The sequence below is a fragment of the Sorex fumeus genome, unplaced genomic scaffold, assembly GCF_029834395.1.
Source record: "Sorex fumeus unplaced genomic scaffold, SorFum_2.1 ptg000077l, whole genome shotgun sequence".
Lineage (NCBI taxonomy): Eukaryota > Metazoa > Chordata > Mammalia > Eulipotyphla > Soricidae > Sorex > Sorex fumeus.
The window spans coordinates 1,601,645-1,846,153 of NW_026606134.1; the positions used below are offsets into that span (position 1 = coordinate 1,601,645).

Sequence of the window (244,509 nt, forward strand, 5' to 3'; positions counted from 1 at the left end):
GAAGTGGGTCAGCCCTTTAACTGCCTGTTGTTCAAGGGTCAATCATATAATTACACCTGCATTGGCATGTTACACCCACATTGGCATAATGTTAGACTGGACTGGTGTCCTACCAAGATCCTAGTGCTCATGAAAGGAATGTATGTTGCTTTCACAAGAGGAGTATCTGGGTAAGGAGCCACGCATAAACATGGCACTAGTCATATAAACTCTGGCCACCCCACCTCACCCTGCAGGCATATTTGACAGGAAACGCTTGATCAAATATGTGGAAGGGAATTCAGGAATCATTCTGCCAGTCACATTAAATCCAGTTCAGGTTTAACATGCCTTGTTTATAGAAACTCAACACTGAGTTCACTTAACCTTGAATAAATACTTTCAACATTTTCTATGGTGCCTCAGAAGATTTCTTTTAAGTGGTATCCGAGGAATAACTTTCAATTAATACTGAACAAGTAGAATGGAACAGCTTAAGATCAATACCCATTTCTCCCTTACCTTATAATTAATGGAGTGACTGCTTTGCTTTGGCAAACTACAGCTTACTGTGAGGTTAAGCGGGAGGAGGGGGTAGAACCCCCACAGAGTGGAAGAGGGAGAAGCTAAGGAAATATGCTTCTCATGTATTAAGTATTTTAGTATCTCTTCTCCTTTTTCTTGAGGCTTTATCTCAAAGACTCTGGTATATTTGTCTCACATTGCTGAGAACAATGATTTCCATATTATGACTTTGTTGTGCAGTGAATGGAGACCTGTGAAATGTTTAAGAAGCATTATCTTTAGAAATTAAGCTCTCACTATTCACAGATGACATGATACTATACTTAGAGAATCCTAAAACCTCTACCAAGAAACTTCTGAAGCAATAGGCTTGTATAGTAAAGTGGCAGCTATAAAATCAATACCCAAAAATCCATGGCATTCCTATACGCAAATAGTGAAAGAGAAGAAAGTGACATCAAGAAAAAATTCCCATTCACAATTGTGCCCCAGAAAATTAAGTATCTAGGAATCAGCTTAACTAAGGAAGTAAAGGACCTGTACAAAGAAAACTACAAAATGCTACTTCAGGAAATAAAAGAGGACACGAGAAAATGGACAAATATCCCCTGTTCGAGATAGATAAATGGGACTATCTTAAACTAAGAAGCTTCTGCACCTCCAAAGAAACAGTGACCAAAATACAAAGACAGTCTACAGAATGGGAAAGGATATTCACCGAATACACATCTGACAAGGGGTTGATATCCAGGATATACAAAATACTGGTTAAACTCCACAAGAAGAAAACATCCAACCCCATCCACAAATGGGGCAATGAAATGAACAGAAACTTTCTCAAAGAAGAAATCCGAATGGCAAAAAAGCACATGAGAAAATGCTCTACATCATTAATCATCAGGGAGATGCAGATCAAAACCACAATGAGATACCATCTCACACCTCAGAGACTGGCCCACATTCAAAAGAACAAAAGCAACCGATGCTGGCGTGGATGTGGCGAGAAAGGGACACTCCTTCACTGTTGGTGGGAATGTCCACTGGTTCAGCCCTTCTGGAAAACAGTATGGACGATTCTCAAAAAATTAGAAATTGAGCTCCCATTTGACCCAGCAATACCACTCCTGGGAATATATCCCAGAGAGGCAAAAATGTATAGTCGAAGTGACATCTGCACTTGTTTGTTCATTGCAGCACTCTTTACAATAGCCAGAAACTGGAAGAAACCTGAATGCCCAAGAACAGATGACTGGTTAAAGAAACTTTGGTACATCTACACAATGGAGTACTATGTAGCTGTTAGAAAAGATGAAGTCATGAAATTTACATACAAGTGGTACAATATGGAAAGTATCATGCTAAGTGAAATGAGTCAGAAAGAGAGGGATAGACATAGAAAGATTGCATTCATCTGGGGGATATAAAGTAACAAAGTATGAGATTAATACCCAAGAATAGCTGAGATCAGCACCAGGAGGATTACTCCATAACTTAGAGGCCAGCCAGGTATCCTAGAGGAAAGGGCAGTTCAGATAGAGAAGGGAGCACCAAATAAAGGATGTTTGAAGGATCCTCCCAGGAGGGGAGATGCATGTCGAAAGTAGACTATGGACTGAACATGTTTGCCACTCAATGCCTCTTTTGCAGACCACAAAACCCAAAAGGAGAGAGAGAACACAGGGGATTGCCCTGCCACAGAGACAGGGGGGATGGGGGGATGGGGGTGGGAGGGATATTATCCATGGTGGTGGAAAATGGGCACTGGTGGAGGGATGGGTATCTGATCATTGTATAATTGAAACCAAAGCACAAAAAATTGTAAATCTACAACTTTAAAAAAAAAAATAAAGGGAAAAAAATCAGAAAAAAAAATCCCCTGTTCATGGATGGGGAGAATCAACATCATCAAAATGGCAATACTTTCCAAAGCACTGTATAAATTCAGCGCAATCCCTATTAGGATACCCATGACATTCTTCAAAGAAATGGAGCAAACACTCCTGAAATTTATATGGAACAATAAGCCCCCACAAATAGCTAAAGCAATTCCTGGGAAAAAGAAAATGGGAGGAATCAACCTCCCTAACTTCAAACTCTACTACAAGGCAGTAATAATTAAAACAGCATGGTACTGGAACAAAGGCAGAGCTGCAGACCAATGGAACAGAGTTGAATATACTGACATTTCCTCCCAAACATATAATCATCTAGTCTTTGATAAGGGGGCAAGAAAAGTGAAATGGAGCAGGGAAAGCCTCTTCAATAAACTGTGCTGGCAAAATTGGACGGCTACATGCAAAAAAAGTGGGCTCAGATCTCTGCCTAACACCATGCACAAAAGTAAGATCAAAATGGATTTATGACCTCAACATCAGACCAGAATCTATAATGTTTATTGAAGACAAAGTCGGCAAAACTCTCCATGATATTGAAGCTAATGGTATCTTCAAAGATGTCACGCCACTGGCCGAGCAAGTGAAAACAGAGATAGACAAATGGGACTATCTTAAACTAAGAAGCTTCTGCACCTCAAAAGAAACAGTGACCAAAATACAAAGACAGACTACAGAATGGGAAAGGATATTCACCAAGTACACATCCGACAAGGGGTTGATATCAAGGATATACAAGGTACTGGTTAAACTCCACAAGAAGAAATCACCCAACCCCATCAAAAAATGGGGTGAGGAAATGAACAGAAACTTTCGCAAAGAAGAAATTCGAATGGCAAAAAGGCACATGAGAAAATGCTCTACATCACTAATCATCAGAGAGATGCAGATCAAAACCACAATGAGATATCATTTCACACCACAGAGACTGGCCCACATCCACGAGAACAAAAGCAACCAATGCTGGTGCGGATGTGGCGAGAAAGGGACCCTCCTTCACTGCTGGTGGGAATGCCGGCTGGTCCAACCCTTTTGGAAAACAGTATGGACGACTCTCAAAAAATTAGAATTTGGTCTGCCATTTGACCCAGCTATAGCACTCCTGGGAATATATCCCAGAGAGGCAAAAAGGTATAGTCGAAGTGACATCTGCAATTGTTTGTTCATTGCAGCACTCTTTACAATAGCCAGAATCTGGAAAAAACCTGAGTGCCCGAGAACAGATGACTGGTTAAAGAAACTTTGGTATATTTACACAATGGAGTACTATGTAGCTGTTAGAAAAGATGAAGTTATGAAATTTACATACAAGTGGTACTACATGGAAAGTATCATGTTAAGTGAAATGAGTCAGAAAGAGCGGGATAGACACAGAAAGATTGCATTCATCTGGGGAACATAAAGCAACAAAAAGGGAGACTAACACCCAGGAATGGCTGAGATTAGTACCAGGAATTTTGCTCCATGAATGGAAGGCCAGCCACACGTTCTAGGTGAAAAGGAAGCTCAGATAGAGAAGAGAGCACCAAATGAAGGGTGTTGTGAGGACCCTCCCAGGGTGGGAGAAGCATGCTAAAAGTAGTCTATAGACCAAACATGATTGCCACTCAATGCCTCTCTTGCAAAACACAGTACCCAAAAGAAGAGAGAGAGAACAAGGGGGAATACCCTGCCACAGAGGCAGGATGGGACGGGGGGGGGGGATGAAGGTGGGTGGGGATGCTGGGACCCATGGGGATGGATGACGGGCACTGGTGGAGGGATGGGCACTTGATCACTGTATAACTGAAACCCAAGCACAAAATTTGTAAGCCTATAACTGTACCTCATGGTGTTTCACCAATAAAAAAAAAAAAAGAAGCATTATCTTGACCCTTGTCAAGGCTTCCAATGAAGCAGTGTCTCCTAAGAGTTGCCCCAAGCACCTGGCAAACTGAGGGCAAACTGAGGAAGGAAAGCCAAAACCTAGAAGAGAAGAGAAGTCTTGGAAGTGAAATTTGGTATGGAGCATTAGGAGACTGAGTTTTATTGTTATTTGAGGACCCACATTAGATTTACCTACTGAGTCTCCATTTCGTCTTTATTTCCTTAGAGCAGAATCTCATCTTTTGCCATCAGCTTGTGCATTTCCAATATGATGATCACACCTATCCCTGGAATATCCATATAATTTATCCTTCAAAATACACTTTTTGGGGGGTTAAAACTCTTTTTGTTTTATTTGGAGTGAAGTGCCAGAAACCAAACCCAGGGTCTCACACTGGTAAGGGACATACTTTACCACTTCACCGCATCCCTAGCCCCAAAGGCTTGGGCCTTTGTAGTCATGATTATATAATTTTGAAGTACATGTTTGCTAACAAACTGATCTTATTAAACTGGTGCTCCTATAAGATAGTTATATTTCAAAACACTGCTTCCAGAAGTAAATTTTTTCTAAAAGAAAACATATCTGTGATTATTAGGGAAAAATTGGGAGAAATTTTTTCTGTATTGATTTTATGAGCATTAAAAATAACAAATAGAATAATCATTCTTCATATGTCAAGTACTTAAATCAATTTCTTAACCACATCTGTTTTCAGTAAAATGCAAATCCACTCTAAAGAATTAAAGAGTTTTACCATTTTTACATTTATATAAAATTGCCTGTATTATTTTTCCAAACTAAATTTGTATTTAATGAACTTAAGACTGTTGAAAATTTCTATTGACTCTTGTCTGTAGGTTCTAATATCTAGTTATTAATAAGTGGCTAAGAAATAAGGCATGCTCTTCCATCTAAAGATTTTTTTAATCCAACACTAGCTTAAGCACAAAACATTTTGTAGCTCTGTTATTCAAACTATGCATTAAAAAGTGAATAAAATTTGACAGAAAAATCTCTATTTCAATTATTAAAGTACCAGAAAACTACAATCTTATTTGAGTGCAAGTATGTGTGCTGTACAACAATTCCAATGCAATTTTGCTCCAATATTATTTTCCCCTGGCATTGTGTTGAAGCAAACATTTTTATTCGTATTATTATATTGGCAACCAATTTTATCTTCAGTGTTAACCTTTTTAATCTAATGTAAGCATTTACATAATGCTATAAGTTTCATCTTCAACAGAATGAGTTTATAACTTTGTTTGGTTTCCAATAATTGGGTAAAAAAGTAAACCATTGTAGAAATTAGTTAATCTTCTATTTGCAGCATTTGGATATTATGGCTAGCACATTTAACTATGTGTAAAGTTCTGAATGAAGTCAACATGTTAATAGCTACCATATGATTTTTTCTATTGCACAAGAAAACTTGATATAGAAAATGAGCAAAGTTAATTTAGAAGAACAGTCCTTGATCTAAATGAAGAAGATATTTCTATATAAATATCTTTGCACTTTGCAGAAGATATGCAAAAAATCCCATTCCTGAAGCACTCGTTAATCCACCACTGTTAGTTGCCATCTTCTAAACAACCACTAGCATTTGATACAAAGTCTGACATTCCAGTGGACCCTGCCCTCTGGTTTTCCTGAAGTCAGTGATACTACTATGGCACTCACAGTGGATGATAAGTGCGAACAATTATCTTGTGCAACAATCAATCTATATACCTGAAACTCACCAGAAATGCAGGTAATGTTATAATGCAATAGTACTTCAATGAATACAGGTATTAAGCTTAATAAATTCATTCAGTGATGACAGCTCTTTTGTCTAACTCTTTCCAGAGAGAGCTAGGAAAACAACTAACACAAAACACTTACCATCAAGAAAGCAAACAAGACGCTTGCAGGGAGTAGAAATCTCTTTAGAAATGAAAACTCACTCTCCAACTTTTCATTAAGTATTCTCTTTTTAGCTCATCCCAGTTAAAATTATGTAAATATCACTAAGAAATGCAAAACTGTTGCCTAATAATGAAATAAATCATTGCTGATTTCACCCCATAAAACCACTGTAGCAAGAAAATCTGAATTAGTCTCACTGATATGTGTGCATTTCTTCCAAAATAATTTTGTCCTAGCTTTCATGAAGCCTGTCAAATGAAGAAGCTATTCAAAAATTGAGTAAGTTGATCATTTCGTGCTGAAAGTTATTAGTTAGTTTTTTCAAAAAAAAAATAGTTCATGCAGGGTGTTTAGCAGCGTGAGAGATCACTGTGGACCAGCCAGATTGGGAAAAAGCTGCATGAAGTGAGCAAAACCTGATCCAGACTTTGAAGAATGAGAAACAAGAGGAGGAACAAAAACCTGAGCAAAGTTCAAGACAACAATGAAAATGGAACTTATTACACCATCCCACTGCTCTCCCGCTGCCTTTAATGGTGCAACTATAATGACCCTTTAAAAATAATAATAACAACTCACTGAGATTCTGTGGCTACAGTGCTATTAATGATGGTTTCTGATGCACATCAATCGAACACCATCTTTAACATGTACCCCCTCTCTCTTCCAAGGACCCCAACACCCTTCCCTCCCAATCATCCCCCAGTTCCTACTCCATTGTGTCGATCAGTTTTCTCATTATGTCGCCTTTGGATCTTCATTGCTGTCTCTCTGTGTTTAAGTTCCACAAATGAGAGATCGCATTCCTCCTGAATGACTTCCCTCAGCATGATGTCCTCTAGTTCTATCCATGTTGCCGCATTGCATGTTTTTGTTCTTTCTTAGAGCTGCATAGTATTCCATTGTGTATGTATACCATGACTTTGTGATCCATTCATCCGTAGTTGGGCATTTGGGTTGTTTCCATTTCCATTGGCTATTGTAGCAATGCAGCAATGAACATAGATGTGCATTAATTCTTTTGAATTAATGTTCTTGTGCTTGGAAAAAAGATGCCATGAAGTGGTATCACTGGGTCCTCTGATTAAAAAATCCTAATTTTTTGAGAGATCTCCATGTGTTTTTCTCCACAGAGGTTTAAGTAGATGGCATTCCCGCCAACAGTGGATGAGGGTTCCTTTCTCACCACAACCCTGCAACACTGGCTGTTTCCAGACTTGGATATGTGCCTTTCTTTCTCACAGGAATGAGCTGGTATCTCATGGTTTTGATCTGCATGTCCCTACACATAAGTGATAATGAGCACTTTAGAGAAGTGTCTGTTCATCTTGTTGTCCCATTTTGGATGGGTCATTGAATTTTGCTGTTCTTGACTTTTGTCAGTGCTTCGAAAATCTTGGCTAACAACCCTTTATTTGATGTATTATGTGAAAACATTTTCTTCCATTTAGTAGGGTGTATAAAGACCCATTATAAAACCATTCAAGTTGAAAGGGTCAGAGATGATCAGATGATCAATAAATATTAAACACCTATCCAGCATCTATTGAACCCAAGTCACTCTTTGGAGTGCTGCACCCCAAAAAGCAGTGTAATTAAAATAGCACTCTCCCATTTCTCAAAGAACTCTTCTTGGTTTTTCGCTTTTGGTGGGAATTTCTGCAACAGTCAAAAAAAAAAAGTTACTCGTCCTTATCATAAACAAAACAGTAACACCAAACTCAATTATAGTCACTAAAATCTTCACTCCCTCCTCCACTAAAAGTATTTTTAAATGCAATTTTCACTTAATGGAAGAAAGAGTTATTGTTGTTATTAACAAATGTTAATAACTAATGTTATTGAATCTCACCATTGAATATACATCTTCTTAATATTCTTTTCAATGAAATGGAAGGTATGCAGGAAGCTCTTTTGCTGCATACCAAAATACTTCAGTATGCTGTGAGGAAAAGCACCTGGAATTGTTTGTGTTGCAAGCTAAATCAGCCACTTTTTCACTTTGAAAAAACAACTTTATTTGAAAGGATGACTGACAAACTCTGATTATCCAGACTTTGCTACTTGGCAAACATCTTCTTGCCAATGATAGACTTCAAGCTTTCAAATTAATGTTAGAATTTCATTAAGTTACTCTATGCCACTGTGATTCTGACAGCTCCTAATCCTTAAAGATTTTCCTTGGATGAGATCAGCGGTGATACTAATGAATGTGGCTTTTTTGAAATTATATAATGAAATATGTCAAAATTTGGAAGATATGTATAACTCAATGAGCCAGTGTTTTTCAAATGACCCACGATGGCATTACAAAGTCATGCATGAGTAAAAGACACTCAGAGCACAAGAAAGATCAATGGATTTTAATTTCAGATTTTGCATTGCAACACACTTCTAGAAAACTACCACTGAAACCACGCCACTGCTTTGTACATCGGCGACGCAAAGCCTAATGATGTCAAAGGGAAGGAAAAGTCAAACACCCTTGGATCACCGTTTGTGGAAAAGGCCTCCTAGAGTCCAGCTAAGATCTGTTCCAAACAGACTGACAGCTCCGAAGTGGTGCACTGGAATCCTTAAATTATCAAGTCACTTAATCGCATAGCCCAGGGCATCATTTTTAACATAGCACATATGAAGAAGCATGATCTCCTGCTGTGTCTGCACACTGACACTAAGCATCCAACACCCCCTCCAGAATTTCCCGCTTTCCTGTTTCATACCTTCAAAATCGAGTCGATGCAGCAAGCTCCTTGCTCTACTCCCTTGCAATGAAGCTTTTCTCCCTCACACCCGCATCTCAGAATACTGACTTCAAGGTGTTTGGGCAGACAGATTCTTCCCAGGTGCCAGGAGTCCCTCCTGCACTGAGTTTGGATGTAATTTGGTTTGCATACAGGACTAGGCTCATAATTACCTGGAATTGCATCTTAAGCCCACCTCCCACTTCCTTTCCTATATCTGTGAGTAGTTAGATTTTCTTCATAAATTGAAACTAAACAACATATCACAACAGACTATGAAAGCAGAAGGAAGTCAGCTGTTGTCATTAAGTCAGACACGAAAAATACTCAATCCCCCAAAATGCAAACCAATGCTATTCTTATGATGGCTACCTTTTGTTTTTTAAAAAATCACTGTATCACTGTGTCACTGTCATCCTGTTGTTCATCGATTTGCTTGAGTGGGCACCAGTAACATCTCCATTTGTCCCAGCCCTGAGATTTTATCAGCCTCTCCTTACTCATCCTTCCCAATGCTGCCGTATTGGAGGCTTTTTCAGGGCCAGGGGAATGAGACCCGTTATTGTTACTGTTTTTGCCATATCGAATATGCCATGGGTAGCTTGCCAGGCTCTGCTGTGCAGGCAGGATACTCTCAGTAGCTCTCTGGGCTCTCCGAGAGGGACGGAGGTTAAGCCCATATATGAGAGAATACAAGCAAGTATGTTAAAACTAAACACATGTGTGCTGATTTTGGTACATCAGTGGGATAGACTATAAGAGGTCACCTGCCCACATTCTTTTCCAGAAGTTTTGTTTTATAGTCTCTGGATCTTAGCCGTTAGTGAGATTACATGACGCCAGTGGCAGTTTGTGGATGTGACTGCCAAGCTACTGGAAGATGGGGGGTCTGGGTGGAGGAGGCCCAGTCTCGATCTGAGCAGGCTTGGAGATCTCAGCCACGGGTCCCGCATACCTGGCTTCCTCTGTCAGTTCCTTCATGCGTGAGGCTCCTCTGAGCATGTGGCCTTGAGCATGGTGGCAGTTGGTTTCTGGAGGTTTTCCATCGCTGGGGTTTTGTTTGAGGTGAGGAGGGAAACTCAACCCACCCCCCTCTGAGGGGCCCCATGAAGACAGCCTGGTGCGGGGACAGGAGATTCTGCCTTTTAAAACACATGGGTATTTTTTAATATTACTTAACATATAATCCATTTTTAATGAATCAATATATGTATATGTTTTTAAATTCTCAGTTCAAGGCAAAGAGGACAGCTCATAGGTCTTGGGTGCATGTTTGCATGTCAAAGGCCTGGATTTGGGGCCTAGCACCACACACCACTCACATCACACACACCACACACATCACACAGCCTCCACACAACCTCCCAGCACTGCCAGGATGACCCCCAAGCAGCACACTGAACAGGGTGTTGTCCCCAAGCACGCCCACATGTGGTCCCAAATGAGACCACTAAATAGGTGGAAGGACATCAACAGATGAGACCAATACGAGCTGCTGCTGACAGGCCCAGCCAGGGAGAGCGGCCACATGGAAACTTCAGCAGAGACATCTGAACGTTAACAAGCTCCAACTCTAAAGCATGTCAACACAACAGTGGAGTGACTACTATAAATCCTCATTAATGTCGTAGACAAGTTCTTGGAAGCTGCGGCTTTAAGTAAAATGGTGTTTAACAAAAGCATTTACCCTAGGCTAAAAGGCAAAGAGTTAAGTTCTTAAACGCAGTTCTGATTACTAAAACATTACCAAGCTTCTAAACAGCCAAGGCACTTTTGTTTTAGTTTAGGAGTGTGGTGGGTGTTCTCTCCTCTCTCTCTCTCTCTCTCTCTCTCTCTCGTTTTTTAGTTTGGGCACCACATCTGGTGGTGCTCAGGGCTTTCTCCTGGTGGGCTCAGGGAGTCATATGGGGAGCTGAGCTCAGGCAGGCTGCCTGCAGGGCGAGTGCCCTTCCCCCTGTATTATAGCTCCCACCCCGCCAAGACACCTATTAAACAGTCTCTGTTGTTCATTCCATCACTCTACTTTCCAACCCGAATATGGCATGTACAGCCCCCACAGCCCCTGCTCCTAGATCTAACAGCCCCGCTCCTCGCGGTGCCTCTTAGCGCCCTCTCCCAACAATGCTTAACATGACGCTTTGCTACTCGTAGGGCCTTGAGGAGATGCAACTGCCGGGTGAATTTGGAACCGAGAAGTCATCAATTGAGAGCTGGCAGGCTGACTAAAAACACATCGCAAAGACTTCTTCAATTACAGTTTTATGTTCCCAAAAACAACATCTCGAGGACCACAGTTGAAGAAACACTGATCTTTGTATACCATGGAACATTTGTTCTCAGACCTTTTGTCTCTTTCTTATATGGACCCATTGTCTCTGATTTCCAGACTTCTCACACCAACAACCACATCTGGAAAACACACTCTGCTCAGGAAAGCTGCCAAAGGCCAAGAGCTGGGGCTGTGGGGGTGCGGGTTAGAGTTGGCAGCCAGAGTATTTTTTAGCGCAGGAAGCAAAAAAAAAAAAACGGGAAAAAATTAATGAATCATTAATAAGGGCAATTTAGCAAATATATCAACAAGTTCTTGCTTTCAGTGACAATGTTATGACTATTTTCCCATTAGCCCATGGTTACACGGTTTTGAAAATATCCAAATTATACATCTCTGAACTCGTGTTTCTGCAGCATGGAAATTATCGTCTGCAAGGCAGGAGCAACCACACGGGTATTCACCACTTCTCCCAGGATCTGTGAAGGTCGTTCTCATCCTTTAAGGACCAGCACTACCTTCCGCAAACTGAATGAACACCTTCCTCCCCGGGGCCGGTTCTGGTTGTCTGCCTCTGTTGAACCCTTTCCCCAGCCAGTTATTCCTTGGAACTGGTTACACCTGCCTCTCTGCATCCCACAGGACTGTGAACACCTCAAGGAGGATTTCAATTCTCTGCATCTTTACATCCTGCAGCCAAACACATGACCCGCTGGGGTGTGTTCCCTCCCCTCCCTTCCCCCGCTCAGTTTCTGCCCACACGGACCCAAATCTGCTCTCTTTGAGTGAAGAATGTTGGCTTGAGTCAAGTTATTCCTGGTTTGTGGAGGGAGTTGGTCACAGGGCAGACACTTAGCTGCCTCCTGAGTCAAAGAGCAGAGAATCTTTTTGAGAATTCTGAGATACAGCGAGTATACAGGTTAATTCAAAACTCAGGACAAATAATCACACATTTTTTCCATCACAGTTGTTTTTGTGAAGGTAACATGGCATCTCAACAAATAAATTTCATGTTGCATCTAGTGAAGTTTGGTAACTTCAATATGATATGCTATAATTCTCACTGCTTATCTACATTGCCATTTCTTCTCTTCTCATCACTTCCTACATCCAGCACTGATCCACCGTAATACAAGACAAGTGTGTGTGTGTGTGTGTGTGTGTGTGTGTGTGTGTGTGTGTGTGTGTTGGACCATACCCAGCCATGCTCAGCGATTACTCCTGACTGTTCAGAGATTACTCCTGGCAACTCTCAGGGTACCATATGCAGTATACAGAATCAAGCCAAGGCCCAAGTCCCTCCCCCGTACTATCTCTCTGGCCCCCAGCCAGGACTATTTAGCAGGATATTAATATGTTGTACTGGTAATCCATAATATTCCTTACCTACTTTAAACCTTACCTAAATCTACCTAAAGAACCAGGACTGGGGCTGGAGCTATAACACAGCGAGTAGGGCGTTTGCCTTGCATGCAGCCAGCCTCGGTTTGATTCACAGCATCCAGTATGGTCCCCTGTGCACCACCAGGAGTAATTCCTGAGTGCATGAGCCAGGAGTACCGCTGAGTGTGAACCAAAAAGAAAAAAAAAAAAGAATCAAGACTGACTACACAATGGGGCACTAACAAAAAGCTCCTAATTCTGTACTTCACTGCCAGAATGTTTACTCATCAATTTACAACGTCCACTGTGAAGACTGGACTCTTCTCAGGGCAGCTGCAGCCAACACTATAATTCAGGAATGTAGTTGCCTCTCCCCTGGCCTCTGACATCTCAAGGCAACGTGGAAAAGAACAAACCTGGAGACATCGCCTTTGCATGCCTGGTGCTGAAGTGACAACCTGGGTCTGCCCAAAAGCCAAAACCAAACCCTGGCCCCAGGAGAGGCCACAGTCTGCCACTGACCCAGGAAGGACCCAGAACCGGGTTCTGCCCACAGGCACTGCCAAAGTTTTCTATTCAAAAGTGAAAATTGCTTGGGTGGAGAGAGAGTACAAGAGATAAGGTGCTTATCTGGCAAGTGGCCATCCCAAGTTCAATTCCCAGCATCCCATACAGTCCTCCCAAGCACCACCAGTAGTGATTCCTGAGTGCAGAACCAGGAGTAACCCCTGAGTATCGCTGGGTGAGCCCCAAAACACCCCCCCAAAAGTGAGAATTCCTGAGGTACCTTTCCCATCCCACCTCTGGTTCCCCTAGTAAAACACACCACAAGGCGAACCTCTCATTTGACAAAGATTCATGTCTAAAGTGATGAATTTTAAGCTTCAAATGGCTAAGCCTGGGCCTGCACTAAATTAAAGGTGTGTTCATTCATGGAAGCACAGAAACAAAAACATAGGAACAGCTGCCTGCTGGTCGTGGACTGGCAAAATTCACACTAACAGGCAAGATGAAAATCAAAGCCTAAATATACTTTATAGCTGTTTGAGACACCACCCTCCTTTGTTAGGCAAACTGGTGTCTATACCTTCTTACGTTTGATTTTGTACGCATTTCAGATGCTATTGTACACAAAATTAGGATAATGCCAGTGTATGCTTTTTTCACCTTCAGTCTATCTCCAGCATCCTAAATAATGCCCGGTACAGTTAGGTCCTTAGAAGATAGTTGCTGAAGAAATGAATGACCAAATCTATATATGCCAGCAAATAGGGCAAAGAGGACAAAATATTTCAAAATCTGCAGCTGAACTCTTCTTAAGAAGAGAACTGCCCATTTAGGGCAGATAATATATTGATGCTACTTTTGTTTCCAGCACAATGTCCAGGTACTTTGAACTATTTTTTTTTCCGGTGCTGGAGACCAAACTCATGACTTCACAAAAAGCAAGGCAAATGCTAACCTCTGAGCCATATCCCCGGCCCCCTGCCCAGGTCCTCAGAACTACCTGTCCAGTGAAGATTCACCAACAGCATTTTTTTTTCCACCTATCACAGAGTCAGCTGGTCTACATCAACGGAATGTGCAGGGGCAAGAACAAGACAAAGCAGAAGGTGAACAAGCTCTAAAATTTATCTTCTGGAGCCTGGGGAGATGGCTCGAAGGGCTGGAGCACATTCCTTGCATACACATTCCTAGCACCTCGTGCCCCCGCCCCCAAACACTACTGGGTGGGGTTCCCGTGACCCCCAGGACTGACAGGTCAAGCTTCCCTGAATCGCTGGCCTGAGCTCTGTTAGGCCCACAGAGCCGGACCAAGTATGGCCCGGGGTGGACCCCAGAATCAATAACTTAGAATCAGAGTGACTTCCACTCTGGAGTTTGCTGCTGCACCCAACCCAGCTCGAGACTCGCTGGGGGAGGGGTGGGGGAGGGGAGGGGGTGCAAACAGGACAAAGAGAGGGAGGCAGGGGAACCCTCCCAGAGAAGAAGCCCAAAGTGCACTCAGGAAGGCCAGGAGATATTTGCCCCCCTTGGTAAGTTGACTTCAAGCTTTCATAAAGTTGGGACTTCAAAAGGATAAACTGCACTGGGCGGGAAGAGCTCAAAATGAGTGAATTTGTGCAGAAAGATGGTGTACCTTCTTCCCCTGGCACCACTAATCTACTCGCTGGACTTGAGTCGGTGTTTGTTTTGTTCTTTCACTTGCTTTGTTTCTACACACACACAATACCACCCCCTCACTTTTTGCTTCCCACTCCCCGCCCCTGCTTTTTTAAAACTGAGTCACTGTCACAAAGTTGTTTGTGATTTGATTTCAGTCATACAATGTTCCAGTACCCGTCCCTTCACCAGTGTACATTCCCACCACCAATGCGCCAGTTCCCCTCCCACCAACAACCACTCCTAGCCTGTCTCTATGGCAGACATTTTTTATCTGTTTCTCTCTCTCTCTTTCTCTCTCTCTGTCTTCTCTCTGTCTCTCTCTTTCTCTCTCTCTGTCTCTCTCTGTCTCTCTCTCTCTCTCTCTCTCTCTCTCTCTCTCTCTCTCTCTCTCTCTCTCTCTCTCTCTCTCTCCCTACTCCCCCTTTTAGGCACTGTGGTTTGCAATACGGTTTCTGACGGGTTATCATGCAAATCTCTCTACTCCTTTCAGCACTCAGTTCTTGTCCAGAGTGATCATTTCCAACTATCATTGTCATAGTGGTTCCTTCTCTGTCCTGACTGCACCCCCCAAACACACACATTCTCGTAGCCAGCTACCAACCACAGACCAATCCTTCTGGCCCTCATTTCTACTGTCCTCGATTCCTTATTCTCCCACATCTGGGTGGAATCATAGTGTCCTCCTCAGCCTTCCTAAGTCTGATGTATTACACTTAGTATCATTCCGCCACAGCACTGTGAGCTGGAGCGAAAGCATAGCAGTAGGGCGTTTGCCTTGCAAGCCACCGGCCAACCGAGCCGGGTTCAATTCCTCCACCCCTCTCGGAGAGCCTGGCAAGCTACTGAGAGTATCTCGCCCACATGGCAAAGCCTGGCAAGCTACCCGTGACGTATTCCATATGCCAAACACAGCAACAACAAGTCTCACAATGGAGACGTTACTGGGCCCGCTCAAGCAAATCAATGAACAACGAGAGGACAGTGCTACAGTGCTATCATTCCGCCAGATTAAGCCCCTGGATCACTAACAGTAATGCTGGTCCCATCGCAGTCCTTCCTGAGGATGGGCCATCTGAATGAAGGGTCCACCTGGACCCTTTCATATCCTCACATGGAGCCTGTAAGTTAGCTATTAGCACCCTCAACTGACAGATAAAGAACTTCACAAGGGTGAAGGACATGACCAAGGTCATGGAGAAGCTTTGGAGTTCGAACCCCACCTAACACTTTACACCACGGTCAGTCGGTCGCCGATGGTCCCTCCCTCCTCCTGTGGAATCTGAAAGCCTTGAAGCAGAGGCAGGGGAGGAGCAGGCCTGGATCTGAGGATGAACAAAAACACCTGAAGTCCTAATGCGAGGTCAATTCTGCCTCCCCAACAGCAACAGAGATGCAAGACTGCCATGGGTTGACAACCCTTGATTGTCTTGTCCCCTTGATGCGTCTATGCCCTGTATCTTACCCACCTGCCCCTTGGGAAGAGCCCCTCATTTAACTGCTCAGACCCCCATTTCGGGAGGTCATGTCCATGAACAGAGCGTTTACTGTTAAACTGTCAACCAGAAACACAAGCACATCTGGAATTCAGTGCACAGGCAAAGGGCCAGCTGCTTACAAACCACGGATAGAGGCTCAAAGAAAACCAGGTACAACATAATCCTTCCCTTGTGTTGAAATAACACTCTCATGAACATCCTCATCATACTAATTCTCTTTGTTTCATCCTTAACTAAAGTCAAGGCAGGCTTCTCTGTGTTATTCACATATATTAAACTGCCCCAAATGACAAAATGCTCTAATAAATGTCAATTTGACACCAATACTAAGCTGTTAGTTTTCAAGTAACAATAGTAACAGTTAATTATAATTTAACCTGGCCACTTGCTTTCACAAAACAATGTACCATACATGGGTCTGCTTTGATATGGGCAGACTGACACCCAGGGAAAATGCAATACTTAAAAAAAGAGCGGCACGCTGGTGGTATTTAATTATGCACAACACTTTGCCATTAATTGTGAGCATTTCAAGTGGTTTGAAGGGTCATCTGGTCTGAAGTCCTCCGATTATGATAGAAAGTCAGGTTAAGCCTTTCTCAGACTCTCACAATCGCTTTGTAAAGATTATCTCTACAAAGGGAGCCTGAACAACCCTCCATAAGACTGACTTTATCGTGCATTCCCATTGTAGCTAAAAATATGATAAATAAGACATCTGGTACCATGCCTGATATATAGCAGTACTTAGTAAATGGTAGAGTCATTATCACAGTAAATGTTGCATAAACACTTCTCCATTCGATATTTATCCTAGGGCCAGAGACAGCACAGGTATTGAGGCTCTTTCCTTGCATGTAACCAGCCCAGTTTGATCCCTGGCACTGCATATGGTCCCCTGAACACCACCAGGAGAGATCCCTGAGCACAGAGCTAGGAGTAAGCCCTGAGCACTTCCTGGTGTGACCCCCCCCCAACCCAGAAAAAGATTTTTAATTCTATCACTGTCCTGTACTGCCTATTGATCAGAGTTCTCTTTCCCTTCTGGAACTCCTGGTGTATTTAGCTACAATACTCACATACTCATTCATTCATTCATTCATCTCACACATATTTACAGAGTATGTGCTGGGTGCCAGGAATGCACAAAACTTTCTCTCTAGGTAGGAATCACCAAGGAAATGCTCCATTCAAATTCCTCTCTTGGAGAGCGCCCATGTACTTGTTGGAGACGCTGAGAAGTTCTGTAGGCAATATATAGACAATGAAATGTAGCAATATACAGACAGTGAAATGACAGATGGTAGATACAAGGATGCCTGCATAGGTGGGTGCATAGATGGATAAGAGATTGGAGGGAAATGGACAGATGAATAAGGTCTTTTCAATGTTTTCCTCACTTGCTCTATCCCTATTTTGGAAACCAGCTGGAGACCATGGCAGTCTCAGGGATTCACTTTGGAAGCTAAGTGCATTTCTGGCACATTTTGGCACAGCCAGGCAACAAGAAAGCTCTCCACTCATTTTATGTTTTCAGAGCATGAATGAATATTCCTAAAAGTTGATCCCCGAGGGATGGCTGATGCGACAGTGAGATCTTGGTGGAGTCTGAACTCTGGCATCAAGTACACCCTGTTTCCAAAATAGCGGTAACCAGTACCTGTTTTTAAAAAATCACTTTTTTGAAAAAAAAATTTATTATCATTTATTTACAATTTTGTGGAATTCCAAGGGATTATTTGCTCCAGTCATATATATTCATGTAGATATCACCACCTCCTCAATTAATAAAGACTGAGGGAGAGAGAGAGAGATCGCCCATGTGTGAGATAGAACACAAATATAATAAGGGAGTAACAAATGGGCAAAGCTATTAATTTGTCTACTGAACTGAGCTCCCAGGGCAGTGGGCGGGAGGTGAGAGGGGTCCTTGGGACACTGGTGGATGAAAGTAGTGGGCTCTCTGGTGGTGGTGGCACTAGAATGATGCATGCATGAAAAGTATGATGGTTTTTTAAAAACAGCAGTGACCAGGCCCATTGTCTTACCACAGATGCCAGAAACTCGAATAGAGCATTTCCTTGGAAATGCCTACCTAGAGAGAAAGTTCTGTGCCTGCCTGGCACCTGGCACCTTTAGAGTGCTCACTTAAGGATGCCACTGAAGGATGCCACACTCCCACTTAAGGATGCCGCACAGCCTCCCAGAGCCTCAGAGCTTCTAGTGGGACAGCCAAGTTTCCCCTAAGTGCTTTGTCTCAGTCACCTCTCCAGCACCAACCATCTCTCTATCTTGCTGTGTGTGCCCTGTATGTCCTCCTCAAAACCCAGATGTGGGGGGGCTGGAGCAATAGCACAGAGGGTAGGGAGTTTGCCTTGCACCCGACTGACCCAGGTTCGATTCCCAGCATCCCATATGGTCCCCTGAGCACTGGCAGGGGTAATTCCTGAGTGCAGAATCAGGAGTAACCCCTGTGCATCACCGGGTGTGACCCAAAAGGCAAAAAAAAAAAAAAAACAGATGTGGGAATCAGTCTTTCTATTAATTAAGGAGGGAAGAGACCAAAGGGTACCGAAATAAAAGTCTAATGAGAACCTATACTTTTGTTCAAGAGCACGTGCCCACATGCAGGCAAGGAAATCTCTATTCTCCCAAGCCTAAGACAAGAAGATAAAGTGACATGGAGACAAAATCAAGTGACAGGGAAGCCCTCCAGATCAAATAGCACAGGGTCTGCTCACTCTGTGGCCACCCCTCCCTTTAGTTCTCCTCCTTCTATTTTTGCGGAGGGCTCAAACCCAAGATCTCACACGTGCAAGGCAAGCGCTCTGCCACAAAGCCATACATATCTCAGCCCTCACCTCTGTGTGTGGAATGACTCAGCTCTTCGCGACCAATTTCCAAATCTGGCTCCAGGTCGCCCAGCTCTGCAGAGCTTCCCTTAAGTCAACAGGCCCTCATTGCCCAGCCTGACGCTCTCCAGTAGGGATGACTCTCTATCCTTAACCCTTCGGTTACATAAATCCCTAAAGAAGCCGCTGTTGAACTGATAAATGTATTTTAAAAAGGCAGCTAACGCAGAAATCTTCTTAGCACAGATCCAGTTTTCCTAGATGCGTTGCTGGAATAATCACTGCTTTCAAGAAAGAATCTAAGGGAAGAATGACTGGGTGGAAAAGAGAATTTTTAGGACAATAAAAGTACTCTGATCCTATAGTGATGGCCACATATCATTATACATGTCCAAATCCGTTGGATGTACAAAGCCAAGAGTGACTGCTAACAAATTATTTAGGAGATACTCATATGTCAATGCAGGTCTATTGGCGGTAACAGATATACTACTCTGGTGAGTATTGTCGCTTGAAGGTGGGGGCATAAATGCATAAGAGGAACAGAATCCTTGGGAAAGTTTTGCCCTCTCAATTTTGTGATGAAACCAACTACTCCCAAAACTGCAATTCTTTCACGTTCTTGGCCTTGGGTTACAAACCTGAGATCACCAAGGAAGGGATGGGGAATCAGGCATGAAGAGGTGGACTAGGACGTTAGAACATGGGTGGAGGGCCTGGAGCACTATGGGCAGTGAAGGGCAGTGACTGTGTGTATCAAAACCCTAAGTATTAACCATATTGTAATATATTACCTAAACTACAACAATGAATTCCAAAGAACCACACTTAAAAACTGAAGTCATGGGGTTGGAGTGATAGTACAGCAGGTAAGGCGTTTGCCTTGCATGCGGCTGACCCAGGTTCGATTCCCAGCATCCCATATAGTCCCCTGAGCACCACCAGGAGTAAATCCTGAGTGCAAAGCCAGGAGTAACCCCTGGGCATCACTGGGTGTGACCCAAATAGCCAAAAATTAAAAAATTTTAAAAAACCCTGAAGTCATTAAAACAAGTAAACAGAAAACTGGTCTATGAGCATGTTCCCACTCTTCAATCATGATTTCTACCCTATACTAAACTATCTCCACTCAGCGACTCGCACCCCACACAGATGTTTATGTCTGAGCCACCAGCTCCATTGTGAATTAACCTACAATTATTGTCCTTTTGGTGGGGAGGTGGGGGTGGCAAATCCAGTTCTGAGCTCAGGGTCACTCCCAGCAGGCCTAGTGCAGGGCCATAATGTGGTACCGGGGATCAAACCAGCACTCACCACAGGCAAGGCAAGCACCTTACCCACAATGCCATTTCTCTAGCTTACGCTTATTATCTGGTATGGGAAAAGAGATTCAGCAAATCTGCTTAAATGGAGGCTCTTGCTGCGGGAAAATTAGCCTAGATAATCCAGGGGGTCTGAGGTCATTACCAGCCTCTTTCGGAGTTGGACCCATGAAGGTCAAAGATAGAAGACAGGGGCTGGAGCGATAGCACAGGGGGTAGGGCATTTGCTTTGCACATGGCTGACCCAGGTTCAATTCCCAGGATCTCATGTGGTCCCCCGAGCACTGCCAGAAGTAATTCCTGAATGCATGAGCCACGAGTAACCCCTGTGCATCGCCAGGTGTGACCCAAAAAGCAAAAAAAAAAAAAAATAGAAGACAAAGCTGTGAACATGTGAACAGGACCTGAGGTGGGCCTGCAGCTGGCACCACACCCTCCACAAAGGTCAGCGCAGAGTGGATGGGGGGATCTCAATACAAGCAGCCAAACCGGAAAGTACCTGCAGAATAACCGGGAGAAATGGAAAATGATCTTGGGCTTGGTGATGCTTCTTCAAAATACAAAGGCGAAGATCCCGTCTGCCGTACAGTGGATGAGCTGTCGAAGAGAGAAGACTCTCCGGGAGCCCCCAGAAGGCACACAGCCCTTCCTTCCAACGCCCTGACCTGTGTCTCGATTTTCAACCTCCACCACTGTGAGATTTTTCATTTGTGCTGTTTTAAGACAAGACGATTGTGGCCATTTGTTAGGAAAGGAATTCTAAGAAGATTTGCGATGATGCTTTGTTTTCCAGTGGCTGGAGTATTCTAATAATCTAAACTATTGCTTCTGTTGGTGATGATGGTGGTGGTGGTGATGGTTGTGTGTGTGTGTGGGTGTGTGTGATCCTCTGTGAACTGGGCTTCTGAGTTGCTGCTAGGTTTAGAAAGCTTCTCCTTTTTTTTTTTTTTTTTGAACCTGACTTTCCACTTCAGTGCATAAAGTAAACAAGAGTCATACAGGGAAGGCAAGGCAGAAGGAAAGCGAGAAGGGAGAGAAAGGCGAGGGGAGCAGCAGCCAGTCTCCAATGCTGGAGGTTACTTATCGATCTTAGTTTGAGTCAGCGAGCTGAGCAGAGGCCCCAGGAGGGGAAGAAAAACGAGCCAGAGTCCACAAACTGGCTTCCCAGCACTGGCATCCCATCTACTGCCAACGCCTGCCCCCTGGTGGATGTTCGTCAAGCTGTTTGTATTTTCAAAATTGCAAGGGAACTTGGAAAGCTCCCCTTGAGAAAGTAGATTAAGCTCTCAGAGGTTTCCCGTTGACTGCAAGATAATGAATTCCTAGACAAAGACCCTTCATGACCCAGCCTCCTGAGAGCCAAGGGAGCTCTGCATTCCCCACCGACACCCTGTGGTCTTCCATAGTACCCTCGTAATGGCGTTGATAAGAATCAATTTGAGGGGGTCAGAGAACAGTGAAGCAGGGGGGAATTTGCCTTGTGCACAACCGACCGGGGTTTGACCCCCAGCATTCCATACGGTCCCCCAAACACCGCCAGGAATAATTCCTGAGTGCAGGGCTAGGAGTAACCGCTTAGTACCTCTGGGTGTGACCAAAAAGACAAAAAAAAAAAAAAAAGAAGAATCAATGTGAGGGCTGGAACAATAGCACAGCGGGTAGGGCGTTTGCCTTGCATGCAGCTGACCCGGGTTCGATTCCCAGCATCCCACATGGTCCCCTGAGCACTGCCAGGGGTAACTCCTGAGTGCAGAGCCAGGAATAACCCCTGTGCATCACCAAGTGTGACCCAAAAAGCCAGGAAAAAAAAAGAATCAATGTGAGGGTTAGAGAGATAGACATGGACCCCCTGGGCTTCATCCCCAGGACCCCCCCACCTGCCAGGAGTAACCCCTGAGCTCAGAGCCAGGAGGAAGCCCTGAGTGCTACCAGGGTGGCTCCAAAAGGAGAAATAGAGAAACCAATTCTGAGAATCCAGCAGAAGTTTAAAACCCCGATTCCCCTGTTCCCGAGTTATGTGACTCTAAGTTTCCTGACATCTCTAAGCTTGTTCTTCATCGCCAAGATAAGCACGATTAGACCCACATCCTCTGGCGTCACGAAGTCAGAGGAAGTAAGCCCCGAAAAGAGTCTCCCGTGGAATTCACCCCCAGTTTTATTTGTGAACACTTCCAAGTGTTCTTCAGAGCTCTTCCATTCGCCCGCACCTGACTAGAACCCTTAATTAGAACCTGGTGTTTCGTGGGGTTCTAAACATCAGAATCTGGGAAGGACAAAGCAGATGTGAAAGGGGCTTAGGACACAGCAGCCCAGCTTCACAGCTTGCTGATCCTTCCCAGAAGAGAGGCAAAGCAACTCGCTGAAACTCAGGGGAACATGGGTCCACGGCCGACTTCACTGCTTCACGACTAATGTCTGCAGAGACGCCAAACCCATGAAACTCCCAGTTACATTTGTGTCCAAGCTGAAAACTCTGGGATCTTCTAGGGATGAGGATGGGCATCCCTCCCCCAACAACCCCCCACCCCAGAAGCGCCAGCAGCCACGCTCAGATCCTACAGAAGCCACAATGGGAACAACTAATCTTGGGAGAGACGCCAAGCTGGTACACGACGAGTGTACGCCCAGTTGATGCAACTCAACAAGTACGCCAGTCCTGGGGAGGTGCATGACAGGCTGATAATTGCTCCAGATCCTGGAGCTGCTGGGGAATGCGGCTCCTCCAAATTAGGCACTACTGACAACCCCGGAGGGTGGTCACAGCAAATTAGATGGGAAACTAGCATAGAAGCCCACAAAGCCCAATAAACAAAAAACAACGACAAAATCCACAGAAGGCTCAACTAGCAACAAACAGCTCAGCAACCCTCAATGACCTTAATAACCCCTTGGTGAGATAGACCAATCTTCACGAATTTTCTTTAACTGAAGTATTTTTCAATAATTAACTCCGTTGGCCATTTAGTTGTAATGAGCAATATAAAATAAATTATTTTATCATTGTATTATTTTATAATTTTATATTATAAAATATGTATATACAGTAGCACATTTTATATAATTTTCTATTTTATAATGTTACAATAATTTACTGCTACAGGGGCAGGGTTGGGAGGCGGGAAACTGGGGATAATGGTGGAGGGGAGGCCCCGCTGGTGGTGGGATGGAACATCGGATGCTGAAATAGCTGTATTATGAACAACTTTGTAAACAATGGTATTAAAATAGGGTTTTTTCAGTATAGTCGAAGTGACATCTGCACTTGTTTGTCCATTGCAGCACTCTTTACAATAGCTAGAATCTGGAAAAAACCTGAATGCCCAAGAACAGATGACTGGTTAAAGAAACTTTGGTACATCTACACAATGGAGTACTATGTAGCTGTTAAAAAAAGATGAAGTCATGAAATTCATATACAAGTGGTACTACATGGAAAGTATCATGCTAAGCGAAATGAGTCAGAAAGAAAGGGACAGACATAGAAAGATTGCATTCATCTGGGGAACATAGAGTAACAAAATAGGAGACTAACACGCTAGAATAGCTGAGATAAGTGCCAGGAGGATTACTCTATTGCTTTGAGGACAGCCGCACACGCCAGGGGAAAAGACAGCTCAGATAGAGAAGGGAGCACCAAATAAAGGGTGATGGGAGGTTCCTCTCAGGATGGAAAATGCGTGATGAGAGTAGACTATAGACAGAACAAGACTGCCACTAAATGTCTCTTTTGCAAACCACAGCACTCAAAACGAGAAAGATAACAAAAGGGAATGCCCTGCCACAGAGGTAGGGTGGGATGGGGGGATGGGGGGAGGGAGGGATACTGGGACTGGTGGTAGTGGAGAATGGGCACTGTGGAGGGATGGGTATTCAATCATTGTATAACTGAAACCCAAGCACAAAAATTTGTAAGTCTACAACTGTACCTCATGTTGTTTCACTAATAAAAATTTAACAAAAAAAATAAATAAAATAAAATAGGGTGTTTTTTTTATTTAAATTTTTTATTTTTATTTTTTTTACTACTGTGCTATTGGAAGAGGCAGATTAAGGCATTTTGCCTTGCACCCGGCCGGCCCTGCCAACCCGGGTCCAATTCCTCTCTCCCCCTCGGAGAGCCCGCCCGCACAGCAGAGCCTGGCAAGCTCCCCGTAACGTATTGGATATGTCAAACACAGTAAAACAAGTCTCAAAATGGAGACATTACTGGGCCCGCTTGAGCAAATAGATGGACCATGGGAGGACAGTGACAGTGACAATAATTAAATAGGGTTTATATTTTTTTTAAAGGAAAGGGGACTGTGTGTCCACTCTCTGTCAATGCCCACAAAGGGAAGCTTGCTGGCTACCAGGCCCCATGTTCCCACGTAGAGAATTGCCCAGGGCCCATCCAGAGCCCGGCCAGTCATGGGCAGGGCTCTCACACCCCTACCCCCAGTCCACACCTGTGCAGGGATTGAAGAGGAGCCACAGCGGCCTGGGAAGGGGCCTGAGCAACCAGCTTCCCTCTGGCCCTTCAAGCACAGACACAGGAAAGGAGGCAAGAGCCCGTGTTTTCCCTCAGGCAAGACGGGACCAAGCTGGAGGGAAGTGGCTGCCGAAGGAGAAACCATGTGTGTGGTTGCTGGTCTGGGACTATGTTCAGAAGGTGCCAGCGGGGCCCAGAGAGAGGACATGGCAGGACGCTTGGCTTGCACATTCGGCTGACCAGGGTTTAACCCCAGCATCCCATGGTTCCCTGAGTTATTTCTGAGGTCCCTGAAATGATTCCTGATTGTAGAGCATAGACAGGTATGGCAAAAAAAAAAGGGAGGGAGGGAGGAAAGGAAGGAGGAAGGAAGGAAGGAAGGAAGGAAGGAAGGAAGGAAGGAAGGAAGGAAGGAAGGAATTTTTTTGAAAAAAAAGAAGACCCCATCAAGATAGCCCCAAAGAACCAGCACTGGAAACTGTCTTTCTCTTATTCTTTCTTATTCTTATTCTCTTATTCACAATCACTTGTAGCTGGGCACCTCGGAGCCAGACCAAAGCCTGCCTGGTGGAAACTTTTCCGTCTCCTGTGCGATGGCTTCTGCGACCCCCAGGCAACCCCTCAGGGTGACCCTTCTGAGTAATGCAGCCCCTTGACCTCTGCCAGCTCCCTCACGGGAGACCCTGAGCCTGAACTCCCACTCAGACTCTCCCAATTCCTGAGCTACAGAAAGCATGAGAGCCTGTAAGCTGTTGGTTGTCTCAACCATGCAGCTGGGGGGAGGGGGGGGGCGGAGGGGTAGTGACTTTATACACCACAAGTGACAATTAATAATGGCTCAACCCTACCACCTGAGTCAGAAATGGTTCTACCCCACCTATAACACGCTCCCTAGGTGATGCTTCTGATGAATAATAGAGATAGAGGAGTAAGAGTTCTGCAGAGTTTGGTGCTCTCCTGAGTTGTCTCCATTTTGTGGGGTTTGTTTTTGTTCTAATAGAGTTGGCATATAAGGCTGTGAAAAATGCAGAGCTTTGACGCCTATATATATATATATATATATATATATATATATATATATACATATATATGGTAATGTGACTCCACCTACCAGACCACGTATTGTCCATTTGCTTTCTGTGCTAAGAACGTTTAACGTTTAAGATCTGTTCTCTTGGGGACATTAAAATGCATGAAACGGCATAGTTGACCATAATCATTATGCTGTGTATTACATCTCCAGAACTCACTCCAGTTCCAAGTTGTTTCATTCTGACCCGCGGGTCTGTGTTTTGAAGGAGCCGGGAAGTGGCTTCCACTTACAACAGTCCCTGGAAACTGCCCTGCTAACTGCTTGCTGCCAGTCAACGGCGATTGCGCTTCCATGCAGGCCGACATCGCCACCACGTGGACATCTTTTAAACATCTGCATTTTCTCCCTTTCCACAACTATTGACACACCTAAACTGCAAATCCTCCCAAATGTCAATGAGAGTCTGACTGGAATAATCAGCAAAATCGTGAGGACAGAAAAATGAATTCTGGGCAATGCAGTTTACACACTATTTGGGAAAAAAAAAGCTATGTTGGGTGGAATGAGGAGTAGCGAGCGTTCCTTGCTCATGGCCAGTCCAGATTGAATCCCTGGCCCAGCATATGATCCCCTGAGCACTGAGCCAGGAGTAAGCCCTGAGCACTGGTACTGCTGAGTGTGGCCCAGAAACAAAAGAGCAATATTGCAAAAGCACTTTGACAATATTGGCTTCTTCTTAGAAAGTCAGATCAGTTCATAGGAAGAAAGAAAGAAAGAAAGAAAGAAAGAAAGAAAGAAAGAAAGAAAGAGAGAAAGGAAGGAAGGAAGGAAGGAAGGAAGGAAGGAAGGAAGGAAGGAAGGGAAAGGAGGAAGGGAGGAAGGGAGGAAGAAAGAAAAAAGAGGAAGTGAGAAAGGAAGAAAGAAAGAAGAGAAAGAGCAAAGAGAGGAAGAGAAAGAAAGAAAGAAAGAAAGAAAGAAAGAAAGAAAGAAAGAAAGAAAGGAAGGAAGGAAGGAAGAAGAAGAGGAAGGAAGGAAGAAAGGGAGGGAGGGAGGGAGGGAGGGAGGGAAGGAGGAAGGGAGGGAGGGAGGAAGAAAGAAAAAAGAGAGAAAGAAAGAAAGAAAGAAGAGAGAAAGCAGAAAGAAAGAGGAAAAGAACGAAAGAAAGAAAGAAAGAAAGAAAGAAAGAAAGAAAGAAAGAAAGAAAGAAAGAAAGAAAGGCATGCTGGGGCCAGAGCAATAGTACAGTGGTTGGGCTGGGACATTTGTTTTTTTTTTCTTTTCTTTTATTTATTTATTTATTTATTTATTGAATCACCGTGGGAAAGGTTACAAAGCTTTCAGGTTTAGGTCTCAGTCATGCAAATATCAAACACATTTCCCTTTACCAATACTTATTTTTTACCATGAAGAACCCCAATAAAACCCCACCCCCCACCCCTCCCAGTTCCTGTGGGGCAGATGAATTCTAGTTAACACTCTATCTGCTTTGATTAGATTCATTGTTTCAATAAAAGATTCACCACTATTATTTAGAGTTTACCCCCCCCCCAAATCAGACATGCTGAAAAAGCATTGTGAAGTGATTTGCTTTCTACAGCTGGGTTCAAGAATTAAATGTTGGTTTTGGATTTCTGCTATTTTACTTATTGACCCTGGAAGTATTTCTACTGAAAGTCAGATAGTTAAGAAATTGGTTTCTGTGCTCTGGAGTCGTGGCCGTGCTGGAGAGCCGCTAGTGGGGGGCAACTGGTGGCCTCGGTAGGGCGTGAAGGGCGGACCGAAACGCCCCCCTTCCCATGAGGTTTTAGTCGCCCCCACTCCCCCGGCTCATACCTGCTGTCCACAAGGCTCCCATGCGGCCACCATCTTTCTTTCCAGAGAGGAGAAGGCGACTGGGGCAACACCCTTTCCCCTCCGGACAGACCTGACGGCCTGGATTAACGCATAGTCCGTTCACTTTTCTGCTCCAAGCTGCTGGGTTCTGCATTAAGTCCTTGTGCTTCTGGGGCCGTGGCCGTGCTGGAGAGCCGCTCGCGGGGGGCAACAGGTGACCTCGGTAGGGCGTGAAGGATGGACCGGAACGCCCCCCTTCCCATGAGGTTTTAGTCGCCCCCACACCCCCGGCTCCTACCTGCTGTCCACAAGGCTCCCATGTGGCCGCCATCTTTCTTTCCAGAGGGAGGAGGGCAGAAGGGACCAACACCCTTTCCCCTCCGGGCAGACATGATGGCCTGGATTAACGCATAGTCCTTTCACTTTTCTGCTCCAAGCTGCTGGGTTCTGCATTAAGTCCTTGTGGAGGGGGGGTCGTTCATGGGCAGCATCTCAGGGTCCCGTCTGGGCAGGGGAGGAAAAGAATCAGCTCCTCCCCTATCCTGTGAGGCCCGGTGTGTGTCGTCACTGCTGACCTGTACCTGGTTTTTCCAATGAATTCTGGAAGACGGCGCCAGCCAGGATCCCCAGAGAACAGGCGGAGGGACAGCATCCGCCCCCATCTGGGGTGGCCTGCTAAGCATTTTAAAACAAAAACCAATAATCTACCTTCGCAACAGTTATATTTTACAGCTGTATAAATAAACAAATAACACAATACAAAAATGGACCAAAGATCCAGCTGACGTCTCACCCAAGAATCCCGCTGATGGAGCAGATCCAACCTCCATCTCGGGCTGACGGGAATCATAAGCCAGGGGGTGCTGCTCTGGGCAGAAAACCACAAGTGACTCGGGTGATACGTTAACTCCAGCACCAAACCAAGAGTTATTGCCAAGAACGGACAAAAAAATCATACTCAAAGTTCCTGGCACCCAGCGATCTATAAACCATAGTCGGATTTGGGGGGTGGGTTTCCTGTTGATTTGGGTTTTGTTTTGTTCCCGTTCCTCTCCCAACCGACATGGCTGTCTATATAAAGCTCTCTTACTCACCGTGTTGTGCTATCGATAGCACAGGGCTGGAGCGATAGCACAGCGGGCTGGAGCAATAGCACAGCAGTAGGGCGTTCGCCTTACAAGCGGCCAACATGGCCGACCCGAGTTCGATTCCTCCGCCCCTCTCAGAGAGCCCGGCAAGCTACCGAGAGTATTCGATATGCCAGACACAGTAACAACAAAGTCTCCAATGGAGACGTTACTGGGCCCGCTCGAGCAAATCGACGATCAACGGGAGGGCCTTTACTTTACTTTACTTACTTTACTCACCGTGTTTCGCCCAGAGCACATCACAAACGAGTTTGGTTGGTTACGTGTGTCAGTTTGGTGTATGTTTTTAACCTAGCCTGTGCCCCGATATATTTGACGGGGTGATCTCTCAGTCCCTGACTTGACTACTGATGTCAGCTGGTCTTGCAAAGCACCTCGTTGGCCTGAACGACATAAGGAGGTCAAGGTCGTGCCTACCTAGTGGCAGACTCTGTTCAAATCCCCAGCAGCACGTCGGATCCATCAAGAAACGCCAGGGGGCGCGCCTGAGCACAGAGCCAGGACCAGCCTCCTGAATCCCAGTGTATTGTGCAAAAAAAATCAAACAACAAAGCAAGCACAGAGTGGATGAGAAGATAGCTAAAGGGCCCTTGAGACCCGGGGTCTCGTGACATCGCACACTCCCTACACCTCTGATGTACCAGGAATAGCATACCTCATCGGATGGGGTGTGAAGTAGAAGGCCAGCAATCTCACTTAAAAAAATATTACCATGGCCAGAGAGATAGGGTAGCGTGGAGGCGTTTGCCTTGCATGCGGCCGACCCAGGTTCGATCCCCAGCATCCTATTGGTCCCCCAAACACTGCCGGGAGTGGTTCCTGAGTGCAGAGCCAGGAGAAACCCCTTGAGTATCGCCGGGTGTGACCCACAAAACTAAAATAAAACAAATGAAAATATATTAGCACACAAGGCTCAACCTGTAACAGCACGTTAGTAATCTCTTATACAAGGACTTAATGGCTCCAGGGTGAGATACAACAATATTCACACACTTTCTTCTAAGGAGACTTTTTTTTGATAATTTTTAGCGAATTATTCATAACAAGCAATACTAAATAAATTACTTAGGGCCTGCTATTGGTGAAGGCTTGAGTGGTGGTTGGGAAAATTCAAAATAATGATGGTGGGAAGGTGGATTGGTGGTGGGATTGGTGTTATAATACTGAATGTAATAAATTACTGTGAACAACTTTGTACAAATAATTTTTAGAAAGAAAGGGCCGCTGGAACCCCAGGTTCAGTCCTGGCGCCACACGGTCCCCTGCACAGCACCAGGCATGGCCGACCCCAAATCACTTCATTCTCTTCCCGTTAGGTTTTCATATAAACTCGAAACGAAGGCTGATGGCCACAGAGCCCCTTTCTGAGTGTGTGCATGTGTGTGTGTGCGTGCACGCTGGTGCGTGTGCCTGGGAGGGTTAGCCTGCTATGGGCAACGACCGTCTCATAATCCTAGGGCACCAAACAATCACTGGCCCCTTTTTCCCTACAACTGAGAGGTGACCATTTGCCCAAGCTGACAGCACGCAAGCGGGGAGCCGTGCTCCGAGGCAGAAACCTTTGATTCAAAGAAACCTTTGATTCTGCTGCTGGCATCGCCCCGCCCCTGCCCCTGCAGAGGGAAATCCAAAGTAGAGCCACCGTTGAATGAGAGATGACCCGGGCGCCTTCCCGGCCCCTGCAGGCAGACGCTGTGTCCGGGAGGATGTGGGCAACTGCCAGGCTGGGCAGTCCTCGTGGGAGGAGCAGCGATCGCTCAAGAGGCCGAGTCCCTGCCCTTCCCCACCCTGTCTGGGACGAGCTCTGAGCCCACTCTGAGCCCGATCACCGCCCATCCTCACCGGCTCGCTAGTGCGCATCCGCTGGGCTGCCCCAATACACAGATGGACCGGGCAGTGGATGAGCTAACCAGATTCTCAGATTGCGGTGCTGAGATGGGGGCCACCATCTGGGCACGGAGGAGGACCCCCCTCTGTGTCAGGGCGTGACTTCACCATGCAGAGAGGCAGCTCTGGCCTCTAGTTGCCGGTCTCCCAGGGGCCTTCCCTCCTCATGGACACCTGGAGGGCTGGGGGGAGTTCAACCTCTTTGGGTTGTTTTTTTTTCCTTTTGGGGTCACACCTGGCGATGCTCAGGGGTTCCTCCTGGCTCTGCACTCGGGAATTACTCCTGGTGGTGCTCAGGGGACCATATGGGATGCTGGGAATTGAATCTGGGTGGGCCGCATGCAAGGAAAACGCCCTACCTGCTGTGCTATCACTCCAGCCACGTCTTTGGATTTTTGGGGGTTTTCCTCCCATTTTGAACCACCCCCAGAGATGCTTGGGAGCGACATCCAGCCCTGTATTCAGAATTCGCTCCTGGAGTGCTCGGGGGGCCCAGGCCCTTTATGCCAATACCATGCAGTTTTCCCAGCACCACTTGTTAAAGAGGCTTTCCTTGCTCCACTACTATTTCTTACTCCCTTGAAAAAGATTATATATTACATAAATGATGTATTATATAAATGATTATATATTTGAGGGCGAGTGCTCTACTGCTGAGGGGCAGGGGGTGAGGGGGGCTGGAGCAATAGCACAGCAGGTAGGGCGTTTGCCTTGCACGTGGCCAACCAGGCCAACCTGTGTTCTATTCCTCCGCCCCTCTTGGAGTGCCCGGCAAGCTACTGAGAGTATCTTGCCCGCACGGCAAAGCCTGGCAGGCATGTCGTATTTGATATGCCAAACACAGAAACAAGTCTCACAATGTTACTGGGCCTGCTCAAGTGAATCGATGAACAACGGGAGGACAGTGACATATTTGAGGGCATGTTAGGATATTCAACTCTACTCCATTGGTCTGGGTGTCTGCCTTCATGCCAATGCCATGCTGTTTTAATTCCTACTGCTCGGTAGTACAGTTTGAAGTTGAGGAAGGTGATGCCTCCCATCTTCTTTTTCCCAAGGATTGCTTTAGCTATCCAGTAAGGTTTATTGCTCTTTATGAATTTCAGGAGTGTTTGGTCAATTTCTTTGAAAAATGTCCTGAGTATCCTTATAGGGACTGTACTGAATCTGTACAATGCTCTGGGGAGCACTGCCATTTTGACATGACTTCTCCCGATCCGTGAGCAGGGGATGTGTCTCCATTTCCCTGCGTCCTCTTATTTTTTGAAGTAGCCTCTCGTGGCTTTCTTCGTATGGGCCCTTCACCTCCCTAGTTAAACCGCTTGAATACTGATCTCAAGGGTCTTTTGTGAAATGAGACTTAGCTGGTGACCTCTCCTCCCCCTAGAGTCAATCTCCAGTCTCAGGTCTTTGTCTCCAGCCACTTCCTGTCCCAGACACCTAGAAGTGGCTGTTGATTGCACACTTGGCACCAACAATGACTTCTTCTAGGAGTGGCTGGAGAGAAGTTCCCCACCCTTCCTGGGCTGCCTCTGATATTCTCGACCCTCCCTGGCTGGGCAGGGAAGGAGACACTAGATGATCAATTCTAAGGTCTGGCTTCCAAGTGGAAGGACAGCGGCCAGCTCTCCTGGAATTAGTGGCATTCTCAGCAAGTCTCCAGACTTCAGAGATTGAGGATTAGTACCACCCGCCTTAGGTATGAACTGAAAGGTGCATGTGCTGCAGCTCTGACTGCTAACGGCCGGGCTGCCTTAGTCCGCCTGTTCCTGCAGCTGTAACACAACAGCCCAGAGGCTGGAGCGAGTCCAGTGGGTAGGACACTTACTCGCCTTGCACAAGCTGACCTGGGTTGATCCCTGGCATAGCCCACCAGCAGTCATCCCTGAGCACAGAGCCAGGAGTAAGCCCTGAGCACCGCTGGGTGTAGCCCCCAAAACAAATTTCTTTTTAAAAACCTGCTTTCTCACAGTTCCGGAGGCTGGGGCATGCAAGACCACGGTGTCAGCACAGGCATCTCTTCTAAACGTCACTGGATTTTTCACTTTGAAAGAGCTCTTCTAGGGGCCACAGCAATAGTACAGTGGGTAGGGGGGTTGCCTTGCACGTGAATGGCCCGAGTTCATTCTTGGGTTGGGGGTGTGGGTAAGCAGAATCTGGGACTCAGAAGGGGGGGGGGGGGCTGATGTAAGGAGACACCGCCATGAGTGAAGTACATTTATTGGATGAAAAAGACTTGGCAATGACACAGTGACAGACATGCCACAGAGCCCAGGGCACAAGCTCACACACCAAGGGGGACTTAAGGCAGTTCAACCAAGGAAACTAGTCTAAGACAGAAACATTCCAAATCACGGTCCCAGCACGGGCACATGGGGCATTATTCCACACGGACACAGGAGACACAGAATGAGCAGAGAGATCTGGCACCACGGACAGAACAAACAATGGGAGGCCCAGATGCGGCCACATGAGCCACCGACAACTCCTCCCGCCGGGCCCTCGCACAACATGGGGCTCAGAAATACGCAGGGGTCAGCTCTGTCTTTCCCTCCGTGGTGACCACCTGGATTAGGCTTCCCGAGCTGGGTCGGTTTTTCTCTGTGATCCAGTCATGGAAGGTTCTAGAATGAAAAGACACTTATCATTTTAAAGCAAACCGTGGGACGTGTGTTTACTGACAAGCCCCACACCTATGGTTCGGGGACGGAGGGGTTGTGGAGCAGGGGGGGAGCAGCAGCTGTGAGGTGGGCTCACGGACACAGGTGCCAGACTTGGGTTCCCTCTCGTCTCTGTGCCACCAGATTTGCAAAAAGTCATTTCATTCCCATATTTTCTGCATTGCTGGCATCCTTTATAACAGTGGTATGACTTCAAGTGCTCACAAAAGGTTTTGATTTGTTTAGTCAATGAGTGAGAGCCTTACACATCACACTTTATACTTTGCTCTGTTACTGCCCCAGAAATTAAAGAGAAGGGAAGAAATTTTCCCCCCAGGAATACACTTACAAAGCACCAGGGCCTGCCAAGCAAAGGAAAAAGGATACCAAGAAACAGAATTACAACAAACTATGTAAAGTGCAGAAACAGGGGTCCCTGCTTGAAGGTGTAGAGACCCCCTAAGAACATCCCAGTGAAATGGGTGAATTCACCAGATGTCTCAGGTCGCTCTAACCCTAAAAACACAACACCTGTGTTTGCGGGTACCAGATGCTTTCCCCTGGGATTCTGGACCTGCAGCTGGAAAGCGCTCAGGGTTTCCAATTGGTCCCTAAGTGCCCCTGAACCTTCCAGACCAGGGCTGAGTGTCAAACAAGCCAAGAAAAGTTGGCTTTTCAAACACGCCCAAAAGCACTCAGACAATTCCCTACATACATCTGCAATATAGAAACATGTGAGATGTAACGTGCCACATGAAATAGGTGAGCGCCATTCACAACAGCCAGAATCTGGGAACAAGCCATGTGCCCACCAAGAGCAGATGACTGGTTAAAGAAACTGTGGCACAGCTACACAGTGGAATACTATACAGCTGTTAGGGAAAATGAAGTTATGGAATTCACTTATAAATGGATGGACATGGAGAGTGTCATGGTGAATGAAATGAGTCAGAAGGAGAGGGACAGACATAGAATGACAGCTCTCATTTGTGGGACATAAAAAAATAATAATAAGATGAGACTAACACTAAAAGACATTAGAAACAAGGGTCAGAGGGACTGGTCCATGGTTGGGAGGCTGCCTCAGGTGCTGGGGGAGAAGCAGTTGGGAAAGAGAAGGGACCTCTATAACAAAGACAGTTGGGAATGATCACTCTGGATAGGAACTGTGTGCTGAAAGGAGGTAAAGGAACATGATGACCTCTCGGAACACAGTGCCCAGAGAGAAAAGGCAGGGGAGGGTGGGGAGAGTGAGATGTTTGGGTGGGCTCAAGCCACACATTTGCAGATGAGTCTGATCACACTTGGTTTAAAAGATCAGTGAGGCAGATGAGGAGAGGGGCTGGATACATGGCTCACTGGGGTCTTTTCACCTGGAAAGCCCCCTTGGGAGGGTCCTGCCAATGCTGCTATCTCCGCTACCTCTCCCAGTGAAGATGGCTTTGGAGACTTCTACGCCTGCCCCCACTCATCCTCTCTGACCCAGGTCTGTTCCTCCCGGAGAGAGCAGCGTGAACAGGAAATGCCTGTGACTGCCCGAGTTCTGCTGATGGGAGATGTGGACGGTCAACAGGGCAGGAGATGGACAGCAGGGTCAATCATGCTCTTCTTTCTGGTCCTCTTAATCCTTGAGGCACCCCTACTTCAGACGCGTGCTCCTGGGACTGGTCCCCCACATCTCTCCACGGGGCTGTAGCTGGCCCCCGTACAGACCTGCCAGCCCCCGTGAGCCACCCGAATGCAGGTCCTGCGGCCAAAGTCTCCCTTACCACGCAGACGCCAGCAGGGTTCAAAAGGGCCGACTTCTTACACAACTTCAGCGCTTTCTCTTTTGCAGAGCCAGCGTGACGTCCAGCACTTGGCACGGGCAGAAGTGGTGCCCACTTAGAACACGGGTGACTGCCCGCTTCTAGGTCAGGTCCCAGCTCTGCCGGGCGACCCTGAACAAGTCACCCAGATCCGCCCCTCCCTCTCCTGTCCTCAGGCCTTCGATTATGTGACAACCGCACTTTTCTCACAGACTTTCCATAAGGGAAAAAATACAGATTCATTCTGCAGTGAAGCACTGGGTTAAATGCTTGTTCCACACATAAGCTAACAGTCTCAGACGTTGCCACTGGACACGAGCTACGACCTCATGTAAGAAGCACAGCCCAGGGGCCGGAGAGACAGCACAGCATTTGCCCCGCATATGGCCAACCCGGGTTCGATCCCTGGCACCCCGATGGTCTGTGAGCTTACCCAGGAATGACCTCTGAGCACATAGCCGGGAGGAGCCCTAAACAACGTAAGTATGGCCTCAAAACAAAAACCTAAACTCATGGGGGCTGGAGCAATAGCACAGCGGGTAGGGCATTTGCCTGGCATGCGGCTGACCCGGGTTCAATTCCCAGCATCCCATCTGGTCCCCTGAGCACCGCCAGGGGTAATTCCTGAGTGCAGAGCCAGGAGTAACCCCTGTGCATTGCCAGATGTGACTCAAAAAGCAAAATTAAAAAAAAAACTAAATTCGTGTGCAGAGGCCAGCACTGAGGGTCAATGTCACCATCTGCTGGGGTGGGTGGGGACTGCATCTTATTCATCGTACCCCACACTGGGGGCTGCGTACGTGCTTCCCTCACAGATCTGGGGGTCTGGGGTCTGCACAAATTCAAACCAGCGGATATCTGAGGTTCTCCTTGATCGGGCCCCTATACCGCCCAGCCCCGCCCTTTCATGTGGCTGATAAAGACATTAGCAGGAGCTGAGATTGATTCAGAGCTGCAGACCTGGGGCACTGACCAGCTGCCCGGCACAATGGACTGTATTATTCCGAACAGTGACATGCAACGCTGAGGCTGAGGGCAGAGAAATATGCTCGGGGAAGGGCTGGTGGGAAGGGGCTGATCCCCGACACTCAATGCCCAGCAGGGAGCTTATGTTTATAAGGTTACAGCCATCACAGTGCTCCAAAGGCACTTCTGTTCCTGTGTTTACCTTTAACTTCTCTGTGCTCTGCTTCCCCTACTAATCACTTATATCCCCAAATCAGACCCCGTGACCTGTAAGGTCAGATCCTTCTAAGGACTCTGGATTTCCTATTTGTAAGTAAAATTGTACTTGTATTTGTAAGTAAAATACTGCTTTTCTCTTTCCTATATGTCCTTTGCATAGTTTCCTTTTTGTACAGGCACAGGAAGACAGCCAATGCTATGCTTTTGTAACTTGGGAGTTAACTGACTCCACACAATATTTACTCCTAGGCATCTGTCATATTTAATCAACTGAAGCCTCAGTTACTCTTAGTTCCTAACACCCCAAATGGAGGGTCCTAGTGAGGGGCTGGATGGACCCAGAGCAAGCCGTAAGCTACCCAGGCATCGAAAAGGGACAAGCTATAAGTTACCCTGGCATTGAAAAAAGGACAGGCCAAGCACTATACAACTTGTAAGAGCACGGTTATGGGCAAACTCTGTCATGACCAAAAAATAAGTAGCTGAGTAAGGACTCTGCTTGGGTTAGGAAAGACTAACCTGGCCTGAGGACTGTAGTCTGGAACATATAGCGAGATGTCCTCAGGAAGAGCCACCCTTTAAGTTTAATATATTTCTTACTGCGTCCACACAAAATGACTAGAAATACAGCAACAAGTAAATTTAAGATGACTGTTTAAATGGCTAATGGCTAAGGAAAGGGGAAAGTAATACACCTTTGATGGAATTCCGCCCCTGGGCGGACCTTCTAACAGGATAAGATTTTGTCCTAGAAGTCTCCCCTGAAGGAAGGGCTTGACATCTGTTGATTGTGCAACCACACCTCCTTGTAATTGCTACCTGCAACCCTTCAGGAGTCATACTCTGAGCATCTCTATAACTAATGCTGTGAGACTGGAGTAGGGGATGAAGACGGGAATAAAGGGTGACCGATTACCAACCAGCCTCGCAGCCCTGGTCCCTGTCGCTGTGGGTGGGAGATGCCCTTGGCCACCGAACGCATGAGTTGCACACCCACACTCTGAGCTCACACATGCCCACCTCACACCTCCTGTGACATTCACTCAGCCCAGAGATCAAGGCTGGTCCTTAAGTGGGGGTGTGTGATGGGGGGAGGGGGGAGGGTGCGATGGAGGTCAAGGGGAAGTCGGGGCAGGAGGCAGCTCAGGCCGCCCCCGATACTCACTCCACTAGAAACTCCAAGGGGGTCCAGGAGCTGAAGTCGGCCTCAGGCATGGACTTCCGGTTCATCGGGGTGTCCAGGGTAACCCTGCGGGGTGCAGACAGCAGCCGGTCAAGGGGGCACCCCATGCGGGGACACTTGCGCAAACAAGGGTGACCACATCTCCACGGGTTCTGGAGGTAGAGACTTCAGAAATCCCCCCTGCCTCTAACTCAGCAAAGGAAGAATCATCTTTGTCTTCTCAAATGGTGCTGGGGGTGGGGGCGGGCCTGGGCCTGTGCCACTGCTAAAGACCCCCCAACATGAGCTGGGAGAAGCCCCAGAAAACCAGCGGGTGTGGCCAAAAGAAACAAAAACAATAAGCCTCAGGCTGGAGCGAGCTCAGTAGGTGGGGCGTGAGCCTTACATGCAGCTGACCCCCATCTGGCCCTCAGCATCACACAGGGTCCCCCATCACCCCCAGGGGTATATCCCGGAGTCACAACCTGAGCGTGGTCCCCAAAACAGAGAAAAAAAGAGAAATTTGTTCCCACCCCTCAAAAGTAATTAAAATGACCACCCAGGCCCCCAAGCACCTCCCCCCACCGCCACCCTCAAGGACAACAGTGATGGGAGTGAGTAGTGCTCGCTGCATTTCAGTCCCTTAGGACGGAGGAGCGGATGGTGCCTCCGAGTTTTCAAGGGGGATAATAACATTCCTTGAGACGTGCGAGGAAGCCGCCCGGCCTCTCTTCCGAGGCTGTTTCCCAGAATTCTGGAATATCCAGGACACGATTCTAGATGGCTGTGAAACCAGGACGGCCCAGGACAAGGATTCTGCCCCAAGGAGCTGCTCCTGAGGCTGCCCCTCCTCCCTGCAGACCCACGTACCCCGCCCATGGCTAAGACCCATCACCTACTTCCAGGAGGCGACACAGGGCGGGGCTGGGGTAGGTACCCACCACCGTGCACTCTGCTGGGTGGGCTCCATCCCCGAAACCCTATATGGTGCCCCGCCACGTGTGCCCCCGCCCCCCGACTAAAATCTAAGGGAACAGTAAAGGGGGGGTGGAGGGAGGGAAAGAAAATGATGAAGGGGAGGTGGAAGCTGGCACGGGTCTGGGTCCTGGGGGGCAAAGGGCAGTCGGCACGGGGCACGGGTCTGGTCCCGAGACTCGCACTCACGGAAGCAGGGCGATGGCGGCCGAGCCCGCGGGCATGCCGCTGTTCTTCCCCGCCAGGCTTTGGCAGAGCTGGTGCACTGCGCCCTTGGCCATGCCGTAGCCGATCATCCCTGGCAGAAGGCAAAGAAAACCGGTGAGCACGCGCACCCCCGCAGGGCACTCCCGGGAGGGGAGGGGCGGGAGCTGAGGCTGGGGGCCCTCGCCGAGCCAGGCTGGAGGGCCAGGCAGAGCTGACACATGTCCTGAGCCCAAGCAGGCCTGAGAGAGGCAGGGACAGTGGGTGCGAGCTCGTCCCATACACAGTCCCCGGCCCTCCAGGAGGGACCCCTGAGCACAGACACAAAAGGAAGCCCTGATGTGACCCCTGAGCATCACTGGGACAAAACTAAAAAATACACACACACACACACACACACACACACACACACACACTCAATTTTGCTTCAAAAAAACAAATCCCACAACCAGTCTATTCTGGGGATGAAGGAGAGCCACCCCCGCCCACCCCCCACCACTGGGGCTGAGCCAGGCTTGCAGGAAAGAGGGGCCCTGTCCCCAGCCCCACGCAGCACCCACGGACCCTGGAGGGGATCCCCCCAAATGCCTGGCCTGCAGCCACAAAAATAAAGAGCCTGCTCACTGTCAGCACCTGCACACATCCCCACCCCCACCCCAGTTACACTTTAAAAGGCTCCCTGAGGCCTTGGAAGGGCAGGGTAGGGCCAGGCCGGGTGGGCGGGGCAGGTCCAGCCGGGCCCCCTCCCAGCCCCAGGTGCTGAGCTCCTCCAGCTGCAAAGGTTGCAAAGGGGATCAAGGTCCCCAGGGCACTGAGAAAAGGATGTCTTCATCCCAGGGGGCGCAGGCCAGAGCCATCAAACAAACTGGGGACTCCCACAGGATTGAATTTCACTCCATCCAAACAGAACAGGAATCGAGGAAGCAGAAAGGGACTGTCCCCAGCCTACTATCTTAGCTCTAGAACTCTCCATTACAGACAGATAGGAGAAGAAAAACAATTCCTGGAAGGCCCAGGGGGGAGAGCACTGACAAAGACCACCCTGGGAATGAAAGAGGGGCGGGAAGCAGGGGTCCCTGGCAGTGGAGGGAAAAATGTTCATTTTGAACGAACTTTCTCAGTTGTGAGGCGTAAATCAGCCTGTCAGTGACACACTTTCATATCACACGTGCTAGATTTTTCTGGGATCTAAACCCAAAGTTAAAAGATCACAGCCAGAGGGCATTTGCTTTGCAAGAGCCAACCGGGTTCCATCCCCAGTATCCCCTACATTCCCCGCTGGGCACCAGCGCAGAGCCACGAGTGACCTTTGCGCATCGCCAGGTGTGGCCCCCAAAATCAAAATAAATAAAAGAAACACCACATGCCTTGGGTTTAGGAACCTCAAACTAAAGGTTTCAGGCTGAAAGGAAGAGCAGAAGCAGGACGAGTCGGACACATGGCCTGGAGCAGTTCACTCACTGGGACCCGGGTCACTCTGAGCTGCAGCGCCTCCATGTGAAAGGAAGCATCGCCCCCATCTCAGAGATGGCAACGCTGAGACTCAGAGGTTGGGTAACTTGCCAAGCATCACAACAGCAGGAACGGGGCAGTCACAGCTGAAAAGCATCAGTGGACTGGAGAGCCTGCTGTGTTACTGGCGACATCCCCAGAGCTGTCTGGGAAAGCCTTCTGACAGTTGCACAGCCTGAGGGACCTCAGCGATGACACTCACACACACGCAAAAACACAGGAGGGAAAATGGGTGGAAGAGATGGCCCCAGGTCTCCTCCCTTAACTGGACCGGGTCCCCCTCCCACCCCACACACACGCTCCCACTGTGCTTCTAGAAGAGTCTCAGTGCAGGGAGGCAGACCCCTCTGCCCTCGCCCCGTCACCCACTCCCGGCCCCTGACTCTCAGGCCAGTGGGAGCTGTGGGCCGGGTTTCTGGGTGGAAGCCGCATCCTGGTCACTCCTGCCCCGGATGTAAAGGAAACAGAAGACAGAACAGAAGAAGGTTCAGGGGCAAGCGCCGTGCTTGAGTCAAAGTGAGACCCCCGGAGCTTGGCGCCGCCTCTCCCTGGGACAGTCCCTGTCACCATGGACAGGGTGTTCTCTTTTGGGTCACACCCAGCGGGGCTCCGGGAAGCAAACTCAGGTCAGCCGCGTGCAGGGCGAGTGCCCTCCCCCACGGGCCTATCTCTGGGGCCCAATCACTGAGTTATGGTGAAGGGCGCAGAGAGCAAGTGATTTGGTTCAAACATGGTGACTCAGGTGAGGAATCTGCTTCGGTCATGGCAGGGCCACCGGGTCTGCGACCCGGCTCCCTCCCTCCCTGAGCGGCACCAGGAAGGGGGGCCAACCTCCCGCCCGCCCCAGAGTCTCAGCGAACCCTCCCACGGGGAAAGGCCCTTCCCAACTGACCAGGAGTCCCATCCAGGGCCGCCTTGGCCCCTGCCAAGGTGAGGAGGCCTCCGTCCTTGAGGTGCTTGGTGGCCAGGTGGCTGGAGATGGTGGACGTCCAGATGCTCTGCTTCCACATCATGTCGCAGTTCTTAAAGAGAGCTGGCGGGGTGGGCAGGGAGGGAACATAAGGCAAGGTCCAGTCCCCCAAGCACCAATGGGTGTGGCTCAGAAGAAAAAGACAGAATGAAAGAAAAAGGAGAAAAGAATTCCCCTGGGGCCTCACATGCAGAGCCCAGAGTTCCCAGAGTTCCGAAGGGCCCATTTCAGCCGGGCCTATCAGTTCAGTGGTAGGCCTGGTGAGGTCAGCGGCCAGCCAGGTCAGGGACTGGGTGTGACCGGGTTCTCTCACAGGCAGGGTGTGCAGGCCTGACCGGACTCTCCCCAGGTAACACAGTGTCCTGAGCACCCCCCCACCCCCAAAGCTCCCGGGAGATACGCCCCCTCACCTCTCCCCCCACCCCCCATCCGCATGGAGCCCAGGGCAGATGCAGGAGCTCAGGAAAGGACTCACATTTGGACTTGGCATTGCCACCGGCCCACCCTCCGGCCACGCACAGGATGGCGTCCACCTTCTCCTCCCCCAAGAGCTTGCCCACTTCTGCGGTCACCTGGAACAGGAGGGACAGAGATGCAAGTGAGCAGCGCAGGCTGACACCTTGGCAGGCCCCCTCCGCCCGGCGCCATCTCCCTGGTTTGGAAAGTGGCTCTGCAGGGCCTGGAGCCTCGGCCTGGGGAATGAGAGGTGGGTGAGGAGCGCTATGGGCAGGGCAGCCCGGGACACGTCACTGGGCTTAGGGCAAAGATGTCTCCAGTCGCTCGGGACCATGAGCATCCTTAGAACAGCCACGTAGGAAAACACAAACTCCAGCGGTTGACCACAGGTTCTTGCTGTGCTCTTGTTTTGTGTGGCGGCCACACCCGGTGGTGCTCAGGGATCGCTCCTGGAGGGGCTCAGGGACCAGTGGAGGTCTTGATGATCGAATCCAGACCGGCCACAGGTAAGACAAGCGGGCTCAGCCAGGGTAGATTCTGGCATTTGCAGTGCCCAGGCTCAGCCTTCAGAGCCCCGGGGCATGACTCCTTTGCACTTCAAGTCCCCTCCAAAAAACTTTTTTAATTTTTAAAGGCAATGAAGAGGGGGTGGAGCAATAGCACAGCGGGTAGGGCGTTTGCCTTGCATGCAGCCGACCCGGGTTCGATTCCCAGCATCTCATATGGTCCTCTGAGCACCGCCAGGAGTAATTCCTGAGGGCATGAACCAGGAGTAACTCCTGTGCATCACTGGGTGTGACCCAAAAAGCAAAAAAAAAAAAAAAAAAGGGACCCCATCTGGTCCCCCAAGCCCCTTCAGGACAAACCACTGTGCCCAGAGCCAGGAGGAAGCCCCGAGCACAGCCGGATTTGGCTCCAAAACAAGCAGGGCAGGTGGTTCTCTGACCCCCGGGTGGCAGTCCCCATGACAGAAAGCCCCTGGGAAGGACGGACGCTGGAAACTCTGCTTCCCTGCGGCCAGCTCTCCTCCCAGCCCTGAGCGACACGCCTGGTCAGCAGGGGGAAGAGAACAGAACTCAGTCAGCCGGCCAGCTGAAGGCGCAAATCCTGTTTGACCTTGAGCAGAGGGTCAAGGTCAGGCGCTCTCTCCCTACATGTCCCACTCGCCCCTTGTACAGAGAAGGCGATTTCACTCAGAGGGTGTTTCAGAGAGGAACCAGCAGAAGGGCGTTTGTACTTAGACGGCTCCTCAAGCTCGACGCCTGGTCAGGTGTGACCGACCTACGAGACTGTATACTGGGCCCCGTAGCCATGAAGCTGGCCGGCCGGGTCTGTTCCCCAGGGAATCTGTCTGCCCATCCCTCCCTTCCCCCCCCCCCCCCCCCCCCCCCCCCGACCAGACAAAATTCAATTGGGTTTTTGCTCCTGCTCATCTGACTGCTGTTAATTAGATCATTCAAACAGCCAGAGAAGAACCCTGAGGAACAGGAGAAATTTTCCTTCCTCCCCCAGAAGGCAAAAGAGAAAACTGCTCGGCTGGAGCGAGGACAGCGGGGAAGGCACAGGCCTTGCACACAGCTGACCTGGGCTCGATCCCGGCACCACATATGGTCCCCCAGCACCAGAAGCAATGATCCCTGAGCACCCAGGAATAGGCCCTCAGCACTAGCGGGTTAGGCCCAAACACCAAAAGTGTCATTTTTCAAAAAAGAGAAAATTGCTGGGCTGGAGAAAAGGGTGTTTGCCTTGTACGGGGCTGACATGGGTTCGATCCCCAGCACTTTATCTGGTCCCCTGAGCACCACCAGGTGTGAACCCCGAGTTCAGAGCCAGGCGTAAGCTGAGTACTATTGGGCCAGGGAGCAACTTCTGAGTACTGCTGGGCATGGCCCAAAAACAACAAGAAAAAATCTTGAAGCAGAAAATAAGAAGCATCCGGAGGGTCTGGGCACTCCGTGGAGGGGAGGGGACGTGGCTGCATGTGGACCAAGAGCATAACTGTCACCGCCATGGACCCACTTTATCCTCACTATGGCAAACCTTCGTTTTAATGAAATTCTGGTCAATCCATAAAACGAAAAATTACGTGTCGACACAGGCTCGGTTGTTTGTTTACACCCAGTGGTGCTGGGGAGAGGACACAGAGACCCCCACCTGAGCCCGGCCCCGGCCCCCACCAGTGACCCGGAGAACTTATTTAAGTTATGTGTTCAATTCCTAGAGGTGGGGCGAGGGGCTGGCCAGCAAAACACGCAATCATCTCAACCTGTGAAGTCATGAGCACTGTTTGCAGAGCAAAGTCAAGAAAGAACATGAGCCCAGGACAGACAGCAGCAAACCGAAAATGGGCTACGGGCCATTATCATGTTCCCTTTGGTTTTCCAGGCTTTGGGGTTTTTTTTTTTTGTTTCATTTTTTCCCCAAACTTCCCTCGGTGGGCACAGATGGCTCTGTGGGCACCTACTAAGAGATTCCTAAAGATAAGGTAGGGCACGAGAGAGGGGAGGCTTCCCCAGGTCCCCAGCCCCCTGAGACCAAGGGGTGGGTGTGAGTCACCTGCTCGGCCTGCTCCGTGAAGGAGTCTGTCATCTTCACCACCACGCTGGCACTGGCCTCTTCATTCTCCACCACATCGATGCTGGCCACCCACTGAAGAGAAGGGAAAGCACATTTCAGGTCCAGAGACAGGACGCTGTGATGTCATTCAAGGCCCATGTCCCAGGAGAGAATATGGTGGGCAGCTGCCCTGCACCCGGCTGATCCAGGTTTAATCCCCGGCATCCCACGTAGTCCACAAGCACCACCAGGAGTGACCCCTGAGCTCAGAGTCAGGAGAGTGCCTGGAATATCGCCGCACGTGGCCGCAAAACCAAATAAAAAAAGAAAAAGAAAAAAAAAGCATAAAGATCTACACCCAGAAACGAGACAGAGAAGGAAACTCTAAGAACATGGCGGGGCCCAGTGAGTATCTTGGCCTCCGCTGGCCTGGACCACTGGGCCCTGCACTCCATCAAGCAGAAGTAAGGAGCTGGGCGGGTCCCACTCACACTGCACTGAGGTAGGAACCAAATAGAGGTTGAGTCTCTCCACATCACAGCACATTCTTCTCTTTGGGGGGGGGGGGGGGGGGAGAAGGGGGGGGCACCTGTGGTGCTCAGGGCTTGCTCCTGGCTGTGAGCTCAGGAGTACACCCCTGGTGGGAGTCAGGAGACCCTACGGGGTGCCAGGGATCATACCTGGGTCACCCGCATAAAAGGCAAATGCCCTCCCACAATGCTACGGCTCCAGCCCCATAAACAACAGCCCCTTCCTTAGGCTGCTGTTCGACCACTTAAAAATGGAAAAACCATCTCTGAGTCCAAGGTGGCAGCTCCTGAAGGGCGGGCCCTTCAGGACCCCAGCCCTGGAGCGCAGAGGGACGGCTTTGGTTCAAGGTTCGGACGTTGGCAGCTGGAGAGAGTGCAGCGGGGAGGGCGCTAACCTTGCACACAACCCGCCCGTGTGCAATCCCTGGCACCCATTTGGTCCCCCAAGCCCCATCAGGAGTGATCCCTGAGCACAGAGCACTTCCGCCCAAAAACCAAAAGGGGGAGAAAAAAAAATACCTGACACTGGGGTTCGAATCTTGGCTCTGCCACAAAGCAGATGCTTGGCAGATGTATCCTGGGCTGTCAACTGGGGATGTGGCAATGAACAGGGCTTGTGGGAGAATTAAGAGATGGCAGACAGGTCAGGTCCTGGCCTAGGGGACAACCCACATTTCTCAGGAAGTCCCAGAGAGAAGCATCTCTACTTGGACCTTTGGAGAACTCCGCACCTCTCCCTGGGCCATGCAGGGGCTGGGGTTCAATCCCTGGCACAGCTGGGTGTGACCCAAAGCAATAAGTGAAAACACAAGACAATAAACAGTGCTGTTTATCTGCCCAGTCCTGGGGGACACAAGACAAAGAGCAGGCAGCTCCCAGCATTCCCCGGGGAGGGAGCCCAAAAGACAGCCAAAGGTCAATCCGCTGGCCAGATCCTGCCATGTCAGACCTGACCCCAAGTGGCCTGGGGGGTGGCCTCCCATCACGGTGGGTAGCCACAGGCCCACTGGAGTCAAGTTGAGGGGCAGAGCTCCAGGTTCACATAGTTAATAAATGGCCCCAGAAGAGGCCCTGGCAACCAGTCAAGTCAGCTGGCCACAAATAAAACATTTTATAGGACCCATAACTGGGTGCTAGAGGTAAGGAGGAATGGAGGTGAGGGGTGCAGGGTGCAAATAAGGAAAAAGGGATCAGGGATCTCGGATGGGGGTGTGGGGGGTGGGAGGGATACTGGGATCCGTGGTGGTGGGAAATGGGCACTGGTAGAAGGATGGGTACTCAATCATTGTATAACTGAAACCCAAGCACAAAAATTCGTAAGTCTACAACTGTACCTCATGGTGTTTCACTAATAAAAATTAAAAAAAAAAAAGAATCAGTCCATTGTCTGGTGAGATTAATTAAACTTGGGGGCCAGAGAAATGGCACAGCGGGTAGGGCGCTTGTGTTGCCCAGAGTGACCTGGGTTCTATCCCCAGCACCCCAGAGGGTCCCCTGAGCCCACCAGGAGTGATCCCTGAGTGCAGAGCCAGGAGTGAGCCCTGAGCACTGCTGAGTGTGGCCCAAAAAACAGTAACAACGATAAATAGGACTTTCACTGGTGAACTTACAATGAAGTTCCTCAGGCATTGACTAATAATGAAGCCCTGAAAAGTAGATAACTGTTACAAAGCAAGTTCTCCACTTTAGAAACAAAAAAGCAAAACTCACTTACAACAAAATCCCTCGGGCGTAGGTAGGGCCTTTCTGTGCAGGCAAGCGCCCCCAGGCCGCAGCGTGCCCAGGGTGAAGGCAGGAAGAAAGGGGGTCCGGGATCCTGACCCCGAGTTAAACCCTGTCCCTTCACCCCCTCGCACTAATGCCAAGGCCTCGCCGCTGCCCAGGGAGGGGCCTTGGAGACAGCTGCAGGCAGAAGGCACGGGGCGGGCGTGTCTCCCGGGTCAGGGTCCCTGGCCTGCTCTGGCTGGCCTCCAGCTCCGGTGCAGAGGCCGGCCGCGTCTCTGCAAAACAAGGCCGGCCGCCCCGCGCTCCTTCAAAGTCCCGGTGCACCCCGCCGGCCGGCCCATGCCAGGCCTTGCAAAATCCGCCGGTTCGATCCCCGCGGCCCCAGGAGCGATCCCTGCGCGCTGCGCGGAGGTCACCCCAAAACCAAAGCGAAAGAAATCCTCAGGTCCCTCCCAAGACGGCCGATGGAAAGGAAAGGGACTCTAGAGCACAAGACCCCGCGACCCCCGGACGCGAGCCCGAGCGCCCAGCTCGTCTCCCCAAGGCCCCCCGCGCGACCCCGTCGGGGGGGGGGGGCGTCTGTCCCGGAGGCTCCTTCCCCGGGCCCGCGCCCCCGCTCCGCCCCGTCCCGTCCCGGAGAACTCCGCGAGGACCCCCGTGCCGGCGGAGGACGCGGGAGACACAGCCCCGACCCCTGCACCCTGCAGGCCCCGGCCCGCGGGGGTCTGGGGCGATGCTGGTCTGCGGGGGCCCGACCCCGACGCCGACCCCGGCCCCGGCCCGGACCCCGGCCCCGGCCCCGGCCCGCGACGCGCGCTCACCCAGCTGCGCGCCCGGAACGCCTGCACGCAGCGCGAGCCCAGCGCGCCCCGGCCGCCGTACACCAGCACCCGGCGCGCCTCGCCCGCGCCCGCCGCCGCCATCCTGCCGCTGCCGCCGCCGAGCCCGACTGCCCGGCCCCGCGCCCCGCCCGGCCCGCGCCCGCTCGCGCCGCCCCGCCCAGGCCCCGCCCAGGCCCCGCCCAGGCCCCGCCCAGGCCCCGCCCAGGCCCCGCCCAGGCCCCGCCCAATCCCCGCCCTGGCCCCGCGCCTCCGGGCCCCGCCCAGACCCCGCCCCGCCCCGCCAAGGCCCCACCCCTAGCCTCCCCGCCCGGGCCCCGCCCCGCCGAGCCGCCCGAGAGGTGCCCGCGCGGCGCCCGCTGCTGCCCCCTAGCGGCGGCTGGGCCCAGCGCGCCACGCTCCCGGGCCCCCTGCGCCGCGGGCCACCCCGCTAAGGCGGGTCTCTGGTGGTGGGACGCCAGGCTCAGCGCGAGAAAGGACGGAGGTACCCCGAGACGTAGGACGCAGGGTGCAGGCCCGGCACGCAGCCCGCTTGGGTTTGGTCCCCGGCACCCTACATGGTTCCCAGAACATCACCGGAGTGACCCCTGGGCAACACTCCCCACACACACCCTGTGGCTCTAATAAGGGAAGGAAGGGAAGGGAAGGGGGAAGGGGGAAGGGGGACGGGAAGGAGGGAAGGGGAGCAGCCAGCATCCCCTAAGCCCCAAGTCAGGAGGAGCCCACCAGGTGTGACGCAAAACAAACCAAAAAAGTGAATCAAAATTTTTAAAAAGTGCAAGTACTTAGATTAGTTCCTGAAGTTGGCGCGATTAATACCATCATTTTTGCTGGCACTTCTGTTACAATTCCGAGGACATTGGTGAGCCTAGGAGTTCCAGGCCTCTTCCATTTGAGGGGTTGGGGAATATTTAAAGTTCTATTGGGGAGCGTATTTAAATAGTTTTAAGTGCCTGAACACTGAAATATTATAGTCTATTCTATTTTAAATATTTACATCACAAATTAAAACTTTAAAAAATAAAAATTAGGAGGCAGAAAGATAATACAGTAAGTAAGGCCTTGCATTTGTATATGGCAGTCCTGGGCTCCATCCCTGAAGCCCTCTATGGGCCCCTGAACCTGCCAGGAGCGGTCACTGATCTCAGAGCTAGGAGTAAGCCCTGAGCACCAGTGGGTGTGGCCCTCCAACCAAAATAACTGTAGCACTGTAGCACTGTCCTCCCATTGTTCATCGATTTGCTCGAGCGGGCCCAATAACATCTCCATTGTGAGACTTGTTACTGTGTTTGGCATATCCAATATGTCACGGGTAGCTTGCCAGGCTTTGCCGTGCGGGCGAGATACTCTCAGTAGCTTGCCGGGCTCTCTGAGAGGAACTGAGGAATCGAACCCACGTTGGCCGTATGCAAGCAAATGCCCTACCCAAAATAACAGTAATAATAATAATAGGGCTGAAGAGATAGTATAGAGGGTAGAGCGCTCACCCACAGTGGCCCAGATTCAATCCTGGGCACCATATGTAGTGTTCAGGGATCACTCAAGCACTCCTGAGCACTACTGGCTGTGGCCCCAAACCAAAAATAAACAAATTTGGAGCAACACACAACATCCCGACCCCGCACCAGGCTGTGTTCACTGGGGCACATCCGAGGGGATGAGGGTTGAGTTTCCCTCCCCACCCCAAGCAGAATCCCAGCAGCTGAAAACCTCCAGAACTTCGAGTGCTCAAGGCCATTCTCCACAAGCTCAGATGACCCTCACCTATGAGGTAACCTACAGAAAATCCAGGTATGTGGAACCTGTGACTGAGATCTCCGAGCTTGCTCAGAACGGGGCTGGGTCTCCTCTCCCAGCTCCACAGTTTTCCAGTATCTTGGCGGTCACACCCACAAACTACCCCCAGCGCCATGTAATCTCATCTAGATCTAGGCCAAGATCTAGAGACTATGAAATAAAGTTCCTGGAAGAGAGCAACACAGAATGTCTTGGAGTGAATGCAGCCAGGCAACCTCTTATATTCTAGCCCACTGATATAACAAAAGTAGCACACATTTGTTTGGGTTTAACATACATGTTTGTAATCTCTTATCACGATCACGATCACGATCATCCTGTTGTTAGTCGATTGCCTCGAGCAGGCACCAGTAACCTCTCCTTCTTCTCAGCCCTGAGATTTTAAAAGAGCCATATTCAATGCTCTTTCAGGGTTAGGAGAATGAGACCCGTCATTGTTACTGGTATTTGGCATATTGAGTACGACATGGGAAGTTTGCCAGACTCTGCCGTGCGGGCAGGATACTTTCTGTAGCCTGCCAGGTTCTCCAAAGGAAAAATAAGATAATAAGATAATAAGCTTCTGGGAGCTGGGTTTTATAGTCTCTGCGTCTTGGCCGTTGATGGGACCAACCTGGCACTGGTGGCAGCTGGTGGGTCTGACACCTACCTACTGGAAGATGAGGGATCTGGGTGGAGAAGGTCCAGTCCCAATCCGAGCAGGCTTGGAGATGTCAGCCCCAGGACCTGCATGCCTGGGTTCCTCTGCCGGTTCCTTCATGCATGAGGCTTGTCCGGACATGTGGAGAGTGTTCTTAGCATGGCTGTGGCTGGTTCTGAAGGTCTTCGGCTGCTGGGGCTCTGCTCAGGTGGGGGGGAGGGAAACTCAACCCGCCACCCTCCAAGGGGCCCCGGTGAGGACAGCCAGGCATGGGGGCAGGAGACTCTTCACTTTCAGTAATCTCTTATCCAAGGACATAAATGGTTCCAGAATGAAATACAACAATCTTCACACACTTTCCTCTTATGGTGGAGGGAAGGTGCATGTTGGTGGGATTGGTGTTTGAATATTATATGAACAATGGTCATTATAATGAACTATTGTCAACAACTTTATACAAATAAAATACAGTTAAATAAATAAATTTAAATTAAATTAAACAAAATATCATGCATTTGTGTGTACCAGGAGCACTAGAGGCAAGTGGCCTGCTAGGGAAGGGACAGAAGTTTACCGTTGTACCGAAGTCTTGTCCTCATGGCTGTCGTGGTCCCTCTGACCCAGCTTATGAGAGCCTCAGAGGTCCACAAGGCCACACTGAAACTCAGCAAAGAGCACAGCATCCCACGGAGCCTGGCCTGTGTCGCGTCCGAGGACCCCAGCGCAGAAGTGTGCGGGGGGAGGGGGCAGGAGGTAGGGCTCAGCCTGCTGGGGGTGTTGACTGCTCTCTGACCTGAAGTAGCATCCCCATCCCACCCCGCTCCAGGGGTCCCTGGCCAAAATGTGTCCAGATATCCCCGAATCTAGCCCACCCTTCCGCCCAGATGCTGCTGTCACTTCCACATAGCTTACGGTGCAGAAAAATCCTCCTGAACTTAGCCAGGTCTCTGCTCTGGGCAACTGCTGCAGATGCCTGGGGAAGGCAACAAGGAGAGGAGAGGAGAAAGCAACAACCCAGCGCTGCCACAGTGCACAAAGTATCTAAGAGTCAGACCCAAACTTTGGTGGCCAGCTTCCGCAGAGCCACCTCCCTGAGGTCAGAGCCCCCAGCATGCTCTGGGTGATCTCATTTAAGCTTCGTCAGTAGCAGCTCCCCATCTTGTGCCTCAGGACACAGCAAATAGCAGGCGTGTGCTTACTAAACGTGGGCACACAGATGTCCCTCACTCCGGAATGCTTGCAGGGCTTGTGGCCATCGGGGGTGACGTTGTTAGAAGGACGGAGAAGAGAACAGCGCTGACTCAGTGCCCTGCATGCAACACTGCTGTTTGCCCTGCTGCAGTTTCCTTTGAACCACATCGTAGGACAGATGCTGAACTGTGGTATGTGGGGCTCCGTCTCTTACCCAGAAGCTTCAGAATATGGAGGCGGGGGTCTTTGGGGGTTTTTGAGGGGAGGGTGGGAGTCTTACAATGGTGTTCAGTGCTCATGATCTGGGGTGACTCCAAGCCAATGGTTCAGTGAAGCTGTGCTGCTCGTGCCCTGCAGTGCTCAGGGGCCTCCAAGCCCCCACACAGTGAGGCTCAGGGACCCCCAGAGCCAAGCCCAGAAAAAGTTTGTAGGCTATGTGGTGCCAGGCATTGAACCCAGTTAGTTCATGCACCTTAACCACTGTGTTCTCTCCAGTCCAATGGTTGAAATTTGAATCCAGATCCTCAAAAGAGTTCTGACTGAGTAAGGGCTCTCTTTGGAAATCAGTTTTGTGTTTTTTTTCTCATCCAAGTATTATAAAATTAACTGCTTAGTTCCCCAACACCAAAACTTAACATAGTCTTATCATTTGGGACAGAAATATGCTTCCAGGGGCAAGAATGGTAGCATCCCGGGGAAGGCTTTTGTTTTGCATGCGGCAGAGTTTGCTATGGAAAAAGGCTCATCTTCACTATTAGAACAGGTTGAATACCCCAACCAGGCAATTATTTGCAAACCTGTTGGAAAAAAAAAAGGCAGGGCAGGAAATCTAGGCTGTGTGGTCTAGGCTGCCCCATGAGCCATGGAGCCCATGGAACACTCCAGTTGCCACTGACCCACCGCAGACCAATCCGGCAGCAAATCCGGGCCAAACCATAACGTTATTTCCACATTTCGGTGAAAAACAAACCAACAGAGATCACTCGTTGGCATGAATGACCACCCTGATGATTCTGACGGTGCTGACAGTTCAGAGACATCCAATACCCTGCACTGCCAGGTGGTCAAGGGTCCAACAGCCCATTTTTGTTCTCACCCCATCAGGGGCGTTTTGGGAGCAGGGCTGGCATTAGGTCTACCTGTTTTTGCCTGTTCCCAGCCAGGGCCATTAAAACGCTTGAACAGAGGAACAATTAAGCGCCCCGTTGAAACCCTAGTGCAGGGGAGAGCTAGGGTTACTTCCTCCAGTGACACCCTCCCAGGCGGCCTCGGTGCAGACTTCCGGGCGTGGCTGTAGTAGTAAACACGGACAGCAGAGGACCTGGCCGAGTGCGCTGGCCACCGGGAGCAGAGGAGCTGTGAATCGCAGCGTGTCTGGAAGATGACCAGGACGCCCGCTGCCGCCTGGGCCCCCGGGGGGTGACCTGCACCCACTAGGATGCCGGGATGGTTCAAGAAGACGTGGTACGGGCTGGCGTCCCTCCTCAGCTTCTCCTCCTTCGTCCTGATCGTCGTGGCCTTGGTCGTGCCCCACTGGCTGCGCGGGAAGATCCTCTGTCAGACGGGCGTGGACCTGGTCAATGCCACCGACCCCGAGCTGGTGAAGTTCATCGGGGACATTTACTACGGGCTCTTCCGAGGGTGCAAGGTGCGACAGTGCGGCCTGGGGGGCCGCGAGTCCCAGTTCACAAGTGAGTATATTGGGGGGCAGACTTGGAAGCGCTCAGGTTATGCACGTGTCTGCGAGGCTTGCACCCCAGTGGGGCCTCTGCCCATGCGGTCCAACACGCAGAGCAATGTCTGCAGCAACCGGGGGACTTCCCGTGCCGCACCCCGAGAGCCTTTCTGACCCTGGCAAGGTCTGAGGGAAGTGTCTGAGACAGGGATTCCTTCAGCTTCGCTGTTCACCTCCACCCAGCATGATTGTGAAAATAGTGACCACCACGTGTGTCAGACATGCCAGATGCTTTATAGCTTGTCAGCTTTCTGGACCGTTACAAGAGAAGGAATGACTCACAGGCCCATTGTGCGGAGGACTCCACTGAGGCTTGAAGTCCAAGGTCCCCCAGCCAGGAAACCACGGAGTCTTGGCCCTACTATGGGGTGTCCTGGGTCAGACTAGCAGGCTTCCTTCCCCATCTCTGCACTTCCAAGTTTTAGAGTCTAAGAAAAAAGCCTCTTGAGCTGAGCTCCAGGCTTGAGACCAAATTTGGATTTTGGTGCTTTATTGGTTTATTTATTTTTGGTTGTTGTTTTCTGGTGGATTGAGGGGCACAGCTGGCCATGCTCAGGGCTTACTCCCAGTTCTGTGCTCAGAGATCACTCCTGGCAGGGCTCAGAGAACCAGACAGGGTGCCAGGGATTGAACCCAGGTCAACAGTGTGTAAGACAGGTAGACAACAGCCTCCCCCGCTGTACTGTCTCTCTGACCCCACGAAGCCCAGTTTGGACGTTGGCTGGCAGGGAGAGCTGGGCCAGGGCCCTGGCCTGACCTCCGGAACGTGAGCTGCTGGCTCTGGGCACGGCCCGGAGCAGCCGAGGCTGGGAAACGAGCCGAGCCCGGCCGTTGCTCCCTGAGAACCCCAGGGAGAAAGTGTCTGGGAGATCATCCCCCACAGCATGAAGGCAGGGGAGCAGGAATTCTATCCATTCTTTTATTTCCATCCTTGAGAACTGGGGTTTCAGAAACCTGGCCCTCAGAAGCATTTTATTAAATACACGGAGACAGAAAGCTGCAAGGTCGACAGATGTAACCACACCAATTGGCATCATGGGTCTAGGTGAAGAAGGGACGTACTTGTGTATGTTCAAGCAAAGGAGCTTCCTTATACTATGTACATTTACGTTATTTACATGACATACCAGCAACTGAATTGAACCTGGGGATATTGGCAAAAAGTAGCTCTATGGAAAACAAAAACACACACATCAATCTACTGTTGATTCATAGTTGATTTTATTCTGTGAATTTCTGTGGCTATATGAGGATCCAGTAGAGAATAGTTTTTGTGAATGCCTTTCCTACAAATGGCTTTGAAGCATGCTGTCAAATTGCTTGATAAGGAGGTTGTATGAGTTAATTTCCCAACTAGAATAAGCAAGGGGGGATAGTAAAATCATTGGTAATAGGTTATTGATTTGCTTCTTGTTTGCTTTGGGGCCATACCTATTCTTAGGGCTTACTCCTGGCTCTCTGCTCAGGGGTCACTCCTGATTGTACTCAAGTGGGAGAGCATAAAGGATACTGGGGATTGTAGCCCAGTTGGCTGCCTGCACAGCAAGCATCTATGCACTGCGCTATCTCTCTGTTCAAAACAGGCAAATGAGAGAGAAAAATCAAAGTTTGAAAAGCAAAGTCTGGGGGACCCTGGGATGGAAGGGAAGCAGAGGGAAGAGAGATCAAGAGAGAAAACGCTTTGGAGAGGATCCCTTTCCAGGGTAAAGTTTCTGATGCTGATGAGATAACTAGGCGGAGGTAAATATAATTGGAAAGTACAGAACTGGCAGGAAGATCAGAACGAAGGAGGTAAGCAAAGATGGTGAGCGTGGAAACTTCTCAGTGGAAAGGACATCTTAGAGCGAGGTGGCCAGAAACTCTGGTTAGCAGGTTCAGGAGACATTAACCTTCTCTGAATGCAGGGAGGAGCCAGCTGGAAGAGGGGTCAGGAGTGTGTGGGGCGGGAAAGCGCTGGGTCCTGGCTCCCAGGAAGGGAACAATGAGGGTGTCACTGACCATCAAGTGGCCAAGCAGAGGGTTTGGACCCAGAACTCAGCAGCTCAGAAGATGGACCCAGGCGTGGCCCAAACACCAAAAATAAATAAAAAATAAATAAAACAAAACTCTTCACTTAGGGCCAGAAAAGACATAACAAACATAACAAGGTGCTTGCCTGGCTTCCTGCCAAACATGACATGAATCCCCAGCACTATCTGTGATCCCCTACAAGCACCATCAGGTGTCAGGGGTCACTCCTAAGCACAGAGCCAGGACTACATCCTTGGGGCCACACCCTAAGCACCACAGAATGTAGCCCTAAAGCCCCCAAAATTTATGAGTGGTGGAACTTAGTTTGACTACCAAAAGCAGTGCTCTAAACTCCGTATGCAGATGACTTATCGGACGATGCTTGATAGAATTCAACAATGCCTGATAGAGTCACCCTGCCCAGAGACACGGCCCTGAGTCTCTGTGCCCATAATTAATACCCATGTCACATCTTTGTCACAGGAATTAAATAAAATGATGATGTGACCAAGCTGGCCCGTGACTGTGCTCAGTGAGGGTTGATTGCCCTGAATTCATGCGCTGCTCATTCATATCCCCACTTCACTGATGAGGAAACAGAGATTTTTGAGAAGTCACGTGACTTTTCTCAATGAGAATTGAAGTCCTACCAGCAATAATTACATCAGTTACTTTGGAGAACTGACCCTTTCCCAGGCAATATCAACAGTATTCCACTGACTTAGACCATTTCACCTTCAGAACTAGTAGCTGGTGACAAATACAGATAAAACAAATACCGACATTTCAAAAACTCGGCAGCCATGTGAATACAGCAAATGAAAAGTTCAGAAAAGTGTATGCCACATATAAGGGTGCCTCATGCCTAAGGAAAAGTATTTCTACCTTGCTGAATTGTTCTAAGGGACTCGAGATGATGCTTCCCCTTTGGCATTACTTCTGCTAAGTGGTTTCACTTATAAACCCTACATGCTTAATTTGATTCACTCAACAACCTTGAGTGAATTGAGGCCAGATTGAGAAGGTCCTATTTTAGAGTTGTGGCGGATGAGTAAAGCTAGGATGTGAATCCGGACCTTTGGGTAGCAGAGCCAGGCTTTGCTCTGCTTCACCTTCCTATACAATGCAGAGTTAAGCCCCAGATCTAACCTCTGCTTTAGTGAAAACAGTGCTCTCACCCAAATTAAAGCTTGGCAATCAGTTGTCTTGGCCTGCTCTTTCCTGTCACCTTTTACACACCTTCTGTGGCCATCAAGTCAGCCTAGATTTAGAGCTATGAGAAAATGTAGCTTTGTTTTTTTCTGTGTTCTGGGCCCCACCCAGTTGTCCTCAAGTCTTATTCCTAGCTTTGTGCTCAGGGATCACTGCTCACCTCCTGAAGGGACCATGTGTTTCCCTTCGGAGTTTCCAACCAGGTTGGTCACCTGCAAAGCAGCACCTAACCCCTGTACCATCCCTCTGGGCCCAAGATCATGTGACTTAAATTGCCAGCTTGGATATATTTCAATTTGCAATCATCCCTAAGGAGGAGAATTTATTGGTCAGAGAAGGATGTCTGGGGGGTCTGAATTCATCTTGGAGAGTCTCCTGCTTGTTGAAAACCCAGCACTGTTGCTTGGTCTTTGTATAAAAGCCTTCACGGGGAGCCAAGTCGCTGGTCTTCATGAGTCTGAGCCGAGCACTGGTGCTAAAACGTTGCCGTGTCTTCTCTCCCCAGTCTTCCCACACCTGGTGAAGGAGCTGAACGCAAGCCTTCATGTGACCATCCTGCTGCTCCTCTTCTTGGCCTTGGCCTTGGCTCTGGTCAGCACGGGCTTCGCCATACTCAATATGATCCAGGTTCCCTATAGCGCGGTCAATGGCCCTGGGGGCATCTGCCTCTGGAACGTTCTTGCAGGTAAGAGTAGCTCCCGGGGTGGGAAATCCGTGCTCGGTCATCACCAAGGAAGTCCCAAGGATTGGGATGGAAGCGAAGAGGGAACGAACACCGCAGCCTTCAAGTCCCTGATCTATGATGTGTATTGATGGGCATAAGTGCCCTCTACTAAAATGTTGCAGAATATCTGTCAAAATAAAGAAGCAAGGGCACTTGCTCCATCCTGCATGCGGTTAACCCAGGTTCAATCCCCAGCACCACACATGGTCCCCTGAGCCCTGCCAGGAATGACCCCTGAGCACAAAGCCAGGAGTAAGTCCCTGAGCACAAGTGGGTGTGGGCTAAAAACTAGATAGATAATAGATTTATAGATATTATAACGTGTATGGATGTGTTGGTTTGATTGTATTCATACTCAGAAATTAATTCCCAACAATGTTTCAAAAGTCTAAAAAATCAGTTCAAAAATTGGTACTAAAAAGCATTATCTGTCGTGAAAATAGCAAACTCCTAAGACGCGAGGGCCGCTTCAGCAGACACAGGTCCACTGGTTGAGGTGTCGTCATGGCAAGGACTCCTTACTTTCCCTAGCCTGCACAGGTAGCCACAAAGTTTAAGACCAGGCAAGGCTGTTCTAAAATGTGTTCTAATGAATAATAAGTTCCCGTGGATAGTGTGGATAAGCTATTTTAGGCAGGTCATAGTTGCAGTCTGCAGCCCTCCTGGAGAACCACTTACATCTGTGATCTTGTTGCAGGAGTCTTGCTTATGTCCCATAACTCCCCAGAGTGTCAGCATATAAAAAGTGCTCAGGGTCCAGAGAGATCGCACATGATTGAGGCATTTGCCTCAAATGCAGACAACCCAACACAAGTCCTGGTACTGTGCTAAGTGCAGAGCCTGGGGTAATCCCAGAGCACCACTGTGTGTGCCTGGTGACCTTCTCTACTAAAGGAAAAAAAAACAGAACACTCAACTGAGATTTTTAAATGAATACCACTACTGTCGACTTCCTTCCTTACAGAGGTAGTACTTTCTAGTATTACTGATGAAATGATATTTTTAGAAATGCCATTAGGGTCTGGAGATACAGTACAGGGTTAAGGCACTTTCCTTGCATGTGGTCTACCCAGGTTTGATCTTCTGAGCAGCCCTGGGAAAAATCCTGCACACAGCCCCTCCCCCCAAAAAATAGAATGAAAGATAGAAAAGAAAGAAGGAAAAAGGAAGGAAGGAAGGAAGGAAGGAAGGAAAGAAGGAAGGGAGGGAGGGAGGGAGGGAGGGAGGGAGGGAGGGAGGGAAAAAAGAGGCAATTTGACAAAACCTTAGTGTAAAAGTCATCAAAATATTATTTTTATCTAATTATAGAATCCCAAATAGGGGTTTATGATAAAGAAATAACTGGAAAAGACCTAATTTTTAAGTGCATAAAAAGTGCTTAATAGCAGCACGTTATAGCATAAAAAGATTAGAAGCACTCCAAGTATCTAGAAACAAGGTCACAGTTAAACTTCATTAAATTGCTCCTCTAGGATCCGTCTGCTACACCGATTCAAAGCTACGCAGGAACACCATATCCAGCAAAGTTCAAATAAGTGGGGGACAGGGAAATCAAGCCTAAAATAGGAAGAACACCCTAATACTTATTTTGTTCAAAAGAATAAACAGTAAAGAAATATAGTAAACTATTAAAAGTTCTCAAACACCCCTGGGGTCACTCCTGAGCACCACCAGGCGTGGCACCCAAAAATTCATAAAATTTTAATTTTCACCTTTATTATATGTTTCTGTTGTCCAAATATTGCCGAATAGACATTTTTAAAGCACAAAATGGTTTGTTTTTGTTTGTGGGGGTTGACAAAAATCAGTTTGGTTTTCTTTTGTGGGGTCCTCTCCCCACTGTGCTGGGGACAATTAAGATCCTTGAGGCAGGGGCGTTCTGAAGACTTGGTGCTGGGTATTCACCCTGGGCCTGGTGGACACCTGACATGGGCTCCAGCCCCGGGAGCTGTCCCCACGGCCCCAAGAGCAGGAACGGTTTTCAAATATTAATTAAAATCAAATTAGAGGGGCTGGAGCTATAGTACAGCAGATAGGGCGTTTGCCTTGCACATGGCCTACCTGGGTTCGATTCCCAGCATCCCATATGGTCCCCTGAGCACTGCCAGGAGTAATTCCTGATTGCAAAGCCAGGAGTAACCCTGATTGCTGGGTGTGACCCAAAAAGAAAAAAAATCAAATTAGAAAAGGAGAGAAGTCAAGGAAGTCAGGGTCTGAAGCGATAGGTCAGGAAGCGCATCTGCTCTGGAGTCCTTCCCCAGCTCCTTGACATGTCCCTTTTCTGGCCTTCCAAGGGCAGGAGGATCAGCACTGTAAGGGCCCCGTGACAGTGTCACATACCGTTGAAATATTGATCTGTATAGAGACTCTGCCGCCTCCCCTTAGGGTTTACATGGACCCTAAAACATTAGAGGCTGGGCTTACGGAAATGTGGACCTCTGTGAAAATGTGGCACTGCAGAAGGAAAGGATGTTGAGACCTTGAGCTTCCCAGAGCAGAAAGTCGGAAGCAACCGCTTCTTCTTTTTGAAGTATTTATTTATTATTGCTTTTTGGGCCACACCCGAGGATGCACAGGGGTTCCTCTTGTCTGTGCAGGAGTTACTCCTGGCGGTGCCCTAGGGGACCATATGGGATGCTGGGAATCGAACTGAGGTCCGCGGCATGCAAGGCAATCACCCTGCTCGCTGTGCAATCGCTCCAGACCCAGAAGCAAACGCTTCTGCCACACCTCCGACCCCTCACTGCCCCTTACTTGCTGCTTTGCAACCCACGGGGAAATCCTGTCTCCAGAAGGAGAGCTGCCCCCCACCCTGGGTTCCTGTAGCCCACCCCCCAAACCCCCTCACGTACAGTCCCCCAGCGCGCAGACACGAGCTGAGAGCCGGCGCGTCTGACCTTCTGGGCTTGCAGGTGGCACCGTGGCCCTGGCCGTGGGCAGCTTCACGGCCGCGGTGAAGTTCCACGAGCTGACCGCGCGCATCGCCAACTTCCAGGAGACGCTCTTCCGCCTGGTGGTGGTGGAGGAGGAGTACCAGGAGTCCTTCTGGATCTGCGTAGCCAGCGCCTCTGCCCACGCCGTCACCTTGGTGGTGGTGGCCATCAGCCAGATCCCCCTCCCTGAGATCCAGACCAAAGTGGAGGAGGCCACGGTCACGGCCGAGGACATCTTGTACTGACCGCTCCTGCCCGGCGAGCCCCGGGTAGCACACCGCACTCCGGGCGCCGGCTTCACTTTCCAGAACATCTGGGGGGCTGGAACGATGGCACAATGGGGAGGGCATTTGCCTTGCATGCAGCTGACCCAGGTTCGATTCCCAGCATCCCATGTGGACCTTCCGAGCACCGCCAGGAGTAATTCCTGAGTGCAGAGCCAGGAGTAACCCCTGAGCATTGCCGGGTGTGACCCCAAAAGAGCCCCCTACCAAAAAAACAAAGCCCAGAACATCTGGGCTTCTCGGTAGGATGGAGGGAGTAAGAGGGAGGAGACGGGTGGTGAACTGGCTGGGGAAGGAAGCTCTCAGGGCTCCCCCCCCCACCCTGCACCTCTCTCCTGCCCACCCCGAGTGCTCAGCTGGAGGTGGGGGCGCCGACCCTGGCTAGCTCTGTGTAACAGTGGGTGGCGCGCTTCGTGTCTGCGCCTCAGCCCTTCCTCTGCAGAGAGCAGGGGCTGGAGGGACCCTCAGCATCGTGATGGGGCTAGCAGGTCAGCAGAGTCACGCCCTCTGTGTACGGGCTACCCTCCACGCATCAGGCGTGTGCACCTCAATAAACGTCTCTACGAGTATTGGGAAAATTGCCTGCCATGGAGGCAGGGTGAGGATTGGGATGGGGGTGGGGTATATACAGGGCACACTGGCAGTGGAACATGTGCACTGGTGGAGGGATGGGTGTTTGATCATTGTACCGCTGAATCTTAAACATGAAAGCTTTGTAACTGTATCTCACAATGATTCAATTTAAAAAAAAAAGTAATATGGAGTTCACGCCCAATTTAATCAGCTTAATGGCTGAATAAAAAGCAGTACTCCTACATTGAAAACTAATAATAATAATAATAAATATACATCTCTATATCCTGAGTCCCGTCCTCAGCTTTGTAATTTGTGGTTTGTGACCCCACATGGGGTGATGTGACTGAACGTGGGGCGGAGGGATCACAAAGGATTTGGCAACAGGGAAACATTTCTGAACATACAACAACCAAAAATGAGTTCAAAATCCACATCATAGTGAATCCGAGGTTTGCCTGGTGGCGCCCGCCCATGTTGCGTTTCTCAGGTGAGAAGTGAGAGGGGAAAAATGTTAACACGTCCTGGAACTTTTGGGGGGTGACGGAAGCAGGGAGCTGAAGATGTCCATCATTCCAGAAGCACTTCATCTTCCCACTGGGCACAGGAACTGGGGAGCAGCAGTGAGACTAAGAGAGGAAAGAACTGCTTTTCTCTGAGTGGTCACTGCATGCAATTCTTTGTTCCACGTTTTAATTCACCTGGTTCTCGAATAATCCATACTCCTTTGTCTTCATTTTATAGATGAAGAAACTGAAGCATCGAGGGGTTGGGTATTAGTTGTTTACATCACGGAAACCTGGTGTTTATCTTTTCATCACTGACTTGTCCTTCCGTGACGTACAAGCAACTGCAACAAATGTGTCCGGTGCTGTAATGATCCGTGGGTGAAGGACTGAGGAGGGAATCCACTCTCGGGAGGCAGCATGGAATGAAAGGAGGTGACATCCTATCTGAGCTTGGAAAGGGGAGCACACTTTTTCCAGCTGCCACTGGAGAAGTGCATTCAGATGAACTGAGCTCTGAGCCTGAGGTGGGGCAGCCCGGGGAGTGCGGGCATTGCTCTGAAGCCGCCTGTTCTGTGTCGCACTTTCCTAGGAGGTCTGGGCTGGTGGATCTGTGTGTCAGCTTGGCTGGGGGAGGCCCCAGATAACCAGGAAACACTTCCTCTCATTGTAACAACATTGTGAAGGTTGTTTAGGTTGGAACTGAGGTTTGGCTTGGTTGTGTAGGGTGCTCCCAAGCAGTGCTCATAGGACCAGAGTACCACTGCTGGCGACATCGGACCCAGCAATGAGGCCTGGGCAGCTCACTGCACTGCCCAGGGACGTAGAACTGCACTTGGTGGTATCTGCCTCGTACACGGTCGACCAGGTTCAGTCCCCTCCAGCAAGCTCCTGGGGGCCAGCCGTGCTCCAACCCTCTGAGTCACTCCCTGGCCCCTAGAATTGACACTGAAATTTATGAACTCGGAAGGAAGCTGAGTGTCCTCCATACTGTGGGTGGGCCTCACCTAGTCAGGCCCTACCCGAGAGGGATGAAATTGTGTACCCCACAGGCACCCCAGGACTCACACTGCAGCTCTGCCCTGTCAGGCCACCCTGCACGCTTGGGGTTTCAGTGATCCCAGTTGCACGACCCGCTTCATTCATCTGTTTATGTTTGGGGGCACATCCTGCAGGGCTCAGGGGCTGCTCCTGGCTCTGCCATCAGGAGTGACCCTTGGTGGAGCTCAGGGGACCATATTTCATGATGGAGCTTCAAACCAGCATCAGCCACATACAGGCAAGCTTCTGGTCTCCTGTACTCCGTCTCTGGCCCTTCAATTCTAGTTATGTATTGTTGGGCTGGAGCGATAGCACAGGGACTGGAGCGATAGCACAGCGGGTAGGGCGTTCGCCTTACAAGCGGCCAACATGGCCGACCCGAGTTCGATTCCTCCGCCCCTCTCGGAGAGCCCGGCAAGCTACCAAGAGTATTCGATATGCCAGACACAGTAACAACAAAGTCTCCAATGGAGACGTTACTGGGCCCGCTCGAGCAAATCGACGATCAACGGGAGGGCCTTTACCTTTTTACCTTATTGTTGGTTCTGAGGCCACACCTGGCAGTGCTCAGGACTTACTCCAGGCTCTGTGCTCAGGGATCATTCCTGGCAGGGTTCAGGGAACCACATGGAGTTCTGGGAATCAACCCAGATCAGTTGCGTGCAAGGCAAGCACCCTACCCACTATACTCCAGCCCCTAAATTTGAAAAAAAAAAATTTTAAGAAAGACAAGAAAATGTTTTATAAATTTAGACATTGTGATTTACATGGTTATTTACAATAGGTTTTCAGGCTTGCAATGTTCCCACCTCCAAGCCCATTCCCCTCCCACCCACACCCCCCAGCTGACCCTGGATCCCCTCCCAGTTCCTCTCCTGACTTCTTGACACACACAGGTTCAAATTAATTATTGTAGCTTGGGTCCCATGCTTCTAGAGGAGATGGGCATAGTGGGTTAGATATATGCAGGTCCTGTCACTTTGTAGCATTGGACTTACTCTACATTCAGTCATGCTCAGCCTCTGGAAGTTTCTAAGACATCTCTGGGTCCTAATTGTGTTTCACTGCCCTTCAAGTCCCTCATTTTAAAGAAAAAAATGTATATACATATATATCGTATACAAATACCACACACAACTCAACCATACACCATGCGCACGTATACACTGCAATACATCACACACACACACACACACACACACACACACACACACACACACACTGGTTCTGTTTCTTTGGAGAACCCTCACATTTACAGGTCACAGCTCTGTTCTTTCCCAGCGATGCCCCAGGCCTCCAAGGAAGTTTCCTGGTCCCCCGAGGTTATACCATCTGCACTGACCCCAGCGTTGTACTCACCCTACCTTCAGCATGCCCAGACTCTGGAAGCTTCTGTGATGTCTCTTTGTCCTAACTGTGTCCGGTTCCCTGCCAGGCTCACGTGCTCCTTTCCGCCCTGCCTCTGCAGCCTGGACATCATGAAGGACACTTCCAAGGATGGACGTTCCTCATCAATGGGCAACTGACTGGGGCGGGAATTAACTTGGCAGAGGTGAATCCAGGGGCCCAGGTGATAGCACAGTGGGTAGGGCATTTACCTTGTACATGGTTAACCTGGGTTTAATCCCCAGCATCCCATATGGTTCCCTGAGCACCACCAGGAGTAATTCCTGTGTGCAGAGCCAGGAGGAACCCCTGAGCATCACCAGTTGTGACTCAAAAAATGAGAGAGAAAGAGAGGCGGGGGGATCGGAAGGTGGTAGCTAACTTTAGTGCTGTCTTGGAAACAAGTGGGAATGCCAGTGTTTGATCAAGTTTCATGAAATCTTGCTGATGGTTGGGTCAATCAGTCAACCAATAACATATGTACAGAACGGTCTGCATTCTGTGACCGGACAGCTTAGTCACCTTGTTCATTCAACAAGAATGGAAGCTGATTTGGGACCAAGCACCGAGTAATCCCGTGGATCTCTGGAGAGTCCTTCCTCCCCTGCAGGTGGACAGAGGACCCCGCGGGGGCTGTGTCAGCCTGCTCGCCTGCCCTTCACGTGTGCATCGGGCAGAGAGGTTCATGCAGCCTTGGCTGGGGAAGACCTTATCAAGAAGGCAACCCTGGTGGGGAGGGCAAGGTACAGGCGTTTACCTGGGTGTGTGTCTGCTCCTGGGAGGGGAGTCCAAAGAGTTCAAGGGCTCCAGAGGTTTCTATGACACCTTGAGAGGTTGCAACCTGGACCCCGAGGGAGCAACTGTCATGTCACTGGGTGCAATCACGTTCAGACTGAGAGACATCTGTTTCCCGGGACACTGGGAGACACTCCTGCTTGGAACTGAGCAGGGGGGGAGGGGAGGAGAGAGAGTAATAAAAGGGGGGATAAATAAAAGGGTGGTAGATCTCCAAGCCTGCTCGGATTGGGACTGGGCCTCCTCCACCCAGATCCCCCACCTTCCAGTATGTAGGCGTTACACCCACCAACTGCCCCCGGTGCTATGTAATCCCATCAACGGCCAAGACCCAGAGACTACAAAACCCTGCTCCCGGAAGCATGCGCATTTGCGGCCGTGCGACATCTCATTATCTAGTTTTTACTCTGGAGAACCTGGCAGGCTACCAAATGTAAGCTGCCCACATGGCAGAGTCTGGCAAACTCCCCGTGGCATACCGAATATGCAAAAAACCAGTAACAATGATGGGTCTCATTCTCCTCACCCTGAAAGAGCCTCGAATAGGGCACTTTTTAAAATCTCAGGGCTAGGACGAAGGAGACGTTACTGGGGCCTGCTCGAGGCAATCGATGACCAACAGGATGACAGTGATACAGTGAAATAAAAGGGCATAAAAGGGAAAATAACTGAAGGGAGAAAAATAAAGGGAGAATAAATCCCCCAATTTTCTCACACCATCCCCCCAGCATCGAGAGGAAATGTAGATTTTTTTTTCATGGCAGAGGCATCCCCCAGCAGGACTCGGGGGCTGCTTGCATCTCTGTGCTCAGGCGGCCATGCCCATCCTGTAGTGCTCAGGCAACTGTGCCCCATCCTGCAGTGCTCAGGGGCCCATCTTGCAGTGCTCAGGTGGCCATGCCCCATCCTGCAGTGCTCAGGCAACTGTGCCCCATCCTGCAGTGCTCAGGGGCCCATCCTGCAGTGCTCAGGCGGCCATGCCCCATCCTGCAGTGCTCAGGCAACTGTGCCCCATCCTGCAGTGCTCAGGGGCCCATCCTGCAGTGCTCAGGCGACCATGCCCCCTCCTGCAGTGCTCAGGTGACCGTGCCCCATTCTGCAGTGTTCATGGGCCCATCCTGCAGTGCTCAGGTGACCGTGACCCAGGGAACTGAACCCTGGCCTCCTGCTGCCTGAAATGAGCTCCGTACACTGAGAGATCCCAGTCCCTCTGCTTTGCTCACACTGGAATTCTATCAGGAAGAGGTCATCATTGTTTTTTAAACAAATAACAAATACAGAAATTTTGTTTCTTTAATTGAATCACAGTGAGATACACAGTCACAAAGTTGTGGATGATCATTCAATGCTCCAACACCCATCCCTTCACCTGTACATCATTTCCCAGCACCAGTGTCCCCAATTTCCCTCCCACCATGCCCCCCAACCAGCCTGCCTTTATGGAAGGCACTTTTATCTTCTCTCTGTCTCTCTCTGTCTCTCTGTCTCTCTGTCTCTCTCTCTCTCTCTGTCTCTATCTCCCTCTGTCTCTCTCTCTCTCTCTCTTCTCTGTCTCTTTCTCCCCCGCCCCCACTCTTGGGCATTATGGTTCTCCATACAGATACTGAAAGGTTGTCATGTATATCCTTTATCTGCTTTCAACACTCCCTTCTTATCCAGAGTGATCACTGCCAGCTCTTCCTGTCACACTGGCTCTTCCCTCTCCCTGCTGCCCTTCGCCCCACACACGCTCGTGGCCAGCTTCCAGCACTCATCGTTTTAAAGTGCCCACACCCTAGTGCTGCTTACACTGCTGGCTCTATTGGTCAAGAGTTCCTGGGACTGTTCCCCAGGATCCCTGATCACTGCTTGGGAACACCCCACCTATAATATAATAAAATAGTTGATGACACTTCTCTGGGTAGCGAAAGTTGTTCCTGTCAAATGATTACTGAACCTCTGCTTGGAGCCAAAAGGGAACCCTCTGCTGTAGCTTGTGATTCACACTCGAAAACCAGGTTCCTCTCGCAGCCGTGTCACCTCCCCCCCCGGTTATATATATATATATATATATATATATATATATATATATATATATGTATCACTTAATCACTTAACTTCCCGTTAGTTGTCGATTTGCTCGAGGGGGCGCCAGTAACGTCTCCATTTGTCCCTGTCGCGTGCTAGTGTAGCCCAGTGGCATCTGTTTGCTCCAGGAACATGAAGGGCCTCAAACTGATCGTTCATGATCTTGACGAAGAAGTCTGACCATCTGGTAGGTGGGCGGCCACGCGGTCTTTTGACATCCCGTGGAATCCAGTCAGTAACAGCTCTAGTCCAACGGTCGTCTTTAAATCTCATTACGTGACCAGCCCATCTGATTTTCGACACCTTGGCACATGAGACAGCGTCCCTGATCCTTGATCGTCGACGGATGTCAGAACTCCGGATGCTTTCTCTCATTTGAGTGAAACGTGATATTCCAAGCATAGCTCTTTCTATTCTTCTTTGGGAGACCTGAATAGCGTTCTCATCTTGTTTGCGTAGGGCCCAGGTCTCTGAGGCATATGTTAATGCAGGAAGAACAGTGGAATCAAAGAGATGTGCCTGGAGCCGGAGGTTCTTCATCCTCTTAGCTATTTCTTCGACGTTCTTGAAGGCGTTCCAAGCCGCTCTCTTCCTCCTGCGCAGCTCAGGTGCCAGGTCATTTGTCATGTTGACCTCTCAACCTAGGTACACATAGCTGTTGCATTCGGAGATGGTCGTTCCATTGAGAGCGAATGGGGCATCAGGAACAAGGCTGTTTCTCATAAACATTGTCTTCGTAAGATTCAGCTGTAGTCCTACCTTTCCACACTCACGGTCAAAGTCAGCCAGCATTTGTGCCGCTTGACTGATGTTTGGTGTTATTAAAACAATGTCATCAGCAAAGCAGAGGTGGTGTAGTTGCCGACCATCTATCTTCACTCCCATTCCTTCCCATTCCAGTCGTCGCATGATGTTCTCAAGGGTGGCACTGAAGAGTTTCGGTGAAACGGTATCACCCTGCCGCAGCCCTCTCCTGACATCAATGATCACTTCTTTGTAGAATGGTGAGATCCTGGTAGTGAATCTGCAATACAGCTCATGGAGGATCCTGATGTATTGGGCTTGAATGCCCTGATTGGCTAGGGCTTCAATGACCGCTTCCGTCTCAACAGAATCAAAGGCCTTCTTTAAATCAATGAACGTTAAACAGAGCGGCATCTTGAACTCCCGAGAAACCTCAATGAGCTTGGTTATTGTGTGGATATGGTCGATGGTGCTGAATCCTTTGCGGAACCCGGCTTGCTCGCATGGTTGTCCTTCATCTAGTGTTCTGCCAATCCTATTTAGGATGACTCGAGTGAACAACTTGTAGATGACAGACAATAGGCAGATCGGGCGATAGTTGCCAATGTCATGGATGTCTCCCTTCTTGAACAGTAGGACGGTCCTGCTGGTTTTCCATTGGGACGGAACCTTGCATTCAGACAGGTAGCGAGTGAAGAGCCGAGCCAGTGTATTGATGAGTACTGACGGCAGGTTCTTCAGGTGTTCAGGTCTGACCCTGTCTGGGCCGGGTGCTGTTTGTTTCTTTACCGACGAAATGGCGTGTCGGATTTCGGAAGGGAGAACGTTGGGAACGACATATCCATCCTGTGGAATTTGGTATGTCGGCAATTGGACATGGCTATCGAAGAGATTTGAGTAGAAGTCATAGATAATCTTCTCCATTGCCGTTCTGGAGGATGTGATGGATCCATCAGGACGTCGGCGGGCTGTCATCTTGGTCTTATAGTTGGCGAAGGACAGGCGGGCATTACGAATACTTTTCCCGGCTTCTGCCGCATCTACCAGTACTTCTGCTCTTCTCTCTTTGAGGTCTTCCTTGATCGCATCTCTGCACTGCTTTGCGAGCTCGGACGTTAGCTTGCGGTTGCCTGAGGCATGCGCCAAACCACGCTGGCGAATTAGCTCAAGAGTTTTCGAAGACAGGCGTTTTTTTGTGGCTATCTCTCTCTTGGCGTTCCTCGCACATTCATGGAGGTGCTGAACCAGTCGATCGTATTCCTCGTCAATGTTGTCAACAATGGCATCTTCCCATGTTGCCGCAATAGTACCAAAGAGTTCCCAGTTGGTGGTCATTCTGGGAGTTCTCTTTTTGAACTTTGCAGCCCTTTCTCCCCGCTCTGTGAAGTAGAATTTTGCACGAAGGAGACGGTGGTCCGATCCCGTTCGAAATTTTGGGACAACAGCGACATCAGTCAGGCAAAACCGTCGATTGAATATGATGTGGTCTATTTTGTTGTGGAATCGTCCACCGGGAGACTCCCATGTCCATCGTTTAGATTCTGCCTTCTGGAACTGTGAGTTACCATGAATGGTCTTGGTCGACATGATGAACTCAGACAGTCTCTCACCCTGTTCGTTCCATTCTAGGCCATGGGTCCCCATGTGAAGTTCTTCAGCTGATCTTCTCGGTCCTATCTTGGCATTAAATTCACCCACAATGATCTTGTAGAAGGTGTGGTCTTCTTTATAGAACTTCTCTAGCTCCATGTAGAACTTCTCGATTTCTCTTTCATCATAATGAGATGTTGGTGCGTAGATGACGAAGATAGAAACTGCAGGCAGTGAGCCACATCTATTCAAATGTAAACGTCCGATTCGGGTTGTTAGGCATTCGAATGAATCAATGCTCTTGGCCAAGTTTGTGTTGACAAGGACACCGACGCCTCCAACACCTCTTTTATCGCATGTTCCAAGGAACAATTCTTCTCCAGTGTCGAAAACGGCATGGTGAGATTTGTGCCTTCTTGTTTCGGTCAGACCAATGATGTCGTACTTGATCATTCGCGCTTGTACCATCAGATCCTCGATGGATGCATCTGATGCTAGCGTACGTGCATTGAAAGTACAGACGATCATTTTTGTCTTCCTTCGTTGTGGCAGCCTAGGTCGACCTTGAGATTTTGAGATTTTGTCGGCCTCTCCTATATATATGTATATATATATATATATAAAATCTTCCAGTAAGTGGGTGTCACACCCACAAACTACCCCCCCAACCCCCGTTGCCGTGTAATCCCATCAATGGCCAAGACCCAGAGACTATAAAACGCAGCTCCCAGAAGCACATGGCTGCAAATTCATCTTATTATCTCATTCTTGCTTGGGACAACCTGGCAGGCTACCGAATATAACCTGCCCACACGGCAGAGTCTGGAAAACTCCCCATGGCGTACCCAATATGCCAAATACCAGTGATGGGTATTTGTTCAGGTCTGACCCTGTCTGGGCCGGGTGCTGTTTGTTTCTTTACCGACGAAATGGCGTGTAACAATGATGGGTCTCATTCTCCTAACCCTGAAAGAGCCTTGAATGTGGCACTTTTTAGAATTTCAGGGCTAGGGTGATGGAGATGTTACTGGTGCCTGCTTGAGGCAATCAACGAACAACAGGATGATCGTGATAGTGATCGTGATTCTGGTAGGGGAAGTCTCAGGAGCAGTGCTCAGGGCCTGTTCATAGTCATGGAAGCCCAACCAGGCCAGAAAGTTCAATATAGACCCAATGGTAGGCACTCCTCAGGCCCTGCCATGCTGAGGGCCACCAAAACAGCCATGCATGTGCTCAGGACTCTCCTGGGTGATCTTCTAGGAGGGCCATGCAGTGCTGGTGCTCAAAGTCGGGTCCTCACAGTGCAAGGCATGCCCCCGACACTTCGCCACCTCCCTGGATCCTCCAACCAATTATTTTTGTTTTGCTTCTTTTGAATTCTTTTCATTTTGTTTTGTTTTTTTTGGGGGGGCACACCTGGTGGTGCTCGGGGTTTCCCCCTCTTATCCCTAACCCTAATATCTGTATAGCCTTATTGTGGTACGCCATACATCTTAGACATCAGTCATGCAAAGTGGGTGACTCAAAGTCAGGGAGATGGTACAGCAGGGATGGTACCATGCGTGCAGTTGACCGGGACTCATCCCCCATCAGGTCCCCCTAGCCCGATCCCCTACCAGGAGCCCTGAGTACCACCAGGTGTGGCCCCAATTTAAAAAATTAAATAAAAAATAAAATGATGGGGCTGGAGTGATAGCACAGCGGGTGGGGTGTTTGCCTTATATGCAGCTGACCCAGGTTCAATTCCCAGCAACCCTTATGGTCCCCTGAGCACCGCCAGGAGTAATTCCTGAGTTCAGAGCCAGGAGTAATCCCTGTGCATTGCCGGGTGTGACCCAAAACACGGTCACAGTCACAATCATGGTCCTCCCGTTGTTCATCGATTTGCTCGAGCGGGCCCAGTAACATTCCCATCATGAGACTTGTTGTTACTGTGTTTGGCATATCGAATACATCGTGGGTAGCTTGCCAGGCTTTGCCATGTGGGTGAGGTAGCTTGCCGGGCTCTCCAAGAGAGGCGGAGGAATCGAACTCAGGTCGGCCATGTTGGTCGCTTGCAAGGCAAATGCCCTACCCGCTGTGTTATTGCTCCAGCCCAATAATTAGTAAATAAATGAATAAAAACTAAATCCTGAGTGCAGAGCCAGGAGTAACTCCTGAACGTCTCTGGGTATGAACCAAAAAAGCAAAGAAAAAAAGATAATAAAGTGCATGACATGATGATTTGAGCGGACAGTGTGTGTCAGGGCGGGCAGGAGTTCATGTTTTAGTGTCCCTGAAAGGAAGTGCCTTAGCTGTCCCTCTCTGCTCCTCTAGGCCCAGCCCTAGACAACCCCAGGCCCCTCTGTCCCATGGAGTAGCCTGATCTGAACCTCCCGCATCTGGGGACCCAAACCTCACATGGCCCCTGGGGCCTGGTGTCACAGCACGCTCAGGGATGCACAAGGTGTCAGGGATGGAACTGGGGTCAGCCCCACACTGGGCAGGGACCGTCACTGGTCCTGTCTCTCCACCCCAGAACGGTTCATCCGCGGGACCTAATGTTGTCCCAGTCCAGCAAGGGAGAGTTGCGTGTCACCTTGAAGCCCGTCTATCTTCATTCTGCTTTCTCCACACAAAATCCTGGGGCTGATTTTCTTTTCAGCTTATGAAAGAGCCATGTTCCAGCACAATCCCACCAGCTGTGTTCCCAAGTTCCCTCCTTCACAGACACTATTATTATTATTATTATTATTATTATTTATTGTTACTGTGTCTGGCATATCGAATACTCTCGGTAGCTTGCCGGGCTCTCCGAGAGGGGCGGAGGAATCGAACTCGGGTCGGCCATGTTGGCTGCTTGTAAGGCGAATGCCCTACCGCTGTGCTATCGCTCCAGCCCCCATTACTTTTACTTTACTTATTATTTATTGAATCACTGTGCAATACATTTACAAGCTTTTATGTCTGAGTTTCAGTCATGCACTGAGCAAACACTCATCCCTCCACCAGTGCACATTCCCCACCACCAATGTCCCCAGTATAACCCCCCTTTCCAACCCTCCCCCTGCCTCCATCACAGACAATTTCCCCCATACTATCTCTCTCTACTTTTGGGCATTATGGTTTGCAATACAGATACTGAGAGGATCACATTTGGTCCTTTATCTCTCAGCACACAGCTCCCATCCCGACCGATTCCTCCAACCATCATTGTCTGAGTGGTCCCTTTTCTATCCCACCTTCCTACGCCCCCAGTTCATGAGACAGGCTTCCAACTCTGGGGCAATATTCCACAGGTAAGCTACCGAGAGTATCCCGTCCACACGGGAAAGGCTGGCAAGCTACCCGTGACTATTCGAAATGCCAAACACAGTAACAACAAGTCTCACAATGGAGACGTTACTGGGCCTGCTCGAGCAAATGATGAACAACCAGAGCTACATTTTAAAGTTTCCTTGTTGCCGTCTGCCTCTCCTGGTTCAGCGGTGCTGACGGGTTGGATGTGCAGCTCTCCCGCTCCCCCACACTCTGATGGACCTGAGACCCCTTACTCCTCCCCCCTTACCTCCCTGTCACGTCTTCTTCCTTTCTCACTCCACTTCCCTCCGTCTCTGCCCTCCCTATACTCTGGGGTCAAGGGTGATCTAGGCACGCCCCCTTTAGGGCATTGCATCCCTTAGTCGAGCCCTTCTTTTCTGTTTTTATTTCCAGGGGCCACACGCGGGAGGCTCAGGACTTACTTTCGACTCTGCACTCAGGAGTGACTCTCGGCTGGGCTCAAAGGAATCTATGAGGTTCCAGGGATCAAACTCAGGGTGGCTGCAAGCAAGGCAGGAGCCCTAGCCACTGTGATTGATCTCCCCAGATCCTCGTCTAGTTATTCTGCATGCGCAGATATTGAGACTATACTAAATGCCCTGGTGGTTGCTCCCCTCCTCAGTCTGCATGGTGGTACCAGCGTAGCATCTCAGGAAACCCCCCTCCCCTGAACTCAGCCTGACACTACGACCTCACACATAGGAGCCCCTGTGAACAGTCGCACCAGTAACCAACCACAGTGTCGGGCCGTGGTCATCCCCACTCCCTCCTCATGCTCTTCCTAAGCAAAGGGGGGTCTTTATTGTCTGCTTCTTCTTGTTGAAGAAACATCTCGGGTCTCTCTACAGGCCCACACTCCTGTCGCCCGAGGAGAACCAACTTTGGGCTAGCGGTTCCTCATGGAGACCTGCCCTTCGGTGCACAGCAGCTTTTCTTCTCTCTGCAAATATTTCCAGGCAGTCCCAGGATATTTCCCAGTTGGTGGTTCCTTCACGGTGCCCCTGTCGGTCTGCTTCCTTTATCAGCAGAGAATTCTCCCTAGATGTTTGGGGCGCACTGAGCCCTGAGAGCCCCCGCGTGAATAGGACATTGTTTGGGACGTTGGCAGACCAGGAAGGAGAAGCACAAATGTTCTGTTGGGCTGTCACATGCAGTGGGGTGACAGACACAGCCTCCCGCGGAGAGCGGCAGGCTCTGTCAATAACACCATTGATCGTTATCCAGGTGGAGGGAGAGGACGGTCCCCAAGACTGCCACAACAAGGGTGCCAGCCCAATTTCTCTTCATTTTTTTAAAAAGACTGTATTTGAGGCACCCTGGTTTCCAAGACTGTTCCTGGTAGGGCTTCATACATTATGTACCCCAGCACCGAGGCCATACCAGGCACTTGCCTTGTACACAGCAGCAGACCCGGGTTCTATCCCTAGCATCCCATGTGGGTCTCTGAGTCCCACCAGGAGTGATCCTGGAGCACAGAGCCGGGAGTAAGCCCTGAGCACACAGGGCAGCCCTCAAGACATAATCTAATAGGTATTATGTTATATATTATATACCCACCAGGGATGAACTGGGCTCTCAGTCGGAAGAGGCTTCTCAGCACTCCTCAGGTGGCATTCAGCCCACAGGACCGGGTGGCCCAATGCCAAGGTCCCAGGGTGTGGCACTGCTCAGGCCTGCTGGAGCCGGAGGCATCAGGGTTACACCCGGCAGGCTGAGGGCGCCCGTGCAGGTCAAGGATTGAATGTGGGGCCTGGCATGTGCCCCTAAGCCCTGAGTCACCACCCTGTCCCCTCGCTCAGTGTCTGATAGTCACGAAGAACTCCCGCACAAGGTTCGGAGGTGGTGCTCCAGAGGAAATGAAGCTACAAAGGGTCGCTGGGCCGGGCTCTGGTCCAACCTCCCTTATCCTCTCCCTGTCAGAGATGAGCTCGGGAGACGTGGTTCCGGGGGCTGAGCACGTACTTTGCACGAGGGAAATTCCCAGGTCCAGTCCCCAGAAGTGCGTGGTCCTCTGAGCACCACTGGGAGGAACCCCCACCCCAGCACTCATGCAAGCACTGAGTCAAGGCACTGAAAGCCAGCACCCAAGAGCAAGAGGAAGTGGGAGAAGAGGAGATACGTGCAGTGAGGGAAGAGCAGACAGGATGGCAAAGCTGGGCAGTGACACAGAGCCAGGCTCCCTCCCTGGGCTGCACTCCAGCCTCCAGAACTCAGAGACACGCAGTTCTGGGTTTCACACGCAGCCCCCAGGCCAGCCCACCTTCGGGAGCTCTGGGAGCACAGTACAAAGGTGTGGCAGGTGAGGGCCTGGGAAGCAGCAAGGCCGCTGATTGGAGGACCTCAGGGAGACAGAGCGTTGATGAGCCCCCAGAGCTGTGCTGGGATGAGCTGAGTGAGGGCGGAGGGCGCGAATCACCAAACCTGCAGGAGAAGGAGCCGGGCATGGGAGCCCGTCGCCGCCCCCCGCCCTTGGCCAGTCGTCCGCGTGTCCGTGCCCGTGTCCGTGCAGGGGCCAGAAGCAGCTCTCAGAGAATGGGCGGACCACGTTCGTGTCACGTCTGAGTCTCAGCCGCCTCCACCAGAAAAGAGGGGGGCGGTGATATTGCCGACCCTGGGGTATCACCGTCCCCGGGGTGCTCAGCTCCACTCACCCCTGGAAGTGAGAAGCCAACGAAAGTCCTGTGGGACCCACACGTGTTGCAAACGGCGCAGATGAAGAGCCAGACATTTGATCGCTACTTTCCAAAACCATTGATTTGACAGGGGTTTGCAATATACCACGGCAGGCAGTGTCAGGAGCGTTTTCTCACACCTCCTGGTGTGCTAAGCCGCACCACACCCACCACCAAATTTCTAATGTTCCCGTTTCTTTCCCATTCTGGTACTCATCATTTTTGCAGAGTTTAAGATTTTTGCTATTGTTGGAAAGAAGATTTTTATTTTATGTTTTTGACTTTTGGGGTCACAGCCGGTGATGCTCAGGGGTACTCCTGGCTCTGCACTCAGGAATTACTCCTGGAAATGCTTGGGGGACCATCTGGGATGTCAGGAATCGAACCCAGGACAGCCAGAGAACCTGCCAGGAGTATCATCAGGTACACAAAAAGCAAAAAAAAAAGAAAGAAAAGAAAAGAAAAGCATATTTTTAAAAGAAAAGTTTTAATTTTATACTTTTAATATATGTACATATTTATTTATATTTTTATTATTTATTATATTTATTTATATTATGGGCTGGAGTGATAGCACAGCGGGTAGGGCGTTCGCCTTACACGCGGCCAACATGGCCGACCCAAGTTCGATTCCTCCACCCCTCTCGGAGAGCCCGGCAAGCTACCGAGAGTAATCGATATGCCAGACACAGTAACAACAAAGTCTCCAATGGAGACGTTACTGGGCCCGCTCGAGCAAATCGACGATCAACGGGAGGGCCTTTACCTTTACCTTTACCTATACATTTTATATAGTTATAAAATATTTCTGAACACAAAAGAGTAACTCAGAAGCTTTGCTGAGATCATTGAAATTCTTAGAGCAATTTCCCTCAAAATGACAAACTTCTTTTTGGGCAAAAAAAATATATTTACTAAATGCTGAATCTGGTGCTAAACTGCGCCCAGCCCTTTTCTTTTATCTCCCTCTGGTTGTCACCCAAATTATGGCCATTTGCCCTTTCTAGAAACTTGAATACTCCGGTTTATGTCTTTGTATAGTATGATAAGGGCTAATGATAACTGAGCACTGCTTGGTGTAGCCCTCAAAATTTAAGAACATGTATAATTTTGTATATCACAAAATTTTTGTATATTATATTATACAAATATATTACAAAAATATATTTTGTATATTTTTTGTATATTATTTTGTAATAATCTTAATCAAAGCAATGTGTGTTACAAAATGCTTCCTACCGTTGGAGTGTCCCTTAAAAAAATCAAGTGCTGTGTCCACATTTCACCAACAGGGGGAGCAGCTCCACTATCAATGAACCCTTTTTTGGGTGTGGGCCAGATGGTCGCTGGGACTTTGGCTCTCGCTGCAAACTTCATCTCTGACCCTAAAACGCCAAATTCTGACTTAAACTCCAACCAAGAAGGAAAACTATCTTGTCTCTTCTATCTTTGCTGGCTAAGTATAATAAGCACCATTCCTCAGGGAGCGCGGCATCATGCTGGAGGAAATAAGTCACTAGAACTTGGGAGTCACATCTTGCATCCCACCAAGAAGCTGCAAATGTTTTTTCTACTGGCCTTTGAGGGCGTGTGGGGGCAGAGCAGAGAGTGCTCAAATAATAGTTAACTCTTAAGTCATCAAACATGAAACAGAACATAGGCGGGGCTTCCAAGACTGGATGAGTGCTTTTATCCAACAAAGCTCATTTTTTACTTTAAAAAAAAAAAACTTTTTGATTGAATCACTGTGAGACAGACCCTTACAAAGCTGTTCATGATTAGATTTCAGTCATACAGTCATACAGTGTTCCAACACGCATCCCTCCACCAGTGTACGTTTCCCAACACCAGTGGTCCCAAGCCTCGTTCTTTTTTAAAATAATTTTTTTATTGAATCACTGTGAGATACAGAGTTTCAAAACTGTTCATGGTCCAGTTTTGGTAACACAATGTTCCAACACCTGTCCCTCCACCAGTGTCCATTTCCCACCACCAATGTCCCCAGTTTCCCTCCCATCACCCCCAACCTCCCAGCCTGTCTCTCTCTCTCTCTCTCTCTCTCTCTCTCTCTCTCTCTTTATCTCTCTCTCACTCCCCTCTATCTCTGTCTCTCTGTCTCTGTCTCTGTCTTTCTGTCTGTCTGTCTCTCTCCCCCTCTCTCTGCTTTTGGGCATTATAATTGTCAATGCAGATTCTGAGACGTTATCATGTTTGTTCTTTTACCCATTTTCAGCACGTTAGTTCTTATCCAGAATGATCATTCCCAATTATCATTATCAAAGTTTATTCTTTAGAAGTTATCAATGGCAGGGCCTGGAGAGTTAGGACAGGGTGTCAGGCCACACTCCAGTTCCATCCTAGTGCCCTAGAGGGTCCCCCAAACTCCACAGAACTGACCCCCAAGTGCAGAGACAGGACTAAGCCTGACCCACTGCTGTGTCCCCCAAACCATAAATAAAGAAATGTTTTGCTAGCGGAACTGTGGAAGCATACATGGAGGCCTTACCCACTCCAATAAGCCTTTTGTTAAAGTCGCTGAGATTTCACTGAGAAAGGCGCCAGCCCTGCCCAGAGATCAGCTCATCCCTGGCGTGATGTCGGGATGAACACAGTGCTGGGCGAGGATCTGGGAGTCCAGACCAATCCAAATAGAAGCGACCCTTCCTATTTCCCAGGCCGTTCCCTCGCTTGAGAGGGGAGATTGTTCTCCACAAAGATGAGATCGAGAGCAGAACTTTCCAGCTTTACTCTTAATTCCTGGAGGCAGAAGAACGCAAAGATACTCTCAGAGAGATAAGTGGGTGCACGCAACGGTGGGCAGGCTAGGGGAGGGGGGTCTTAGCAGCAAGCACAAATGGATTTCTTGCAGAGAGGGGCAGGGCTGAGGCTCCGTAGGATGGAAGTGGCAGTACAGTGGGCAGGGCACTTGCCTGGCATGAAGCAGACCCCGGTGGAATTCCTGGCGCCACAGAGGATCCCTGGAGTTCTGCCAGGAGTGGTCTCTGAGTGCAAAGCTAGGAATAACCCGACAAAACAAAACAAAACAAAACAGACAGGAGGCATCTGGCAACATTTTGGTGGCCTGAGAGCTGAGACAGAAACCGGAAATGAGCAGCAACAAGGCCACTGGGACACCAGGAGGCCCCAGGGATGTTTCGAGCCCTCGGTGATGGTCTGCAGTGGACAAACCAGAATTTCAGCTCTCCGGGAGAGAGCCAGGTCTAGCAGGGTTGAAGAGTCACAGCAGAGAGATCCAGAAGGGAGAGATCTGAGTGACTGTCCTGCAGCCAGCCAGGCGCCTAGGTCAGGAGCTGGGCTGAGAGTCCCTTCAAGGCTGCGCTCCCATGTGCCCGCCCCGCCCCCATTGCCTCTGCCAACGTCCAGCCCAGAGGTACCCAGAGACCCAGATGCATGGGAAGGTCCCTCTGGGGGTAAGAAATGCGGCGGAGTGTGGGGTGCTATGGGGTGCTGTGGGGTGCTGTGGCGTCCCGACCTGCAGGACTCCACCTATGAGGGGTATCCTGGGCGAGGGGGCTCCTGAATGAGAAGGAATGGACGCACATCTTGGAAGCAAAGTTTTATTGTCTGCAAGGCACTTATATACCTTAAGGTGGCGCTCGCGAAACAGAATGGGCTGACCTCTGTTGTAGCTAATGCTCAGTGGACAGTGGACGGACACTCAGGATGGACAGTCAAGATAGCCGTATAAGGAGTGGAGAGTTACAGAGGGGCTAGCCAGAGAGCATCATCCAAGGGCCGCATGGTGGGATGCCATGTGTTTGTGAGGAATGGACAGGCCCGCAAAGCCAAGATGGAGACCTCTAGCTCCCCACAATGGAGCATGAGTGAACATTTCCTGGACCGCGTGGCCACATTTGCAGCCATGCGACATAAGACAGCAAGTAGGGCATTTTCCTTGCACACAGCCGACCTGGGTTTGATTCCTCCATCCCTCTCTGAGAGCCCGGCAAGCTACCGAGAGTATCCCGCCCTCATGGCAGAGTCTGGCAAGCTCCCCGTGGCATATTCGATGTGCCAAAAACAGTAACAAGTCTCACAATGGAGACATTACTGGTGCCCACTCGAGCAAATCTATGAACAATGGGAGGACAGTGCTACAGTGCTACTCCCTACCCATTCTTCAAGAGTACCACACCACATCTGATGGGGTTCAAATAGTAGGCAACCAATCATAGAGGGAAATATATATATGCATATATACATATTTTCATATATATATACGAAAGCTCATGTCACTCAACCTTTGACATGTTAGTGATATCCTAAAGAATGTCTTAACGGCCCCTGACAAAATAGAACAATCTTCACACTGTTTCCTCTATGTATACTTTTTTTGGTAGCATTTTCAGTGGTTTCTCATAACAGACATTACAAAATATATTGTTTCAGTTGTGCTTTGGGACAGGGATTGGGGCTTAGGATGGAAACATCCCAAATTTGGTGGTGGGAAGGTGTAATGGTGGTGGGATTGATGTTTGAATATTAAATGTAATCAAATATCGTGAACTACCTTATAAAAATTTTAAAAAATTTTTTAAAGAAAGAAATGAATGGAACTTCCTGAACAAGCCAGCCAGGCTTCCACACCATGTAGGACCAGCAAGTACTGTCACCAAGGTCGCCAAGATGTGGGAATCCCAGGTCCCTCCCAAGACCCACTGGACAGGAAGCTGTGCTCCCAGGCCAGACTCCCAACCCGATGTGGGTGCTCCAGAAACCAGCCCTCCGCAGGGAGGGAGGGAACCAGGAACCAGCAAGGCAGGCTTGAGAAGCCAGTCCGAGGGTTCGGATTTAGGCGAATCTAGCTGAGAACCAGAAAGGTAAAGTTCATTCTTTAGAAGTTGTCGAATGACAGGGCTGGGGAGATAGGACAGGGTGTCAGCCTCACACGAGATTGACCCCAGTCCCATCCCAGCGCCCTAGAGAGTCCCCGAGCCCTGCCAGGACGAGAACCTATTTCTGAAGAAAGAGAGGGGGCAAGGGAAGAGACACCCCACGTTCTCCCTTCCTGCAGTCCCCTAATCTCCTGCCAAGATCTCATTGACCCGCTGACCTCCCTGCCCCATGGGTCACCCAGGCAGGAGCTAAAGAGTCTTGGAAAATCAGCCCAAAGGCTGAGCAGACTCAGAGCCACGTCTGTGCTCACTGGGAAGATGGGATAAGCCAACAGTGTCAGTAACTTCCTTCCCCGGGCAAAGCCAAAGTTTCCCTCGCGCAGGAGGAATTGTGGCTCCAGCCTGCTCAGCCTCTCCTCCATCCCGGTACACTTACGTCTTCACAAGCTGTACTCTCTGCCAGTTGCCGGACATGATATTTCTGACCCTGGACTCAGATTCTGTGGGACTCAGAAACATCCGTCTCAAACTTATCCTCACCCATTTGAAAAACTCCATTCTAAAAACTTCAACTTGAGCCAAGGAGCTACTGCAAGAGTTAGACCACTGGCTTTGCATAGCAGAGGCCTGGGTTTAAGCCCGGTGCCCTTAGCACCGAGCAGGAAGTAGTTCTGGACACTGTATGTGGTCCAGAACCATCAACATCAACAACAAAATGTCCACACTCCCAGTTGCGACTCCCAGGGGTGCTGATTCAGAGAGGGTGGGGGAGACCAGAAGTCCACACTGGGTGTGCGTACCCCAGGAAATCGCTCACTGTGATCCCTCTTTGAGAAACCCAGGCGCCAGCTGGCTAATGAACTTTTTTGTTCGTGAATGCAGACCTCATCCCATGGAATGACGTTCATTAGAATAGTCAGGTCTGTGCTGGGTTTACAAGCGCTTCTGTCGCACCAGTGATGCCAATGAAATCCAGCTGAGCTTGCAGAACTTGGAGGAAATTGCCTGGTGAACCACTGCCAAGGAAGACGCATCTCTGGCGTGGGTGTATGAGTGGGTGAGGCTGAGACTTGAACTTGAGCTTCTCTCAGGACCACCCACCTGCAAATGATGACGTTGAGAAGTGCATTTTAAGTGTGAAAGAAACACAAGCCCCTAAGGTTAAGGCAAAAAGATGGGGCAGGGAAGGGTAGAGAGATAGTACAGGGGGCAGGGAGTTTGCCTTGCACATGGCTGACCCGGGTTCGATCCCCTGCATCCCATATAGTCCCCCAAGCACCGCCAGGAGTAATTCCTGCGTACAAAGCCAGGACTAACCTCTGAGCATCATCGGTGTTACCCAAAAAGCCAAATATGTGTGTGTGTATGTGTGTGTGTGTGTGTGTGTGTGTGTGTGTGTGTGTGTGTGTAGATAGGAGTTAGTCTTCTCCAGGGATTGCATAAAGCTGTAAGAAAATTTTCATCATCGATCCCATGAATACAAAATCATTTGTCTCATAGAGACGTGCAGGAAATACTTCCTTGAGCACCACTAGGTGTGCTCCCGAACCAACAACGTCAATAACAAAATATACACACTTTCAGTTGAGACTCGCAGGGGTGCTGATTCAGAGAGGGTAGGGGGAGACCAGAAGTCCGCACTGTGTATGAGTTCCCCATGAATCTCACCGTGACCCCTCGTGAGAGACCGAGGCCAGCTGGTTAATGAACAGCTATGTTCAGTGCAGCGCTGTGCACAATAGTTAAGCGCTGAGCAACACAAAGAACAATGGCAGGGGGGTGGATGAACAAATTGTGTATGTACACAATGGTATGCACAATGTCATCCATACGGTATGCTACTCAGCTGAAAGAAAAGATGAAATCTTGCCTTGTACTATGACATGAATGGAGCTAGACAATGTTGTGTTGAGTGAAGTAATTACGCTAGAGGGAGAAGGAAAGTTCTGGATGGTCTCCCTCACCTGTGGTCTGGAAAGAAGCAATGCAAGGGAATCCAGAGCATTGAATGACGGCAAACCTTTGGACTTGGTTTGTAAAACTGAGGTTGCCAAGCGAAATGAAAAGGGACTTGCAGCTTGAAGAAAGAGGTGGAACAGAGGTACCACACGGTAGTGGGGAGGGTCGTGGGCACTGCGGTAATGAGGTGCAGTGACTCAGCACTTCGAAATCATGAAAGATGCCACTACCTCAGTCATGCTGCTGTAACTATATTACAGAAGTAAAAGAGAGGAAAGGGAAAGGGGCCCAAAGTAGTGCTGGTCACAGAAGTGAGTCATACAGCCACAGGCACTGATTTTATTGAATAAAATAAAGGAATTTATTCTAAAGGGGGATTTAAAGTGTCAAAGCTAGTGGGGGAAGGAGACTTCAACCAGGACACTGCAGGATTGGTGGCTGAGCAGAACTTCTCTCCAGGACAAAGGAAGAAGTGTCCTGTCTAGCTGCCTTGCGCAAGCACACATGTATACACGTAGATACACACACATGTCCACGGCTGTTGGGCACCAGAAAATGTGCTGGTCCCGCATGTCAGGGACATTAAAGATCCACTCTGAGCACTAGCACACAGGTACCCACCTCTTGACAGTGAGCTTTCACCTTTGTTTGGAATGCAAAGGACACAGAGTAACTACTCCCTTTCTACCCAAGGCAGTTGGTTCATCTGCTTTGACTGACTTAATCCTCTCCCTCTGAGAGAGATGACCATTGTTGCCATTTTACAAGAAAGACAGAAACAGAGAAGCGACTGGGAGCCCAGAGAGACCTGCTAGGGGGCTGCAGGAAGTCGGCTCTCTGTCTAGGTAACTGATTTACAGTGTATCCTCTCTGGATGGCAGGGATCTTTGCTCCCCTCTGTCTCTCTTGGCTTTCCTGATGTGTTTTTAGTGAAAGGGAGTCCTTCAACCCAGATCTCTTCATTTCAATGTAATTGAGTCTATTAATCTTTCTGGTTTTAGCTATTTTTTTTTCCTTTTAACCAACCATTGACTCCTCTCTCTCTCTCTCTCTCTCTTTCTCTCCTCTCTCTCTCCTCTCTCTCTCCTCTCTCTCCTCTCTCTCTCCTCTCTCTCTCCTCTCTCTCTCTCCTCTCTCTCTCCTCTCTCTCCTCTCTCTCTCCTCTCTCTCTCTCCTCTCTCTCTCCTCTCTCTCTTTCTCTCTCTCTCTTTCTCTCTCTCTCTCTCTCTCTCTCTCTCTCTCTCTCTCTCTCTTCAGTTTCTCCTAACCATCCATTGGAAGAAATTTTTTGTTTGCTTTTGATCACACCCAGATTTGCACAAGGCTGACTCCTGGCTCTGTGCTCAAGGATCACTCCTGGTGGACTCCAAGGACCATGTGGGGTACCAGGAAGCTGACTTGAGTCAGGTGCAGCCACCTACCCGCTGTACTATCACCTCAACCCTTGAGTTAGCGGTTTTATCTGAACAGTTAATTTATTATAAAAGTGATGCTGCAGAGCCCTGGACATAGGACAGTCTTAATCAATTTAAGTCCCTTGATCTCAACAAACGAAGCAGGTGAGCTGATTTTTTTACAGGAAAAATTGAATTTTTTTTTGACTTTTTTTTTTCCCTTTATTGTATTTTATTTTTTTTTAAAGTTGTAGCTTTACAATTTTTTGTGCTTTGGTTTCAATTATACAATGATCAGATACCCATCCCTCCACCAGTGCCCATTTTCCACCACCATGGATAATATCCCTCCCACCCCCATCCCCCCATCCCCCCTGTCTCTGTGGCAGGGCAATCCCCTGTGTTCTCTCTCTCCTTTTGGGTGTTGTGGTCTGCAAAAGAGGCATTGAGTGGCAAACATGTTCAGTCCATAGTCTACTTTCGACATGCATCTCCCCTCCTGGGAGGATCCTCCAAACATCCTTTATTTGGTGCTCCCTTCTCTATCTGAACTGCCCTTTCCTCTAGGATACCCGGCTGGCCTCTAAGTTATGGAGTAATCCTCCTGGTGCTGATCTCAGCTATTCTTGGGTATTAACCTCTTACTTTGTTACTTTATATCCCCCAGATGAATGCAATCTTTCTATGTCTATCCCTCTCTTTCTGACTCATTTCGCTTAGCATGATACTTTCCATATTGTACCACTTGTATGTAAATTTCATGACTTCATCTTTTCTAAGAGCTACATAGTACTCCATTGTGTAGATGTACCAAAGTTTCTTTAACCAGTCATCTGTTCTTGGGCACTCAGGTTTCTTCCAGTTTCTGGCTATTGTAAAGAGTGCTGCAATGAACAAACAAGTGCAGATGTCACTTCGACTATACATTTTTGCCTCTCTGGGATATATTCAGGAAAAATTGAATTTTGGGGTCAAAGAGATAGTATAACTGGTGATGCATACGCCTTTCATGCGGCCGACCCAGGTTTGGTCCCTGGCATCCCATATGGTCCCCGAGCACTGCCAGGTGTGTGTCCTTAGTGAAGAGCCTGGAGGAACCCCTATGCATTTCCGGGTGTGACCCAAAAAGCTAAAAAAAAAAGAATTTTGTGTGGGGCTGGAGCAATAGTACAGAGGGTAGAGCACCTGCTTAGCATTCAAGTGATCTGGGTATAGCGCAGGTCAACACCCCATAGGGTCCCCCAAGCCTGCCAGGAATAACCCCGGGGCAGAAACCAGAAGCAATCTCTGAACACTGCTGGGTGTGGCCCTCAAACAAAACAAAACAAAATAAATTCTGACTCCAACCTCACATCAAATATAAAAAGTCTTTTAAGTAAACGGAATAAAATAAAACTTATAGGAAATAACATGGTGACTATTCCAATGTGCTTGGGGTAGGCAAAGGATTCAGAATTAAGATTCTAAAAAATGCTATCAAATCACTACAGAGAATAGGAAAGTTTCATCCTTACAGTGGCTATATTGACAGGCAATGGTAGAATAAATAAGTAAAATCAGTCTATGTTCAACGATCCTAAGTGCTATGAAGAAATATAAAGTAGAAATGAGAGATGGTGCTTGAATGCAAGCAAATGTGACTTAAATAACATGTAAGCTAGGACCTTACTGAGAGGTAATGTTTAAGTAGGAGGAAGCCCAGGAGTGCACTTGTGAGAAATTATGGCGCCTGATCTGGGAGGACCATAGAGAAAATGCAAAGGCCCGGGGGCAGGATTCTCCAAGATTTCTCAAGTAAACAGCCAGAGGTAAGTCAGGATCCCAGAGAAAGTGGTTGGAGGTAACTGGCCCCTTCCCATCACCAAGTCAGGGCTAACCTCCACTTTGCATCACCCACTGGACTCTTGTCAGCCTGACTTTTGCTGACTGACCTTTCAGTAGCACTTGAATCTGCTGACCACTCTGCTCTCTATGAGTCTTTATTATCTAAATCTTGGGCAGCTCCTCAGTTTCTCCTCCTCTACCTGCTGCATAAGCGCTGGACGTCCTCAGGATTATACACATGACCCGCGTATCAATCAGCACAAGCGTGCTTAGAAAACCTTACCCTCGGCCCAGCCTTCACCCTGGCTATGTGCTGGTGCTGGCAACATCAGTATCACTCGGCAGGGTGACTCACCCGTCCCGCTGTCTGTGCAGATTTCTTCCCCTTGGACTTCTCAAAGCCCTTGAACTCAGCACGCATAGCATGGATCTGTCGTCTTCCCTGCCAACTCTTCCCTTAACCCTCTCCAGGCCTGTCTCTCCTCCTGTGCTCTCCATCTCAGTTAAAATCAGGACATCTATCCAGTTGCGTAGGACTAAGATCTAGAGCAGCGTTCCTCAACTATGACCCAGCCATGGATTCCCAGCCATGACCCGCTTCCAACCTTCCAACCTTGTATCTTTCCTGTGCCCCCACCCTACCTCGGCCCCCTAGTCTCATGCCAAGGACCCTTAATTTACATTATCTATTGTGCCTCCCCCATCTATCTTCCTGTAACAATTTCACTCAGTGAAAGGACAAGTCCTTTGGGCTGGAGCAATGGCACAGCGGGTAGGGCATTTGCCTTGCATGCGGCCAACCGGGGTTCAATTCCCAGACTCCCGTATGGTCCCCTGAGCACCGCCAGGGGTAATTTCTGAGCGCAGAGCCAGGAGTAACCCCCGTGCATCGCCGGGTGTGACCCCAAAAGAAAAAAAAAAAGAAAGGATAAGTCCTTATAGTGGCATCTCAGCCTCTGCTTACTGGGATTTGGTGTCAATTATAGCAAATGAGTAAAGTTCAGAGATGTAACGTAGCTGCCCATGTTCTCAGAGCCAGGAACCTGCCGTACTTGCAACTCTTGTGTCATATCTTGCAGAAGGTTTCAGGAGGGAAAACTCAAGGCAAAAAAGTGCATCATAAACTGTGGTGACATTAACACCGCACATAGAACTTTGCACTTGGTATGAGTAACATGCAAATATCTATTGAGATACCATGATCCACTCTTTTTTTTTTTTCCTCACTGAGTAATTTGATCTCAGGATTGCTCTGTCAGGAGTAAAGAGGGCGATTCTCAAAAATACCCTATCACAAGCTGATTGTTTTATGACTCCTTAGAATCTAGAATGGGATTTCGCTGTGTTGATTCATTTAGTCAGCACCTATTTATTGAACGCCCACTTGGTGTTGGGAGAATTCTAGCTGTTAGAGGATAGACAGGTAAGAGTGTCTTGAGTTACATGAGCTCCCAGAAACTTCCAGTTTCTTCATCCAAGCATTCAATAAATCTTTTTGAGGCTTTGTAATGTGGCTGGTAATGAGGTCGGCTCTGAGAGACAGGATAATCAAGGGACACAATCTGCCTTCACCCCCACCTCATGCAATGAGGGAGAAAGACTCTTCTCAGCATGATTTTGCCAATGATGTGTGATGAGGGAGTGAGGCTTGTGCTAGGGGAAGAACACGATGCTTCCGGGGCATGGAGAAGGCTGTGTTGCCTGATTCACACATCAGGAAAGTTCTCTCCCCTCACTTTGGGACCCATCCTCTTTCCTCCTGACACACACGTGGATGCTGAAGAAGTAGCCAGTGAGCAGGACTGAGGGGGTGATGAGAGAGGAGGTGGCGAAGGGCAGGAGTGTGTGGCTGATCAGTCCAGGGATGGAAGGAAAGTTGAGTGGCTGCATTGCAGGTAGATGGAGCTGGACAGGTAAGCAGGGGCCAGTGGTTGGAGACCTCAGTGGTACATTGGGAAGAGCTGGTGGGGGTCTGTCCTATGAGGCAGTTGAAACAAAGCCAAGAAGGGGACACTAACTTTTCTCTTCAAGAGAGAATCAAGAAGGCGCAGTGATGGATGAAATGGGAAATTAGAGAAAGTGAAGGTTGAAAAATGACTCTCTAGGGCCGGAACGATAGGACAGTGGATAGGGTAATTGCCTTGCATGTGGCCAACCTATGTTTGATTCCCGGCATCCCATATGGTCCCTGGAGCACCACTAGGAGTAATTTCTGAGTGCAGAGTCAGGAGTAACCCCTGAGCATTGCCAGGTGTGACTCAAAAAAAAAAAAGAAAGAAAGAAAAGGAAAGAAAAATGGCTCTCTAGATCAGTGTTTCTCAACTGAGGAGGTACATTGATTGCCCTCTGGGGTCTCCCAGCATATGCAAAGGGGACACATGAGTAAAAATAGCATAAATAAGGGGCCACTGTACCAACATTCCAGTTCACAGGATGATGCAAGGACCTGAATTGTTGGGGTCTGAGTCCTTCCCTGGGGTAACACGCTAAGTAATAGAGGTCTTTCCTCCATTAACTCATTTATTCACTCAACAAGTACTTACTGTGTGCCAACATCCAGGTCGGGCTTGGGAGGGGAAGGGGTCCCTGTCTGTGGGGCCACAGGGCACTGGAAAGCCCTCAGGCCTCAGCGGGTGAACAGGAACACACCCCTGTGACCGCAGAGCACAAGAGGTTCTTGTGGTTCAGGGAACGCCACCCCAAAGAGTGCTCCTTTGAAGTAAAGGTGCTTAAAAAGCAGCACGCACCAGGAAAGCCACTTTGGGCTCCCCTGAAAGCAGGCAATAAATGTCATATGAAAGGAGAGATTCTTTCCACCAGAGGCCAAGGAAGAGCTGTAAAAAAAAAAAATCTCATGAAAGGAGAATGTGAGGTGGGGCGGGCTGAGGAGTAGACTGAGGCCTGCAGGGAATGACTGGGGAACGGTAGGGGATGGGTCAGGAATCTAGGACACTTGGAGGCTCAGGGGCGAAGTAACTACGGACATAAAACCCCTGAGAGCTGAGACTGCTGTGAACAGATGACTCAGACTGTAATAAGTTAACTTTTAAAAACTGAGTTTGCTACGGGGGAGGGATGGGGAGAAGGAGGGAACCTTGGGTCACTGGGGGAGGGACGCTAACTCCGGCGGTGGCTTTGGAGTTGAAACCTTGAATGCCCAAAACTCTGTCAGCAGCAGCTTTGTAAAGCATCATGCCTCAGTAAGAAAAAACGCACAAACACAAAACCTCGAGTACTCCCTTCCTCCTCATTCTTCCACAATGAACCTCCCTAAGCAGAAGCCCCTTTGTCTCATCCCATTTTCCTAGTTCACCCCTCTTTGTCGGGCCTTGCAAACATAAGCGCTCAATCCCAATGCTTCTCTGTGTCTTCCTTTTCCTGCAAAGGCTTCATTGTATGTGTAAAAGTTACTTTAAAATGAGGCCAAAGAGACACGACATTAAGACACTTGCCCTGCGTGTGACTGGTTCCAATCCTGAAACTGCATATGGTCCCCTGAGCACCACCAGAAGTGATCCCTGAGCACAGAGTCAGGGATATGCCCTGAGTACCAACAGGTGTGGTCCCTTATCACGGTCCCACCTTTAACCCCCGGCAGCACCAAATTACTAAAAACACATACACCTTCTGCCTGTTCTTCTGTCTTACATCCATCTAACTGTAAGGCCTAGTAGCTAGAGACTGTAAAGGACAGAAGAGAAATGCTATGCACGGGACAATGATAAGGAGCATAGACAAGGAACATCTGATCTGGACACTGAATATTTCTTTGGAGGCGGGAGAGATCTTACAGGAGGCAAGACATTTGCCTCGCATGTAGCTGATCCTGGTTAAATCCCAACACCGAGTATTGTCCCCCAAACACTCCCTGGGGTCACTCCTGAGCAAAGAACCAGCAATAGCCCCTGAGCACTGCCAGGTGTAGCCCCCCAAATAAACAAGCCAACAAAAGGAGTTGCTTTGGCAAATAAAATTTAAGCCACCACCTGAGAGATGGGTAGCGATTACTGTGTGGTTGGAGACAGCTCATTGCTTAAGTGATACTCAGTCTCTCTGTGACAGTTTTGGGAGTCAGGTTTGGTTCAGGTATCAGCCCTGTTGACAGCTGGAACAGAAGCCGCCATTGCTGAATGGAGTGTCCAGAGCATACTGTAGAAGCAGCGACTTCACGGCAAGGAAGGAGCTGTGACTTCTGTCTTTACACTTTTGAAAGAGGATTTTCCCATGACAGTTTTCAAGAGACACTCCATCAGGAGCCACACTAGCTTCCCAACCAATAAAATCCTTCTTTTCTCTTCAGTCTTTCCTGGGATTTGGGGCCAACAATGAGTTGATTATTAGCATGAGATGAACAAGTGAGTGGACGGATGGATGGTAGGATGGATGGATAGATGGATGGGTAGATAGACCGATAGAAAAAAAAGCTCACATCCTCCAGGGTAGCAGATTTCTGTTGGGAATATTGATGAATACCACATCCATTTCTCTGCCCCGTCCCTCCTGCCTGCTTCTCTCATCAAAACTAGGTAAGATAGCAACTGTCACATTCTTTGCTGCTAGTGAGTAGTGAGTAGGCGTGTGACACAGTCTGGCCATTGAGAAATCAGTGAGAGTCCACCAGGGATCAAGTGTTTGCTCATCAGACAGAGGGAGACACACCTGAGGGGAGCTCTTCCCCTTCCTACTGCGTGTGTGGGGGTCTGAGGCCTGGACCTACACACACACATCAAAGAAGGAGAACCACAGAGGCATGCCTGAGCAGCTGAAGGAACACCTGGGAAACCCTATTTCTGGAGTGGCTGCGGTACACGAAAAACAAATCACGTATTGATGGTGTTGTTTGTCACTGTTTGCAATTGAGTGCGTTCCTAATTTAAACAGCAAAATTACAAACCGAGGTTAGGCACCATCAGGAAGAGGTGGGTGAAGAGCCCCCTTCTTGACAAATAAAATGAAAAATTCTCTGTGGCTGTACTCCTTCATCTCGAGGGCAGTGAAATGCTTGAGCACTCGGTCTGTCATCATACTCCTTCTTCCTGTGACTTTTGTCATATGTTGTTATGAAGCTGAGCACAGTGACCAGTCCCAAAGCTACCTAAGGGGGCTGTGCAGGCAGAAAGCTCTTACCACGTCATTCTTTTTTTCTTTTTTTTTGCTCTTTGGGTCACACCCGGAAATTCACAGGGTTTACTCCTGGCTCTTCACTCAGGAATTACTCCTGGCCGTGCTCAGGGGACCATATGGGATGCTGGGAGTTGAACCCTGGTCAGCTGCGTGCAAGGCAAATGCCCTATCCACTGTGCTATCACTCCAGTCCCATGTCACTCTTTAATATAGGCACAGGCCAGCGTTGTCTTCTGCCTGACCACACACATCACCGTACCTTAAAAAAAACCTTGCATAATTTAAAACTGTGGAAATCATTTTGCAATTCTGAATTATTGGGGGGGGGCTTTGGAGGGCTTTTTATTTTATTTTGGGGGCCACCTCCAGCAGTATTCAGAGCTTCCTCCTGGCTCTGTGTTCATGGATCACTCCTAGACCCTTATGTGATCCCAGGAATCAGATCTGAGTTGGCCATTTACAAAGCAAGCACGTTACCTGCTCTATTATCTCTCCAGCTCAATTCTAAATAATTTTGAACAAGTCTCATGTTTTCATCCTGAACTGTCCCTGAAATCATTACGTAGCCAGACCTAGTAGGAGACTCTAACACTTTAGCATAAATATGATGAGATATAATATTGTGGGTCAGTCTCTGGCCTTGCATGTGTGCAACCTGGATTCCATCTCAACACGTGTTTGGTCCCGTTAGCCCCACTAGGAGTGATCCCTTAGGAGGGAGCCAGGAGGAAACCCTGTGCACTGCCAGTCTGAGTCCAAGTACTGAAAGGAAAAAATAGAAATAGAATGAACTCATTCCCTTCATCTCAATTCTTACACTGAGAAATCTAAGTTGACTGCCTCTACTGAAGTGCATAATACTCTCAAATAAAAAAGCAAATCCTCCTCATAAGCTGCCCTTTGTTGTTGAGTCCTCTTTGTTTAATAAAATGTGTGCAAGTTTGTGTGAGGAACAGGGACAAATCATGCCCCGCCTGGACCTCAGCCCTTGTGCACTTTCTACGATAGAGACCATCAGAGGAAATGTAATGAGGCCATGTCCTAGGATTTGTATTTTATCTCAAAGTTAGAACTTGCAGTAGTTGCCACAAAATATTTTTCTCTAGTTTGCAAGAGGAAAAAGTAAAACCCGAGGGAGATGAGGAGCCAATAAGAAGTTTGGAAGACTTCCTCAGTCTCAAACCAAGATTGAGGCGTGGGAGAGGTTAAAAAAAATATTTTGAGCAAAGTTTTGTCTGGATATCTATGCGTATTAGCCAGAATTCTAGTCAGCTGCTACTGCAAAGGTCAAAATAACAGTGGCTAAAACAACGTAGCTGCTGATTGCTTTCTCAGTAACAGGATATCAGCCTTCTAGAACATTCCCTGCCTTCCTGTGTTGGTGGACCCTGCCTCCGTATGGTTTATGGTTCTCAATGTTGCTGCATCTGATTCTGCCATTAAGGCCCCATTGCAGAGAGAGAAATGGGGAGAAGAAAGAATCACCCTTGCGTTTCATAGAAATCTCAGGAATCTTTTCTTTTTCAATGAATTACTTCGTTTTCCTCCTGTCCCTTAACCCACTTGAATGTTTAATTTTTGAGTTGCATCTTCTCTGGGGGAGTGGGCAGTTTGGGTCACGCTCTGCAGTGTCCTGGGCTCACACCTGGCTCAGGGGCCCTGTGCAGTTCCAGGGATTCCATGGATGGGTTGTTCCAGGCCGGTGCCTTGACCGTGTTCTCTCTCTCTGGGCCCCTGGTGTTGTCTTCTTATTTCCACAGCTTGAAGTTGGAAGAATCCCAGAGTTCAATGCTTGGCCTTTCCTTTCCCGTTCTTCCCCCGGTGAGCCTACACGGTTTGCTTCTGGAGACTCCCCACAGCATTGCATGCTACCTTCATACCTCTGGAGCTCAGACCATCTCCAGACCAGAACTTTCCTCTGAACTCCAGGCTCCTAATGCAAACCGCTACCTCCAGGTGTCCAGGTGGAGGTCTCTGGGAGTCTCATGCTCAGGCTCTCCTGGAAACCTGCTCCACCCGCACCTCCCTATGGATGGCACCCTCCTATCTACCCGCATGGATGACCCTTTCCTTAGAGATGCTCCATCCAAAAACTGGAGTCAGCACTGGCTCTGCCTCCAAGTTTCCAAGTCCATGAAGAGCCTCTGACGGCCCTACATTCAAAGTAAAACCTGGATCTGGAAATTTCTAACACCTCTGTCCATGCTACAGTAAATTCTTAGCTCCACCATTGCAATAGCCTACCTGGTCTCTCTGCTGCCACTCTTGCTCCCTGTAGACTGTTCTCAAGCCAGAGGCTAAAGTGACACCTTTCAGGTTCAAATGAGGGTTCCATCGTGCTAAACTTTCCAGGGGTTCCCACCGCACACTGGAAGCCAGAGCCCTTAATGTGGCCCCTAGGTCTCTGTCCCCATCCTCTATGCTCTCTGCCATCATTCCAGTCACACTGGCTTCCCGGCCACTGTTTACATAAGCCACAGAGACTTTGTCCTAGGTATTTTCCAGAGGGACCTGGACATTTCTTTCCGCTATTATTAATCCAGCTCATTCTCCCAGCAGTTCTCTGATGCCGCTTTATTAGTGGAATCACCTTGGACCCCGGATTTCTACCATCCCTTTCCCCTGCTCTCCTTTTACCCCACCAGATAGTATCTAATCCACGATATAACTTTGTCGTGCATCATATTGTTTGACACCTGCCCCCTCTCCCCCCTGAGCTAATGGTTCTCAGGACTGAGAGCCTGCTTCCATGAGAAGAACCCACCTGGAAAGTCAAACTTCTTAGGAAGTTTCAAAAGCAGGACAGAAGGGGTTCAGAACAGGCCTCCCGAAGCCATTCCACTTTGGCATGCGAATATTTTTTATTTGTTTGCTTAAGGACCATACCCAAAAGTGCTTTCTTCTGACTCTGTGCTCAGGGATCACTCCAGTCGGGCTCAAGGGACCATCTAGGATTTCAGGGACCAAGCTAAGGTTGACCACACACAAGGCAAGCACACTACTGGTATACTATTGCTCTGGCCGTAACATGTGAATTATTTTGAACTATCTATAATCAAAGACTCACTCACAGGCTCAAGAGAGAGTAGGTGCTGGCATGGGGCCACAGCTGGCAGTGTTCAGGATTTACTCCAGGCTCTGTGCTCAGGGATCCCTCCTGGCAGGGCTCAGGGACCATCTGGGGTGCTGGGGAAATGAACCTAGGTGGGCATGCGCAGATATGCACTAACCCATTCTACTATTTCTCTCGCCCTCAAGAAAAAACTTTTATCTCTCCCTTCCTTACCTAACATACTTAAGATTTGGGCCTTTCCCATAATGGGAGCTCTTACCAGAAATGAACTTTTATGATCCAAGTCCTGTAGAGCCGGACACACAGCTGTGCCTCCTATCATTTTCAAAATTGCCTTTCAGCCCTTTTTAAACCTTTGGCCCCTGTCTTTACCTGTCAAGATTAAAATGACATGTAATCTTGCTTTTCGTACATACTATAAAGATAAGTATGTATATTGTAAGCCTATGGAATTTTATTCCTCATAGAATCTGAATTTCATATCTCTCAAGTCTTCACTCAAGTGCCAATCCATATACCCCAGGCTGATTTATGTGCTCATAATATAGTTTACTCGTGATGCTTATTATTTGCAGACTAATTTTCAATATCTGTAAATGCAAAAAATATTTGCTTTTACACAAATGACTCATGTTTAAGTCATAAAATCCTGCACATACCAAATGTAAATAGGGTTTTTTATCTTTTAATCTTTCTTATGTCAATTTGATTATTAAACTAGTGAAAAGAATCTAGAAGGCTGGAGGAGGTATTTTCCTTCCCTTAATAATGTAGATAGGGGACCTTCCCATGATAAAAGTTATCAAAATTAATTTTATAACCTATCCGTATAGAAAAGCAAACATTAAATTATGAACATGTTTTATTATGCTACGAAAGCTACTCCTTGAATTTGAATGTAATAGGAGTATACTTATTTATATTACTAAAAAAAAGTTCTATCCTAACTCTTAGATGTTGTTTTCGGGATTGGGAGGTGGGGGTGGGAGAAAGGGCCATCTTCAGCAGTGCTCAGAGCTTACTCCTGGTTCTGCACTCTGAGATCACACTCTTGACAGTGCTTGGGGAACCATCAGGGATACCAAGGATCAAACCAGTGTTGGCTGCATGCAAGACAAGCTTCTTAAGCCCTGAACTGTATCTCCAGCCCAATATCGACGTTTTGAACTTCTCAGCTAAAAAGCAGTGCGACCCTCTGGGTGCTCAGGGCTTACTCCTGGCTTACTCAGGGATCACTGCCGGTGGAGCTCAGGAAACCAGGAATTAGCCATGTCTCTGAGCTCAGGAGACCACAAGCAAAGCCAGGGATGGCACCTGGGGTTATGGGGTACAAGGCAAGGCCTGTCCTATCTCTACAACCACTCTTGATGTAGCTTTCCAAGGTTGCACTACAAAGAACTGATTGTTACTCCACACAGTTTACTGGTTAGGTCTCTTCTTCTCTGGCCCCTCTCCCCTCGGCATCGCTGGTTCTCCCACCTGCCCATTCTCTCTGCTCCTCATGCCCTGTAATGTCTCTTTGAGAGTAACCACCAAACTCCTGACTGTCAAATCATCCTGGGAAATTCTTCATCAACTGCTCAAGCTCCCCCTGGATGGTTTTCTATCAGCCTTCTTCAACATCCCAGAGTTATGTCAGAGTCAGCATCTATTCCCCAACTGCCCATCACCTTCCCAACTTCTCCTTTCATATGCAAGAAGGGAGGGTCAGGCCCCTGAACAGGGCAGTGGATCATTTCTGACACTAAGAAGCTGAAGCTGGCAGTCTCCTTTTGCTTCCCAAATGGAGTGAATCCACAAGTTTTATCCACTTGCCCTTTATTAAAAGATACTTTCCCAGAAGCTTAAAAGCATGAGTCTCATGAAGATGTAAAAAGTGAACAGATGATGAAGCTTGAACCTAACTCACAAAGAAAACAGTGTTTGTATTAAGTTTGGCAGAGAATTTTGAGAACCCATACCCACAGAGATTAAGGATACTAGAATAAATGTACAAATGGAGATTTTTAAAAAAGGAAGGGGGTAACTATGCAGTGAGCTTCTCAAGACATAATTGCGTATCTATAAGCAAGTCATGGGTTGCACTGAACATTAGTCTACAGAGCGGTGAAGGGATCCCGTAGACTGGTTCACAACTCGGTGGAGTTGCCTCATTGGTGAGGGAGTTCAGAACAAGCTCCCAGGATGTGACCATTTGGGCATGTGAATTATCTTGAGCTAAAGTCAACTGAGATCCAACAGGCTCAAGAACAAATTTTGCTCTCCCTTAACTCCCAGAAAGAATTTAGCTTTGCAGAGGGCTGGAGAAATAGTACAATGATTAAGGCATTTACCTTGCACAGGACTGACCTAGGTTCAATCCCCAAGGCCCCTTCTGTCCCCAGTCATGCCAGGAACGATCCCTGAGTGTAGTCAGGAGCAAGCCCTGAGCACAACTGGGTGTGCGCCCAAAAACCACGAGGGGAAAGAGAAGAATTGAGCCTTGCCTGGAATCAGAATCAATTTGTATGAACTTTCTGTAGAGCAGAGCAAACATTCGCTTTTCTTACTGCCCTGTGGCATATACTCCTCCCGTTGAAAGGCCCAGCTCACAATGACACATTATGAACTTGTTTCGGTCTGACTGCTTTGGCACCTCTCGTGCCTGCGTGGGAGTTCCCATATGTTTGAACTGAAATTGTTCTGTTAATCTCCTGTAAATACTGTCTTATGTCATTTTAATGATCAGATCAGCTGAAGTACAAGAAAGGTAGAAAGAAACCACCCCACCCGCCCTGCAGGCAAGTGGGGCAGTTTCACTTTTCTCCTAGTCTTTCTTCGCCCTTGACTCCACGCTCTATCCGGCAGACTTCCGACTTTTACTTCCCCCAACTTCTATAGAGAATATCACTGAGTCCATGATGAACTCCCACAGGAATTATAAGCTCTTCTGGCCTTTCAAGTTCCTCTTTAAACTGGCGTCACTCCTGTGGCCACCTTTGATTTCAGGCAGGACTGATGCCTACACCCCAAGCCAACCCAGCATCCTCCCACACATTCCTCCTTCACCTACTGTTCTTCTCAGTCCATGTCTTGCCTCATTCTACTGGCTAATTTCACTCATTTTGGTTTTCCTTTATTACCTGAAGGCCAGAAGTAGGCCTGGTGGCCTTCAGGGAATGGTGTGCTCTGTAATTATCAATGCTTCGTGCATTAAAACTCAATCATGGATTCATTGCAGCATTTTATGACCACCGTGTGTCTGTGTCAGCTAGCCTAGATTCCTTCTAGGTCCTGGGGATGCAGAGGTGGAAGCTGTAGTTTCCAAGGTGCCCGGGGGGAAGGCAACAAGAAGAATTACAGGTGCTTAGCACTTTGACCCAGGCTGCTTTGGGAGGAAAACACATAATCTAGATGTGGAATGTCGGCAGAGGCTATCGGGCGGTCATGGCATAAAATTAAAGTTTTGGTCTAACTAAGAAGAGGATTGGAGGAACTGGAAAATGTGTGCATATAACTGTATGAAACACCATTTATCATAGAGTCATGATATATCTCGTGCTAGATATAGCTACTGTAAGGGCGAAACTGACACCATTGACAGGCGGCAGAAATGAGAAAAATCAGGTAGGCCTCAGGTTCAGTTTCTGGAAATGAAACAGATTCAGTTCCCCAGCAATAAAACAATGCATAACTAGCCAACCTGAACCCACCTGGGAAAGTTCCTGTGCTCAGCAAGTGGCCTCGATTAATCAATTCTCACAATGCCCCAGAAGTTGCTTTTTGTTAACCCTAAAAGAACAGCACTGTAGCACTGTCCTCCCGTTGTTCATCGGTTTGCTTGAACGGGCACCAGTAACATCTCACAACAAATTGTGAGACTTGTTACTGTTTTTGGCATATTGAATACAACACGGTAGCTTGCCAGGCTTCGCCTTGCAGGTGAGATACTTTCGGAAACTTGCCGGACTCTCCAAGAGGGGCGGAAGAATTGAACCCGGGTCGGCCATGTCGGCCGCGTGCAAGGCAAATGCCTTACCCACTGTGCTATCGCTCAGCCCAACAAATCTATATAATCATGAAATTGGTACTGGTACTGGAAATTATTGTTTAATTGCTGTCTAACCACTGCTACCCTAGACACTTGCCAAAACACCTTTGTTTGGTAACTAAGTAAGATTCTTTTCTGAAACAATAAGGCATGCACTGCTTAAGTAATCGAACTGCTTGCTGTCTGAAGTCGGGGTCGCTATCAAGAGACCACTCTTTGGGTAAGATAATTGACCCCAGTATACTGGAATAAAACTACATTATCATGTTCTTGTCGCTGTCCATCTTGTAGCTTGGGATCCCAGAATCCCGGGCTTATCTAGTAAGATGATAAAGTCCTTGAGGCCAATATGTTCTATTGTATCACAAGATTTGGAACAGTAAAACTTAGTAAACACTTAGTAAACGTAGGGCGTGGTGGATGACCATATCTTACATTTCAAATTGTTTAGTAAGCACAAAAGTAATGTGGGAGATGTGAAATTTATTTCTCCCTTCTTCCGTTAGGCAAATGAAAATGAAAATGGTGAGGTCCTTAAACTGAAAATCAAAGTAAACAAGAAATACCAGGAGTCAAGTTATCCCTGACTACAGTAGTAAATAAAAGGAAAGTGACAGTCTTTCCTAGAAGAGGAAAGTGACACACAGGACAGTTAAGGGGTCACCTCTCAAGTTCACAGAACCTCCTCCTATCCCCTCTCCCACACACACACACTCACAAGGTGGGGAGAACAGGGTTCACATTCCTTTCTCAAAAAAAATGATTTTCATTAAAAATACTGTGATTTACAAAGCTGTTCATTACACACTTGTTTCAAGCATTTCGTGTTCCAACACCACCACTGTGACCTTCCCTCCACCAATATCCGGAGTTTCCCTCCCAATCCCAACCTGCCCCCACTCTTTTAAATTGAATCACCAAGAATTACAAAGTTACAGTTACTCATGATTGAGTTTCAAGTATACTCTGTTTCAACACCAATCCCTTCACCAGTGTCCACTTCTCTCCACCAGTGTCTACAATTTCCCTCCCGTTTCCCAGCCTGCCCATATTGCAGGCACTTTTATCCCCCCACCCTCCAGCCCACCTTTCTTTTCTCTCCCCGCCCCCCCCCCTTTTAGGCACTGTGACTCACAGTACTGTTACTAATAGGCCATCATGCAAATCACTTTCCCTCCGTTCAGCACCCAGTACTCACTGAGAGATCACTTCTATCAGTGTCCCAGTGGTCCCTTCCTGACACTTCCTACCCTCCCCCCCCCACCAGTGGCAACCTTCCCAGTAAGGACCAGCTCTCTTGTTCTTTCTTTCTATTGCCTTTGGGCTTTGGTTATTCCCCTGCTGTGTTTCTTTACATCCCACATATGAGTGAGGTCATCCTGTGTCTGTCCCCCTGTCTGACTCACTTCCCATTCCATTTCTTGGTGGTAACTGCAGCCTCAGCTCACTGGAAGGAGGAGGAGCACTTTATAAGTGCTAAGAAAGATTTTCGAAGTTTTGTGAGTTTGCGATGCAACTTTGCCCTCTCCGATGCTGAACGAGAGGATCTACCATACGCCTCGTCGCCCAGCCTTCAAGGAAGGGTGGCCAAATCCTCGCTCCACCTAGAAGTAGCAGACATTCTTTCCTTCCAACCAGTCAGCGGCCCTGCCAACCTCTACTCCTCAGATACCAGGGTTAGCATTAGAAATGGTTTTCCTCTCCAAGGTGCTTTCAACTATGTAAATTTTTATAGCGGGATAAAAAAAAGAATACCCTTCCTTTTTAAAAAAATTAAGTGTCTTGGAGCTGGAGCAATAGCACAGCGGGTAGGGCCTTTGCCTTGCACGCGGCCGACCCGAGTTCGATACCCAGCATCCCATATGGTCCCCTGAGCACCGCCAGGGGTGACTCCTGAGTGTATGAGCCAGGAATAACCCCTGAGCACTGCCGGGTGTGACTCAAAAAGCAAAAAAAAAAAATTAAAATTAAAAAATTAAGTGTCTTTCCCCAAACCAATATTTGAGCTAACTGCCGTACTGGGTTTTACCTTAAGACAAGTTTGCCAAAAAGTTCAAAAATAAGGACAATTAAAAAGAACTCGGCGGCGCGGCTTTACCGCCCACTTTGACCTTCTAGCTCAAGGCTAGGAAGCCGGTTCAGCCACCTTGACCCCTCCCCGCCAGCCCCCCAAACTCAGTGCTACGTTCCTATTGGCCAGAGCGCCGGGAGCCCCGCCTATACCCCGCCCCTCTAACCTCGACTCCTCCCACTTTCGCCTCAGACAGCCCTGCGCGCGCACGCGCACGCGTGCGAGCTCGCGGCCGGGACCGTTCACCCGGTCGCTCCCACCCGCCGGGCGCAGGCTCCGCCCCCGGGACCCACGCACGCTCGTCCCGTGCCCGAGCACGTACGCGCGCGCCTCACCCCGCCCCGCGCCCCGCCTCCAGGGGCGGGCGGGGCCGCTCTTGGCCACGCCCCTGGCCTCGGGCGCTCGCTCCCGGAGGCCCCGCCCCCCGGCGCCACGTGCTCGCCGGAGGGCGGTGCTGGGGGCCGCGCTGGAAAGATGTTCTTGCTGCCTCTTCCGGCTGCGGGGCGAGTTGCGGTCCAGCGTCTGGGCGTGCAGCGTCTCTGGGCTCGGGGTTTCGCCGCTGCAGACATGACCAAGGTGAGGGAGCGCCGGGTGCCGCGGGTCGGAGGGTGGCCACGGCCGCGAGGTGGGTCCCGCGCTTCTGCGCCAAGTTGCAAAGGATCGGCGGCAAAGTTCTCCCTTTGCCCCCGGTTCCGCTTGGCACAGGGATTTCTCCGCGGGTCCGTGCCGAGGGTGTGCGCTCGTCGTCCTTTTGCATCGAAGAGGGTGCCAGGGTCAGGGCCATCAGGGCCGGAGAGGAGAGAAAGGGCGCCCTGGAGTGACCGTTTCCTGCACCCCCCGCCCCCACCCCGGGCTGTGCCTTATTTCATCATGCTGTGTCGTGCTCGAGAGCCAGCGGAGCGCGGTACCCAAGGTGGTGCAGACACCTTAGCCAGGGGGAATCTCGAGCTGGGGGGAGAATGCGCCCCCGGGGGAGCACTCCCGCACGAGCCCCGCGCCGGGACCTCCTCCTCCTCCGGCCGCGTGCAAGGGCGGGTCCCCGCTTCGGGGCCAGGACGGACCCAGGTCCTCCGGGAGCGAAGTGCCTGGAAGGGTTTCTGGAGGAAAATCTCTTTTCTCTCTCTCTGGGGAAACGGGCTCTGCCGAGCGACTCCCCGCCTCGCCCGAGGGAGAGTGGCTTGCAGAAGAGAGTGGCTTACTTAGTCCAGGCCAACTTGGACGCTCCCCCCAGCCCCCCTAAAAGCGGGGCAGGGCACGTTGGGAATGCGAAGGATCCGGAGAGGGGAAAGAAAGGCCACTAGCTTGGGACTCACAGCGTGGGGGACCCGAAAGGAACGACTGACCCTAGCGAGGAATGTTCTCAGTGAAGATTGGCCGCAGGCCTCCAGGTCCTGCTCCAGCAGGAGAGGGGACCAGATTGTCACCTGATTCTGGCGGTCCCAGGTGACCGGCCACTCGGGACGACCCCGCCCTGTTCCCTCGCTCGCCCCCCGCCTCCCACCCCGCGTGATTCTGTGGAATCCCGGGCAATGGGGCGGTCAGTGGAATGTTGGAACTTGGAAGTGACTGTCGCCAAGGAAATTGCCTCGATGGGGGAGACAGTGAAGACACAGAGGGGAGTAAGTCCCCCCCACCAGTGTGGCTGTGCTGCTTTCTTTTCCCCCTTTTGGTTTTGGGGACCACACTCTGGAGTGCTCAGGGCTGACTCCCGGCTCTATGCTCAGGAATCACTCCTGGCTGGGCTCAGGAGACCGTCCATGGTGCCGGGCACGGAGCCCAGGACAGCCGCAGGTGCCCTACCCTGCCCCCTGTCTGATACTTCCGGCCGGCCTGTGGGATGGCTTTCCAGTAAGGCGGAGGGTGCTGAAGGCAGGCATCTTTTCTGGCTGTGTGCGTTTCCGTTTCGGTTGCCCTGGGAGGGGGAGGAAGCGGCCTTTGAATGATTCCCTTAGTTTATTTCCTTAGATAGGTGTTTGGGGCTGCAGAGCCCAGGCTTACGTCTCACGCTCTGCTGATCGCTCTGAGCTGCTGTCTCTTTTTTCTCTTATTTTATTTTATTTTGGGGGGCCACACCCAGCGATGTTCAGGGTTACTCTTGGCCCTGCACTCAGGAATCACTCCTGGTGGTGCTGGGCGGGGGGGGGGGGGGGGGGGGGGGGGGGGGGGGGGGGGGGGGGGGGGGGGTGGTGAGTGGGGGTTGAATACAGGTCACCTGTGTCCAGGGCAAATACCCCCCCCGTTATACTGTGGCGCCAGACCCTGTGTCCTAGTCCTGCCTGGGAAGGCGTCTGCGGGGATGGGAGCCGGGAAGGGAAACTGTCCTTGGAGTCTCTGTGGCTGAGAGTCTGGGCAGGTTGTCGGGACGAGACCAGTATTTGATATTTATCCATGCACGTGGGAACCTTCAGAGGGTGTGAACTGAAGGTGCAGAGAGGCCTTCAAGACCCCTGAAGTGATGCAGCCTGGGAAGATGGAGGGATGGGACAAGAACAGGTCTCTGGGTTAGTGACTGGGGTTGGGTGCTTCTGCACCCAGCAGGGAAGTAACAGGAGACTGGAGGAAGTTAGAAGTGCTCCTCCAGCTCCCCGACAAGCCCCCCCCCCCCCCGTCCAGACACATACACACACACACACACACACACACACACACTCACTCTTCCCATTTCTGGTGACAAGGCCCTTCTCCAGGACTGAGGGTGCACCTTTCTCTCCTGTTTCATACCTGGCCTTTGAGGGGAAGGAGAACCCCACCTGTATCTGTTTCTCAGTCACGGGGGCAACCTAGAGCCAATATGCTCCGGGACTCCATTTGAGGTATTTGACCGGGTGGCCTCACTCTGTGCCTGTGACTGACCCAGCTTGGATGCCCTATGGCTGCCTGAGCCCCGCCAGGAGTGATCCCTGAGTGCAGAGCTGGGAGTCAGCCCTGAGCACTGACTGGTGTGTCCCCAGCCCCCCCCCCCCAAAGAAAACAAACAAAACAACCAACCAAACAATGAAGACCCAGGACAAACTCACAATTAATGTTGCCATGGCAGGAATTTGGAGGAATTTTCAGGGTCCGAGGGCAGCTGCCTGTCCAGACTGGCTGCTGTCCTCGCTTCATTCTGTTTGACCCTTGGGTGGGCATGTTTGGAGTGGAGTGATTTGATTGTTCTGGAATTTGGGGCCCCGAGGGGTAGTAGATGTATGTGACCCCCTCTACTTATATTCCTCTTTTCCCACTTCTAGGGCCTGGTTCTAGGAATCTACAGTAAGGAGAAGGACGATGACGTGCCACAGTTTACAAGTGCAGGAGAGAATTTTGATAAATTGGTGTCTGGAAAGCTGAGGCAAACTCTGAGCGTGTAAGTACATCCCCGTTGGACAGAATGCCCCCGTGGCGGAGTATTTTGGCCCCGCTTTCTTGGTGGGTAGATAAACAGGCACGAAGTCCAGGAAGTTGTCAGTGGAAGTGAAAGTATGTCTCTGGAATGCGCTTTGGGTCCTTTGTGTTTTGGCTCGGGTGGGTCTGTGATTTCGGGAAGTCTGGCCACTTCAGCTCCATCACCCTAGGATCGGGAAAGTACCAGTTTCCTCAGCCACACTCCTGCCTTCCCGCCGGCCTCTCCTTTAATTCCCGCTTGTCCCTGACTGTGTTCACAACCTTCCGAGGATGCGGTCCTGGCCTTCCCAGTCACCAACTGGCCAGTCTTCTTGGTCTTAATGTTTACGTGTACCCCACCTGGGGAGGGGGTCAGAGAGACTTTATAGTCTTTCCGAGCGGGTGGACCCTGAGAGTCTCCCCTTCATGCATCATCTACGTCACCCAGGGTCTAGATCATTCCCAGGTCCGGAGCCGCAGGACACAGTGGCCGAAACTGACGTGGCACCATCAGCCCCAGCAGCTCCTGGCTTTCTGGGTTGTGGATATAAACTACTAGCATCCGATAGGTTGGAAAATGATGCCTGGTCTTTGGGGAGCAGACGTTGCACCCCCTTCTCAGTGACCCATCCTTCCCCGGGAGATGGGTGTCTTGGCTCCTTGATTGATCCACTCCGCCGGGTGCCACCCGGTTTTGCTAACTGATAACTGGCAGCTGCCCGCCGGAGTGCCTGCCGCCATCTGTCTCACTTGGAAGTTGCCCCCAGCATCCCATCTGCTCTTCTCAGCGTGTTGCCGTCAGTGTGGCCCCTCCTGGTGTCTTGGTGTCTTGTGTCACTCATTGGGAAGACGGCAGGACCACATCCATTCTCTTCTGCCACCCCTGGTGTCACCTTTCCGTCGGCCTTCAGAGAAGTGTGTGGTCCAACTTCTCAGAAAGTGTGTTAGGTTCTTCTATTGCCTTGGGTTTGGGGGTCACACCCGGCTCTACTCAGGGATGGCTCCTGGCTCTGAGCTCAGGAATCGAACCTGGGTGGACCACACGCAAGGCCAGTGCCCTGCCTGCTGTGCCCTCTCTCTCCAGCCCCTGCTTGATTGTAAGCTTGAATTAGAGGGGCTGTGTCTGAGAAATCAGGCCAGGGAGAATTCATACTTTTTTGGGGGGAAACAAGTGCAGCAGATTCACAGAATGGCGAGAGTATTGTTGTGATGCTCAGGATGGCTGAGTGTTGTTTTCTAAGTGAGCGGCGCAAACTGTGATGTTTGAAACAACCCGTGTTCTTCTTATTTCAGGTCTGGACCGCCACTAAAGACAGGCAAGACCCGGACCTTCTATGGACTGCATGAGGTAAGAGATGAAGATGAGGTTGTTGGGTAATGCTTCCAGGAACACCTGCCTGCCGTCTCCCAACTGTGGTGGCTGTTGCATCTGTTTTAGTTGCATGTAAAGAGGCAAATTTCTATCCAAAAGGACTGTGCCCCGCGTACCACTCCCCTAGATTCCTCAGCTTGCAGGCTGGCTCTGTGGCGTTGCCCTGAAAGGGGTGCCCTTTCTTACCTGGGAGAATGAATTGCAGGATTGTTCCTGTTGTACCTTCCATGATATCAAGTTAAAACACTTAACCGAGAACAGGGCTTCCTAACACATTTCACAGTAAGTTTTTCCCAGTACTGAGGTGATGCCAGGTGTTTTGGGGGGGGGGGGGGGGGTTGTTAGAGTACCAGAGGGGAAGAGCAAGGTGTGTGTGTTGTGTGTGTGTGTGCGCGCAGGGTGTGCGCACACGCTAGGGAAGGGGTGGGGTGGTGACACTATTCTTGTTTGTTTGTGAACAGGACTTTCCTAGTGTGGTGGTGGTCGGCCTTGGCAAAAGGACAGCAGGAGTTGATGACCTGGAAAACTGGAATGAAGGCAAAGAGAACATCAGAGTTGCTGTTGCAGGTAATCGTTTGATTTGGACCTTAATACTGAAGAAAGTTTGGGCTGGAACGATAGCACAGTGGGTAGGGCATTTGCCTTGCATGCGGCTGACCCAGGTTCGATTCCTCTGCTCCTCTCGGAGAGCCTGGCAAGCTACCAAGAGTATCCCGCCCACATGGCAAAGCCTGGCAAGCTCCCCGTGAAGTATTCGATATGCCACGAACAGTAACAAGAAGTCTCACTATTTGTTGTGAGACGTTACTGGTGCCCACTTGAGCAAATCGATGGACAATGGGAGGACAGTGCTATAGTGCTACTGAACAAAGTTTAAAGTTGGCCAGGCCCAGCTTGGAGGCCTAGATCTGTCTCTGTGTGCTGGTGGTCAGTTTCCATTTCTGGCACTGCATGGGACCCCTTGTGTGCCCCCCCCCCCCCAGAACACTTCTAAGCACACAGCCAGGAATAGCCCCAGAGCACTCCCACGTGTGGCCCAAAACTGAAATAAAGCTAGTGAGGATTCTTTGGGATCTGCTCTCAATTTTTTTTTTTTATTTTGGTCCCCTGCCTGGTAGTTCTCAGGGCTTCCTCCTTGCTCTGTGCTCAGGGATCACTCCTGCCGCGGCTCAGGGCCCTACAGGGGTGCAGGGATTGAATGTGACCCATCCACTCACTGTACTATCTTCTCGGTCCTGGGATCTGCTCTTAAATTGAGCTTTTCCCCCATGGTGCCATGGTGTGTGTGTGTGTGTGTGTGTGTGTGTGTGTGTGTGTGTGTGTGCTGGTGATCATTCAGTCTCAGGGATTGCTCCTGGTAGGGCTGGGGGACAATATGGGGTGCCAGGGATGGAACCGGGTCGGCCTGCTTACAGTTCTTTCTCTCTGAACTTTTTTTTTTTTTTTTTAAATATCTCTGTCCCCATCTCTTCCACAGCCACTGAGAAACTGCTCACCTAAACCAGACTGGGTTCACTCCCCCCGCAGGCCTGGCCGGGTGCTAGAGAAGGAAGCGCCTGGTGGTTTTATTTCCCCAACCCGTGCTGGGTAGTTTCACTATTGCTCATTTGTTGATGGTCGCCATAAGAGTGTCAGGGGTCTCGCTTACAGGAAGTCACTCTGCTGGGTGGATCGTCCTTTCCGCTCAGCATTGCCAACTTTTCCACGGCTGGGAGTCCTCCTGTTGACAAAGGGAAGAAAGTGAACACATAGTGTGTTCATCGCCCATGAGCTCCCTCATGAATCCATTTGTCTGGTAGATTTGTGAGGCATCAGTTGGCCGATAGGCATTGAGGTGGGTGCCGCTGGCTACGGAGCCTGGGCCGATGGAGGCGTTGGACAGCCTGCCGTGGGCGGAGGCTAGGAGCCCCGTTGATCTTTGACCCGTCAGCTCACTTGATTGACTTTCCCGGTTGGCGTGGCGCTGCATCTGGGCGTGTTTGCTGGCCTGCCTGAGTACAGGAGAACCTCAATGATGGACTTTGGCCGGTTCTCTGGCTCCAACATCAGAGTTGCCATTTCTCTTGTCGTTGCTTTAGTGGGGGGAGCTGAAGTCTGTGTCTCAGATGTGTGAGGCAGCGAGGGCCGAGCTCCCCTTAGATGTGGGAGAGCTGGGGGGTGGCGGCTGGAAGTAAGTGGTGACTGTCAGACAGGGCGGGGGGGGGGGGGGCCGGAGGGGGTCCAGCTTTGAGGAGGAGGTGGCAGTGTCCTGGCTGCGCTGTATGTCTGTCTGACGGTTTCCGGTGGCCTCTCCTCGGCAGCGGGCTGCAGGCAGGTCCAGGACCTGGAGCTGACCTCCGTGGAGGTGGACCCGTGTGGGGACGCACAGGCAGCCGCTGAGGGAGCCCTGCTCGGCCTCTATGAGTACGACGAGCTGAAGCAGAAGAAGAAGACGGTGGTGACGGCGAAGCTGTATGGGAGGTGAGGGAGTGACAGGCGGGCGCGGGGACCTTTGGGCAGGGACCTGCATCAGTGTCTGGGCCGGATGCCGTCTCCACGATTGACCCCTGGCCTGTGCCACGGAAGGCGTTGGCTCACGTCCCCAACTCCTGCCCCGTCTGTCCTCCGGTGCCCCTCCATTCCACTGCTCAGCAAGGGAGGCGGTGCCGACCAACTCTCTGACCTGCATCTAGGGCACTGGCCTTGCATGCCGGAAGTCCTGGGTTTGTTCCCCGGCCCTGCAACCATTTTTATTTATTTCTTTTTTAAAATCTTATTTATTTCTTGCTTTTTGGGTCACACCTGGCGGTGCACAAGGTTCCTCCTGGCTCTTGCACTCAGGAATTATTCCTGGCGGTGCTCGGGGAGATCATATGGGATGCTGGGAATCGAACCCAGGTTGGCCGCGTTCAAGGCAAATGCCCTACCCGCTGTGCTATTGCTCCAGCCCCACCTGCGAGCATTTTCAAAGGAAAAGATAAAAGAGGGACTGAAGAGAGTTCTGGGTGTGTGGCACTGGCCTTGCGTGTAGCCAAGCCTGAGATCAAGTCCCCTTAGCCCCTCCAAGTGTGAGCTCAGAGCACGGAGCTCGGAGTAACCTCTGAGCGCAGCCAACAGTGACCTCAGTCCCCATCTCCCTGCATCACTCCACGCCCTGCCCCCATAAGCACCTGTGGGCCAGAGACACAGGGGTCCCATCCTCGCCCTCCCATCCAGCAGGGGGGCTCCTCAGACGATGTCCAAGCTTCCCGCTGAGGGTGCAGAGGGGTCCTGCCCGGGGCCTGAGCATCTGTGGTGTGGGTTAGGGCTGGGGCTGGGCCTGGAGCACAGCGGGGTCCTGTCTGAGAGTATCAGGGGTCAGGGCACAAGGACCGGACCCATGGCCTCTGTGGGCATTGTCCCCTCCCCCCGTAGGCTTCCCCCTTGGCTTCTCATGGCAGCTTCTGCCGTGCCGGGGCAGGGTCAGCGTTCTGGGGAGCGAGCCCCACGCTCACTCTCTCTCTCTCCTGCCAGTGGGGACCAGGAAGCCTGGCAGAAAGGAGTCCTCTTTGCCAACGGGCAGAATTTGGCACGTCGGCTGATGGAGACACCGGCCAATGAGATGACGCCCACCAAGTTTGCCCAGATCATTGAGAAGAACCTCAAGAGCGCGAGCACGAAAACCGAGGTCCACATCAGGTGATTTTGGGACGGTGGTCTGGATGGCCCAGCCCTGAGGGTCTCCAGCCCCCACGTCTCCCCTTCCTGTGCAGGGGGAATGGGAAGGTAAGGGCAGCCCCCGTTTCTGCCCTTGCTATGCCCCCCACCACACTTTCCTCCTCACTTCTGCCCAGACCAGACCCAGCACAGGGAACACCACCCTGGGCTTCTCCCTGGCCCCCAGTGCTCCTAGGCACCCACCGCCTGCTCCCACCTACAGGTGCGGAAACCGCATGGCTGAGGCTGGAGGGAAATAGTGCAGGGGTGCTGCATCTGCCTTGCATGGTTCAGTTCCATGTAAAACATGGTTTAACATGAAATCACTTTTCACTGTTTTTATGTATCCTCACATACTGCAGTAGAACCGTAGAAGTGGGTTTCACTGCATGTAATTGTATTTGTTGCAATGTTTTTTTGGTTTGGTTTTTAGGGGGGAGGGTTTTTTTTTTCTTGTTGGAATATAATTTGTTTTTGTGGGTTGAAGCAAGGACTCATGCATGCAAGGCATGTGCTTTGTCACTGAGCCTGTCTCCAGCCCCTTGGAAGTTAGTTTGTATGAAACAGGTTACACAGAACTTTGGATGGGGTCATAGTGACTTTGTTAGGTGAATGAGGAATCAGACTCAGAATCTAGTGATTTCTGGCCCCGGAATCATGGATGGTAACTAAGACGTGATCATTGATTCCTTACTAACAGGTCCATATTTTAAGAGTTTTGTATGCTAACTTTTTAATCTTTTTACGCACAGCATTTGTAAAGTCTGTTTTGTAAGTCAGTGATTAAATGTCAAACTTCACAGACCCAAAGCCCTGTCTTTAAGCCCAAACGCCACGGAAAGACATTCACAAAGAGGGCATACTGAAACAGAGAACAACATCTGACTACACCTTTTCTGCATTACAGACCCAAGTCCTGGATTGAAGAGCAGGAAATGGGATCGTTCCTGAGTGTGGCCAAGGGGTCCGACGAGCCTCCGGTCTTCTTGGAAATCCATTACAAAGGCAGCGCCAACGCAAGCGAGCAGCCCTTGGTGTTTGTGGGGAAAGGAATCACCTTTGACAGGTACTTCTTGCGACTCTCTGCGTTGGGCTTCAGTGGGTGCTCTCCTGTGTAGCTGGCCTCAGAGCTCGGGGCTAGGCTCGCTCTTGTTGGTCACTCTCAGTGTATCCCACTGGCACTTACAGAATGCCTCCCGCTTGGCAGACTCGGGGCACTTGGCACAGTCATGCTGACATTACCCTGGGTCAGGCATCAGAGACCTAGGTGAGGATGCAGCCGGGTGGTAAATGATGTGTTCCCGGGAAACTTGGGTCCCATTCAGAGGTCTCACTATACATTCGATGCTTCCTTCTGGGTACTCAAGATTCCCGACAGGGTGATGGTGAGGCAGCTGGAGTTTGCGTTCTAACCTTTGCTTGTTTCAAATCACGTGAGCTGACCCCTCTAAGGCCCCCTTAGGTATTTGTAAGTATTCCTTAGATTTGGAAGCTATTTCTGGATGATTTCAACCAAGGCGAAGCTGAGTTGGAAAAGATAGATCCTAGTGGATCTTTGTTTCGGGGTGCTCATGGAGTGTGAGACTTGAAAAAGAAAACTGGGTTAGGTAATGATTTTTTGTTGTTTTTTCTTAAACCCGGGACAGAACAGACATTTGTTAAACTTGCTTTTTCCCCCTCTTACACTAGAACTCTTAATTTCCTACTTCATTTCAATAGACATAAATGTTCTTGAATGCCAGAATATAGTTCACAGGCAGAAAATTGGAAAAATATAAATATTTTGCTTTCTGATTTATCATTTGGTCAGATAACATACGTAATGAAACTTTCTATCTAAATTTTAATGGGCCAAGGTGTTTTCCCCGAAGCTAAATTTGTTTTTGAAAGGAAATTGTGTGTCACAGGGATCCTGGTCCATCTGGAACTTGATACTTGAGCTCAAGAGCCATACAGTCTTTTTTTTTTTTTTTTACTTTATTAAACATTGTGATCTACAAAGTTGTTCACAGTACAGTTGTTTCAGGCATTCGGTATTCCAGCATCAATCCCACCACCAGCGTGCCCTTCCTTCCCTCCACCCTGTCTCTAGTTCCCCACTAACCCCTAAGTCTGCTCCTGTAGCAGGTGCTAATTGACTTTCTGTTGCATGTCATGGCAACTCTCTGGTAATGGTTGCTAACGTCCTGGCCTGAGCATTCACTGAGCTGACTGGGCTGCTCCTCTGTTTCCCCACCTAATTTTCTTGCTTCTCCTGGGCTATCAGTTCTGCGAAGTTTGGAGGTGTTGTGTGGCTGCACATGTGGCTGTGTACACTTCAGGGGCTTCGGAGCTGGTCTGTTCGGCTGCCGGCATCTCTCTGGCCTCTTTGAGGCCTGTCCCGAAGCTGGGATGTTTCTCTGGCCGAAGTAGGAGCCGGATGTGGGTGGGTGGAGTGCTGGACCTTGGACGAGCCATAAACTCTTGGGGCGGTGTGGTTCCCTCCTGAAAGGTGGCTTCCTGCCCCTCTGCAGTACTGCTCAGCGTTGAGACGGCCCAGGGTCACCCAGTGTCTCACTTCCGGAAGGCTCTGCTTCTGAACTGCTTTCCTGGGCACCCAGTTGTTAAACCGAAGTTTTGAGCTTCAGCCATACAAACTCTGAGTGTCCACTTTTAAGTGCCATGCATGGCTGTCCTACTCATGTGGTGTAGAAGGAAACTCCAAGCTTGAGCTGTTGGCAGAAGTCTTGGAATTGCTTTGATTTTTCTGCCCCAGGCCAGTCTCAGTGCAAACATTGCACACTCAGCTTGTGAACCAAGCTTGTTGTTGATGTCAATCAATCTGGGATTTTGTGTGTGCATGTGTGCATGTGTGCTGGGATTCTTTAGCACAGAGGTGTGACTGAGTGGGCGAGGCCAGTTTTTGCTGCCGATGTGGAAGAGAAGGCGGGATGAGACAGTGGGGAGCAGAGAGCTGCAAGCAGTAAGGAGTAGGCGGGGGTTGGGTATTGGAAAACCACCAGGGTGGCTGGAACCCTGTGTGGGACCTGGTGGAGGCCAGCAGGGCGGACAAAGGGCTGGCAGGACTGGGTTATTCTGGGCTCACAGGATTGCGGACTTTGCCCTAAGCCCAGTTGGTAGTTATTAAGTGTTTTTTTAAAGGGGGAAGGGTGACCTGGGATTTGCTCACACAGGAAACTCTTCCTCTAAGTGTTTCTTTAGTTCAGTGAATTTTCACAGGTATATGCATCCTCACATCATCTGTCATAGAATTAGGACTTTTCCCGTCACACTCAAAGCTCAGTGGGGACATTTTGCTGTCATCCTCTCCCACACACCACCCCAGACCACTAGTTTAATTTCACCTCTTCATGTCCTTGGAGTCTTTCCTGATGGGCCTCTTCTTTCTTTCCTCTTAACACAGAGATTGAGTCAGGTTGCAGGTCATGCCAGCCGTGTGGTCGTCTTTGTTGCTGCATAGTATTCCATTGTATGGAAAGAACTGACATTTATCCATTCATCTGTTCAGAAAAATCAGATGGTTTCCAGTTTGGGCCAGTTAGTAATTAAGCCAGGATTCTCTACAAGCCTTTGTGTAGATAATAGTTTATCTTTCTCTTGGGTAGATGCCTGGAAATGAAGAGTCATGTGCAATTTGTGCGAAGAAACTATCAAATTGCCAAGCAGAACAATTTTTGAAAATAATTCTTTTTATTGAGACTCTGCTTTCCATTATCATTAATGGTTTCTCCTTAATGAGAAGTATGTAGTCCCAAAACCACAGCCATCACCAGAGTTACCCACCTTCCTCTCCCAAAGACCCCCGCCCCCTGCCCCCAACTCAATTGTGGGGATCAGGTTTCCCGTTCTGCTGCCTCTGGCCCTTTATTGCTGCTATCCTGCTGTGTATCTTTAAGTCCCACACGTGAGAGATCATTCTGTGTCTGTTCCTTCCCTTCTGACTACTCAGCATGACATCTTGCTCCATCCATGTTGCTGCAAATTGCATAATCTTGTTCTTTCTTAGGGCTGTATAGTAGTCCTTGTATACCACCATTTCTTGATCCATTCATCCATAGTTGGGCTGTTTTCATATCTTGGTTACTGTACTAAGTGCAGCAGTGAGTGAGAGTTCTAGCTGTGGGCCAGAGCAATAGCACTGCAGGTAAGGCGTTTGCCTTGCTTGTGGCCGGCCTAGGTTTGATTCCCGACATCCCGTATTGTTCCCTGAGCTCCCCAGGAGTGATCCCCGAGTACAGTGCCAGAGTAAGCCCTGAGCATGGCTGGATGTGGTTCAGGAAGAAAAAATAGTTCTCTTGGCATGCATGCCCCAACATTTCCAATCATCAGTCCTTCCAATCACAGCCGTTCCTGTGGGCCGGGTTGTGTTCTGGAATGACCTGGGCTGGGGGAGGTGGGACTCTGTGGCCAACTTGTAACAGACAAGAAACTTTGTGACAGAATCGAAACAAGGGCAGAAACAAGGCACCAAGATCTCCCCTGAGCCTCTGAACTGGTCGCCTCTCAGCATCCTGACCATCGGGGCTGCAGGGGGCATGCACCCGGGCGGGTGCTCGGGGAAGGGATTTGAGCCGTGCCCGTGGCATGCTGCCAAGGCCACGGCTTACGTCGCACTCAAGTAGGAGAAAAGTGGGCGTTATTGATAAGTCTTTGAAATGTTGCTGCCGTGGGGAGTCTGGAATTCCAGTCTTCAGGCTTAGAAACCCAGCTCGCCAGCGGGTGATGGTCCTGGGCCCACTCCGCTGCTAACTGCACATGTGTCCATCTCCCTTCCCTGCAGCGGCGGCATCTCCATCAAACCTGCTGCGAACATGGACCTCATGCGGGCCGACATGGGCGGGGCTGCCACTATCTGCTCGGCCATCGTGTCCGCCGCCAAGCTCAACCTGCCCATCAACATCGTGGGTGAGTGGGGCGGGCCGGCCCGCCCGGGGAGCCGATAGCACAGACAGGGTTTCCGCTAATCGCGAGGAAGGAGGAAAACAAGGCCCAGAAACAGCTCTCAGTGGCTTTTCATCCACAGCAGCTGGCGAGCCCAGATAAGTCTTTCCTTGTCTGGGATGACTGAGTGGGTTTTGCAATCCGGGGCTGTGACTGGGATTGATTTGTTTCACTTCCGCAAAAAACGTGGTGGACAGCTGGGGCCACGTGCTGGGCTTGGGGTTTGCCCCTGGGGGAGCTGCTTAGTGGTCTGGGTTACAGGGTGGGACCGATTAAACACTGGGTGCAGACGGATACTGGATGCAATGCTCTGTGTGTGTGTGTGTGTGTGTGTGTGTGTGTTTGCTCTGTGTCTGTACACGTGACTTGGGCTAAGTGTGTGTGTTACTTAGGTTACGTGACCGCCTGGAGTCTGGGTGGCTCTCACAGTCTCTCCCCACTTCAGCATCCTCATCATTTTTGCTGACTTCGCTGTTTTTATTTTTGTGTTTTTTGGTGTTGGGTGGAGCAGTGGGGAGGATGTAAGGCCACACCCGGCAGTGCTCAGGGGACCATATGTGGGACCAGGGTCATAGCCAACATGACCGTGTGCCGAGTACTTCCCTTACTCCCCATACTGTCTCTTCCTTGCTGAACTATTGGAAAGGAAGTTTCCCGGCTCCTGACAGGTGTCCCTAAGCTTGATGTCCAGAGACGGGACACTGGGGCAAGACAGCAGCACCCCCCTGGCCACACCCCTGATGCTGAGTTCACACGAGGCAGCATCTGAAAATAATGTCCTGCGTGTGGGTGGATGTGGTCACACACGTCTTCAGTCTAGTTCCAGAGCCCACTGGGGACCACACATTGCTTGTCCTTGCCGTGTGTGTCTTTCGTTTTCTTGACTCAAGAATTCTCCTGCTGAGGGGAGCACTAGTACATTGCACACGGCCACCCCATGGTCCCCTGAGCCTGCCCGGACAGACCCCCAAGTGCAGAGCCAGGAGTAAGCCTGGAGCATCACTGGGTGTGGCCCAAAGCAAACATAACTCCTCCTGGCATCAGCCTTTGCCAAGGGCACCAGGCTCGTCTCGGCCACCGTTGGCATCTGTTGGATGGTGCCATCCCGGGGAATCAGTTAGGCTTCTTTCCAAGAGCTGCGACTGTGGCTTGTGGCCGTGGTCTCTTGGGTCCTGCGCTTTCCACACGCCCGTCTTGCCCCCTCCCGCAGGTCTGGCCCCTCTCTGTGAAAATATGCCCAGCGGCAAGGCCAACAAGCCTGGGGATGTCGTCAGAGCCAAGAACGGGAAGACCATCCAGGTGTGTGCACGGAGACACAGCCCTGCCCCAGGGGGCCCCCAAGTAACATACCAGGCAGACCATGAGTGGGCATGGGTGCGGCCACAGGCCAAGGGGAGCCACGCCGCAAATTGTGTCCATGAATGTGTGGCACCTCGAGGCATCTGGAAGATACTTTTCCTGCCATCCTCTTCCTCTTTCCCACCTGCCTCACACATGACACACACCCTGCTGAGGGCAGACAGTGGTGCCTGGGCTCCCCGGAGGTGCTTCGGTGGGAAACACTGTCCTGCATGACACTCGGGGGTGGGGGGTCCTCCCCTGGCCGTGTGCGCACACACACACATACGCCAACCACACACACACACACACACACACACACACACAAACACATACATACACCCCAACTGCACACATACACACACACATGCATACACCCCAACCACACACATACAAACACATATACTCCAACCACATGTACACCCCGACCACACCCCCCAACCACACACACCCCAGCCACACACACCCCCCCACACACCCCAACCATACACATAGACCCCAGCCACACACACATACCCCAACCACACACACACACACACCAGCCACACAAACACACCCCAACCCCACACACCACCACAACCACACACACACACACACACACACACACACACATCCCAACCATACACACACTCAACCCCAGCCTCCCCACACACATTCACACACCCCACACCCCACCCCCACTCCAGCCACCAGGCCTCTGTTCATGGGACAGAATGGACTTCTTGGCAGACTTGTTGAAGTTCCCCGCGTTTTTGTCCAGAGAGATAGTACAGGGGAAAGGACACTTGGCTTTGCACATGCGAGTCCTCGGCACCTCAAGTGGCCCCCTGAGCTCTGCCAGGAGTGATGCCCCAGCCCAGACCCAGGAGGACCCCTCCGCAGCCCACCGCAGGACCCCAAATGAAGTCCCGGGCTGAAACTTTGACTGTAACTTAGCTGTCGACTCTCTGGAGCCTGGTTGCCTGTAGAGAAATCCTGAATTGTTTCCCCTCCTTGGTAGAGCGGCTCAGACATGGTCTATCGGTCGCAGTTCTGGTGTCATCTGTCTTGGGGATTATTAATTGGCCTCTTGCTTTTGGGGCTGGAGCAATAGCGCAGCGGGTAGGGCATTTGCCTTGCTTGCGGCCGACCCGGGTTAGATTCCCAGCATCCCATATGGTCCCCTGAGCACTGCCAGGGGTAATTCCTAAGCACAGAGCCAGGAGTAAGCCCTGTGCATCTCCAGGTGTGACCCAAAAAGAAAAAAAAAATTGACCCTTGCTTTTTCGGTTGACCAAATTCCCATTCTCACTGAGGCACAATCAGGACCCACAGGAAGTTTCTGGAAGCGACAGCTCACGGGTGACGGTGCTGCCTCTGCTGGGGGGTGTGGTGGGCACGCAACAGGACTTGGCATCCTGCGGGGTGACCAAACCACCACACCACACATTTTTCCTTTGCGTGGATGCTTTTTTCTTTCTTTCTTTTGGCTTTTTGGATCACATCCGGCAGTGCTCGGGGGTTTACTCCTGGCATTGCTCAGGGACCTTATGGGGTGCCCAGGATCGAACCCGGGTCAGCCGCTTGTGAGGCAAATGCCTTCCCCGCTGTTCTGTCACTCCAGGCCTGTGTTGAGGTTCTTTTTTTTTTTCCCCCCAGGTTTTTTTTTTTTCCTTCTTTTTTTATTAGTGAAACACCATGAGGTACAGTTATAGGCTTACAAATTTTGTGCTTGGGTTTCAGTTATACAATGATCAAGTGCCCATCCCTCCACCAGTGCCCGTCATCTATCACCACGGGTCCCAGCATCCCCCCCACCCCCCATCCCTGTGTTGAGGTTCTTGATCACAGACATTGCACTAGTTTATTTTTATGTTCATTCTTCATTAAAAACATACACATTCACATATGCAATATATAAAATATATAAATATACATATATAATATATAAAACGTGTATTTTTTTTTACTGAAGTTAATGGATATGAGGGTTCCAGGTGTTTCTCACTGTCATTGAACAGTGGTGCCCAGTACAGTATGATCCCAGCCAAAGTTGAGTTTCTGTCCCCTGGGCCCCTGGGAGTCAGGTCATGCCAGCCTTCCATGACACTTTGCTTTTGGGTTGACCCTGCAGGTCGACAACACTGACGCTGAGGGGAGGCTCATCCTGGCTGATGCTCTGTGTTACGCGCACACCTTCAACCCCAAGGTCATCCTCAACGCGGCCACACTCACAGGTGACCCAGCCCCGCTCCCTTTCCCAGCCTCACCGGAGGTAACCCATCCGGACATGCAGGCAGCCCGTTTCGAGAATGTTCTGGGTAGTCCAGTCTGTAACTCTGAGACAGGGACTCGCAAGTGGCTCAGGTGTGGCGACCCTGAGGCGTCGCAGAAGCCGGAGGTGGGGCCCGAAAGTGCCGGCAGTCAGGCACTTGTCTGGCATGTGACGGACCCCCAGTTCATTCCCCGGCCCCCCGTGTCCCTGAGCACTGTCAGGAGTCGTCCCAGAGCACAGAGCCATGAGTAAGCCGTGCATGGCCAAAGAAACAGACCAGGGGCGGGAGCCATAGGGAAGCACTTGCCTTGCACACAGCCAGCCCGGATTCACTCTCTAGCACCCCTGCAGACCACCCCCCTCCCCGAGTCTCACCAGGAATAAGCCCTGAGCACAGACCCTGGGGTAAGTCCTGAACACCTCACAACACAAACAAACAAACAAAAAAAAGAAACACCAAGAAAGGGAAAATAAGGAACTGGACCTGAGAGCTAGCACGGAGGGGTCAGGCATGGACCCCAGTTCAATTCCTGGGAGTACACAGGATTCCCTGGGAACTACCAGAAGACATTTCCGAGCACAGAGCCAGGAGTAAAGCCAAGCACCACTGGGTCTGGCCCATCCTCCTCCTCTCCCCCACTCCCTCTACTCCCACCAAAAAAATAATTAAAAATTCAGGGTTTGGGGTTAGAGCGATAGCACAGCGGGTAAGGCATTTGCCTTGCACGCAGCCAACCCGGGTTCGATTCTCAGCATCCCATATGGCCCCCCGAGCACTGCCAGGAGTAATTCCTGAGTGCAGAGCCAGGAGTAACCCCTGTGCATCGCCGGGTGTGGCCCAAAAAGCCAAAAAAGAAAAATCAAGGTTTGGGAGCCAGAGAGTGCTCAGAACAGATGTTTGGAATGCAGGCCGGGCAGGGTTTGAGCCCTGGCACTGGAAGGTCTCCTGAGCACTGGGCTGGGAGTAGCACCTGAACACGACCGGCCGAGTGCACCTCCCCCACCCCAAGCTAAGAAGATTAATGTTGAGATCCATTTTGTATCCTTGAGCTTTAATTCTTCCCCTGGCCTCAGGAGCCTCCCCTGGGGCCAAAATGGGATCCTGTTTCCTTTCAGACCTGTGGTTGAACAATTGTTCAGGGCTCCCTTTAGCTGGCACCTCAACCCTTCGTCTCCCTGCTCTGCCCTGCGCAGGCCAGTAAGGGGGATGGTGAGGAATCCTGGTCCTCACCGCCTGCCTGCATCTGGGCTCATGCGCGGAACATTGATGTTGAACCTTCTCCTTCCCGGAGCTGGGCCCCAAGGGGATGCAAGAATCCACTTGCAGCCCCGCATTTATGGCAGGAGGGGGTCCCCCATCCTCAGGGACCCCTGCTGTCAAAGGTCATTCTGTTTCTGAGAGCATGGGACTTTATTTTTAACTAAGGAGTGGGGGGAGGCAGGGATTGTGCCACACCCAGCAGTGCTCAGGACTTACTCCCGGCTCTGTGCTCGGGAATCACCTGGCAGGGATGAGGGTACCGTATGGGGTGCCAGGGATCAAGCCCAAATTCTGGGTTTAAGGCAAGCGCCCTGCCCGCTCTATTTTATCTCTTGGGCCTTGAGAGCATGTGACTTTAGCAGAGGCCTCCGTTGTCTTGTCCACAAAGGGACTGCCCCGGCAGCTCCTGGAGAGGAAGGCGCTGAGGGTACTCCATCTCGTGGGCCGGACGGACTCTGAAGCAGGTTACTGTGTGCAAGGGTGCGGCTGCACAGAGAAGCAGCTTTGTAAAGTGTCTGAAGAGCTGTGGGTCCGGGTGAGGCCTCCTGAAATCTTGCCTTCCCGATTCCTTTAAGAGGAAAAGGCACACTTGTTTAGTTTTGTGTTTTGGCTTCTTGGGTCACACCTGCAATACTGAGGGGTTCCTCCTGGCTTTGCACTCAGGAATGACTCCTTGGGACCATGTGGGATGCCAGGAATCGAACCCAGGTCGACCACGTGTAAGGCAAATGCCCAACCCACTGCACCATCTCTCCGGCCCCTGCTTTGGGGGCCTCACATGGCTGTGCTCTGCACTCAGGGATCACTCCGTGTGGGGCTCAGGGGACTCCTAGGAGGTGCTGGGGATCAAACCCCGGTCAGCTGTGGGCAAGGCAAGCACCTTCCTCACCGTCCGCTCACTCTGGCCTCCGGCCCCTCAGCCTGTTCAAAGGTGGATTCTAGCGTGAGAACGAGGAAAGTTCTGGCCATGGGGTCCTCTCTGCTCCACTCCTGCCATTTGGAAATGGGGAGCCATGGTGATTGGGTCCGGCGGGCCGCAGAGAACCGTCCTGGCCAGGACCTAGAGCGCTAATGTCAGGGACGTGTGTCTCGCAGGTGCCATGGACATAGCACTGGGCTCGGGCGCCACCGGGGTCTTTACCAACTCCTCTTGGCTGTGGAACAAACTGTTTGAGGTAAGACTTGGAGAAACGGGAATTCCAGATAGTCACATAGTGATTCAGTTATTCCACCCAGGAGCCGGCTAAGGCCCTGCCTCACTGCTTCTGAAGGGGTCTGCATGCTCTAGACCCCCTCTAGACACACACACACACACACACACACACACGGCTGGTGAATGTGACACACTCTGGAGTCCTGGGAAACATTCCCTCACTCTGGGACACGATGTCCCCCTCTGCCTCCCGACTCATGGCTTCGGAATGAGACAGACAGGGATGGGTGGGGGCGAGGCCACGATGTGGAACCCCTGAGCCAGGAAAGGAGGGGTATCTTTGCATGAGCGTCAGGAGGAGGGCTTGAGCGCCGCCCATGGACAGTCCGTCTGTGGGCAAGATCAGGGTGGTCCTTTGCAGCCAGTCTTCCCAGCAGGCCTCTGCTGGCAGCTCTTCTGGCTTCTCCCCGCCTCAGGGGCCAGCTTTCTCCTTTGCCAGTGTCCAGTCCAGGCCTCGTGTGCTCCTCGTCCGTCTGCACCCTCCAGCAGGAAGCGCCCCCAGCCCTGTCCCACCCGTGTCTCTTCTGAGCCCCAGGAACCCTGATATGCCCATAGGCCAACCCCTGCAAGTGACCGGAGTGGACTGTGCACCAGTGTGGAGGCACACAGGGTCCCCGACACCCTCTTGATAGCTGTCAAAGGGCCACCCCAGCCTCTTTGCCACATCACATGGCGGCTTTGTCTCTCTGTCCCCACCCTTGAGACCCTGTGCTCCCAGGCCACAGTGCTCCACAGAGTTCTCTTAGCAGGCTACCCACATCGTAGTTCTGATACTTAGACTTTTCTTTTTAAAGGATGGTGGTGGGGGGTGGGGGGGGAGCCAAGTTTGGGGGCTGAAAAGGCAGTAGGCACTTGCCTTGCGCACAGCCAACCCGGGTTCGATCCCCCAGCACCCCACGTGGTCCCCAGTCCCTGAGCATGTCCTGGAGTGACCTGGAAACGAAAAGGAAAAGAAAAGAGGAAATCCACACTGTTGTGCCTGCAGCAGCATCCCCGGGGCCGCCACAGTGCTGGCCTGGGCTGCTTCCTGGTTACCTGTATCCTAGAGGTTCCTCTGGCCTGTGGCAACTTGGATGCTGCAGCCATTGGGTTTTCTTTCCCCCAGCACTGGGTGGTACTCACAGTAAATACAGCAGATGAGGGTGGGGAGGAAGGAGTGGGAGGAAATGACTCCGCGGGTCCCAAGGGTCACCGAGCCAAACCTATACGCCCTACAGCAGAGGGTCCCAAACTTCTCTGACCCACCCTGTGCATTGGATATCGCTGTTCGATCAAACAGAAAGTGATGCCCCCACTTCCCCGTCATCTTGCGGTGTTCCCCAGGGGCCAGTGTCGCCCGCTTCCAGGAACGCTGCTCGGCCAGTCTCAGCCTGTGGGTTTCAGTCCGGGGCCCTCACTTAAGCAGTTCCCGCGAACCTTGGGGACTGTCCCAGCACCTGGTTCCGTCCATCACTCATGGCTGCCGTCTCACAACTGAAACGGCCTCTGTTGTGGGGCCGCCTGACCCGGAGGCACAGGCCAGAGCAGCTCTTGTCAAGTTGGGGACCGTCCCAGGACCCGTGTCAGTGTGACAGTTCTTCGTTCCTGTACCTCCTGCAGGCCAGCGTGGAGACCGGGGACCGTGTGTGGAGGATGCCTCTTTTTGAACATTATACCAGACAGGTTGTGGATTGCCAGCTGGCTGATCTTAACAACATTGGGAAGTACAGGTATGTCAAATGAGCGCATTTCCCCCCACCCCCCCATCGTATTTCGTTGCCAGAGCGACCACTTGCAGGTTTCTCTCTTAGCAGAGGTTCGGCTCTCCAGTTTCCTGGTAACGTGATGCTTGAAAGTAGTGATTTGCACTGCCTTTTTGTGTTCGAAGGCTAGTTCCCCGCTGCTGGTCAGAATTTTGCATGTTTTCCTATCAAAAGACACTTTTAAGCACTGGTAAGGGAAAGAGCAGGGAATGTATTATCCTATGTCAAATACTGAGATTTTGTGGAAGGCTGTTAACGATTTTGAAAGTGATTTCTGGGTTAACTTCTTAAGAGATTCCTTGGGCCCAGAGAGTGGCCCATGTGTGTGATTGCTTGACTCTTGGGCTGGAGTGATAGTCCAGCAGGGAGGGCGTTTGCCTGGCACATGGCTGACCCAGGTTCAATCTCCAGCATCCCACATGGTACCCCAAGCACCACTAGGAGTAATTCCTGAGTGCAGAGCCAGGAGGAACCCCTAAGCATCACCGGGTGTGACCCAAAGAGAGAAAATAAGATAACAGCTTAACTCTTGGAGCTAGAGAGATAGCACAGCGGGGATGGTGCTTGCCTTGCCCACAACCGACCTCGTCTAATCATTGGCACCACATAAGGTCCCTGGAGCACTACCAGAAGTGGTCCCTGAGCACAGAGCCAGGAGTAAACGCAGAACGCAGCTGGGTTTTCTGCCCCTCTGTTTGATTAAGACAAAGGGAGGCTGAAAGGATAGTAGAGTGGGGAGGGCACTTGCCTTGCAGAGAGCCAACCTGGGTCCAGTCCCTGGCATCTCATGCTGCCGGACCACCTCTGGGAGTGATCCCTGAGAACAGAACCAGGTGTAAGCCCTGAGCACGGAGACCAGAGTAAGCCTGGTCCACCACCAGATTGGATCCCCAAACAAAGGGAAGTTAGACTCCTGCTTTCTGGTCAGAGGGCCTATTCAGCAGGAACAGAGCCCCCAGGAAGGCTCCGGGCTGCGGCAGCGGGAGATGACGGTGCTTTCCTCCTCAGGTCCGCAGGGGCGTGCACGGCCGCCGCTTTCCTGAAGGAATTTGTGACTCACCCGAAGTGGGCGCATTTAGACATCGCAGGAGTGATGACCAACAAAGATGAGGTCCCCTACCTGCGCAAAGGCATGAGCGGGAGGCCCACCAGGACCCTCATCGAGTTCCTGCTTCGGTTCAGTCAGAACAGCGCCTAGGCCCCGCCTCCGACTCTGCGCGGCTCCGTCCCGGACACCTGGACATCAGCGCGTTTGAGTGAACTGCTAGAAGGGGGCGAGGAAGGGGGATATTTAACACGGTAGAATTCAGCGACACTTCAGTGCTCAATGTGCTTTTTCTTCTTTTTTAATATTGTACGCAGAGATTTGTAAAGGTAGAAGCCAGTGCCTTGCGCGGCCAGGAGTTCCCCGGTGTCTGTAAGGAGACGCTTTGTAAAGAGCCTCGCGATCAGAGTCTATGATAGGGACGGAGGAGCAGACTTGAATTTTTGGATATCATGAACATGAAAAACTACCTAAAGTTATGATGTGATTCAAGAAACAATAAATACAACTTTTTGTGCTGCGTGGTGTGGCTCGGGTGTTCCTTTATGCCATCACTCGTATGACACATCTGTCCCTTGGACTCTGTCACAGTAGCTCGGTGAATTGGGTGGGGCAGTCTTGGTATTTTCTGTCAGTCACTTTGGGACACTCGTCGATGAGCATAATAATTAGCAGGCATATCATCTCCAAAACTAATCAGTCCCCCAGGGGCAGGCTTCACTGACTGCTGGAAACTCAGTGACCTTCTGTCAGACTCTAAAGAGTGTTTTCTTAATAAGCTGGAATTCTCACTGTAACCCAGCATAGTCAGTACAAACATCATTTTCGGGCCAGGGATGTTGGACAGCAGTTAGGGCAGGCGCTTGCGTTGCATGCGGCCGACCAAGGCTTGATCCCCAGCATCCCATATGGTCCCCCGTGCACCGCCAGGAGTGTAGAACCAGGAATAAGCCCTGAGCACCATTGGAAGTGGCCTCCCCCCCACCCAAAAAAAAAGGAAAAAAAAAAAAACAAGTCCTCATTCCATAGACAAGGAGAATGAGCCACCAGAGTGGGTGAGGGACATGCGATCAGTATGGCCCAGCCAGAGAGAACAGAGCAGAGATTTCAACCCAGAGCCTGGCTCTCGGCTCTACCCTCAGTTAAACCGTAATGCGGACTTTCAGGTCGGACGGGGAAGGAATTTATCCAAAATACTAAAGTAAGAAAACAAGACTGTAAAAGGAGGCAAACTATTTGCTTACCTCCTGGGCCTGCAGCCAGTCAGCCCAGTTTGATTTGATCAGGCTTAGAATAAAGCTTTCCTCACTGTATTGGGTGAATCAGATTACCCAGGAATAGGATCTCTGCCCTGCCCCATGTGCGGAAACTTATGGCAGGGAAAGTGTTGGGAGTTATTTTAATACTGAAAGTTTTTGACATGGGGGAGGATATTGCTGGATCTGTACTTGTCTTTGGAGAGGTGATGGTAACAGCGTGCAAGCGTATCTTATTTGAATCAAGAAATTCCGAAAGGGGGCGTATGGGTTTTCCTGGTTATTCAAGTTCAGAATTTGCTACTTTGATTTGGGGGGGGGGGGGGGGGGAAGGGCCACACCTGGCAGTGCTCAGGGCTTACTCCTATTTCGGTGGTGGGGCTCACTCCTGGTGAGGCTCAGGGGACCATATGCGGAGTTGGGGATTGGAGCTGCAAACAAGCTCCCCACCTGCTGTGCTCGTTGCAGCCCCAGAAGCTGCTGCTACTATGGAGGAAAGATGGAAACAGGAGCTAGAACTGGCAGCTCGTAGAGGGAAATTAAACATTTGGGATTTTTTTAAATTTGTGCTAAGACACCATGGCTTATAGGGCTGCAGAGATAGTACAGTGGGTAGAGCGCTTCCTGCTACATGGCTGACCTGGATTCAATCCCCAGCATCCCATATGGTTTCCCCGAGCACTGCGGAGAGAAATTCTTGAGGGCAGAGCCAGGAGTAACCCCTGAGCATTGCCGGGAGTGGCACCAAAACCAACAAAAAGACACTGGTTTACAAAGTTGATTATGATAGAGTTGTTTCAGGCGCACAATGTCCCGTTTCTTTCTAGGAGATTCACAAGACTAAGGAAGGATTTGACAGCAGCTTACTGTCAGAGGGTTTTTTTTTTTCTTTTATGGACAAAAGGACAATAGTACTCTGTTTACTGAGTGTGGGAGTCAAAGAGCCTGGTAGGGCCCTGGATGCTCTGGTTTATCTACTTGGGCTGAAACTTGATAGAGGTCACTGCACTTGCAATGGCCTGCTAGCTCCTTGGCAGCCCCGACACTGGTCCTCAGAACCCTTCTCTACAGCTAGTGACCGTACCTACATCTGCATCATAGATGCGGATACTGTAGAACTGGAGAGAAGCAAATCCAGAACTGCAGATGTAGGACGCCCCCTCCCCCATCACAGTGTTCAAAATGACTGAAGCAGGAACTGCAGAGCCCAGTGCAGCCCCAGAACTGTCAGAAGCCAGAGACTTTGGGACAGGTATCACCTGCACTCTCAGTCCCAGGGGCCAGTTGGGGTTAAAGGTCACGTGAAGATGAGTAACAGGTGCCAGGCCAAAGAAGTAGTTACAGTTCATGAATGAGTAGCTTTCACTGAAGCCCCACACAACCCTTGGGCTTCCATCATCAACCAGGTATGCCATGAAGGCTGCAAGGGATTTGGGAAACGTGTATTAAAATGAGCAAGAGGGGCACTGGATAGTACAATGGGTAGGGAATTTGCCTTGGACACGGTTGACCTAGGTTGCTCTCTGGCACTGCATACGTCTCCCAAAACCTTGCCAGGAGTGTGATCCCTGAGCACAGAGCCAGAAGTAAGCCCTGAGCAGTATACTGGGTGTAGTCCTAGAAAAACAAAATTAAATAAAGTAGCAAGAAATATGAAGTGGAGCAAGGAAAGCCTCTTCAACAAATGTTTTGGGAAAATGGGTCAGTCACATGCGAAAAAGTAAACTCTAACACCGTGCACATAAGTCAAATTGAAATAGAATAAAGGCCTCAATATTAGATCTGAATCCATAAGTTGTATTGCTGAAAACAAGGGAGAACACTTCAAGACTTCGTATCTAGAGGCATCATCAATGATTCCATGCCAGTGGCCATAATCAAACCAAGAAACTTCACACCACAAAGAAATAATGACCAGAATAAAAAGACACCCCACTAACTGGAAGAAAATATTTTTTCACCAACTCATTTGGCAGAGGGTTAACATCCAAGATATGTAATGTACTGGTAGAATGTTGAAAATAAAAAATTCTTGGGCTGGAGTGGGTGCTTGCCTCGCACATGGCTGACCCAGGTTGGATCCCCAGTACCACATATGGTGCTCAGTGGAGCACCACTAGGGGTAAGCCCTGAGCACTGCCGGATGTGACCCCAAAACAAGACAAAACAAGGACACACAGATGGCTAAAAGGTATATGGGGAAAACATGCTTTTCATCACATTGTCAGGAAAACGCAATTCAAAACAATGAGGTATCATTTCACACCAGTGAAAGTGGCAGACGTCACAAAAACTGACAACCTATGTTGGTGTGAGGTGGAGGGAGGTGAGCGAGGGGGAATACACCCTCGATTCAGTGCTGATGGGAATGTTGACAGGTTCAGATTTGGGGGAACACAGTATGGCTGCATCTCTAAAAGCTAGGAAGTGACCTTCCACATGATCCAACAATTTTACGTCTTGGTGTCAATCCCAAAGAGCCCTATTCAGAAAATACTTTTGCACTCTGATATTCATTGCAGCACTATTCACAATAGCCAAAATTCGCAAACTCCCTTCCAAAAATAGGTAATGATAAAGATACTATGGTACATATACACAATGGAATAGTACTCAGCTAGCTGTAAGAAAAGGCAGAGGGGCTGGAGCGATAGCACAGCGGGTAGGGCGTTTGCCTTGCACCTGGCTGACCCAGGTTCAATTCCCAGCATCCCATATGGTCTTCTGAGCACCGCCAGGAGTAATTCCTGAGTGCAGAGCCAGGAGTAACCCCTGAGTATCACCGGGTGTGACCCCCCAAAAAAGCAATCATGCAGTTGGTTATGTGGATGGCTCTGGAAAGTGTCATGCTAAGTGAAAGTGGTCAGGAAAGGGGCAGATATAGAACGATCACCCTCCTAGAAGATATAAAGAAATATGTTGGGGAGGGGCTGGAGAGAGAGAACAGGGGTAGGGTGCGTGCCTTGCACACCTAGGGCTGCGTTCAATCCTCAGCATTCCCACATGGTACCCAGAGCACCACCAGAAGTAACTGCTGAGCGCAGAGCGAGGAGTAGCCCCCAAACATCAATGCTTGACTCCCCTCTCCCCTCCCCCCGCCCCCCAAAAAAGTATGATAAAGAAATAACAAAAGGCAACAGAAACCGAGACCTGGTCTTCAGTAGGGAGCTTATCAGCAGGGGCGCTGGAGGGAGAATGGGACAAGGGCAGAGAAAAGCAGACCTCTTGTGGAGGGTGTGGTCCTGGAATAATTTATTCATAAACCCCCATCCATATCAGTACTGTAATACAAGGTGCCCAAAATAATAAATTTTTTTAAATGCTTGTAGAATGGGCGGGTACCTACCTCCCTTCTACTAACGGGTAAACAACCGAGACCGAGAGCCTTGGCCAGTTTCCTTAACCATGAAGGGGAAAACAGGCAGCAGCCGTGGGAAGGCGCGCGCCGCACATCTTTAGCGAAATTCGATCAAAACCCTAATCCCCGTCTCAAACAAAGGAAAAAAGCCCGGAGCTGTATGCTGCGGGATGGAGGAGCGGACGACAGCGACACCCGTGCTCGGCCGGTCCCATCAGGGCTCCCGGCTCCGCCTCCGCGCGCCCCGCCCCGTCACGTGCATGCTCTGATCACGTGACCCGGCCCCGGATCCCGCGCAGGCGCGGTCCGCCCCTTCTGCCGCCTTTTCAAACATGGCGACTCCGCTGGGAGGCATGTTCTCCGGCCAGCCGCCGGGCGCCCCGCAGCCCCCGCCGGGGCTCCCTGGCCAGGCTTCCCTTCTCCACGCCGCCACAGGCGCCCCTCGCACTTCCAACAGTACGCTGGTGGACGAGCTGGAGTCTTCTTTCGAGGTAGGGCGGGCCGGGGGTCCGCGGCCTGGGATGCCCCGGCCGCCCTGCAGCGGAACTGCGCACGCGCAGTCGAGTGCCTCGGCGCGTCCGGGCCTCCGCCCCCCCTTTGATGCGGGTCTGCACGCTCGGAGCAGAGGGCGTGAGAGTCGTCCGAGGCTGGTGTCTTCCGCCAGGGTCTCTGGCGGAGATGAGGAGACGATGCCCAAGTTTTCACCCGCCTGCCCGGTCCGGCCCCGCCCTGCGCGGCTTCCCCGCATCCCTGATTGTCGTCGGGGCTCCCGAGCCACTTTGCACGGGCCCAAGTCGCAGGGGCTTGTGGAGCTCGAGGGCACGTTGCAAGATTGTCGGGCTTGGGGCTGGAGATAAAATACAGCGGGCAGGGAGGTTGTCTTGCATGCAGCCCACCTGGTTCGTTCCCCGGACCCTCATACCACCCGTGAGCACCCTCAGTAGTGACCCCTGAGCGCAGAGCCACGAGTAAGCCCTGCGCACCGCCAGGGGTGGTCCCAAAACAAACAGTCTTGCCGGGCAGAGCCTGGTATTGGGCACACTGAGGACGGAGGAAAGGTGCACATTCCGTTCTTTGCAGGAGGGAAAGGCGGGGCGTGGTAGGTAAAAGTTAAGTGCTCGGGTAGCTTCCGTGGGGGTCCACCCTGGTGAAGGACCATCAGTTCTTATTGGAGCTGTGAGGTCCAGTTCATCAGGAGTTTTCGAATACTGTAGTGGGGCGCAAATAAAGGAATATTGGGGGAATGGGGGAGCTGTGTAAGCAAAACGCGTTCCCTGGTGAGTACATTCAGACCTTTGGGAGTGACTGACTTGAAAGAGCAGGCGGGAGAGATGGGACAGACCTCAGGCACTTGCCTTGCGGGCAGCGACTCCTTCTGGTCTTGGGCAGAGCGCCCTGCTGAGCTTAGCGGTCTTCGTCTGACTCTGAGGCAGGGTCTTTGACACGGTCTTCCCTGGATGTTTTGATCACATCCCACAGGCTTGCTTTGCTTCCCTTGTGAGCCAGGACTACGTGAATGGCACCGATCAGGAAGAAATCCGAACAGGTAAGAATCCTTACCCTGTGGCTTGTGGTTTGCCTGCAAGGTTTCTAATGGTTGAGGTCACGCTTGGGGCGGGCTTTGGATTTTGGTGTTTGGGGGCCACACCCAGCAGTGCTCAGGGGTGCAGATGGGATGGCAGGGATCGAACCCAGGTCACCTCGTGCAAGGCGAGTGCCCTGGTCCACCATACTGTGGTTCCAGCCCAACTCAGAGCACTTTGATGCCACGGTCTGTCTGATTTTGATGACTGCTCTAAGAGAACTTCTGGGGCAGCTAAGATGCACAGTCTCAGCTTCCTGCTCTGTTTATTGACCTGCCGTGCAGGTGAACTGTAGCTTGATGAGCTTTATTGACTGATCCTGCAGATGGACTGTGTGGATGGGCTTTTCGAAGTCTCTTGTGATTCCCCCACAAAAGTTCTGTTTGCAGAGGTGACCAGAGCAGCTGGGTTTTGTTTTTTGGGGGGTGTCATATTTTAGGTGTTCAATTTTAAGCAGAAATGACGGTACTGATTGCTGGGTCTCTGGACTATGTTCCTGCAGAACTCATGGCTTTTGTGTTCTTTTAAGATCTCTTATTTATGGTTGCGGAGTCGGGGCAGGGGTAATAATATTGCTGTGGCCAGGATAAAGTCCCACCTTGCATCTCTGAGGTGCTGTTGTGATACTCTTGACTGTTCACTTCTGACTGTAAATGTGTGTTACTTTATTTTTTATTTTATTTATTTTATTTTATTTTTATTTATTTTTATTATTTCCTTACTTTATTATTTTTCAAGGTGTGGATCAGTGTATCCAGAAGTTCTTGGATATTGCCAGGCAGACAGAGTGTTTCTTCCTACAGAAAAGATTGCAGCTGTCTGTGCAGAAACCGGAGCAGGTCATCAAAGAGGCAAGTGCCCCGTCATTTTCTCACAGGGACTTGGAGCCATGTGTCCCTCATACCTTACATGCAGTAAGGCCTCTCAGTGTTCACTGAAGCAGAAAGTAAATGTTCTGCCCCAGGTGTCTTGAAACTCAGGGTCTCCCTGAACTCGGTGGGGTGAGATCAGGGCTTTTGCAGGTGTGACGGGGGTGCCTGGGACCCTTGCCCTGAGGAGGAAGGAACTGCCCTGCCCCGTGGGCCAGCAGTAGCACCAGTGGGAAGCACTCCCTGGAGACGATTGTTTCGGAAGCGAGTGCTCCCCTAAACTGACCTTGCATCAGAAGCATTGTTTTGATGGAGACGGTTAGCAAGTTTGAGAAGGTGAATGGCCTGATTCCTTGTGTCGGCTGGAGAGCTGCTGCAGAGGATAGAGCTCAGGCTCTGTCCTGCCAGCTTCCACCCCTGGCCCAGCAAATGGCCCTCTGAGCACAGAGCCAGGAGCAGCCCCCGAGCATTGCAGGGGTGGCACCAAAACCGTCATGTCAGATTGTTTCCTGAATTTGAATCCTTATTCAAATTAGACAGGTGTATAATCAAGACCAGGTTTTCAATTCAGGTGTATAATCAAGACCAGGTTTTTAATAAAGAGGTTTTTTTTTTTAATCTGTGAGATAGACCCTCACAGTGCCGTTCGTGATTAGGTTTCAGTCCTACAGTGCTCCAACACCCATCCCTCCACCAGGGCACATTTCCCAGCACCAGTGTCCCCAGGTTCCCTCCCATCACCCCCCACCCTGCCTCTGTGGCAGGGACTTTTCTTCTCTCTCTCTGTCTCTATCTAATAAAGAGTTTCAGTTAAACATTTTAGGATTGTGGAGATAACTTAAGTGGTAGAGAAGTGGGCAGGGCTCTGGGTTCGACCCTTGAGACCGACTTCCCAAACAGCACCAAGAGTGGCTCCTATTTTATTTTTTTTATTTTAATTCTTGACGCCTGAGAGAGAGTGCAGTGGCTAAGGCGCTTGCCTTGCACACAGCCAGCTCTGGTTCAGTCCCTGGCACTGCGTGTGTTCCCCTGAGCACGGAGCCACGCGTGAGCCGCAGTCAGCATTGCTGGTGGAATCTTAAGCAGTGGGCGTTCTGTGGGGAAAGTCGCTTTAGCTGCTCCTGTTCTGGAGCCAAGCAGCGCTGTCGCGTTAGTCTTCGCAGCCCAGTTTGTCTTTTTGGGGGGTGATTGGGGCTTGGGGGCGCTAGCACTGTGCGCGGCTTACTCTGGGCTCTGCTCTGGGACCCCTGCGGGCAGTGGGAGTGGTTTCCTCCGCCTGCCTTCCTACCAGGGAGCCCCGAGGGTGTCCCCGCACCCCTGACTCTCTGCCGTTCGCTCCCTCTGCAGGACGTGTCGGAGCTGAGGAACGAGCTGCAGCGGAAGGACGCTCTGGTGCAGAAGCACCTCGCCAAGCTGCGGCACTGGCAGCAGGTGCTGGAGGAGGTGGGCGTGCAGCAGCGGCAGCCCCCCGACGCCCCGCAGGGCTCCCTGGCCTACCTGGAGCAGGCGTCGGCCAACATCCCCGCACCCATGAAGCCGAGCTGACCCCCCTCCCCGTTCCCACACGCTCTTCTCCTGGGGTTTTGTGAATACTGTAGAAAACGGCTTTAGCGTTGGCAAACCCAGCGCGCGCATCACCCCGTATTCGTTTGTCCTATAGCCAAGTGTCGCGTTAGTTTGGGCGGGGGGTTGGGTGGGGGGGTCGTTTTTGTACGCCCTGTCACATTTCCCTGTTGCTAGTCCGTGTGTCGGCCGGTCTGAGCTGCCCTGTGAATCGGGCTGAGGAGCTGCTTGCCCGGCCCCTCTCTCAGCCCCTTTCGCGGCCCTTCTGGGCCTTTCTCGGCCGCCTGCGCGTCGGGGCGGGAACGGGTGCGTTGTCTGCCGCCCGCCCTGGAACTTCTACCTCAAGAAAGAGGAATCTAATGGTGCACGCGTCTGCGGCTCTCGGAGCCCAGGCTGAGCATCCGTTCTCCCAGCTTAGTGTAGCAGTGTCGCAGCGGGTCCTTCGCGGATGCTCCCCTCCCCGGGGGACTTCACGCTGCTGTCGTGTTCCTCTCCTTCGTCTGTCTGGCTGTGTCTAGCTCAGAAGCCGCCTTCTGCCCGGCAGCGCTGGCTCTGGGCCCGTGCATTGTGCTGGCTTGTTTGGTGTGTTGAGATTCTTGGTAACGGGGTGGGGTCCCCTCACGACAGACCTCCACAGAGCACGCGGGGGCCCAGCGCAGGGCGGGTCACCTGTCCGGCTCTCCTTGGATGAGGTCTTCCTCACTCACCATCTCGTCTCTTGGGTTTCAGCCTTATGCCCACGTGTGAGCCCCAGTGTGTTTTTGGGGGGTGCTTGCTTTGTTTGCCCCCACGGCTGACTGCCCCTCCCTGCACTCATCCACCCCTCACGTGGAGGCCACGCAACATGCAAGCCCTCTGAGCCGCCCGCCAGGACACTGGCGTCCTGTCTCTCCCGCCAGCCTTGCTTGGTTCTCCCCTGGGGTCGTGAGCTGCCTCTGCGTGGCTCACAGGCATGACTCTGGGTAGGGGGGGAGGGGCTCAGCCCTGCCCTCTCGGTAGGGTCCTAGATAGACGTCCAGGGCTGCCACGATTCCCCCTCCGCCTGGAGGGTCTGCATGTTTGTCTCTTGTCGGTAGGCATTGTTTTTGTTCGTATGCATGTGTGTATGGTATATTGTTTGTGGACAACAAATGCCATCAGATTGTGTGTTTCAAGCATTTAAAACTTTTTAGTCACACACTCTCAAGGTCCAGCCGCTTTAGATTTCTGCACTAAACTCTACATCAACTGATTTGAGATGATCTTTCAATAATCAAGGATGTCTCAACAGAAGGAACTGTGTGTGCTTTAGTGATTGTATTTTGTATGTATCATTTGTTGGCTGTTTATTAAATTCACTAATCTGTCAAATAAATAATGAATTTTTCATCTTTTTTGTAAAGTTTCCCTTTAATGACTTCGTTGCCTCATGAACTCCCCAGTAGGCCGATGTCACCAGCCCCGCTTGCTGCAAGCCTGCCTCTGCGCAGGTCTGAGGGTGGTTTTGCGGTGAGCCCTTGGTTGAGGATGCTGGGAGGGGCCGGGTGAGTGGCGCAGTCAGCCATGTTCCTGCCTTTGGGACTCTCCCCACCGTCCCGGGAGGCAGATGCTCCCGAGTCGACGGAGCACAGTGATGGAGCCAGGGCGTTTCTTGCCCCAGTGCTGGCTCGGTTTGGTTCCCGATGTTGGCCTGGTGGAGTCTTGGCACCTGCCGGCTGGGCCTCCGCAGCACTGTGGTCTGAGGCTCTGCCTCACCCCTGCATCTCACTCCTGTGCTGACGGGCACTGACTTAGCACTGCCCGTCGCTCCTGCTGCGTGCACAGTCTCAGTACCGGCCTGCACAGAGTTCTCTGAGCCCACGATAAAGGAAAGCAAACCCATTGGTGAGTATTTTCCGGGGGCAGGAGCAAAAGGTGAGTGACTACCTACAAAATGCCGACATCCGAGCTGGAGAAGGTACAGCGGGGGCGGGCACTTGCCTTGCACCCGCTGGCCCGACTTCAGTTCCCTGAGCACAGAGCCAGAAGTAAGCCCTAAGCACAGCTGGTGTGCGCCCCCCTTGAGCCCCCCCAAACCCACCAAACATCCCTGGCTTCCCTCCCCACCCCCTGCATCCTCATTGCCCTCCCTGCTGTGAATAAGATTTGTTGCGGTTCCCAGGCACAGAAGTGACTCTCAGAGCATCTGTCACCCAGGCCATGTGCCTTGCTGAGAGGCCTCCCCATTCATGATGAGTGCTCCCTGCATGCACAGTCCAACTTGCTCCACCGGAGGAACGTTTCTTTGGCTAGAGAGCATTGGCATCCCTCACCCCTTCCTTGCACTTCACATTGCGTCCTGGGGTCTGCCTCCAGGGATACTGTCCAACTGTCCACTGTTAGGGTGGCTGAGGGACTGGCCGCCCGATGGGCAGTAATCTGAGTGGTATTGGAGGCAGTCTGACAGAAGCAGATGGCCCCGGGGGGGGGGGGGGGGGGCGTCTACTGCTACCATCTGGTGCCAAGAAGTCCCTGCTGCGGCCTGGACTCCAGAACACAGAAACCAATTTCTTAACTATCTGACTTTCAGTAGAAATACTTCCAGGGTCAATAGGTAAAAGCAGAAATCCAAAACCAACATTTAATTCTTGAACCCAGCCGTAGAAAGCAAATCACTTCACAATGCTTTTTCAGCATGTCTGATTTGGGGGGGGGGGGGGTAAACTCTAAATAATAGTGGTGAATCTTTTATTGAAACAATGAATCTAATCAAAGCAGATAGAGTGTTAACTAGAATTCATCTGCCTCACAGGGACGGGGAGGGGTGGGGGGTGGGGTTTTATTGGGGTTCTTCATGGTAAAAAATAAGTATTGGTAAAGGGAAATGTGTTTGATATTTGCGTGACTGAGACATAAACCTGAAAGCTTTGTAACCTTTCCCACAGTGATTCAATAAATAAATAAATAAATAAATAAATTTAAAAAAAAAAAAAGAAGTCCCTGCTGGAGGGAAAGTTAGTGTGAAGACTGAAGCATGGGAGGTTGGGGGAATTCTGCCTCTGAACGGTCCAGTGGGCCAATGGAGGGACGGTGACACACTGCTTATCTAGCTGCCTTGCCACTGAGGGCACCTGGGGAGTCCGCACTTAGCTCCTGCAGGGAGGAAATGGGCCATTGGAGGCAGTAGATCAGAAGTGCAGGAAATGCACGCGGAAGTCTAGGGAGAAGAGCATTGCGCTTAGCAGTGGAATAAATGAGGCAGCATGGGCGGGCCCTGTCGTAGCCACTTTGGTTGCCTTGCAGACCCAGGTGACCCTGCAGGATGGCTAAGGATAAAGGCCCACCAGCTTCCGCTGTCAGTTCTGTGGTGATGTGCCCCGTCAGCTCGAGCTGTTACAGGTGCAAGTGCACCACACGCAGCCATAGATCAGGCCAGTTTGTTCTTTCCTACCCTAATTAAAACCACTTTGCAGCAAGATTCTTTCCCACTTCTGCTCCAGGAAGATCAAGCCCTTCTTTCATGGTCCAGCCAGAAGAGCTGACCGCCATCAGACTCCGTTTCTCCTTTCATTATCTTCTGTGTCCTCCAAGCCATCGCCATCATTATCTCGAGACCACTCTGCTCTCGGGGGACCGACATCATGCAGACAGAACCAAGGGGGGGGGGGGGGGACTGACTGGATCCAGTTGTATTTGTCAGTATTCTGTCTGGGGCAGGGCAACCTGCGCTGTTGGTGAAGGCACAGAAACTTCTGGATGGTAACAGGAACTTCTGGCAGTAAGCTAACAGGCGTGTTTTCCTGAGGTTTGATGTTGACGCTGTGGAGCTGTGGGTAGCAGTGACCTCGGCTGAGCTCACCCGAGCAAGAGGGAGGGTGGGAAAGGGGAAAGGGTGTTGATGGGCTCCCTGAAGCCAGGATCCAGGCAGGTCCTCATGGATGGTGGTAAATGGAACTGGATTTTTATGGCCCTGCAAAGGTCTCTCCCTAATTTACTTCAGCCAGGGGGCGGGGGTAAAGGAAGGTCAGTCTTAAGTAACCTCTGAACAAACACCAGCTTATAATGTCCAGGTCATACCCACCAGTGCCTATAGTTTCGTGATGCATGTGGTAACCCGTGGAAATGAAGGTCTCTGCACCCATTCGGGAAGGTGACCTCTAGGGTGTTGGGGAGGTAGGGAGCCTAGAGCATTTAAAAAGACAGGATTCTACCCCCACTCCCACCCCACCACTCAGGGGGAAGGAGGTCTGTTCTTCCATCTCTTCAATAAATGGCTCACTTTAAGCCCTGCTAGATGTCGGCATTTTTTTCTTGCTAATATACTCCTTTGTGCTCCTGACAAAAAAGTCTAAGGGAAGCACAAGCATCCAAGACCTGTGCGTCCCTACCCTCGCCGCCTCACGCCTTCATCCCCAAGAAGTGTGTCTGGTAGGAAAAATGGCAAGCGTGCACAGTTCCAGTAGAGTGTAGTTTTTTTTGAGGGGCGGGGAGCGGGGTTGGGGGGTGGACGCCATACCAGTGGTAGTCAGTCCCCACTCCTGCAGTGCTTGGGAGACCATATGTGGTGCTCGGAATCAAACCAGGGTCAGACGCATGCCAGTTAAGCGCCTTTGCTCCTGTACTGTCTTCCCAGCTCCAAAGTTCTAATAGAATGTAAGAATTTAATGAACTTTTTGACCCACCTACTATGAGATTTAAAACATGAAGGGGAGCTGGAGAGAGAAAGTACAGTGGATAAGGCACTTGCCTTGCACACGTCTGACCAAGGTTTGATCCCTAGCACCCCATAGAGTCCCATGGGCCTCACCAGGAGTGATCCCTGAGCACAGCTCTGAGCACAGCTAGATGTGACCCTCAAATCAAAATAAAACAGATCAAGGGTCCCAGGAAAATTGATCCCTGTGGCCAATATCCTTCTTAAAGGACAGTGGTATAAGGCTTTCTTTCCTGCAGCCTTTCTACAAACCTTGTGAGCTGGTTCCCATCTGCATACTGCTCTGTGGACCAACACTTAGAACCACTGTACTAGACAGACCAGCTTCAGGCTTGCACACCTGTGGCCTGGTAGACCAGTTGTTTCAATCTTCTACACCACTGGCCCACCACTAGCCCATGGGCCAGCATGAAGACCCCTGATATAGAGCGCAACTTGAGTTTGCTTGTCATCTGGACTTGCAGAGTGTTGGAAAAAATGTTTGAACAAAGGTAAAACCACCAATATGTAGTGGCTTTTTTTAAAAAAAAAAAACACAGGATTAAAAACAACCCTACAATTCTTAACCTTAAGAAGAAACACAAGAATGTACAAAAATGACACTGAAAAGTAATATGGTGTTACTATTTAGTAGCAAGTAATTTAGTAATGTGATTTTTTAAAAAAAATGCTCTTAGAATGACACAGAACATCTTGACCCCGCACCAGACTGTCTTCACCAGGGCAGCTTGGAGGTGGGGGCGGGTTGAGTTTCCCTCCTCACCTGGACAGAACCCTGGCAGCCAGAAACTCCAGAACCCAACAACCGCACAGCCATGCTCAAGGCCACTCTCCACAGGCTCAAATGAGCCTCACCTTTGAGGGACCTGCAGAAAAACCCAGTATGCAGAACCTGTGACTGAGATCTCCAAGCTCTCTCAGAGCTGTACTGGGCCTCCTCCCCCCAGATCCCCAGTTTTTCAGTAGCTTGGCAGTCACACCCACAAACTGCCCCTGGTGCCATATAATCTCATCAATGGCCAGGATCTAGAGACTCCAAAATAGAGCTCCTGGAGGACAGCAACATGGAACACCCTGGACCTCTCATACTCTAGCCGACTGATGTACCAAAAGTAGCACACGTTTGTTTGGGTTCAACATGCATGCTTGTAATCCCTTCTGCAAGGACTTAAATGGCTCCAGGGTGTAATACAACAATCTTCACACACTTTCCTCTTATGGTGGTAGGAAAATGCACAGTGGTGGGATTGGTGTTTGAACATTAACTGTAATGAACCATTGTGAACAACTTTATAAAAATAAAATTTAGGTTTTAAAAAAATGTTCTTCCTGGAACAGTGGTTTTTTTTTTCTTTCTTTGGGGGGAGGGGTCACACCCAGCTATGCTCAGGGGTTACTCCTGGCTCTGCACTCAGAAATTACTCCTGGCAGTGCTTGGGAGACCGTATAGGATGCTGGGATTGAACTCAGGTGGGCCACTTACAAGGCCAACGCCCCATCTGATGTACTATCGCTCTGGACCTGGGTCAGTGTGTTTTGACTAGGTAGTAAGCTTAGCTCTCCACTGTGCAAAGCAGACATGATAACTATTGCACTTTGGAATCCTTTTAGCTTTCACTTATGAATTTGTGTTATAATTGCATTCCTCTTACACTCATATTAGCAACTACTTTTGGTCTGAGGGTGATCTGACTGAATTTGATGAGGCTTCTAAACTTCATCTTCCTCTGCTGAGCAAAAGCACATCAAGACCACTTGGATTGCCCAGATTCAAGTTTTATTCAGAGAGCAAGGATTTAGATAGTGCACAGACTAGGCTGGGGGCCACTGCTGTGCCAGCACCAGAGGACAGAAGACAGATTCCGCTGGGAAAGCTGTGCTGAGATCTGTCAGATCACACAGCGGCACCAGGACCCCCGCCGGTGGGTCCGTATTGACCGAAGGCCAGCCCCAGGGGAAAACATTCCTGGCTGCAGTTTACCGAGCATCTCTACACCATGAGGCCGAAGTCCTAACCCGAGACTGGAGGGTCCCGGAGATCTTTGATGTCAAAGAACGGATCATGTCGGAGGTTTCATGAACAACCATGGAGACCTGCAGCCATTGAAAGCAAGAAGGGGTGAGGCGGGACTGATTCTCCCCAGAAAAATCCGGCAGTGTTTTCATTCTGGTTCATGCGCGATGCCCGTTTCTGTCACCTCTCCCCAGAGCCCCTTAGGAGGTAGGTGTTATTCCCTTTCAGATGGACTTCAGTCCCTTGTCCCAGGAAGTCGAATGATCCCATCCAAGTGTGCCAAGGCCTGTTACGGTCCATTGGTCGGAGTTTTGGTTTGGTTTCTTAATTGGCTTTCACAGTTCTCTCTTTTTTTCCTTCCTATTGAGGTTAGAGGTATGTATTGGAACTGTGAGCATTTACACAGAAATGACTTTTCACGTGGAGATGGCTGAGATCCTAACATCAGATGACGCACCTTTAAGGTAGGTGATGGAAGTCACAAAGTTTGATATTCCACAAAGCAGAAGGCAATCTTACACTAGACATGACATGTGGCTCCTGGGCCACGCTATGACCTTGTTCTACGGGGACTTTCTGACGCCACTGTTGGGTTTCTCTTCATGTCAAAGACTCATTCTCTTTAATGAGGTGGTGCCACAAAGAAAGGAAAGGGTTGGGCATATAAATACCGACTTTTTTTGGATGCCACATATCAACAAGCAAGTTATTTGGCATTTCAGTCCATTCAGCTTCAGATCATTGGATGTTTTAAAGGAAATGTTCTTCAGTGTCTTCTTTATGCCATATCCCAAGGGTGTATTTAGAAAGAAAAATATTTGGTGAACCATTCCTGGTGGGCTGAGCCCTGCTTCTGCTGTGCTTCTTTGGACTGGCCTGCTTCACCTTCTTGTGCCCTTAAAAAAATTAAAAAGTGTTTTTTGTTTATTTGTTTATTTTAAAGCTGATTGTGAAAATATCCAATAACCAGTGTGACCCCCACCATCCTTTCAGGGAAAACTAACTGCTTCTTTTCTCCTTGCTGGGGGCTGGAGCGATAGCAGAGCAGGTAGGGTGTTTGCCTTGCATGTGCTGATGCGGGTTCGATCCCCAGAACCCTCTGTGGTTCCCCAAGCCCTGTGAGTAATGACCCCAGAGCAGAGAGCCAGAAGGAAACTCTGAGCACCGCTGCGTGTGGCCTGAGCAGTGCCAGGTGTGGCCCTAAAATAATCAAAGTTAAAACAATTGCAAGCTGACACAGTGAACTAACCTTCCTACTAAGCCTGGAAGCAAACGGACTGCCAGCCACTACGGCAAGTGCATCTCTGGACTGGCTCCTGTAGGCTCATATCAGTCTGATGGGACCGACGATCATCTTCGTCTTATTTTTATTGGGGGGCATTGGGCCACACCTGCCCGTGCTCAGGGCGTCCCTCTGGCTCTGCGCTTAGGATCACCCCCGGTGGGGCTCAGGGGACCATCTGGAGTGCTGGGGATGGAGCCTGGTGGACCACTTGTGAGGACATCCCTCCCCGTGCCCACACAGGGCTTGTTTGGCTGCACATACTCTGCTCACAGGCTAGGAAGGGACTGGACTTCCCCCCATCTGGGGTGGCAGGGGGCAGGGGTTGGGGCCCTGCAGCTTGTAGCCCTACCTGGTGGCAGCTTTCACGTCCGGAGACTGGGTGGCTTTGTAGGGGCGGCCACCGCTGGGGCTCGGGTCCAGGCTGGGGGACTTGGTCAGGGGAGGAGCACTGATCCTGGAGCTCAGGTCGCCGCTCAGAAAGTTCTTGGCGTAGGAGGCCAGGTTTGGCACGCTCACCACTCGGCTGGGCACCTCCTCCAGCTTCTTTTTCTGCTTGCCGGAAGAGAAATGTCTGTCAGGTCACTGCTGAAAACACAGCAGGCAAGCCCTGCCCAGCAGAGCCCGGAGAGCATGGCAGTGACTCCTTTAGAAGTGCTCACGTTCACTTCTGTTTTGTTTAGGTTTGGGGGTCACATCACACCTGGTGGTGCTCAAGGCTTCCTCCTGGCTCTGCTCTCAGGGATCACACCCGGCGGGGCTCGGGGGAAAGAAGGGGGTGCCAGGGATGGGGCCTGGCTTGGTTGTGAGCCGCACTCTCACTCTGGCAGAAGGACGTTCATTTGTAAAGCTCGCTTCCCTCTAACCCCTGTGCATTTTGGAAGACACGTAAGTGTAGCAGAACTGATCCACACAATTGATTGGGGAAGGGGGCAGGTAGGAGGAAGGGTCTTGGGTTTTCGGGAGAGGAGAGGTACACTCGTGGTGGGTGTGGCCTGGAATTATGTGCACAGGAAACCATTATTAATAGCGTTGTAAACCACAGAATCTCCATTTTTTAAGTTTTCCCCAAAAATAATAATAAAGGGAGCCGGAACAATAGTCCAGTGGGTAGAGCTCTTGCCTTGCATGCGGCCAACCCAGGTTTAATCCCTGGCACCCCATCTGGTCCCCTCCAAGCACCACCAGAAGTGGTTCTTGAGTGCAGAGCCAGGAGTAAGCCCTGAACATCACTGGGTGTGGCTCAAAGTCTGAAAGTAATTATAATCATCATAATAAATAATAATAATAAAGAAATCTTCTAAAGAGCCAACCCCCAAAACAAAATTCACATCAGTGCACAATCTCATTCAGAGATTTTTTTGGACCAATGTGTTTTATCAATTCAGATATTATAATTTGGGCATTCCATAAATATTTAAAACCAGATACTATGTTTGAAATCTTCAGATTTTTGTTAGTTGGTTTTGGGGCCACATCAGTCGGTGCTCGGGGCTTACTCCTGACTCCACCCCAAGGGATCAACCCTGTGGGGCTCAGACACTGTATAATGCTGGGGATCGAACCTGATTCAGCTGCATACAGATGAGCGCCCCACTTTCTTCATACTTTATTTATTTATTTGCTTTTGGGCTGGAGCGATAGCACAGAGGCAGGGCGTTTGCCTTGCACGCAGCCAACATGGCCGACCCGAGTTTGATTCCTCCGCCCTCTCGGAGAGCCCGGCAAGCTACCGAGAGTATCTCTCCCGCACGGCAGAGCCTGGCAAGCTCCCCGTGACATATTCGATATGCCAAACACAGTCACAACAAAGTCTCCAATGGAGACGTTACTGAGCCCGCTCGAGCAAATCGATGAACAATGGGAGGACAGTGACAGTGACAGTGATTTATTAGCTTTTATGTGCATCACCCAGTGATGCACAGGGGTTACTGGGTTCCTCCTGGTTTTGCACTCAGGAATTACTCCTGGTGGTGCTCGAGGGACCATATGGGATGCTGGGAATGGAACCCAGGTTGGCTGCGTGCAAGGCAAATGCCCTACCTGCTGTGCTATCGCTCCAGCCCCCACTTTCTTCATATTTTATTTTATTATTATTTTTTTTATTAGTGAAACACCTTGAGGTACAGTTGTAGATTTACACATTTTTGTTCCTGGGTTTCAATTATACAATGATCAAATGCCCATCCCTCCACCAGTGCCCATTCTCCACCACCACTGATCCCAATATCCCTCCCAGCCCCCATCCCCCCCATCCACCCCCCCTCTGTGGCAAGGCATTCCCTTTTGTTCTCACTCTCCTTTTGGGTGTTGTGGTTTGCAAAAGAGGCATTGAGTGGCAATCACGTTTGGTCTATAACCTACTTTCAGCATGCTTCTCCCATCCTGGGAGGATCCTCCCAACACCCTTTATTTGGTGCTCCCTTCTCTATCTGAGCTCCCTTTTCCCCTAGCATGTGTGGTTGGCCTCCAAGCCATGGAGCAAAATTCCTGGTACTAATCTCGGCCACTCTTGGGTATTAGTCTTCTATTTTGTTACTTTATGTTCCCCAGATGAATGCAATCTTTCTATGTCTGTCCCTCTTTCTGACTCATTTCGCTTAGCATGATACTTTCCATGTAGTATCACTTTATGTAAATTTCATGACTTCACTTTTCTAACAGCTACATAGTACTCCATTAGATGTACCAAAGTTTCTTTAGCCATCTCTTCATATTTTAGAGAACCATACACCACCCCAGCAGGGTCTGGAGACCCCTTTTCCTAAAATGTGTTAATATTACAAGAAATCAATCTTGTCACACTAAGAGGGAGACGTAAAAACTATAAATGAGCTCACATCCATTGCGGATGGGCTTATTGTTCTATGAACCGTAAGGCTTCGGCTTGTGGCAGAGCTTTCAGGATGCTGGTTTGGTTTGGGACCACATCCAGCAGTGCTCAGAGGCTCCTCCCTGCAGTGCTCCAGGGGCCACGTGCTGCCGAGGACGGACCCCGGCCTCCTCCCTCCGTGCAATGCCTTCGCACTCTCCAGCCCTGCGCAGACTGGACGTGCTGGAGAGAGATGTGAGCATGAATCTTCTCACTGGTGGCGATGTGGGCGTGTAACGCTGGCTCGCAAACGGCGAACCCAGGTGAGGAAAATCAGTGGAGGTAAGCCGGTTTCTGCCGTTACGGTTTGCAGAAAGTCCTCCATCCCGAAACGGTGCACACAACCCACCTAATCAGAATCCAAGACTCCTCCGTCTCCCGCGGGGAGGAGGGTGGCGGGAAGCAGGAGCAGAGCCTTACCTTCATGGAAGGAGTGAGGTAGCCCGGGTGAGGGTTGAAGGAGAAGGAGCGGTTGCGGTGGGCCATGGCACTGGGGAAGGCGGCGTAGTGGAACCTCCGCTCCTCCTGGGAAAGCAGGAGAGTCTGTGTGACCAGGGGGGCGTCTGAGGGAGGGGGTCTCAGGAAGCAAGGTGCAGGGGTTGAGGTGGTGGGCGCCCTGCATTCACTTGTAAGGGAAGCAGGTGCAGAGAGCTCGGCCACCGCCAAGAGGCTCCTGCAAAAAGTTACTCGTGGCCAAGGAACCCAAAGCCAGGTGCATAGCTGCCTGCCCCCTCCCCTGCCCTCTCCTTTCGTTTTGTGTGACTTCTTTGCTGCTGCTGGTGGGTCACAGCCGGCAGTGCTCAGGGCTTACTCCTGGCTATGCTCAGGGCACCACCATACGTGGTGCCAGGGATAGAACCAGGGTGGGCTACGCACAAGGCACGTGCCTCCAACCCTGGACTGTCTCCACAGTGTTGCTTTGCTAGGGATTTCCTATTTGGCCCACTCCCAGCACTGCTCAGGGATGACTCCTGCCCTGTGCTCCGGAGTGAGCCTGGCAGTGCGTGGTGCTGGGGATTTGAACCAGGGTCCAGTCCAGCCGCATGCAGGGCAAATGCCTTAACACCTGTACTATCTCTCCAGTCCTGCTGTGCTTGTTTGTTTGTTTGTTTGTTGATGATTGGAGCTTCTTCCTGGCTCTGGACTCAGGGACCACTCCTGGACTCAGGGGACCAGATGTGACACCAGCCATAGAACCAGAATCCGTCAAGGCAAATCGGACCCCTGGACTATCTCCCCAGCCCCAATGTGTCTGTCTAAGAGATAATTACCTATTTACAAACATTTATGGGCAGCACCGTCAGACCCTTGCCACACTTGGCAAAGAAGAAGTTCCTTACGAATGCCATGTGGGGTTCAGTCGATGATCAATGTCCTGATTGTCTTGTTGATAAAACTAACATAAAACTGGTTGGAGAGTTGGGGTGGGACCTAGAGTGTGTGTGTGTGTGTGTGTGTGTGTGTGTGTGTGTGTAGTTTATATATGTATGTGCATATCTACCTCCACTACCCAGCCGTTGCCACACTTCAGGACGCTTTACGGACCCGCGCGGCTGCAAAGCGGCCGCGCGACACATCATAAGACACTAAATACCCATCTTCAGGAATTGTTGTACCATATTTGATAGGGTTGAAATATGGTAACACCTACAAGGGTGATTAGAGGTCACCCCAAAAGCCTCTGTCCCTCTTGGAAAGACTGGCAAGCTACTGAGAGTATTCCGCCCGCACGAAAGAGCCTGGCAAGCTATCCGTTGTGTATTTGATATGCCAAAACCAGTAACTACAACTGGTCTCATTCACCTGACCCTGAAGGCTTCACCGACATGGCAGCACTGAGAAGGATGAGAAAGGAGAGGCCGACAAAATCTCAAGGCCGACCTAGGCTGCCACAACGAAGGAAGACAAAAATGATCGTCTGTACTTTCAATGCATGTATGCTAGCATCAGATGCATCCATGGAGGACCTGATGGTACAAGCGCGAATGATCAAGTACGACATCATTGGTCTGACCGAAACAAGAAGGCACAAATCTCACCATGCCGTTTTCGACACTGGAGAAGAATTGTTCCTCAGAACATGCGATAAAAGAGGTGTCGGAGGTGTCGGTGTCCTTGTCAACACAAACTTGGCCAAGAGCATTGATTCATTCGAATGCCTAACAACCCGAATCGGACGTTTACATTTGAATAGATGTGGCTCACTGCCTGCAGTTTCTATCTTCGTTGTCTACGCACCAACATCTCATTATGATGAAAGAGAAATCGAGAAGTTCTACATGGAGCTGGAGAAGTTCTATAAAGAAGACCACACCTTCTACAAGATCATTGTGGGTGATTTTAATGCCAAGATAGGACCGAGAAGATCAGCTGAAGAACTTCACATCGGGACCCATGGCCTAGAATGGAACGAACAGGGTGAGAGACTGTCTGAGTTCATCATGTCGACCAAGACCATCCATGGTAACTCACAGTTCCAGAAGGCAGAATCTAAACGTTGGACATGGGAGTCTCCCGGTGGACAATTCCACAACGAAATAGACCACATCATATTCAATCGACGGTTTTGCCTAACCGATGTCGCTGTTGCCCCAAAATTTCGAACGGGATCAGACCACCGTCTCCTTCATGCAAAATTCTACTTCACAGAGCGGGGAGAAAGGGCTGCAAAGTTCAAAAAGAGAACTCCCAGAATGACCACCAACTGGGAACTCTTTGGCACTATTGCGGCAACATGGGAAGATACCATTGTTGACAACATTGACGAGGAATACGATCGACTGGTTCAGCACCTCCATGAATGTGCGAGGAACGCCAAGAGAGAGATAGCCACAAAAAAAACGCCTGTCTTCGAAAACTCTTGAGCTAATTCGCCAGCGTGGTTTGGCGCATGCCTTAGGCCACCGCAAGCTAATGTCCGAGCTCGCAAAGCAGTGCAGAGATGCGATCAAGGAAGACCTCAAAGAGAGAAGAGCAGAAGTACTGGTAGATGCGGCAGAAGTTGGGAAAAGTATTCGTTACGCCCGCCTGTCCTTCGCCAACTACAAGACCAAGATGACTGCCCTCCGACGTCCTGATGGATCCATCACATCCTCCAGAACGGCAATGGAGAAGATTATCCATGACTTCTACTCAAATCTCTTCGATAGCCATGTCCACTTGCCGACATACCAAATTCCACAGGATGGATATGTCGTTCCCAACATTCTCCCTTCCGAAATCCGACACGCCATTTCGTCGGTAAAGAAACAAACAGCACCCGGCCCAGACAAGGTCAGACCTGAACACCTGAAGAACCTGCCGTCAGTACTCATCAATACACTGGCTCGGCTCTTCACTCGCTACCTGTCTGAATGCAAGGTTCCGTCCCAATGGAAAACCAGCAGGACCGTACTACTGTTCAAGAAGGAAGACATCCATGACATTGGCAACTATCGTCCGATCTGCCTATTGTCTGTCATCTACAAGTTGTTCACTCGAGTCATCCTAAATAGGAGTGGCAGAACACTAGATGAAGGACAACCATGCGAGCAAGCCGGGTTCCGCAAAGGATTCAGCACCATCGACCATATCCACACAATAACCAAGCTCATTGAGGTTTCTCGGGAGTTCAAGATGCCGCTCTGTTTAACGTTCATTGATTTAAAGAAGGCCTTAGATTCTGTTGAGACGGAAGCGGTCATTGAAGCCCTAGCCAATCAGGGCATTCAAGCCCAATACATCAGGATCCTCCGTGAGCTGTATTGCGGATTCACTACCAGGATCTCACCATTCTACAAAGAAGTGATCGTTGATGTCAGGAGAGGGGTGCGGCAGGGTGATACCATTTCACCGAAACTCTTCAGTGCCACCCTTGAGAACATCATGCGACGACTGGAATGGGAAGGAATGGGAGTGAAGATAGATGGTCGGCAATTACACCACCTCCGCTTTGCTGATGACATTGTTTTAATAACACCAAACATCAGCCAAGTGGCACAAATGCTGGCCGACTTTGACCGTGAGTGTGGAAAGGTCGGACTACAGCTGAATCTTACGAAGACAATGTTTATGAGAAACAGTCTCGTTCCTGATGCCCCATTCGCTCTCAACGGAATGACCGTCTCCGAATGCAACAGCTGTGTGTACCTAGGTCGAGAAGTCAACATGACAAACGACCTGGCACCCGAGCTGCGCAGGAGGAAGAGAGCGGCTTGGAACGCCTTCAAGAACGTCGAAGAAATAGCTAAGAGGACGAAGAACCTCCGGCTCCGGGCACATCTCTTTGATTCCACTGTTCTTCCTGCATTAACATATGCCTCAGAGACCTGGGCCCTACGCAAACAAGATGAGAACACTATTCAGGTCTCCCAAAGAAGAATAGAAAGAGCTATGCTTGGAATATCACGTTTCACTCAAATGAGAGAAAGAATCCGGAGTTCTGACATCCGTCGACGATCAAGAATCAGGGACGCTGTCTCATGTGCCAAGGTGTCGAAAATCAGATGGGCTGGTCACGTAATGAGATTTAAAGACGACCACTGGACTAGAGCTGTTACTGACTGGATTCCACGGGATGTCAAAAGACCGTGTGGCCGCCCACCTACCAGATGGTCAGACTTCTTCGTCAAGACCATGAACGATCGGTTTGAGGCTCTTCATGTTCCCAGAGCGAACAGATGCCATTGGGCTACACTAGCATGCGACAGGGATAAATGGAGACGTTACTGGCGCCCGCTCGAGCAAATCGACGACTAATGGGAAGTTAAGTGATTAAGTGATATGTGTGTGTGTTTATGTATACGTGCGTATGGTTTGTATGTGTGTATACATGTGTATATGTGTTTATGTATGTGTGTATGGTTCATATGTATGTATACATGTGTGCATATGTGTGTATGTGTTTATATACTTGTGTACATGTATGAGTCTGTGTGTGGGGGTGGAAGGAGGTGAGGACGTTTTTGCTTCCATTTTCCTGTGAGAACCATTTCCTATTGAGAATAGATTGTTTTATACAATAGACAAAAATAACCAGAGTGGGGGTTGAGGAGAGAGTATAGAGGTCCAAGGTGCCCGTTCACCTTGCATGTGGCTGCCCGGAATTTGATCCCTGACGCCACATATGGTTCCCTGAGCCCCCTGAGGAGTGACCCCTGAGCACAGAGCCAGGAATAAGCCCTGAGCATCACGGAGTGTGACTTCATTTCATTTCATTTCATCATCCTGTTATTCGTCGATTGCCTTGAGCAGGCCCCAGTAACGTCTCCTTCATCCTAGCCCTGAGATTATATTCAAGGCTCTTTAGGAGAATGAGACCCATCGTTGTTACTGGTATTTGGCATATTGGGTATGCCAAGGGGAGTTTGCCAGACTCTGCCGTGTGGGCAGGCTATATTCGGTAGCCTGCCAGTTTGTCCAAAGTAGGAGTGAGATAATAAGATGTCATGCAGATGGTGAACTATGCCTGGGCATGGCGAAGCCAGAGGAAACTCTGGTGGAGGTCCGTAGCGGTCCTGACGTGCAAATCGGTCGTCCGACCTGGGTATAGGGGCGAGTGTGACTTAAAAACCAAAAAACCCAAAAGCAAAGCCAACCGACTGCCGAATTTTTAAGGGTGACCTTGTGGATGGGGATTAACGTGAGTGGCTTTACTTTTATTTAGTTTTATTTTATTTTACTTATCGCACCCGGGTCAGCCTCGCCCGCTGGACTCTCTCTCCGGCCCCCGGTTATGATCTGGGGACTCTGGGAAAGCGAAGGTAAAGCCACGCGGAAAACCACAGCATCGCGTTTTCGAATCCCGGGCGGTGCGGAGCGGGGGTGCGGGGCGCGGGGCGGCCGGCCGGGGCGCGAGCGGGGGGCGGGGCCTCACCGTGAGCTGCCGGATGAAGTCCTCCCTCTCCTTCAGGCGGGTCTGCAGGCGGCCGATGAGCTGCAGGTCCTCGGGCCTCGACGCCCCCTTGGCGGGCTTCTCCGCGGCGTCTTTCCGCCTGTCCGAGGAGGCTCGCGTGAGCGCCCCCTGCAGTCACTCCGCCGTCAGCGCAGGGCGCCCCGGGCCCACTAAGGCCCGCGTGCCTCTGGCGCCCTCTGCTGCTCACCGCGGGGCGCGGCGGGCGTGTGCGTCGCGGCCCTACAGCGCTGGGGGCGGGGAAGGGGGTCCGGTGCGGGGGCGGGATCTGCCTCCTGGTGGGTGGTGGAGCCAGGGGAGGGTTCGAGTTCCTGCCGTGGTTGGTGAGAGGCCAGGGCTTTGGAGTGAGGTGGCTTGGGACTTAGTAAAAGCGCTTCCTTTTTCCTAGCTATGTCACCGTGGGCCTGGACTGTCCCCTAGGATGTTGAGGGGTGGACAGCAGGGAGGGCATTTACCTTGCACGCGGCCCACCCAGGTTCAGTCCTTGGCCTCCCCAGCGCCGCCAGGAGGAATTCCTCAGTGCAGAGCTAGGAGGAACCCCTGAGCTTTGCCAGGTGTGACCCCCCCCCCCAAACAAATAATAATAGTACTAAATAAAATAGAATACAACAAGGTGGGCATGCAAATGGGCACCCAGGGGCCAGCACACAGGAAGCCGGTAGGGCGCTTGCGTTGCACCCCACGAGCGATTCCCAGCATCTCCTCTGGTCCCCCCAGCACCGCCAGGACTGAGCACTGAGCACAGCCCCAGGAGTAAGCCCTGAGAATCCCTGAGTGTGGCCCTCCCGAAATCCAAAGTGAATCAGCGAAACGGCCCCACTGCACCCAGGCGGGGAAGGAGTCGCTGTAACAGTCAGCACTCAGTGTGTGGCAAGCGTCCCTGACATGGGTGCATTGGGCTCATTTCCTTTGCGCACAGGGCAGGAACCGCTGCTCAAGCCAAGGCCAGACTCAGAGGTGCATTTCTTGATGCTGCACCTAGTGGCAGAAGAACCATCAGAACCTGCACAGAGGCAATCCCTTCCCCGTCCCCTGGATCTAGGCAAGCCTTTTCCCTCCCCCTTGCAGCGACCCTGAGCCCCCAATCTCCTCTCTGAGCAGCCTGAAGTGAGTCCACTAAAAGGGATTCCAGACCCCATGGGACACAGACAGGTGATGCCCATTGCAGAGGCTTCCCAGGGCACCCCGAACACAGCTCATCCCTTCCCGTTCATCCAGGGCAGGGCCCCTCCTTTCTTTCCCACTCACCCACCCCGCTCACCTCTTCCCACACATTCTCTCATTCACTCAGGCCTCTGGAGCCCTCCTGCCACGGACCCCAGGTCCTTTGCACTTGCTCTTCCTCCACAGGCCCTCTCAGCCTTCCCTCCCTGTGCTCAAACCTTGTGTCCTTGGAGCAGCTGTCCTTGCCCACCCTGGCCATCCCCTAGACATCGATCCCCTTTCCTCCCCATGTGCTTACTACCAGCTATCAAGTGAAGTGGTAATTGGGTTGTTCTGTCCTCTGCCTCCAGGAGTCCCCAGCTAGAACATGTGGGCTGCCTGGGAACAGTCTGGTTTGTTCCTGTCCTAACACTGAAGCCTGAAACCCTGGCGGAGGGGGGGACACGGTAGGCCCTTAGGGGATTTTTGGTGAATGAATAAAGCAACTACTGTGTGCCTGGCAGACTCTCTTTCTTCATTTACCAGTGGAGACAGCAGTCTTCACCTTGCAGGACTATTGCGCAGACATGACTGGTATTCACAGAAGGCAGATGCTCATTGAAAAAGCTGCTCCAAGGGGCTGGAGCCATATTACAGCAGGTAAGGCGTTTGCCTTGCATGTGGCCGACCCGGGTTCAGTCTCTGGCATCCCATATGGTCCCCAAGCACTAACAGGAGTAATTCCTGAGTGCAGAGGCAGGAGGAACCACTGAGCACTCCAGGTGTGACCCCTCAAAAATTTCAGCCCTGTAAGAGTGAACCACTCCAGGTGTGACCCCTCAAAAATTTCAGCCCTGTAAGAGTGAACCACCAGCGCAAGGCGGAGCTCCCTTCCTCCACGCTGCCAGTGGCCGGCACAAAACAGAACCCACAGTCCCCCACTGACGGCTGGCCCACCAGTCGCTTGCCTCCTGGGACGCGGGACGTCTAACCCAGGAAGTCTCAGAGTCTCGGAGAGGAGCGGGTCACCCTAGCCAAGCGGCGCGCGGACAAGCCCGTCCACCCAGGAGCTCCCCCCACACTTACTCAGTCTCCAGGGCGGCCAGCCGGGCCTGGAGCCGGGCCTGAGCACTGCTGAAGTCTGCCGCCAGGGCCTGCAGCTCCTTCCGGTGCTCCTGGCGCAGCACGTCCACCTCCCGGGCCCGCTGGGCCTGCTGCTCCTCCTCCAGCAGCCTGTGGAGGATGGGGGCCCATGGACTCCCCAGGCTCCAGAGGTTCAAGCTCCTGGACCCTCGGCTGCCCCTACCTTCTTGAACTCCAGAGACAGTGAGGACGGGGGGTGGGGGGACGACGAGGGGCACGTCTGTGGTTCCATGTCATGGGAAGAGGAGCCGCAGGTGGGGGTCTCTGAGTTGTGGGGTCCAGGAGAAATCAGACCTATGGGACTTTCTGCTCAGCGCTTTCGCCTGCTCTCACCCCCCCTCCCCCCGCACCCTTTTCCACAGAAGGGAAAGGGGAGTGTGAAGGGGCGATGTCTGGGGGGCAGGCACCCTGCACTGAGTCAAACAGCAGCAAACAGCAGCAGGGGAGGCTCCACCGGGGGGCTGTCACGGCGGCGGCTCTGAGGAGCCAGGCAGGGTGACTTCCACTTGGACAGTGATGTTGGGAGGTGGGGAGCTAACAAAGCTCCCTCGACAGGAAACAGCCCGCAAAGTCCTGGAGCAACTAAGGAGATCAAATGCTCAGGGCTCAGCTTTCTGCGGGGAGGGGGCTGGATTTCAGGACCAGGAAGAGTATTCCAGCGGGGTCAGGGCCCAACGGTAACCACCAGGGACCCGCCACCCGTCACTGCTCTCTGGAAGGGCCCTGAGAAGTGGTGACCAGGTCTTGGAGAGGTCAGCGGCTGGCTCACACCTAGTTCAAAGCACACAGTGACATCTCCAGTGATTTCCCCACGGTCCCCCTAAGACACTTGTAGGTGATGCCACTTCTTGGCATCTATCCCCCGAGCACAAACATGTGGATTGGAAAAGGTCTAAGCACACCTGGGATCACTGCTCTCTTAGTACAAGAGCCAAAAAGTGGGAAATCCAAACGCCCAACTACTGAGGAGTGGCTCCAGATGGTGCAGTCTATATAGACACAGTGGAATACTACACAGCTCTGAGAAAGAACAAAACCATGTAACTTGCAGCAACGTGGATGGTATTAGAGGATATCATGGAAGGAAAGGGACAGACACAGAATGATCTCTTGGATATGGATGACTTAAAGATATGCAACAAAGTAGCAACAAAGGGCTAAAGGTATCACAATGGAAAAACTAATCCACACAACTGAGGGGGGAGGTCTGGTGGAGGGAGGGGTGTTGGGGTTCTTGGGAGAGGGAGGAGGTACACACGTGATATGTGCGTGAGAAAACATTCCTAATAGCACGGTGAACCACACACTCTCAAGTTTTAAAGATAAGATACACATCCTCTGGAAGTTCTAGAACCTTGGATGAAAGAGTTAATAATGTCCATGGAACATTGTGCTGATAGGGGGACTGTCTTTCCTAGGGAAAGAAGGCCAGCGGGTACCCAGTGGCCAGAGTGCCCATCTGTAGAGCTCGGGGCTCACCTCCCCAGCCCAGGGGGTGGGGGGCGCCAACGGACTCACCTGCGTTGCTCGCGGAGCTGCAGCGCCTCCTGCTGGTGCTGCTCTACCTCTGCACGCAGCCGCCGCACCGCATCCTTGAGTTGTGCGTTCTCCTCCCATGGACCGCTCAGCAGCTCAGCAGCGCCCATCCCTTCCTGGGGAGAAAGTGTCCAGGGAAGAAGCTGCCAGGGGGCGCAAAACCGCAGACAACAGGGCCAAACAGCCACAGATGTGCCGTGACAGGTCGGGCCCTGTGCTGCGTGCTGAACTCACGGCCAACCCACTCCTGGCAGGACTCAGGGATCGAACCCGGGGTTGCTGCATGCAAAGCAAGCGCCTTACCAAACACTGCCGGCTCTGGGAAGCCCTTCCCGGCACAAGGACACCAGCGTGTCAAGTCCACCCACGCTGCCCAGTGCGGGAGCTCAGCGAGGGCTGGTGAGGAGATGAGGCAAGGCAAGGGGTGTGCCAGGAGCCTCCCAGTTGAGATGGAGATCCAGGAATGCGCAGGACACTGGGGTGGCCAGACAGCGAGAGTGTCTGTGTAGCTCAGATGCCAGCGGCCACCCTGCTTGGCTGTCTCAAAGGTCTGTCTGGCACCCCACTGTATCTGAATTTAAAACGGCACGCAGGCACTGTCCACAATAGCCACAATCTGGAAACAACCCAAGTGTCCAAGGAGAGATGATGGGTAAAAGAAACTATGATACGTGTACACAGTGGAATATTACTCGGCCATGGAAAAGATAAACTCATGCAATTCGCTGCAACATGGAGGGACCTGGACAGTACCAAGCTGAGTGAAGTTAGAGGAAGAGAGACAGACACCGAAATGTAGGATAATAATTGATTTGTCCTTTTCTCCCTTGCCACAAGGAACTTAGGTTTATCAGGTTATACCCATCACAGTACTCCCGAGTGACTCCCATTACTTTATTTGTCTGTAACCACTTCTTTGTGCTCTCTTCCCCAACCAGTTAATCAGCTTTTCCCCTAGTCAGAATCTGTTAATTTGTAAGGTCAGATCCTTCAAGGACACGGCACTTGTAAGTTAATATTGCCTTTCTCCTCTCCTTATGTCTTTTGAATAGTTTACTTTAATGCAATGGCCTTTTTTGTATAGATACAGGAAGACAGTCAATGTTATGCTTTGTAATTTAGGATTTAATTGGCTTTGAATATTATTCATTCCCGGGCATCTGCTTTCTCGACTTAAGCCTCAGTTGCCCTTAGTTCCTAGCACCCCAAAAGCAGGGTCATGACGAGGGACTGGATGAACCCAGGGCAGCTACCCTGGCATCAAAATGGGCCAGGCCAAAGTGCCACAATTCTTAACTCTAAGTTAAGGGCTAGAGCGATAGCACAGCGGTAGGGCGTTTGCCTTGCATGCAGCCAACATGGCCGACCTGAGTTCAATTCCTCCGCCCCTCTCGGAGAGCCTGGCAAGCTACCGAGAGTATCTCACCCGCACGGCAGAGCCTGGCAAGCTCCCCGTGATGTATTCGATATGCCAAACACAGTAACAACAAAGTCTCCAATGGAGATGTTACTGGGCCCACTCGAGCAAATCGATGAAAAAGAGTTTGATCATAGACAAATGTCATGATCCAAAAGGAACGACGAGACTAAGACCCTGCTAGGGATAGGAAAGACTATCTGGCCTGAGCACTGTAGTCTGAGATTGAGATGGCCCTAGGAGAGCAATTCTATAAGCTTAAAGTATTTCTTACTGTGTCCATACAAAATGATTTATGTTATGTATGCTTATATGTCTGTTGGACAAGGAGAGGAGAAACACACCCAGGGGATTCTGCTCTAGGGTGGTTGATCCGCTAAATGAGAATCTGTTCTAGAAGCGCCTTTCCTGTGTGTCCTGACTAGTTTGGATGAGGCTGAACATTTTTCCCTTTCAAACTGCCTTTTAAATAATTTCAGAATATTGTAAGAGGCAGTTTCCCTTTTCTCAGGGAAACCTAGCCAGTCCTAGATATGCAGATCTCAGGTGCTAGCCAGGCCAGATCTTTCAGATGTAGATTCCGGCTCTAGCCAGAGGAGTCTTTGGGATGCAAATCCAAGTGCTTGTAGCCCAAGAAAGGTTTCAGTCTTGGTTTTGTATCTTCTTTCCAGAGGCCAAAATTACTGGCCTGCAGATGCAAGGAAACAATGTATGTTTTGCTGCCTCGGTGTTCTTTCTGTAACTCCTTTTGATGACATCACTGTATTGTGCCCTTTAGAGGTACCATGATCAATAAAAGGAGATTTTGGGGCTCTCTAGGGGGTACAGACCTGAGAGAACCGGGAGGTGACAGTGTGAGAGATCCTGGGCCCTCCATAACATAAATTTCTTTTATGCGATAAACTTCCTTGTAATAAAATGCTACTAAGACCAACCAGCCTGGCCCTCGTTTCCTTCCTTCACCTGCCCATCGCCATCGACCTCCCCGGAGTGGGGAAACGGCCTGAGACTACCGAACCCGAAGAAGAGAGAGACCACTGTCGTCCTTTTTTTTCTTTACACACCGAAAGACCTCTCTCTCTCTCTCTCTCTCTCTCTCTCTCTCTCTCTGAATAACAAAAGCCCAAAGACAATGGAAGCAGAGAACTCAGCAGGAACCAAGCCCCTTGGGGTGGGGGTGGGGTGGGAGTTGCTGGGACTGGCCAGATGTGGTCCTAAAACCAAAAAACTCAATAACAACAACAAATTCCTGTTGTTTTGTTCCTAAAGCGAGGCGTTTGCAGGCTTCCCCTGCTTGTGGCTTCCCCACTGCCAATCAGGAAGGAAAGGAACCTTCTAGAACCCGGTGCACTTCTGGCAGCCCCCGGAAGAGCATGCCGTGGGCAGGAGCGCTGACCTCTGCGGTGCCAGCGTGGTCCTCACTATCACTCGGACCCTGAGCCAGGCTGCGCTGTGCCCTCCGCTCAGCGTGCAGGGCCTCCAAGTCCTTCCGGTGTTCGCAGCAGGCGGCCTGCTGCTCGGCCAGCTCCTTCTGGAGGGTCTCTGCAAGGAAGAGCAGAGGAGAGTGAGGGGCGCTGGGGGTGCGTGGCTGGGCTCGTGGTGGTGGCAGGTAGGTTCAGAGACACGGAGAGCAGCTGAGAGCTTGGATCAAGTTCTCCTCCAACTTTTTTGTCTTGGGGCCACACCCGGCAGTGCTCAGGGGCTGACGCTCCTGGCTCTGTGCTCAGGATCACTCCTGGTGGGGCTCAGAGGATCATGTAGGGTGCTGGGGATTGAACCCAGGTTGGACATGGGAAAGGCGGGCACCTTCCCCACTGCACTATCAATGGGGCCCCAAGCTAATTTTTTTTTTTTTTTTGCTTTTTGGGGCCACATCCAGCAATGCACAAGACTTTCTCCTGGCTCTGCATTCAGGAATTACTCCTGGCGTTGCTCAGGGGACCTATGGGATTCCGGGGATCAAACCCAGGTCGGTTGCATGCAAGGCAAATGCCCTCCCCGCTGTGCTATGGCTCCAGCCCCCCACGAGCTAATTTTTGAAATGAGAAGAATTCCCAAGTACTAGCAAACTTGGTACTTTTCTGTTCTAGACTTTTTCGACCTTGCATTTTAGTGACTGCGAACAGCTTTGGGAACATTGTTCTAACAGCGCTAGACACTCGAAGATCAGCTTCCGATACAGAGAAAGTGCTTGACCTATACCTGTAAAATAAGTTGATGGGACTTACCATGAAAATCAATGAGACTGTGAAAGTGCATCAGCTGTAAAAGACTTCCCAGACGCTTATTAAGCTTTTCTGTAAATCAGGGTCTATTAAATCCAAACCTAACTTTCAGACAGTCTAACGATGTTATGTTGAAAAGTCAGTGGGGTTCTCTTTCCTCTGCAACAGAATTCTCTTTTGCTTTTTGGGTCACACCTAGCAATACGCAGGGGCTACTCCTGGCTCTGCACTCAGGAATCACTCCTGGCAGTGCTTGAGGGACCAGATGGGATGCTGAGGATCAAACCCAGGTTGGCTTCGAGCAAGACAAACACCCTACTAGCTGTACTATCACTCCGGATCCTGCAGTGGGATTTTGATACCATATTCCTAGAGCTTATTTTCTCTAAAGGCTCCAAACACACCCCGATGTTTGGAAATGCGTTATCACAATAGTATTCGCACTCTGGCCAAGCGGAAGGCATCTGCAGTGGACAGCACTAGCCTTTGCCTTTTCCACGCGCCCCCTGCCGGCCCCTGCTCACAGGGGACCCTCCCTCCGTCTCCCACAGCATTCCTGGAGAAGGGTTAGAGGGTGCACTGGGGAATGGAGATCCAATACTCTGAGATGTAAAAGGTGACTTTTCCCCATAATGATCCTAAGAGACTGCGTTTGAAAAAGGAAAAAAAAAACCCATTCGATAAAGCCAAAGTGGTCTTTAATGCCTGGCATTTTGTCTGACTCTGAAGGGGGAAAAGGAAGAAAGATGAGAGTCGAGGAGAAAGTAAAGGAGAGGAGACAAAGAGAGAGAGAGACAGAGACAGAGACAGAGAGAGAGAGAGAGGGAGGAGAGAGAGACAGAGAGAGAAGAGAGAGACAAAGACAGAGGCAGAGACAGAGAGACAGAGACAGAGACATGATCTGCAGAAATCAAAGAGGTCCCTGCCAGCACCCATGAATGGCAGCCAATAATCACACAGAGCCTGTAGGCTCTGCTCCAGGCTGGTTCCTGCATTTCCCATGCACTGACGGGTGCAATTCTAGGACAGCCCAGTGGGGTGGATGCTATCGCTTCTCCCATTTTACAGGGTAAGCAATGGAGGCACAGAGCAGTCAAGCCACTTGCCCAAGGCCACACAGCCAGTGAGCACTGGAGCTAGTTTCACTGGACTCACTTCAGGTGCTGGGCACTGGGTACTATCTTGTCTCGTCCTGGGGGCCCTTATGGTAACTCCAATTTGGAGCAAAGGACAATGAGGCGGAGGATGACGCCATTCCCTGCCCTCGCCTGCTGTTGCCCATGGCATCCCGGGGTGGGCTCTGGTACCGATCAGCTGCGCCTGTGTCTTCTCCAGCTCCCCTGGAAGCTCCTGTGGCGCCTTTTCCCTGGCCTGGAGCTCCGGCTGCTGTGCCTGGTGCTGGCCCTTCGTGGTGCTCGGGCTGTGGCCGCATTCCTTCTTCAGCCGCTCATCTGTGGCCTGTGGCAAAAGTGGGTGGGAAGAAGCATGAAAGTGGTCACTGCACAGGAGACCCATTCCCTGGGCCAGTCTGCACTGCACAGGAGACCCATTCCAGGCCCTTGCCCCTGGAGCACTCGCCACTCCTCTGTGGAGGGAGTATTGGAGCACAGCAACTGCTCTCCCACGCCTCTGGGATGGCAGTAGTGATGGCCTGGTCACAGCAGCCGTTTTGTACCAGGTGAACATCAACCCCATCCGTGGCTACGTTTACTGAGAATTTGGTGTTAGGAGGTGCAGAAGAGAGAGAAAGCAAGCCAAGAGAGACACACAAACATTGACTGGCTGGCTCCAGTTTCTACATTCAGGAGAAGTGCGATGAACATCTTACACCTGAGCCAGGACCAGTGAAGTGGGAGTGGAGTCTGTGAAGAGCTTGCAGAGCTGAGAAGAACTGACAGGAAGGCGGGGAGGTGGGGAGGGTCCCTCCTCATTTTTCTTTTCCTGGTCTCATCTGGCTCTAGTCTTACACTGAGAAGAAATTACTATCTCTGCCCCGGGGGTAACTTTGATGTTCATAAATCTTTCATCCATTCATTCCTTCTGTGGTCCGTGTTCAGGCCACACACATGGGGTGCCCAGGGGCTATTCCTGACTCTGTGCCTAGGAGGGACCTTGGGCAGTGCTGGGGGACCATGTGCAGTGGCAGGGATGTGACCAGTGCCTTCCGGCCTGCTGTGGCCCTCTCCAGCCCCAGGCTGTTCTTTGTGAGTGAATTGGTTCCCGCAGCCTGAGGCTCATCCCGGTCGCTTGCTCTGTCTTAGGAGAGCCCCAGTCTCGGGGAGCCCAAACTCATCGTGTATAAAGTCGGAAGTCTGGGGCGTAGTGCTCTGCCAGGCTCTTCTGCAGCGAGACGTGCCACCGGAGGAAACGCCACTGGCTTTGCCTTCTTCGGGCTGATTCAGAAGCCACCAACACACTCTCTCCGGAGAACCTTTCTCCTTATTTGCCTCCTCCCCTAAAAATCTCACCAGCGGGGGCCAGAGAGACAGTACAGCAGGCCGGGCATTCGCCATGCACCATGCACTCGACCAACCCGGACTCAATTCCAGGCACCCCCTGTGGTCTCCCAAACCCCACCAGGAGTGATCCCTGAGCACAAAGCCAGGAATAAGCCCTGAGCCCCAAAACCAAAACAAACCAAGCCCAGCCCACGTTATTGGCTTTATCTAATTACCCTCTCCCTCCGAATTGCTCTGGGCCCTAACTTTCTTTAAAACAATGCAAAAGCCCTTGTCCCGGGGACTGGAGAGACAGGTTTCAGCTTTGCCTTCTATCTTGCTGCCCATAAAAACGTTCTTTGCTTCTGTGCATAACAGGCCTGGAAGGCCTTGCTGGGTCCCACATTCTTGGCTGGATGCACCCGCAGCAGGCAGCCCTCAGGCTCTGTTGGAGAGTGTTCCGGAAGGCCCAGCCGCTCCAACCACACCCCACAGCAGCTGCCCCACTGGACACTCCGCCATCCAGTTTTTGTTCTTGTTTTTTTGATTTGAGGCCACACCTCACAGTGTGCAGGGGTCACTCCTGGCTCTGTGCTCACGGGTAACTCCTGATGGGCTCAGGGGACCACACGAGATACTGGGAACCGAACCCATGTCAGCTGTGTGCAAGGCAAGCGCCCTCCTGGCTGTGGTATCGCTCTGGCCCCTCACGGCTCCTACGGCTTCTGGACAGCTCCAAATGCCACAGCGCTGACAGTCCAGTGGACACACAGCGAGTCACCTGGGAGAGGGGCACAGACACGACCTCAGCTCAATGAAACTAACACAGATGGTCCCCGGCCACAACCCGCTCAGCCAGCCCTCAGCAGTGACTTAAATGATCACAATTTTTTTTTTACTTAAGTTTTTTTTCTTAAGTAATCCCACCAACGGCCAAGACCCAGAGACTATAAAACCCAGCTCCCAGAAGCGCGGCCGCATCTTATTATCTCATTCTTGCTTTGGACAACCTGGCAGGCTACCGAATGTAACCTGCCCACACGGCAGAGTCTGGCAAACTCCCTGTGGCGTAACCAATATGCCAAAAACCAGTAACAATGATGGGTTTCATTCTCCTATCCCTAAAAGAGCCTTGAATGTGGCACTTTTTAGAATCTCAGGGCTAGGACGAGGGAGATGTTACTGGTGTCTGCTCGAGGCAATCGACGAACAACAGGATGATCATGATCGTGATTTTTCTATCATTTCATTTGCTTTTAGCAAGTTGTAACAAGCAATACAAAATCCATCCTTCTTCTGTGCCTGCTAAGGGGACAGTGGTGGAGGGAAGGTGGCACTGGTGATGGGACTGGAACAGGGAATGCCTGAGACACCGAATCATGAACAGCTTGTGTGCGCCACCGCGTTGAAAGAGAGAAAAGAGGAGGAAGGAAGCAGTCCCAGGTACGTGTGGGGGGAGGGTGGGGTCTGAGTCTTCCTCTTCCCTAATGTCCTTCCTCCTGAGGAAAAGCCTGGCATGGTCTAGTGAAGGTGGGATGAAGGTGGGTGATGCCCGTGGGGGCCAAGGGGCCAGGGACGAGGGTCTTCCCCATCACCCCTCCCTTGGGCTCTTGGTTCTGGGCCGTTAGCCCAGGGATCACTGGGGGCTATGCCTTTCTCCTCTTTTATTTTTTAAATTTTGGCTCTTTGGATCACACCCAGGGATGCTGGGGCTACTCCCGGTTCTGCACTCAGGAATTACTCCTGGTGGTGCTGGGGTGGGGGGCACATGGGATGCCAGAAATCAAACCCTGTGTGCAAGGCAAACGCCCTCCCTGCTGTGCTATCACTCCTTCAGGGACCGCAGTGGCTCCGGCTCCTGCCGCCAGAGCAGGTGGGCGCAGCAGGGGTCGGTGCCCAGCCCCGGGCAGCTGCAGGGACCCAGGCAGGCCACACCCTCTGCCCACCCCGCTGGCCCTCTTGGTCTTTTTTAAATTTTCAGGGGCGCTGCAACCCAACCCAGGGGCTCATGTGTGCAAGGCAGGCGCTACCAGGGAGCCCCAGCCGCTAAGGTTTTAGTGTTTGGGTTGGGGGGCCACACCCAGCAATGCCCGGGGGTCGCTCGGGAATCCTGCTGGCAGTGCTTGGGATACTGTAGGAAATGCCACCTGCGCTACATCATTCTGGCCCCCCCTTTTTTTTCAAATAAATTCTTTCTGAAGCGCATATTCCAATGGCATGATTAGGGATGATCTGATCTTTTTTTGGGGGAAATGAAGAACACTCTTACCTCACCTGCAGGGGGGACAGCGCTGGAACAGACAAAGTGAAATCCAGTTTCTAGGCTGGCTGACAGGCTGACGGCACGGGGGGGGGGGGGGGGTGTTTCTTTTTCATTTCTTTCCAGGCCACACCTGGTGGTGCTCAGGGTTTACTGTCGGCTGGAGCGACAGCACAGCAGTAGGGCATCTGCCTTGCACGCAGCCAACGTGGCCGACCCGAGTTCAACTCCTCCGCCCCTCTCGGAGAGCCTGGCAAGCTACTGAGAGGATCTCGCCCGCACGGCAGAGCCTGGCAAGCTCCCCGTGACGTATTCGATATGTCAGACACAGTAACAACAAAGTCTCCAATGGAGACGTTACTGGGCCCGCTCGAGCAAATCAATGATCAACGGGAGGGCCTTTACTTACTTACTTACTTTACCTGGTGGTGCTCAGGGTTTACTGCTTTGCTCAGGTGGTGTTTAGGGGGTCATATGGGGTGTTGGGGACCAACCCCAGGCAAATGTCCTACCCACCATCCTATCTCTTCGGGACCCTCCTGGTGACACTGTGACCTGTGTTCACAATGAACTACTGTGCTGATGCCATCAGGTTTCATTTGTGGCAGATAACAGAGAAAGCAACTCTTCACATGACCAATGGGAAAATAAAAATTCATGTTCTTCATTTGAAGTCCAGTGGCTAAATGTGGTTTTCTGTTTATTTATTTATTTATTTATTTTTGCTTTTTGAGGTCACACCTGGCGATGCACAGGGGTTACTCCTGACGCTGCACTCAGGAATTACCCCTGGCAGTGCTCAGGGCACCATATGGGATGCTGGGAATCGAACCTGGGTCGGCTGCATGCAAGGCAAACGCCCTACCCACTGTGCTATCACTCCAGCCCTGGCTAAATGTGTTTTAAGGGCCAATAATTTTCATCTTCAGTCACGCTTTGCTGTAGAGCTGGAGCTTGTTCACGTGCTCATCACTGACCCTGAGCACGGGCTCCTGCTAATGGAGCCCTCGCACAGCAGGTGCTCTGACTTCACATCAGGAGAATGGCACGAGCACTATACGGAAATGTAAAGTGCACTGGCTGTAAATGGAAGCTAGACATTGTGGGGGCGCAGTGAGAGAGGACAGCAAGTTGGGTGCATAACCTGGCATGTAGTTAATCTGGGTTCGACACTTGGTACCCCATGGAGTCCTCTGAGCCCTCCAGGAGCGACCCTGCGCAAAGAGGCAGGAGTGAGCCCTGAGCATCGCTTGGTGTGCCCCCTTCAATAAGGTATCATCAAATCTGGGGGTTCAACCAGAGACTCGGGCAGGCAAGGCAAGCACTGTCCACGGCACCACGACACCTGCCCATCACACTACATGCATGTTGCTCATCCCTTGCTTTCTCAGCACATACCGTCCGGTTGTTCTTCGATGGGGCTCAAACTGCTCGTGGGTGGAATGAATCAGTGCCCAGAACCCAGAATCCCAGCTGGCCTGGCCCTGCCTGCCGCCCCCAGCCCACGGGCCTGTCCACAGAGGAGGCGGTGTCTGCAGTCCTACCTGCGCCTTCTGCCTCGGCCACTCCTGCAGCTTGGGACTCTGCTCGTCCGGCACAGAGTCGGCTGTGGGCTGCGGGTCAGCTCTCTCCCGGAAGGGCGGCTGGATCCTTGGGAGACAAGAAGCCACCATGGTGAGAGATGCCGGGCGGGAAGGGGACACCCGCCTGGCCACAGGTGCAAGCAGTGGCTGACTAAGGGCTTCCTCAGGCGGTGCAGCCGGGGGTCCTTGCAGCTGGGGTCCGACCAACGCCCCACCCCCGCCACCCAACACAGCAGCAAGAGTGAGAGCTCCTCCTGGCAATGCTCAAGGCGAGGGGCTGCCAGGGGCCAGACTCTGGGCCTCGGGTGTGCTGGGCACGTCCCCTCCTGGGGCCCTGATAACTTCAGTGGGTGCTTTGGAAACAATGAACAGTCCGTGCGTGAGATCTCAGAGTTATTTATAGGGAACCGTTTGGGAGCGACAGAGAGAGAGAGAGAGAGAGAGAGAGAGAGAGAGAGAGAGAGAGAGGTCTTTAATGTGAGGTCTTTAATGTCACAAGCCGTCCTGCCTACGAAGATAAGCCCCACGATACTTTATTTGAAGACAGTAGTTTACAGTGTACAAACTGAGCCCCTGACTTTTCCTAGCTATTTCCAGCACAAATAGGATTATCAACAGAAATTTAGAGTCCTTACTTCCTCTCCTCCTTCCTTCCTCGCTCTCCCTCTCTCCTTCTTCCTTCCCTTTCCTTCCCCTTCTTTCCTTCCTCCTTCCCTCCCCTCCTCCCTCCCTCCCTCCCTCCTTCCTTCCTTTCTCCCTTGCTCCCTCCATCCCCCTCTCTCTCTCCCTCTCTCCCTTCCATCCTCCTTTCCTTCCATCTGTCTGTGCTGGGAATTAAGCCCAGGGCCTCGCTGACACAAGGCAGTGCTCTATGGTGGCCTCCATCCCACGCCTTCAGTCCTGCAGACTCTGTCTTAGACGTGAGTCTTGGGACAAGACCTTCCTCCTCAGTCCTGAGCTTTGGAACCAGCTGCGAAATTCAAATGCCTATGGCTCAGAACGGGGTGACAAGGATTTCTCCTGTTAACAAGGCAATGGGCCCGCATGGCGACCCCTTGACAGAGACTGCTGGGAACACGGACAGTGTGTTTGCTCAGGCCAGGACACGAGGCCAGAGAGCCAGAGGTCAGGGGTCAGACTGGACCTCAAAGAGAGGTGTTGAGAAGCAGGGTTCTGATTTGGTGAGGTGAGACCCCCTGAACATGGGCCAGCTTAAGTATTCTGGGAATATCTGGGAATTTTTCTACCTGACAAACATTTTTTTGTATCCTGACTTAATTCTCTTACTCGACTTTTAGATCTTCTTTCTATTGATGCTAACTACTGGATTATAATTTGTATACTTTGTTCATCACAATCTTCTTAGAGTTAATATTGTGGCTTCAAGTAAAATAAAGATTGTTCCCAGTAGAATAATTTCATCATGTCATACCTACTATTTTTTTTTTTTGAGACAGCTTGGATTTTTGTTTGGGGTATGGGATAGGGGGACCACACCCAGTGGTGCTCAGGGTTTGCTCCTGGCTCTGTGCTCAGAGCTCAGAGGGCCATACGGGGTGTTAGGGGTGGAATCCAGGCCAGTCAAGTGCAAGGCAAGCACTCTCATCTTTATTCTTTGTGCTAATGGGGTTACATGTTGTTCAATATGTTAAAAACCCCATAATACAACATTGTTGCTATGCTTCTGTTATTAAACAGCTCCATGTCTTTATTTATATTTATTTATGTTTGGCTTTTTGGGTCATACCTGGCGATGTTCAGAGGTTACTCCTGGCTCTGCACTCAGGAATTACTCCTATCAGTGCCCGGGGGACCATATGGGATGCCAGGGATTGAATCCAGGTCGGCCGCAAGCAAGGCAAGTGTCCTACCCGCTGTACTATTGCTCCGGCCCCAAGTTTTCATGTCGTTAAAAAGAATTTAAAGATGATCTCAGATATAAGACCGGGAGGAAGGACTTGCACGTGGCCAGCCCCCAAGTGACCCCCATGTGACCCAGGATCACGCCTGAGCACTTACAGGAATTACCCCTGAGCATCAAAACCTGCTCCTTTACCCCCAAAAGAAATCTGAGAAGGGAAGAGTGTAGTCTTTTACATTTATAACGCATTTATCTTTGCTTTTTTAATTTTCTTCTGTAAAGGTAAATTTAGATCTGGTGTAACGCCCTTTCAGGTCGAATAAACTCCACTAACATTCATCACCAGGCAGGCTAACTGGTGAAAAAATCTCTACACTTTCATCTGTCTGAAAGCATTTTAATTCCATTCGCATTATTTGTGGGCATTTCACTGGATTTAGAGTTTGGAGCTAATAGGGTTCCCGTCCCTACCCTTCATTACTCTCTGGCTTTCAGAAGAAAATGGGACTGAAGGATGATGAGAAGACGATTGTCTTTACTATTCTTCAGAAGCTGAGTATGTTTTGTCTGGAGTTTGTCTTTCTCACATGCTGACAGCTTTAATGTGGTTTTTTTTCCCTATTCTGTTTTCTATGAAGGGTTTTTGCTTTTATTCTGCTGGGAGCTTCCTAAGTATGCGTACTGCTATCCATATTGGGGGGACTTTAAACCACTATTATTTATTTTTCCCCCTTCTCTGTTTTAATTCTTCTCATTTATGGGCTACAAATATGTGATTATCAAGTCAGCTGATGTTTAATTCAGTGCAGTGATGACATCTTTATTTTTATTTTTATATTACTTATTTCTTTTTGTTTTGGAGCTACATCCAGTGATGCTCAGGGGTTACTCCTGGTTCTGTGCTCAGGGGACCATTTGAAATGCTAGGGATTTAATCCGGGTTGATCGTGTGCAAGGCAACACCTGCTGTACTATCACTCTGGACCCTTATTTATTTTAGTATTATTTTTTGGGGGGGTTGGGCCACACCTGGTAATGCTTAGGGCTTATTCTGGCTCTGGGATCAGGGATCACTCCTGGCAGAGTTCAGGGACCATATACGATGCTGAGGATCAAATCCAGGTCAGCTGCATTAAAGGTAAGTGCCCTCCCCAGTGTTCTATTTCTCCAGCCCTTCTCTTCATTTTAAAATACTTCTTTGGTGCCAGAAATATAACTCAGTGGTAGAACACATACCTTCCATTTATGATATCCTGGGTTTGATTGTTGGCACCAAAACAAGAACAAAACCACAACCAACACAAAAAAAATCAACAACAACAACAACAACAACAACAACAAAAAACCCATTTTCTTTCTTTCTTTTTTTTTTACTTTTTTGGGTCACACCTGGCAATGCTCAGGGGTTACTCCTGGCTTTGCACTCAGGAATCACTCCTGGCAGTGCTCGGGGAACCATATGGGATGCTGGGAATAGAACCTGGGTCGGCCGCGTGCAAGGCAAATGTCCTACCCGCTGTGCTATTGCTCCAGCCGACCCCCCCCCCCCCCAAATACCCATTTTCTTCATTCTCTGGGTAAGAATTTTCTATTGATCTGACTCCTGTTACTAACTCTGTATTAATGGTCCCTAATTTATTGTTTATTTGCCCAGTACACTCTTCATTTCCCGTTGTTTCCACTTCTCTGTTGAAATTTCCTATTTGTTCATCATTCTAACAATATTTTCCTTTATATCCTTGATGAATGTAACTACTCTAATGGCAGTGGAAACTGGACAAGTCACATCATCTCTTCACTCCTTAGCTTCCTTCATTTGTAAAGTGGGGTACTTAACAAACTTACCAAATATAACCCACCTAATGAGGATGAAATGGATTGCTTTTTAAATGTCTTTATCTGGGGCTGGAGTGATAGAGAATACAGCAGGCACTTGAACGCAGCCAATCCCCAGTATCCCATATAGTCCCCTGAGCACGCCAGGGGTAATTCCTGAGGACCAGGAATAATTCCTGATCATTGCTAGTGTGACCCCAAGAGCAATAAATAAATAAATAAATAAGTGTCTATCATGTTGCACATTCAATAAATACTTGTCACCATCATCGTCATCGTCATCATTATTCTCCAGGGAATTTCCCTCTCTGACCCCATTCCATCGACCCCAGATTCCTTCACATACCAAGGAGCTGACCCCACCCTGTCCTCCCTCTTGGACTCTGCACAGCCAACTCTCCTGAAGCACCTACTCAGATCAACGGCTAAGGTACCGACCCCTCAGCTCAACCACGTCAAAAGCAATCACGCTCTGACCATGCAACCTCGTTCCTATAGGGACGCCCAGTGATTCTATCCTGAAGCCCCTGACTGCAGCCCCCTTTCCGGTACTTCCCCATCACTGCTCAGCATGCCAGCTCCCACGAGCCTCCATGCCAGCAGCCTGGGAGCTCTCACCTCCTTATCTGCTTCTGGAGTGGAAGGTACCCTGGTCTCACCCACAGAGCCACGTGGGCAGGCCAGATAAGAGGCCAGGATCACTGGACTATGGCTCGTGATGAGAGCATGAAGTCCTGGGTGCAGACTTCTGAGAGGCAAATTCCCATCAACTTCTCTTTACCAGGATACCCACATGCCTCACTGAGGTGTTTTACTTCCGGTTGGGTCCCACAGTGAGAGGGACAGCAGGACCGACTGGGGCTCCAGCTGTACTCAGGAGTGGAGCAGCACACGGCCCTCAGCGAGGAGCCATGCTCCTCTAACCCCCGCAGGACTTGGCCCAGCCAAGAACACATCTGTTGACCTCTGAACCAAATTGCCAATATTTGGGGAATATTTGTTATAGCAGCTAATGCTGACCCATAGCGGTGATACAAATGGAACACGTCTTTAGGGCGACAAAGTTATCACAAAGTGCCCTAGTTAAAGAGCATCTGGAAGAAAAGAACAGAAGCTGTGGGTCAGTCCAGATCCAAGGAAATTGTTTGTTGTCATTTTTTTTTTGCAGGGGTCCCACACCTGACTGTGCCACAGCTGGATGCTTGGGACCCGCACTTCAACTTGCAAGAAGTTGAAGCCCGGAATCCCTTATGCAAGAAGACAGGTATCTGGCCATCTGCACTCCCTCTTGGGTATTAGGGCGAAGTGTTGAGTGGGTTTATGAATCTCATCGCTTGTTTTTTATTGTTTTTGTTATTTTGCTTTTTGGGTCACACTCAGCAATGCACAGGGGTTCCTCCTGGCTTTGCACTCAGGAATCACTCCTGGTGTTGCTCAGGGGACCATATAGGATGCTGGGAATCGAACCTGGGTTGGCTGTATGCAAGGCAAATGCATATGCACCACTGTACTATCGCTCCAGTCCCTTTTTTGGCTTGTTTTGTTTGTTTTGTTTTTCTCCTTTTTGGGTCACACCCGAAAATGCACAGGGGTTAGTCCTGACACCTGTACTCAGGAATTACTCCTGGCTGTGCTCGGGGGACCATATGGGATGCTGGGAATCGAACCCAGGTCGGCCACATGCAAGGCAAACTGCCCTACCCGCTGTGCTATCGCTCCAGACCCTTTTTGCTTGTTTTGAACACAGTGTCTCGCCCAAGTGAATCTTGCTCTGTCCCTCCTGAGCTATGTATCAGGCTCTGAATTCGGACTCTATGAATTGGCCGGTAGGGAGACATGTGATAATGGAACAGGACACGTATGTAAATTCCTTAGCTGTACTGAAGACATTCAGAATATGCTTCTTCTCCATGGAGGACACGCGAGGCAGTGAGAAAGACTGAACACAGAAATAGTGCGTCATCCCTTCCAAGCCTGAGTCCTCCCCCCTGGAGCCTCGGGGGCTGCTGGCCCTCCTCTACCTCTCCTCCTCATCACTGCTGCTTCCTTCCTCAGCAGCGAACTTCTCTTGCTCTTTTTCTCTGCGAAGGTTCTCGGAAGGTTGGTTCAGCTTCAAGCCTGGGTCCTAAGGAAAAGAAAAAAAAAACAGTCGCATACGTGAGTAAGTACAGGTCCCTGTTCTGCAGGGACCTGGTCAAACCAAGGCAGGAGAGAGAGAGCCACTGGCCCTCTTTGACGGAAGCTCAGCACGCGGGTCTGGGAGGGTGACCCGTTTGCAGCCTGCCCGGCTCACAATCTGCCACCTGCCAGCCTTCTACAAGGCTTCTGGCTGGCCAAGTGATCCACACAGATGAAGGGAGCAAATTAGGAGGAGACAAGTAAGTCACATGTCCCAGGTCCACCACGGAGCCTTGGGAAAGGGTCCTGCTCTCGGCAAGCTGACCCTGGCTTTCGGCTCATAACCTCCCAGTGACCAACAGACTGTGGGGCCTGATCCCCAGAGCTGGTGTGTGTAGGTGTCAGCAGCTGGGAGGACAATTGTGCCCATTTTACAGATGGCTGCTCGTTACCCAGGATCAGAAACTGCTGACGGAAAAGAAACACCGAGAAAAGGGGTTGGACGGAAGACGCCACATCCGGCCACCATCTACTTAAGCTCCCACAGGGCCATGATCCAGAGACACACAAACAAATGTTGGATCTTGGACCCGAGCAACTTGCTGCAGCCATCTCTTCAGACCCTAATTATTAAAATTTTAGAATTCCTAGATTGTATGCTGTATCCATAACAAGCAATACAAAAGACATTTTCTAGCATTGCCTTTTAGGCAGGTATGAGTGGTGGTGGGACTGGTCTCGAAATATCAAAGATAACTAAAGCAGAGAAAGAGAGTGTTGTGAAAATTGTCTGCCACAGAGGCGGGGGGAGGTGTGGATGGGGGGGCGGGGATACTGGGGATTTTGGTGGTGGAAAACGTGCGCTGGTGAAGGAATGGGTGTTTGATGACTGATCGAAGCTCAAACATGAAAGTTTTGTTACTGTACCTCACGGTCAGAAAGAAAGAAAGAAAGAAAGAAAGAAAGAAAGAAAGAAAGAAAGAAAGAAAGAAAGAAAGGAGGGAGGGAGGGAGGGAGGGAGGGAGGGAGGGAGGGAGGGAGGGAGGGAGGGAAAAAAAAGAAAAGGGTTGGACAGGAGAGAATACAGAGCTGAGACTCAGTGGGGGCGACAGAGCTTCCTTTTCATCTTCCATTACTGCAGCCACGTGACATCGTATGTTATTCAGAACCAGCAATAGAAAACAAATTGTTCACTGTTGCCCTTTCAGCAGATCTGAGTGTTGGGGTAAAATCCCAAATAATAATGGTGGGTCTGGTGTCAAAATATTGAATGCGATCAAAGTAGAGAGAGAGTAATGTGGAAATCATCTGCCCCACAGGTAAGGGGAGGGCGTGGGATGGGGGCATACTAGGGTTTTTGGTGGTGGAAAACGGGCACTGGTGAAGGGACGGGTGTTTCATTGTATAACCGAGACTTAAACCTGAACGCTTTGTAACTGCTCTCATGGTGATTCAATAAATAAAATTATTGAAACATGAAAAAAAATGTAAGGTGGAGTTCATGCCCAATTCGATCAGATAATCAGTGGCTGAAAAAGTAGCAGTACTCCTACACACACACACACACACACACACACACACACACACACACACATCTTTAGTTTTTGTTTTGGGGCCACACTTGGAGGTGCTCAGGGCTTCCTCCTAGCTCTGCACTTGGGGATCAGGCCTGGAGGGGCTTGAGGGACCATGTGGGGTGCCAGGGATCAAACCCAGGTGGGTGTCATGCAAGGTCAGCGCCCTAGTTGCTGTACTATGCTGGAAAATTTATTTTTTGACTTGTTTGTTTGTTTTGGGGCCACACTCAGCAGTGCTCGAGGTTACTCCTGACTACACTCAAGGATTGTTCTTGGCGGTGCTCGGGGGACTATATCAGATGCCAGGGATGGAACCCAGGTTTGGCCACATGTAAGCAAATGCCATATCCACTCTACTGTCCCTTTAGCCCCTGGAAATTCTTTATGAAGACGGGTTAGGAGGCAATGTTTCAGCTGGTGAATTTCATTTAAATCACAACCTGGGTTCTCTGTTGAGTTCGATTCTTCCAGACAGTCCTTCCCTTTTCTGGCCTGAGCGTCACTAACTGTGAAGTAAAGGGGGCTGTCTCCCTCCTGTGCTTTTTTTTTTGCTTTTTGGGGTCACACCCAGCGATGCTCAGGGGTTACTCCAGGCTTTGCACTCAGGTATCACTCCTGGCGGTGCTCGGGGGACCACTTGAGATGCTGGGAGTCGAACCCGAGTTGGCCGCGTGCAATGCAAATGCCCTACTGGTTGTGCTACTGCTCCAGCCCCTCCTCCTGTGCTTTTCAAAGCAGGTTCCGGAGACCTCTGGAGATGTCTCTAGGATGGCACTGGCATAGAGTGAAACTTCCACACACTAAAGGCCTATTGATGGAACATTACGCAGCTGGTAGGAAGAATGAAGTCATGAAATCTGCTTATAAATTGATTGACATGGAGAGTATCATGTTAAGTAAAATGAGTCAGAAGGAGAGGGACAGGTATAGAATGACTGCATTCATTTGTGGGATATGGCTCTGCACTCAGGGATCAGGCCTGGAGGATCAGACTGTATATTAGTCTCATATACATGTATGAGGCAGGGGTCACACCCACCAACTGGCCCCCTGGCACCGTGTAATCCCATCAACGGCCAAGACCCAGAGATTATAAAACCCAGCTCCCGGAAGCGCTGGATTATTATTATCACACGTTTTATTATCTCATTCTTACTTCGGACAAACTGGCAGGCTACCGAATGTAACCTGCCCACACGGCAGAGTCTGGCAAACTCCCCATGGCATACCCACTATGCCAAATACCAGTAGCAATGAAGGGTCTCATTCTCCTAACGCTGAAGGAGCCTTGAATATGGCACTTTTTAAAAAAAGTCTCAGGGCTAGGACGGAGACGTTAGTGGGGCCTGCTCAAGGCAATCGACAACAACGGGATGGTCGTGATCATCGTGATACATATATGAGATCAGGTGCATATGGGCTGGAGCGAAAGCACAGTGGTAAGGCATTTACCTTGTGCGCAGCCAGCCCGGCCGAGCTGGGTTTGATTCCTCTGCCCCTCTTGGAGAGGCTTGCAAGCTACCGAGAGTATCTCGCTCGCATGACAAAGCCTGGCAAGCTACTCGTGATGTATTCGATGTGCCACACACAGTAACAACAAGTCTCACGATGGAGACGTCCTGCTTGAGCAAATTGATGAACAACGGGAGGACCGTGATACTGATACATGTATGAGACTAACATGCAAGGGTGAGGGTATGAGCTCCACTTTAAGACCGAAACCCAGCAGGCCTAAGTTTCAGGTTCCCCTATCAGAAAGACTTCTCAGAAAACGGTATCACCCTGGGCAGATAAACCGATCCGTGGGAACAGCCTATCAGAGTAAGGGGCCATGGGCAGTGGCACCCAGCCAAGCAGAGCGAAGTCACAGGACAGGGCTGGGACCAAGAATTGGAAACGTGGGGCTGGAGCAATAACACAGCGAGGAGGTAAGCCATTTTCTTTGCACGCTGCTGAACGGGTTCAATTCCCAGCATCCCATATTGTCCCCTGAGCACTGGCAGGAGTAATTCCTGAGTGCATGAGCCGGGAGTAACCCCTTTGCAGTGCAGGGTGTGACCCAAAAAGCGGAAAGAAAAAAAGAAAAAGAATTGGAAACATAGTTTTGGTCCCTGGAGTCCTGGGATAGGACTGGGACATGCCAGTTCCTAGAAAAAATGCTGTTATGCAATCAAACCCAATATAAACTGCTCAGAATTTGGAGTCCTTGTCAAGACTCCACTGCATTGGACGAGACTTGGACCCTAGCTCGAGCTAGCAATAAAGGGGCCTTGCATTTGCATCCTCGTGTCTGGGCTGGTCAGTGTGTGAGCGAAACTCCCTTCGCGGGACAGAACAAAGGCAAATAGGGGCCAGGGGGAACAGGTCAATGGTTGGAAGCTTGCCACAAGCGTGTCTGTGGGATGAAGGGCACAGGTAAAAGGATATACCAGATAACCTTTCATTATCTGTGTTGCAATAGATAGGTCTAGTAGGAAAGAGAGGGAGGGAGGGAGAGAGGGAGGGAGGGGGGAGGGAGAGAGAAGGGAGGAAAGGAGAGAGGGAGAGAGAATAAAGGAGAGAAGGAGAAAGTAAAGGGGAGAGAGAGGGAGGGGGAGGGGGGAGGGGGAAGAGGCGGAGGGGGAGGGGGGAGGAGGGGGAGAGGGAGGGGGAGGAGGAGGAGGAGGAGAAGGAGAAGGAGGAGGAGGAGGAGAAGAAGAAGAAGAAGAAGAAGAAGAAGAAGAAGAAGAAGAAGAGGAGGAGGAGAGGAGGAGGAGGAGGAAGAGGAGGAGGAGGAGGAGGAGGAGAAGGAGAAGGAGGAGGAGGAGAAGAAGAAGAAGAAGAAGAAGAAGAAGAAGAAGAAGAAGAAGAAGAAGAAGAAGAAGAAGAAGAAGAAGAGGAGGAGGAGAGGAGGAGGAGGAGGAGGAAGAGGAGGAGGAGGAGGAGGAGGAGGAGGAAGAGGAGGAGGAGGAAGAGGAGGAGGAGGAAGAGGAGGAGGAGGAGGAGGAGGTACCCTGGTGGAGGGATGGGCTTTGGACTATTATATGACTGAAATCCAAGCATGAGCAACTTTGTAAATGTGCATCTCACTGTGATTCAATTAAAAAAATAATAAAAAAATAAAAGAAAATGCCTGTTACAGGCCATCAGTAGTGAGACAAAGTCCATAAGCCTCAGCAGCCTGAATACCTGAGGGTTCCTCCTCCCACGCATCCCTCAGGGGTCTCATAGCCTCTTCCTCCTTCTCCCCCTCCCCCGCTCCCCAGCTGCTCCTTTGCCTCTGCTAAAGCTTCCCCATCTCCTGCTTCAGACCTTCATCCCTCAGCCTCTCTTTCCCCTTCACTCGCTAGTTACGTCCAGTTCCATAAATACTGATCATGAACAAATTTCCAGGACCTCCACCTACTGTCTGGATTTGCCCATCCTCGACCACACTTGGAGGTTCCAGAAGCACCTCAAATAGCAACAGAACATGTCCAGAAACAAATACCTGGTGCCAACACACATGTCCCAGCTCAGGGGCTTCCCATGCCTTCGGTGGTCTGCCCCCTCACAGCTGCAACTCGAGGCTCCCTCTCCCGTCACTTAACCACCACCAAGAGTCCGTCCCCTTCCAATGCAGCAAGAAAGCAAAAGTCAGAGGGAAGCTTCAAGACTCTGGGACACTCTGGGACACAGCTAGAGACGCAAACTCGGAGGGAAATGTAGGCCCTTCCCTGAGCTTATTACAAAACCGTCAAGAAGTCAGAAGAATGACATAATATTCCCAAGGTAAGAAGGAGGAAAGAGGCACAAAAGACAGAATGGATGGCAGGGGGAAGAAGTCTAAGAGATCTGCGACCTGGCCTTTTTGAACACTGGCAAGCCTCGCCAAGGGGGAGGAAGTGAAAACCGCATGAAGGATGGGCAAAGATCTCTGGCAGGCACCACCGGGACGAGAAAGAATTTCCAATGAGCTCTGAGCCACCTTCACGGAAAGGAAAGTGCAGGATGTGGTTTCTGGGCTCCCGGATGGACGCGGCTCTATCAGGGGGCGCCTGAACAGCAGCTCGGTGACAGAGGACAGAAAAAAGATGGACACAGCTGGTCACCGGGAGGCCCCAAAGCAGGCTCCTCAGAAGTCATGACAGGCTGCAGCTAACAGTAAGTCTCAAGGAGGCCTCCGTGTCTCTTTCCCGGGAGCAGGACTTGCAGTTTCAGGTAAACTCCCAGTTGGGTCATTCACCTAGAGAAGAAACGGAGCGGTTGGATCTGAGCAGTCATGAGGGGTCACCGCACCCTTCTTGGAAAGAACTCCAGACTGTTACTGGTACCTGCTTTCTAATTGCTGACCACTGTTGTAATAGGGCGATGCTAAAAACAGACCAGAATATAAACCGCTCCTTAACTCTGAACCCTATATAAACCGCTTGTGAGTTGGAGTCGAGGTCCTTGTCAAGACGCCACTGTGTTGGATGAGACTTGGACCTTAGCTCGGGCTAGTAATAAAGTTCCTTTGCTTTTGCATTATTGTGTGTGGACTTGGTCTCTCCGCAACCGAGGATCTGAAACTTGGACACAACAGTCACGACATAGCTCCCTGACACACCGTGTTCGCCTGGCCCCATGCATCCATCCATCAGTGCCTGTGGCTCTGGGAAGGGACAGGGAAGGTGCCGCCACCATGTACTCACACGCAGTCACGGAAGACAGGAGAAGTCCTGTGACATGTATTTTACTGTTGATGGGCTGGGGACGAACCAGGGCCTCATGCGTGTGGGGTGAGGGCTCTGCCACCAAGTCCCGACGTCCCTGGTCCTGCTGCCAGCACTGGCCCCTGCATCACTACCATCTCCCACCGGCGTCCCCTGTGACCTCACTGGGATGGTGCAGAACCTCAGCCGCCAGCATGGGGCATAATGGGGAGAATCGAAGCACGTGATCCAAGCATGCTGCTTAGCAAAGTAGATGCTGGGATCAGCCTGAGACAATCCGCAGGCAGATGGATGGACTCTGAGTTCCTTTGTTTCTTTGAAAAAAAATTTGATTTTAGTTTTTGGGTTTGGGGCCACACCCAGCCGTGCTCAGGGGTTACTCCTGGCTCCACATCTATTTTAAAGAAATGCCCACACCCAGAAATCTCCTGAAGGGAATATTCCAAGTCACACTCAAGTTCAGCTGCCGGTGTTTCAGAGGTAGCATTATGGACACCTTAAAATAGAATGCGTAATGCAGGGGGTTGCCAAGATGGTTGCGGGCGGTAATGGATCCGTTCAAACTCCTTTCACTGCTGACGGTTCTGAGAGTGCCTCCTCATGCTTTTCCTTGGCCCCTTAGCGGCGCCCCTAGTGTGGAGGGCTGGCACTACTGGTGCCCTTTCACTCATGAGAACAGCAGAGAGACATGGTGTGGGGCTTGGGCTCCAGTGCCTCAGTTTCCCTCTCTGTACATAATCGCACGTCCACAGAACAACAGGAGTGAAGGCACATCAGCCTTCTGGGCCCAAGTGACAGGAGAGTGGGCAGGGCATCTGCCTTTCATACGGTCCACCTGCATTCGATCCCTGGGTCTAGCGAGGGAAATACCTGAGCACAGAGCCAGGGCTGAGCCCTGGCCACTGATGGGCATGCCCCCCAAAGCAAAAGAAATAAATACAAATATATTTAAAAACCAAGAATAACATTTGCCTTGGAGGGTGTTCCGGGCCTGAGTGGAGCCCTGCTGGGTGGAGAGGGACGAGGACCTGCGTGAGGTCTGCACACTCCCCTGTGCTCCTCGGAGTGTCTGGGGTCCCACCATGAGCAAATCCAAGCCTGGACCCCACCAGAGGCACTGCACCTCTGTCCTGTGCTTGCGCCTGAGCCCAGGGCCTCCCTGCCAGGATCTCTCTGGGTTGGCCTGCAGGACCCCAGCCGTGGTGGTCAGACAGCACCAGCCCCTCCAATTCCCGAGGACAGGACCCCCAAGTTACCTGCCGGAGGGATATTCGATTCCCATGCCAGCCCGCAGAGAAGCCACCTGCAGGGGCCGCCAGCTGGGCTGGGTCTAGGCCCAGAGCCCCAGGAATGTCCCATCTCCCTACTCCAGGCCTGGGCACCTCAACCCGGGCCTTTCTTTTCAAAAAAAAAATTTTTTTTTTTTTGCTTTTTGGGGCCATACCCAGGAGTTACTCCTAGCTCTGCACTCAGAAAACACTCCTGGCAGTGCTTGGGGGCCCATATGGGATGCTGGGAATCAAACCCAGATTGGGCACGTGCAAGACAAATGCCCTCCCCACTATGCTATTGTCTCGGGGCCTCCCCAGCCCGCAATGACCACCACAATAAGGCCAGTTCTCGGACTCTGCAGCTCTTTGGCCGTTATTATTCCCTCATGATGTTTCTTTGTGACCCACATATGGGAGAGCATGTTCTGCGTTGGCCCCACTCCCTGACTCTCCTCATGCCCTCCTCCAGGCTCGCCCTCGCTGTGGCGTCTCGTAGTACTCCTGACCCAGGCCAGGCCCTTTCCTGCAGGTGACTCCCTGATCGACTTTCCTGAGCTCCCAGGGACATGCCTGCCTGGCCACGGGGCCAGCCCTGACCACACCCGGTTCTTCCTCTCTTCAACGTGGATCCCCCTTTTGACATGAAGCTTGCCCAGGCCAGGACCCCCATCTATCCTTGGCACAGTGACGGCACCATGGAGGAGGGATGGCTTGAAAAAGAAGTTTCACAAGGGACTTCTTCCCATCTGGAGGGGGTGCACGAAGGGGACCTAGGAAAACAGCCCCCCTCAACAGTCCTGATGGATGCGCAGGGGCACGGGCACTGGAGGAAATGTCTGGAAAAAGAATAGTTTCCACCAGAAGGACCAAGGCTGGAAGCGTTTTCTGGTAACCAATGAATAAAATTATGAGTCTAAAGGGAATCAAAGAGTTTTGACATAAGAGACCAGGACAAAAGTCTTTAGACAAAATGCCCAGATAACTTTGGAGGGAACTGAGCCATGCCCAGCGTTGGCAACTGTGTGTGTGTGTGCATATATATATATGTGAGTGTGTGTGTGTGTGTGTGTGTGTGTGTGTGTGTGTGTGTGTTTGCTTTCCAGGGAGGAGAGGGGCAGTGAAAAGCTCTCAATCAGCCTTATGATTTCTCTCTCTCCATCCCCATCCCCTCCACTGAAATATTTTGGGCAACACCAGCTCCACTGGCTCAGAATTTCTGAGAGTGGCCCCCCAGGTTTCCCAAACACTGCTTGGAAGTCCCTTTAAAAAGAAAAGTGACAGAGGGGCCAGAAAGATAGCCCAGTGGTTAAGGAGCTTGCCCTGCACACAGCAAACTAAACACAAACAGAGCTATGATGTGACCTTTCAGCCGTAGGCACAATCATGACCCTATTTTTTTTTTCACAAAGGGAAACAAATGAAGGGGTGAAATAAATAGAGAAGAGAAAACTGTTAAGGATGCTATTATTTTATATACGTACTGATGTAGAGAAATCTCTAAGCTATATAAAATCCAGGTAGATAAGGCAGAATAAAGCAGAGTGTGCTATTGTTCTTCGGTAAACATGGACCAGCTCCGAAGGAATATTCAAGAAATGATAAACCCCAACAAAACCTACATATAGGAGTGCCCCACTTTTCACTGCATCTCTGTGCGTGGTTACCTATCTGAAGCAAGATTTCATTTATTTATTTATTTATTTTTGCTTTTTGGGTCACACCTGGTGATGCACAGGGGTTACTCCTGGCTCTGCACTCAGGAGTTACTCCTGGCGGTGCTCAGGGGACCATATGGGAAGCTGGGAATCGAACCCGGGTCAGCCGCGTGCAAGGCAAATGCCCTACCCGCTGTGCTATCTCTCCAGCCCCGCAAGATTTCATTTAAAGGCATGAACTGCACACACAAAGTTCCAGAGAGTGGTGCAGCAGGATCACGGCAGGGAGTCTGTGATGCTAGGACTGAATGGGACCACCCCTGGTGATGTGAAGGGCTGACTCCTGGCTCAGCCCTCAGGAGGACCAAAAGAGGTGCCAGGGACTGAACCTGGGCTGGCCACATGCAAGCCATGCGCCCCCTCCTGCTGCGCTATCTCTGGGCGTTGTTTTGATGGGGCGGGTGCCACTGGCATCAGGCGGGCTGATGACAGATGAGCCGAACACTCTGTCCTGCAGAGCAACGCCACCCCCGAGAGTTACCCCACCCAGAGTCCGAGCCACAGGACAGCAGTCAGGCAATCACCTTAATCCTCAGATGGTCCTGACACTGCTCACTGTGGCCCCTAAACAAACAAAACCCCCAAATCTATTCATTCAAATAGTCAAGAGTCAAGGCAAATAAGCCCTGAACCACATGGGGAGCTCTGACTTGGGGTCACCAGCTGGGGATATGCCTAGAAGTTTCCAGAGGCGGGACCCTCTGGACAATGCAGTAGTCTTGTGTCCTCCTCCCACACTTTGTCACCAGTAACACTGCAGTCGCGCATCCTTGCTCTGACCCGAAGCTACCAACTCAGAATCTCACCTTCCTGCACAGCACTCGGAGGAGCTGAGCAAACTGAGTACTGGAGAAAGACAGTGAGTCTGGGGACGTCGCAGATGCCCTGGTCCGGAAAGCCCTGCACCCCATGAGTCCAGCTTCCTCCAGCAGAGGGTATGGCCTACGGCTGGTCCTTGAGTTGGAATGTGAAAGTTCTCTGTGTTTGTATATGGACGATTCTCAAAAAATTAGAAATTGAGCTCCCATTTGACCCAGCAATACCACTCCTGGGAATATACCCCAGAGAGGCAAAAATGTATAGTCGAAGTGACATCTGCACTTGTTTGTTCATTGCAGCACTCTTTACAGTAGCCAGAAACTGGAAGAAACCTGAGTGCCCAAGAACAGATGACTGGTTAAAGAAACTTTGGTACATCTACACGATGGAGCACTATGTAGCGGTTAGAAAAGAGAAGTCATTAAATTTACATACAAGTGGTTCAATATGGAAAGTATCATGCTAAGCGAAATGAGTCAGAAAGAGAGGGAGAGACTTAGAAAGATCGCATTCATCTGGGGAACATAAAGAAACAAAATAGGAAACTACCACCCAAGAGTGGCCGAGATTAGTACCAGAAATTTTCCTCCATGGCTTGGAGGCCAGCCACACATGCTAGGGGAAAAGGCAGCTCAGATAGAGAAGGGAGCACCAAATAAAGGGTGTTAGGAGGGGCTGGAACGATAGTACAGCAGGTAGGGTGTTTGCCTTGCACGCGGCCAACCCGGTTCGACTCCCAGCTTCCCATATGGTCCCCTGAGCACCACCACCGCCAGGAGTAATTCCTGAGTGCATGAGCCAGGAGTAACCCTGTACATCGCCCTGTACAAGCAAAAAGCAAAAAAAAAAAAAAAAAATAGGGTGTTAGGATCCTCCCAGGATGGGAGAAGCATGCTGAAAGTAGACTATAGACCGAACACGATTGCCACTCAATGCCTCTTTTGCAAACCACAGCACCCAAAAGGAGAGAGAGAACAAAGGGGAATGCCCTGCCACAGAGGCAGGGTGGGATGAGGGGGATAAGGGGGTGGGAGGGGTACTGGGATCCGTGGTGGTGGAAAATGGGCACTGGTGGAGGGATGGGTACTTGATCATTGTATAATTGAAACCCAAGCACAAAAATGTGTAAGTCTACAGCTGTACCTCATGGTCTCACTAATAAAAATTAAAAAAAAAAGTTCTATGTGTTTGTCGGGGGGGGGGGGGGGCCGCTGAGGCCAGGGGCAGGAGAGGTGGGTGGGGGTGGGGAGGCGTCTTGGGGTCCCCTGCGAGAGTGGGGCTGAGGGTAGGGGGGTGGGGGTCCCTCTGCGGGGGTGGGGGTAAAAGGGGATTGTATGAGGTTTGCTTGGACCCAATGGCACCCAGCTGATGAGACAGCAACATTCCTGAACCAGGGATCACCAAGCCCTGGCACGGAAGACAGGACTGATGTCCCACCTGGGGCAGGAGACCTCCAGGCTGCATCCCTGCCTCCTCACCACCGACCCCTACAGATAAACGGGAGCCAGGCCAGGCACACCAGCCCACTAGTCTTAATTCCCTTTTCCTGCCCAAGAGGACTCAGAAATGCCCCCCCCCCCCCGTCTCTCCCTGGGTGCGGCTCGACCCCAGCCTCACCCGAGGTTCGTAGAGAGCGCACCCCAATAACTTCCCCTACATCCTTCGCTTTACTTGTCTCTGTGTGTGTCAGTTGAGGTCATGGATCTCTCAGATAGGGTGGCCGTTCTGGGGTCCCTCTGCACTGATGCGCCCCCTTCTGGCATTCACAGGAGCAATGGGGCTGTCCCGGGAATCTCCTGAGTCTGGGCATGAGCGAAGGAAAGACAGGGGTCCCGGCTCACCCCAGCGGACTCAAAGACCACCGGAGCCTGTTTCATTGGGCACATTCTGGGCACGTGGGGTTCTCACGGTGAGAGTGGGGGCTGCCTCTGGCCCTGACCTGCAAGCCCACCGCCCTCTGTCCTCTGTTTTCTCTTCTGCGGAATGGGCACCTCCGGGGTGGGGGTGGGGCTGCAATCCCCCAGGGAAGTTGTAGGAAGACACAGGGCTCTGTAAGGACCAGGTCCTGTCAGTCGGTGTTGGTGAGTAACGCTAATCATTATTCAATTCCAAATCCACCAGACTGGGCCTCACCGGGCTCTGGGCACATGCGGGTGAGCGACGGGCAAGACTTGGGAGACGGGGAGTTACGGCAGAGATGCTGCAATTCCCGAGGACACAAAATGGGGGAATGGGGCAGAAGGATGGATGGCTGAGGCGGAGTGGAAGATTCCTACGGCTCTGCGGTCTGCCCGCCTGCACTCGGAGGCAGATGGACAGGGTGGGGCCGTAGGAATAGAGACAAAACTGAGGCTGGTGCGGGTTTTTTTTTTTTTCTTTTTGGATCACACTTGGCAATGCACAGGGGTTACCTCCTGGCTTTGCACTCAGGAATTACTCCTGGTGGTGCTCAGGGGACCATATGGGATGCTGGGAATCGAACCTGGATCGGCTGCATGCAAGGCAAATGTCCTACCCGCTGTACTGTCACTCCAGCCCCCTGGTGGGTATTTTACACACACACACACACACACACACACACACACACACACACACACACGTTTGGGCCATACCTAGCCATGCTCAGGGCTTAGTCCTGGCTCTGCCATTGGAGGGACTCATGGACCACGTGAGGTGCCAGGGATTGAACCCTGACCGGCCACAAGCAAGGCAAAGCCTTACCCACTATCCCCTCCCCCTCCTGGGAGAGTGGTGGGTCTTTGTAGGCTCTGGATGGGCAGGGGAGGGGAGGCGCGAGTAGAAATCATTCGAGGCCTGCAGGAGGGGTGTTACATCTACTGCCAGCCTCCTGGGATGCTTGGGAACTGTGAGCTGTGTTTTCCTGTCAAGCGTCGCCCCAGACAGACAGAATCAAACAACGGCAAATCCTTGGTCTTGGGCTACAGAACTGGGATTACCAAGTGGTGGGCAAGGGGCGTGAGGGGTGGAAGAGGTGGACCCCAAATGGCTCAGGGACAGTAGGTGAGGGTGTGGTAACTACACTGAAATCACAAACATGGGGCCAGGGCACAGCAGGTAGAGTGCCTTGCACACAGTCAACTCGGGTTCGATTCCTTGGCATTCTATATGGTCTCCCAGTGCCAGGAGTAATTCCTGAGCGCAGAGCCAGGAGAGACCCCTGGCCCCAAAACCAAAAAATAAAATCATGACATTATAAAATCATAAACATTAACCTGACTTTAGCCATGTTACCTTGTCTATTGTAATTAAATGAAAAATGAGGAAGTGGGTTCCCCTAACACGATGCTGCTAGGAGGACGCGGTTTCAGTGGGAAACAGGGTTTGGGTAGCGGGACTTGGTTGAGGAGATCTGACAGGATTAGAGCAGCAGTCCATATGGTCCCCAAGCACCGCCAGGAGTAATTCCTGAGAGCAGAGCCAGGAGGAGTAACCCCTGAGTAGTGCTGGGTGTGACCCAAAAAGGAAAAAAAAGATTAGAGCAGCCAGTCCAAGTAAAGGGCTCCAGAGATAGACACAAGGCAAAAGGCCGTGAGCCTAGAGGCAAGACTGCAGGCTCCATCAGCCCCAGGCCGGATGCCACAGCCACCCAGCGCAGGGAGAGAGGAGAGAAGCCTGGAGCCTCCAGCAGCTCCCCCCGCCCCCCAACCATGAGACAGGAAGTTCCTGTGCTCTGAGACGCCCCCCCCCCCAGTGCTGGAGGAACAGGAAGCAGGTTCTGGGGGGTAGGGATGGGGGTGGGGCAGAGCGAGAGAGCACTGGCCGAGGGAGCATTAGTGTGAGACTAGCTCTGGAGGGAGGAGCAAGGTAGGGGGGACGGCACGTGTTTGGGGGGTGGCCATGCTTCCTGCCGGTCAGTCGTCCCCCTCCCCAGAGACCCCCGTTCGCTACCTGGCTGCTCTCGGAGGCGGGGAAAGATCGAGCTCGCAGCCTTGATCTTTTTCAAACCGCAAAGGATAATGACTCGGAACTCTATTTTCTTGGAGGTTTTTTGCAAATGGATTTTCCTTTGCCCAAGCATCTGCGCAACCGTGAAAGGGTGGAGATGCGGGTCCCTGAATGTCTCACCCAGGTCACCAGTGACACGACAGGGCTGCGGCCGAGAAGACAAACAGCCCTAATTAAAGCAGAAGGAGCCGGAGGTTACCTGGGTCAAGACGGTGCTGTAGTGCTGGGCGTCAGCTTCCCTCTCCTCACCTCTAGGGGACTGGATCTGGTTCTGCTGGATCAATTCTTCCAGTCTTAAAACCTAAAACAGAAAAGAGCCACTTGGCTATGACACCAAGGCCAACAGGAAGTCAGAGAACCCATTCTCTTGCATCGAGGGCTTCTGGGAAGGGTACCTCTTTTTTTTTTTTTTTTTTTCAATCTGGATGTTGGTGTTTGGGCCACACCTGGCTGTGCTCAGGGCTTACTCCTGACTGCACTCAGGGATCACTCCTGGCGGGGCTCTGGGGGCATAGCCGGGGATCAAACCAGGGTCAGTTGTAGGTAGGGCAGATGCCATGCCACTATCTCTTCAACCAGGCCCTGGGGACATTGCCGCGAGACAAATTCCAGACCTGCTTCCAAAAAGGCCACTTCTAATTAGCTTGGCTTTTCCAGAAGATGTGTGAGCCAGGTGTGCAGTTTTGTAACTTCCCCTGGGTTGAAAGTGTTCATTACTGACTATCGAAGGCTCCTCTGTGGGAGGTTTCTCTGTCTTTGTTTTGGTCTGGTTTTGCTTCTGGCTTTTGGGCCACACCCAGTGGTGCTCCTGGCTCTGCACATAGGGGTCGCTCCTGCCACTGCTGGGAGGACACAGGTGGTACTGGCAAGTGCCCACCCTCTGTCCTATCCCTCCAGTCCTGGTTTTGGTTTGGGGGCGACACCGGATGGTGCTCGGGGGGTGACTGTGCCCAGCTCTGCTCAGGATGGCTCCTGTGCCAGGGATGGTTCCTAGTTCTGCCAAGGGCTGAACCAGGTTTGCTGCATGCAGAGCATGGATCCTGCCCTGTGAGCTATGCTCTTTAGCTCCTGTGATGGTTTTCAAAAGTTAGTAGGTACAGAGGATGAAGAAGCTGCCGTGAGGAGACATAGGGTTTAGGGCCATTCTGAGAAAAAGTCAGGGATGGCCCAAGACTCTTCTTTCATAAGTATAACAGGGTGAGTCTCACACATTTATGGGATGTCTCCCCAAACTCTACAGAGCAGAATTGTCCAGAACTCTGGGGATTTTCACTGTGGACAGAAATAAGGAGGAAGAACAGAAGAAAAAGCAGAGAAGGAAGAAAGTGAGGGATGGGCTTCTTTGCTATACATCCCAGCTTGGAACTGAAGCATCCATAGCAGAGATTTCCCACTGAGAACTACATCTAGAGCACCAACATATCCAAGGCACGACACACTTACCTTTAAAATAAAGGATGCCTGTGGCAGAGAAGGAAGTGAGGGACAGTGAGATAGTATTGTGAGAAGGGCGCTTGCCTTGCACTCAGTTAACCCAGGTTGAATCCCTGGTACCACAAATGGTCCCCTGAACCCTGCCAGGAGTGGCCCTTGAGTGAAAAGCCAGGAATAAGCCCTGAGCATCTGCCAAGTACGGCCCAATTTTTTTTTTAAATTAGGCTAGGGAGATAACCTAGTAGGCAGGGTGCTTGCCTTGCACACAGCCAACATGGGGTTGATCCTCGGCATCCCATATGGTTCCCAGAGCACCGCCAGGAGTGATTCCTGAGTGCAGGGCCAGGAGAACCCCTGAGCATCGCCAGGTGTGGCCTCCAAATGAAACAAACATTAGAAAAAAGAAAATAATCCAAAGAAGTGAGATGAAACAGTGTGTGTGTGGTCACCCTCCACGGAATAATGCACCATAACAAAGGCTGCAACCTCGGCTCCTCTCCCCCTCCTGGGAATAACCACTTGCTCATGGTCAGCTGTGCCATGCTTGGCCACATCTTTAGATTTCATGTCTCTCGCTCTCTCCATATATATAACACTCCTAGCTACTCAACACTATTTTGCGTATGACCCGTGTGTCCTTAGAGCTACTCTGGGGACAGGTCAGGGACACAAGCTTTCATGCACAGGATTCAGGTCCGAGTCCCTCACTGCTCGGGGAGGGCTTGGTGGCCACCAGGACCCCGGGTCCAAGCATCCCTGGTATATGGGGCCCGATCATTGATGTGCCGGACCAAATGGGGAGAGTTTCGAGAAGTGGCCCTTGGGCCCCCTAAGCACTTCTTGGGAGCCCCCCACCTCCACCACACAAGCCAAAAAGCTCCTCCAGGAAGAGCTGAGTTTTGACCAGGGCTGAAAAGTTGCCTTCCTGGGGCAGCTCTTGTGTGTAAAGGAGACACAGGAAGCCAGGACACATAGTTATGTGCATTTTCACTTGATTAAGCTCAAGGGTAGAACTTGTGTCCTCTCCTTCAGCTAATTCTTCCCCAGGGAACACAGTCTGGCCTTAATCTCTGTGCAGACAAGAGGGCCCGGAGCAAGCTCTGCCATCCTTCCTCCCCGATGCCCTCCTCCCTCCCTACCGGCATCCTTCAGCTGGGCCCTGGCCCTCCCTTGCTAGGAGAGAAGCTGCGGGAACTTTCGGGATGAAATGCACAGGCCTGCCTGGCACATTGCAAAATCCCAGTTTCCTGCCTTAAACCTGAATATAACAATGCAAGAGTCGCAGTGATGGTCCAGGGGAATCTGAATTCACTTCCGCACGAGACGCAAGTGGCACGATGCATTTTAGGGGCATGGAATGTTTTTTTTGTCTGGTGTGTGTGTGTGTGTGTGTGTGTGTGTGTGTGTGTGTATTTTGGGGGAGGGGCCTGTTGGGCCACACCCGGAGGTGCTCAGAGATTACTCCTGGCTCTGCACTCAGGAATTAGTCCTGTAGTGCTCAGGGGACCACATGGGATGACGGGGATCGACCCCTGCAAGCTGACTGTATGCTGTCAACTACCGACTGTACTATATTCCCTACCCACTGTACCATAGCTCCAGCCCCTGTTTTTTTTGTTTGTTTGTTTATCTCTTTGAAAAGCACAGCGGGGGAAGGGTCAACCTGGACTGGATTCCTGTCACCCCACGTGGACCCCTGTGCCCACCAGGAGTGGTCTCTGAGTGCAGAGCCAGGAGCAAGCCCTGAGTACAGCCAGGTATGGTTCAAAAGCAAAACAAAAACAACAAATAGATAAAGAAAAATAAAACCAGAAGGTGGAAAATGGAGCCTGGAGTTGGTAATTTCTCTCTCTTGCCCTCTCGCTCCCCCTTAATCACAAAAGAGGTCTGGAGGCAAAACTATCTCACAGCACAAAACGGGCTAAAGAAGCAGAGCCAGAGAACTAGCGATTTACAAGGCCTCACACCACTCAGCTCCAGCAGCCCTCGCCTGATTTCTGTGAGGTAGAAAGGCGGTCTTGGTCATCGGTCTCTGCTGCTCGCAGGCCAATTTACACACCTTCCCCAGAGAGCTTTCTGGAGCAGTCAAAGTCATTTTCTTTCCTTCAAGGATGCTGCATCTAAGGAGTTAGGACAGTTCCCGAGTCCTGAACTCGGAGATAAGGAGCCTCCCTGGGACTTACTTCCCGCAGGGAGTTCTGAAGCTTCGCACTGAGCGCTGCTTTCTCTTCTTCCAGTTGCTTGACTCGATTTTCTGACTTCTTCGTCACCTCCTCCAGCTTGGCTTCCACTTCCTAAACGATGATTAGATGAATTAGCCACTCGAGGCATGAAAACTAGGACAGGACTCACGGACAGACACACTGGGGATAAGTTCGTTCCTAAAGGAACATAAAGACATTGCAGAGAGTTATAAGCACAGCCGGAGAGCAGGAATCAGAAACACACGAGAAGGGGCGAAGACACGGAGGGTGACAACCACACTCTGAGGTCTGGTCAGTGTGGGGTGGGGAGCAGGATAGGTACACAACATCAAACGAGAAAAAGAGAAGACTCATTGGCAAAAGCTTCAGTTTCCAACAAGTCTAAAGCCAACTCCAATGTGGGTATATATTAAAATATGAACCAAGATTCTTCTGTGGTTTTCTCGAAAGCAACCGAAAGCGCCCGGCTCTCTCGGTGGCTGTCCCACCTTAGCTGAAAATAGAGAAGAAATTCGGGTCCAGATAAGAACATTCTGAAGTCCCGTGAGTGAGTGGTAGTCGTCTTTTTTACTTCATTGTTTGTTTGTTTTGGTCCACACCTGGCTATGCTCAAGTCTTATTCCTGACTCTGTGCTCAGGGATTACTCCTGACGGTGTTCAGGGTTTACTCCTGGCTCTGTGCTCAGGGGACCATATGTGGTGCTGGGGATTGAACCTAAGTCAACCACATAAAAGGTAGTTGCCTTATCCACTATACTATCTCTCCAGCCCCAGGTTGTAGACTTTTAATTCGAGCTCTTGAGTTTATTTCCAAATTCATACTGATTTGCTGCTCCTTACATAGTTATCCCAGTTCAGGGTACATAGTAAAAGGGATCAAAAAATTAAGTTAAAACATTAAAACATTATTCTTTTAGATGTCTAATCTTTCCAATTTGGCTTAATTTCAACAGAAATTTTGCAGGTACCTACAGCAGTGAATGAAATATTCTCTTCATCTTAGCTAAAATTTAGGTAAATACTGTCATGTATTTGAATTTGTCCAACAAATATTTACTGAGTGCCTGTCATGAGCTTGATGTTATTTTGGAGGTGAAACAAAAATAGAGATTCAATCCCCAGTCACCGCTGCTCTAATTTGCATAAAAGAGACAGGTTGCAAAGCCGATAGGTCTACTGTGCTATACACCATGCTGGATGGGGACAGCGATTCTGGCCCCTTATGGTGTAACTGAAAGGAGACAGGCATACCAGCTGGCTTTACCGAGTACATTCCATCTGCTGGGAGTTTACGCAGATCATCTCTCGGATCCTAATGAAAACTTGTGAGCTAGGTACACTGGCAGACACCCATTTGACAAAGGAAGAAAACTTAAAGAGGATGAACGACTTGCCAGAAGGTCCAAAAGTGATGAAGTCAAAGATCAGGACTCAGAAAAAGCAGATTTCCTGTCTGTGCTTCTTCCCTGATTCCTAAGAACAAGGCACCCGAGCAAACACCTGACCAATGGACTTCCCATCCTTGCTCCGGCTAAGTGGAAGAAGTCTGTGTGCAGGAAACAGATGCTCCCCAGTGAAGGAAGCCCATTCATTCTCCAAGCCCCAGAGTCTTGCCAAACCCCAGAGTCTTGCCTATTCCTGTAAAAGCCAGGAAAGAAGGCTCATTCCAGCTGACCTATGAGAATGGGTGTGTATTGGGGGGAGGGAGGGATGCTTGTGTCATGGGGGCTGATCAAGGGCCAAATGAAAACTTGGTGTTGAGTAGATGTTCAGTTATGTTCATTGTTCAACCAACCAACCAATCAACGAACATAACTGAACATCTACTCAACACCAAGTATAAGTCATTAGGGAGATGGTCATTGTGTGCTTAATGTTTAAGAATTGGCTTTCTAAAGAAGAGAATTAACTCGCAGCATTTACGGATTTGAACTATTTGAATGCTGCTCCAGTCTTGGTTGGTTTCCAGCTACTGCAGAGATATCACTGAACACAGAGTTGGGAAGAGTCACACAATTGCTCCTCAGAGCTGCTGCAGTGATAATACAGTGGGTAGAGACGCTTGCCTTGCCAATCCAGCCAATCCAGACACTTGCCTTCAGCCAATCCAGGTTCAATTCATCCTAACCACACCATATGGTCCCCTGAGCCCTGCCAGAAATTATTCTTGAGCACAAAGTCAGGAGTCCAACCTGAACACAGGCAGGGCTATGAGGTCCCCCAAAACAAACTAAACAAACCCAACAACTGCCACTCAGGAACCAATATGAATAAGTTCCAACACTCTATTGGATGGTATAGTGAACAAGGAAGTTCAGTGGGGAAAACACACAGTAAATAGGTAATCACAAGGCAGCATTGTAAGAGGTATAGTAAGTGAGGAGGGGGTGGCATTAGCAGACAATAATATCACTAGACCAGACAAGGAAACCTGGTGGGAAGACTCACCTGTCAAAAATAAATAGATGTGGGGAGGGGAATTTGGGTGTGTGGTGGTGGGGGGGAGTGTTCTGGGGGGGAGTGTTCTCCATCAAGGGAAAGTTATGCATTAAATTCAAAACTGAAAAATGCATGGGATGAAGTATGAACTGAAAAGCTGAGGGCAAAGTTAGATGGGGGAGAGGTATGGGATGAAGCAGGAGCTGCAAACAGGACTTGGGTCATGCAGAGAGTATTGTCAACCCTGTATATATTGGAAATACGTGAAGAATACGATATATATATATATATATATACACACACACACACATATATACGTGACTGACGTATTGGATATGCCAGACACAGTAACAACAAAGTCTCCAATGGAGACGTTACTGGGCCCGCTCGAGCAAATATATATATATATATATATATATATATATATATATATATTTACTGAATTTGGCATATTAATTTGTCCTATTTGGCATAGACCACCATCTCCGAATGCAACAGTTATATATACCTAGGTTGAGAAATCAACATGGCACCTGAGTTGCGCAGGAGGAAGAGAGCGGCTTGGAATGCCTTCAAGATCGTTGAAGAAATAACTAAGAGGACAAAGAACCTCCAGCTCTGAGCACATCTCTTCGATTCCACTGTTCTTCCTGCATTGACATATGCCTCAGAGACCTGGGCCTACGCAAATAGGATGAGAATGCTATTCGGGTCTCTCAAAGAGGAATCGAAAGAGCTATGCTTGGAATATCACGATTCACTCAAATGAGAGATAGAATCCGGAGTTCTGATCTCCGTCAACGCTCAAGAATCAGGGACGCTGTCTCATTTGCCAAGACATCAAAAATCAGATGGGCTGGACACGTAATGAGGTTTACAGACAACCGCTGGACTAGAGCCATTACTGATTGGATTCCACGGGACATCAAAACATCGCGTGGCCGCCCATCTACAAGATGGTCAGACTTCTTCGTCAAGACCCTAAATGATTGGTTTGAGGCTCTGCATGTTCCTAGAACGAACAGATACCATTAGGCTACGCTAACACGCATGGAGACGTTACTGGCACCCGCTCGAGTAAATTGATGAATAATGGGGGATCAAGTGATCAAGTGATATATATATGCCTTTGGAGAGTTTGAAGAAGATTAAAAAATTTAATTAGGTGCAACAGGGAAATGGGAGAAAAGAAGACCCTTACATCATCCATCATATGGCCCTTCAAGAAACGGTGATGCAAATGAATCTCAGAACCAAGCAGCTTGCTGCAGAGGTGGTTCTGGACCCCAATTATTTAAAGTTTTAGAATTCCAGAAGTGCGTGACCACATGATATCTCATGCGTTTTTCTATTTTTTGCTTTTTTGTCGAACCACTGAGATAGACCCTTACAGATATCTTATACTATTCATTACAAGCAATACAAAATAAATTAATCTAGTATCTGATTAAATAAAATAAATCTAGTATCTGCCTGTGGGGCAGGCTTGAGTGGTGGTGGGATGTCATAATAGTGGTGGGACTGGTGTTGAAAATGTAATCAATTATTGTGTAATCAATCGTTCAATTATTGTGAACTACTTTATGAAAATAAAATTTTAAAAAAATTTAAAAAAGAAACGGTGATGGCTGGTTGAGCCATCTGCTTCCACGGAAAATAAAGACAATCCAGGGGCCAGAACAATAGCACAGTGGGCTGGGCATTTGCCTTGCATGCGGCTGACCTGGATTCAATTCCTGGCACCTCATATGGTTCCCCAAGCCTGCCAGAAGTGATCCCTGAATGCAGAACCAGGAGTAAGCCCTAAGAACTTCTGGGTGTAAAAAAAAAAATATATATATATATATAAGTTTATTTCTAAATAAATATAAATTTAGGCCTTTGAAGAAGCAAAATACATGGACTTGATATTTGAGTGAATATTAAGGGAAGAGGCTCTGAGCGTGTTTGCTTGGGCATCCAAAAAGATAGTATTGGGCCGAGAGAGTGCAGTGGTTAAGGCACTTGTCTTGCAGGTGTCTGGCACACTGGTAACCGAGGTTTGATCCCCAGCACCCTCAACGGTTTTCCTGAGCACAGAACCAGGAGTAGTGGATCAATCGTAAGGATCACAAGACACTTAGCACAAGAAGAGTCTCTTTCTTCATTAAATCTATGATGCCTTTTTGTGGGGTTTGTTGTTTTGGAGAATTTGCTTTTGAAGACAATGTACAAATTATCCTTGTGTTCCAAGTCAGTAGAGCAAATTCAAGGAACCATTAGAAACACAGACATTCCCTCAGCAAAAATTCTGATTTTTTCACTTCATTAATTAGCTTTCCATTCACAGAAACTTTTATTCAACCAAGGCTTTGTTTAACTTGCTTACTAGTGCAGACATACTATTTTACCAAGGCAGATTCACTGGAACAGCATGGTAAAGACCACCGAGAGAAAGATATCTAGCCTAAATCAAAGGCTAGTTCTAATTTTAAAGAGCCAAACCTAGCAGAGTGCAGATAATCAATCATAGCTCCAGTTGCTGCCTTGACAAATGAATCTAGTGGGGAAGAAATTTCCACAGAAATGGAAAAAACTGATTTCAGCAATAATTTTTTGGCAATTTTAAGCTATTTTAGGTATACAATAATGTGGTTTACTGTCAGAAAGCAAAGAGCTCTGGATTGATCACCTGGGAGAGAGAGATTAGCAGAAAGCTTGTTGAAGAGGTGCTTGGTCCAAAGTGACCTCAAGGATTTCAACACTGAGCTGGGTAACGTTCTTCTAACTCAAGTGCAGAGTTAGAAGATTAGAATAGAAGGAGAAAGGAGATGGGTGTTTTTATTTATTTATTTGCTTTTTGGGTCACACCCAGCAATGCACAGGGGTTACTCCTGGCTCATGCATTCAGGAATTACTCCAGGCGGTGCTCAGGGGACCATATGGGAGGGTACCATATTGCACCGGGTTGGCCGCGTGCAAGGCAAATGCCCTACCCTGTGTGCTATCACTCCAGCCCAAGATGGATGTTTTTAAATTGTGTATATACATCGTATGTGTGTGTGTGTGTGTGTGTGTGTGTTGTGTTTAGCATGTCCCAGATGTGGAGAAGTGTTTCATGGGCCACTAATTTCTAGAATGCATAAAATACTTTCAATAAAAGCCCTTCTTGGACCACCAAGTAAAGGATGCTAGGAGGGCCCACTCGGGATGAGAGATGCGGGCTAAAAGTAGACTATAGACCGAACATGATGGCCACTTAATACCTCTACTGCAAACCGCAACACCCAAAAGCAGAGAGAGAGCAAAAGGGAATGCCCTGCCACAGAGGCGGGGTGAAGTGGAGGGGATGGGGTGGGGGTGGTGGGAATGATGCTGGGACCATTGGTGGTGGAAAATGGGAACTGGTGGAGGGATGGGTACTCGCCCATTGTATGACTGAAATGTAAGCATCAAAGTTTGTAAGTCTGTAACTGTACCTCACAGTGATTCACTAATAAAAAATTTATTATTATTATTATTATTTTACTAATACTTTTTTTAAAAAAGCCCTTCTCCCTGAACTTTTTTCATATTCAGGGATAAAGGATTTTTATTGCATGGTACTTATGTGAAGAAAATCCCAACGGTGGTATGAAATCAAGACTCACACTTTTCTGCTTCGATGTTTAGACTCCATATCTCATCTGTCCATTAGCTACGGTAACTTAGGAAAAGAGACACATGAAGGTAAGCAACCCGCAAAAATTACCAGAGATTTCCACTGGAATATTTGGGGTGCGGGCGTGCCATACCTGGAAGTGCTCAGGGCTTACTCCCGGCCTAGGCTCCAGGCAGGGCTTTAGGGACCAACTGGGTGCTGGGTATTCCCACTGGGAGTCCTTAGGAAAAGGCAAGTGCCTTAAGGCCTGAACTACCTCTTCTGCGACGCCACCAAGAACCTTAAGTGACACAAAGGAGATGTGCGGGGAAGCATCAGCCAGCATAGGCCTGGGCTGCTCAATAGATTGTTCCACCCACTCAGGCCAAGGGCTGATCCTAGAACAACCTGTCCTTCTGGAGTAAGTGATACTATCCTCTACTTTTTCAGAGGAAGAAGGCAGATGGGCCTTCTGGGCCAGCCCTAGCCCATCCCGAGAGTGGTGAGTTGAAGGGAAGTATAGGACACACTACTCTCAAGACTCACAGGAACAGCGCTGTCTTCTCTGCTGGACGAGACACAGTGCCTCTGTTGGAACCCCGAATCAGAAGCTTTTCAAAGGTTTTACCTTTCCCTAATCTATATGGCATAGTCTATGTAATGTATATTCACAGCTCAGAGAATGACCGAAATTTTTATAATAAAGAAAAATAGGATAATATTATGTATATTTGCATGATTCATATCCAAATGAATTCACAGTCCCTGATGAAAGTGCAGTGGGATGCCTATGTCTGCAGTCAGAGTTGGCTGATAGGTTACCACAGTAACAGGCACCTGTGGAGAGTGACCACCCTCCTGCTCACAGTGGCTCTGGGTGACAGGTTAACAAGGTAACAGGCATCTGTGGAGTGACCACTCTCCTGCCCACTGTGGCTCTGGGTAACAGGTTACCATAGTAACAGACCCCTATGGAGAGGGACAAACCTCCTGCCCACTGTGGCTCTGGGTGACCGGTTACCACATAACAGGCACCTATGGAGAGTGACCACCATCCTGCCCACGTGGCTCTGGGTGACAGGTTACCATGGTAACAGACACCTGTGGAGAGTGACCAACCATCCTGCCCACTGTGGCTCTGGGTGACAGATTACCATGAATAACAGGCCCCTGAGGATAGTGACCACCCTCTTGCCCACTGTGGCTCTGGGTGCAGGTACCATGGTAACTAACAGGCCCCTGTGGAGAGTGACCACCCTCCTGCCCACTGTGGCCCTGGTGGAAAGAGAGCTGGGCCTGGCTACCTGAGGATGATCTGTGTGACTGTCACAGCTGAGAGGAAGATACTTTCCACGCTTTCTGCAGCTTTCTACCCAGTGCAGGGGGAAACCACGGGTTCCTCGCTGGGATCTGAGGTTCCACACCTGTTCCCCACCACACTGTTTGCTCAGCCTCAGCTTGCTCATTTCCAGAACTGGGTTATCACCCACTTCCAGGCATTTACCTGAAAAATGCAAACATGAACTTCAAGAGATAAACCCATTCCTTATTAACTGCAGCACTATTTATAATAGTTAATAAGTGGAAACAACCTGAGGAACTACTGATAGACAAACGGATACAAATGATGAGGAACATACATACACAGTGACAGGTGACTCCACTACAAACTCCTCCCATTGTTCATCGATTTGCTTGAGCGGACCCAGTAACGTCTCCATTTTGAGACTTGTTACTGTGTTTGGCATATCGAATACGTCACGGGGAGCTTGCCAGGCTTTGCCGTGTGGGTGAGATACTCTCGGTGGCTTGCCGGGTTCTCCGAGAGGGGTGGAGGAATCGAACCCGGCTTGGCCGGGCTGGCTGTGCACAAGGCAAACGCCCTACCGCTGTGCTATTGCTCCAGCCCTAGACCAAGATGAAACCCTGCCATTTGCAACCACATGGATGCATCTAGAAGGTGTTGGGCTTAAGCCAGACATTAGAAGACACGCTCCCTATGGCTTCACTCATGTGTACAATGTCGAGAAAACAAAACACAACTAAGGTAAACAACATGTGGTGCACAGCTTTTGCACTCTGATGCCAATAGAGGTTACCAGAGGTGAGGAGAAGAGGTATATTAAGAGAAAGCTGGGGCCCATGTCGATTTGCAGCGAACACCTGAAACTTGAGTAATGTTATAATGTAATATTAATGCACTAACAATAAAATAAAGGACATGTGTACATAATTTTTTTCCACTCTGCCCCCACTCCTCCTGTGTGTATGTAATTTTTAAGGTCATTGGGAGGGTTTGAATGTGTTCACAGGAATGCAGCGCTTCCTAAAGCAGAGTGGGGACTGAATGGGCTCACGCCAGGTAACCCAACTCCTGGTGTGTTGTGTAAACAGCGCCACTCTTTTATATTCAGTGCTGTACACCGAGCTATGGAGCCCACGGAATCCCACGGTGAGCCACCTAAGCCCTCAAAGTCCTTCGCCTTAACCTAGAAATCAGGTCTCTGAGAAGCGAAGTGACCGGTCAGTAAGCAGAAAACTCAGGCCTCATACCCAGGAGCAGCCCGGATCTTTGCCGCGTTTATTCATTCCACACCCGTTCGCTGAGAACACGAGCCTGGATCTTTGCCGCATTCATTCATTCCACACCCGTTCGCTGAGCACCCGAGCGTTGGCACCCCGTGACACGCTCAGGGAGCGCTCACAGTGGTTCCTGCAGGTCCTTGGGAGGTATATCATTTTCTACTTTTGCTCAGGGGCGCCTTGTGATAAATCACACATTCCCTGAATGCTGATTCACATGGAACTCTTCTCCTAGCACATCCACAAACATGACAGTTCTTGCATCTCACTCAGCAGCGCCACGCCCTTGGGGGTGCAGTTGGCTGGGCACGGGGGGCAGAGATCTCCTCACTGTGCCCTCACTAATCTCCAGCCGCCACTGAGTGCCTCTAATGCTGCGGGCTCCTCTTTGCTCCGGATTTAATCCTTGCAGCTGCTCCAGGAGATGCGACAGGTGTTAGGATCTGGTTTATACCCGCAGCAGAACCCAGGTCTAAACCAGATTCCTTCTGAGGGCACCAGGTCAAAAATATTTGATGTGCCCATGAATTTAGAGAGGGGCAGAGCTGGGATTTGAGAACTGGCAATCTGTCAGGCCTGAGAGTTTGCTTCGGGTTATATTTTTTTCTACTTTCGCTCAAGAGAATTGTGCTTCCATGAGTTAAAAGGGGCTGAATAGAGATAGCAGATGAGTTAAGTGAAACTCATGCATAGGCCAACCTTGGTTTGATCCCTGACATCTCCTGGGCCCTAAGCATCATTGGGTCCAGCTCCAAAAGTCTTCGAGCACTGCTGGGTGTGGCCTGGGGACCCCCACAAGAGAGGAGACCCAGGTAATCTCTGGCGACTTGAGGCTGAGTAGCACCCAATTCTTTGTTTTTTGTTTTTTTAAATTTTTATTAGTGGAACACCAAGAGGTACAGTTGCAGACTTACAAATTTTTGTGCTTGAGTTTCAGTTATACAATGATTAAGTACCCATCCCTCCACCAGTGCCCATTCTCCACCACCAACGATCCCAGCATTCCTCCTACCCCCCATCCCCCCATCCCACCCGCCTCTGTGGTAGGGCATTCCCTTTTGTGCTCTCTCTCTCCTTTTGAGCACCCAATTCTTGGGCACTTGCATTGAACCAACTGTCTGAGAATCATGGGGAGGGGGTCCCCATGTTTCCAAAGCACTGGTTGGGAGGACCCCTCATAATAAAATCACTCATGTAACACACTCCCAGACTGTATCAATGCCTTCAATGACTCCAGATCTTACTGTCTTTGGATGGGCTGTGGTGGGGGTGGGGGGAGGAGCTGGGGGTGGGGGAGGCTTCCCTTTCCTGCATAAAAAAGACCCAGAAGTCCCTTGGGTGAGCTTGCCTCAGCACCCAGCAGGATGCAGGAAATGTGAGGTCGGAGAGATAGTTCAGCAGGGAGGGCGCTTGCCTTCAGGTAGCCGACCTGGGTTTGGTCCCCCAAGCACAGCCAGGAGTGATTTCTGAGAACAGAGCCAAGAGTAACCCCGGAACATCACCAGGTGCCACTCCCCCTCCACTCCAAAGTACACGCAAGGGACGTCTGAGAAAGGAGAGACAGAAATGAAACGAAAGCAGAGGGGCAAGAACGGGGGCCGCGGAAAGGGCTCACCCTCTGCAGCTTCCTTCTCTCGGCCTCCACCGAGGAGCGCACAGACTTGATTTCCAGCGTGTGCTTCTTGACCAGCTCCTCCAGGCGCCGCACCAGCTGCTCCCGGAGACGCTCCTTCTCCTCCTCCGTCTGCTGCTTAATCTTGCGCAGGTCTTCTTGGTACTGCTGCTTCGCGGACTCCGTCCTCACAGCTGCCTCGTCCTGGGCCTGTGCAAGCAGAGAGTCTTGTCAAGCTGCCGGGGTGAGGCCGAGCCTCGCAAGCTCTCCGCGGCGCTGCTTTTACTGTGTCTATATTCCGCATTTACAGCTGAGACGGCAAGGTGCAATAAAGTTTATGAGACCGTATATTTGATATTTGTACGAGACTCCCCATTAGCTGCCCTCACTCGGGGGAGGGGGCAGGGGAGCGGGAATCTGAGGCCACAGTCTAAGTTCCCAAGAGTCAGGGAGAAGAAAAGGGGCAGGTTTTGGCATGATTCTTCCTACGTCCAACTCCCCAATCACCAGACGGGCAAGAGGAGACTAGCCCTGCACTCCCACACGTCCTCTGGAGGCCCCAGAGCTTGGCTTCCCAAAGATCCCGTGTGGTTGGGGACTGGCCTCTCCCAGAGAAAAAGCACCGGGCAGCGAGGCTGGCCACCCTCAGACACTCACCCCCTGCCCTTCGGGGTCTCCTTTCACACATGAACACTCTGGCAGGAAGCTGGGATCCTGCTGAGGAGGGGGGCTGCCGGGTTCTGCGTCATTGGCTTCTCCCAGGACTTCATGCTCGGGGAACAGCTGTGTCTTCGTGTCATCTGCAAGCAGAAGCTGAATTATACTTTGCCATCCCCCTGGCCATGGTCTGGCGCCTGAGAGCTGGGCCCCCATCCTGAGACGGGGCAACTCCTTCCCACCATCCCCGCGTAGTCAATACTCCTGTCAGGCCCCAAGCATGACCCAGGTGGCCATCTTCGGTGCGAGATAGTCCAGGGCTTAAGGTGCTTGCCTGGGTCTATCCCAGCACCATGTACGATCTCCAGAGCAACAGCCCAGGGCCACTTAGAACCAGGAAGGGCCCCTAAGAGTCACTGTGGGTGCTGCCCCAACTGCCCACTCCCCCAGATGGTGGCCATTCTTGTTAAAAAAAAAAAAAAAACCTTGAGTTCAAGCAGTTGCCCTGCTCTTTTCCCCTCAAGCAAAGGAGTTTTTCTTATTTTGGGGATTATGCCTTCCTTGGGTTAACAAGATGAAACATTCAGGTCCAGGATGTGGCTTAGTGGTAGAGCACATACATGTCTTGCATGTGTGAGGTCTTGGGTTTGATTCCCAGAAACACACACACAGAGAGAGAGAGAGAGAGAGAGAGAGAGAGAGAGAGAGAGAAAGAGAGAATCCATCCATTCAGTAGGAGGCATGACAGGAATACAAAGAGTGAGAAGAGAATATATATATCAATGGGGCTGGAGTGATAGCACAGCGGGGAGGGCATCTGCTTTGCACACAGCCAACCCGGGTTCAATTCCCAGCATCCCATAAGCTAAGCACCGCCAGGAGTAATTCCTGAGTGCATAAGCCAGGAGTGACCCCTGTGTATCGCTGGGTGTGACCCAAAAAGGGAAAAAAAGAGAATATGTATCAAGCGGAACGGCTCATTTTCTCCCCTCATTGCCTAGGCACCTGTACGCTATTTCTGATTTGCTGCACCAGACCCTCTGCACAGTACTGCTTACCCGACTGTTCTCCAGACCGTGGTGACCCCTTCTGTCCTGAACATTTTAATCCCTGCTGTGAGACCCACACCCGAGATAGCAGAGTGTACCCAGGGGCTGCAGAATGGAGAGACAATACGGTGGGTACACCTGCATTGCACACGACCCACCTCAGCTCAACCCCAGCCCCCCAGAGACCCCCTGGGTCCCTCCAGGAATGACCCCTGAGCAGAGAACCAGAAGGACGCCCTGAGCACTGCCACATGGGGCTTATGTTTGTGTCTTTGCTATTGCTCCTGGGGTCGAGCTGGTCTCACTGTGGGCGCATGCTTGCGTGGAAAGCACCTCGGGTTAGAGATTCTTAGAACCAAGCACAGGCTCTTGAGCTAACTGACTCTCAATGAAGAACCACTTTATCTTCCTCAGCCTCGTCTCTCTTTTATAATTTAGGGGAGGAGGGTTTGGGGCCCCGCCCAGTAGTGCTCAAGAACAGCTCCAGGCTCTGTGCACAGGGAACACTCCTGGCGGTGCTCAGGGGACCATATGGGGTGCCAGGGTTCAAAGCAGGGTCAGCCACAAGCAAGGCAAGTGCCTTGACCACTGGAGTATGTCTCTACCCTTAGCCTCATTTCCTAGCCTGTAACCCAGAGTCCAGGGGCACACCAGCCTCAGAAGGTTATTGGCCCGGCCAGTCCTCTTCGCTGGTACAATACAGCTTTGTGGAGCCAAAGAGACAGTCCAGCGGGAAGGGCACTTGCCCTGCATGCAGTCGAATTGAGTTCAATTCCTAGCATCCCATGTGGTCCCTTGAGCCCACTAGGAGTAATTCCTGAGTGCAGAGCCAGAAGTAAGCCCTGAGCACCAGTGGGTGTGCCCCCGCCCCCAAACAAACAATCAACCCCAAAGTAAGAATAGAGCTTTGTTCAGGGTGCGGGAAGTTGGGGCACAGTGGGATGGGTGGAGTGATGGGCAGAGGAGCTTCTGCACCCTGCCTTTCAGCCCTATGATGTCAGCTCACCCCACCAGCAAGGTCAAATGTCACAGCCTTGGCCCTCGCAGCCCCCACGCCACCCCGGACTCCGTTCCCCATGACCTGAGGTGGCAGCCTTCACCAGCCCGGTATGAAAGGTCCACGGGCAAGGACGGGGGCGGGCGTCGCACCTGATTTCTGGGTCACGTGACACTCCCGCAGCATCAGCCTGTCTTTGGCCACTGCCAGCTTCTCCCCGAGTTTCTTGGCGGTGCTCTTCAACTCGGAATTCTCCTGCCGAGCCTCCTTGAGCTGCACATCCAGGTCCTACACAGACAGGGATCTATTTCAGCCCTGCAGAGAGACTGCCCGGGACCCAGAACCACCAGCAGCCCCGAGCGGTCTCAGCTCATCAGAGCCACGGCTACAGCTCTGATGGACTGGACAAGGGGTGTCACCTCCCAGGATTGAGCATTCACAAGGCAGAAGCCAAGTGCTGGAAGAGCATGAGGAGAATCAGTTGCTGCTTTTGACAGAGATGTGGCCCCGAGAGCCTGTTGGGGCTCGGGAATTCGGTGTCCCTCCCGCTCCCAGGAAGTCTCAAGCAGTTTCTCCCATTTTGTTTTGTTTGGGGGCCACACCCAGCAGTACTCAGGGCTTACTCCTGACTCTGACCTTAGGGATCACACCCGGAAGGGCTCGGGGAACCCTATGAGGTACTGAGGATTGAACCCAGGTCAGTTGCGTGCAGGGCAAGCGCCCTCCCGCTGTACTATCACTCCAGCCCAGTCTTGAAGGGTTCAGAACAGGGAAGTTGTGGACAACCAGTATGGGCTTTGGAATGAGACTGACCCAAGTTTGAAATGCTATCTTTATGTCACATGTGGCCAGTTCTTTTTTTTTTCTACATTGGGGGGCATACAGCCTTTAGTATTCGGGGGTAAGTGTTGGCAGGGCTCGAAAACCATGTTCTGTCCAAGATTTAATTGAAGTGGCCAGTTCTTAATGCTCTCAATTTCTCTCATCTTCTCAGGTGTTAACTGTGAAAGTTTCGGGGGCTGGAGAGACAGCACAGGGGGTAGGGCGTTTGCCTTGCTCGTGGCCGACTGCGGCTCGATTCCCAGCATCCCATATGGTCCCCTGAGCACCGACAGGAGTAACTCCTGAGTGCAGAGCCAGGAGCAACCCCTATGCATCGCCAGGTGTGACCCGCAAAGCAAAAAATCAATTTTAAAAAACAAACAAAAAACTGAAAGTTTCTAACAGGTTCCTTGAGGCCAGGCATCGCGTGTAGCTCACAGCGTGTGTATCCTGCACAGAGCCTGGCCTGGCGCATCGTAAGTGCTCAATAAACACTCGCCAGATGCCTGCCAGGGAACGCCACGGAAAGGCGTGAACGCATAGAGAGGCCAAGGGCTTTGCACCAGGTAGGCGCTCGCCTGACACAGAGCAGGTGCTCGCCGTCCGTCCGGGGTCCTGCTCATGACCCCCCGCCCCACCCCCTCCAAAACGGGCGTGGAGACCAGGCGCTGTTACCTGGATCCGGTCCTTCAGCTTCTGCGCGTACTTCTTCAGGTCGCTGATCTTGCGGCCGCGGTGCTCCAGGTCGCCTTCCAGCTTCCGCACCTGCGCCTGCAGCGCCGTCTCCTGCACCTGGAAGTTCCTGCGGAGGTCGGTCTCCTTCTCCTGCCACTGCCACAGCGCCTCGCTCACCGACTGCTGCATGGCCCGGCGGATGGCCTCGTTCTCGCGCTCGTAGGTGGCCTGCAGCTCCTCGGCCTTGCGCGCGTAGTCCCTGCTCAGCTGCTGGTTCTCGCCCCGCAGGCGCTCCACCTCCTGCAGCACCTCGCGCATCCCCGGGTCGTCGCGGCCCGGCTCGGCCTGCGGCTCGGGGCTCTCCTGCGACGGGCGGCCGCCCCACGGCGGGGGCTCGGGGCCGCCCAGGGGCCGCCGCCGCTTCTCCAGGTCGGCCTTGAGCTGCAGCATCTCCTGCGAGAGCGCGAGCACCCGCTCGGCGTGCTCGGCCTCGGCCCGCAGCTCGCGCTCGTGGCTCTGCAGGCGGCACGAGGCCGACTGCGCCAGCGCCTCCTGCGTGCGGCGCGTCTGCAGTTCCAGCGCGCTCTCCAGCGCCCGCACGCGCTCCCGCAGCGCCGCCTCGCCCGCGCCCTCGGCGCGCTGCAGCTCGTCCTGGTGCGCCTCCCGCAGCGCCTCCAGGCTGGCCTCCGCCTCGTCCTGCCGCGTGTTCAGGGCGTAGATCACCTGCGGGTGGGCGGGCGGGTCAGCGGGACTGGGCCGGCGCGGGGGAGGGCGGGGGTGCCAGGGGCTGCCCGCGAGCGATCGGGGTGGCTCGGCCCGACCCCACGCAGTGGAGGAGCTGCCCTCGACGGGTGGACCCGGGGGCGGGGCGCGCGCGGAAAAAAACGGTCTGGAGGGCTGGGTGCGGGACGGGACGGGGTGCGGGGGCAGGGGGACAACCTCCCGGGACGCGTACTGTAGTGCCCGGGAGGGGGAGCCGGTGGGGAGAGAGACAGGGCCTATCTCACACTGTCTGTGTCAGACGGACACAGAGACACAGAGAAGAGGGAGATACACAGAGACAGAAAGAGACAGAGACACAGAGACAGAGACAAGGACAGCAAGGAATAAAGCAGGGTCAGCCGTGTGCAAGATAAGAGCCCTCCCTGCTTACTGCGGCTCCAGCTCCAGGAAGCTCTTACCCAGCATCAAGCAACTCCAGGTGCCCAGGAGCAAGCAGACACGAAGCACAAATCCCACCACTCCAGCACAGAGAGGCAAAGTCTCGCGTGCCAGCCGTTCTCAGGGTAAATAGTCTCAGTCATGATAAGTCTCTTTTTGAAACACCAGAGGAGTTTTATTTTATTTTGGACCACGTCCAGCAATGCTCAGTGGTCACTCCTGGCTCTGCACTTAGGAATTCCTTCTAATGGTGCTCAGGAGACCATATAGCATTACGGGGATTGAACCTGGGTTGGCCACATGCAAGGCAAATGCCTAACCGGCTGTACTATCGCTTGGGCCCCAAGTTAAATCTCTTCTGCACACCTAAGTTTCCAACTAATTGGAGGAAAACCGACCCCACTCCTTTAATTGTCATGCTTGCCATGAGCAAATCATAATATATGGGATTTTTCTCACTTGATCACTTGATATCTCATTACTCATTGATTTGCTCGAGGGGGTGCCAGTAACATCTCCACTTGTTCCTGTCACGTGCTAGTGTAGCCCAATGGTGTCTGCTGGCTACAGGAGCATGAAGAGCTTCAAATTGTTTGTTTAGGGTCTTGATGAAGAAGTCTGACCATCTTGTAGATGGGGCCACGTGTTCTTTTGATGTCACGTGGAATCCAGTCGGTAACGGCTCTAGTCCAGCGGTCGTCTTCAAATCGCATTACATGTCCAGCCCATCTGATTTTCAATGCCTTGGCAAACAAGACAGCGTCCCTGATTTTTGATCGTCAACGAAGGTCGGAACTCCGGATTCCTTCTCTCACTTGAGTGAAGAGTGATACTCCTAGCATAGTTCTTTCAATTCCTCTTGGGGTGACCCAAATAGCATTCTCATCCTGTTTGCGTAGGGCCCAAGTCTCTGAGGCATATGTTAGTGCAGCAAGAACAGTGGAATTAAAGAGGTGTGCCCAGCGCCATAGGTTCTTTGTCCTCTTAGCTATTTCTTCGACGCTCTTGAAGGCATTTCATGCTGTTCTCTTCCTCCTGCACAGCTCAAGTACAGGTCATTCATCATGTTGAGTTCTCGACCTTGAGATACATACTTCTGCATTCAGAGATGTTCATTTTATTGAGAGCAAATGGAACGTCAGGAACTAACCCGTTTTTCATAAACATATTTTCACACTCACAGTCGAAGTCAGCCAGCATTTGTGTTGCTTGGCTAATGTTTGGTGTTATTAGAACAATGTCATCAGTGAAGCAGAGGTGGTATAGTCGCCGTCTATCTTTATTCACATTCCTTCCCATTCCAGTCGTCGCATGACGTTCTCGAGGGTGGCACTAAAGAGTTTCGGTGAAATGGTATTGCCCTGCCGAACCCCTCTCTTAACATCGATGATCACTTCCTTGTAGAATGGTGAGATCCTGGTGGTGAATCCATAATATAACTCATGGAGGATCCTGATGTACTGGATTTGAATGCCCTATTTGGCTAGACCGCTTCAGTCTCAACAGAATCAAGGGCCTTCTTTAAATTGATGAACGGTAGACAGAGCGGCATCTTGAACTCCTGAGAAACCTCAATGTATTTGGTCACCATGTGGATATGGTCAATCGTGCTGAATCCTTCTCGGAACCCAGCTTGTTCATATGTTTGTCCTTCATCTAGTGTTCAGTCAATCCTATTCAGGATGACTAGAGTGAACAGCTTGTAGATGCCGGACAACAGGCAGGTCAGGTGATAGCTGTCAATGTCGTGGATGTCTCCCTTCTTGTACAGTAGAACGGTCCTGCTGGTTTTCCATTGGGACAAAACCTTGCACTCATACAGGTAGCGTGTGAAGAGCCAAACCAGTGTATTGACAAGTACTGACGGCAGATTCTTCAGGTATTTGGGTCTGAACTTGTCTGGGCTGGGTGCTGTTTGCTTCTTTACCAATAAAATGGCGTGTAGGATTTCGGAAGGTAGAACATTGGGAACGACATATCCATCATGCGGAATTTGGTACGTGGGCAGGTGGACGTGGCTATCGAAGAGATCTGAGTAGATATCCAAGTCATGGATAATCTTCTCCACTGCCCTTCTGGAAGATGTGATAGATCTATCAGGATGTTGGAGGGCAGTCATCTTGGTCTTGTAGTTCGCAAAGGATAGGCGGACGTTGTGAATGCTTTTCCTGGTTTCTGCCACATAGTTCATCACTGCTGCTCTTGTCTCTTTGAAGTCTTCCTTTATCGCTTCTCTGCACTGCTTTGTGAGCTCGGATGTTAGCTTGTGATTGCCTGAGGCTCGCACCAAGCCACGTTGGCAAATGAGCTTGAGAGTTTCTGAAGACAGGCATCTTTTTGTGGCTTTCTCTCTCGGCATTCCTCGCACAATCATGGAGATGCCGAACCAGTTGATCGTGTTCCTCATTGATGTCATCAATAACTTCATCTTCTCATGTTACCCCAATAGTGCCAAAGAGCTCCCAGTTGGTGGTCGTTCTCGGAGTTCTCTTCTTAAACTTTGCAGCCTTTTCTCCTCACTCCGTGACGGAGAATTTTGCACGAAGGAGACAGTGGTCCGATTCTGTTTGGAATTTTGGGACAATAGTGACATCGGTCAGGCAAAACCGTTGATTGAATATAATGTGGTCAATTTCATTGTGGAACTGTCCACCGGGAGACTCCCATGTCTCCAATGTTTAGATTTGGCCTTCTGGAACTGTGAGTTACCATGGATGGTATTGGTCGACATGATGAACTCAGACAATCTCTCATCCTGTTCGTTCCATTCTAGGTCATGGGTCCCGATGTGGATTTCTTTGGCTGATCTTCTCGGTCCTATCTTGGCATTAAAATCACCGACAATGATCTTGTAGAAGCTGTGTTCTTTATAGACCTTCTCCAGCTCCTTGTAGAATTTCTCAATTTCCTCTTCATTGTAGTTGGATGTTGGTGCATAGACGATGAAGATAGTAACTGCCAGCAGTGAGCCACACCTACTCAAGCATAATCGTCCGATTTGGGTTGTTAGGCATTCAAGTGAATCAATGCTCATGGTCAAGTTTGTGTTGATGAGACACCGACACCACCAATGCCTCTTTTGTCGAATGTTCTGAGGAGCAGTTCTTCTTCAATGTCAAAAGTGGCGTGATGCAGTTGATGCCTTCTTGTCTCAGTCAGACCAAAGATGTTGTATGTGATCTTCTGTGCTTGCACCATCAGGTCCTTGATGGATGCTTCCAATGTCAGCATACGTGCATTGAAAGTACAGACAGTCGGGGCTGGAGAGATAGCACAGCAGATAGGGCATTTGCCTTGCATGCGATGGACCCGGGTTCGATTCCCAGCATCCCATATGGCTCCCAAGCACGACCAGGAGTAACTCTTGAGTGCAGAGCCAGGAGTAACCCCTGTGCATCACCAGGTGTGACCCAAAAAGCAAAAAAAAAAGTACAGACAGACAGTCATTTTAGTCCTTTGTTTTGGCAGCCTAGTTCGGCCCTGAGATTTTATCAGCCTCTCCTTGCTCATCCTTCTTAACGCTGCCGTATCGGGAGCTTTTTCAGCATCAGGGCAATGAGGACCATTGTTTTTACTGTTTTTGGCATATTGAACACGCCACAGGTAGCTTGCCAACTTCTGTCATGTGGGCGGGATATTCTTGGTAGCTTACTGGGCTCTCTGAGAGGGATGGAGGCTTTTAGGATGGCTTCTAGTCGCCCTTATAGGTGACCCCATGGTAATCTTGGAAGATGGGTATTAAGTGTCTTATGATGTGTTCCACGGATTTTTCTCATGGTGAATAAACAAAGGTTATTCCATGATGTGGGGCACTGGGGTTTCCATCAAGGGTAAAACGAGCCACCAGTGTTGGTGCTTACCTGGGGCTCCTATATTCACCTCTGCTCAGAGAACATAAAACTTAGTTGAAGATGCTTATGGTCTGATGGTTCTGACCAGAATATTCTGCGAACAGGAAACTGCTTCATATGCCAGGCCCACCTGCTGAACCTGTCTGAGCGCCCACTCCCGAGTCTCCTGCCTTGGAAATCCGTCCCCAGGACACCTCCTGAATGGACACAGGTTGGGTCAGCAGGGAGGGTCTCCCACCTTGGGCAGGCATCTCTGAGCCTCGGTGACTCGTGGTGTCTTGCTGCTAATGTTCCCCAACATTGTTTGGCAGGTGAAGCTCTCACTATGAAGAGCTACTTTGCAGGGGACTCAGAATTGCTGTCCACTGACCCTTCTGAAAGATGGGGAAGGGGAGATAATGACCTTCTCTGGGTGCTTACCCCAGGGATAGTGTGTGCATAAGCAAGGGAGTGCTTTTTTTTAAAATGTATGTTTTATTAAGGCACCATGATTTACTGTTAGCCCATGACTCAGTTTCCCGAAATACCACCAATGAGCTGACTCTGATAAATTGATCTTTATAAATTGATCTTTACAAGCATAAATTGATCTTTATTGACTAGCTCGAGCTAGGACTAGCCAGAGCTAGAGCCCCGTTGGGCTCACTGACACAGCACCATGCTCAGAGCTAGCTGCAGAAGCCACAAAAGGCAGAGTTTTGATACGTAAGAGTTACATAGTCTAGGGGACTTTCCATTACTTGGTAACTTCTGTTTCGGTGTGGGCTGGGGTCAACTGCCTGGCTGCTGACCTGGGCAGTTGCTAGGTGGTGGTCTGGGACAACTGTCCCCAGTCTGATGAAATGAGATGTCCTAGCTGGTGTCATGTCTGATTAGTTGTTCTGCTGACCTCGTCGCATTACTTGGGGGCGGGGGAGGGGGAGAAACTGCAATTTAAGTTTAGGGAACCAAAATTTAGGCCTATCAGGGCAAATTCTTCACCGAGCCTGTAATGGCACTGCCTTGACTGTCTTTCATCACACAGTTTTTCGTTGCCGAGTTTTAGGCTTACAATGTTCTAGCATCAGTGTCAACTTCCCTCCTCCAATGCCTCCAGGTCCCCTCGCACCCGAGCCTTCCTCCTTGACAGGCAGTTTTTAGTTTTGTTGTCGTCATATGGGTCTCCTAAGGTCAGTATTGTTGGCTCTGGGGGTTAGATCCATCCATATACCATGCTCTACCTCACTGATAAGCTCTCTCTCTCTGTCTCTCTCTGTCTCTCTCTGTCTCTCTCTCCTCCATATCCCCCTTCCCTGTCCTCATTTCTATAATTCTGGACCAAGAGTCATCTCAGTACTTTTTAAAGATCCATCACCTATCTTGTATTTCTCGCCCCATTTTATCCACGTTCACATTCCTCCGCACCACGCTTTCCCCCTTAACAATAGATTTTTGGAGCCTTTGCTATTTCTGTCGATAAATTCCTCATTTTTATTTCTGGCTGCTTCATAAGCCATCATTTGAATGTGCTAAAATTAATCTCTCTGTTCCCTGCTGAGAGACAGTAAGTAGGTTCTCCGTAGAAGATGACGGATGTGTTTCTCATCTCCACATTATTAAGTTACACTTTCTTCTCTCTTGGCCAAGTGACCACATTCTGCCTGGTTGAATATAGAAAGATGTGTTGTCGTTACTTTTGGGATGAATTGTCCCTTTCTGAGCCATCATCTGGGACCAGAAAGAGGACGCCATGGGCTAAGGGTGGCCCAATAAAGGAAATAAGTGGAGTCAGGTCTCAGTACCAGAGACTACCCTGCCAGCTGGACCCGATGCCCCTGGATTGAACTGGTTGGAGAAACCCTGTAAAAGCTACGTTGGGGGCTGGAGCGATAGAACAGTGGGTAGGGCGTTTGCCTTGCTCATGGCCAACCTGGGTTCGATTCACAGCATCCCATATGGTCCCCTGAGCACCGCCAGGAGTAATGTCCCATATTGTCAGTACTTAAGCTCTACGTTATATTGATGTAGTCTGTAGGCAGAGAAGCGCTGATGGCAATAAAATTCCTGGGATGCAATAAACCACCTACCCTTAAGGCCATCAGGGCCCCCCTGTGAGCACAGAAAGTAAGGCCTGACAGGACTTTCTACCCACCAGTAGCAGACCCATAGTAGGCTGGATCTCCTCTGAGAAGTTCCAGCAGGAACCAAAGGCCAGGAAAGAAATTTCAAAGAAGACCATCACCACTCCTGACTCTACCCCCTGGCAACCTCCCTAACAACGGACTTTTACCCAGGCAGAAGCCCCACATAGGGTCAGGTTGGAGAAACCCTGTAAAAGCTACATGGGGGCTGGAGCGATAGAACAGTGGGTAGGGCGTTTGCCTTGCTCATGGCCAACCTGGGTTCAATTCACAGCATCCCATATGGTTCCCTGAGCACCGCCAGGAGTAATTCCTGAGTGCATGAGCCAGGAGTAGCCCCTGTGCATCACCAGGTGTGACCCAAAATTTTTTTTTAAAAAAACCACCTTGAACAAAGGAAAGGCACGCATATGCTGCCCCAGTCCATATACTGCTTGTGTCCATGTGGCTGAGCATATGTGTCGCCCGCATCTCCCCTCTTGAGATGTGTACTTTCATGATTTCCTGCCTAATGCTGGGATGTGTGTAGTGGCTCTCTCCACCTTTGGAGAAGCCCACGTTCTCTCTTGAGTGTGCTATTTTCTCACTGTCTCTTCTCCTTCTTCCTAAAGGCCTCCTAAATAATATCTGTTTTTACTTCACTGTCCATCTACTCCTGAAATTCTTTTCTGGCAGGCAGAGAAGAACCCAGAAACCCTGGTTAAAGCCAAGGGTTTCCTTTCCTGCAAAGAGCAAATCCTTGCCCCAACCTGAGTCTGTGGCTTCCCAAGAAATCGGGTGGTAGGGACAAACTCCCGTTTGTCCAAGGGGACGTCAGGTGTGGCCTGCTGGCCACCTGGTGGGGCTGGCGGGGCTCAGGTCCATGCCAAGTGGGGGCTCATCGCAGACTTTACCAGTCCTGGTCTTCTCAGCTGGGGCTCAGGGTGGCAGAGGCGGATTGGCAGAAAGTGACCATCTCTCTCCTCTCCCTGCCTCACGTAAGCCACCCATGAGGCACTGACTTTAATATCACCCTGACATGTTAAGTGAACCCCACCTGTTGTCAATTTATTCATCATTTTATTGGGAATAAATAAGTATGTCAACATTGCAGAATGATGAAATTCACTGAAAAATGTAAAGATTGACAGATACACTCATGTTCTTTCATCTATTAAAGAGTGATCATTAAGGGGATATGGTGCCGCCAGCAGGTCAATCTGTACCTGTGAGGCGAGTGCATCAGCAGCCTCATGGTGCCTTCAGACTTCTAGGTACCCCAAAATTGCTGCTGAGACTGTGGCCAGCCCCCAAAAACTTGAGGCAAAGTTTACCAAGAAAGTAAACGGCCAAAAGTTAGGTATGTGGGAAACACACCCACAAACCACCTCCGGCTCAATTATATATAATTGGAGGCATGGCCTCTCTGGTTCCTGATCGAACTGCTTAATGGCCATGTTCCCAGAGACTTAGGAACAAATCTCGAAACCCAATGACTTTTGACAGAAATGCGTCTGGTCTCTGCAGTAGGTTACCGGCACTAGGGCATCCCAGGTGGGAATAGGTTTCATGCCTTGGCCTGTTCCTCCTGGTGGCCTGGTGGCCGTTATCCTCCAGAGACAACTGAACAGTCAGGTTTGGGCCCGCAGTGACGAGATACGTGGGGCCTCATGGGATGGGAGTGGAGTCAGCCCTTTCCTCCCCACCCCAATGAGACCCCAAGTTGCTGCCCACGAACGGCCTCTCTGGCTCCTCATCAAGCTGTTTAATGGCCATGGTCCCAGCGACTCAGGAACAAATCTCGGAACCCAGCAGGTTTTGGCAGAAATCCCTCCAGATTTAATTGTTAAAATTTTGGAACTTCAAAATCTGGCGGCCACTACTGCGCCACACGACATCATATGTTATTCATAACCAGCAATAGAAAACAAATTGTCTACTGTTGCCTTTTTGGCAGATCTGAGTGTTGGGGTAAAATCCCAAATAATAACTGTAGGTCTGGTGTCGAAATATTGAATGTGATCAAAGTAGAGAGAGAGTAATGTGAAAATCATCTGCTCCACAGGTAGGGGGAGGGCGTGGGATGGGGGTATACTGGGGTTTTTGGTGGTGGAGAATGGGCACTGGTGAAGGGACCGGGTTTCATTGTATGACCGAGATTTAAACCCGAAAGCTTTCTAACTGCTCTCACAGTGATTCAATAAATAAAATTATAAAAAATGAAAAAAAAAAGAATGATCATTATTGTACATATTGGAACCCTAGATTTTCTGCTCTAAAACAGAGATAATCCAGACTTGATTTATTTTTCCCCTTTAAGAGCAAACCTCTATTGGGATAGCATCTATTTGATGTCCGGCACGGAGGAGAGAAACACCTTTCACTGTTTCTTCCTTCTCTCCTGTCGTTCTGAAATAGTTCTTGTTTTTGGAGGCACAATCAGCCTGTGCCCCTGCCCCAACCTCAACACCCAAGCAGATTTCAAGCCGACCTTTCCCCTTGGGTGCTGGGTGCCTCTCAGGTCACTAGTTTGCTTGCAATTTGGTCACCATCTCCTAAGCAGCCCCATAATAGCAGCTGACCCAAGTCTCACTTATAAATCCACCTCCTGGGGGGGGGGGGGTTGACTTCAGACATCAAGAGACATGAATAATTCAGCAACAAAAGAAAGATGAGCAAGTGAGGGAAGTCTTCCCACAGGCTTTAGAAATGCACTGCTAATGGTTTGAATTCAGAGAAAATTACTGCAGAGGGCCTGGGAGGAGGGGCTTGTGGGGGATTTCATGTGGTAGGCTTAACAAAGCTCTCACAAGTGGATTATGGGCATTAAATGCTGAGGTAAGTTTCCATGGGTCTGGCAGCAGGACCCAAAGTGCAATGGAAAAGGAAATGATATTTGATGTGTTCCCAGAAAATAACCTTCACTGGACCAAGCAATTGACCTTTTTCAGTGAATATGACAGCTCTGCGAAGTGGACAGACTTATCCCTAGTAACCCCATGAGAAAACACATCAGGTGGGGTTCACTTACTGTGTAGAGATGAGAGAACATAGAGCTTAGAAGGCTCTGGAACATACTGGAACTGAGTTTATACTGTAGCTCCATCTTTTTCTAACGGCATGATCGGAGCGAGTTACTGAATCACTCTGATTCTCAGGTACTCACCTATGATAAGAGAGAAATGTCTACCTCCCAGGCTAGTCTGGAGAATTACAATGACATGGTAGGGCCCAGAGAGATAATACAGGGTTAAGGTACTGCCTTGCATGCACCTGACTCTGGTTTAACTCTTGGCACCATATTTCAGGTTTCTGGCGTGCCACCTGGAGTGAAGTCTGAACAGAGCCAGGAGTAAACCCTTTGCACAGCTGGGTGTGGCCCATGCCTTCCCAAATGACATGGTAGAGCTGGGGAAAGTGGTACAAGGGGTTAAGGCGTATGTGTCAATCCCCTGGGTCGTGATGGTCCCCTCAGCATCTCTGGGTGTGTTTCTGGAGGCCCTTGAGCACTGCTGCACTGATACAGGTGATCCCTGACATGGTAACACCAGAACAGTACTACATCTGTAGGCTACAGTGTCAGATGGCTGAGATTTCAACTCTCAGATATTTGAATCAATCCTCCTGACCAACCCCCTGCCATTCCCACCAAATGATATGGTAACCCTAAAACCCTTAGCAGGATTTCTAATATGGACTGGACACCCAGAAATGTTGTTGTTGGAGGGAAAGTTAATACTATTGCTCCAAAATCCTGAAAATAGATTAAAAGAATAAAAATAATAACATCAAAAGGCATTTAAAGGTGAGGATGCTGTGACTAAGACCCCAATTTAATTGAATCCGTAATTAAAAGAAATAGTACCATATGCGTTTTTGGGAAAAAACAAGCACTATTCTTTGCTTCTGTATTTCGACACCATCTACAATATTTCTACACAGGCAGATAGGAACAAGACAAGCACAAAACGTAAGAACATTCTGTCGGGCTCTTCCAGACCAATGGCTGCCAGCAAATGGCTGGACTCCATCACCTCGTAACTGACTCCACACACACCAAACTGCTGGAAATTTTGGGCACACTGGGTTTTTTGGCTGAGAACTCTGGGGTCTTCTCAGAGTGGGGACAGGCCTCATCCCCCCTCCTCTGCCCCACCATGCTTCTGGAAGCCCTGACAGCCACACCCACAGCCCACAACTACCGCCATGGAAGCTCACTGCCCAGTTAAATATTCTGAATTTTCGGGAGCATGGGGCCACATTTGTGGCAGCAAGCATGGCCCTTTCCAAACTCTACAACACTGACATCCAAGTAGGAACACACTAAATCAGATGGGAAAGCAACACAGCAGCCAACTAAGCTCAGTTAACAAAAACAATAACATGGAAGGCTTGGCTAGTAACAACAGCACAGCAAACCCTCAGACAATGACTAAACGTCCATAGTGAGATATAATCATTTTTACAACTTTTTTCTTTCTTTTTTTTTCTCTTTGGGTCACACCCTGGAATACTCAGGGGTTACTCCTGGCTCTGCACTCAGGAATTACTCCTTGTGGTGCTTGGGGGACCATATGGGTTGCCGAGGATTGAACCCGGGTCGGTCACTTGCAAGGCAAATGTCCTACCTGCTGTACTATCGCTCCGGCCCCTTTACAGATTTTCTTCTACTGAAGTACATTTTGATAATTCCATTAGCCATTTAGTGGCAATAAGAAATATGAAATAAATTGTTTTGGGCTTGGTAAGGGGCAGCCTTGAGATGTGCTTGGAAAAATGTGCACGATGGGGAAGGAAAGGTGACACTGGTGGTGGGTTTGGGGTTAGAATATTGAGTGTCTGTAACATTGCATCATGAACAATTTTGTAAACCACTGTATTTAAATAAAGTGAAACAAGAAAAGTTTATTCTGTGGAGCAGCAAAATGTATATCAGGGGCCAGAGTGATAGTACAGCGGGTAGGGAGCTTTCTTTGCACACCGCCAACACAGGTTCAATCCCTGGCAGTTGATATGGTCCCCAGAGCATCAGAAGCAGGACTAAGCTCCAAGCACTTCCAGGTGTGGTGCCCTCAAACCCCAACAAAATGCGGTTGATTGTCTGTGTTTCCCCATTTCCTTTTCTCTTCGCCACGACCCTCCCAGACTGGGACAGTGCTTCCTGTTCCCTATTGAGCTTCCGGTGTGGCTGCCTCGGCTGATGGAATGGACTGGCTGCAAACAGAGGCTTTAACTGTGCTGCTGTGTTTCGGCTGCCCTCTTTGTTTCTCCCAAAGGCTACGTGGAGAGTAATACAGAGTAACTGCTGGCACAGGACTGAGAGATTCGTGGACCAGGCTGGACCCCAACTCTGAGCCTGGGCTGAGCTAGGCTCAGCCACACCCAGCAGAGAACAGCAAACCTCAGCAGGGCTGTTGACTGCTGTTGCAGGGCAATGAGAATTTAGAGTTTTATTGTTGTTACTAGGCATTATTTGAGAAAAATCTGGCTAATGCCCAAAGAATGAGGAAATAAGCCAATTAGTACATTTAGAGTTATTTGAGGAGTTGGCTGTACGTCCGCAGAGAGGAGAGAAAAAGGAAAAAGGAAGGGGAGGATTGAGCTGTCCCAATAATTCCTCCCCCAGATTCCTTTCTGCGTCTTAATCATGTTTGACACATGAAAGTTCTGTAATTTGGGGGGGGCAGAGAAAGTTTACAGCATGTAGGGTACTCGTCTTGCCAGGTGTGACCAACCAGGTTTGAACCCCAAATGGTCCCTGAGCTCGGCAAGAGAAATTCCTGAGTGTGGAGACAGGAGTAAGCTCCGGGCACCACCAGGTGTGGCCCCCAAACAAAGAAAACAAACAAAAAGTGCTGCAATTTTTATCCTTAACAAAAATGCTTTTCTTGCTCTCATATCCCCCCGTTTCCTACAGTCCTTTTCAGAAACACCTCACATTTGTTTCTATACCTCATCACTCAGCCCGGCCAAGTTGGGTTCGATTCCTCTGCCCCTCTCGGAGAGCCCGGCAAGCTACCGAGAGTGCCTCGCCCGAGCGGCCAAGCCTGGCAAGCTCCCCATGACGTATTCAATATGCCAAACACAGTAACCTCATCACTAATTCCTGCTCTCGCCTTCTCTCCAGAACCCTTTCCAATAACACTTTCAGCTCAGCTACTATCCCAAAGAGCTCTCTGTTCTTCCACCGAAGGCCTCTGTGCAACTTGTGAAACTTCATCCTCACTTTCTGTCTTCTCAACATTTCTGCCGCCTCAGCCCTAAGCCCTCCCCTCCTCTCCCACAACTGTCTTCTCTGGGCCTCTAGGATCCGTCACCCTGCTACTGATCAGTCCATCTCATCTCCTTGTGTACTTTCTCCTCCTCTCCCATCCTTAGGGGACCCAGAGCTTAAGCTTCAGCAATTTATTTTCTCTCCAAACATTCCCTTGTGCTCTCATTCAGTGTGAAATTTTGGCTCATGCTTTATTTGCTAGTAACTCCCAAATGCACATACACAGGCTGGGCTTGTCACCTGGCTCTCAGACTCCTGTCCTGTGGTCCAAGAGCATCTCCGTTTGCCATCCAATCTGGGCTCCAACTTGGTCTCCTTCAAAAACTGCTTCACTCACATCAGTCTCCACATCACCCCCAGTAAAATTCACAGAGTCCATGTGATGTTCTCCAATCTCCTTGCTCCTAGTGGTTAGGTAAAAATTTTGGAGCTGACCAATGAATGTGTGAAAAAATGCTCAACATCACTAATTAAGGAAAGTCAAATCAAAACTACTTGAGATCCTACATCATAAAGTTGGAATGGCTGCCCTTTGGAGACGCAGACAATGAGTGCCGGGGAAGGGATGCAGAACTGAATTCCAAAAGAAATGAAAAAAGTACCATGAAGGGATACTGACACTCTCATATTCACAGCATTATTCACACTGGTGAAAGGTCCGTCAATGGGGAAATGGATAAATAATGGGATGTATTTTAGACTATGAATATTAGCCGAATGAATGAAATGCCTGTTCATCTTAGAAAGGCAGGAGGATGCAGAAGAAACCCGAGCTGGCTTCGGGATGATGAGGAACCTTCAGCCAGGCAGACAGAAAGAGGATAATTCGAGTAGGCAAAGCACTGGGAGCAGAAAGTTCACCTAAAGGCATAGCCTGAAGCAGCAATTCTCACTTGGGGGCCACATGGACCCTCATAGGTCTGTGCGATATTTATTTCAAGGGACCACAGGTGAAAATCGTGTAAAGGGGGGGAGGGGCAGGAGCACAGCATGAGACTAGGGGGTCTACCTACAGTACCAGGGCAAATAAGAAAATAAGACTGGAAGCACGTTCCAGTTGGAAAGCGCTTGGGAAACATGGACAGATGACATGAGAGCATTCTGAAGGGGATCCTGGCCAGAGTTTGGGGAAAGAGTGGACAGCGTAACCCCGTGCGGGGCAGGTGGGCGGGGCTGACACACCCGAGGCTCCAGCATCCAGCATCCGGGTTGGGGATTTTAGACTAGATCCTGTTTGCAGAGAACTGGGTGATCATGCAGCTTCCCAAAATGTGCCCCAGAAATCAGGCTGCTGTGGTTCACAGAGGACCTGGACTTTGAACCACAGACTCGAAGTGCAAAGGGCTGAGTAACTCGCTCTGTGTCGGAGGGAAAGATTCCCCACGTGGTTCTGCTTCACTGAAGTTCCAGGGAATACAGTCCCTGTGGTGGTAAAAGATATGTCTCCACCAGACAGGGCTGAGGGGATTAACAGCAAGTGTCCGCTGGGCTGAGTTATCCAGATTTGGGGTAGAGCATTATTCTGAGTATGTTCAGGAGAAGATTTCTCGATGAGATTTAGTATCAGAGTGAGTAGGGCTGGAGAGAGAGTGCAGGAGGTTCGGAACTTGCTTTGCATGTAAAGGATACAGGTTCAATCCCCAGCAGGCCATACTAACCTCCAAGCACGGCCAGGAGTGATCCTTGAGTGCAGAGCCCAGAGTAAGCCCTGGGTGTAGCCCAACCCTGCGCAAGTTCCCAGAATAACAGAAGCAAAGAATAGGTCTGTTGACTAGGACCCTGAGCTGTCACACTGCGGGTAGGCCTAATTCAATCCTGGGAAGACTAGTGGGAGCAGAAGCCTGTGGGAGGAGGAAGCTTTCTACAGTTGGCTGGCTTGTCCCCAGACTGGGCTGGACAGTATCAGGCCCCCTTGTTCTCAGACTTTCAACTCAGATGACCTTTCCTCGACCAGAGCAAATGACAGCAAACTGTTCCCTCCAGTTTGCAACTGTGCCTCCTTTCCCTCGGTGAGCCCAGTGTCAAGAATGCAGAGGGCAGAAGCGTTCTGGACTCTATCCTGGGGGCTGGCCTGGTGCGGGTCTTTGCAGCATGCTCCCTTGGCCTTGGTCCCAGTGCCTGGGATTCTTCTCTGCAGTTGACCTCTCCCAAGAATTTCAATGTCTACCTAATAGCCTGTGGATAAACGCCATATCTCACTCCTGCAGCTGGCTGCGCCTGGGTTCTATTTAATGACATGTTCTCAAGAGTGTTAGGTGGGCGTCCAGGAAGACGCCTTCAATGGGAGGGAATGCACCTGCCTCTACTCCTTTCCTTCCAGCAGTGTGCGAAAGGGGCTGTTATGGCTGGAGCACCAGCAGCGATCTTGGGCTGTGAGGTGAGGCTGAATATGAAATCCTGCAGTTGGCTTGGCATGGTTGGCAAGGCAACAAGATAAAAATGTCTGGCTCCCTTTGATGTAGGCAAGAAGACAGAGAAAGGCCCAATGGCAATAGGATTCCAAGGATTAATAAAACCAATAGAGCCAAGGCTGCAAACACAGGAACCAAGTCTGATGAGACCCTCACCCGACGCCAGCAAAGGTCCCAGAGAAGGCTGGACCTCCAGTAGCTCCAGGAGGAACAAAGGCCAGGAAAGGAATTTCAAAGAGGACTATGGACCACTCCCAACTACCCCCTTGGCAACCACCCTAGCAACAGACTCTTTTTTTTCATTTTTATTTTTATTTTTATTAAAATACTGTGTATCACAGAGCTATTCATAACACAGATGTTTTTGGCATTCAATACGGTGACACCAATTCCACCACCAGAGTGACCGTCCCCCCATCAATGTTCCCAGTTTCCCACCCACCTCCTAAGCAGGCACAACATAATTTACTTTATATTGATTGTTGCAACAAAATGGCAAATAGAATTATTAAAATATAGTTCAGTAAAAAAATTGTGAAAATTGTTGTATCTTTCAATTCTGCTAATAAAGTCATTATTTGGAGATGCTGTTTTGAACTAGTTGACCCTTTAGTATTATTGTTCCACCCATTAAGCTTACTAGACTTATTTTTTAATTAATTAACTTAAGCACTATGAATTATAAAGTCAGTCATAGTTGGGTTTTTAACATACAATATTGCATCACCGATCCTACCACTAGTGTCAACTTCTTTCCAACAGTCCCAGATTTCATCTCCAATACTCTCAAGCCAGTCCCAACCTGCTATCTTTACAGCCATCTTTTAAATTTGATGATTAAAGTTTGGTCTTAAAATTTCAGTGGTGTTGACTCTGGAGTTTGGATATCTAGCTTGATCATTCCTTAACACCACCAATATGTCTTCATCCCCTTGACCCCTGACCTCATTGTTTCTCAACTGTCTCTTCTCTCCTTCCCCTTCACTTCTTTCTTTCCTTTCCCTTCCTAAACTCTGGGACCATGAATGATGTAGGAATTTCCCCTTTAAAACATTGCTCTTCCTCATTCAGTTACTGTAAATACTACATATAAGTGATATAATCCTGTGTTTGTTATTGTACTTCTGGTTTTCTTCATTTAACTTATCTTCTAGTTCCATTCATGTTGTATCAAATTGCATGATTTCATTATTCCTTATCATTGTATTCCGTTGTTTATATATACTGCATCTTCATGATCATCCAGTATATTGCTGAATATCTAGGTTGATTTTTTTAATTTTTTAATTTTTATTTATTTATTTATTTTTATTTATTTATTGAATCGCTGTGGGAAAAGTTACAAAGCTTTCAGGTTTAGGTCTCGGTCATGCAAATATCAGTCCCATTTCCCTTTACCAATACTTATTTTTCAGCACGAAGAACCCCAATAAACCCCCACCCCCCCAATGCCTGAGGGGCAGATGAATTCTAGTTAACACTCTATCTACTTTGACTAGCTTCATTGTTTTGATAAAAGTTGCACCATTATTATTTAGACTTTACCCACCCCCCCAAATCAGCCATGCTGAGAAAGCATTGTGGAATGATTTGCTTTCTACAGCTGGGTTCAAGAATTAAATGATGTCGGCCGCGCAGTTTTGGATTTCTGCTATTTTATTTATTAATCCTGGAAGTATTTCTACTGAGAGTAGAAATTAAGAGATAATTTCAGATAATTAAGAGATTGGTTTCTGTGCTCTGGAGTCATGGCCGTGCCGGAGAGCCGCTCAGAGCCGCTCATGGGGGGCAACTGGTGACCTCGGTAGGGCGTGAAGGACGGGCCGGAACGCCCCCCATCCCATGAGGTTTCAGTCGCGCCCCACCCCCGGCTCAGACCTGCTCTCCACAAGGCTCCCGTGTGGCCGCCACCTTTCGCAACAGACTCTTAACTAGCTGCAAAGATTCACATGGGGGCAAGTTGGAGAGACCCTATAAAAGCCATGTTGAACAAAGGAAGGGCACACATATGCTGCCCAAGACCGTGTCCTGCTGCACAAGCCCACATGACCGGGCACAGGTGGTGCCTGAGCACATGTGTCACCTAAACCTTCCCTCTTGAGGTATGTACTTTCATGCTTCCATAGCTAATACTAGGATGTGTGTAGGGGCTCTCTCTGCCCTTGAAGAAGCCCAAACTCTCTCTCTCTCTCTCTCTCTCTCTCTCTCTCTCTCACACACACACACACACACACACACACACACACTTCTCTCTCTCTTTCTCTCTCTCTCTCTCATTTTCTCTCCCTCTGTCCCCTTCCTAAAAACCTCCAAATAAAATCTGTTTTTACTTCACAGTTGAAATTCCTTTCTGCGAGGAAGACAAGGACCCTGCAATCCTGGGGAAGGCCGAGGACTGACCCGTGCCGGGCTCATGGCAGACTTCATCAACCTGAGCCCTCCCAGCCAGTCCTGAGTGGCAGAGGTGGATCTGGAGAAAGTGGCCATCTCTCTCCTTCCCGCCTCACTTAAGCCACCCGTGGGGGCCCACCGCCTTTACCTCCAACATGAAGCTTCCCTACCAACTTATCACTGAGTTTCTGCGTGACAGAAATAAGCCTCTTAGCGGTGGCCAAACCTGATCCTAGCTGGTCAAAGGTTCTTTGGTTATTCTCTTTTTCTATCATGCACCATCAGAGCAATGGTCTTTGGGTGAATACTAAGCTGCATTCAGGAGTGATTCAGGTGGGCTCTGCCATACAGCTGAGGTGTGGAGCGAGCTCTATAGCACCTAGGGCGGTGTCACTTCTCTCTGACACCGCCATGTGTCCAAAACATCAAATGGGGCATTTCTTAGCAGGTGTCCCTGTCCCTATCATGACACATGGGAAGTGGGACTGGGTTCCTGGCTTCTTAGATCAAACAGGTGCTCGAGGGGGCGCACACCTGATGAAGGCAAGACAGAGAGGGAGTATGAACTGGCAGAGGCAGGTCTAGCCAAGCATCAGGCAGACACACTGAAGTCTGTAGGGGAAGGTTCTGCGGCTTCTGCGGGGTCTCCCTGCGCTGTGAGGATATGGTGGGGTGGAGCTGCTGTTTATACTCTTTGCTTCCTGGAATAACACCCCTAGGGTTGCTTGCGGGAGGGGTCAGCTATCAGGCTGGTCTTATTATTAAGGTCACAATAGACAGACAACAGAGCATGGCAGCTGCCGGCTGGCAGAGAATCCTTTGTTATTCTAATGATTAAATATTTATAGGAGGTAACTGTCAGCAGGAGTCGCTTCCGGGACTTGGGCCTTTGTGTTGTAAAGCTTCTCAGGAGTTTATGTCATATTTTTCTTTATTGGTTAGTTCAGTCTTTCCTATCAATTCCCCATGCGAAGAATGCTGCAAAATCATGTCTTCTTTTTTTTCTTCTTTTTTTCCCCCTTCTTTTTTGGATCACATTTCGCGATGCTCAGGAGTTATTCCTGGCTTTGCATTCAGGAATTACTCGGGGCGCCATATGGGATGCTGGGAATCAAATTAGGGTTGGCTGCATGCAAAGCAAAAGCCCTACCCTCTGTGCTATCTCTCCTGCCCCCAAACCAGGTTTTCTTTTTTTTTTTTCTTTGCTTTTTGTGTCACACCCGGCAATGGGGTTACTCCTGGCTTTGCACTCAGGAATCACTCCTGGTAGTGCTCAGGGGACCATATGGGATGCTGGGAATCAAACCAAGGTTGGCCGTGTGCAAGGCAGATGCCCTACCCACTTTGCTATCACTCCAGCCCCAAAAACCAGGTTTTCTTGAGGTCCAAGACATAGTACAATAGATAGGGTACTTGTCTCTCTCTACTTTTGGTCATTATGGTTTGCAATACAGATACTGAGAGGCTATCATGTTTGGTCCTTTGTCTACTTTCAGCACACATCACCCATCCCGAGCGACCCCTCCAACCATCTTTGACTTAGTGATCCCGTCTCTATTTAAGTAGGGGCATTCTGGAACTGGTTACTGTGGGTGAGAAAACTCGAAGAAGGCAAGTGGACCTTCGGCTTTTATCTCAGTGTCCAGCTTGGACTTGTCCATTGGACAGCCTTGATGGCCACAGAAAAGTTCTCGAGCAGTGAAGGGGGCAACCTCTCATTCTGAAATGGGCTATGCGGCAGACAGGAAGTGGGGAGAGTCAGGGGGGCTCAGTGCTCTTTGCTTTCCTTTCCCAGCATCCTCTGTGCCGGAACTCGGCCCCTGAAGGCTCTCGCTCCCTCAGATTGTGCCTCGTCATCTTCCAGAAGCAGGTCACAGCCTCAGGAGGGAGAATCTAACTGGCTTTGGTAACCCTTTCCTGTCCACCCCAAAGTTACTCTGGTTCTAGGCTTGGGCTCTAGGGCCCCCAAACCCCCAAAGTGGGTAAGTGTTCCCCACCAGGGCGATGGGTCAGGGAGCACTAGGCTGATCTGGGGAGTAACTGTCCCCTCAGGCCCAACTGAGGGAAGCTTTCTGCTTGATTTTTTTGGTTTTGGGTTTTTTTTTGGTGGGGGGGGAGAATCACACCTGGCAATGCTCAGGGGTTACTCCTGGCTCTACACTCAGGAATTACTCTTGGCGGTGCTTAGGGGACCATATGGGATGCTGGGGTTCGAACCGGGTTGGCTTTGTACCAAGGCAAATGCCCTCCCTGCTGTACCATCACTCCAGCCACTCTGGTTGTTCTTAAGAAGTTTTCTGCTTGGTGCTCAGAAGGGTATTAAGTTTTGTTTTTTGTTTTTCTTTTCTGGAAAGGAGGCAGTAGCCACTGTGAGTTTAGGTATTGGATTATCCTCCAAAGGGCTGTCCTGTCAGAAGCGTGGATCAAACAACTCAGTCGATTAACAACTAGCCCATCATTTGTTCTTAAATTTGACACATGGCTTTATCCCTTTCATTTCAATCCGCTATACTTTTATTTTTAAAAAGCATGTTTTTTAAAAAAATAATAAAATGAATCATGATTAAGGTAAACAATGAAAGAAACCCAAGTGGAAAGGCCCACTGCCCTTATGCCCTTAATACACACACACACACACACACACACACACACACACACACGCACACACACCCTCTGATTTTAGGGGATTAAAATCCCTCTGAAGTCTTTTACTGTCTATCTACCCAAGGGCAGAAGGAAAAAGGAAGCAGAGGTAGAAAACTAAGACCACCCTCCCCCCGAAAAAAAGACCCCTAAGCAGAAACAGATGCAAACATGGCAGTTAGTACCAACTATAGACTCTGCTTTTGTTTCCTTGGACATAAAAAGCTTAAATAAAGGTGATGATTGCTTAAAAATATCAAGGAATACAACCACATATATCCCCATTAGTACAGTAAAAAAAAAAAAAAGCAAGTTAATATTCAGGTGTGTTTCCTACCAGAATGCCTTTGTGTGTTAATGTCTTAAGGTATTTATTCCATACTTGAGATCATGCCATATATTCAGTTTCATTTCCTCCTTTTATATTTACCATTTATAAATGAGTTTTCCTTCATAAGCATCATGCTTCATGTGCACATAAAATCCTATTATTTACCTCAATCAGATTTTACTGCTTTGTACACTTTCGGGCCCGCTCGAGCAAATCGACGATCAACGGGAGGGCCTTTACTTTACTTTACTTTACACTTTCGAAGTTGGGGGTTTGTGTTAGGTACAACGTTTTCTTATATAGATAATGGTACTTAGAATAAAGATTTGCACTAAACCCTTTTTCTATTTTGGAGTTTTCACCTAGGATAGATTCTTAAAGGTGGAATGAGAAGAAATATGAACATTTTTAAGAGTAAACACACATATTTCCAATCTGCTTTGAACCCTGGGATCATTTCACCTGGTCCCCAGCCTGGTGAAATGAACACCCACATGACTGTACCCTCACCACTGTGGTGGACTTCCTCTTTTAGAAGTTCTACCTGCGAGAGGGCACACAGAGCTGATTGTCCTTCATCCTGGAGATTGGAACCTTGACTCCCGGAGATTCCAGTACAATGTCATCAAATGGCAGATGCATCAAAAATGGGCTAGGACATTTTATAAATGCTCAAAGACCAGTTTTCGTTTCACTTGATTGTGCTTTGTATTCTCGTATTTTAATGTTGCATTTCACCCTCAGCTCTACTGATACTTTGAGCTGGAAAATCTTTGTTGCAGGGGCCATGCTGAAGCCCTGTAGAGTGGGTAGCAGAATGCCTGGTCTCCATCTGCCAGATGTGAGTTGTTTCCTGCCCCCATCTCCATCCTCTGTTAGTGACAACCCAAAACGGTGCCAAGCAGTGTCAAAGTACAGCCCCCGCCAGGGGACCTGGTAAAAAAGCCCTGTCAATGTCCCGTGGGAATAAAATTGCTCCTGAATAATAAAAAGTGCATGGCTGCTTAGTTCAAGTTTCCATGCCAATGTCGGACTTTCATTCATCTGTGTCACAATGCTAATAGTGCCCACTCACATCCTTTCTGGAGAACAAACCCCCAATGTCATTGGGTGGCTCCTCTCCCATGCTAATTGGGTGTGGTCTAAGCCAAACCTCACAGCTTCTTTGTGGTTTGGGCATGGAATTCAGTCCTGGCCAATGATCCTCAAGGACATATCTGTTGATGGACTTCTGCGAAAGGGTTCCTTACTGATAGGAGGCATAATGCCACCAACAGGTTAACCTGTACTTGCGGGCCGAGTGCATCAACAGCCTGATGGTGCCTCCAGGTTTCCTGACACGCCAAAATTGCTGTTGTACCTTTGGCTGAACCCCAACAACTTGGGACCAAGTTCACTAAGAAATTAAGCAGCCAAAAGTTAGGTATGTGGGAGCCACACCCACAAATCACCTCTGACTCAGGTATATGAGCTCATTTATTGGTCTTATTTCAGAAAGCCACAGACAAATTTCAAAAAAAACCAAAAGTGGGGGTATGGTGCCGCCAGCAGGTCAATCTGTACCTGTGAGGCGAGTGCATCAGCAGCCTCATGGCGCCTTCAGACTTCCAGATACCCCAAAATTGCTGCTGCGCCTCTGGCCAGACCCCAAAAACTTGGGGCAAAGTTTACCAAGAAAGCAAATGGCCAAAAGTTAGGTATGTGGGAAACACACCCACAAACCACCTCCGGCTCAGCTATATAATTGGAGGCATGGCCTCTCTGGTTCCTGATTGAACTGCTTAATGGCCGTGATCCCAGAGACTCAGAAACAAATCTCGAAACCCAGCGGCTTTTGGCAGAAATGCGTCCGGACCCTACAGTACATTACTGTCGCAGGGCCACCCCACAGAGGAAAGGATGTTGTCACTCCACCTGCTTTCCCTTGGCAGCTCGTTGGCTGTCATCCTCCAGAGGCCATTGGACAATCAGGCTTGGGCCCACAGTGATGAAACTTGTTGGGCCTCAAGGAATGGGGGTGGAGCTGGGCCTGTCCTCCCCACCCCAACGAGACCCCAAGTCATTGCCCACGAACCACCTGATCAAGCTGCTCAACGGCCATGATCCCAGAGACTCAGGAGCAAATCTCGAAACCCAGTGGCTTTTGGCAGAAATCCCTCCAGATTTAAGTGTTAAAATTTCAGAATTTCAAAATCACATGGCCCTACTGCAGCCACGCTACATCATATGTTATTCATAACCAGCAATAGAACACAAATTGTCTACTGTTGCCTTTTCAGCAGAGTGTTGGGGTAAAATCTCAAATAATAATGGTGGATCTGGTGTCGAAATACTGAATGTGATCAAAGTAGAGAGAGAGTAATGTGGAAATCATCTGCTCCACAGGTAGGGGGAGGGTGTGGGTGGGAGTATACTGGGGTTTTTGGTGGTGGAGAATGGGCACTGGTGATGGTACAGGTGTTTCATTGTATGACCAAGACTTAGACCCGAAAGCTTTGTAACTGCTCTCATGGTGATTCGATAAATAAAATTATAAAAAATGGGAAAAAAAGGTAAGGTGGAGTTCATGCACAATTCAATCAGCTAATCAGTGGCTGAATAAATAGCAGTATACTCCTACATAAAAAAAAAAGACCAAAAGCCACAGTTAATACTCAAGCAGAGCCCCCAGCAGCCACTTTCTTCCACAATCCAAAATCACCACCATACCCCCAGCCTGACTCTACCATCTCAGGATGGACCTCACCAAGATATAATCTGCTGAAAATTTGGGTATGCGGGTTTTGTGACCGAAATCTCCAGACTTTCACAAAGTTGGGATGGGCTGCCTTCCCTCACTTCCTAATACACATAGAAGCATTGGCAGTCACCCCCCACGAACCAACTCCAGTGCCATCCTATAAACTCTATTACTGGCCTTGCTTCAGAGACCCATAAATATATCTCAAGAGAGATCAAAAGCCGGAAACACAGCAGCAAGTCCTGGAAGACAACACAGAACTGGAGATCTCTCTGGGCCCCATACGGAGCCAATTTCACTGGGGCACCCTAGATGGAGCAGGTGCAGTCTCCCCACCTATTCCAGATGGAATCCCGGCGACCAAGAGCTTCCACAAGCAAGACACAGGTATGCGAGTTCCAGGATTAAATCTTCATGCCGCCAGCTCGTGGGCCTGGCTGTCACCACAACAATGTGCCTCTGGGCACATCTTAGCGCACCAACAATCCCGTTCCAGAAACACCCAATTGAATCCCAATTGGATTAGTGCCCTACAGAGATGTCTCTGGAACCCAACCATCAACAATCTAGGATTCCAGAAACACGTGGTAGGTCATGGCACCCAAACAACAACAACAACAAAAAGGAAACAATAACACTCTGTTCTCTATGTATATCACTAAAAGTTTTAAAATGCATTTAAATAGAACACAGCTCTAAGGGTAGCCACAAGGCAAACATTTTATTTTTTTTTGTTTGTTTGTTTTGCTTTTAGGTTACACCCTGCGATATACAGGGGTTACTCCTGGCTCATGCACTCAGGAATTACTCCTGGAGGTGCTCCAAGGACCATATGGAATGCTGAGAATTGAACCTGGGTTGGCCGTGGGCAATGCCCTAACCATTGTGCTATCGCTCCAGCACCAAGGCAAACATTTTAAATCAGCTTTCTTGTTGTTAACTTCCACAACCAAGTAATTACGAGGAAAAGGTCATTGAATACCGAGATGGGCTGCTGTGAAGTTGGAGGCTGTCACTCTCTGGATGTCTTTAATAATTGACTAGGATTAAAATATATGATTTCATTGCTTTCCCAGTTAGGAAAAAACAACTGAAAAGGGTGAAGAAAGGAAGCATTCCATTTACAAGAGAATCGAATGCACAGATCTGCAAAGATGCAGAATACACTTAAGAATGGTGCAGCTAAAAAAAAAAAAATTAAAAAAAAGAAAGAAATGTGCAGCTAACATCTAGAGCACTTTTGTTTTGTTTTGTTTTGTTTTGGGGGGGGTCACACCCAGCGATGCACAGGGGTTACTCCTGGCTCATGCACTCAGGAATTACTCCTGGCTGTGCTCGGGGACAATATGGGATGCTGGGAATCGAACCCGGGTTGGCTGTGTGCAAGGCAAATGCCCTACCCACTGTGCTATCACTCCAGCCCCTCATCTAGGACACTTTAAAGCTTGAGTCATAAAAGAGTAAACGAGGATACCTGCCATGTTCCTGGGAAGGAATGCAACATCTAGTCGGTAACTTTTCTCTGAATTAATGCCTAAATGCAGTGCAATTTATACGAGCATTGAGAGGGTTTAGGGGGTCTGGAAACATTGATTCTGATATACACAAAGGAAACTAGGTAACTAAGCTGGAGCCTGTGTTGTAAATACTACAGAAAATACTATTAAAAATACTATAGAAAATACCATTAAAAACACTATAGAATATACTATAGAAAAGCTGTATTGATAAAAAGGCTTACCATTAGGTTATAATAACTGAATGACCTTGTTCTAGACATGAAGGAGATAAAATCTTAGAACAAAAGAGGGTCCTTGGTTACTGAGTTCGTGGTAAAAGAAATATTTCAAATCCACAAAGAATGGCTGAAAAAATTCAATGAAGGTGCTGGATAGCTGGCTAAAGCTTTGAGAAGGAATGAAGTTGGAGCCCCACTTGATTCTTTAGAGCAAAAGTAATTCCAGAGAGAAAAACAATTTAGGGATAAATCACCAAACCCTAAATCGTCAAGCCAAAAACTAAGGCATCAAATGACAAAAATATTAGGAAGAGATCTGAGATCTGAGATCTCCAAGCCAGCTCGGATCGGGGCTGAGCATCCTCCACCCAGATCCTCCATCTTCCAGTAGGCAGGGGTCACACCCACCAATTGACCCCCTGGCACCGTGTAATCCCATCAATGGCCAAGACCCAGAGACTATAAAACCCAGCTCCTGGAAGAGAACAGCACAGAGTCTCCTGCTCCTGCACCTGGCTGTCCTTGTCAGGGCCCCTTGGAGGGGGCGGGTTGAGCTTCACTCCCCACCCCGAGCAGAGCTCTGGCAGCCGAAGACCTCCAGATCCAGCCACAACCATGCTGAAACCACTCTCCACACGCATGAAGGTACCAGCAGAGGAACAAAGGCATGTGGGTCCTGGGGCTGAGATCTCCAAGCCTACTCGGATTGAGGCTGAGCATCCTCCACCAAGATCCTCCATCTTCCAGTAGGCACTGGTCACACCCACCAACTGACCCCCTGGCGCCGTGTAATCCCATCAACGGCCAAGACCCAGAGACTAAAACCCAGCTTCTGGAAGCGCACGGCCCCATTTGTAGCTGCGTGACCTCTTATTATCTCATTCTTACTTTGGACAACCTGGCAAGCTACCGAATGTGACCTTCCCACACGGCAGAGTCTGGCAAACTCCCCGTGGCGTACCCACTATGCAAATACCAGTAACAATGATGGGTCTCATTCTCCTAACCCTGAAGGAGCCTTGAATATGGCACTTTTTAAAAATTCTCAGGGCTAGGATGAAGGAGAAGTTACTGGGGCCTGCTCGAGGGATACAATGAACAACAGGATGATCATGATTGTGATTAGAAAGAGGATTGGAGAGAGAGAGAAAAGAGAGAGAGAGAGAAGAGAGAGTAGAGAGAGAAAAGAGAAGAGAAAGAGAAGAGAGAGAGGGGAAGAGAGAGGGAGAGAAGAGGAGAAAGGGAAGAGAGAGAGAGAAAGAGAGAGAGAGAGAGATCTATCCACTGATTCCACACCAACAAGGAGTGGCTGCCTGCCTCTTCCTCCCCAGAAAGCCCCTGGCTTCTGTCAGAGCTCAGAGGAAGTCAGCACAGTGGAGGTAACTAAGTTGGAGTCTGTGTTGTAAATACTATAGAAAATACTATTAAAAATACTCTCCAGCTACTCCCAGAAACACCAACAGGCAACCTGGGAGAGTGCTCCACGCCTGATGCTCTCCTTTGGAGAGGGTTAGCTGGGCGGCTCCAGACCCCAAACTGGGGGAGGTGGCTGCTCCCACTGCGGGACTCGCACTCAGCCTCAGAGAGCCCCTGGATCAGAGTCCTGGCGTCCCGGGGAGAGAGGCACTGCAAGGTGACGGAAGGACACACACGAGCACGGAGTCATGGGTGGGGTGGTGTGCTGGAGAGTCATCCTGTCTCGGGAGGGTCTGGGATGGTCACAAGGTGCATCTAGATGGCAGAGGGGGCAGAGAGAGCATGTGTCCAGGCATTGGCTTGGCATGTGTTGACCCTAGATGGGTCCCTGGCACCACCATCGGCTTCCCTGAGCACCACCAGGAGTGGGAGTTGGGCACAGATTCAGGAGTAATCTCTGAGCACTGCCGGCGGGGACCCCCCAAGACTAGAAGGGAGAAAATAAAAGGGCAGAAGCTGGGGATAGAGTCTAGTGAGCAAGGTGCTTGGCTTGCACAGATGACCCGGGGTTCAACCTGGGACCAGAAATGGTTCCCTGAGCCCGCCAGGAGTGATCCTAGTGATCCCTGTGTGCAGTCAGGAGGGAGCCCTGAGCATCGCTGGCTGTGACCCCCAAACCAAAAAAATGAATGATTTGAGGCATAAATAAGAATATAAGGGCAGAGAAGAACAAATCAGGGTTGGCTTCTTGATGCTAATGAAGAGGAGGTGCAAATGGAGGCTCTGTTGGCATTCCAAGTGAGACAGAACGTGCTAGGGATGCCACCCCGCTGTGCCCGCAAATCCTACTGCTCTTCGCTGACCAACCCCCGCCCCCCCAAAAAAAGCAGCTCTCAGGCGAACACAAAGGGGGGGATGTGTCCTGCCGAGGAATGCAGCTTGTCGTACCAAGGTGAAGCCCAGTGCTGATCCACCATGGACTTTTCCCTCCGTCCTTTATTTTGGTTTTTGGGTCACCCCCGGCTATGCTCATGGATGACTCCTAGCTCTGTGCTCAGGAGTTACTCCTGGCAGGGCTCAGGGTTCCATGTGGGATGCCAGGGATGGAACCTGGCTTGGCCATGTGCTAGGCAAATGTGCCCACTCGGCTGTATTATTGCGCCAGCGCCCCGTATTTCATTTTCATCCTAAAAGTCAATTTGAGGGGACTGAATCAGGGTCGGCAGCATGCAAAACAAGCACCATGATCTCGGTGCTATCTGGGTCGTGGGGATTGAATCTTCCAGTGGGATGTACCCCACAAAGGAGCAGATTCTGTCCACTGTGTCTGGACTCCCAGCTTCCTCTCTCTCCCGGCCCCTTCCAGTTCGGCTCTCCCTCCTTGCCCTTCAGGAACCTCTGTGTGGGGGCCCTGCAGGACTCTGCCTACAGTGCTCTCCCCCTCCTGCTCAGCAGAAGCTTCAGTGAGGGCAGCCTGCCTCTCTCCGTGGCTGTTTCCACTCAGAGAGCCGCGGAGCCTGGCCGCGATCACACAGGCACCATCCCTGGTGTACTCCTCACCATCATGCCAGAGAACTGGCACCGAGTCCCCCAGGGCTGCTGGCAGGTTTGGAAAGCGTCACCATCGATGCCAAAAAATACCTGGGTGTGGATTCTATTTCTACTCTATAGAAGTGTAGTGTCTGGGGGAGCAATTATTTAACATCTCTGCTGAGTTTTCTCACAGCATCCATATCCAACAACCCTCCCCCCAAGGTCTAGGCAGCCCCTTTCCTCAGGGCACCCCTGCCCTGGGAAGTGAGCACAGGCAGTGAGTCAGAGTCACACACAACTTTGGGGGTTTGTTTTTTTGTTCACACCCATCCTCAGGGCTCTATTCCCAGGGCTTCTTCCTCACTGTGCTCAGGGCTCACTCCTGGCCGTACTCTGGGTGCTGGGGACTGAATCAGGGTCGGCCGCACGCAAGGCAAGCAACATGATCTCGGTGCTATCTGGGCAGTGGGGCATAGCTTCTTTCTGAAGGGAACTCAAAAATGAAGAAAGGGAAAGAAAAATAAAAGGGAACTCGATCACCCCTATTTCAAGGGGCTCTGGGCCCAGGAATGGACGCGGGTCTGAAACAGATTCTCACATTGGTTGATGCCAGCTGGCTCACTGTTCACTAGACCCACGGAGCTGTGGTTGTTTCATGGGTGAGAGGCGAGAGGCGTAGAGGGGTGCCCCTCTCTGTCTACTCCAGGGACTTGGTCATCAAGGAGACGCTTTCAGAGACCCTGCAAGTGGGACTGGAGATGACCCTTCCATGACCATGAACACCAGGAGCCAAGTAAAAAGGTCCACTGGTGGCTGGCGAGAGAGTGCAGGGGTTAAGTTCCCTTGCATGTGGCTGGCCCAGGTTCTATCTCAGGCACTGCAGATGGTCCCCCAGACTACCAGGGGTCACTCTTGAGACAGGATCAGAACTAGCCCTTGAATATTGCCAGGTTTGATCAAGCAAAGTACAAGACTAAACTTTGCCCTTGTTGGTACCAAATAATTGCTTTTTTGGGGGGGGCATACCTGGTGGGCCTCAAGGTGAACCCCAGCGCTGATCCATCATAGATTTTTTTTCCTCTTTTTTTGTGTGTGTCACACCCAACGATGCTCACGAGTTACTCCTTGCTCTGTGCTCAGGCATCACCCCTGGTGGTGCTCAGGGATCATATGATATCAGGGATCAAACTGGGTTGGCCACATGCAAGACAAATGCCTCTGTCTTGTACCATCTCTCCAACCTGAAGTTTAGTTAATTTTTAAAAATTATTATTGTTGTTTTGAAGGCAATATCTGGCAGTGTAAGTGTCCTTTATCAAGCAAGAAGTCATTTTAGGGTTGGAGAGACAGTGCAGCAGGTAGACCACTTGCTCTGCAAGTGGCTGATCCAAATTTGATCCCTGGTACTTCCTGTGGTCCCCTAAGCACTGCTAGGAGTGACCTCTAGGTGCAGAGCCAAGAGTAAGACCTGAACACTGCTGGATGTGGCCCCCAAATGAGAAAAACAAACACAAACAAACAAACAGAAAAACCCAAATAATCTTAGAAGGAGATGAGCCCATGTATTTTCAGATAAATGCTTCCTGATCAATGTCCTGATGTGTCTTAGTTCCGTTTTATTCCTTTCATGTCATGGGAAAGCTTAGCATGCCTTTAGCCACCCGCAGTCATGTGTGCAGTGCTGGCATCTATCTGCAGAGGATGTGACTGAAATTGCAGTCCGGGCTCCCCTAATTGCTTCTGTTTGGGCTCGTGCATCCCGGAACCAGCCAAGCAAGCAGCCACCCACCTGCCTCACTCTCGCACCAGCCAAAGAGCTGTCTGTGATGGCCAGGATAATTTAGATGGCTGGCTTCTTCCAGCCCAGGCGGCGGTATCTGTTTCACAAATGTGACAGGCGCAATTTTTTCCAAGGCAGGAGGAAGAGATAGTTTTGACCTCTGGTGCCTGTGGAAGCATCCGAGGAAGGGTGACTTGTCATTTTTATTGCCTAAGTGAGGGTGCTCCCATGGCGAAGCGAACAGGGCGATAAATACGGTTGTTGGAGGCTGTTAAGGGGCACTTAGCAGGAGGCAGGCCTGAGTGACGAGCAGGTGTCCGTGTCTCGAGGGACAGGACGACTCGAGGCACCTTTGCAGTTCGTCTACACTGGCGCACCGAGTGCTGGGTCTGACTTGATTTTCTCTCTTGGCTGTGCTTGGGGTTCATTCCTGAGGGGACTTGAGGGACTGTATTCAGTGTCAGGGTTCAAGCTCAGGGTCCATCATGTATAAAGCAAGCACCTTACCCTCTGTGTTCTCTCTCCAGTCCCTACTGTGTCCATTTCTCAGATAGAAGCCCTGAGGTATAGAGGGATGAAAATTCAAAATCAACCAGATCCTCAAATCCAAGTCTCGGGTAATATGACATTTCAGGCTTCCCACTGTTTCTTCTCTCCTCCCCAAACAAACACAAAGAACAAAACCCTCCCTTTTTAAAAAAATTAATTTTTATAAAGCATTTCACAATATTTGATTACATTTAATATTTGAACACCAATCCCACCACCATTACACATCCCACCACCGTATTTTGGATATTTCCGTCACAAACCCCAACCCCTGCCCCAAGGTAGAAGCGAAATAATGGATTTTGTATTGGTTGCAAGACCCTCCCTTTATTACTAGTATGGGTGAACTGTTTTCAGAGCATTTTTAAGAGGTCCCCCCCCCCCCACACACACACACCTGACAATGCTCAGAGGTTTCTCCTGGCTCTGCACTCAGGAGTCACTCCTGGTGGTGCTCGGGGGACCATCAGGGATACTGGGATCAAATCTGGGTCAGCCGCATGCGAGGCAAATGCCTTCCCACTGCACTATCGCTCCAGCCCCACACTTAGGAATCTCCAAAGAGCCCTGGAAAAATAGCAAGTCTGGCTGTTTGGTGCTCCCTGGACACGAGTTTGGCTGGAGAAGAATCACTGCCTAGCTGCAAATCTGTAAAATCCCCTCCTGGGGTCCCAGAAGAAATGCGCTTTTTTTCTCCGGTGGACCCCGGGAATCCTGAGGTGCTGAAGTCAGGCTTTTCAGAGTCCCCGTCAAAGCTTGAATGAACAAGGATCTTGTAGAGTTCATCTGCCAAAGAGGCTGACGGGGGCTGGAGTGAAAGTACAGGGGGTAGGGTGAAGCACAGGAGTTACTCCAGGCTCTGCAAATCAGAAATTACTCCTGGAAGTGCTCGGGGGACCATATAGGATGCCAGGGAGGGAACGCAGAGCAGCTGTGTGCAAGGCAAATGCCCGCTCTGCTGAACTGTTGCTCTTGCCCTGATCCTGCTGACTTTGGAGAGAACCCCTACTCCTCACAGTGAAGCCCCTTAGGTTCAGATCATCCACCTCCAGCCATGGTCTGTACAGTGGACATCTCTCCCGCTTCAGAGCAGTGCTGACTTTCTCGGAGCTTTTCCAACGCTGCATCCCTGGAGACAGTGGGATGTCCAGTTCCTGGTGCCTGTTTGCTCTGTGCCAGCTTCTCCTTGGCCAGTCACCCAGCCACCAAGGGCTCACAGTGTTCAAGCTTGTGTGTGCAGGGGTCAGCAGGAGGAAACCGGACCCAAACTGTCCTTTTGAACACTCACCTCCTAGCCCGGACATGAGCATCTCTCCCTCAGCCCTTCTCTGGGCACACAACCTCGGAAGGATTCAACGACGGGCCACAGATGGTGGAAATGACAACCGGGCACACTAAAGTGGGGAGCCATCAGTGAATCAGGGACTGAAGAGGCCCAGCCTGGATTATATTAGGAGTGAGGAGCCAGGACTGTAGCACAGTGGGTAGGGCGTTTGCTTGCCTAGCACATGGCTCACCCGGGAGCGATCTCTGACATCCTATATGGTCTCCCTAGCCCGCCAAGAATAATTCCTGAGCACCGAGCCAGGAGTTAGCCCTGAACACCAACATGTGTGGCCCCTAAACCAAAACCACCACCACCACAAAAACCCAACCAAACGTTTGGAATGTGTCTGCACCACACTCCCTCACTCGACCCTTGGCTCAGGTCTGATCTCCTAATTTATTTGGGTTGTCACTGGACAATTCGTTAGGTTTCCTCGGGACAGATGGGCCCTTCTCCAAAGGCCTGGGGACAGGAATAGCGAGTCTGGGCGGACACACTGGGCGGCGCGGAGGGGACCGCTTTGGGAGACGAATGTTGGCCGTCTCACTAGCTCTGGCCTGCTGTATTAATTTCGCCCTTAAAAGAGAGCTGACCCATTTTTCCAGCCCATCGTCCTAATGGACTAGTCTACAAAGGCCATCCTTCTCCCACATAAAGACCTGTATTGTGTTTAATGATAAGCCTTTTAATGGAATTTGCTATTTCTGGGGCCTCCGGGAAAGGCCATTAGTGAGCTCGCAAGGCTAGAAGCCTGTGTGGGAGAAATGCACTTCTCAAGGGCAGCAGATCCCCGCAGGGGGATGGGCGAAAGCCAGGAGCAGGCTCCTTTCACCTTGGTAGAACAGGTTCTGTGGAGCCTAAACTCTGACTTGGACAGACCCAAATTAAGCTGTCCACTCCGCAGTTCCCCACGTGCAGTTCCTCACCATCCCAGCACCCACCAGTGCTCCTGGAGTCCTGATCAGAGGTAAAACAAACAGCAGAGATCTGAACCAGACCATCTGCTCCTCCTTCCGACCTAGATGAAAGTGGCAACAGCTGGAGGGAAACGGCTGAGGGGAGATGAATCTTTGGGGGGAGGGGGTGTGGTGCCTGGACCATACCCAGCCCTGCTCAGAGGCTAGTCCTGACTCTGCGCTCGGGGAACTGTATCGAGGTGCTGGTGTTAGCCACATAGCAAGGCAAGGGCCTTCGCTCCAATGTGATCTTTCTGACCTAGAACTCTCCTGCCCGAAGCAGTCCAGCTCAGGTCCTAAACCTGCGTATTTCCTCTGCAACCCCAAAGCCCTGTTCCAAGTTGGACATCACTGGAGCATGCACTGGGGACACTTTTGCCATTTCAGCCTCTCTGGGTACTTCCTGTGACGTACCAGGACCTAGAAAGACACCAGCTTCCCTTCCAGGGGGAGTTTCACAGGGCACCCGCCCCTGGGGGCCCCTTCAGGCACTCCCTGTGCCTGGGCACTCAGGAAATTGCTCAAGATAGTAAAAAGAAGACCTCGGCCTTAAGAGTTTAACCCGTGCGTTATCGGGTGTCGCGGAGGGAGAGTGGGCACTGCTAGAAGCTTTTCCAAGTTCACAATGGGCAAAACAGCCAGAGCTGATCATCCTTCAAGACCACCCAGAATTTTGGCTGCAGCACAGACAACTTTAAAATGCAAATTCTGCAGCTTTAGCCTCAACCGACCACATGAGGAACAATGCAGGTGGGTCCCAGCCCTTCCTTTAAGTTCAACAATTAGTCTGAGTACAACTAGTTTTTTAAATAGTTTCAAAAGAGGGCTGGTGTGATGGTCCAGCAGTAGGCACTTGCCTTGCACGCGACCAATCTGGGTTTGAGCCCCGGCACCTCATATGGTCCCCGAGCCCCACCAAGTGCCGCAGCCCACAGCAACGGGGTGTGGCCCCCCAAAACAAACCAACAAACACTGTAAAAGAAGCGAAGGAAAGGCCTACCCTCTCTGCTGCCAGCCAGAGTCAGTTCAGGCAAGAGGCCAGGCCCATCCTATAGACCAGAGTTGTGTAAACTGGCTCTACTTGAAACCTCCTCCCCCAAGAAATGCAGCCCTCTGGATTCATTATAGGGCTGACTTTGTGTCACCCTTTTGGTTGTTGTGCATTCAGAAATCTTTTACTGCTGCCAAGTATTTTGCATCTCTCCCCTTCAGTGATGGGACAACATCTGGGAATCGGGACCCACGATGTAAGGAGCGAGGAGGAGGACCAGGGGCTAAAGCCGGCTGGAATGGCTTTAGAATCAGGCTGTGCCCAGGCTGGGGATTCGCAGAGTCGCAGAGTCACAGCTGCACAGCCATCCACAAGGCAAGTGTCTAACTCCTGGGCTGTCTCTCCGGGCCCTCCCACTGGGGCAGTTTTCAAAGGCAGAGTCTTGGGCTAGTGCTCGCTCAACTGCCAAGTGCTGCTTGACACGTGGGAGTCCCAGGTTCTGCCCCAGCAGCCCTTGAGCACTGCGGGGTGTGGCCCCCAAACAAAACAGAATGCAGAGTTGCCAGGTCCCCAACCTCAGATTTCAGCTCACTAGTCTGGATTTGTGTGAAGAACAAACCCATCACCAGTGGCGACCTCGGCAGGGAAGATTGCAGGAGGAAGAAGACTCGGAAGCCGTGAAGGGGACAAGGGTGACAGATGGCCAGAGGATACGTTTCCTGGACCTCGTCAGACATGGTTACCACAAACTTGAGTTGCGTTGAGCAGTTTGATTCTCTCATGTACCATGAGTCAGAAGGATGCTAGAAGGTGCTAGAAGGCTACGCCCCCCACCCCCAGGAACGAAACCCCCTGCACCACTCACCTCCACCCTCTGTTGTCCTCTGAACCACCCTGACCCAGTCCTGAACTCACGGGCATTTCATTTGCTTCCACATCTTATCGACCCAGCCTTCAGGTAATGGGTCTTGAGCTTGCGTCTGCGCTTTGGCTGTTATGAATAAGGTTTCTATGAACACTGCGGACTCATTTTTGTAGGGTGTCTGTTTTCATCTCTCTTGGGGATCTGCCCAAAGGTGGATTTAGGGATTCTCAGAGGTTAACTCTGTGTTTAAAAAAGGAACTGGTGGGCAGGTTTCCAACTTGACTGCGACCATGTCCAATTACTGCAGTAGGGTTTGAGGGTTTGATTCTGCTTGGCACTCCCTGGGGCCTCTGCATGGAGGAAGGCATGGAGAAAGATGGAGCAGGGGGAAGCAGGGACCAGAAGGGCTGTGCTTAGTGGAGGACTCTCCTTAGGGCTCAAGGTGAACCCCAAGGGTTCAAGGCCCCCGAGCCCCCAACAGTATACTTGATAGTGGTTTTTCACAAAAGGATTTTGAAAGAGAGAGTCACCTTTATACCATGAATCATATCGTTAAATGAAAAGATTCCAACAGAACGGGCTTGTTAAAACAGAGCTGCACTTTCCACAGCTAGAATCCTAGAGCCAATTGGGAAGAAAGTGCCGAAACATCTGCCCCCAGACAAGCGCCTGCAAGCAGGGGAGCATTTCCCGAGATGCCGAGATTCTGAGGGGGTTGGGGTGGGGGAGGCAATGAAACATAAGAAAACTTGCACGCGGGAGAACAGGGGACAAGTGACAACCTGTCCCTGTGGCCTCCTGTGGCTTTAGGACACTTTAGGACACTGTCCCAGTCCCTCCATCCCAGGTGAGCTCGGCTTTACTCCAGGAGCTGGCTGGAAGGCAGGCTGGCAGCTGTGTGCTCTGCACGGCCCTGGCCAGCAAGGAAGGGAAGCCCAGAGCCATGCCACGCCCGGTCCTGGATTAGCCCCACATTCCTGGAGTCAGCAGAACCTCCCAACAGATCACCAGAGAAGAAAGAAGTGTGTCTTCCTGGTGCCAGCGGAGAAAGCTGGTACCTCTTGGTCAGGACGGTCGGAAGGCCTCCTTGAAGAGATGGCAAGGTACCACCACCGATCTGGGAAGGATCAGGAGCACAGCAACACCGTCTAGCACTCCAAGGGTTTTCAGATGGTGTGTTTGTGTTTTGGGTCACACCCACTGGTGTCAGGCATCAGTCTAGGCAACGCTCTGGGGACCAGAGGCAGTGGAGGGGATTGAATTCAGGTCAGCTGCGTGCCAGGCAAGCTGCTCTACCTGCTGGACAATCTCTCCAACCCATTCCTCCGTTTTCAACTATCATTTAGTTTCCAGTGATATTTATTAAAGGTAAAAGCCCTCCCGTTGATCATCACTTTGCTCGAGCGGGCCCAGTAACGTCTCCGTTGGAGACTTTGTTGTTACTGTGTCTGGCATATCGAATACTCTCGGTAGCTTGCCAGGCTCTCCGAGAGGGGCGGAGGAATCGAACTCGGGTCGGCCATGTTGGCTGCGTGCAAGGCAAACGCCCTACCGCTGTGCTATCCCTATAAAAGTATCTCTTAAAATGTCTGGGGGTTGTTTGGGGTCTATACTTGACAGTTCTCAGGGCTAGTCCTGACTCTGTGCTCCCTCCTGGGGGTGTTAGTGAGTTATGCGTGAAATCCAATCTGGACCAGCCCTGTGCAAGGCAAGAGACTTAACCCCTGGGCTATTCCTCTTGCCCCAGAAGTATCCCTTTCAGAATAAACTTGAGTTCAAATCCACTTGAGTTTGAAATTGTTAATTCTTTGTTCTTAATATGTAGGATTTTATATTTGATGACTGATCTTCATAACAACATCCCCAGACTCCATCCCTACCAGGCCTTGGCAGTCCTTGGTAAGGCCCTGGAACATGGGAAGACTCAGCACCCACAAATCCTGATTGAACCGTACATGACTTTACACTCTACAGCTTCCCCTGGAAGAAGAACGAATGATCCGCTCACGGCCCCTAGAGCCACCCTCCTCCCAGCTTAGAGGCTTCTCAGACAGGGAGCTACTTTAGTGAGGGCAAAACTGATGCCATGACAAGCTACAGCTAACATTAAGTCTCAGATAAGTCTCAGTTTCCAAAGCAGGACTTGCGGAGTCCTGGTAAACTGGTAAACTCCCAGTTGAGTAATTTGCCAAGATAAGGAATTGGGCAGTTGGGTCTGGCGGGTCATGAGGGGTCCCTGTACCCTCCTTAGAAACTACTACTCACCGTTGCCTAATTGCTGACCACCATTGTAATAGGGCCAATGATAAAAATAGATCAGTGTATAAACCACTCTTAGCTCTGAACCCTATATTAACCACTTGTGCTTTGGAGTCGGGGTCCTTGTCAAGACTCCATTGTGTTGGATGAGACTTGAACCCTAGCTCGAGCTAGGACTGGCTCAGGCTAGTAATAAAGTTCCTTTGCTTTTGCATTATTGTGTGTGGACTTGATCTCTCCACAGTTGGGGATCTGAAACTTGGGCAGATCACTTTCTACTACATTTTCCCAAACTCTTCAATGTTGAATTCATCACCAAATCTGTGTGTTGGGTCTTCAGGAAAGTCCAGTAAACAAAATACTTTATTACTGAACTAAAGGGAATACAAGGCCAAGGTTGGAAGGTATTGTGAGAGCAGAAGATTGTATGGCCAGATAGAGGGATATTGATATTGACTGGCTAGAATGTTCTGAGCTGGATTCTGGATAACCTGTCTGGAGGCCAAACCTGGCAGTGCTTAGAGCTATTCATGGCTCTGTGCTCAGGAGTGAGAGTTGGGGGAACCATAGGTGGCACTAGGGATTCAAACCAGGGTCGGCCACGTGCAAGGCAAACGCTTTAACCTCTGCAGTCCCAGGATTTGGGCACAACGCTGATTTAGGGCAGCTTTCCCCTCCAGGACCACACCTAATCCCATGACAGTGAGGGCACCTGTGAAGAGTAGGATGTGTCCTTCTACAGGCACCGATAGGAAGGCACAGGGAAAGGAGAGAGCTCTCTATGCAGACCAGTTTCTAAGCTCAGCGTGTCCATCGGCCTTCCTCCTTGCACGGGGAGACAGTGCAGGCGGTTTAGTGAGGCCACACACCAGCATGAGGTTCTGGGTCTCCTGATTCTATCAATGTAACACCAGTTTGAAGACAGGAAAGAATGCAGAGCTGCTCACGGCAGGATTCTTCCTTTTTCAGTTAGACACAGCACTTCTGAGCAGAACCGCTGCACACGCAAAGGGTAAGTGTTTCACGGGGTGGGGAAGACGACCGACAACGGAGGGCCCAAAAGACCTGGCACCCATGCAGAAGTCGTGGGCACAGATCTGCCCTCAAGAGGCTTCCGACAGACAGCAGAGCGCTCTTGGGGAGGGAATGCCTGGTGCTTGGTGCTTGCTGCCTCTGGCACCAAGAGGACGCTCCTATCCTGGGTACTTCTCTGGGGACAGCTCCAGAGGCGAGGTACATGACGGGCTCACCCTGCTTTTGTGTGTTGCACGCACAATGTTTATTATTGCTGTTTTTTTCCCCCTCCCACAAAGCCTCTGTCAACCAAAAGATAACTCACTGACAGCTCAGAGTATGTTGAGCATTTTTTTTCTTTTTGGGTCACACCAGACTATGTACAGGGGTTACTCCTGGTTTTGCACTCAGGAATTACTCCTGGTGGTGCTCAGAATCGAACCTGGGTTGGTGGCATGCAAGGAAAATGCCCTACCCGCTGGACTATCGCTCCAGCCCCACATTTTCCAGCAATAAAATATCTATTCTTTTTAGCTGTCAAGGCCACTCCAGACAGTGAGGGTCCAGTGGTGTTGGGAACCAAACCTAGAGTCCGTGCTCTGTCTAAGACAGGGCGCTCGAAGATGGCTCAGGTGAGGGCCTTCACCACTTGAGTCACTTTCTTTCTTCCAAAAGATTTTTTTTTGAGGAGGGGGTTCTCCCTAGCCATGTGCAGGGTGCCACAAGCAACCAACCTGACCAGATAGCTCAATGCTAGGAGCTAAGGTCCTGTTGCTGGCGTCTGACAGTTCAGGGGTGCTGAGGGCCCCCAGGGCCAAACCCAGGGAAGCTGGGGACGGGGTTCCAGGGCATGTCTGAGAATGTTGGTAGGGATGTAATGCAATGGAAATAGCCTAAAACAAGATTATGGTTGTGGCTCAGCAATGATATGAAGTTATGAATTTATGAAAATCTACTGAGTTGTACACCCCAAACAGTTGACTTTCATGAAATGGAAATTTGGAAATCATATTGCAATGAATCTGTGAGAATAAAAAAGTGACCAGACTTAGAAAGGAAGAATGGCAAGCTCAGACATGGAGATATAGAATGATTCAAATTCTAAAACCTAACAGATTGAGCCACCTCCAGACTGGACCTGGTTGACTGGCAAAGGGGGAATTCACAGGGATGTGGCCCAGGGACAAAAAAGAAGCATTTCAGGATTTGGTGTGAGGTTGCTCCTACACCTAACAGGAAGTCCAGATAAGTGGTTGAAGGCAATAGGAGAGAAACGGTCTTGGAAGACAAAAAAAATCCTTGATGGCTTTTCAGAATTAATGAGAGCATGTGAGTTTTCAATAAAGAAAAAGAAAATCACCAGCATCTAGAATGTTCTAATGAAACTGATGAACATCAAAATAAACAAACATAAGTAATCAATGCCAGCAAGAGAAAAGACATATTATCCACACAGGAATGAAAATCAGTCTGGCAGTGGGATTATTACCAGGAAAACAGCACCAGAAGACAAAGGAGCACAATCACCATTGTACTATGGGGATATAACTAGAATTTGACACCCAAATGAATGAATACCCCAAATGAGGGCCAAAGAAAGACATTTTCAAACAATATGCGTAGAATTCCCTGCTGCACCAAGACCCCCGCAGAAAGAACTATTACAGGAACTTTAATACACGGCTATATTAGTATTTACCATAAATGCACATGTATTAAATGTGGAGAAAATTGGAAAAACAACTAAAGCCTACAGAAGTATTAACTATAAATAGAAAAAAAGCTGACATGCAAACAGTAGCCCAAAGAGAGGTGGCTTATCCAGGTTGTGGCTAAAGATAACAAGAGGCACCAGGTAACCAGGCTCCATCCTGATGTCCAAGGCAGAATATAGTTTGAGAAACGCTCCTTTGACGGGGCCAGGGTCTCTTCAGTATCGCATCCTCAGAGTCTGAGATGTGCAGTACATGCTAATTGGAGCAACGGTCACCACTGTCATCCTAGCCTGGTGGGGCTGTCACTCTGCACGGAAAGCAGTCACGTCTCGCTCAGTCTCATGCCACTGAAGTCTGCCCGGGTGCCTGGCACACGAAGGAGCTTTGAGCTCAGTGAATTCAAACAGAGCCCAAGGACCGCGCCGTCCATTGAAATCTTTCCTAACTGTGCCTACATGCCATGACCCACCCTTTGTACTTCCAAGGCCTGCAAACTCAGAAACACCCAATTTAGCTCCTGATTACACAGAAGTGTCTTTTAGTTTTTTCTCTCTCCATTTCAAACCTTGTTTCCCTCCCCTCCCCAACAATTTTAGGTTTTTTTTTTTTTTTTGAAAATAGAAAAGAGGCCTTTTACACATGTTTAGCGCTTTGAATTAGTACTTTGGGGCCTGGGGGTGTGTCGCTATTTAGATGAATGTAGACTGCCAGGGCGCCCAAGGGGGACCCGCCTTTCCCCCTTTCTATCCTCAATAAAGAGAGCCCTGTCCTGAGAAGATGGGGGTGTTTGGAGCTAGAGGTAGGAAGGCAAAGACAATGAAGTTCTGGGAGGGCAGGGAGGAGGCAGCTACTAGCCAACACCGAGCCTGTGCTGTCTTCCTTCTGGCAGAATGGGGAGGAAAACCTGCCAGGGACTCTGCTGGCGGGGCGGGGAGGGGAGGGAGGAGGCGGGGGTGTGGGGAAGAGAGAGGGAGCCCCAAGGTCCCCTACCCGCGGGGCAGAACCTGATCACACGTACCCTCGGGGCACTACCGGTCTGCTCTGTCTGCTTGACAGCAGGAGCTGACGGTGCGAGCACAGGAAACCCTTCAGGGGAACAGCCAAGCCGCCCCCCGGGAGGCGTGTATGAAGGACCGCGAGGGCTGCAGTCTCCATCTGCAGCTCCGACCCGGCGACCCGAACGCCAGGGATGCGGGGAGCGTTCCCAAAGGGACGGGCACCCCCCCTGCTCTCCCCGGGGATGCCGGACCGGGCTCTCCCGCGGGGCTGGGGCGAGGAGAGCCGGGCTGACCTCCCAAGGTCCTTGGTGATCCCCTTAATCCGAGCGGGACTCGCGCTCCTCCCCCTCGGGCGCACCTCCCCGCGTCGCTCCCCAGTTTGATAGTAAGTGCCCGGGCCGCCTTCCAGCGCGGCGCCACGCAAGCCGCTGGCAGGCTACACACGACTCCAGCATTCGTGGCAGGAAGGAGATGAATCAAGCGTGGAAGAGCAGCCCGCAGGACCGGCCGGCTGCAAAGGACGGCGATGAAGGGAAGCCAAACATTCCAGGCACGGTCACTAGAGCGGTGGCAGCGAGGGGCGAACCCGGCACCCCCGTCCCCCCACGCACGCACACACACAGATACACACACACACACACACACACACACACGCACCAACACACACACGCACCACCCCGGGCAGCACCGATGCCGCGCGAGTCCCCGGGCCAGCTCGGGAGCACCGGCTCCGGAGCACCGGCCACCTGCTCCGCGTTTCCTCGGCCCGACTCTCCGTCTCGGCGGCTCGAAGGCAGGTGCCTCCGAGGTCAAGTCCACCGGGGTTTCGGCTCGGTTCCCTTACGAGCTGGCCTGGGGCACAAAGTTCCCGCCCGAAAGCACCCGGAGGTGTTGGGGGGGGGGTGTGTGTGTCGGGGGTGGGGTGGGCACCCCGCACTCCCTCCCGGGCCCGGGCCGCCGGTTCCGCGGCACCTCGCCCGCCTTACCTTGGTGAGCTGGGCGATCTTTTTGCACATCTTCACGTGCATGTCGGGGTCGTCGCAGTCCATCCTCCAGCCGGCGCCCCCCGGAGCGTGGCTTTGGCCGTGGAGCGCAGAAGCCATCGCGGCAGCGCGCCCGCACCCGGGGCCAGGCTCCCGTTGGAGCGTGTGCGCGGGCGTGTGCGCGCGGGGCGTGCGAGTGGGGGGCGCGGGCTCGGGGGCACTGCAGTCCCGCCGCCCGCCGGCTCTGCGGGGGCCCGCCCCCTGCGGCTCGGGCTGCCAGGCCGTTCGCCCCGCGCGCTGGCTGGCACGGCGTGCCCGGAGAGATGGGCGCGCTCGGACACGTGGGTGGCGCCCGGCCCGCGACTCGGCGGCGACCGTCCCCGCCCGTTGGCGGGCAGCCCCAAGCCCAGCGGGCCAAGCCGGCCGCGGCCTGGGGCAGCTCCCCGCACCTGGGCGCATCTGGGGAGGAGCCCCTGGCCATGTGCTCCGGGGCGAGGAGCTGGACCCACAGAGCTGGGGGCTGGCGCGGGCGCGCTCCGCCTTGGGGCTCGGGGCTGAGCCGCCTTGCACGGGTCGGGGTGGCGGGACCCCACGGGCGGGGCGTGCAGGTGAAAGCGAGTCTCAGGGACGGCCGGAGGTGCGGGGTTGCCAATGGGAAGCCCCCCCCCCACCCTTCTTCTATCTTGGGGAGTGGCCTGGGCGTTGTGGGAGATCGTGGAACAAAAGGAAGAAATCGAACGGGGCTGTCCAGGAGCTGGGAAGGGAAGTCTGCGAGGAGAAAGCACGGACTGTAGTGTAAAGAGGGGCCCAGCGGGAAAGCCCGCAGAGGTGGGAAGCTTGGGAAAGGAGGAGTTGAAGAACAGACGGAATTTAAGTCTGAGGACACCAAGCCCAGTGCAGAGACTCATTCACGCGCTAGACCTTGGGCCGCTTGGAGCTTCAATCCAGTTTCATTTCGGGTTAAGAGCTGCTTCGGAGAGTGGAAGGGATCAGCAGGCCAAAAATGTCTTGGTGGCTCACATTCTCTGGTTTCAAACCGTAAGCTTTTTTGGCTGAGTGACAGCATCCTGGCTGCATCTCCCCACAGTGTGAATTATGGCTTGATCACAGCAAGCAATCTGCCTAGCTAATATATTTCAGTTTATTATTATCAGGCTGTGGTCAAGTTTTCATCTTGATAAACAACACAAGCACGCTTCTAAGGGTCCAACCCTCCACCCTGTAGGTGACAACACTCATTTTTATAAAATACAAGTCTGTAATGACAAGCAGCTATTGTACCTGAAACTGTATCTGAAACATAACTGAATTCTAAATTGCTGACTTTTACCCTACATAGCTGAGGCCAACCATTATTCTTTTGGCACCTCATTTTATCTATTAGTATCTTTTTTTTTGTTTTGCATGGTAAATGCCATTGAAACTACTTACTGAAATGCCTGACTCCTTAGGCCAAAAGCTTGGCTGAAGGGCGGCTGGGTAGAGATGGGAGGAACGGGTAAAGACAGGTGGAGCCTGAAATACACATTTTAAACAAGCTCCCTAGGAAATTTTGAATTTCACTGACAATTTTCAGGAGTCTTTTAAGAGATACCACATTTTACAGGAATTCAATTCACGGCATTACAAAATGGAAATAAGCCTTTTGGGTCCGGAACTTGACCAGAAGTTGTTCACCATGTGGGAAAACTGCACCATCAAAGGCTCATGTTATTTGTTTCCTGTATTGAGTACTGGAACTGACATATTCATGGTGAATTCTATCAATCTGTGTGTGGGTTATGCCACAAGATTAAGCCTACCAGTTTCTGTATCTATATACATAGGATTTATCTTTCAAACTCACTGCTGTGAAATCAGACCAATTTTTTAAATGTCTACATACACTTTTGAAATTAGGAACTTCAACACAGAACCATGAATACTATAAAGAAAAAGGCATTTAGGTCTGAATAGGATGGAAAATCCTCTGGATTGTCATTTATACACTAAAACTTGGGCAGACATAACTTCAAGTTTTCATGGCTTTAGGCCATACCTGGCAGTATTCAGAGATCACTCCTGGTGGGTAATCACGGGATGACACATGGTGTCAGGGACTGAACCTTGGTCAGCAGCATGCAAGGCAAGTGCCTTGACCCCTGGACTGTCTTTCCAGGCTCAAACTTTAGTTATTTAAATATGACCTCCCTATATCCAGAGGTCAAAGTATTTCTAGAGAACTACACTTTCTGGACAATGAAGGCACTGGGAATACCCAGTTATCTATCAGGCCTGGCTGGACCACACTGCTGTAATGCAGATACCAGAAACAGGTCTGCAGTGGCAGGGATTTAGTAGTAGGTCCTTCTATACTGTTAGGAATGGAAAAAGAGGGCAGAAGAGGATTAAGCACCGGGCAAATCTGGGGATGGAAGAAGATTTAGACTGTTCACTGTGCTATATGCCTTGGGCTCATGCTCCTTCTTTTCACTTGACAGACTAGGAATAAAGCACAAAAGTCTAGGTATCCAGTTTTATAGATGTACTTACATGTGGGTCTGGTTCTATCTGACTTCAAAAGCTGTTCTTACTAGAGCTAAAAAATGCTGGCAGATAGATTTAAAAACCTGTTGACTTTCCCCCTTCAGTTATAGAAGTATAAGCATCTTGCCAAAGTTTTCTGTAATAACACAGAAGATATACATAAGACAAAACCATCCAGTCAAGAAAAATTTCAGTTCAAATGTGTCCTATTTTGGAAAAGATCCTTCCAAAATCCCTAAGATGTTCCCAAACATCTAGAAAATCTTTTGTGAATATACAGCACTGAATTTTTTTCTATTAACCAATAACCCGCTCAAGCAAATCGATGAACAACGGGAAGACAATGCTACACTGCTACCCAATGTAAGACTTGTGTTAACGAAGAAGTACGTATTGAGTATTCCATTATATAATGCTTCGTGTTTATAATGCATGTTTTTATTGAATTATGATATTCAATCAAGCACGCAACAGGGATGGAGACGTTACTGGCACCCGCTCGAGTAAATCGATGAATAACAGGCGATCAAGTGATCAAATTCAATAATAAAGTACAATCCCCCAAAAAGTATTATGAAACTCATTAAGTATAAGCTTGTGTGAAATATTGATGTTACGTACAAAAGAAGACCTCCAGGACCAGCCACCACCATGCTGAGACCACTCTCCGCACACATGAAGGTACTGGCAGAGGGACAAAGCCACGCGGGTTCCGGGGCCGAGATCTCCACGCCTACTCGGACTGGAGTCGAGCATCCTCCACCCAGATCCTCCAAATTCCAGTAGGCGGGGGTCACACCCACCACCTGGCCCCCTGGCGCTGTGTAATCCCATCAACGGCCAAGACTCAGAGACTATAAAATCCAGCTCCCGGAACCGCGCGGCCGCATTTGCGGCCGCACGACATCTTATCAGAACATCTTTTTATGATATCTTATTATCTCATTCCTACTCTGGACAAACTTGCAGGCTATCGCATATAGCCTGCCCACAGGGCAGAGTCTGGCAAACTCCCAGTGGCGCACCAAATATGCCAAATACCAGTAACAATGATGGGTCTCATTCTCCTAAAGAGCCTTGAATATAATCTCAGGGCTAGGATGAAAGAGACGTTACTGGGGCCTGCTCGAGGCAATCGACGAATAACAGGATGATGAATGAATGAATGAAAAAGTACAAAATGGTATATTGTATCTATATTAGCACTGTCACTGTAGCACTGTCCTCCCTTCTTCAATGATTTGCTCAAGTGGGCACCAGTAGCGTCTCCATTGTAAGACTTGTTAATGTTTTTGGCATATTGAGTACTCCACAGGGGAGCTTGCCAGGCTCTGCCGTGCGGGTGGGATACTCTCGGTAGCTTGCCGGGCTCTCCAAGAGGGACGGAGGAATTGAACCTGGGTTTGCCACGTGCAAGGCAAACGCCCTACCTTTGTGCTATTGTTCCAGCCCACTGAATCCATATTATACACTAATATTGGTAGACATAATTGTGATTTTTGCAATTTTAATAAAAGAACTCAAAGGAACCAGTTCTGGCAGGTTACTGGCATATGTAAAGACCTCTGACTCTGATTTCACCTCCCCTTAACTGGTGCGTCCCCTAGCTGTACAGCTGATTGATATAGCTGGTAGTAATGCATGAGCAAGTCACTGTCACTGTCCTCCCGTTGTTCATCGATTTGCTTGAGCGGGCCCAGTAACGTCTCCATTGGAGACTTTGTTGTTACTGTGTTTGGCATATCGAATACGTCACGGGGAGCTTCCCAGGCTCTGCCATGCGGGCAAGATAATCTCGGTAGCTTGCCAGGCTCTCCGAGAGGGGTGGAGGA

At 50.3% G+C, this 244,509-nt stretch overlaps 5 protein-coding genes across 5 annotated transcripts; 3 read left to right on the forward strand and 2 right to left on the reverse strand.

The window, feature by feature from the left end:
- Positions 1 to 32,981: 32,981 nt before the first annotated feature.
- QDPR (quinoid dihydropteridine reductase) lies at positions 32,982 to 47,488 on the reverse strand. The gene is made up of 7 exons (XM_056130366.1): positions 47,343 to 47,488; positions 44,267 to 44,359; positions 41,730 to 41,826; positions 41,177 to 41,317; positions 38,758 to 38,866; positions 37,597 to 37,680; positions 32,982 to 33,402 (listed from the first exon to the last, which is right to left on the reverse strand). Exons 1-7 carry the CDS (start codon positions 47,442 to 47,444, stop codon positions 33,297 to 33,299), a joined length of 732 nt encoding a protein of 243 aa, XP_055986341.1. The 5' UTR covers positions 47,445 to 47,488; the 3' UTR covers positions 32,982 to 33,296.
- A 4,938-nt stretch (positions 47,489 to 52,426) lies between these two features.
- On the forward strand, positions 52,427 to 59,847 carry CLRN2 (clarin 2). The gene is made up of 3 exons (XM_056130334.1): positions 52,427 to 52,679; positions 56,451 to 56,630; positions 59,582 to 59,847. Exons 1-3 carry the CDS (start codon positions 52,427 to 52,429, stop codon positions 59,845 to 59,847), a joined length of 699 nt encoding a protein of 232 aa, XP_055986309.1.
- A 39,466-nt stretch (positions 59,848 to 99,313) lies between these two features.
- LAP3 (leucine aminopeptidase 3) lies at positions 99,314 to 121,615 on the forward strand. The gene is made up of 13 exons (XM_056130350.1): positions 99,314 to 99,467; positions 102,122 to 102,237; positions 103,548 to 103,602; positions 104,088 to 104,193; positions 105,927 to 106,086; positions 107,119 to 107,283; positions 108,209 to 108,367; positions 112,082 to 112,206; positions 113,453 to 113,541; positions 115,694 to 115,796; positions 118,191 to 118,270; positions 119,908 to 120,017; positions 121,059 to 121,615. The coding sequence occupies exons 1-13, from the start codon at positions 99,366 to 99,368 to the stop codon at positions 121,246 to 121,248; spliced, it is 1,560 nt and encodes a 519-aa protein (XP_055986325.1). The 5' UTR covers positions 99,314 to 99,365; the 3' UTR covers positions 121,249 to 121,615.
- Positions 121,616 to 126,007: 4,392 nt separating this feature from the next.
- On the forward strand, positions 126,008 to 131,097 carry MED28 (mediator complex subunit 28). Its single transcript, XM_056130355.1, has 4 exons — positions 126,008 to 126,200; positions 127,189 to 127,255; positions 128,031 to 128,143; positions 129,509 to 131,097. Exons 1-4 carry the CDS (start codon positions 126,042 to 126,044, stop codon positions 129,704 to 129,706), a joined length of 537 nt encoding a protein of 178 aa, XP_055986330.1. The 5' UTR covers positions 126,008 to 126,041; the 3' UTR covers positions 129,707 to 131,097.
- A 6,075-nt stretch (positions 131,098 to 137,172) lies between these two features.
- On the reverse strand, positions 137,173 to 240,517 carry FAM184B (family with sequence similarity 184 member B). The gene is made up of 17 exons (XM_056130370.1): positions 240,155 to 240,517; positions 198,127 to 198,849; positions 196,782 to 196,917; positions 194,584 to 194,726; positions 193,930 to 194,136; positions 183,653 to 183,763; positions 180,235 to 180,336; positions 165,918 to 166,021; positions 160,161 to 160,266; positions 155,226 to 155,376; positions 153,090 to 153,235; positions 150,259 to 150,392; positions 148,684 to 148,830; positions 146,419 to 146,536; positions 140,985 to 141,089; positions 138,045 to 138,244; positions 137,173 to 137,306 (listed from the first exon to the last, which is right to left on the reverse strand). The coding sequence occupies exons 1-17, from the start codon at positions 240,269 to 240,271 to the stop codon at positions 137,213 to 137,215; spliced, it is 2,844 nt and encodes a 947-aa protein (XP_055986345.1). The 5' UTR covers positions 240,272 to 240,517; the 3' UTR covers positions 137,173 to 137,212.
- Positions 240,518 to 244,509: the final 3,992 nt, after the last annotated feature.

Bases quoted from the DNA above. Each gene is read 5' to 3' on its own strand.
- QDPR (XM_056130366.1), bottom strand. From the start codon at position 47,444: ATGGCGGCGGCGGGCGCGGGCGAGGCGCGCCGGGTGCTGGTGTACGGC. The intron at 41,827-44,266 runs GTGACTCACACC...CTCCTGTTCCAG, and splicing joins TCACGGAGCAGGCCGAGCAG to GTGACCGCAGAAGTGGGCAA. The intron at 37,681-38,757 runs GTGAGTGCGAGT...TGCACCCCGCAG, and splicing joins GCCGCCATCGCCCTGCTTCC to GGTTACCCTGGACACCCCGA.
- CLRN2 (XM_056130334.1), top strand. From the start codon at position 52,427: ATGCCGGGATGGTTCAAGAAGACGTGGTACGGGCTGGCGTCCCTCCTC. The intron at 52,680-56,450 runs GTGAGTATATTG...TTCTCTCCCCAG, and splicing joins CCGCGAGTCCCAGTTCACAA to TCTTCCCACACCTGGTGAAG. The intron at 56,631-59,581 runs GTAAGAGTAGCT...CTGGGCTTGCAG, and splicing joins CCTCTGGAACGTTCTTGCAG to GTGGCACCGTGGCCCTGGCC.
- LAP3 (XM_056130350.1), top strand. From the start codon at position 99,366: ATGTTCTTGCTGCCTCTTCCGGCTGCGGGGCGAGTTGCGGTCCAGCGT. The intron at 107,284-108,208 runs GTGATTTTGGGA...TCTGCATTACAG, and splicing joins AAAACCGAGGTCCACATCAG to ACCCAAGTCCTGGATTGAAG. The intron at 108,368-112,081 runs GTACTTCTTGCG...CCTTCCCTGCAG, and splicing joins AAAGGAATCACCTTTGACAG to CGGCGGCATCTCCATCAAAC.
- MED28 (XM_056130355.1), top strand. From the start codon at position 126,042: ATGGCGACTCCGCTGGGAGGCATGTTCTCCGGCCAGCCGCCGGGCGCC. The intron at 126,201-127,188 runs GTAGGGCGGGCC...CACATCCCACAG, and splicing joins AGCTGGAGTCTTCTTTCGAG to GCTTGCTTTGCTTCCCTTGT. The intron at 127,256-128,030 runs GTAAGAATCCTT...TTATTTTTCAAG, and splicing joins TCAGGAAGAAATCCGAACAG to GTGTGGATCAGTGTATCCAG.
- FAM184B (XM_056130370.1), bottom strand. From the start codon at position 240,271: ATGGCTTCTGCGCTCCACGGCCAAAGCCACGCTCCGGGGGGCGCCGGC. The intron at 198,850-240,154 runs GTAAGGCGGGCG...GCCCACCCGCAG, and splicing joins AGATCGCCCAGCTCACCAAG to GTGATCTACGCCCTGAACAC. The intron at 138,245-140,984 runs GTAAGGCTCTGC...TCCGGCAAGCAG, and splicing joins ACCTCACTCCTTCCATGAAG to AAAAAGAAGCTGGAGGAGGT.